The 277,500-nt window shown below is 33.9% G+C and overlaps 5 protein-coding genes and 1 long non-coding RNA gene across 7 annotated transcripts in view; 2 read left to right on the forward strand and 4 right to left on the reverse strand.

The window, feature by feature from the left end:
* Positions 1-36,907: 36,907 nt before the first annotated feature.
* On the reverse strand, positions 36,908-50,993 carry ccnt2b (cyclin T2b). Its single transcript, XM_051094358.1, has 9 exons — positions 50,801-50,993; positions 50,058-50,139; positions 49,708-49,836; positions 45,608-45,668; positions 45,451-45,513; positions 45,266-45,311; positions 41,929-42,092; positions 40,644-40,714; positions 36,908-39,122 (listed from the first exon to the last, which is right to left on the reverse strand). The coding sequence occupies exons 1-9, from the start codon at positions 50,959-50,961 to the stop codon at positions 38,202-38,204; spliced, it is 1,698 nt and encodes a 565-aa protein (XP_050950315.1). The 5' UTR covers positions 50,962-50,993; the 3' UTR covers positions 36,908-38,201.
* A 6,389-nt stretch (positions 50,994-57,382) lies between these two features.
* Positions 57,383-103,967, forward strand: tmem163b (transmembrane protein 163b). The gene is made up of 8 exons (XM_051094360.1): positions 57,383-57,763; positions 59,205-59,324; positions 75,148-75,191; positions 75,295-75,386; positions 79,643-79,739; positions 89,623-89,734; positions 95,553-95,694; positions 100,131-103,967. Exons 1-8 carry the CDS (start codon positions 57,592-57,594, stop codon positions 100,189-100,191), a joined length of 840 nt encoding a protein of 279 aa, XP_050950317.1. The 5' UTR covers positions 57,383-57,591; the 3' UTR covers positions 100,192-103,967.
* LOC127153335 (uncharacterized) lies at positions 62,109-75,762 on the reverse strand. Its single transcript, XR_007825258.1, has 3 exons — positions 75,704-75,762; positions 73,256-73,461; positions 62,109-62,289 (listed from the first exon to the last, which is right to left on the reverse strand). It is a non-coding gene; the product is annotated as an uncharacterized LOC127153335 (long non-coding RNA).
* Positions 103,968-107,333: 3,366 nt separating the features above from the next.
* mgat5 (alpha-1,6-mannosylglycoprotein 6-beta-N-acetylglucosaminyltransferase) lies at positions 107,334-204,370 on the reverse strand. Its single transcript, XM_051094355.1, has 17 exons — positions 204,222-204,370; positions 190,952-191,376; positions 178,257-178,424; positions 151,038-151,114; positions 147,862-147,951; positions 144,185-144,256; positions 141,046-141,207; positions 139,095-139,264; positions 138,879-139,013; positions 136,644-136,777; positions 126,690-126,823; positions 117,987-118,136; positions 112,553-112,699; positions 112,347-112,463; positions 110,262-110,336; positions 109,918-110,075; positions 107,334-107,773 (listed from the first exon to the last, which is right to left on the reverse strand). Exons 2-17 carry the CDS (start codon positions 191,190-191,192, stop codon positions 107,575-107,577), a joined length of 2,229 nt encoding a protein of 742 aa, XP_050950312.1. The 5' UTR covers positions 191,193-191,376; positions 204,222-204,370; the 3' UTR covers positions 107,334-107,574.
* An 11,548-nt stretch (positions 204,371-215,918) lies between these two features.
* Positions 215,919-251,937, forward strand: pth2rb (parathyroid hormone 2 receptor b). 2 transcript variants are annotated; one of them, XM_051094357.1, is made up of 15 exons: positions 215,919-216,030; positions 217,991-218,040; positions 218,196-218,452; positions 219,097-219,199; positions 228,866-228,976; positions 229,063-229,178; positions 229,394-229,491; positions 233,188-233,371; positions 237,225-237,378; positions 238,412-238,472; positions 238,604-238,670; positions 242,505-242,599; positions 248,183-248,321; positions 248,915-248,956; positions 249,111-251,937. In XM_051094357.1, the coding sequence occupies exons 3-15, from the start codon at positions 218,390-218,392 to the stop codon at positions 249,666-249,668; spliced, it is 1,791 nt and encodes a 596-aa protein (XP_050950314.1). In that variant the 5' UTR covers positions 215,919-216,030; positions 217,991-218,040; positions 218,196-218,389; the 3' UTR covers positions 249,669-251,937. The 2 variants fall into 2 exon arrangements, with proteins under 2 accessions (XP_050950314.1, XP_050950313.1); XM_051094356.1 differs by lacking the exon at positions 215,919-216,030 and adding an exon at positions 216,112-216,225.
* Positions 251,938-264,539: 12,602 nt separating this feature from the next.
* mrasb (muscle RAS oncogene homolog b) overlaps positions 264,540-277,500 on the reverse strand; it is a 13,023-nt gene continuing 62 nt past the window's right edge. The window contains exons 1-6 of the mRNA XM_051094363.1: positions 277,384-277,500; positions 272,126-272,332; positions 269,881-270,034; positions 269,706-269,805; positions 267,681-267,760; positions 264,540-267,591 (exon numbers count right to left, since the gene is read on the reverse strand). The exon at positions 277,384-277,500 is cut by the window's right edge and continues 62 nt beyond it. Of these exons, the coding sequence (XP_050950320.1) occupies positions 267,492-267,591; positions 267,681-267,760; positions 269,706-269,805; positions 269,881-270,034; positions 272,126-272,318 (627 nt within the window). The 5' untranslated portion in view covers positions 272,319-272,332; positions 277,384-277,500 and the 3' untranslated portion in view covers positions 264,540-267,491. The remainder of the gene's footprint in view (positions 267,592-267,680; positions 267,761-269,705; positions 269,806-269,880; positions 270,035-272,125; positions 272,333-277,383) is intronic.

The raw sequence follows: 277,500 nt of genomic DNA on the forward strand, positions 1-277,500 counted from the left end.
TCTTTCGCTGCGGCGGTCTGCTGAAAAGCCTTTTGGAAAGGGGGGAATTGCGCTCTCCTAGAGTTCCCGATGGGCTATTCAGAGCACTTTCAAGTAGCGGTTCAATAAAACAACAGGAATGAAAAGATCTACACACAACAACAACACTGTTAAGACACTCTCAAGACTCTCTCTGGGTGGTGGCGGCTTTCAAGTGCTGGCTTTTTTAAAACATACAGACATAATTGGATTAACTGATATTTTTATCAGTTTTCACACTTTTTACCTAATCGGTTATGAAGGAAACAAGTGACAATTTAATTGTAGCAGTTAGACATCACCCAAAAATCACAGAAAAACTAAATATTGTTATTAAAACATTAATAAAACAAATGGCAAACAGGATTTTTATGAATGCTGTGTTCAGATATTATGAAAATATTTTTTAATGGTAATACTTGCAGTTTTTCATTCAATTATTGATTGCATTATTTTATTATTATTATTATCATTATTATTATTATTATTATTATTATACAAAAAATAACCTATTTTATTATTTTGAGTTGCTGTTAATGATTACAATCATAATAGTAGTAATAATAATAATAATAATAATATAGTGTATTGTTTTATATTTTATTATTAGGAATAATTCTTATTCATTTTTATTAAATGATTGTTAATGGTATTATTATTATTATTATTATTATTATTATTATTATTATTATTATTATTATTATTATTATTATTATTACTACAACAAAGAACAATATTATATTGAATTAAATATTTTATTGAGTTGTTAATAATGATAGTTATTATTGGTATTATTATAAGTATTGTTATAATTATTATTAACGACAATAATAATAATAATAATAGTAACAATAATAATAATAATAATAATAATAATAATAATAATAATATAGTGTATTGTTTTATAGTTTATTATTAGGAATAATTCTTATTCATTTTTATTAAATGATTGTTAATGGTATTATTATTATTATTATTATTATTATTATTATTATTTACTACAACAAAGAACAATATTATATTGAATTAAATATTTTATTGAGTTGTTAATAATGATAGTTATTATTGGTATTATTATAAGTATTGTTATAATTATTATTAACGATTACAATAATAATAATAATAATAGTAACAATAATAATAATAATAATAATAATAATAATAATAATAATAATAATAATAATAATATAGTGTATTGTTTTATATTTTATTATTAGGAATAATTCTTATTCAGGTGTAGAATCCAATTGCAGAAGTTTATTATAAACAACAGCAAACATACACGATGAAACAGGCAAAGGGTCAATAACCGGAGAAGCAGTCCAAAACGTAAACGTAATCCAAACAGCAGAGAGTTTAAACAGGCAGTGGGTCAAATACCAAGCAGACAGTCCATGAAAGCAACCGTAACAATAGGGAAATCCAGGGAGCGATAGTCAAAGGGCAGAAAAGGGTCAAACCTTGAAAACAGTCCAAACGTGCAAACAATCCAACAGGGGTAATCCGTGAAATCAAGAGTCCATAAACAAAGCAAGGTCGCAACAGGTAATCCAACAGAGTAATAATAAACGCTTGGTAAGGCAGGTGAAACTGGCAATACTTCGCGACGTGTGAGCACATGGTGAGTCCTTATATACTGCCAAACAGGAAGTGACAGTAGAAGCAGCAGAGGGAGCATGCAGGCAGTACTGGGGTGAAGGCTCCCTCTGCTGGCTTGGCGTTACAGAATCCCCCTAGGAGCGACTCCTGGCGCTCAAACAACAGTCCAGGTGGGTGGGGGAACAGAGGCAAAACAGGGGGTGGGATGGAGGGCCAGGTCCATGTAGAGCAGGTGGGCCTAGATCGTGGAGCAGGGACAGACAGTGAAGCACTGGAGGACCTGGACCATGGAGTAGTGGCAGACAGTGAAGCACAGGAGGACCTGGGCCATGGAGCAGTGGCAGACAGTGAAGCACTGGAGGACCTGGACCATGGAGCAGTGGCAGACAGTGAAGCACTGGAGGACCTGGGCCGTGGGGCTGTGGCAGACAGTAGAACCCTGGAGGTCCTGGGCCGTGGTGCCGTGGCAGACAGTGAAGCACTGGAGGACCTGGGCCGTGGGGCTGTGGCAGACAGTAGAACCCTGGAGGTCCTGGGCCGCGGTGCTGTGGCAGACAGTAGAAACCTGGAGGACCTGGGCCGTGGAGCGACAGCAGACCGTGAAATACTGACGTGCCTGGGCCGCAGAGCAATGACAGACAGTGGAACACTGGAGGTCCTGGGCCGTGAAGCAGTAGCAGACCATGAAGTACTGGAAGGCCAGGGCCGTGGCACAATGGCAGAGTAGGGAACCATGGTGGGGCAGGCAGAGCAGACAGAACAGGAGGCCATAGCGAGGCAGGCAGAGCAGGCAGAGCAGGGAGCCGTGGCGAGGCAGGCAGAGCAGACAGAACAGGGGGCCATAGCGAGGCAGGTAGAGCAGGCAGAGCAGGAAGCCATGGCGAGGCAGGCAGAGCAGGCGTAGCAGGGAGCCATTGCAGGGCAGGCAGAGCGGTGTGCAAATGAATGATTTCTTTGGCCTTCTTGATAGCGACATGGCGGGCAGAGAGTTCATGATAGGACGCCGCCCCCATAGGAGGATCTACAGCTTGCGCTGACACCTCTGGGGGCATGGGCGCAGATGCTTGGGCAGGTGTGGCAGGGCAATTATAAATGGCCTTCATGGCCGTGACTGGACAGGCAGAGAGTCCGTGGGGAAACGCCGCCCCTTGAGGAGATTCTGCAGCCGGAGCTGCCACTTCTGGGGGCATTGGCGCAGAGTCCTTAACAGAGGAGGCCTCTGACGTAGACTCGTGGACAGACGAGGCCTCTGGCGCAGACTTGTGGACAGGTGAGGCCTCTAGAGCAGACTCGTGGATAGACGAAGCTTCTGAAGCGGTCTCGTAGACAGACGAAGCTTCTGGAGCGGTTTCGTAGACAGGCGAGGCCTCCGGGGCAGACTCGTGGACCGGTGAGGCCTCGGGAGCAGACTTTTGGACAGAAGAGGCCTCTGGAGCACAGTATGCTGCCCACATACTGAGGATGGCTACGGCCATTACAGGCAGCACAGCAGCTAGTGGGGTGTCTGTTGACCTGTGGGTGCTGGGTGCTGATGTTATGGGCTTGTGGCTTGTGAATGTGGGCTCTGCGTGGCTTGGGAGCGTGGGTTCTGCGTGGCTTGGGAGCGTGGGCTCTGCGTGGCTTGGGAGCGTGGGCTCTGCGTGGCTTGGGAGCGGGCTCTGCGTGGCTTGGGTTAGAAATGTTATAGGGGACCAGATGAGGATTTGGTAGGATAATAGCTTTTTAGCTTTTTGCCTTGAGTTAGGGAGGCCTGCCGTGGCCGGACTTGACTCAGGGAGGCCTGCCGTGGCCGGACTTGACTCAGGGAGGCCTGCCGTGGCCGGACTTGACTTGGGAAGAACAGCGGTGACTTGACCTGGCTCGTGCAGTCCAGCTGTGACTTGACTTGGCTTGTGAAGGTCAACTGTGACTTGACTTAGCTCAGGGACAATAGCAGCAACTTGACTTGGCTCATGAAGAACAACCGTGGCGTGGCTTAGCTCAGGGAAGACAGCAGCAATTTGACTTGGCTTGTGAAGATCTGCTGTAACCTGGCTTGACTCAGGAACAACATGGCTTGACTCAGGAACAACATGGCTTGACTCAGGAACAACATGGCTTGACTCAGGAACAACATGGCTTGACTCAGGAACAACATGGCTTGACTCAGGACACTTGCTTGACTGGCTTGACTCGTGGGGAACAGCTGTGACTTGGCTTGACTTGACTGGGGAACAGCTGTGACTTGGCTTGACTCGTGGGGAACAGCTGTGACTTGGCTTGACTCGTGGGAACACAGCTGTGACTTGGCTTGACTCGTGGGGAACAGCTGTGACTTGGCTTGACTCGTGGGGAACAGCTGTGACTTGGCTTGACTCGTGGGGAACAGCTGTGACTTGGCTTGACTCGTGGGGAACAGCTGTGACTTGGCTTGACTCGTGGGGAACAGCTGTGACTTGGCTTGACTCGTGGGGAACAGCTGTGACTTGGCTTGACTCGTGGGGAACAGCTGTGACTTGGCTTGACTCGTGGGAACAACAGCTGTCGTGGGGAACAGCTTGACTTGGCTTGACTGGGGAACAGCTGTGACTTGAACAGCTTGACTCGTGGGGAACAGCTGTGACTTGGCTTGACTCGTGGGGAACAGCTGTGACTTGGCTTGACTCAGCTGTGACTTGGCTTGACAGCTGTGACTTGGCTTGACTCGTTGGGGAACAGCTGTGACTTGGCTTGACTTGAACAGCTGTGACTTGGCTTGACTCGTGGGGAACAGCTGTGACTTGGCTTGACTCGTGGGGAACAGCTGTGTTGCTTGACAGCTTGACTCTGTGGGGAACAGCTGTGACTTGGCTTGACTTCGTGGGGAACAGCTGTGACTTGGCTTGACTGGGAACAGCTGCTTGACTTGACTCGTGGGGAACAGCTGTGACTTGCTTGCTTGACTTGGGAACTTGACTCTGTTGCTTGGCTTGACTCTGAGCTCTGACTTGACTTGTTCTGTTGACTTGAGCTCTGACTTGTTGCTTGACTCTGTTGGGAACAGCTCTGACTTGCTTGACTTGGGGAACAGCTGACTCTGTTGCTTGCTTGACTCTGACTTGACTTGACTGTTGCTTGACTTGACTCTGCTTTGCTTGACTTGACTCTGTTGCTTGACTTGACTCTGTTGCTTGACTTGACTCTGTTGCTTGACTTGACTCTGTTGCTTGACTTGACTCTGTTGCTTGACTTGACTCTGTTGCTTGACTTGACTCTGTTGCTTGACTGACTCTGTTGCTGACTCTGTTGCTTGACTTGACTCTGTTGCTTGACTTGACTCTGAAGCTTGACCGGACTCTGTTGCTTGACTTGACTCTGTTGCTTGACTTGACTCTGAAGCTTGACTTGACTCTGTTGCTTGGCTTGACTCTGTTGCTTGGCTTGACTCTGTTGCTTGACGGACTCTGAAGCTTGGCTTGACTCTGCTTGACTTGACTCTGTTGCTTGACTTGACTTGGACCCTGGAAGCTTGACTTGACTTGACTTGAGCTTGACTTGACTCTGTTGCTTGACTTGACTCTGGAAGCTTGACTTGACTCTGAGCTTGACTTGACTCTGAAACTTGACTTGACCCTGGAACTTGACTGGACTTGAAGCTTTTGACCCTTGATCAGCAGCTGTAGCTTGAGACTTGACTTGACTTGACCTTTGACTTGCTTGACTTGACCTTGAGCTTGACTTGACCTTGGAGCTTGACTTGACCTTGGAGCTTGACTTGACCCTGGAGCTGCAACTGTAGCTTGATTTGGTTCTGATTAGTTCTTAGCTTGGTTCTGTAGCTTGACTTGGCACAGGAACAGTAGCTGCCATTTTAGCTGCCCATACAGCCAATAGGGGTGAGTCCAGTACATGGGCCATCATGAGGCATGGCTTGGAAACAGCGATTATTTTGTGGAGTGGCTCTGGAATGGTGGCCATCTTGTGAACAGGTTTGGGGATGGCGGCCATTTTGTGGACTGGCTCTGGGATGGCGGCCATTTTGTGGACTGGCTCTGGAATGGCAGCCATCTTGTGAACAGGTTTGGGGATGGCGGCCATCTTGCGTGCAGACTCTGGGGTGGCGGCGGCCATCTTGCGTGCAGACTCTGGCGTGGCGGCGGCCATCTTGCGTGCAGACTCTGGCGTGGCGGCGGCCATCTTGCGTGCAGACTCCCTGGCGGCGGCCATCTTGCGTGCAGACTCTGGCGTGGCCATCTTGCGTGCAGACTCTGGCTGGCGGCGGCATCTTGCGGCACTCTGGCGGCGTGAGCAGGCCCTGGAGCGGCAGGCATGGCGTGAGCAGGCCCTGGAGCGGCAGGCATGGCGTGAGCAGGCCCTGGAGCGGCAGGCATGGCGTGAGCAGGCTTTGGCTTGGTGGATGTGGCTTGAACAGGCTTTGGCTTGGCAGGCATGACGTGCACAGGCTGTGGTGTGGTGGTTACTGCGGGATTGCGGGGTCCCTCGTCCACAATCCCAACAGTGTATGGTGATCCGCTTAGGAGCAGAGCATGATCGATATATTCCTCCAGTGACCAACAAATTTTTCCCCCTGGCAGACGTGAACTAATGGGCTCGTTCAAACCAAAACGAAAAAAGTCCTTAAGTGCCACATCATTAAAATCTACTTGATAACACAGTCCACAAAAATCCTCGACATACTCCTCTATGGACCGGTCGCCTTGACGAAGGCAGATGAGACGGGATACTGCTGGGTTCATGATTCTGGTTGTGTGTGCGCTGTAACTTCTGCTGGCTTCAGGGGAGGCGAAGTATTCTGTAACGTGAACACTGAGGTGGTGTAGAATCCAATTGCAGAAGTTTATTATAAACAACAGCAAACATACACGATGAAACAGGCAAAGGGTCAATAACCGGAGAAGCAGTCCAAAACGTAAACGTAATCCAAACAGCAGAGAGTTTAAACAGGCAGTGGGTCAAATACCAAGCAGACAGTCCATGAAAGCAACCGTAACAATAGGGAAATCCAGGGAGCGATAGTCAAAGGGCAGAAAAGGGTCAAACCTTGAAAACAGTCCAAACGTGCAAACAATCCAACAGGGGTAATCCGTGAAATCAAGAGTCCATAAACAAAGCAAGGTCGCAACAGGTAATCCAACAGAGTAATAATAAACGCTTGGTAAGGCAGGTGAAACTGGCAATACTTCGCGACGTGTGAGCACATGGTGAGTCCTTATATACTGCCAAACAGGAAGTGACAGTAGAAGCAGCAGAGGGAGCATGCAGGCAGTACTGGGGTGAAGGCTCCCCTCGAGAACCTTCAGACCCTTTGTACCGTCTGCCATCGTATGGTACATTCTCATACACACACACACAAACACAAACAAATGTGTGTATTCTGAATGTGTATATATTTATATCAAGATTTAAAATATGATTTATTATTCATACAATATTGTTTTATTATTATTATTAATCATGATTACAATCATGATTATATGAATTTATTATAGACAAATGCATTATAAATATTTTGTTTAAAAAAAAAGTGTTCATAAAAGTATTTAATGTATTAATATTAATATTTTGTTATTAGTATCACAATATATTTGTAATGTTTTAAAACATCTAAATATATTATTGTGCTATAGACAATGTATTATAAAATTTCATAATGTTTTATTTTTTATATTATTATTTAATATTTTATTTTATTTTTTATTAATATATGATTGCTTTAGGTTTTAGTATTCATGATTAAATATTTATTATTATTATTATTATTATTATCATTATTATTATGCAATGCTTAATATACAATAAATATATTTATATAAGTATTTAATATTGCTAAAATATTTTGTTGTTTTATGAATAATAATAATAATAATAATAATAATAATAATAATAATAATAATAGGTTGCTTTATATTGTAGTATTAATGATGAAAAGACAATGTATTATAAATGTTTCATGTTTATTTGTTTATTATTAATATAACAATGTTATTTTAAATGCTTTAAACATTTAAAAAAAAATTGTATTTATTATAAGACAATGGATTATAAATGTTTCATGTTTATTTGTTTATATAAATAAAATATATAAATATGAAATTATTCTTAATATGATTGCATAATATTAATAATAATAATAATAATAATAATAATAATAATAAATGATTGTTTTATATCGTAGTACTAATAATAAAATATTTATTATTGTTCATTATTTAAAATTCTACTATGTTTAATATACAATACATTTATATACAATTTTAATATAATTCTAATAATAATAATAATAATAATAATAATAATAATAATAATAATAATATATTTTATATTATTATTAATATTACAATTATTGCTTTTTTAAAATACATTTAAAATATTTTTGTATTATAGACGGATAATGTATTATAAATGTTTCATGTTTATTTAATATATTTTATTCTTAATAATAATAAAAATAATAATTTTGTGTGATTATACAAAATTTAAATTAAAAATTCAGAGCTTAATTACTATCATTTAAACATTTCAAACGTATGAATTTGATATAGACAAATGCATTATAAATATTTTATATTATTAAAAATAAACATTTATATAAATCAATATAATATTAGTAAATATAATATAGTAATAAAATATAATAGTAATTATATTGTATTTTGTTATTAATATTACAATATTTTAAACATTAAGTATATATTTGTATTTATTATAGAAAATGTATTACAAATATTTAATTATGTGTTTATTTATATAAATATGTAATAAATTATTTTTATTAATAAATGGTTCCTATACATTTTAGAATTATTAAAATTATTATTATTATTATACAACTTTAAATATACAATTGTGTGATTTATACAAAATTTTAAATAAACATTCAGAGTTTAAATGACTATTATTGAATTTTTTCATTTATATTCAGTATTTTATTTGAATATGCAGCACATTTGTTTGTTTTGCAGAGGACCGCGCAGCAAGTCAAAGACAGAAGTCAGATGAAACGAGACCAAACTGCCTCCAAACTGGCCTCCGACATCACGCGCTTCTTCTTCAAGAAATGAGCCGCTCCGCTCCGCCCGCGACTATGAAAAACACACATTCACGGCAGCAAAGAGCCGTTGCCTTGGAAATGACCCGCCTGCGTTTTCCATGTCAGAGGCGTTATTTACCAACATCTGCAGTATGTGAGGAGTGTAATTTAGCCGATTGGGGAGCTGTTTTTAATCACAGCTCTCAGCACGACACAAAATAACTTTGATATTCGATGTGTTCAACCAGAAATTAAATAAAATCACTAAATAAACATGCTGTATTCACACTCAGTCGTCATGTTCTACATTTAGTGAGAGCGAGAGTTCGTTTGGAGCCTGTAAAACTAACTCTTTCTGGGTTGCGAACTATTTGTTGCAGGTTTAAAGCGAGCGAGGCTCTTCAGAGCGCCGCAGGACGTTGGCGTGAGATGTTTCGCAATGTCTGCTGGGTTTTTTTGGGTCAGTGCAGAGATAGGAGGCTGTGTGGAGCAGCAGTCAGGCAGGACAGGATGTTCTTGGGGCCGGATCACTTTCACCAGTGTCTATACAGCGTGATAAAGCTTATCTCTCCTACACGAGAGACACTGAGAGGCAGATTGGCACGAGATGCAGGGTAGGTTATTCTTATACCGCTGAATACACGAACAAGAAACGGCTATGTTTGCTGAATGCACAGTTGAGGCTTCTTCACATTTGATTTGATTCGCAGAGTTGTTTTAACCTCTCTACATGTTTCGACATTGATCAAATTCAGCCGGAGGAAAACATTACCCAAATGAATGAGAGAAATAAAAGCTCTCCGTCTTCCATGCTTATGGACATAAAATATAGTTAAACTTATTTATATGGGAAAAAAATATTAGTATTGTATTAGTAATGTATTATATACTAACGCTAATACTAATATTAAAACTCATTATTAATATGGCAATGTTTTATTTTATATATTTATCATTTTATTTGATTTATTTTATATATTTTAAACGTTTTAAATGTATTCAATATAGTATTATATGTTCATTATAGGTATTATAAATGTTTATATAAATATCTAATCTATTTTTTTATTGTATTAATAAAAATATTTTATTATTATTAATATTGCAATATTTTATTTTATATCTTTTAAATGTTTAAATATTTTTATGTACTATAGACAGTGTATTATAAATATTTAAATGTATTATTTTTAATAATAATAACAACAACAACAACAACAACAACAACAACAACACCACACATTAATTTCACAATTTTCACAAAATTTCACAAATACATACATTCCTGAAATTATAGAGAAATGCATTACAAACATTTTAGAGAAATAAGTGTATTTATATAAATGTATTATTATTATTATTATTATTATTATTATTATTATTATTATTATTATTATTATTATTATTATTATTATTATTATTATTATTATAATTATAAACAACAGCAGCAGCAACAACAACAACTATTGTTATTAATATTACAGTATTTTATTTTAAACATTATAAATTTATTTAATATAGACAGTGTATTATAAATATCAATATTAATATTTAATGACATTTTATTATCATTATTAATAATAATAATAATAATAGTAATAAATAATTACTTTTATATTTTAGTATGAATGATTAAATATTGTTTATTATAATTTAAAATTATACAACATTTAATATACAATATATGCATTTAATATCTTTGTAATAGTAATATATTTTGTTATTATTACAGTGTTTTATTCAAAATATTTTAAACGTTTTAAGTATATGCATTTATTATAGGCAATGTTTTATTAATATTTCTGAAAGTTTTTATATAAATATTTAATATTTAATATTTATTATTATTGTTATTGTTATTATTATTATTATTATTATTATTATTATTATTATTATTATTATTAATAATAATAGTAATAATATATTTTTATTTTAGTATTAATGACAATATTTATTATTGTTTATCATTTAAAATTGTTTAATATAGAAATGTGTTTATATATTGAATATTAATATTATATTAATAATAATTATTATTATAACAATAATACAATATTGTATTTTAAGTGTTTAAAACATTTAAAATATGTAATACATGCATGTAATAATATATAACTAATATTCCAATGTATAACTATATATTTCAAAATATTTATCATCATTTATTATCATCATCACTTAAAATTATACAGCATTTAATATAGAATAAATGTATTTTTATATTGAATATCAATTATATATTTTATTTTCTTATTAATATTACAATATCTTATTTTAAATGTTTAAAACATTTTAAATATGTATGTATTTAATACATAAATTTAATATTTAATGTATTTGATAATATACAACTATATATTCTGAATTTTAGATAATTCATATATCATGGGAAATATATTTTTAAAATATATTTTATATGATGACAAAAAAAAAGTTATACAATTCATTTTTTAATAAATATTTCTGTTTAAAAAAACGACACCTTAAAAACACCTTATAAACTAATAAATAATGCTTAAAATTAAATGAAGTGACTGAGTTTTGTAATGAAATTAATATTTGAGGGCATCACTTTTCACAACATACTTTTTCATAATGTAAATAAATAAAGCATTTAAGCTCTTTCTCTCTCTCTTTATATATAGATATAGATGCATAGATATAGATATGCTGTCATAAATCCTATTTATGTAGTTGTGTAGGTGAAATACATCTCTGTTAGTGTGTTTGTGTTTGGTCGCATGTGTTCGGTTTGAAAGGAGATTGTAATTCCTTCTTAAGGGCGTCGCAGAAAAGAAATTGCGTTGCACCAAAACTTTGTGTTATTTTAATCTGTCTCTCCGGAGTAAACTCAATAAAGGCTGGGGGGAGGGAGGACTGGGGTGGGGGGGGACAATACTCCCGTCGCCACGGCAACAGACTTGAGTGATGCATATTGCCAAGGAGATGAGGGCATTTTTACAATTCCAGTGTCTGTTCACAGCGACGCTGCCAGACAAATTAGCCGCTTAAAACCCGTCTCCCGAACACACTCCTCCGCCATCAGCGTCGTTAGCCTCTGACCAAATCACTCGCGCGCAAACCGGAGAACGAAGAGTACGAAGCGTTCGCTCGCAACTGATTCGTGTTTTTAGGGAAAACTTCCAAACGTTTCAGGATGAGATTAACAGTCAATGTCGAAGGAAACATGATCATTAGTGTGCATGCTACTTCCTGTAGACGTAACGTTTATTTTAAGACACCGTTTGGATAATCACGACGCTCTGTGACTCGATCGGCACCTCCGAGTCTAATTTCGCTCAGGTGTGAGATATGCTCGAGCGTACGAGTTAATGAGGCACAACCGAAAATGCTTTTTTCTGTCTGCTGCGGTTTATGTAGACATGGCCGTGTGCGTTTATTCTCTTACATCTGCATTTGAGTGGCCAGACGGTCCTGAATGGACCGAATTCAGCATAACAAGGACGCACAAACACGGCCGGCCAATCACGGGTGATTCTCTCGGTTTCCGGTCCTTTGAATCCGCTGGTTTTTGATCTTTTTCCGTTTTGTTGGCTCTTTACTTTAGCTTCAGAGAAAGCGTAGCCTCTGACGTCTGAAACCTTAACAAACCCACGCGCATGAATTTACACTTCACTGATGATGAGGGTGGAAACGCAGCTCTGTCATAGAGCAAAATGGATCATAATGGCAACAATAAGAAGTATGTTTGATCTCCACTCTTATTTGTCATTATACAAGATGTACGGCAAACCATAACACCCAGCAGGATTGCATGCACTATTTCAGTGCAAAAAAATAAAAATATACACTAAACACATAATAATAATACACTAAAACAGCACACCATGTTTAAATCAAGCTTTCATTTTTTTCTTTTTTTTTTTTTTTTATATATTTTTTCCTTGATTAAACCCAAAAAAGGTAAGAAAAAGGTTCCATTTAATTTATAGAAATAATTTATGTATCTTAAATGTAGTCATTTATAATTATCCCTTTTTAATGTTAAAAAAAAAAAAAAAAATATCTATAACATATACAAGATGCTATATTCTATATAATATAGCATATTGTATACGTGAAATATTATTATAAAATATAATATTTCATGTTATGTATATGTATGTATATATATATATATATATATATATACACACACACACAATGATTTTTTTAAAGGGACAAATTTATATAAATAAGCATTATTACACGTTATTACATCAATGTTACACAAAAAAAATTATTTTTTTCAAAAATATATTTTTCAGTTTAATACAATGTAATTGTTAAAATTATATACATTTTTCATTATGTACATACATTTAGCATTGTATATGGGAATATTTATGCATATATAATTTTAGTTTTTATATTTGATTTAAAATAAAATAAATATACATTTTCATTATGTACATTTAGCATTGTATATGGGAATATTTATGCATATATAATTTTAGTTTTTATATTTGATTTAAAATGTAAAATAAATATATATATATATATATATATATATATATAAATAAAACACACATTTACGCAAGTATATAATTTTACATTTATATAAATTATTTAAATAATATTATTATTATTATTATTTGTTTTTGGGTTTTTTTATATACACATTTACAGTAATCCAGCTTTTAAATAAAAAAAAAAAATATATATATAAATTTTATTATATAAAATGTCATTTATTTATTTGTAAGCATAGTTTACATTTATATAAATTAGTATAATTACAAAGTATTACATTGAAATATCTCAAATATTTTTTCCATTACTAAACCCAAAAAAGTTAATAAGTTTACAAACAATATTATTTATAAAAATTGCGTAATGCATTTTAATAATGCAGTAATTTGTGTAAATAAAGCAATTTGTTTTTTTTTTATATAAAAAAGATACATCTTTTCCATAAAATATATATATATATATATATATATATATATATATATATATATATGAATTATACAATATATATATTGTTTATATGAAATATTTTTATGAAATATTATTATGAAATATTATATATAAATTTATAATTATATTTATATAAATTAGTATTACAAAGTATTACAGTAAAATTACAACAAATATTTTTCCATGAATGATCCCAAAAAACCTAAAAGTTCCATGCAGTATTTATAGAATAAATAGAAAACGTATCCTTTAGATACATTTATAGTCAAATTAAAAATTTAATAGAATAAAATTTAATATTTAAAAATATTTAGATTTTTAAAACTTAACTAAAATGTTTCATTATGTACATATATTCAACAAATTAATATTATGACATAATATTACATGCGCACACGTGTAAAAAAATATATATATATGCATGTATTACAAATGTATCATTTAATTTATAAACTCCCCACACATTGACAGATGATAGATAGATTTTTTTGTAACACTCGAATGAAAACTGCTATATTTCTGACTATGATTTTATATATCAGGTTTTACACTTGTACACGTTGCCTAAAATCGTGTTCTGATCTTGTTTTCTCACTATTGAAGACATTCATCAAAAGTAGCTATTCAGAGGACGCGGCTCTTTCAAGTATCTCGAAACAACTCGTACACACGTACACAAGTACAACTATGAAGGACAGGACCGAGCTGACTTTGAAAGAGAGCTTGGGTCATTGAAGAGGGTTGACGTGTCTGACGTCTCACCGTAATAAGCCGCTGCTGTCGATACGTTGCGGCCCCGGTGAGTAATGGTCATTACTTCTGTGCCTGTCAAAGAAATCAAAGTTCACACCTGCGGACGCAGACCTACGCGACCACCGGCACGCCTGCGCGACTTTATTACCGACGAGAACAAAAGACCAGCAGCAACACAACAACTTTAATAACGCTGAGACTGAGAGATATTGAGTGGACATCAAATGAAGGCGAGCGTCCTGACGGCCCCGGGGGGATTTCTGACGGAGGCCGGATTCAAATGACTTTTTGTGTTTCTTGTCGGGCGAATGCGACGAGGGAGAAAAGCGGACTAAACAATAACATGGAAGAAGGTAATAAAGTAGGTGACGTTGAGCAGAAGTAGCGCTCCGGGGTAGGAGACCTGCTAATGTCCGTCAAAAGTCAAGGATGTGCAAGAAGCAGCTTTTACGTCAGATGGCGGCTGATCCGTACCGATCACGTCCTTGAATGTGCTTACAGCATTGTTTTGAGCTGCCAGGTGCAGACGTCATCAAGTATTCACTTTATTTTAACGTAAAAGTGGCCACTGAATTTTTTTTTACTTAAATGTGTGAGATTTCCTTTGGAAATACATTTCCGCCATTAAATAAATAAATAAAGGTAACTGACTTTTCATCTCAGAATTCAAAATTCTGACTTTTTCAGAATTATGAAATATAAACTTAGAACTACAAGATACAAACTCAGAATTCTAACATTTTTCAGAATTATGAGATATAAACTCAGAATTGCATGAAATAAACTCAAAATTCTAGCATATTTCAGATTTATGAGATCAACTCAATTTAGACTTTCAGAATTATGATATAAAGTCAGAATTTAACTTCTTAAAATGAGATATAAACTTGGAATTCTGACTTTTTTCAGAATTGTGATAAACTCAAAATTCCAATATAAACTGGAGAATTTGTGAGATCTAAATGCAAAATGGTCTCAGAATTCAAGATAAACCTGAAATTAAGATATAAACTTAATTGCAAGATAGAAATTCAGAATTATGACAAACTCAGAATTGAGTTTGTCAATTTACGATATAGATAAATTCAAAATTCGAACTTTTTAGAATTATGAGATATAAAAATTGGAATTACAATATAAACTCGGCATTATGACAAACTCAGAATTGAGATAAACTCAGAATTACGATATAGATAAATTCAAAATTCGAACTTTTTTTTTAGAATTAAAGAGAGATATAAAAATCGGAAATACAATATAAACTCGGAATTCTAACTTTTTTCACAATGATATTTAAATTATATAGACTCGGAATTGTGAGACAAATTTAAAATTCCAACTTTTCTCAGAATTATGAGATAGACTCGAAATTTAAATAAACTCAGTTGCGAGAGTGAAACTCAGAATTAACAAACTCAGAATTATGATATAGACTCAGAATTGCGAGACATGAGATAAACTCGAAATTATGATATAAACTCAACTGCAAAATAGAAACTCAGAATTATGGCAAACTCAGAATTGTGAGATAAACTCAGATTTGCAAGATAAATTCAAAATTCTAACTATTCAGAATTATGCAATATAAAACCGGAATTACAATATAAACTCGGGTACGAGACAAACTCTTGCAACTTGCAATTTTCTCTGAATTATATATTTTTTTTTTTTTTTTCGGGAATTATGATATAAACTCAACTGCAAATTAGAAACTCAGAATTATGTGATAAGCTCAAAATTCTCTCTTTTTCATAATTGTGAGATATAAACTCTATATAAACTTTAAGAATTATGAAACAAACTCGGAATTATGATATGAAATCATGCAAGATAGAAACTCAGAATTAAGATAAACTCAATTGCAATATAAACTCAGAATTGCATAGATATAGTTCTGAAAAATGTGGAATTTATAAGATAAATTCAAAATTATAATACAAACTCAGTTGCAAGATAGAAACTCAGAATTATGATAAACGCAAATCTCTCACATTTTTCAGAAATATGATATAATCTTAGAAATATGATATAAACTCAAATGCAAGATGGAAACTCAGAATTACGGCAAACTCAGAATTGAGATAAACGCCGAATTACAATATAAACTCAGGATTGCAAGATATAAACTCAAAGTTCTAAATTTTCTGAAATTATGATACAAACCCAATTGCAAGATAGAAACTCAGAATTGTGTGATATAAACTCGAAATTTGAAATTAAATTTTTCAGAATTATTTAGATATAAACTTAGAATTATGACATAAACTCAGTCATGAGATTATGATAAACTCAGAATTCCAAGGTATAACCCTTAGAATTTGGACTTTTTTCAGAATTGTGATTCAAACTCAGAATTCTGACTTTTTTCAGAACTGCTTGATATAAATTCAAAATTTGCAAGAAATAAACGTTTTAATTCTGAGTTTGTATCTCACAATTCTGGAAACAAAAATTGCAAGATTTGTTTTTGTACAAAAACAATCAATTATTCTGATATTTGTTATATCATTTCAAATGTGTTATCGTAATCAAACATCCTGGTTTCACTTTATTTCTTCTAGTCATTTACCTACAGCAGCTAAAGAATCAAAAAGTCTTGCCCACATAAATTAATAGCTTACATCTGCATTGAAAAATAAGGTGGCTAGTAACATAGAAACTGTTATGAAAGACTGTGAAATGTAAAGAGGAAGTGTGGTGATCTGAAGGATGGTGTCTGTTTCTAAGGGAACACGGAGCATCTTGGCACAATCTCAAACTTTTCTCTGTGCATCAAGAATTTGCCCTTTAGCGACTGACTGAAGATCAACTTATGCTGAGATAAATTCTCCAATAAGTTCTTTATCATTACTAGCTATGAACAGAGATGCATTGCATTGATTGCAATGGTCAACTAGTCCTTCAACAAGTTGATTAGTGAGGGAATAACTAATAACATATTTTAATGGTTTTGGATTTTTGTCTGATCCAGAAACAGCCTTCGCTGCCCAATCCCAAACCTCTCTGATAATCAGACAGTGTTTAAAACTGATCCCAGTACAGCACGACAGGAGAATATTCCCCTCCATCCAATTAATTACAGTAATCACTGCAGAGAGCGTCGAGCATCCCTACAGGCGCCGAGCCGACGTGCAAAACAAGCGATCGAGGAAAGGGGCCAGGAACAAAAAGCACGAAAAAGAATGGACGTTGGGTTTTGGGAAGACAGGAACGGCAGGTGTGCAGCCTCTGGTGTTAGGGACGAGGCTTTTTTGGGAGGGGAAAGGAGATTCACGCGTAATTTGTTCTTCCGATACCTCGTTCCCTGCGTAAACCATTAATCTTCCTTAAACTCCCATGCAGAGGAGAACTCATTAGTTAACCAAAAAAAACAGGCGAAATTTGCTGCGCTAAGCACATTATCTCTCACACGCACACACAAACATGGAAATTTGGAGGCCAGTTCTCTCTAAATGAGTTTCTAATGACATCCAGCACACGGTTGGTAAAGCATCAGTGTTGTGGACGCCAGTGGCCGCCCCGAGGAATAAAAAAAGACTGCGAAGTGTTCAAAAACTGCCTAATGGGTGTCATTTCCTAATGTGATTATATTTACAACAGGATGACTGCCGTTTCCTTACAACCCTGGTGGTGGTCTCTGTTTATTTTACACGCTCAGATGTTTGTCGCACAGCTTTTTCTAGATAATGACCAAAAACACAATCAGTCCTATCAGTGGGGATTAGACACGTAAATAAGGCCGTTTATGATTCACGCTACCTGCGGCCGCTTAATGGATAAAGCTCCGGCTGTTTCCCTTACGTGGCGTATTATAAATTTACACTTCAATTACGTCTCGCGACAGAGCGTATTAGGGGCGGAAAGGACATTTTTGACAGCTGAAGCCCCATGATGGTGCTGAGAAGGTGTCTGTGAGTGGGAAAGAGAATATGATTTTCTTCTGATTTATGAAAATGGGCAGCTGAATGCAGTGTTGGAGGGATAATTGCACGATGGAATTCCTGCACGGTGGTTTTGAGTTGAGTATCAGTGTTAAAAATGCTCATAATTAAGCTAGGGACCAATCCAAACCTCTAACGCAAAGTTTTTACCGCACTTTTTGTGCTACAGTCGTTATGAATGAGGCCTCAAATTATGTTGTTTGTTGAGAAGAGATGTGCTGTACTTGGGTGAACTTAAGATTTTCACCAGGCGGATGATGAATCGGTTTAAATATCCCATCCTGTTCGCACCAAGAATGATTTCTTAATTAGCGTCCGCATCAATCAGCGATAACGTCCTGTTTATTATAAGTGCTTCTGTCGCTTTAAATGCACAAGCTGTTTAAAGTTAAGTGGATTCTGATTGGTTGTTAATGTTTTCCATCAGCTGGAAAAAAAAAAAAAAAAAAACAGCTCTGAAAGTGATTTCATCAATATTTCGTTGTCATTATAGTCGTGGTGTTAGTACAATTATTAAAACATTACAGTTAGTCCTTAATGTAAACAGGCCTTCGCACTAAATGATGGACTTGAGCTATATCTCAAGAGTAGAATATGATAGATACACAACGTTTTCATCTAAAAACTGGCAATTTTTTTTTTTTTAATATACATTTTGGTCATTCATTTACATAACAACTGCATTTTGGGGGTGTGAAAACTTTTGAAAAAATTTCAAAGTTCTATACCATAATATATATATTTTTAAAAAAATCATTATATATATATATATATCTGTGTAAACTACAAAAAACGTGAATTAGTAAAAATGGCAACATCACATGCATCAGTATTACGTGATCAGTCAGGAATCAATTATGAAAACTAACAATGCTTTTTATTATACTAAAAGTGCAGTAACCATGTTTTTTTTTTCAGCATTTTTGTGTATTTAAACCCTTTCTAACAATGACTATGATTTTGAGATGCATTTTTTCATATTGAGGACAACTGAGGGACCCATATGTAACACGACGCATTAAGAGCCGGGGGGTGAAAACTTTTGAAATTGAAGATCAGGGTAAATTGAACTTATTTTGTCTTCTGGGAAACATGCAAGTATCTTCTGTAGCTTCTGAAGGGCAGTACTAAAAATAAAAAAAAATGCCTTATTTAGGCAAAATAAGAAAAATGTACACATCTTCATTCAGTTCAAAAGTTTTCACCCCCTGGCTCTTAATGCATCGTTTTTCCTTCTGGAGCATCAGTGAGCGTTTGAACCTTCTGTAATAGTTGCATATGAGTCCCTCAGTTGTCCTCAGTGTGAAAAGATGGATCTCAAAATCATACAGTCATTGTTGGAAAGGGTTCAAATGCACAAAAATGCTGGAAAACCAAAGAATTTGTGGGACCTGAAGGATTTTTCTGAAGAACAGCAGTTTAACTGTTCAGGACAAACAAGGGACTAATGAACAACTATCATTAAACAAAAAACACACATCTGTGGATCATTCAGGTACAGTAACAACACAGTATTAAGAATCAAGGGGATGTAAACTTTTGAACAGGGTCATTTTTATAAATGCAACTATTATTTTCTCTTGTGGACTATATGTAAACATCTTTTATGTGAAATATCTTATTCAGGTCAGTAATAAATAAAAAAATGACATGCATTTTGTATGATCCCTCTTATTTTGGTAAAATTAACATTTTGCAGATTTTGCACAGTGTATATAAACCTAAAAAGGTCCTATTTGACCTTTTTAGTCATTTTTGCAGATCTGTTTGATTGTGTTGACAATGTTGTCATCTGTACATGAAACTTTTCCATTTTTAGTACATCATTTTCTTGTAAATGCACCCAGACCCTGGTGAAAAAATGAGCATATGCTGGTAGGTATGTTTTGATGCAGGTTTAAGCTGATCCTTTGCTGGTTTATGCTGGTCGTGTTGCTGGTCAAGGACCAGCATAAACCAGCAAAGGACCAGCTTTGGGTGGGACCACCAGGGAGACTTTAAGTATGGCCTGTTTTGGCTGGTAAGTAACCACTTTGCCAATCACTCAGGACACATTAGCAATTATCTGTTATATTTATCAGCTGAAATATCTACAGAGTTAATGTTACTCAGGAAGCAACACTAACTCAACACATTAAGGATTGTTTTTGCGAGAATGTGTCTTTTCATGCTTGTTTTTTCAGTTGTTTTTTACTATAAACAGGTTAACAAAAGTGAAAAAAAGTCTAAACACATTAATATTCAAGATACAATCAAGTCGCACGGTCTACACTGGACATGAGTGATGCAGTGCACCAAAAGCAAAAAGAGTGCTTGCAATGATTACGTATTTTTCTAGGCAAATCCTCACACAACACCTTGGTCCCTCGTCTAAACCCAGTAGCATAATTGGATTATTGCAGAAAACAAGCTCAAACAAAAGTTTATGATTCTTACACATTTTGTTCATCTTTTATATATTTTGACTAAAAATGCTAAAATGCCAACTCATCTCTAGGTTTTCGCCTACAAACAAACCCCATCCCTGCAGCACTCTATATAACCATTATAGTCAGCGATACAGACTGCCTACATTGGATGTGGCACAATTAAACACCCCCTTATATTTCTGACTTAATCCACACGCTTGTGTTACTTCTGACAACAGGATATATGCATTTGGAACATTCGCGTTGGTACATCCTGTTCACCCCCAAACAAAAATTAATATGATTTATCATGTTTTAAAGACTTTACCTACCTATAACAACTCATTTTTGCATTGTAACACATATCAACACCCTTGAAACCGTCCACAACACTCTAGCGCCCTCACAGTTTCTTCAATAAAACACGCAAATCTAGTTGACCACCAAGATGGCCACCATTTTGAGACCACCAGTCGTGTCTCACAATTTGAGTTGATAAAAACAAACTTTACATGAACTTACCTCATTTTCTAGAGCACGTCAACTTACGTTGCACACTGGTCAATCTCCAGTCATATCATCATAGGCGATCCAGAGCTGTAGGGGGCAGCAGAGAGGTTAATGCTATAGTACCAGTTGATAAAGATCATTAGTGAAGTGAAATTATTATTTATTTTATGCATTATGTATATGTATTCTGACTTTTCCTTGCAATTGTGAGTTTATATCTCACAATTCTGACTTATTTTTCCTTGCAGTTCTGACTTTTACATAAAATAAGGTCAGAAAATTGCAGTTCTGACTTTTTTTTTTCCCCCTCGCAACTGACTTTTTTCTCACAATAGCAAGTTTATATCTTGCAATTCTGGATTTCTTCTTGCAATTCTGACTTTTTTCCCCCCTCGCAATTGACTTTTTCTTTGCAATAGCAAGTTTATCTCGCAACGTCAGATTTGCGAAATATACTTTTTTCTGACTTTTTTTTAATCAGAATTGTGAGATAAACTCGCAATTGTGTATTATGAAGTCAGAAAATATATGAACTCAATATGTAAACACACAATTCTGACCATTTTTTCCCTTGCAATTATGACTTTTTTTTTTATTCAAAAAATTGAGATATAAACCCGCAATTGTGACTTATAAAGTCAGAAAATTACAATTTTGACTTCTCAAAATTCTGACTTTTTCCTTGCAATAGCAAGTTTATATCTTGCAATTCCGACTTTTTCCTAGCAATTCTGACATTTTTTCTCAAAAATTGAGAGATATAAACCCGCAATTACGAATTATAAAGTGAGAAAAATCACAGTTATGACTTTTTTCTCCTCAGTTGCAAGTTAATATTTCACAATTCTGCATTTTTTCCTGAGGTTTTTTTTTCTCAGAATTGTGAGATAAACTCGCAATTGAGAGTTATGAAGTCAGAATTTTGAGTTATAAACACAATTCAGACTTTTTTTCTCACCGTTTTAAGTTTATATCCCACAGTTCTGATGTTTCTTCTCAAAATTGAGAGATATAAACTTGCAATTGCGTGTTATGAAGTCAGAAAATCACAGTTCTGACTTTTTTCGCAACAGCAAGTTTAAACTCGCAATTGTGAGTTATAAAGTCAGAAAATATATAAACTCGCAATTCTGACTTTTTTTTTTTCTAAAAATTGTGAGACATAAAACCACAGTTACAAGTTATAAAGTCAGAAAATTGCAGTTCTGACTTTTTTCCCCTCACAATTGACTTTTTTTTTTTTTTTCGCAATAGCAAGTTTATTATCTCGCAATTCTGACTTTTTCTCAGAACTGTGAGAAACTTGCAATTGCGAGTTATGAAGTCAGAAAATATATAAACTCAATATATAAACGCAATACTGACTTTTTTTTTTTTTTTCTAAAAATTGTGAGATATAAACCCACAATTGCAAGTTATAAAGTCAGAAACTTGCAGTTCTGACTTTTATTTTTTCTCGCAATTCTGACTTTTTTTTTTCTCCAAAATTGTGAGCTATATAACTTATAATTGTGGGTTTAAAGTTAGAAAATGTGTAATTCTGACTTTTTCCCCTCACAATTGACTTTTTCTTCACAATAGCAAGTTTATATCTTGCAACGTCAGATTTGCGAAATGTTTTTTCTCTTTTTTCTGACTTTTTAATCAGAACTGTGAGATAAACTCACAATTGTGCATTATATAAACTCGATATGTAAACACACAATTCTGACCATTTTTCCCTTACAATTCAGACTTTTTTTTCCCCAAAAAATTGAGATATAAACCCACAATTGTGACTTATAAAGTCAGAAAATCACAATTTTGACTTTTTCCCTCAGAATTCTGACTTTTTCCTTGCAATAGCAAATTTATATCTTTGTTTTTTCTCACGATTTCATGTTTATATCTCACAATTCTGACATTTTTTCTCAAAACTGTGAGCTATAAACCTGCAAATGCAAGTTATAAAGTCAGAAAATTGCAATTCTGACATTTTGTCAAAATCGCATGACACAAACTCACAATTCAAATTTTTTCTGAATTTTAAGTCAGAAACTCACAGTACTGACTTTTTTCCTTACAACTGTGAGTTTACATCTTGCAACTCTGACATTTTTCTCAAAATTGTGAGATACAAACCTGCAATTATGAGCAATAAAGTCATAAACTCGCAATTCTAAGGAATAAAGTCAGAACTGCGAGTTTCTGACTTTTTTCTTCACAATTGTGACTTTTTTTCCTCAGAATTGTGAAATATAAACTCACAATTGCGAGTTATAAAAATACTATGGACGTCAGTGGCTACCATTAACTGTTTGGTTACCAACATCCTTCAAAATATCTTCATTTGCATTCATCAGAAGAATGAAGCTCATACAGGTTTGGAACAACATTAAGGTACTGTGAGTAAATGACGACGGTTCCATTTTTGATGAACTATCCCTTTAAGTTAAAGTACCAGATGTGCCTCAACCCTAGTGGAAAAGTTCAACGTGACAGAGTTTTCCAGCTTATTGAGTTCTTGATGTTCTGTGGTTGAGCACATCGCGCATGTACCTCCTTCTCTCCTCAAAAGTGTTCGCTTTAGTTTTGTTCCACACTCAGAATTAGTTTGAGAGTCATCGCAGCTGTTTCGGGGTTTAAACCCCCCTGAGTCGTCGCTACGGGAGGGATGCGTCTCTCCGCAGAGCACTAGATGAACTAAATGGGTCAGTCTCTTAGCCATAATTAGTTCAAACGTCAAAGCCTCTGAATTATGGATGAGACAGGAAGTCAATCAACATTTTTTGGAAGTTTTACCACCATTTTTTTAAAAATAGGAGAATCCGTGACCTGATTTGACCAAAGTCTGCACACACGTTTACATATGTAGCATACTGAGAAATAATCAAAGTGCATTTTCATAGCATACACCAAGAAAAATTTGGTGTAGAAACTATTTTCACTCAGAAATTGCGCAATGAATTACAAAGAAACTGCTAAGAGACACTGAATTAAACATAAGACTGAAATTAAGTATTTTCTTGTCAAACATACATACTCCAATAAACCTTATCTACAACTTCAAAATGACATTTCTACAGTGTAAATTTACATATAGCCAATATTTGATGAAAACACTGAATTAAAGATAGAAATCATTATCTTTCTTTCATCACAAATAAGTGAATACAATTGTAAATGTATTAATTTCACTGTTTTGGTTTGACGTCACCAATTTTATTAAGTCTGGCTGTTATTAAGAAATATTCCAGTTTTTTCTCTAATATGAAAATATGCAAATGATTTTCATTCGTAATTTACTTTTCATCATGTTAATCTCTTGTGAAATCCCTTTAAATAAATAAGCCAGATTTTAATGACATCATCATGCAGGAAGTGGCATCATTTTGATGGGAAAACACTTTTTTTGGTTTGTTTTTTTGGTAACATTTTATCTCACAATTTTATAGAAGCCTGTTTCCGCCACCGAATTAAAAAAAAAAGCAAACAATTACGAGTTTACATCTTGCAATTCTGACGTTTTTTCTCAATTGCTTGATACAAACTCACAATTCTGACTTCAGTTCAGAGTTGCGAGATATAAACTCGGATTTTAAAGATATAAAGTAAAGAAACTCACAGTAGGGGTCGACTGATATGTGTTTTTCAGGGCTGATGCCGATACCGATTATTACAGATCAAGTAGACCGATAACCAGTATTTTGAACCAATATATATGTCTAGTGTAAAAATTAAAATTAATGTCAAAATTAAGAATAACAAGGGCTCTGACGAAAACTGCTTTTCCTGCTGTTAACTGAGTGTAGAACTCCCACACTGCCCTTCTTTCTCTTGTCTACCTCTGTGCATCCATCTACAATAAGGGTAATATAAAGAGAAAGTTAAAAGTGCATCCACTGCATCCCTGCTGACTGTATGCTTCATGAATAAACCTATGAATACTGTACTACAGCTAAACAGCTTGGGGAAATGTAAGTATTTGGCTTCAATAATTTACATGTTCGAAATGTATGTCTAATACTGTTACCTCTGGTAATTCCTTATTAATTCTTTTCTGAGGACTAAAACATAACCTAAAATAGTAGAGTTGACTATTCAGTTCATCTAAAGCACATCAATGGATTAACTTAACTTAAAAAAAAAAAAAAAGTATATAATAAGTGTAAATAATTTAATTGTCTTCATAGCTCCATTATTGAAGTTGTTAAGAAGACCACTATTTTTATGAAACTATAACAATAACAGCCCTTTATAGGCACACTTAGTTCAATAGCCTATTGAAATGTATACATTTTGTCATCATTTTGTGCCTATGCGACACTAGAAATTTCAGTTAGTTTTAATTTAGAGTGCAGTGCAAATGAAGGCTTAAAACAATTTTGTTTATCTTTTTAAATCAAATGAGTGTTAAACTCTTTATTTTTGACAAACAAAGACGTTTACTATTAAAATGGATGATTATCCATTTTTAACTTCAGCAACGTCTGCTGCTGCCTTAACTTTGAGAGACAATGATGTGTGAGTGTTCACTGAAGCCACCGGTGAGAGAGTGTTCAGTGTTGTTTGGTTGGACTCGTGACTCTCAACAAATCAGATTGACGGTGGGAGGAGATTTCTCTTGGCCACGGAGTGGTGAGTTCTGACAGGCTGCATCGGCATCAAAGCCAAATAGCGCGATTCAAAATTAAATTATTTTATCAGCTAATCGGCTTTGAAAATGACCGATACTGATAATCATAAAAAATGCTTAATATCGGCGCCGACAATCGGCCTGGCCAATAATCGATCGACCCCTAATTCACAGTTCTAACTTTTTTAACACAATTATGAGTTTATATCTCGCAATTCTGACTTTTTTCACGCTCGCAATTCAGTCTTTTTTTTTTCTTGGAATTCCGAGTTTATATCTCGCAATTCCCACAATTCTTGCATGCTACAAACTCACAATTCTGACTTCAATTCAGAGTTGAAAGATATAAACCCAAATTCTAAAGTTATAAAATCAGAAACTCACAGTTCTGACTTTTTTCCTCCCAATTGCGAGTTTATATCTCACAATTCTGACTTTTCTTGCAATTCTGACATTTTTTCTCAATTGTGATACAAACTCACAATTCTGATGTTTTTTTTTCCCCTCAATTGTGTGATACAAACTCGCAATTCTGACTATAAACAAGAATAAGTCTCACAATTCTGACACAAATCTGACCTTTTTCCTCACAATTGCAAGTTTATATCTTGCAATTCTCAGTTTATTCTTGCAATTGCGAGTTTATATCTTGCAATTCCCACAATTCTTGCATGCTACTAACTGGCAATTCTGACTTCAATTCAGAGTTGAAAGATATAAACCCAAATTTTAAAGTTATAAAATCAGAAACTCACTGTTCTGACTTTTTCTGACAATTCTGACTTCGGTGGAAATTCGGTGGGATATTAATCCGAATTATAAAGTTATAAAAACCAGAAACTCTCAGTTCTGACTTTTTTTTTTTTTTTTTTTTTTTTGCAATTCTAAGTTTTTATCTTGCAATTCTCACAATTCTCACAATTCTGAATTTTCTTGCAATTCTGACGTTTTTTTCGCAAATGCGTGATACAAACTTATAATTCTGACTTTTTTTCTTAGAATTGCAAGATATAAACCCGAATTATAGTTTGGGCATAACAGTGAAAGCTAACACCATGTTTCCTGATGATATCTCCCAAGGGTAACATGTAAACCTTAAAAAATAATGGCCCTAGTACCGAGCCTTGAGGTACTGCATACTGCACTTGTGATTGATATGATACCTCTTCATTCACTGCCACGAATTGATGGCGGTCAGATACTCACAGCAAGTGCAAGTTTATATCTTACAATTCTGGCATATTGTCTCGCAATTGCAAGTTTATTTTTCACAATTCTTCATTTTTTTCTGAATTGCATGATACAAACTCAGAATTCTTTTTTCTCAGAATTGCGAGATATAAACCCAAATTATAAAGTTATGAAGTCAGAAACTCACAGTATCCCGCAATTGATTTTTTGCAATTCTGACCTTTTTTCCCCCCTTACAATTGTGAGATTATATCTTACAGTTCTCACTTAATTCTGGCAATTGCGAATTTATATCTTGCAATTCTGACTTTTCTCGCAATTCTGACTATTGTGAGTTTATATCTTGCAATTTAGATTTTTTTCCTCAGTTGTGCGATACAAACTTGCAATTCTGACTTTTTTCTCAGAATTTTGAGATATAAATACATAATTGCAAGTTATAACAATTATTCTTTTCCCTCACAATTTAAGTTTATATCATGCAATTCTGAGGAAAAAAAAAAAAAAAAGGTGAGATGTAAATTTGGAACTGCAAGAAATAAGTCCTGAAGTTCTGAAGTTTATCTTGCAATTCAAAAAGTAAAAAAAGATAATTGAGACTTTTTATCCCCAGAGTTAAAATAAAAAAATAAAAAAAACAACAAAAAAACAGGATTAAAAGTCTCAATGACCTTTTTTATTTTTGATTCTATGGTGGAAACCAAAACAACAGAACTGCAAGATGTAAACTCAGAATTCAGAGGGAAAAAAGTCAGAATTGCAATATATAAACTCAGAAGATTTATGTGATGAAATCCAGCCCATGTCCTTGCATTTTTTCCCCGATACATTTCCCCTCGTCTCCCACGAACTGCTCGGCAAACACGGCTAATAGAAATCATTACCTGGCCCACCACACACAATCTACAAGCCATTACTACCAATCTGTGTCTGAACGACAGCGCGGGTCTGGGGAACAGCCAGTCTATCACTCAAGCGCCAGCTCCAGGCTAACAAGTTCTTAGCTGACGTGTTAAGAGTCATTGTGATTGATTGTTTTTGAATCATTTCATGTGATGTGAACCCAAGCTGCATACATGTGTGTATTTGTATTTGATTTGTCCAGCTGACCATGTGCAAATCATTTTGTTCGTATGCGTGTCTGCATTGAGTGATCCTTACGAAAACGTACTGGTCATATTTCACCACAAAAATCAAAGGAAGAAAATAAGACAGTATAATTTGCATTAAAAATGAAACTTGTTAGTCCATTATGACAATCACACTTTCCTGTTTTTTCACTGTAAAGCAGTATTTTCCATGCATTACAGTAAAAATAAATCTTTATTTCAAAATTAATGAAAGTCATTATAGCAAGTAATACCTTTTGTAAATTAAATGTCAAAATTGAAAAAAAAAAAATCCTTGCTAACAGCTGATTTTTCTTTTAGAAACATTTTTAGTTTTAGTTTTAATGTTGTTTTTGTATTAAAATACCATACAAAATCTTTTTGTTGTTGTGTTACAATTATTTATGTATTTTACAATTTAATTGCAATTTATTTAGCATACATTTAAAGCTGTAAATTTTATACTTTAGCAATTTATTTTTATATTAAACATTAAGGCAACAAAACAATTAATGATGTATAAATGTGCTTCATAATTTATTTTATTTTTTATTTGTATTTTTTTTTGCATAAGTACCACCTTGTGTAAATTAAATCTCTAAAAAAATCTTTGATAATATTGATGATACATTTACAGCAGTAAAATGTATAGGTTTTTTATATTATATTATATTATCTTGTTTTTATTGTTGTGTTGCAATTATTTATATGTATTTTACAAATCAATTGCTCTTAAAATTTTTAAATACAACATTTTTATTTAGCAAAATTAAAGCATTTTCTTTTATTATTAAATACTGTAGCATTTTTAAATCAGCATAAATTTAAGGAAGCAAAACAATTACTACAATAATGTATAAATGTTTCACAATTTGTTTTAATTGTATTTGTTATATATGTTTTTATTTTATTGCATAAGTAACATGTACATTAAACTTCAATTTAAAAATGTTTAATAAAAGTATTAATAGTAATGTTTTTCTTCCAACTAAAACGTAATTTCTAATTTTGTAATGTTTTTTTTTTATTAAAGAGAATAATGTTAAAATGATTTCGTTGTTGATTTACAATGATGTATAGATGTTTTACCATTTAAATGCTGTTTTGTATGTATGAATATGTATCTTTTTTCCATTAGCATACATTTAAAGCAGTAAAACGTAATTTATATATCTTTAAAATAAATTTAAGTAGCATTTTACATCATCATAGATGTATAGCAACAAAACGATTACTACTATAATTTTGTATAATTTATATATTGCACTGCAGTAATGAAAATTGTGAATGAGTGAGGCAACAGTGCCAGTAGCTTCGGTAATTGTGATATTTTGGCAGAAACTATTGTTACCATGGTAATTCCTATCAGAGTACCGTCAAAAAATTACTGAGTGGGACTGCAGATCCGGAATAGTGATCAACCCGTCTCCGATTGTTGATTCAGCGGGGACAGCCAGCGAAAACTGAGCTCGGATCAGCATATTGGCTCTAATATACTGGTTAAATATGAGCTCAGCAGGTCCCAGAGCAAAGCTTTGATTAAATCAGCGTCCGCGGAGAGGCTGCGTTTTCACACAAATCTGATTTCCTCCCTCCAACTCGCCTTTCTCCGCATCGCCGGGGCAAGAAAAACCACCAAGATTGTGAGAAGATTATCTCAAACCTCATTCCTAAACAAAACTCCACTTGAAAAGTTCAATTCTCAAGAGGAGAGCCGCGAAAGAAAGCCTTCCAAGACATATGAGAAAAATGACGGCCGTGGATCCAACTTCGTCTAAACTCAATATAGATTCTTATTTTAGAGAAACTGCTAACATGATGAACAACAACGCGTTCCTCGACGCGGCGTTCTGTAACGTGACGTAACGTTCGAAATTTATCATAATTCTCCCGCGGAGCGGAACGCTGACATATTTACGTTTTATTTCCGACGACGGCGTAATAATTTGTTTCCTTTCACAGTCTGAAATCCCACCGTACTGTCACGAAACTGTCTTGTTACATATCAAAACTAGTTTTTAGACTTCAGAATTGACACAAATGGTTTTAAATTGCCGTGTAACGCAATTTAAGAGTACTTAAGGTCAGGAACCGCGAAAACACGCTCGTGGTTTGACAAAGGAAAAGAAAGACGTTCAAATTTCTACTCTGCCTTCCATTAGGAAGAACATAAGAAGCCGCTTTCAATAGAGCTGTCAGTCAAAATCTATCTGCAGAAGGTATTATGAACATAATCAGAGCTGAGTAAGTTGTCCAGTACTTCCACACACACACGAACTTCACAGACATATAAACACACACATCATTCCCGTTTCATTCAAGGCACCTTGACAGCTCAATATTGTACTGAAATGTCCCCATCTCCATTCATCCACAAGGAAGGAAGGAAGGAAAGGTGAGGGGGAAAAAGGTTAGGAAGGAAATGAGAAAAGGAAAAGGGAAGCATGGAAATTAAACGCGGGAGAAACTAAAATTAAGATGACGTTACATTTAAATGAACTTTGCTTACTTTCTTAAAAAGCCCATGAAATGAAGTGCAGTTTTCTTTTTGGACATTTGAGATTATTACAAACAGGACGTTTGAAAGAGAATCTTCAACCACTTGTCTTGTTTTTTTACACATCAACAAACAAAAACCACTGAACTACTTGTTACTTGCTAATCATTAGCAGGTGGTATTAGTAGGAGGGATGTTTTTATTTTCTGGAGAGAATTTGATTGGACAAATGTTTAAGCGCAAATCGATTCGTTGATCTTTTCAGCCAGTTTGAATGGGGGGGAAATCTGTTTGTATCTGCTAAGTTAGTACTTCTGCCAACATTTAGGTATTGTGTTAGCATTAGCCTCTAAGCTAATACACACAGACTAAAGGCCGTTTATACAAAGTATGATAGCTGTAATCATTTTAACTATATGGTTTCTAATTCTTTGAGAGTAGCGAAGGCCACACAATTATAACTATGTCACTTTCAGAAGTACTTTTGTACAACTAATGAACTATAAAAACAAGCAGAATCCATCAATTTTAACAAGTTTGAACATTTAAAGTGTCTATTGACAAAACTGCAGGACACACACATAATAAACAGATTGACATCGTCCGTTGGTGTGGATACTAATGTCGTTTTCTGTATAGTTATCGTTCTTGGTGTGAACGGGCCTTATAAAAATTGCAACACTCATTAAGAAAACTAAAGATTCTGAATTTTCAAGCAGCAAAATATACAATCTTTCGTCCACCTGTGAAACGTTTTTGCTAATTAAAAAGCCACAAGCCTTTGATTTATTAACAATTACTGTTCCTTGTCTTACTGTACACAATTCGCCAATCAATGTTTTCGTAAAGAGTCTGAATGTTTTCGTAGCAAAATATACAAATCGTCACCACTTGTGAAACAACTTTTCTGTTGATTTAGAAGCTGCAAGATTTAAAATAATAGTTTTTAATAAACATTCCCTAGCGTTACTGTGCGCAATTCACCAATGAGTTGTCGCAAAGAAACGCGAGTCTGAATGTTTTTGTAAACAACATATACAAATTTTTGCCTCCTGTGAAACACAGTTTCTGCTAATTTGAAAGCCACAAGACTCTGATTTAAAATAACAGTTAGAATAATAATAGACATTTCCTAGTGTTATCGTAAAGAAAACGAAAGAGTCTAAAAGTTTTCGTAAAAAAATCAAAAAACCTTCGCAACCTGTGAAACAACTTTTCTGCTAAATTGAAAGCCACAAGACTCAGATTTAAAATAAAAGGTTTTTAATAATAAACGTTTCCATGTTACTGTGCTCAATTCACCAATGAATGTTACCGTAAAGAAAACGGAGTCCGAATGTTTTGAACAAAATATACAAATTTTCGTCCAACTGTGAAACAATTTTTCTGCTAATTTGAAAGCCATAAGCCTTTGATTTATTAACAATAAATGTTCCCTGTCTTATTGTACGCAGTTCACCAATCAGTGTTATCGTAAAGAAAATTAAAGTCTAAATTTTTCGTAAAAAATATACAAATTTTGCTGCTGAACACTTTCCTGCTTATTTAAAAGCCGCAAGACTCTGATTTAAAAACAAAAAAATAGTTTTTAATAATAAAAATTCCCTAGTGTTACTGTGCGCACTTCACCAATAAATTCTATCGTAAAGAAAAGGAAAACGTCTGAATGTTTTCATAACAACGTACAAATTTTTACTGCCTGTGAAAAACTTCTCTGCTATTATAAAAGCAACAAGACTCAAAAGAAAATAACAACTGTTAATAATAGACATTCCTTAGCTTTACTTTGTGCAATTCACCAATACATTTTATCAAAAAGAAAACGAAAATGTCTGAATGTTTCCTTAACAACATATACAAATTTTCGCCGTCTGTGAAACAACTCTGCTAATTTGCAAGCCACAAGTCTCTGATGAAAAAAATAGTTTTTAATAATAAAAATTCCCTAGTGTTACTGTGCGCACTTCAGCAAGTTTTATCGTAAAGAAAACGAAAGCATCTGAATGTTTTTGTAACAACTAACAAATTTTTACTGCATGTGAAAAACTTCTCTGCTATTATGAAAGCAACAAGACTCAAAAGAAAATAACAATTTTTAATAATAGACATTTCATAGCGTTAAATTTTATCGTAAAGAAAACGAAAATGTCTGAATGTTTTCTTAACATGTTAAAATTTTCGCAACCTGTGAAACAACTTCTCTGCTAATTTGAAAGCCGCAAGACTCTGATTTAAAATAATAGTTTTTAATAACTGTCCCTAGTGTAACTCCACAAATTACAGTTGATTTTATTGTAATAAAAAATTTTGAAATGAAATGAAAGAGTCTGAATGTTTTTGTAACAAATACGCCTCTAAAACATTTTTTTCTAATATAACTCAGGCTGTATTGGTGGGGAAGGTTATATTAATAATGTGTTATGCTAACTTTTTACAATCCTAGCGGCCATCGGTTAGCGTTCTTCAAATACTACTGACCTCTTTAAAACCCCAAATGTGCAAAACTTTTCTGAGGTTAGCTAATAAGCAGAGAGGCAGCAATTGCCCTACAGGCGAGTGAGTTATGAGTGTGTAAGGTGAGGAAAATTACATTTTGAGGTTAGAAGCAGATGCTTACAGAAGATAGTGTGTCAAAACACCTGGTTTATTACCAAACGACTACGTAAAAAAACACTGACATTCTTTATAAACCAGATCGGCGTCTCACGGGGAATGAGGTGTTTTTTTGATGTCTGTTTTGGTTTGATCAGACCACATATATCTGAAACGCTGGATGCTGGATACACGTGACTCAAGAGCACCATCTGGTGGTCAGGAGAGGAAATGCATCTGTTCTGCTGAGTGCTGCGGCTGCTGAATTCAACACAATGGACATTTTCAAATTGAAATACTACCATACTATTTGTGTAGTATGCATGTTTTCACTATGTATGGACAAAAATCCTTATACGTTTGCCAAAATGTGCAGTACGCAAAAAAAGCAATTGAGGTACTGATCGCTTCCCTCAGCAAAAGCGCGTATGCTTATGTTGCACTTTAAAAACGTCAATTTTGAGCCCCGTCTGTGGTTTGGGACGAGGAAAGCCGGCAGGATGTGACATCATGATTTACCCGTGCTGTTTTACTGGGACTGCAATCTTCCAGCAGATATGCTGATCTTCAAAACGTTGTTCGTAGGGAGCTGTGTAAGCATATGGCTTGCGTACACGAACAAAACCTGCAGTTTTTTTGAATGAGCAGGGTGATATTTTCTTTTCCTCAACCAGTTTTTTCTATAATATCAGACAAATTAATTCACAAAAGGAAAAAATACAATCAAAATGGCTGCAATCTGCAATTAAGGGCCCAACCACAACATGTAAAAAAGAAGAGCTAAAGAGCTTTAATTACTCAGTAGGGACCAGGGTTCTCCAACCCTGCTCTTAGAAAGCAACCTTCCTGCAGTCTTAAGTTTCAACCCTGCTTCAGCACACCTGTCTGTAATTAAGTATCCCCGAACGCCTTGATTAGCTGGATCATTTGTGTTTGATTAGGGTTGGAGCTGAACTCTGCAGTATGGTAGCTCTCCAGAAGCAGGGTTGAAGACCTCTTTTAAGAACATTTGTTGATACAGAATTTTACTACAAAACTCCAAGTGTCTCATGCCCGAAAAGGAAAATTAGGTGCTGTTTTATTTGGTATGCTGTTTCAAATCTAATGAGACCAATCTGATTTTTGGCCAATCTGGTCAGAAGTTATAAGCTAAAATGTCAAATTTTTATATCTTTTGACCAGTAGGTGGTGCTGCGCCAAAACTACTCATGTAACCTGAGGTCATGCTTATTTTAACACATACCAAGTTTGGTATAAATGTGCTGAAGCATTGCAGAGATATAGCCTCATGTCAATTTGTGCACAAACTTCGTCAAATTTGTTAACACGGTTTACAAAAATGGTTTGATATATCAAAAAGCTTTTGCTCACTTTTTGCCAGACTGCTCTGAAGATGATCTGAGCCAATTTTGGTGAAAATTGGACAAACCGTCTAGAACAAGTTTGAAAAAGTATTTTTTTTTTTTTTTTTGTGAAATTCAAAATTGAAACTAGTCAAATTCAGTTTGGTCTATCAGAAATCTTTTAACAATGTTTTGCCAGCATTGTCTGAAGATGGTCTGAGCTAGTTTTGGTGAAAATTGGACAAACCATCTAGAATAAGTTTGAAAAAGTATATTTTTCAGGGAAATTCGAAATTGCGAAAAATCTTGACCTGTAGAAATGTACATTTTGCTATGCATTTGACTCGGTATCCACCAAAGAATTTGGCTTTCAGACCTTACAGTTCAATGGTTATTGGCAGAAACACAAGTGCAAATTTGGCCTGTTGGTGGCGCTGGAGAGTTTAAGTTAGAGACTCCACATTTGCTGTGATTAATTATAAGATCATCCTCTATCTGTGCCAAATTTCATAACTTTCCTGCAAGCAGTTTTATAAGATTTATAACAATACGCTGAAGCATTCATAAAATACAGCCTTTTACCACAAAATTTTAATGGACTAGGGAAAATTAGGTATTGTTCAATTCAGTATGGAACTCCAAACCAAAAGAGATCAATCTTATGATTTTTGATCATACCGTTCAGAAATTATGAACAAATTCCAAAATGTAAACTTTAACCAGTAGGTGGCGCTGTGCCGCTGTGCTCGTGCCCTCAGGTCATGCTTGGTAAATCATTCAAGTTTGGTCTGAATCTGCTGAAGCGTTGCAAAGATATAGCCTCATGTCCATTTTTGAGTGAATTTCGTCAAATTCGTTAACATTTAACGTTTAATGTTAACGCTTTTCGGGAACAGCTTGGTCTACCTGAAATCTTTTTATAACTTTCTGCCAGCATTGTCTGAAGACGATCCAAGCCAATTTTAGTGGAAATCGGACAAACCATCTAGGACAAGTTCAAAAAAGTAGATTTTTCGCATATATAAAAATGCTTTATGATTACTGGTTTGGTATATCAAAAAGCGTTTGGTAACTATTTGCCAGCTCTGAAGATTATCCGAGACAATTTTGGTCAAAAAAATTGGACAAACCATCTAGGACAAGTTTATTCTAGGACAGGTAGATTTTTCTGGAAATTCAAAATTGTGAAAAATATTGACTCGTAGAAATTACAATTTTGGCATGCATTCGACTTGACATGAGTCAAGGAAACAGGGATTTTTTTTTATTATTATTTTGCTTTTAGAACTTCAAAAGTTCTTAGCAGAAACATCAGTGTAAATTTGGCCCGTTGGTGGCGCTAAAGAGTTTGAGACTCCAAATTTGCTGTGATTAATGATGACACTGTCCTCTATCTGTATTTTGGTCTAACTGTTCAGAAATGAACAACGTCAATGTTTTATACATTTTGAACAGTAGGTGGCACTGTGCTGAAACTACTCATGTTCTCAGGTCATGCTTGGCATAACATGAACCAAGTTAGGTCTGAATTTGCTAAAGCCTTGCGAAGACACAGCTTCATGTCAATTTTTGCGCGAATTTCGTCAAATTTGTTAACGCTTTTCGGGAATGGTTTGGTCCATCGGAAATCTTTTTATAACTTTCTGCCAGCATTGTCTGTAGACAATCCAAGCCAATTTTGGTGAGAATCGAAAAAACCATCTAGGGCGAGCTCAAAAAAGTAGATTTTTTGCATGTATCAAAATTACGAAAAATCTTGCAGTTTTAACGCACTTTACGATTACCAGTTTGGTAAAAAGTTCTTTCCAGAATGCTCTAAAGATGATCTGAGAAAAGTTTGGTGAAAACTGAGCAAACTGTCTAGGACAAGTTTGAAAAGGTAGACTTATCAGAAAATTCTAAATTGCAAAAAATCTTGAGGGGTAGAAATTCAAATTTTGGCATGCATTCGGCTTAACATAAGCCAAGGAAACGGAGGAAAAAAGAATCCTGCTTCTAAACCTTACAGTTTAAAAGTTGTTAGCAGAAATATGAGTGCAAATTTGGCCTATTGGTGGCGCTAGAGAGTTTGAAATAGAGATTCCAAATTTGGTATAGTTAATATTGAGACAGTCCTCCATCTGTGCGCCAAATTTCATAACCTTCCCGCAAGCGGTTCTAAAGCCATGGACTACCAAAACGGAAGAATAAGAAAACTAACGGATACAATAGGTGCCTAATAAAAATAAGAAAAGGTATTAAATTAAACTCTACAAACATTAAAATAGTAATAAATAAAGACAACGCATTTTGATAAGCAATTTTCTTGGATGTTTATTAGACAATCCAAAACATCATCCATACAGACTCAGATCTAATACTATAATAAAGAACTGTGGCATTCCAAATAAAATAAAATAAAATAAAGACGGAAACCTAAAAGTTTCATACAGTTCCAACGGTGGGCGAACACTGAGGCACAAACCTTTGGTATCTGGTGAAAGGAGAGGTTATAACAGCACAACAGGAGTCTAGGCCACATCTAGAGTGAGTTTCTCCTCGTTATCCCCATCCAAACCCTTCAAAACGCTCTTAATGCTGTTTTAAGAGCACCGGACAGAGAAAAGGAAGTTGACTGCTGGTTCATTTGAATGGCAGCCCACTTATTAACCAATCAGAATCAGCAGCCAGTGAGGGGAGAAGACGGGAACAGAAATCAAATCTTAAATACTGAAAAATGGGACAGATACACACAACCTGCTAAAATCTCTATCGTACAGTTTTAAGGCTCGACGCACACCGCGAAGAACAGAACAGATCAGCTGAGAATTCTGGGATGCGATCTCAACCGTTCAAACTTGGCGCACGAAACAAAACAGGAAAAAATACCCACTTTCTTCTTGCCGAAAAAACATTTTGCTTTCCACTACTGTAAAGGGGCAAAAAAATAAAAAATAAAATAAAGAACGAATTACAAGAATAAGGTCTTCAAAATCGTAAGACACGACAGTTACTACGCAAAGGACCCTGGGCACGATGATGTCATCGGTTCAGCTTTCTAACAAAGGATAACAACATAAAATAGATAACTTTACAGTACATTAAGATTTACAATATATGGAAAGCGATATAATGGAATCTGTGTACAGGCATTTTTGCGAAGATTCAGCTAGAATTCGCGAAGTTACGTTTCGGCTGACGCTTTTCGCCTTTTAGGATCCTCCAAACCTGAGCATTCGTGAAATATAATTAGACATAGATATATCGATACAAATAACAGTGAACAGATATCTGCACCTTCCTTTTGTAAACAGTCACACGTTTCTATTTTCATCCCTTTGATTAATGAAAAAAACATCGTGAATCAAGCATGAAGAAAGAACATACAAATATTCACTTTATCACATTGCGTTTTTCCAACTAAAACTGGTTAAAATTGCCGGAGGCATATCGCAATCTCTCTTTAGCAAGCTCTACGACTCTACGAGGTTTTAAAATCGTGAATTCGCCACAGTTGTTTTTACGTTTACACTAAAACGTCATTACAACCTTCACTTTGTAGTATTTGTCTTTAAATTCAGTGATAAAACATGATTAAATCAAAGAGAGAGACTATGACGTAACGGACGAGTGATTCTTGCATAAAATTAGCTCAAGAACGAAAATCGTACGTTTTTTTTTGAGGTTTTACGTAAAAACGTCCGTTTTTTCGCTAGTTTATAAGTTTTGTGCATTTAATAGGGAATCAAGCAAATTAAAAGTGTCTTCATAATCCATGTGTGGACCGTTATTTATTAAAGCAGCATTGGGCTCAGAACCCTGCCCCTCCCCCAGCCTCCTGTCAATCTTCGCTAACTGGGCGTGGCCTATCGGTTGATTAACAGATACGGAGGCAGAGGAGGAGTGGCTCTTGGAAGATCGGTGAGATTTGGATGAATGGTGGTGATGGTGGTGGTGGCTACCGTGCGAGTGCGACGACTCGTGTCTCGCGGCTTTGTGTGACGAATGTTCGCGATGTTTCTCGCGGCCCGAGCGCGGACTGTGACGGCTCTTACTGCTGCCGCTACTTTCGGACGAAACCTTGATCTTCATTTTCAGCTCTTCTTGACTAGCAGAACCGTTTTCCGACGAGGAAGGGTGGCGTCGTTTGAGCGACCCGCTCTTTAACGATCGCTCTGGTATCTGCTGTTGGGAATACTTAACCCTGATTGACGTAGACGGTTCGGACGCTAAATGTCCGTGTTTTCGATGCTGGTCGGTTTCCTCCTCTTCGTGTCGGCGTCTTTGCTCTAATTCGGCCGCGTGTTTTTCGCGGTATTTCTCTAGAGTGAGTTTCTGTGGGGCGAGAGTCGCCGGGGCGTGTCCGTGTTTGCTTGCCTGCGCCCCCTGGAGCGTGAGAAACGCATCTGCGCTTTGGGAAATTGGTGCAGGAAAGCTGAAAGCAGAACTCTGCAGGTTCGACAGGCCGTTGAGGGACATCGATGCGCCATCCAATGGGAAAGAGGTGGATGGTTCGGAATAAACGCCTCTGATGTCACACATGCTCCCCATCAATGAGGCGTCCTGGCTCAGAGATGTCTGGAAGGAACCGTCTAATGATTGGTTGTCGGATTTTGGTTTCTTGGCAGCTTGATTAGCCTGAAATGTGAACAAAAATAACATTTGTCTATTACTTGCAGTTAAAATGTTCATATCAAAAACCTAACATGAAGCTATCCCTCTCTAATGCTTTGACATATTACGACCAAACTTGGTGTGTGTTATGATAACCATGACCTGAGGTTACTTGCATAGTTTCACCATAGTGCCATCTAGTGGTCAGAAGATATTAACTTTTTTTTTTTTTTGCTTATAACTTCTGAACGCTTTGGCCAAAAATCACAAGAGTTGAACGATAACCCATTTTTTTGCGTCAAAAATTGTATGAATGTATTCAATTTTATGAATGTATTGACATGTGACCCTGAACCACAAAACCAGTCATAAGTAGCATGGGAATATTTGTAGCAAAAGCCAGCAATATAAAATTATTGATTTTTCTTTTATGCCAGAAATCATTAGGATATTAGGTTTCCAAAAAATTGACCCTTATGACTGGTTTTGTGATTGTTACAAAACTCTGTATGTCTTCGGCACCATCCCCTGAAGGTACTTAAAAAGTTTGCCGTCAGCACCACTTTGTGGTCAAAAAATACAATGATTTAAAAAAATGCTAATAGCTTTTGATCATTTTTTGTCTACTGTCCCAAAACTGGTCTTGATAGATTCCTTGGATCAAGTCGAGAGCATCGATTCGAGCACCAATTATGCCTTCATCAGCCAAACTTCCTGTCCCCACCATTTCGATTTTCTTTGAAAAACTATTTGTGACCCTGGGCCACAAAACCAGTCATAAGTCGCATGGGTACATTTATAGAAATAGCCAACACTACACTGTATGGGTCAAAATTATTTTTCTTTTAATGCCAAAAATCATTAGGATATGAAGTAAAGATCATGTTCCATGAAGATATTTTGTAAATTTCCTACCATAAACGTATTAAAACTTAATTTTTGATTAATAATATGCATTACTAAGAACTTCATTTGCACAATTTTAAAGGCGATTTTCTCAATATTTTGATTTTTTTGCACCCTCAGATTTCAGATTTTCAAATAGTTGTATCTCAAACAAATATTGTCATATCCTAACAAACCACGCATCAATGGAAAGCTTATTTATTCAACTTTCAGATGTTGTATAAATGTCAATTTAAAAAAAATGACATTTTATGACTGGTTTTGTGGTCCAGGGTCATGTGTTTTGAACTCTGCTGAAGCTGCAACTCTGCAGTACTACTGACACCAAACTTTTTGTGTGTCACTATCACCTCACACTGACCACACCATAACAATTTGATAACGTTACCACCTATTGGTCAAAACCAGTAAATCACATTAATAGTGATTATATTTATGATTTTTCAGCTATTTTAGCTAAAATCATCCTAAAATGGCTTCAAGTACTCATTGTTGCAGTTGGTCTGATGTTCCATGTCAAGCTTAGCTCCTAATTTTGCCTCTGCTGTCCTTGGCCCCTTAATTGCTGCTTGCAGCTGCACTTTTATATTTAGTTTAATGTATTTTTTCCCCCATACAACCAAAAATGTTTATACATACCCGCCAGTTTCGGATTCTTTTTAATCTGCTTGGTGTTTTTTCCAGGATCTGGAGAAACTCATGAGTCAGGTCTACAGAAACAGAGAATATACAAAATATATATACCTAATATTAATATACAAAAACTTAAGTGCAGCAGTTACTTAAAATTTAAAATGCAATCCTTTGAGAAAGATATACACTACCAGACATAAGTTTTTTAAATCTTGTTTTTTGTTTTTTTTTTGTTTTTTTTTTTAAGAAGTCTCTTTTGCTCACCAGGCCTGCATTTATTTGATCCAAAATACAGTCAATTTTTAAAATATTTTTACTGTTTCAAAAAATTATTTTCTATATGAATATATTTTAAAATGTCATTTATTCCTGTGATTTCAAAGCTGAATTTTTAGCGTCATTACTCCAGTCACACAATCCTTCAGAAATCATTCTAATATTTTGATTTGCTGCTCAAAAAAAACATTAAGCATTTTTCAGAAACAGAAATCTTTTGTAACATTATAAATATCTTTATCATCACTTTTGATCAATTAGAGCATCTTTGCTAAATTTAATTAATTTATTTCTATAATTTCTTTCCCAATAAATAAAATTACACTGACTCCAAGTTTCTGAATGGTATACAGTAGTCAACATTTGAAGTGGATCAAAACCTTTCAAGTTGTCCTAAAACCAAAACCACACCCGTTTCTTGTCTTAGGACAAATCTGATGAACTTTTTTGATCCACTTCAAATGTTGACCACTGTAGTGTATAATGATATGTAGTGTATAATGATAGTGTATAATGATTTTTTTTTTTTTCAGATAAAAAATGATCCTTGGATCTTTCTATTCATCAAAAAAATCCTGAATATCACTAAAAATAAAAAAATAACTCTTGAACAGCAGATCAGCATATTAGAATAATTTCTGGAGGATCATGTGACACTGAAGAATGGAGTAATGACGCTGAAAATTCAGATTTGATCGCAGGAATAAATTACATGTTAAAATATATTCAAACAGAAAACAGTTGTTTTAAATAGTAAAAATACTTTTCAAATTGTACTGTTTTTGCTGTACTTTGGATCAAATAAATACAGGCTTGGTGAGCAGAAAAGACCTCTTTAATAAAACATTAAAAATCTTACTGTTCAAAAACTGTATTTACTTTTCAAATTAATAAAACAAAATAATTACAAATTAAAATAAAAAAAGTAAGTTTTTCAGGTTCCATGATCCATAATATAAAAAAAACATTCAAAAAAAAAAAAAAAACAACAAAAAATAAGTCGTGTTTCACTGACCATCAAGCAGCTGCAGAGTGACAGCCCGATCGACATATTCCCACCAGTGTTTCCCATCAGAAGAGACTGGAATCTCCCAATTGGACCACTTGCAGGCCAGATGAATACAGACACACGCCACCACTGTAGGTTTGTGCTGCAGGCAGAAGGTGGTCAGGTGCAGACTGCAAGAGAGACAAAACAGAAAGCAGAGAAAACACTCAATTACAAACAGAGAACATGAGAAACGCTTTCCTAAGATCCTAATTCTCTAATCCTAAATTCATTTCCATTCTTCTTAGTTCATCGTAATATATCATGTCAAAGCTGATCATAGTCCAGTCGGGTGTGTTTGCTAGAATGTTCTTTGTCTGGTCGGCTGTAAAACAAAACGGTATGCAATTTATGAAACATATTCAGTCAGTAAAATACAAAATAGCTCAATTAACATTTAAAGTGTGGCATTAGTGTAAGTAACACCAATGCTGGGTTTCTGGATCCCTATCCCTTTTTTCAACTGAAAACACTCTCTCTCAGCAAGCGGGCATTAACAGCGACTCCTCTTCCTGCTGCGTTAATGACCACACTGGCTCGAAGTCATCTTACTGGTTTGAAATGATCTTTTAGTTGCTAACTCGGTGACAAAAGGGGATGAGACTTCAGCGCAATCAATCAGAATCGAGTTGTTTTAGGTCGGCTAACGAGAGGCCACATGATTTGTTAAAGTTGCTAACACAAAGCTTGCAGGTCTGATCTCAAAAAAGGAGCTGAAATAATAGTGTGCCAGAGGTACCCAGAGTGCAATGGGGGATTGTGCCAGAATTAAACCGCTAAGGATAAAAAGCACGGGAAGTAATTACAATGCAGGAGAAATTAGTTTGAAGTGAATATTAACAGTGCTTAAAGGAATAGCTCACCCAAAAATGTAAATTTGCTCATCCTCAGACAATTCAATATGTAGATTCTCATTTCTTCATCCAAACAAATTTGGAAAAATATACCATTGCATCACTTGCTCACCAATGGATCCTCTGCAGTGAACGGGTGCCGTCAAAATGAGATTTGTTTAGTCCCGATTTGTACTGTTTCTAGTTGTAAACGTGTTTGATCTGTGCATATTTCTCTCCGGATTCAGAAAAGATTACTTTTTTTACTGAAGCAAGCATGTTATGTATAGAGCACTCATATTTTAGTCAGAAGCAAGTGTCTGAAGTTAAAAACGTCACAATAATAAATTAGTTTCTTACAAAGTTTGTCAAACCGTAAAATATCACAAAATGTCCAATTTTTTTTTTTTTTAAATGCATGTTAAGAAAAATGTATTTTCTAGATAAAATATAATTTTATTAGGTTATGGCATCAAAAACCACTTAAAAAATAAAATAAATACATATAGACAAATACTGTGAAGTATCATCCTAAATAGTGATTTAAAAAAAATGCACTATTTCTTTAAGACAATTTTAAATGGGTGCTGCCAGAATGAGTTTAAAACTGATTTGGATTGTTTCTGCTTGTAAACTGTGTTTGATCTGTGCATATTTCTGTCTTGATTCAGAGGAGATTACCTTTTTTTTTTTTTTTAACCGGAGAATGCAATATTATGGACAGAGCACTCATATTTTAGTCAGAAGCAACTGTTTTAAGTTTAAAAAAAAAAAAAAAAAAAAAAAATTATTACAATAATAGATTAGTTTCCTACAAACATGCAGCTTTTGGCTTCATAACATATTAACTGTTGGATTGGAGTGGTGTGGATTATTTGTGGAGTATTGTGATGTTTTTAATCAGCTGTTTGGACTCTCGTTCTGACGGCACCCATTCACTGCAATGGATCCATTAGGGAGCAGATGATGCAATGCTACATTTCTCCAAACCTATTCTGGTGAAAAACTAACTTTCTACATCTTGGATCTTCTGAGGGTCAGTTAAATGTCAGCAAATTTTAATTTTTGGAAGAATTACTCTTTTAAAACCAACAAAAAGTAATGAAATAGTTGTCAAACAATAAAATATCAATAAATGTAAAAAAAAAATAAATAAAAAATAAAAAATAAAATTATATATATATATATTTAAAAATAAAAGTATTTTCTAGATAAAATGTAATTTTATTAGGTTATGGCAACAAATCACTTACAAGATAAAAAACAATAAAGACATAAATAAATACTGTGAAGTATTATCCTAAATAATGATTTTAAAAAATATGTAGTATTTCTTTAAGACAATTTTAAATGGGTGCCGTCAGAATGAGATTAGTTTTGAACAGATTTGGAACGTTTCTGTTTGCAAATGGTGTTTGATCTGTGCGTATTTCTTTCCTGATTCAGAAGAGATTACCCATTTTTAAAATGGAGAAAGCAATATTACGGAGAGAGGACTCGTATTTTAGTCAGAAGCAACAGTCTAAAGTTAAAACCATCACAATAATAGATTTGCTTCTTACAAACATGTAGATTTTGGCTTCATAACATGTTAACTGTTGGACAGGAGGGGTGTAGATTATTGTGATGTTTTTAAATGTTTGGACTCTCATTCTGATGGCACCCATTCACTGCAATGGATCTACTGGTGAGCAAGTGATAAAGCTTAATTTCTACAAATCTGTTCTGATGAAGAAACAAACTCATCTACATCTTGGATGGCCTGAGGGTCAATCAAATGTCAGCTAATTTTCATTTTTGGGAGAGCGATTCTTTTTAAAACCAACAAAATGTAAGGAAATTGTTTTCAAACCATAAATATAAATAAATGTAAAACAAAAAATGTTTATTAAAAAAGTAGTTTCTAGATCGACTGTCATTTTTTTAGGCTATGACAGCAAAAAAACAATTAAAATAAATAAAATACTGTGAAGTATCACCCTAAATAAAGATTAAAAAAAAACAAAAAACAAAAAAAAAAACACATTACTTTAAAAAATATATTTCTTCCATTTCTTTTAAATGTCAGTAATACAAAAAAAGAAAGAAAAAGAAAAAATAAAATATTAAAAAAAAAAAAAAAAAAAAAAAAAAACAACATGGAAAAAGAAAGCACTCTCTAGTACTTACCGTGACGATTTCTAAGTATACACCTTTGAACTCTGAGCTGATATTCAGGCTACCAATTGAGTTATTGACCTATGCACTCTCAATCAAGATATCTCTATTAGCACCTCTACACTCCAGGCCGTGTATTCAACCTTCTGCGCCAACAGCAAGCCCTCCGTACATTACACCGCACTGCGCCGGGCCGGGCATCAAAACGCCCCGCCCAGGCGCGAGAGGGCGTTGGACACAGGAAGGAGAACCCTGCCTAATAGGAAGTCATAGGGTGCCATGGCAGTGCAACAAATAGGGGTCAGGGTAACAACCTGTTGGTAGCCATGAAATAGGAGGTCTGGGCCAAGTCCTTGCTCGCTGAGAGGGGAAAGAGAGACGATGTCAGATTAGACACAATATGGTGACTCTTCTGTGAGACTCTTCAACCATGTTTTGTCTTACTAAAGTCAATATTTACACTAAGCACCACAAGAGAGATAAAGATGGAAGCATCTACCTCGCACTAGCTGGGAACATCTCACCACATCTGTGTGTGGATGATCTATTGTTATCTCAAACCCTGAAACGAAATCACCGGTTAGACAGGACTCATATGTTCACCACTTTCATTGAGCACTGATTTATCACATCCTGGTAATGGAGTCCGCACTTACCGAGTGTCTGTAGTACGATGGTCTCCAACAGCACCAGCTCTTGAGCCTGCTGGAGGTACGCCTGTGGTTCAACACAATCACGCCTGCTTATTAGTGGGGTCTGGTGATACCCAATCAACTTTTGTATTATATACATTAAAGTGATAGTTCACCCAAAAATGAAAATTCTGTCATTAATTACTGAGCCTCATGTCATTCCAAACCTGCAAGAACTTCGTTCATCTTCGCAACACAAATTAAGATACTTTTGAGGAAATCTGAGAGCTTTCTGACCCTGCATAGACAGTAATGCAACTGAAAAGTTCAAGGCCCAGAAAGGTAGTAAGGACATCATTAAAATAGTTCATGTGACATCATTGCTTCCACCGTTTATGTTACGAAGCTATGAGAATACTTTTTGTGCACAAAGAAAAAAAAAAAAAAAAAAAAAAAGACTTTATTCAACAGTTTCTTATCTTCCACATTATTCTTTGCAGAGCTCCAGACTGCGACCAAACGGACAGCCAGTGCGACTAAATCAGGGTTTCTGCAAGTTTTATGAGGGTAAATAAGGGAAACAAAAAAAAAAAGGAAAACAATACAGCATTGTTCTCTAAGTATAGTTTGAGAAAGTATAGTTTTCCCTCTTTTTCTCACTTTCCTTCAGTAAAAGCGCTGTGCACATTTTACTTTCACTTTCAAATTAGCGGCAATTCTGCATCAAGCAACTGTTTGTTTTAAGTTCAATTGAGTTTTTCTTTTTTTCAGTTTTAATAGCTTGCAATAGCGTTGTGCACATTTTACTTTCATTTTTCAATTAGCACACACCGCATTGAGCAGCCACGTTCCGTTTTAATTGCATTGTCTATTCTCTAACTGAGCTAAATGATTTTTATTATAAAATAATCTAAACGTCAAGTTCTTCTTTGGGTGACTGAAAGATGAAGCAGCACATACCGCCATCTACTGCGTACTGTTTAATGAATACTGATCAACCTAAGCCACGTAGCACAGAAATTGCGCTTTCACTTCACTTTAAAAATGAAACACATGAGAGAGATTGTTTACTTTAGCCGCATTTAACGCTTTTAGCCACGAAAATTTTGGGAAAGGTGATTGCAGAGATTCATAAAAAAACCCTTATACTCACTTCTGCTGTAGGTGAAGCTAGATCACAAATGATTCGTGCGAACACAGACGCATTTATGTAGATCGGGAGGCGCATTCCCTTCACAAACAAACATAATCTAATGCATCTTCAGCGGCTCAGGTGTAGGGAGTAAATGACAACCACTATATTCATCACTACATCCAGCAACACAACACCTCAATCGCTCAATCTGAGATATTCTTGTCTAACTTACATCCCTGCTCCAGCATCGAAACATTGGAGGTCGGACTATTACAGCTGATCTGAGGTAAGACGCTCATGTCAATCAACTATCATGGGAGCGGCCTCTGTTAGTTTGACACCACACCGACAGGCATCTGAAAATGGCTCGATTTGAAAAAGGGGATGTTATTTTTACAGATTAATTAAAAACCACTGCATAGATTTTTATCATTATAGGGTAGATTTGTACATACACTGCCAACACATTAATGTTCAAACAACATGAAAAAGTGAACTTTGCATCCGATGACCCCTTTAAGACTGCTCTGATTTAAGACATTTTCAAGGCCTTAATTCTTGGAAAAGCGATTTAAGACTTTTGTTTAAGACCCGCAGAAACCCTGTAAATTTTGTGAGCAGTTGCACTAGCGAGACCACCGTGTTGTTCAACTTATAAGCAGCGCCATTTCTGTTGCATATGAGAAACATTAAACGGCAACCGAAACAAAAACATGTTACTTGTCTGAGCAGCGCAGACCATTTATCAGCTCGGACCACAACACAAACAAAGTTGTCAAAGCTCAAAACAGCTTTACTCAAGAACCGAAGTTGACCAGGAGTAGTAACGTTAACTCTAATCATGGTATTGTGGCAGAAATAGACAAATGTTATTACAGTATTCATTTCAGTGTTTGTACAGCCTTTTAAGTGAGAACTTCAAGCATTTCTGAATGACTTTCAAGCATTTCACACAATTATTTCTAGCACTTAAATGCTCTAAAATGATCCAATTTGAATGTTATTTTTTAATGGGATGACCAGAATATGTGACCCTGGACCACAAAACCAGTCTAAAGCAGCACGAGTACATTTGTAGCAATACCCAAAAATACACTGTATGGGTCAAAATTATAGATTCCTCTTTTATGACAAAAATCATTAGGATATTAAGCACAGATCATGTGCCATGAATATATTTTGTAAATTTCCTACCATAAATATATCAAAACTTAATTTGATTAGTAATATGCATTGCTAAGAACTTAATTTGGACAACTTTAAAGGCAACTTTCTCAATATTTTGATTATTTTGCACTCTCAGATTCCAGATTTTTAAATAGTTTTATCTCAGCCAAATATTCTAACAAACAGATTTCAGATGATGTATAAATCTCAATTTTGAAAAATTAACACAACTGGTTTTGTGGTCCAGGGTCACATATACTTAAACAAACGCTTATGTAAAATATAAAAAAAAAAATAAATCATCATTATAACCAATAGATGGCAGCAGATGAGCACTTATTGGCTTATTAGTCATTCCTTTCTTTTTGGTTTCTATTTTGAAATTATAAAATATCAAATCATCAATAAATCAGATTTTGTCTGAGTATTACACTTTGTCACAAAGTGCCTTGAAAAACTCTTTAAATTGCAACTAAATCACACAATCACTGAAGTTGTTGATCAGTTCCTTACAGTACTTTAGAAGAATAATGGTACATTTAAGAAGAGTAGAATGTATAAAAGTACATTATAAAAGTATACAAGTACATTTTGTATGCTTCCGAACTCAAGCTGACTGTCAAATCTGTATAAACATGAAACAAACAAGAAATGAACATGTAATGTTATTTGTAACTGCAATTATTAATGAAAAACAATAGTACTTTTATGATTAAATTATCTTTCTTTTTTTTTTTTTTAAATACTCCCACACACCAGCCCCCAGCGCTACCAAATCTGCTCCTGCCTGGCGCCACTGTTCTCAAACGTGGACTATTTTATTGATGTCCTTTTTACCCATCTACGCTTGGTCAGAAAGCTCTCAGATTTCATCAAAAATATCTTAATTTGTGTTTCAAAGGTGAACGAAGGTCTTACAGGTTTGAAACGACATGAGGGTGAGTAATTATTTATTATTGTTTTAATTTTTGGGTGAACTAAGCCTTTAAGCCTTGAGGGTTGTACAGTTTTGCTTTGTTTTTTAAATTGTTTCAATAATTTTTTATTTTTTAAAATCAAAGAGCCCCATTTACTTTCATTATAAAAGCTAGTAATCGTATCGTGCATGACCCTTCATAAACTGCCGATAAAATAAAGTTTCCAACAATTATTATTATTTTTAATAATATTAAACTCATTACGCTTTGAAGAAATACCTTTTAAATGTTTTAAACATTTAAAATGTACATATTCTAAAAGTGTATTTTTATTTCTTTCTCATTTACTTTTATTTTAAAGGCTTCTAAACTTATTTTGTATGACTGCTCACAAAAACAGAGAAGGAAACGTTTATATTCATAATCTATCAATGCAATAAAGTTCTTCATGCGAGGGAGAACTAACTCAATCCTTGCATATAGATTTCTAGTTAAAAACTAACTTTTTTTCCCCCCCTAAAAACAACAAAATGAAAACAAGGCCCATTTATTTTTGTGAATTTAACACAAAAAAGAGGGAAGATTTTTTTAATCTATTGATTTACCACATTTCTGAGAAAAAAAAATAGTTCAGGCCTTCTGAATTGAAAAATGTTCCAAAAAACTGCAAAACAATAAAATAAACTCCAGTCCTACAAAATATTCAGCTTCGCTGAGAAGTGAAACATTATGCAAATTAAAGCCAGTGCAAATGTCATTTAACGTGTACATTTAGGAAATCAACAAATCTATTTCAAATCTGATTTTCAGTCTATAACTGTCAAAGCATATGCCAAAAATGACTCATCATGGCAAAGAATCAAGCAGAGCGAGAAACTACATTTCCCATAAGCCCCTACACTCACATTGCTCTTGGGGTCCAGCGGTGGATCGTGAGGGTTCAGGCAAGCATGTGCTACTTTAATAACGTGTTCAAGTTTCCGTGGTTGTTCCTCCACTTTAGCGGCCAGAAAGAGTGTGGTGGGAGAAATGATCTGATTGAAAAGAGGAAATAATTATACATTTAAAAAAAACACACATAAGAGAAATCAATAAACAATGGGGTTGCATATCACACTAGTTCCGGCGATACAATAGAGTGAAATCTTAAAAGTTCCTGAGCATTAATGGGTCAAACAAACACATACAAATAAAACAAATGAGTATTTTGTACAAATCAAATAATTACCAATATTAAAAAACCCTGCATACTCACATTTCTATGGAATTTCGTGAAGGAATTAAGCATGTAAAACCGGTGCATATAGACGATTGCTGTGTTAATCGTAAGCTGGGATCTGCACAGTTTAATCAAGGAACAAAAACACTGCAAAACAACCCATCATATTTCATACAATACAAAAATATAATACTCATAAATCATAATTTTCAAAGCCATCACTTAAAATCACACCAAATCAGCTCGTAGTCGCAAATTACACTAATATAAGTGTTAGCACTGAACTATAAACTATATTAAAAGGGCAAAAGCATAAAATGACATATTTATAGACAACTGCATAACATACAATACATAATGTTAACACAACATTTTGTGTTTAGCCATTATACTACACCAATCATGTCTAAATCACTCTTAAACGCCTAAAAGACACACAAAAACCGTATTATTATAGTTAAACAATATTAAATTAAGCACAAAACATTATAAAATAGATTAATTCTAAAATGCACGTTATATCAAGCATTAAGGCACCGAATCACACTCCTGTTATTCGCACACCTCTATTTTATACATCCACTCACTTTATACCCCAGAATACGCTTTATAACACACCTAACACGCCAATTATGAACATCCCAAGCGTTTAGTGTGAATTTTAACGCGTTAAAACACCACATTTGATCGACCACATTTTTCGCTTGATCAAAAGAGGCAGCGTGCTAACGTGCTAACGGCTAACCCCCTCGCAACGCAGCTGTTTTTGTGAAGGATACACGTTTAATCTCTGTCCCATGTCCTGAATTAGGTTGGCGGCTTGTTGTCGGTATGAGAGCTCGCGGTCGGGCTCGACTCCGCAGCGGCGGGACGGCGTGTTTTCGAGCTGTTCTCGGGTGAAGAGCCATTTGCTGGAGCCCCGCTGCACCGCCGCCATCATCCCACCCGCTTCCGCCCGCACCGCGCTCTACATCACCGTGACGTCACCGAGAACGAGCACGAGCGCGGCAGCGACGCGAGACGGGCGGAGGCGGAACTGCTCTGCGTAGATGCGCATGTGACATCTTGAGCCTAATATTCAGTAAACAGAATAAAGACGTAAAATGAATAAATGAACGAATGATTGAACGAACAAGAATATGAACGAAAACGAAATAACAAGAATAACAACGGGCAGTAAACGGTAAAACGGTTTGCACCAAACCAGTGTGATTTTAATTAAGATAACACGTGAAAATATAATAAGACACGCCAGTTTGCAATATCAAGCAGCTGTTTTGTAGCTGGACGCGGATGGAACCAGAAATCAATCCCATAAAATTTACAAATGGCCGCGCCCGCTCTTACGTGAAGAAAAAGGTGGATACTAAACATAAAACACTAGTACAAAATGTCTGCAAAATGTCCTTCAAAACAGATATATATATATTATAAACTATAAACTACATTTCCAGTTGTGTTTTGCCGCGTAAATGCAGTTATGTGTATGAATGGCAGGAAGGTTATTTAATGTGTTTTATGTTTATGTTATGTAATTACATTATTGTAGCTTTTCAATTAATTTATTCAGGTTTAATTAAAAAAAAAACACACACAAAAAAAACTGTTTTGTGACTATTAGAGGTTTAGACTGGTGCAATTTTAGAAAATTCATATTTTACTTGTAGTTTTAATATTTTAATGTTAAAAATATTACTTATATTATGTGTGCATGTAATTTGTATGTATGTATGTATACATACGCATGTATGTATATATATATGTGTGTGTATATTAATATATTACATGTTTGTGTGTGTGTATGTATATATATATATATACATACACACATGTAATATATTAATATACATATTTATATAATGCATTATATATATATTACACATTTATATATGTACATATAAATATTTATGTAATAATTATGTATTATAATGTAATCATTTATCATATTTTTACATTTTATATATTGTTTAATTTATTATTTAATTATATAGTTTAGTATAGTTTATTCAGGTTTAATTAAAAAAAAATACTGTTTTGTGACTATAAGAGGTTTAGACTGGTGTAATTTTAGAAAATTCATATTTTACTTATAGTTTTAATATTTTAATGTTAAAAATATTACTTATATTATGTGTGCATGTAATTTGTATGTATATATATATATATATATATATATATATACAGGGGTTGGACAATGAAACTGAAACACTGGCCAATATAGTGTTGAAGGTTTCATGGCTATATTTATGCATCCTGGTGGCCAGTCTTTACTGATCGCACATTCCACCAATAAGAGCAGAGTGTGAAGGTTGACTTTGTGCACCCAATAGCTCAAACATTGTACCCTGAAGGTGGTGCCGTGTATTAGGATGATAATGCACCAATACACACAGCAAGACTGGTGACAAGAATGATTTGATGAACATGGAAGTAAAGTTAAACATCTCCCATGGCCTGCACAGTCACCAGATCTGAATATTATTGAGCCACTTTGGGGTGTTTTGGAGGAGCGAGTCAGGAAATGTTTTCATACACCAACATCACATAGCGACCTGGCCACTGTTCTGCGAAAGGAATGGCTCAAAATCCTTCTGGCTACTGTGCAGGACTTGTATTTGTCATTCCCAAGATGAAATAATGCTGTATTGGCTGCAAAAGGAGGCCAAACGGCATACTAATTGTGGTCTAAACCCAGGTGTTTCAGTTTCACTGTCCAACCCCTGTATATATGTATATTAATATATTACATGTTTGTGTGTGTGTATATATATATATATACATACACACATGTAATATATTAATATACATATTTATATAATGCATTATATATATATATTACACATTTATATATGTACATATAAATATTTATGTAATAATTATGTATTATAATGTAATCATTTATCATATTTTTAAATTTTATATATTGTTTAATTTATTATTTAATTATATAGTTATATACAATTGCAATATACATGTAATAAATTAAAAAAAATAATATTGTTCTGTATAGAATAAAATATAATAATATTGTAACGAAGCGGAGATGAGACGAGGATCTATGTGCAGGAGTTTATTGAACATCCAAGGAAAACAACAAATAAACCAGAACGGGGAACACTGAGAAACCAGGCAAGAACGGGGAGCAACCATCACAGACATTAAACAACTGACAAAATACAGGGGAAAGACAAGGACTATTTATACACAGGGTGAGGTAATGATCTAATTGGTAACCGGGGTAACTGATGAGGGAGTAGGTGTGGTTCAATGAAGATCCATGGCAACAAACAAGGGAACAGAGGTACAGAGAAGCAGGGAACAATAAGACACAAAAACTACAAAATAAAAGTCCTTAAACACGAATACAGAAGACAAAGACCAGGCACATGACATAACCCCCCCTCAAAAGAGTGGCTTCCAGACGCTCCAAACAGAAATACCAGTCCAGGAAGGGGGAGGAGCTCAGGCAGAACTGGGGAAGGGATGGAGGGCCAGGTCCATGTAAGGGGAGATAAACAAGGGACTGAAGCAGAGCAAGAGGCCAGGGTGGAGTCGGCCAGATGGGAGGAGCTGAGGACCACCAGATCATGAGAGAAGACCTCCACGGCGGAGCAGGCGGTACCCAGCAGGGCGGAGCAGGAGGCTCAGGAGCCCTCCAGGGCGGAGCCGGAGGCAGAGCAGGTGGCACTAGAGCCCTCCAGGGTGGAGCCGGAGGCAGAGCAGGCGGCGCTAGAGCCCTCCAGGGCGGAGCCGGAGGCAGAACAGGTGGCACTAGAGCCCTCCAGGGCGGAGCCGGAGGCAGAACAGACGGCGCTACAGCCCTCCAGGTCGGAGCCGGAGGCAGAGCCAGCGACACTAGAGCCCCCAAGGGCAGAGCCGGAGGCACAACAGCCCTCCCAGGCGGAACAGGAGGCGGAACAGGAGGCGGAGCAGGAGGCGGAGCAGGAGGCGCAGCAGCCCTGCGGGCGGAACAGGAATCTGCATCACGCTCTGGGACCTGGGGAGAGCAGGGACAGAGGAGGCAGACAGAATAGAGGGAGAAGGCGCAGCAGCCCTCCAGGGCGGAACAGGAGGCGGAGCAACCCTCCGGGCGGAACAGGAGGCGGAGCAGCCCTCCGGGCGGAACAGGAGGCGGAGCAGCCCTCCGGGCGGAACAGGAGGCGGAGCAGCCCTCCGGGCGGAACAGGAGGCGGAGCAGCCCTCCGGGGGCGGAACAGGAGGCGGAGCAGCCCTCCGGGCGGAACAGGAGGCTGCGTCATCGACTGGGACCTGGGGAGAACAGTGACAGAGGATGTAGACAGGGAAAAGGGAGAAGCAGAGAGTTTGGTGGTTAACGCCCCCTCCGTAAGAGGTTCTACGGCTGGCGCCGACACCTCTGGAGGCATTGGCGCAGCTTCTCCGACGGGGAAGGCCTCTGGAGCAGACTTGAGACCAGACGGGGCCTCTGGGGCAGACTTGAGACCAGACGAGAGCTCTGGTGCAGGCTTGTGATCAGACGAGAGCTCAGAGGCTGACCTGTGAACAGGCGTGACCTCAGGAGCACAGTGTGTAGCCCACACACACCACATGGCCACTGCCATTAAGGGAAGAGCAGCAGCGATAACGTCACTTGGCTTGTGAAGATCTGCTGTAACGTGGCTTGACTCGGGAACAACATGGCTTGACTCGGGAACAACATGGCTTGACTCGGGAACAACATGGCTTGACTCGGGAACAACATTGACTTGGCTTGACTCGTGGGGAACAGCTGCTGTAGCTTGACTCGGCCCTGTAGCTTGACTTGAATCAGGGGTAGCTGCCGCAACAAGAGGGAGCGCCATCTTAGCTGTCCGTACAGCCATTAGGGGTGAGTCCAACACGTGGGTCATCATGTGGCGTGACTTGGAGACAGCGACCATCTTGTGGACTGGCTTTGGCGTGGCGGCCATCTTTGCGACAGGCTCTGGCGTGGCGGCCATCTTTGCGACAGGCTCTGGCGTGGCGGCCATCTTTGCGACAGGCTCTGGCGTGGCGGCCATCTTTGCGACTGGCTCTGGCGTGGCGGCCATCTTTGCGACAGGCTCTGGCGTGGCGGCCATCTTTGCGACAGGCTCTGGCGTGGCGGCCATCTTTGCGACAGGCTCTGGCGTGGCGGCCATCTTTGCGACAGGCTCTGGCGTGGCGGCCATCTTTGCGACAGGCTCTGGCGTGGCGGCCATCTTTGCGACAGGCTCTGGCGTGGCGGCCATCTTTGCGACAGGCTCTGGCGTGGCGGCCATCTTTGCGACAGGCTCTGGCGTGGCGGCCATCTTTGCGACAGGCTCTGGCGTGGCGGCCATCTTTGCGACAGGCTCTGGCGTGGCGGCCATCTTTGCGACTGGCTCTGGGCTGGCGGCCATCTTGCAAGGAGACTCAGGAGTGGCGACCATGCTGTGAATTATCCTTTCTACTTCCTTAACAGAAAAAGGGGATTCACAGAACAGCAAAACAAAGTCTATATACTGTGACAGGGTCCAGCTGGGGTCCTCATCCGGTAAGTTTAAACTAACCTCTGGATCGAGTCCACTCCAGAAACAGTCCTTTATTTTGGTGTCATCTCCAGGCACTAGCTGGCTGTAATAAAGGAACTCCTCCACATAATATTCGATCGGTCGGCCGTTTTGAAAAATTGAGCAAAGAGTGCTCAGAGGGTCGCGATAAACTCCTGCTAGATCCATAGTTGGTCAGTTGTTCTGTAACGAAGCGGAGATGAGACGAGGATCTATGTGCAGGAGTTTATTGAACATCCAAGGAAAACAACAAATAAACCAGAACGGGGAACACTGAGAAACCAGGCAAGAACGGGGAGCAACCATCACAGACATTAAACAACTGACAAAATACAGGGGAAAGACAAGGACTATTTATACACAGGGTGAGGTAATGATCTAATTGGTAACCGGGGTAACTGATGAGGGAGTAGGTGTGGTTCAATGAAGATCCATGGCAACAAACAAGGGAACAGAGGTACAGAGAAGCAGGGAACAATAAGACACAAAAACTACAAAATAAAAGTCCTTAAACACGAATACAGAAGACAAAGACCAGGCACATGACAAATATATTTACAAAATGTGATAAAATGTATGTATGTATGTATATATATATATATAGTATTATATTATATTATAGTATTAAATATATGTGTGTGCATATATATATATATATGAAATATAATGTTAGATATTTGTCATGTATCATATATTATATAATAATTTATATAATTTTTTACATTTTATATATTATTTAATTATATAATTAGTTATATATAATTGTATTACATGTAACTGTAACATATATATACATTTTATTAATTTAAAAAAATACATAATTCTAGATAGAATACAATTATTTTATTAATGTAATACATAATAATGCATATAGTATTTAATGTTTTTTTACATTTATATTTTATAGAAATATAATAATAAAATATATGTACATATTTATTTTAATGTATCATTATATAATTTATATTTTATATATTTTAAAATATATGATAATATAGTTTTGTAATATTTATAATACACGTAATAATATTTTTTATTTTATAACTTATAGTATTTATGTCTTATGAAGCCATGTGCATATTGTTGTGGCTGTCTTTGTTTTTTTGTGTTTTTTTCACAAATACAAAAAAAAATAGTTAATTTGCTTTCCATTAAAAAAAAAATCATCATCTATCAATATAATACATTTCTCTGAAACAACCATGCTACATTATTATTTTATTGTTCATATTATTAATAATATCACCAAAGCTATTTTCCCTTTACCTTTTTAAAATTATTTTTCAACATTTTTCATTTCACAAGACCTAGTTTCCAGCAAATAACTGCAGTAGCGACTTTGTCACACAAGATGTCGCTAATTTCACTTCTCCACCACTTAATTGATTTGTAATTACGTTTAGATTCAAAATACACGCATACAACCTTCAGTCTGTCTATCTATCTATCTATCTATCTATCTATCTATCTATCTATCTATCTATCTATCTATCTATCTATCTGTCTATCTATCTATCTATCTATCTATCTATCTATCTATCTATCTGTCATACCAAGCAAAAAGCACCTTAAAGATTTAAAAATAGATGAACTGATAATAATAGATTAAAAAAAAAAAAAAACTGAAACATAAATATTGCTTAAAAATGTTCCTTCCTTTTTCCGTTTCAGAAGTAGTTTATTCAAATAGGATAAGGGGTTCCTGAAGCAGTTCAAGTGTGAAATGCAAAATCTGTTTAATATGAACAGATGGCTTGTTTGGTCACACCACGTCAGCAGAGCTCACAGATGGGTCTTCCATATTTACACTATTTTTAGTTAACAATAAATATCGTTTTCGAAATTTCTGGAAGAGCAGCAAGTTTGTTTGTAAAGCGCAATTCGCACGTGTGTGTTTTTAATTAGCGCGTGTGTGCGGCCGCGCGCGCGCTCGCGTGAGTGATGCGCTGAGCGCTCTCCAGCAGTGCGCGTCTCCTCCGCTCGCGTCCAGGTGTCACATTCCTCGGATGCTTCTGATCATTTGAACCCGGGACCGAATCACCATGACGGACCCCTCCTCTGCTGCTGACCCCACGGCTGGTCCGGTAGACCCCGGTCCCGCTTCCGTTCCGGATCCAGCGGTGTTGGATTCAGCATCGACTCCTGCAAACGGACACCATCCGAACCAAGCAGACATGGAGCAGCAGATGAAAATAGGAGAGCCGGAGGACAACGGTACGACTTTGGGGTTAAATACTTTTGATAAGAGACTTTATGAGCTTATTTGGGTGCAAAAATACATATAAAACGAAGCCCGGGGCAAGTTGTCACGTTTACTCCAGTGATTATTTCTCAGGTTGGGTTTATTTATGAAAGTCAGTTTTTGTAAAGACACAAAAAATAAAGCCTTGACTACAAAATATATAAATAAAATAATATATATATAATATAAAATGTCTTTAAACGCATTATAGTCTATTTAACATCAAAACGAAATGACAATAAATTAAAAATAAGTAAATAAAAATATATTGTTACAGAATTTTGATAGTTTTTATTAAAATAAATGAAAAAAATATTCACCAAAAATATACAAGTTAATACTAAAATATATAAAACTCTTGTTTTGGCGAGGAGAAAGTGTAATTCATTTGTTGTTTGAAGTTAAAACACATTAAATGCATGTGACAACTTGCCCCAGCCTTATTCTTATAATGCAGATTCATTCATTGTATAGTTGGTTCTTTTCTGAATGAATTCTAGTGTGATTCTATTGAGCACAACAGCTACAACTGAACAAGATTCACAAAAATTATACCAATTTATGCCTGAACTGGACTTTTTAGTCAAAAACAAAAAGTTGCTGAGATTAATGCTTTTTTAAAGATAAAATGCTACCTAAAGTATATTTTTAAAAGCAACATGTATGTATTTAAATGTATTATAGACTATTTAATGATGAAATGAAATTATGGAAAAAATAAAAATAAAAAGATAAAAATATTTTATTACAGAATTTTGATTTTGTTTTGGCGAGGAGAAAGAGTAATTAATTTATTGTTCGAAGTTAAAACATATTAAATGTATGTGACAACTTGCCCCAGCCTTATATATATATATATATATATATATATATATGTGTGTGTGTGTGTGTGTGTGTGTGTGTGTGTATTTAAATGTATTACAGACTATTAAATGTTGAAACTAAACTACAAAAAAATTAAAAATAAATAAATAAAAATATTTTGTTACAGAATTGTTATTATTTTTGTTAAAATAAATGAAAACAATATTCCGCAAAAATATAAAAGTTAATATTAAAAATACATAAAACTCTTGTTTTGGCGAGCAGAAAGTGTAATTAATTTATTGTTTGAAGTTAAAACATATTAAATGCATGTGACAACTTGCCCCGGTCTTATGCTTACAATGCAGATTCATTCATTGTATAGTTGGTTCTTTTCTGAATGAATTCTAGTGTGATTCTATTGAGCACAACAGCTACAACTGAACAAGATTCAGTTGTCAAAACCTCATAGTTTTTAGTGACAACTTGCCCCGGTGGGTTTTTATGGATTTATTTGTTTATATCCTATTGGGTTCCTCTGAGACACATGTAGGATGTGTTTAGCTGAGATAACCAGACGTAAGCTAACCGAGCGATGTCCCTCAGCAGGTCTTCTGGAGAGCAGCATGCGGCTGAAACCCCACGAGGCTCAGAGTTACAGAAAAAAGGCATTATGGGTATCGTGGGTCTCCATTGGGATAACGACGATCTTAGCCATCGCTGCGTTCAGTGAGTATCCGGACCCTCGTCTCTAGAGCATCACAGGCCCCTTGATGATCTGTACTGTGTGATGTCATATCCTGTTTTGAAGATGAGGTCCTAAGTTGATGTGGCTTTATTCATTCGGGACTTGCAGTTTTAAAGAACGTATTCAGTTGTTTTTGTAGCAGCAGTTTGGTTTTTACCTTACAGATTAAAGTGGGATGTACAATCATTTATATATGTATGTATACATGCACATTTAATATATTGATAGAAATATTTGGTCACACTTTATTTTAAGGTTCAATTCTCAAACCATTAACTATGACTTTTGCCTCAAAATCCTTCTAATTTGCTACTTATTAATAGTTAGTAAGGTAGTTATTAAGTTTAGGTACTAGGTAGGATTACAGATGTAGAATATGGTCATGCAGAATAAGTGCTTTGTAAGTGCTTATAAACTGCTAATATGTTAATAATAAGTATACTAATAAGCAACTAATTAATAGTGAGAATTGTTCCCTATACTAAAGTGTTACCACATTAAATTACGCTATATATTCTATACAACAAAGTTATATATTGATTTTATGTATCTATATTTAATCATTTACATTATTTTTATATTTCATTTATAATTAGTTATATGTAATTTATTACTACAGGTAATTCCAAAATATATATTACAAATAATTAAAAAATATATAATTCTATATAAAACAGAATTCTATATATTAATGTAATATAATATATTATTATTATATAAGAATATAACATACTAATGCATTTAATATTTATTTGTATTTTTACAAAATGTATATTTTATATGAAAATAATAATAAAATATAATAATATATTATATACTTATTTAATGTATCATTATATAGTCATTTATATTATTTTTTATATTTTAGAAATAATTTAATTATATAATTAGTTATATGTAAACTAATACAATTGCAAAATATATATTATAAAGTAATTAATAAAAATATAATTCTACATAGAATATAATTCTATATATGAATGTAATTCAATAATAATAATAATAATTATTATTATTATATCATATAATAATGCATTTAATATTTAATTGTATTATTACTAAACGTATACTATATATAAAAATATTAATAAAATATAATCATTATATAATCATTTATATATTTTTTATTTTTTAGATATTATTTAACTATAATTAGTTATATGTAAATTACATACAATTAGATACATGTAATTGCAAAATATATATGTAATTAATTTGACAAATTTATAATTCTATATACAATTCTAAATATTAAAGAAATAAAACAGTAATATAAAAATATGATATAAAATAATAATACAGTGCAATAACGCATATAATATTTAATGGTATTTTACAGAATTTATATTAGATATGAAAATAATAACAAAATATAATAATACATTTATATATTTATTTTATGTATCATTATATAATCATTTATAATATATTTCATCCTAGAGTAGGATGTAGAATAATATATTAATATAAATATTTATATAATACATATTTGTTTTATTTATCATTATATGATCATTTATATTATTTTTATATTTTATATATTATTACGTAATTATTTCTGTTATTTTTTCTTAATACATGTAATTGCAAAATATATGTAATTAAAAATATATATAATTCTATATAGAATAGAATTCTGTATATTAATGTAATATATAATAATGGACATAATATTTAACGTTTGTACAACATATATAAATATAATAATAAAACATAATACTATATTTACATGTTTATGTATCATTATATAATTATAATCATTCATATTTTAAATATATATATATATATATATATATAAACAAAATGTATCATTTTAATATATAAAATATAATATATAATATAATTATATATTTATGTGCCATTATTGAATACTTTAGAAAATATTTTGTATATTATTTAATCATGTAATGAATTATTATTATTAAAATATAGCTACTATTTGTATTTAATTGATTGATTGATTTTTTTACATAATAGAGGCCAAGACAGTATATATATATATACAATTTTTTTCCGAGTTAAACAGAGCCAACAGCTGTGTGTAGTTTGGTTCAGTGCCATGAGCTTGATACACAAGATCAGGTTTGACTAGTTTCTTCATGGCTGTTCTGGAAGATTACTTTAATAATCATCTCTGAAAGAAGGGACACTGAATAAACACGGGAACATCATAAACCAAATACATTTATAGCACACTTCATGCACACCTACAAACACAGAATATCCTCAGAGGTACAAAACCAGGAGACTCTAAAGAAAAGTGATAATATAATGCAAATAAAGGAAACAGAATGTACTTAAGTGTTTTTTTAACCTACTGTGGAGAACATTTAATGTTCTCACTAGCATACTATCCTTACTATTTCTGTACTAGTATACTGTGAATTTTCAGTATGCATGCAATACCTGGATCACAGTTGCTGTTTTTCTAGAATACTGTATCCCAAAATGCAGTGAACTCATCCTGACCTCACATTTCCAAAAAGATCTGAGGGACATTTTGCATTTTTAATCTGCATTATGCCTCAAAAGCTTTTGATAGAGCTTAACTTGAACCCCAAATATTCCCTTAAATCTTTAAGCCGGGATACTCAAGTTGGCCTTATACTGTTGTTTTCTCAGCACAAAGCATGCTTAATCATTTTGTAGACTGGTTCCAGGCCATGTGGCTTAATGTTGGAGCAGCTAACAGAAGCACTGGATTTGATGTATGTTTTTGAGGGAATGGTTTCTTGCTCGGTGCTCCGTCCCTCGGGATGGAAATGACTCACCTTACACTTCCAGAGTTGGACGGGGACTCGGGGACTCACGTTGCCAGGCTGTGAAGATTTGGTCACATAGCAACTCCAGAGCAACGACGCCTGAAAGATGTTGTCATTTTGTCGTCTCTCGCTATCAGTAATGGCGGCGTTTTGGCGTCAAAGGAAATGAAATGATTGCAGACAGCTGGTAGAGGCAAAAGACAGAGATAGAGCTAATTGTTTTGGTAAATTAACCTGTGAGAAACACAATAAAAATCCCAGAACACCATATTGATGTGCTAACCTTTTACTAACTTTAGCATTAGCATAACAACACCCTAGCTTTACAGCAAAATGGTTTATTTACATTTACATAAATAGAAATATATATACAGATTTAAGTTGAAATTATTATATTATGTAACAGGATTATAGAAGCGATACAAGAGATATGGTTTAGTGTTAGATTTTAGCATTATAATATAAAAATACTTGACAGAAATCTTCTCCAGTACACTCCTTTCCTGTTTCTGTTTAAGTAACGTTTGAGAACAAACTTTGAAGATGGCTTGAAAAAGCCTAGCCTGAAAGTTGTACAAGCAGTTGTAAAAGCTTGAAGTTTGAAAGTGGCCGAACCGTTCTCTTTGCTTAACCGTTCCGTTATAAACAGAAGGCGATGACAGGTATCACGCTACCGACAAATGCTGAGGGGATATGCATGCCAACGGAGACGGACACAGAAAGCAAAACCTTTCTAAAAAATACCACATGTATTTACAGTATTATTGCATGAGCTATGAATGCAGCGTAGCTGTTTACTTGGCTGTTTGATCAAATGGCGTGCTTTCGCTCAGCACACACACTCTATTAGCACGTTTCGGCACGGTTAGAATTCCGGGCCGAGAACGGTTTGTAATCGTGCCATGCCATACCAGGCTCAGGTGGAAACACAACTGGAACCGTACTTGACCGTTCTAAGAACCGTTCGGCCCGACAGTGGAAAAGCGGCTATGGTGTTTTTAGGGTACTTGGAACGGTTGCTAGGGTGTTGCTAGTGTGATTTAACATGTTGCTAACATGAATGAAAAAATCAGCTAAAAAACAGCTAAAATCAGCTGATTTCACTGCTGATGATGGTTATCCAGTCTGGTCTTAGCTTGTCATAGTTGGTCAGCAGGCTGGTTTTAGAGGGGTTTTGGCCATTTTCTTAGGTGGTCAGGCTGGAATACCACCTGAAACAACCAACTGAGAGACCAGCTAAAACCAGCTACTTCCAGCTTAAACCAGCTAAGACCACCCAACCAGTTTAGGCTGGTTTTAGCTGTTTATTTTTCAGCAGGGTTAGTAAAAAAAGAAACAGCTAAAACCAGACTAAGCTGGTTGTCTAGTCTTAGCTGGTTGATTTAGCTGGTAACCAACTAAAACCAGCTAAGACCGGCCAACCAGTTTAGGCTGGTTTTAGCTGTTTTTTTTTTTTAGCAGGGTTAGTAAAAAAAGAAACAGCTAAAACCAGCTAAAACCAGACTAAGCTTGTTGTCTTTAGCTGGCTGATTTAGCAAAAAAAAAAAAAAAAAGCTGTTAACCAACTAAAACCAGCTAAGACCACCCAACCAGTTTAGGCTGGTTTTAGCTGTTTATTTTTCAGCAGGGTTAGTAAAAAAAGAAACAGCTAAAACCAGACTAAGCTGGTTGTCTAGTCTTAGATTGATTTTCTAGTCAGAAAAACAAAAAACAAATAAATAATAAAAAAAAACAGTTAACAACCAGCTAAACCAGCTGATTCAGTAAAAAAAAAAACAGCTGACAACCAGCCTAAGGTGAAGCTAAGGTGAAGCTAAGGTGATTTAGCAAAAAAAAAAACAAAAAAAAAAACAACAACTGTTAACCAGGTAAATCTAGCTACTTCCAGCTTAAACTAGCTAAGACCCGCCAACCAGTTTGGGCTGGTTTTAGCATTTTTTTCAGCAGGGTTAGTAAAAAAAAAAAATAGACAGCTAAAACCAGACTAAGCTGGTTGTCTAATCTTAGCTGATTAATTTTGCAAAAAAAAAAAAAAAAAGCTAAACCAGCCGATTCAGTAAAAACAGCTGAAAACCAGCTTAAAAAAGCTAAAATCCACCTAAAACCAGCTTTACTAAAAAAAAAACAGCTAAAACCAGCCTAAGATGGTTGTCTAGTTAATTTAGCAAAAATAAACAATAAAACAACAACAAAATTTTTAACCAGCTAAAACCAGCTGATTCAGTGAACAAAAACTGATTTAGTAAACAATCTAAAACCAGCTGATTTAGGAATAAACATCTTAAAACCAGCCTAAGATGGTTGTCTAGTTTTACCTGGTTTAAGCTGAAAGTAGGCAATTTAAGCTTGCTTGGTTTTTTAGCAGGTCTCCAAGTTTAATTAGCTGAGAGCTACGACCAGCCAAAGACTGGCCAAAACCACTTTAAATCCAGCATGGGAGACAAGCCAAAGCATCCAGCCAGCTAGGCTGGTTTTTCTTTTTTTTATAGGTTAGTAGGGAGTTGTTAAGCTTTGCTAAAGCTTAAATTCACCATAAGTCTCACTGTACAAAAGTATTCACCCCCTCAATGAAAGTCTACGGGATTTTTGGTGGTTTTGATAGTCTGCTTTACAAAAACCGTAAGTCGAATCAGTTAGAAAAGACTTATTACAACAAGTCAGACCAGTCTGAAGGTCTGACCTGAGACTGGTGGTTGTAGCTTTAAATGTCCAGGAGGAGAAACTGACTAAATGTTGGCTCAGAAGAAAAAGAAGCAGCTTAAATAGTAGATCAGTTGGCTTTCTCAAGCTTTTGATTAATGTTTATCAAGGGAAACCTTGATATGATATAATGTTTAATGCACTTCATGTTGAATTTTCATCAATATGGTACAAGATTATCCTAATTAAATCAATGTGATAAATGAGTAATCTAAAAGTAATCTTCAGCAGTCTTAAAGTGTGTAATGAAATGGGTTACATTACTAACGATTTTTGTCATGTAATTTGGAAGTCCATCCCAAGTCTCTTTGATATTCTGCTCTCTAGAAATGACTCTTAACCCTCTTTAATGTAAGCCTGTGTGATTTTTTCACTCATTAGAAGTACATTAGCGTATAAATATGCACTAAAAGCCATAAATATCCCATCTCAACTTGCACAGTCTTTAAGAGCATCAGCGTTATGTTTGGGTGGCGTGCATTTGGGTCAGTATGGGTTTTGAAAAGATCAAATGTATATTTGCCAGCTGGATTATGGTTTTAACCGAATTATCCTCGAATCGGTTCAGATAAAGCGTCTGATCAGGCGATCCGAGTCTCGCTATCTTCCCTGAAGCGCATGTGAAGTGTAAGCGGGACGGCTCGTTTTTCATTAACGGGTGCGCTACTCCTGTCAGCCTGCAGGGACCGAACGGGTGTGTGCGGCGAGGGTTCGTGTACGTTTTAGAGGCGTTTGGAAACCGATGAAGGCAGAAAGAAGGAAGGACGGAAGAAAGGAGGAGAAGAAGAGAAATGGTCTAATATATGCCAGACTGTGAGAGCTGAATTCCCAGATGTCTCACTGCTTCCAGCGCAGCCAATTAACACGCTCTCAGCGACAGAGTGTCTTCTGCTTCACACAAATGCGCAAATGCGCTCGCATACCTCAAACCTAATAAGCGCGTCCAGAAATTTCTCCGTTGCGGGTTAAATAAGCCCTATTTTACTGGCGAAACGACTTAAATGTCAGAATTAACTGACTTCAGACGGAAGAAAACTAAATTAGTATGTGTGTGCGTGTGGAAATTTTTCTCGCGCTAGGCACAGAATGTAAATATCACACTGGCGAGGAGAGGTCACAGATAGAGGAGGGGTAGTTCGCTCTCATATTAATGCATTCAGCACTACCAGGCTGTAAAAGCCAGCATGCCAACTCCCATAGAGCCCCGGGTCTAAAAATAAAAGATGGAAGACAGATAGAGAGAGGGAGAAGAGAGGTGGAGGGTGCTTTGCCCTCTCTGCACCTCCTCTGGTTTTTTAAAACATCAACACAGTGAGTCAAGTAAACGGCTTTGTGAAAACAGCTAGATGAAAAGCTAAAAAAAAGTCGGCGTCTCATGGATTTCAGTTGGTAAACAGACAAATATCTAGTGGAATGGAATATCTAAATGTGTTAGCTTTAAAAAACTTGCTTTTCACACAGAACGCCATGTTGCCGTCAAATAAAACAGTTGCACTGTCCACTTGCTTCTGTAAACAAAAGCTGGTGAGCTTGCCCCACCTCTGTGGTCTTCTGATTGGTCCACTGTTTTGTAACGGTGTAATTATTTTAAGGGAAACCCAGGGTATTAAGACTTGTATGGCTTAATATAACATAAATGTCAGCTCTTACTGAAATATATAAGACAAAATCCATAAAAGAATTAGGTAATTTAAAAAACGCACATCATTTTAAGCATATTTTGGACTGTGGGGGGCGTGATTGTTTCTATTATGTCAAACGGTTGCACTCCGTGAGCTACTGGCATTACCTGTTGCTATTTTTACCACATCACAATTTGGAAAATAAAATACTGATGCGATAACCACAGCTACTGAAAGAGCCTATAGGTGGCGATGGATATAGGCATAGGCTTAAACCAAATGCCATAGCGTTGATTTTTAAACGCCCCCGGATATCGAGTGAAATCCACGAGAAACTCCTTCAGTGGATGTGGTGTCATGCCAGGATGGCATCTAACGTTTCTTGTCTCTGCCGTTTGCTACTAAAAGCTACTAAAAGCATCAGGGCTAAAGTGGAGAGAACAAAGACGCAAGTCTTTCGTAACTTTTTTGTTTGTCCACAGGCATCTTCCCTTTCTTATCTCCTCTTCTTATCGCAAGGAAAGCCAAAGACTTGGATCGCTTTTCTTGTTGCCCTTCGACTGAAAATTACAATCAAAAGTTGGACAATGAGGCGTCGTATCGGTATTTTATTTTCCGAGTTGCTTATTCTGAGTTGGTTTACGGTAAAAATAGCAACAGGTAGCAGCAGTAGCTCACAGAGTGCGACCATTTCACATCATTGAAAATAATGGCGCCCCCCATAGTCCAAAATATGCATAAAACGATGTGCATTTTTAAATAACGCACATCTTTCATGGGTTTTCTACTACATATTTCAGTAAGAAGCATAATTTACGTTATATTAGGCCATACAAGTCTTAATACCCGGAGGTCCCTTTAACTTGAAACGGCATCTTAAAAACGTGGCGCTCATGTACGAGAGAGTCATACACATCCGTCTAGTGCATCTTCCCATTCTTTTCTCCTCTTCTTATTGCTTAGGAAAGCAGTGAAGACTTACATCGCTTCTCTTGTTGCCCTTTAACTGAAAATTACAATCAAAAGCCGGACAATGAGGCGTCGTATCAGTATTTTATTTTGCGAGTTGCTTATTCTTGCGGTAAAATACCAACAGGTAGCGGCAGTAGCTCACCGAGTGCGACCATTTCACGTAATCGAAAATAATGGCGCCCCCCCATAGTCCAGAATATGCATAAAATGATGTGCATTTTAAAATAACGCACATCTTACGTGGGTTTTCATGATGACCATTTCACGTCATCGAAAATAACTGCACCCCCCATAGTCCAAAATATGCATCATTTATTAGCCAAAAGTTTGCCATTAGTTTTAGCATTAGTGTTAGTTTCAGTTGGATTAGCTTTTGTAATATTTTGAAACATGAAAACTCAAAACGAAAGAATTTGTATTTGTACATTAACAATGTAATCAGTGTTCTATTTATTAAAGCCAAGTATAAATCTCATCAAGTTAATGTTTTTAAGGGGAGACACTGCAGGCAAAAATACTGTTTTTTCATGGACCTGTCAAATTTAAGATTTGGGGCTTTTTGGTGTTTCATAAAGTGTTTTTTCAGACTAGTGGAAAGAAATGTTAAGTGTTTCTTTTATAGCACTTAATCTATTTGTGTCAATACATTTCAATTACAATACATATATTTAAAGGCCGTTTTCCCAAAATGAGCTTTTTCTTCTACACTGAGCCATAAATCTTAACTTCAGTAACACTTACACACAATGAACTTTACATTTTTATTTAGGGATTTGTTCATATATAATTAGCTTGATTATATACATTTTATTCCCCCCAAAATTGTGAAAAATATATTGTTTTCTGTCTGTTCTAAGTATTTTCTGAATTATGGAATGACAAAGATACCCAAAATCCCCTCTGCAAAAACATTTAACTCTAATATGTCAAAAAAATAAAACAAGAATTTTGAAACTGACTTCATCCAGTGTTTAGATTTTTAGAAATGTACACAAATTAGCGCATATTTCTTTAAATAATGCCTCATTTGCATATTTCAACCTAACATTTTAGAAAACTTGTAATACAAAAATGTTTGCAATTATCAATGTAATCAATCAACTGGGTAAGTAAGGCCATAACTATTAGTTTTTTTTTTAACCCTATTCACTATTTCCTATTTCAAAAATAACTCAAGGCAGTAACAATTTAAACAATATATATTTTTTGCGAACTTATGTTTAGCTATTCTTATTATTAGTTTTAAACTGTTTTTAAATAGTTTTAAACGTTTAACTATTTTTTAATTTTTTTGCATCATTTATCAAAGCTCGGAAAACACTGGTTAGACACGGAGATTTACTTTAAATTTCACCAAGCTGATTACTGACTAAAAACTCCCACAGATCATGTTTTCATGCCATTTTAAGTCTAATTTTGATGTAACAAAGTCATTATATTCAAATGTGTGAGTTGTTTACTTTCTAAATTAGTCGTCCCATTAACACCATTATATTGTTTATTCAGACTGATTCGCAAATGCGAAATGTGCACAAACACAAGAGGCGGGATTTATCGCATTAACCAATCACAGCTAAACATAACCAGTCATATCCAATCATATCACGATGGAGCCACTGCCTTTCCCCCATTCATTTTCAATTACCCCCCACCAAACCCATCGGATGCTTTAGGGAGGTTGTTAAAACTCAATGGGCTCAGGGGAGGTGAGAGAGACGCGGACTCCCGCTATAACTTTACCTGATGGTGTCTCTGTTGGACAATGTTTCTTTAGAAAAACAAATGATTTATACAGTTTTTAATATTATGTTTTGTTTTATTTTAGTACTATGAATTTTTTTTCTCATCTCAATATTTTGAGGAGGCACAGCCTCCCTTGCTTCCTCTGAGGAAACGCCCTTGATATAATCTAGTAATTTAGTATTAGTTTAGGTAGTTTTAGTAGCATCATAACAACCACACTGACCAAGCAAAAGTCTTTAATGCGACTCCAGACTTGTCAGAAGATTGTTGAAAACGTCCTGTAAGTGATAACAACATGCAAATTTATTCACCAGCTCTGACACAGAAACTAGATCACATTCCCTGTTTTGGTTTGTGTGTGAAGATGCTTATGTGTGTGTGTGAGGCAAAAAGACAGACTGAGCGGAAGACAGGTTTTTCAGAGCAGCTGTTGTGTTGGATTTCAACATTCTGCAACTCGCCGTCTCTAAAGATTCTGCCCTATTTTCACAGAAGAAACGCCTAGAAGAAAGTAGAAAGTGCCGTTACACGCAGCAAACCATGAACATCTATTTTAATCAACATCTATTTGTCCTGCTGATCCGTGAGACTAGCAAAGACGCTTCTCTAAGCAGTCAAGGACAAGATTTTCAATGAGTTTATACATCATACACCACTGATACATCTGAGAATAACTGTCACAAAACGGTCCTTGCCGCATAGCAGCAGCATGTTCGTTCACTGTGTGATACAAAAAACAAACTGCTTCCTCAAAATCGCTCGTAATACAAAAACAAAATAGATATCATGTATTTTTAAACATCCATATCATGGAAGAATGGGTGTTTGTCAGTTTGAGCTATTTATGCTTAAATGTAAAATACAAAAAACACTAAATCAAAGTTGGGATATATTTTTTTACAATACTGTATGAATTACGCAAATTTTCTATTATGTTCTCCTAACATTCATAACCTGCAAGAATGGGTCTTTGTAAAGTTTTTTTGAGCTATATATGGTTAAACGTGATTTGTTAAACACAAAAGTAAATGCAAAATCAATGTTGCGATATTTTTCATTTGCGCACTGTTATGCAAATTTTCTCATTTCTTCTCAAAATCAAACATTCACAACCTAATGGTATGTGTATGAGCTTTTTTTAACCACATATGCTCAAATGTGATTTGTAAAATACAAAAAACACAAAATCAATGTTGCGATTTTTTTTTATAATACTGTTTCAGTTTTGCAAATTTTCTCTTATGTTCTCGTAACATTCATAACCAGCAAGATGGATGTTTGTCAGGTTATTTGAGCTCTATATGCTTAAATGTGACTTTTAAAATACGAAAGTAAATGCAAAATCACTGTTGCGATATTTTTCATTTGCGCACTGTATGAGTTACGTAAATTTTCGATATGTTACAATAACGATGTTATCGTAAAACATTCATAACCTGCAAGAATCAGTTTGCCAGATTTTTTGAGCTATATAAGCTTAAATGTGATTTGCAAAATACTAAATAAATGAAAAATCAATGTTGTTATATTTTTAATTTGCGCACTGTATGAGTTACGCAAATTTTCGATGTTACCATAACGCTGTTATCGTAACATTCATAACCTGCAAGAATCAGGGTTTGTCAAGTTATTTGAGCTATATATGTTTACATGTGATTTGCAAAATACTAAATAAATGAAAAATCAATGTTGTTATATTTTTCATTTGCGCACTGTATGAGTTACGCAAATTTTCAATATGTTACGATAACACTATGTTCTTGTAACATTCAAAACCTGCAAGAATCAGTGTTTGCCAGGTTTTTTTTTTAGCTATATAAGCTTAAATGTGATTCGCAAAATGTAAAATAAATGAAAAATCAATGTTGTTACATTTTTCATTTGCGCACTCTATGAGTTACACAAATTTTCGATATGTTATGATAACGCTATGATATCGTAACATTCATAACCTGCATAAATCAGTGTTTGTCAGGTTATTTGAGCTATATATGCTTAAATGTGATTTTTAAAATCCAAAAGTAAACTCAAAATCACTGTTGTGATATTTTTAATTTGCGCACTGTATGAGTTACGTAAATTTTTGATATGTTACGACAACGTTATGTTTGCCAGGTTTTTGGACCTATATAAGCTTAAATGTGATTTGCAAAATACTAAATAAATGAAAAATCAATGAGTATGAGTTATGCAAATTGTCACGTATGTTCTCGTAACATTCATAACCTAAATTTCATTTGTAAAACACAAAGGTTAACACAAAATCATTTTTTTGACAATTTTTGTTTAGAGTACTGTATGAGTTAAACAAATTTTCTCCTATTTTTTTTAAATCATACATTCATAACCTACTGGAATGTGTATCAGCTTTTTTTGAACAACATTTTCTCAAATGCTGATTTGTAAAATACGAATTTTTTTCAACACTGTACGAGTTATGCAAACGTTCTCATATGTTCTTGTAACATTCATAACCTGCAGGAATGAGTCTTTGTCAGGTTTTTTGAGCTATATAAGCTTAAACGTGATTTGTAAGATACAAAAGTAAATGCAAAATCAATTTTGGGATATTTTTTGTTAGAGTACTGTATGAGTTATGCAAATATTATCATATGTTCTCATAAATCCAACATTCATAATCTACTGGAATATTTATGAGTTTTTTTTTAAGTCACATATGCTCAAATGCTGATTTGTAAAATACAAACAACACAAAATCAATATTGCAATTTTTTACAATACTGTACAAATCACACCAAATTTCTCATGTCAAATAAAGGCAATGTTAAAAACGTTTTACAATAATTTCGCAATTTATCAGGACAATAATTTAACTAAATAAATTAATCAGTAAATTTAACTGATAATTTAATAAATTACATTTAGAGACCGCCCGGCAAACACATCTGAAGAAACAGCTTAAAGATTAATTTTACTTAAGTAAAACTGCTTAAGCTAGCAGCAGTTACCGATAGTGTTTTGCCCAATATGGTGTTCTGTAATGTGCCTTAAATTCAAAGTCCATTCAAAGCATTTTGTTAGTCATTTTTACATCAATGGCAGACTGAAGCTGAATTACCCACAGTAATCCTTCATATACATGATGTATCATTGTGATCCTACAATATCCTGCGGTTTATGAGCTTTATAATTTTTATGATCGCCTCTGGCCGCAGTATCAGCACTCCTTGTAGAAGCTGCTGACTTCACATGAATATCAGCATAAATATGACTTCCTAATGAGCAGGGAATGGTTTTAGCTTTCTCCATAAATTCTTGCCTGTTACCCAAGATGCACTGCTTGTGGTACAACTAAACCTCCCGCAGTTTGATGTAAGATTAAGATGTAGATGTTGTTCCCGAGACCATGCGTGTAGCTTTTTTGAGTGGAAACTTCTAGTGTGTCTGATGGAATTCTGTAGGACAATGAATGGCTGCACAGATCATGGATGTTTTATTGACTGTCAATGTGTTTCTTGAGTTTGATCCCTCGAGGATCTGAAAATGGCTGGCGCAAGATGTCTAAAACAGAATGGATTTCACTAAAAGGAACGGAGATTATATTTAGAAACTGCTAAATCTTTAATCTAATGCCGCAGCAGCTCCGTTATTCATTTTTAACGTGTTCCTAAGGAACAGAGAGTGTGTGTGTTTGTTTTTGAGTAATGACTTCTGCCATTCGAATGTGTGTGCAAACTTTAGCTAAAGACTGACGCTGGTGTATTTGAGCATAATTATTATAGACTTCCTGCAAGGCTGACATTACGACACCATCTTAATTTAGTCATCCCAACTAATGATTATTGGTTCCCAATTCATGGTTACAAAAAATAGAACCTAAAGAGAAGATTCTTGGAATCAGTTTCTCAAAAAAAATGTAAACTAAATGGAATTGGTTCCTCGAAAAGTAACCAAACAAGAATCATCCATTCCGTGTTTGCTGGGGTAGTTCTACACAAAACAGAGAAAAATAGAATGAAAAAAGAACGTTGATAGAATGTTTGTATTATATCGTAGCACTATTAGTTGCCATACTGTATTGCGCTGTACTGTACAATCAACGGCACACATAAAATAGATGCACAAACTGTCCTGAAATGCAGATCTGGGTACCTTTGAGAGTTTGGCTGACCCTGTAGAGGTGGATGAGATATCTCGGATCGCTCATCCAGTCTCAGTATAGAGGACTCAGGTGCATTAGAGGTCAATATAAGGTCGATAACTGGACACGAGCCACGCTGCCGTTTGAGAAGCTCAGATCCACACCGTGTGCTGACATCACAGTGTGAAGAGATGAAACCTGATCCAGGCCACTTTAGCTGTTGGAAATCATTCAAACACACAGTTTTACAGCAGGGGAATGCATAACGTTTAGATATATATCTGAGACAAACACTTATCAAGATCAATATTAACAATATATTGCCTGAACGCTGGAATGGATTCTGACTGGATACAGGCTGTGAAATGTAAAGAGGAATTCAAAGTCACATTCATTCATAACGTTTCCATTGCCGGTACAACTTCAGATGTTAAATAGATTATCTGTTTGTCTGACTTTATTCTTTTTAAATTGTAAAATATATGTATGTATGTATTTATGTATTTATTTTTATTTATTTATTTAAAATTAAATAAAATATTTCAAAAATTAACTAATGGATATTTTAATTGTACAATTTATAATAGTATTTATCTATTTTAAATAAAATATTAAAAAAATTACCGGATATTAAATGGACTATTATTATGTACAAAATATTTCAAATTTAAAGTTTGCCTGTATTTGTTTGTTCAAATAAACAATATTTAAAAAATTAAACATGTCACATTTAAAGTTTGTCCAATTAATGAGCTCTTTTAAATGTATTTATTTATTTATTTAAAAACAATATTCAAATTTTTTTTAACTTTACATTTAAAGTTTTTTCAACTTATGAACTATCTTTTTCATATATTTATTTGTTATTTTTGAATAGTTTTTTATATTATTTATTTATTTTAAATAAAATATTTTAAATAACTAATGGATTTTAATTGTAAAAACATTGATTTATTTATACAGAAATACTTAATAAACACTTCTTCTTATTTAAAGTTTGCCTGTATTTGTTTGTTTGTTTAAAAAAAAATGTAAAAATTAAACGTCACATTTCAAGTTTGTTTAACAATTGAGCTATATTTTTAATTAATTAATTAAAAACAATATTTAAAAAAATTAAACACTTTACTGTACATTTAAAGTTTTTCCAACTTACAAATTCTCATATGTATTTATTTGTTATTTTATTTAAATATCTGTAATGTGTTTAAGTATTTATAAATGTGTTTATTTAAATATGTTAATATGTAAAGATTATTAATTTGTTATTTATTTATTTATCACAATTATAGTTTGTCCAACTAATTAACTGTTTTTTATGGTTAAATGTATGTATTTATTTAAAATAAAAATAATTGAAGCATTTTAAGTTGAAATCTCTTTATTCTTTCAAATTAAATATTTGTACATAATTTCTTTCTTATCTCTATTTATTTGTATATATTTGTATGTATTTATTTAAAACAATACTTAAAATAATTTTTACGTTTGTGTTTTTAAATGTGTTTTAAAGATTATTGATCTATTTATTTATTTAAAATAAAAACAGAATTTTAAGGTGAAATCTCACGTATTTATGTTATTTTTTACATAAAAATATTTTTGTTTTTAACCATGTTTATTTAAATGTGCTAATGTGTTTTAAAGATTATTTATTTATTTATTTAAAAACAACTAAAGCATTTTAAAGTGAAATCTCTTGTGTATTTATTTTTTTAATAAAAATATTTTTTATATATTTGTGTTTTTAAATACATTTATTTAAATGTGCTATTTATTTATCACAATTAAAGTTTGTCCAATTAATTAGCTGTTTTTTTATGGTTAAATGTGTGTATTTATTTAAATACATTTTAAGAGAATAATTTTCAGTTAAACTAACTTTTCCTCATTTCTTTTGCAGCTGTTTCTATAATGCGGCATAGTGCATCAGCATTTGGGTTTGCTGTAAGTATGACGTGCAAACACTTCATATAATTAACTGGTCATTATTTAACACTCCTAAAAGCTGTAATGCTTCACTTAATCACTGTTGTTCATTCGTTCGCAGTTTGACGCCACTCTGGACGTCCTGTCCTCCATGATCGTGCTTTGGCGATACAGTAACGCAGCGGCCGTCCATTCAGCACACAGAGAATACATGTGAGTACACGTGATCTGTCCTCCATTAAAGCAAACATGTGGGACGCTGTATAGTTTGTGCTCTGCGGGGATTCTGGGTAGTTTTAGTAGCCAATTAGACGTTGTTTCTGAGCAACAAGAAGAGCAGAAGGTCAGTATGATCTTTCAAGGTAATGATGTAGCGATTTTGACATGTTCCCTAGCTGAAGGACAACATCAGTGGGCGTTTTTTGTGGTCAAACGAGACGCGCAAATAATTATCCAACCAAACCGTGGTCATTAAAATGAGCGTGTTTTCAGATGCGCTGTATCTTTAACAGAAAATTAGCATTATTTACCTCAGCAGGTTAAAGCAGGTTAATGTTTCCTAAAGACCACCAGCTTTGATGGATGGAGGCCAGGCAGACAGGCTCTCCTGTCCCACAGGAAGTGGCCCCGCTCTGGGTTTCATGTCTAAAGAGGGTCCTTTGACAGTCTCTCTCTGTGTTCTGCGTCCCTTATCGGCTGAAGGACAGAATAGAGATGCCAAAAGGGCGGGAAGGCTTTGTGAACGGAAAGAAAGAAGAGGAAGCAGAGAAAGAGGACAGAGGACAAAGGCAGAAGTGTGTACCAGCCGACTAGACAGTACAGTACAGACACACATGTAATGGATCCGTGCAGGTCTCTGGGGGAATCTGCTGGGATGTGAATCGCCGTGGAGACAGATTACATCATAACACAGGCTGCATTAGTGAGATGACATATCTACTAGACTCCAGACTCATAAACAGTTAAACTGTTTGAGAAAAATGACATAATATAGAAGTTTTTAAAGAAACATTGAGTGTAAAAATCAGTATGATGCTATGCAAGACTTCTTTAGATGGTTGTCAGTCTGTGCTGAGTTATAAAGTGGTTATGTGGTTACTAAGGTGTTCTGACTGGTTGCTAGGGCGTTGCTAGGTAGATGTTAGTGTGTTCTGCATGGTTTCTAGGGCATTGCTACAGTAGATTATTGCAAGGCTGTTCTGGGTGGTTGCTATGGTGTTCTGAGTGGTTGTTAGGATGTTGCTATTATGTTCCAAGTGGTTTCTAGGGCCTTGCTACAGTAGGTCGTTGCTAAGGTGTTTTGAGTGGTTGCTAGGCTGATGCTATTATGTTCTGCATGGTTTCTAGGGCATTGCTACAGTTGGTTGTTATGGTGTTCTGGGTGGTTTCTAGGGCATTGCTACAGTGGGTTGTTGCTAGGGTGTTCTAAATGGTTGCTAGGGTTATGCTATTGTGTTCTTCATGGTTTCTAGGGCATTGCTACAGTAGGCTGTTGCTAGGGTGTTGTGGGTGGTTGCTAGGGTGATGCAATTATGTTCTGAGTGGTTTCTAGGGCATTGCTACAGCGGGTTGTTGCTAGGGTGTTTTAAATGGTTCCTGGGGTGATGCCATTGTGTTCTGCATGGTTTCTAGGGCATTGCTACAGTAGGTTGCTGCTAGGATATTCTGGGTGGTTGCTAGGATGTTCTGAGTGGTTGCTAGGGTAATAGTATTATGTTTCAAGTGGTTTCTAGAGCATTGCTACAGTAGATTGTTGCTAGAGTGTTCTAAAGGGTTGCTAGGGTTATGCTATTATGTTCCAAGTGGTTTCCTGAGTGGTTGCTAGGATGATGTTATTATGTTCTGCATGGTTAGGTTGTTGCCAGGGTGTTCTGAGTGATTGCTAGGGTAATGGTATTATGTTTCAAGTGGTTTCTAGAGCATTGCTACAGTAGGTTGTTGCTAGAGTGTTCTAAAGGGTTGCTAGGGTTATGCTATTATGTTCCAAGTGGTTTCCTGAGTGGTTGCTAGGATGATGTTATTATGTTCTGCATGGTTAGGTTGTTGCCAGGGTGTTCTGAGTGGTTGCTAGGGTTACGCTGTTATGTTCTGTATGGTCGCTAGGGCACTGCTACAGTAGATGGTTGCTAGGGTGGTTCTGATTGTTTACTAAAGTGATGTTTGACATGGTTTCTAGGGCATTGCTACAGCAGGTTGTTGCTAGGGTGTTCTGGGTAGTTGCGAGTGTGTTCTGAGTGGTTGTTAGGATGATGCTATTATGTTCCGAGTGGTTTCTAGGGCCTTGCTACAATAGGTCGTTGCTAAGGTGTTCTGAGTGATTGCTAGGGTAATGCTATTATGTTCTGCATGGTTTCTAAGGCATTGCTACAGTAGGTTGTTGCTAGGGTGTTCTGAGTGGTTGCTAGGGTGACGCTATTGTGTTTGGAGTGGTTTCTAGGGCCTTGCTACAATAGGTCGTTGCTAAGGTGTTCTGAGTGATTGCTAGGGTAATGCTATTATGTTCTGCATGGTTTCTAAGGCACTGCTACAGTAGGTTGTTGCTAGGGTGTTCTGAGTGGTTGCTAGGGTGATACTATCATGTTCAGAGTCGTTTCTAGGTAACTGTTACAGTAGGTTGTTGCTAGGCTGTTTTGGGTGGTTGCTAGGGTGTTCTGAGGGGTTGCTAGGGTGATGCTATTATGTTCGGAGTGGTTTCTATAGCATTGCTACAGTAGGTTGTTGCAGGGTGTTCTAAATGATTGCTAGAGTGATGCTATTGAGCTCTGCATGGTTTCTAGGGCATTGATACAGTAGGCTGTTGCTGGGTTTTCTGGGTGGTTGCTAGGGTGATGCTATTATGCTCTGCGTGGATCATAGGGCATTGCTACAGTAGGTTGTTGCTAGGGTGTTCTGAGTGGTTGCTAGGGTGATGTTATGTTCTGAGTGGTTTCCAGGGCATTGCTACAGTTGGTGGTTGCTAGGGTGATGCAATTATGTTCTGAGTGGTTTTAAGGCATTGCTACAGTGGGTTGTTGCTAGGGTTTTCTAAATGGTTGCTAGGGTGATGCTATTATGTTCAATTGCTATGGGGTTAACAAAGCACTGAGTATTTGCTAGGTGTTTGGGTGGATACTAAGGTGTTCTAAAGGGGGTTGGTAGGGAGTTGCTATTCAGTTACTAGGGTGTGGTTGTTAGGACTGTGCTAAGCTGTTCAAGGTATTCTAAATGGTCGCTAGAAAGTTTGAGTATAGTTACTAGGATGTGGTTGCTAGGACAATATTAAAGTGATTCCTATGGGCTTACTAAAGTACTCAGATTAGTTGAAAGTGTTGCTAGATGGTTGTTAGTGTGTTCTGAATGGTTGCTAGAAATATGTTAAGGTGGTCTAGAGGGTTGCTAGGGAGTTGCTGTACAGTAACTAGGATGTGTTTGCTAGGACAATGCTAGGTTGTTCAAGGCGATTGCTATGAGGTTACTAAAGGCCTAAAATGAGGGGCTTGCTAGGGATTTGCTTTGCAGTTAGGGTGTGGTTGCTAAGACAATGCTAGGGTGTTCAATGCGATTGCTGTGGGGTTATTAAAGTACTCTGAGTAGTTGCTAGGTGGTTTTTATTGTGTTTTTAGAGCATTCCTAGGTGGTTGCTAGAAGTTTCTATGCAGTTACTAGGGTATGGTTGCTAGGACAATGTTATGGTGTTGTTATGGTGTTGCTATGGGGTTACTAAAGTATTCCAGTTAGTTAGAGTGTTGCTAAGTGGTTAGTGTGTTCTTAATGGTTGCTACAACAATGTTGAGGTGTTCTAAGGGGTTGCTAGGGAGTTGCTAGGTAGTTGCTTGATTGCCCGAGTCAAAGGGGCCTTTTACCTGAAAAAAATAAAAAAAATAAAATAAAATTAGTGTGTTCAAAAAATATTTTGAACAAACTAAGTATTAAATTCAGTGTACTATCAACCCCAGCACATAAACATCTCTCCAGCATCAGTGGAGTTGCTCCTTGGCCTGATTTTAGATGAGATAAACTAGATTAAATTAATCTGCATGTCTTAATTTCATTTTAATTTGATCTCCCGAGACTGTATCTAGCTGGGTGTGTTTGTTTGGTTTGATTAATTAATCACTAACCAAAACACAGACTTAACAGACAGAGCTCGCAAAGTCGTTACGACTCGTGTGTGAGAAACGGAGCAGAACGACCCAAAATCTTCACCAGATTTCACCCAGCTACCCCTGCGGCAGAGTAAATAGTGGAACAGATGCTCTCGCCTATTAACCAGGCTTAATTAGACAACTACAGCCCTCGCTGCCTTCATTTAGAAATGCAGGGCTTGACAGGCTTAATAAGAACGAGGTACTAAAGTGAGCAGAAGCTTCAGAAGTCGTGTTTTATTAACTAACTCAGACACAGGAGGGGAATTAGACCGTGAACTCAATAAAGCATCAGTTGGATTGATGTTGTGGTTTGCTCAACGTACCAGTGTGTGTGTTTTGCAGAGCGTGTGTCATCCTCGGGGTCGTGTTCATCTTGTCGGCCATCACTATCCTGGTGAAAGCGATCCATGATCTCGCCACAAAGCTGGAACCAGAAGTGGTAAGAAAACAACTAATTTGGTTGGGTGATTCATTTGTTTTTTCACAGACTCATTGATCTATTCATTGCATTGGGGTTGATTTTCAGTGGGGTTGATTCATTTGTTTGTTTGTTCATTAACTCACTGAACAAACAAATGAATCATTGGTTGAACAAGCAAATGATTTATTGGTTGGATTTGTTGACTGATTGTTCCCGTGTTGATTGATTCATTAATTTGTTCATTTAATCACTCACTGATTCAGTCATTAGATTGGTTGATTGTTTGTTCCCGTGGCTGATTCATTCGTTTGTTTGTTTGTTCATTCACTCACTGATTTATTCATTGCTTTGGTTGACTAATTGTTCCAGTGGTTCATTCATTTGTTTGTTTATCACTAATCATTGATTGGTCGATTGGTTCTTTCAGTGGCTGATTCTTTCATTTGTTTAGTCATTCAGTGATTGATTAATTTGTTTGTTTGTTCATTTACCCACTCATTGATTTATTCATTGTAGTGATTGATTCATTCATTTGTTTGTTAGTGTAACCACTAACTGATTTGTTCATTGGATTGGTTCATTAGTTGTTCCTTTGATTAATTTGTTTGTTAAATCCTTTGATTCATTTGTTTGTTTGTTAATTCACTCACTCATTGATGTATTCATTGTAGTGGTTGATTCATTTGTTTGTTTGTTTAATCTCTAACTGATGTATTCATTGGTTTGGTTGACTAATTGTTCCAGTGGTTGATTCACTTGTTAGTTTGTCACTAAATGATTCATTCATTAGACTGGTCAATTGGTTCACTCACTGAACAAACAAATGCATCATTGGTTGAACAAGCAAATGAATTGTTGGTTGAACTGGTTGATTGATTGTTCCTGTTCCGATTGATTCATTAATTTGTTTATTTAATCACTCACTGATTTAGTCATTAGATTTATTGGTTGATTGTTTGTTCCAGTAGCTGATTTATTCGGTTGTTTGTTCATTTACTCACTGATTTATTCATTGTAGTGGTTCATTAATTAAGTTTGTTCGTTTAATCTCTAACTGATGCATTCATTGGATTGGTTAACTAATTGTTCCAGTGGTTGATTCATTTGTTAGTTTATCACTAACTGATTAATTCATTAGATTGGTTGATTGGTTCACTCGCTAAACAAACAAATGAATCAATGGTTGAACAAGCAAATTGGTTGTATTGGTTGATTGACTGTTCCTGTGTCGATTGACTCATTCATTTGTTCATTTAATCACTCACTGATTCAGTCATTGGATTGGTTGATTGTTTGTACCAGTGGTTGATTCATTTGTTTGTTTATCACTAACTGATTCATTCATTAATTAGGCTGATTGGTTCTTTCAGTGGTTGATTATTTTATCTGTTCTGTCATTCAATGACTGATTCATTTGTTTGTTCGTACATTCACTCACTCATTGATTTATTCCTTGTAGTGATTGATTGATTTGTTTGTTAGTTTAATCACTAACTGATTCATTCAATGGACTGGTTAATTAGTGGTTCCAGTGGGTGATTAATTTGTTTGTTAAACCCTTTAGTGATTTATTTATTCATTTTTTATTCACTGTAGTTTTTGAATTGTTTGTTCGTTTAATCACTAACTGATACATTCATTGAATTGGTTGAATAACTGTTCCAGTGGTTGATTCATTTGTTCGTTTATCACTTACTGATTCATTCATTAGATTAGTCAATTGGTTCTGTCAGTGGCTGATTCTTTCGTTTGTTCAGTCACTCAGTGATTGATTGATTCATTTGTTCATTTAATCACCTCCTGATATGTTTATTGGATTGGTTGACTAAATGTTCAAGTGGATGATTCATTTGGCTGTTTATCACTAACTCATTCATTCATTAGACTGGTTGATTGGTTCTTTCAGTGGCTGATTCTTTTGTTCATTCATTTATTTATTCTTTATAGTGGTTCATTCAATCATTAGTTTGTTTAACTAACTGATTCATTCATTGGATTGGTTGATGCCATGGTTGATTAATTCGTTCATTTATTCATTTAAATTCTATAGGTTAATTGATTGTTCCAGTGGTTAATTCAGTTGTTTGTTTGTTTGGTCATTCACTCACTGATTTATTTTTTGCACTGGCTGAATGATTGTTCCATTGATTCACCCACTCACTGATTTAATCATTGTAGTGTTGATTCACTTGTTTGTATGTAAACAACTTGATTTGTTGATTCATTCACTTCATTCACACATTGATTCATTAATTCATTGGATTAGCCGACTGACACACTGATTGATTATTGCGACCAATTGTTATTCTGTTTTCTAAGCGAATTCGATTCTGTCATTTTCTAAATACATTTCTGTGTTTTTTTGCTCTAAGCATTCATACTCTCACATCTCATTTCCCCACTGGCTTTTTATTGACTGTAAACTCCATTCAAGAGAGTCTCTCAGGTGAAGGCCGCCACACGCAAACACAACACTTCATCTTTTCATGTCGTCGGTTGTGTGAGTTTTCCCTCTGCTGGAACTAACGGCGCTTGCTATACAGCAGAAGTGTAAAGCTGAATGAACACGACGGAGAAGAGGTGTGAAGTCATGGACGAGATTAGAATAGTATGATATCACTGTTGCCAGGCAACATGAGAAGGGGAAATAGTTTTCCCCTAAACCAGTTACCCCTCCACTATCACTCACTCTCTCTCTCAATCTAGCTCTCCGTCCGCCTTCCTGTTATGAAATGAGACACCAAAAGCCTTGGTCTGGTACTGCCTCTGTGGTGTAAAGACTCCACTGCTACTGTACGTTCCTGAAAAGGAAAAGAAAATAACCCTTTTTTCAATTAAGAACAAAGCAGGCACATTATGAAAACTAAAAAAGATTCTGCGAGGATCTAAGAACTAAAAAAGATTCTACAATGACAAACTAAAAAAAAAAAATGTCTACAATGATGTAACAAAAACCTAAGAACTAATTTTTTCCACAGTGGCAAAACGAAAACTAAAAAATGTTCTACGATGGCCTACATTTTTTTTAATTACATAATGAAAACTAAAAAAACATTCTACAATGAGCTAAGAACTAAAAGTTTCTACGATGACATAATGAAAACTAAAAAAGATTCTGTGATGACCTAAAAACTAAAAAAGTTTCTACAATGACGAATTTCTACAACGTCACAAAAACTAAAAAATGTTCTATGATGACCTGAACTTAAAAAAGTTCAAATGATGACATAACAAAACCTAAAAGAATGTTCTACGATGACATAAAAACTAAAAAAAAAGAATGTTCTACAATGACCAAAAATGTAAAAAACATTGTATGATGAACTGAACTTAAAAAGTTCCTATGATGACATAGCAAAAACTAAAAAAAGAAAGTTCTACAACAACTAAAAAACGTTAAGAACTAAAAAGTTCCTAAAATGTCATAACGAAAACTAAAAAAAATGTTCTATGATGACCTGAACTTCAAAAAAGATCCTATGATGACATAAAACCTAAAAAAAGAACGTTTTACAATGACAAAAAGTGTTAAAAAAAAATTCTACGATGACATAACGAAAACTAAAAAACATTCTATGATTGACCTAAAAACTAAAACTTTCTACAATGAAATAACGAAAATTAAAAATAAACTTTCTATGATGACCTAAAATGAAAAAACTAAAAGAATGTTCTACGATGACAAAATTAAACAAATTTCTATGAAATAAAAAACTAAACAATGTTCTATGATGACCTGAACTTAAAAAAAGTTCCTACGATGACATAACAAAAACTTTAAAAAAAAGGTTGTACGATGACTTGAGAACTAAAAAGTTTCTACAATGATATAACGAAAACTAAAAAAAACATTCTATGATGACATAAGAACTAAAGAAATTCTACAATGAATAAGAAATACATTTTAACAGTAATATCACTAAAAGTTTCTATGATGACATAAGAACTGAAAAAGGTTCCACAATTTTTTCATACTGTACGACAAAATCAGAACTTAAAAAGATTCTGTTATGACATAATGGACACTTAAAAATATTCTATTAGAACATAAGAAGAACTACAGTATCTCACAAAAGTGAGTACACCCCTCAAATTTCAGCGGGACAATACTATAAAAATGACACTTGGATATATTTTAGAGTAGTCAATGTGCAGCTTGTATAGAAGTGTATATTTACCGTCCCCTAAAAATAACTGAACGTACAGCCATTGTTGTCAAAACTGCCTTAATCATTCTGTGCATGGAATTCACCAGAGCTGCACAGGTTGTTGCTGGGATCCTCTTCAAATCCTCTATGACATCATGGATCTGCTGGATGTTAGACACATGGTGCTTCTCCACCTTCCACTTGAGGATGCCTCATAGGTGCTCAGTAGGGTTCAGGTCAGATCACCTTCACCTGCACCTTCCTCAGCAAAGCAATTGTCATCTTGGTGGTGTGTTTGGGCTCATTATCATGTTGGAAAACTGCCGTTCGGCCCAGTTTCTGAAGGGAAGGCATCATGTTCTGCTTCAGAAATGTACAGTGCTTAATAGAATCCATGTTTCCCTCAGTGAACCGCAGCTCCCCAGTACCAGCAGCACTCATGCAGCCCCAGACCATGATGCTACCACCACCATGCTTGACTGTAGGAGAGACACAACTTTCTTGGTACTCCTTACCAGGGCATCACCACACATGCTGGACACCATCTGAGCCAAACAAGTTTATCTTAGTCTCATCAGACCATAGGACATGATTCCAGTAATTCATGCCCTTGGACAGGTTGTCTTCAGCAAACTGTTTGCGGGCTTTCTTGTAAGCCAGCTTCAGAAGAGGCTTCCTTCTCAGATGACGCCAATGCAAACCGACTTGTTGCAGTGTGCAGCATATGGTCTGAGCATTGACAAGCGGACCTTCTACTTCTGCAACCTCTAAAGCAATGGCAGCACTCATGCATCTGTTTTTTGAAGCCAGGTTCTGCACCTGATGCACAGAACAAGCACTCAACTTCGTTGAGTGACCCTTGCGAGGCCTATTCCAAATGGAACGCGTCTTGGACAACCTTTGGCCACAATATTGTAACTCAGTTTCAGGTTGTTACTGAACCTCTTATAGCCTAGGCCATCTTTGTGGACAGCAACAATTCTAATTCTCAAACCTTCAGAGTTCTTTGCCATGAGGTACCTTGTTGAACATCCAGTGGTCAGTATGAGAGAACTGTACTCAAAGCACCAAATTTTAACTGCTCTAATACAAGATACACAACTTTACATGGTCCTGTCAAGCAGACAAAAACATAAACATGATGAATAGGACAACCAGGCTTCGCATGGTTAAATGACATAGTGCTGTTATCACTTTCATTGCCAGCTGTTTTGACAACGGCTGTATGTTGAGTTATTTTCAGGGGACAGTAAATATACACTGCTATACAAGCTGCACATTGACTACTCCAAAATATATCCAAGTTTCATTTCTATAGTATTCTTCCTTAAGAAGATATACTAAAAACGTTGCTGAAATGTGAGGGGTGTACTCACTTTTGTGAGATACTGTAAAAAAAAAAAGTTCTATGATGACAAAATGGAATGGCATCAAGAGAACTCAGAAGGTTCTACTACGACAAACTAAAATGGTTCTATCATGTCATTTTTCTCAAAAGGCATTATACTGTAGACCTTTTGGAACCTTTATTTGTAGGAGCGTAGCAAACAAAATCAGGGTGTAACAGAGAAGACGATAACCAGATAAGAGATACAGAAGAAAAGGAGGAGAGAGAGAGAGAGAGAGAGTCTGTGCTGATGTTTTAATCAGGACTCTGGCTTCTCTCTGGAGGATTCCTGTTCCTGTCTCAGCGTGTAAAGCTGGGTTTTGGCGCATACAAGCGCCGCCTAAAAATAGATCCAATATTTCTCCCTCCCTTCATCTGCTGCTGATGTCAGAAACACTTCCCCCCTTCTTTTCTCTCTCTTATTTTTTTCTCACATACTCTCTCTCTCTCTCTCATGCTCTTTCGTTCTCTAATGAAATGTTAATAGGCTGTTCTGAACAAGGTGTTTGAAATGGACTGCCCCCTTTCGCAATCCCATGTGTGCATTTCTGAGAAAGATCGACTGTTTTTCAGGTGCCATAAAATCAATACGACAATCTTCTACTGAATACCTGCAATAGTCCCGTCTGCGCCATTTGCACTTCCTGTCGTAAACCTGCAAGATTAAAACAAAACCAGTCAAGTGAGCGATCAAATGACAAACATACAGCCCTAAATGATGTTTACATAATTTTATGGTTCTGCGGTTGATACTACAATTATAAAAGACATACAACCGTAAAAAATTACGATAGCGCAACTGCTACCAATTCCCTGTCTGATTTCTAGCCGAGATGAGATGGATGATCAGAGATGTTTCCGAGAGAAATGTTGTGGGATGTTTGTAGGAAGGCAGACAGCGTTTGTGATGAATGCGAGGGCATGAGGTTGTTTTTAACTCTTCAGGGAGGGTTAGAGTTGTTCGACACTGTCCGCGAGACACAAACCTCATTGTTTTCTGCTTTCTTCACCTGCCTGACATCAATATTGATGAGCTTCTCTCGCCAGCAGATCCATCATAGCGTTTTATGTTGAGGGAATAGATGATGTATTGACTGACCGTTTGTGTGTGTGTTTGTGTTGGACGTTATGTTTGATGGTGGGAACCTTGCAGCGTTGCATTTTTTTCACGTCTGCAAGGCCAGCACGCAATTTTAATGATTCTGCTCAGGCTGAGAAGGCAACTCGCAACACTATTCATCTTTTTTGTGCATCCTTTCATTGTCTCTTTCACCTCTGTGCTCCTTATTTCCATTCATATTGCTTTCTTTTTAACATATCCATAGGTACTTTTCATACTAGATTTGCAGTATGCATACTATAATTACTTACAGTAACTTACTAATACTTGCAATGACATTTAAAACAATATTATACTACATTATCATCAAAAGACCTCATTACTTCGGATGTTTACTTCAGCAAGTGTGCAGTATGAAATTTTTTGTAAGCATAGGATGGCTGTAAACACTGCAATGAGGCCATGTGACAATCTGAACATAGCCTAACTTTGGCTGCATTTAAATATTAGCTAATTACTGTACATACTACATGCTATGTGTTGAAATAGTATGTATTATGCAGCAAGAGACCTTTCAAACATGAGTATGCTACATTATTGTAAAAAACCTCTTTACTGTGCATGTTTACTTCGGCAAGTGTGTAGTATGGACGTTTTTGTATGCACACTTGGAAAGACGCACTTAATGAGGTTATGTAACAATGTAGTATGCTACTGTTTCAACTGATTATTATCGCATACCTATTCTGGACATAGCTTAACTTTGGCTGTGTTTCAAATATTAGCTAATAAATGTACATACAACACAGTATGTATTGAAATATTATGTATTATGCATTATGCAGCAACAGATGTTTCAGACATTAGTATGCTACATTATTGTAGCATACTCTACTGTGCATGTTTATTTCAGCAAGAGTGAAGTATACATATTTTTGTATGCATAAAGCACAGTATGTACTATATACTGAATATACTGTATTATGCAGCATTTCAAACAGTAGTATGCAATATTATTGTCAAAAATTACTGTGCATGTTTACTTCAGCACGTATGCAGTATGCAAATTTTTGTATGCATATGTGGAAACTTAATGAGGTCATGTGACAACAATTTAGTATGCTACTAATTGAAACGCTTCTGCTGCATACTGAATGCTGTTTTCTTAAAAGTAAGCAGTATGCTAGTGTTCTATTCTGAACATACTTTCCGGAATGTCTGGAATGCTAGTGCATATTACTTACTGAATACTCCACAATATATACTGTATACTGAAACAGTACAGATTATGCAGCAAAATAAATTTCAGTAGTTTGTATAAAACATTATTGTGCATGTTTACTTCAGCAAGTGTGCAGTATGCATTTTTTCTATGCATGGATTGTGATAATTTAGCATGCTACAGTTTGAAATGTTTACTGTTACATACTGTGTACTGTATCACATTAAAAAAACAAGCAATATAATAGCATGCTAATATTCCATTCCACTAGCATACTACACACTGCATTCTAGACTATATAAGAAACATTTTAAACAGTGGAATGCTACATTTTCGAAAATTCCATTACTGTGCATGTTTACTTCAGAAAGTATACAATAAGCAATTTTTTGTATGCATACATGGAAACATGCACTTAATGAGGTCATGTGACAACAAATATGCTACTAATTAAAACGCTTCTGCTGCATACTGAATACTGTTTCTTAATAGGAAGCAGTATGCTAGTATTCTATTCTAAACATACTTTCACTCTGTCCTGAATACTAGCATACTACTTACTGCATACTCCACCATATATACTGTATATTAAAATAGTACAGATTATGCAGTAATATAAATTTCAGTAGTTTGTAAAAAAAAAACATTACTGTGCATGTTTACTTCAGCAAGTGTGCAGTATGCATTTTTCTACATATGGATTGTGATAATTTAGCATGCTACAGTTTGAAATGTTTACTGTTGCATACTGTGTACTGTATCTCATTAAAAAACAAACAATATAATATTATGCTGATATTCCGTTCCACTAGCATACTACACACTGCATACTAGACAGTATATAAGAAACATTTTAAACAGCAGTATGCTACACTGTCAGTAAACCTCATTAGCTTATTTAGTTCAACAAGCATGCAGTAATTTTTGTCTGCATAAGTGGAAACATGCACTTAATGAGGTCATGTGATCATTTAGTATGCTACTAAATGAAACACTTCTGCTGCATACTGAATACTGTTTTCTTAATAGGAAGCAGTATGCTAGTATTCTATTCTAAACATACTTTCACTATGTCCTGAATACTAGCATACTCCACCATATATACTGTATACTAAAACAGTACAGATTATGCAGTGATATACATTTCAGTAGTTTGTATAAAACATTGTTGTGCATGTTTACTTCAGCAAGTGTGCAGTATGCATTTTTGCTATGGATTGTGATAAGTTAGCATGCTACAGTTCAAAATGTTTACTGTTGCATACTGTGTACTGTATCACACATTAAAAAAACTGAAAACAATAATAGTAGCATACTACACACTGCATACTAGACAGTATATAAGTATGCTACACTCTCAATAAACCTCATTACTTTCCCTGTTTACTTCAAGCGTGCAGTATGCACATTTTTGTATGCATACCTGGAAACACACATAATTTAGTATGCTACAGTTAGAATTGGAGCAGTAACACTTTAAGCAGTACATGCTACATTGTCAACAAACCACATTACCCGACACGTTTACTTCAGCAAGTGCTTTATTTTTATTTTGCTGTATTTTTTTTATGCATAAAATAATGAAACAATTTAGTATTCTACAATTTGAAATGCTTACTGTTGCATACTGCATACTGTGCCATTCCACTAACATACTATGTACAGCATACTAGACTGTATTTATGCAGTGGTAAACAATACATAACTACACCACACTACAAACAGTAGTACACTACATTATGTTAACTTCAGCAAGTGCACAGCATCTATAGTATATACCGCAGAAATAGTAAGAATAGTATGGTAGTAAGTTATTTGAAATATAACATGATTCATTGATCAAAATGGACATTTTTACACAAAACTGAATACTAGAATTTGAAATGTTTACAGTTGGCTATTTAGCAAATAATATGAATTATTCAGTATATCTCAGCGTTTGTTATTCTATTCTAAACACTTTCTTGATTTCCTGTACAGTGTGTCATCACCAGTATGAATTGCTGTTGAATAAAACAGTGCAGTTGACCGCTATGAACGTCATGTCATGCTAATAACGTTTCTCTCTCTTTCTCTTTCTCCAGGATGACTTCCTGTACAGTGTCTCAGTTATCAGCGGGATTGTGTGCGCCATTCTGTCCGTCTTTAAGTTCATGCTGGGGAAAGTCCTCACCAGCAGGGCCCTCATCACCGACGGTACGTTTCCCCGGAAACCCACCGGGTTACCGTGGTGATGGCCAGCCTGATTTATTATTCACAGTGCTGTCGCAACGTGTCTGGTCTTATTTCACCTTAACTCCTCCCTTTCTGACTTCTGACCAGCTGGAAGGAGCAGGAATTCACACGTGAACTATATTTGGCTTAATAAACCAATTCCATCAAATACCAAAATAATAATACTTTAACATTAACGCTTCAGACGTCACATTACAGATGTTAAGTTTGTTGCAAAAATAAATGCACCCACTGTCGTTCCAACCCGTTTCCTTTCCGTAAAATGCGAGATGTTTAGCAGAATGTGCTTTTTTTCCACACAGTAGATGGTCAAGCTCCAAAAATGACAACAAATATGTTTTTATGTACTTAAAATGCAACTCAAAAATAGTATAGGCAACTTTTATGGTGTTTTTTTGACATTTTCATTTGTTGATTTAAAAGAAACTGCGAAATACTGAAAAAGAAAACGCGACAGATGAGTAGATAGACAGATGAGCAGATGGAGGGTGCAGAGATAGACATATATAGACAGATACGCACAGATGGACGCGCACACACACACGGTTAAAATTAAATCATGTGGCTTATTGAGAAGAGGTGTGCTGGTACTTTTACTGACCAAACTTGCAATTTTCGTAATCTAAATCACACTGAAAATAAGAAAATAAATAAATAAATACATACATACATACAAAATTGGTGTAAGATTTACTTTTAAATTCACAAGCAATTTCTGAGTGAAAATTGCCTCAACAATTACAGAGAAACGGCAAGTACAATTAAATATGAATATTTAATATACAAATATTTGTTTATGAAATCATGTTTAATTAGTAAATTTAGCTAAAAGGTTTAAAAAGTGTAGCTAAAAAGAACAAGTTTAGTTTAACTAAAAACATTTTTGGTTTCTCATGTTTGGTAAGATCATTTTGATGCCTTGTTTAGTAAGTTTAGTTAAAAAAAAAAATCAAATGTTTTTACTAAAAATGTATCTCATGTTTAGTAAGCTTAGTTTAAATGCTGAGCTAATGAACATTTAGTTAATGAAGTTTAGCTAAAAGGTTCAAAAGTTCAGCTAAAAAGAACATTTTTGATGCTTTAAGAATAAGTTTAGTTTAAGTAAAAACATGTTCATGTCTTGTTTAATGAGTTTAGCTAAAAAAAACATTTTTAGCTTAAAAAGATCATTCTGATTTGTTTAATTAGAATATATATTTCAAAAAAAGGTCAAATGTTTTTACTAAAATATTTAGTAAGCTTAGTTTAAATGTTGAGCTAATGAACATTTTTGATGTGTCATGTTTAATCAGTAAGTTTAGCTAAAAAGATTTTTTTTTAATGGGTTGTTTAATTAGTTTTAATTAGTTTAATTTTGGATGACTCATGTTTAGTCAGTTCAGCTAAAACTTAAAAAGCTTTTTTACTAGCTACGAAAGTTATTTACTAGCAATTTCTTAGTGAAAATTGTTTCAAATAATTACAAAGAAATGGCAAGTAGAATTAAATATGAAATTTAACCTAAAAGGTTAAAAAGTTCAGTAAAAAAAGAACGTTTTTGATGCTTTAATCTATAAATTTAGTACAACTAAAACATTTTTTTAAGTCGTATGTTTAGTAAATTTAGCTAAAAAGTTTACATTTTTAGCTAAAAAAGATCATTTTGATGCCTTGTTCAATTAAGTTGAGCTAATGAACATTTTTGATGCGTCATGTTTAATTAGTAAGTTTAGTTAAACTATTTTTGATGACTCAAGTTTAGTCAGTTCAGCTAAACTATTTAAAAAGCTTTAGCTAAAAAAGTTTACGTTTTATTAAAACATAAACGTCTTAAGTTTAATTAGTAAGTTTGGCTAAAAAGTTAAAAGGTTTAGCTAAAAATGTTTATGAAATTATGTTTAATTTGTAAGTTTAGCTAAAGGTTCAAAAGTTCAGCTAAAAAGAACATTTTTGATGCTTTAAGAGTAAGTTTAGTTTAAGTAAAAGCATATTTTCATGTCTTGTTTAGCGAGTTTAGCTAAAAAAGTTAACATTTTTAGCTATAAAAGATCATTCTGATTTGTTTAATTAGTACATTTAGTTTAAAAAGATAAAAATGTAACAAAAAATATATTTTTGATATCTCATGTTTAGTAAGTTTAGTTTAAAAGGTGAGCTAATGAACAGTTTTGATGTGTCATGTTTAATAAGCAAGTTTAGTTAAAAGAGTTTAACTAAAAATATTTTGGATAATTTATTATATGAATATTTTTTATTTTGGTTCAGCTAAAACTGCTTTAGCTAGCTAAAAATGTTTTCGTTTTGTTAAAAAATCATTTCTTATTTTTAATTAGTAAGTTAGGCTAAAAAGTTCAAAAGTTTAGCTAAAAAAAGTAAAGTTAATAGAAAAGTAAAGTAAGTAAAAAGATGTTAAGTCTCATGTTTAATTAATACATTTAATTAAAAAACATTTTTGATGCATGTTTACTACGTTTTGCTAAAAAAAAATGTAAAGTTTAAATATAAAGAGCATTTTCAAGTAATTTACTAGCAATTTCTTAGCAAAAATTGTTTCAAATAATTACAAAGAAACGGCAAGTTAAATATGAAATTTGTTTATGAAATCATGTTTAATTAGTATGTTTAGCTAAAAGAATAATTTTTGATGCTTTAGTAAGTTTAGCTAAAAAAGTTGTGCTAATGAGCATTTTTGTTTAATTAGTACGTTTGGCTAAAAAAACATTCTGATGCCTTGTTTAATTAAGTTTGGTTTGATTAAAATGATATAGTTTTAAAAATTAGGAAATTAACATTTTTTTAATTGGTAAATTTAGCTAAAAAAAGTTCAAAAGTTTTGTTAAAAAAGCTTTAAAAAATGTCTTGTGTTTAATTAGTAAGTTTAGTTAAATAGTTTTTACTACATTTAGCTAAAAAAGTTTAAGTAAGTAATTTAAGTAATTTCCTAGCTATATTTCTGAGTGAAAATTGTTTAAAATAATTACAAAAATTAAATATGAAATTTGTTTATGAAATCATGCTTAATTACGAAGTTCAGCTAAAAAAAAAGACCTAAAAAGAACACATTTGATGCTTTAAGCTGTAAGTTTAATGTAGCTAAAAACATATTTTTGATGTCTCATGTTTAGTAAGTTTAGCTAAAAGTTTAAATGAACATTCCGATGCCATGTTTATTTTAATGAGCAAATTTTAATTAGTAGGTTTTAGTTAGGTTTGATTTAAAAAATCTAGATTTATATCTCATGTTTAGTAAGTACAGCTAAAACGTTAAACAGCTCAGCTAATGAATGTGTTCAAATAGTAAGTTTAGCTAAAAAAGTTAAAATTTCCTTAATGTTTAATCAGTAATTTAACTAAGTAAAAAGTTAAACAGTTAAGTTAAAAATACTTTTTCAAGTCTCATGTTTAATTAGCACATTTAGCTGAAAAGTTCAAGTTAAGTAATTTACTAGTAATTGACTAATTTCTGAGTGTTTCAAATAATTACAAAGGAACAGCAACTAGAATTACACATGAAATTTTGATGTAGAAAACAAATATTTACTTTATTTATTTAAATGTACTCTTTATTTACACACCTAAATGCACACACCTAAACCTTAAATATAGCAAACAGTGCAAAGTATTTTGACGTTTAACTGGAATTTATAAGCATCTGTCACATACAGTCTGACAATAATGTCTAATGTCAACCAGCACTCATCTGTGTACACCAAGTGCTCCATTAGCACAAATACACACACACCCATTGTAAAAGAGCCAATCACATGTGAGTTAAACCATGTGTGAAACTTACCACCTATCCAAACATCTACTGCTGCTACTGAACATCTCAAAACACAATGATTTAAAATCTGTAAAGACGAAGAAACACTTAAGTCACGTTTAATTAGAGCCTTTAGCCAAAAAAAGTTAAAGATCAGCTAAAAAATATATATTTTTTTGACGTTTTATTTTCAGTTAGTAAGTTTAGCTAAAAAACTCAAAACTGTCAGCTATTTTTTGATGTATGTTAAATTAGTAAGTTTAGCTAAAACAATGAAAATGCCTTTTTATGATTAATTAGTACACTTCGCTAACAAGTTAAATAGTTAAAGCTTTAGTTGAAAAACTATATTTTTTGTATCTCATGTTTAATTAGTATGTTTAGCTAAAAATTTTTAAATAAAAAATGTTTTGGTCTCTTTTGTTTAACTAGAAGTATAAGTGTAGCTTAAAAGTTTGATGTCTTACGTTTAATTAGTAAGTTTAGTTAAAAATGTTAGCAAGTTTGGCCAAAAAGAACATTTTGATGCCTTCTTAAATTAGTAAGTTTAGTGTAACTAAAATGTATGTTTTAATGTCTCACGTTTACTAAGTTTAGCTAAAAAGGTTAAAATTTTGAGCTAATAAAGAGCATTTTTGATGTCTTATGTTTAGCTAAAATATGTTTGATGCCTTGTTTAATTAGTAAATTTAGTTGAACAAGATAAACTTTTTTAACTAAAATATATTTTTTGATGTCTAATGTTTAGTAAGTTTAGCTAAAAATGTGAAAAGGATTACCTGAAAAGAACATTTATGATGCCTTCTTTATTTAGTAAGTTTAGTTTAACTAAAATATATATTTTTGATGTCTCATGTTTACTAAGTTTAGCTAAAAAGGTTAAAATTTTGAGCTAATAAAGAGCATTTTTGATGTCTTATGTTTAATTAGTAAGTTTAGCTAAAAATATGTTTGATGCCTTGTTTAATTAGTAAATTTAGTTGAAAAATAACAATTTTAACTAAAATATATTTTTTGATGTCTCGTGTTTAGTAAGTTTTTAACTAAAATATAGTTTTAATTACAATATATATTTTTTTGATGTCTCATATTTAGTAAGTTTAGATAAAATGTTTAAATGGTTTAGTTAACAAAACATTTTTGATGATTTTTGTGAAGTTTAGCAAAAATAATAATAATAATAATAATAATAATAATAATAATGTTTTTTGTTTAATTAGCAAGCTCATTTAAAAAGTACACTAAAAATATATTTTTGTTGTCTCACGTTTACTCAGTTTAGTTAAAAGTTACAAATTTCAAAGAGTTAAAAGAGTTTGATGTCATGTTTCATTAGTAAGTTTAGTTAAATTTTTTATCAAGCTTTTGATGCCTTCTTTAATTAGTAAATTTAGTTCAACTAAAATATATATTTTCATGTCTCATGTTTAGTAAGTTTAGGTAAAAAGGTTCAACTGTTGAGCTAATAGAGAGGATTTTTGATGTCATGTCTAATTAGCATGTTTAGCTAAAAAAAGCTAAAAACATTTTGATGCTTTGTTTAATTAGCAAATTTAGTTTTAAAACATAAATAAAAATTATTTTTGATATCTCGTTTAGTATGTTTAGCTAAAAATGTTTAAAAGGTTTAGCTAACAAATAAACATTTTGATGTCTCGTGCTTAATCTGTGAGTTTAGCTAAAAATATATATTTTTAATGTTGTTTAATTAGCAAGTTTAGTTTAGTTTAAAAAAAAAAAATTAATTTGATGTTTCATGTTTAGCCAGTTTAGCTTAAAGTTTAATCTAAAAAAATAACCTTTTTCAAGTTTCATGTAACTGAATGTAATTTAATTAAAGTTTAACTAAAAAAAAGAACATTTGGCTCCAAAAAGTTGAACTTAAAAATGCTTTCATTGTAATTTATTTATCCCCATGTCGTTCCAAACCCGTATGACTCTCTTATTTCTGTGGAACACAAAAATAGATGTTTAGCAGAATGTTCACGCTGCTCTTTCTGATGTTTTTTTTACATTTACGTAATTACTCATTTGCAGGTTTCAACTCTCTAGTCGGAGCCGTCATGGGATTCTCCATCCTTATCAGCGCCGAGGTTTTCAAACACGAACCTAAGGTCTGGTACTTGGACGGGACAATCGGGATTCTGATCGGACTGATCATTCTCGCCTACGGAGTCAAGTAAGAGTCCAAATCCAATTCGGATCAGAAAACAAAGGCGCACTAAGTAAACAGATTAGTTATTAAGTGTAAAAAAAATGTAAATTTAACATTTATAAAATAACTAAAACTAATCAAACCAAGACTAAAACTATATAGACAGTAATTACAAAAGAACAACAAAATCTTACCTAAAATTCAAAACATATTCTAATTCAAAATATTAACAAAACTTAAAAATATTAACACTGACTTAAGTACCATGCTTTACACAAAGCTTTTGAATAAATTGTTGTTTTAATACTGTCACATACTCTTAAAGAATTTCAAGTGTGACTGTTTGTCTTGGTGCAACTGTAAATATCCTGGATGCTTTAGCTAAAGCTTTCGAAAAGGATGCTAATTATGTAGTGTTTTGTTGGTTAAATAGAACATGATGTTCACTGATATAATTTCAAGTAATTATTATTACTAGCCTAGAGTGTGTAACTAACGTTTGACTCATTGTAATAGACACGCAACACGCACATACTGTACAACAAACATTAGGAAATCATATGCAAAGCTGACTGTCATCTGGAAGATTTCCCACTGCTAATCAAACGCTGAGTTGTTGACTGAACTGAAGCTGAAATATAAATCTATAAGCTGTAAACGTGCACCAGCTGTGTCTCTTTGCCAAAAGCACACAGTGTTGCATTAAGCAGAGGTCGTTTACTTTGAAGTGACAGGTCTTGTCCTTCAGAGGTTAGGAAGTCCAGAGCTGCACATGCTGAGTTCAGCCTTGTCATTGTGTCGTACTTTCCAAAACATACACTCATCTATTTATAGTTATTCCAACTTGTAAATTAAAAAAAAGCCTCAATTTAAGATTTGTGTGTTTGGACTGCATGTAAAATTTCCATCAATTTGGACAACTCATTTTTAATATAAACAACTAATAAACTTAATGCGATGCATATTTGTGTCAAACATAAATGAACCAGGTCAGATTTCCATAATAGTACTAATAAAGAATGTATATACACATATACATATATGTATTTGCCGTTGCGTTATGAGCGTCCCAAGTTCGAACCCCGGCTTGTGGACCTTTGCAGATCAACCCCACTCTCTCTCCCACTTCGCTTCCTGTCTGCTCTACACTGTCCTGTACTGATTAAAGGCAAAAACGCCAAAGATAAAATAATAAATCCAATATGTTCAAAATCTCATACATTTACATTTTGCTTGTTATACAGCTTGCCATATTTAGAGCCCAAGCACCGGTGGTGCTTGCATTTTGAATTGCATTTTTGAGGTGGGTGTGGCAAAATGGCTCAATAGCACCACCTATTAAATTTCAACGAAGTGCCCCTCGAGCTGTTTCACATACATTTACGAAATTCGGTAGGACATGTATCACACCAATAGCTACAAAGAGTCCCTTGGTACGAAGTCCAAAACCCAACAGGAAGTCTGTTATTTTGAATTTTCACAGCAAGTTTTGTGCCATTTTTGCCATTTTCAGGTGTTGTGTTTTAACGAACTCTTCCTAGAGATTTAAACAGATCAACACCAAATTTGGTCAGTGTAATCTTTGTGACATTAAATTGCAAAGATCTTAAGTTTTTTTTATTGAAGGGTGTGTCCGTGGCGGCCTGACAAACTTCAATGTTTCGCCATGAAACAGGAAGTTGTTATAATACAGGCATACAATGTCCGATCTGCCCCAAACACATGTTTGATGAGAGTCCTGTCCTGAACACATGCCCATGATCATATTTAGTTATAGTCATAGCGCCACCTGCCTACAGGAAGTGCAATGTTTTACGCTCTAACGAAAAAGGAAGTTTGTAAAAGGAAATGTAAAAGGAAGTTTTTGTAAGTCAGCCATACATTGTCCACGCTGCCTCAAACTTCACCAGTTCAACAAGAGTCCTGGCCTGACAGCATCTAAAGGCCAATATTCAGTTATAATCATAGCGCCACTTGTTGGCAACAGGATATGTCATGGTTTACAGTAACTCAAACATACAATGTTCAATCTGCACCAAACTTCATATGTTTGATCAAAATCCTGGCTTGAAGACATCTACATGTCAATATTTAGTTAAAGTCATAGTGCCACCACCTCGTAGCAGGAGGTTTGGCACATATAAACAGTGTTGGGAGTAACTAGTTACTAAGTAATTAGTAGTACAGTAATTACTGTAATTTAATTACTTTTCCCTTTTCTTCTTCTCCTCCAAAATGAATCGCAAACATGCTCGAAAACTCATGAAACTATGCACACGTGGCAAAAATTTACATCTGACATGGGTTTCAGATGTGGGTGTGGCAAAATGGCTTGATAGTGCCACTAATAAAATTTCAACAAAGTGCCCCTTGAGCTATGTTTCACATACATGTATGAAATTCGGTAGACACTTGTAACACAGCAAAACCTACAAAAAAGTCCCCTGGCACAAAGTCCGTAACTCAACAGGAAGTCTTTTATTTTTAATTTTCTCTGCAAGTTTTGTGCCGTTTTTGCCATTGGTGTACTTTAACGAACTTCTTCTAGATCAACACCAAATTTGGTCAGTGTAATCTAAAGCCCTTTGTGACATAAAATTGTGAAGATCCTGAGTTTTCGTTGAAGGGCGTGTCCGTGGGGGTCTGACAAACTGTGATGTTTCAGTATGTAACAGAAAGTTGTTAGAATTCAGGCACCAAACTTCACATGCTTGATAAGACTTTGTTTTTTTACTGTTAAATCATGCCATCTAATTGATCCTTCATAAAGGCCGGCCCCCTCTTCGTTACTCTTGCTACGTCCGACAAACTATGGCGCTCTCACACTGCACATCATGTCCTCACGCAGTGAAAAATACATCGCGGAGCAAAGAGATCACTGATGACAAATTTTGTCATTTTTTAAGAAATTTAAACAATAAATACCATTTTGTGGCTCTTTAATGTGTCAGCGCCTCAGTTAAAGGAGAAGTTCACTTCCAGAACAACAATTTACAAATAATTTACTCACCCCCTTATCATCCAAGATGTTCATGTCTTTCTGTCTTCAATCGTAACGAAATTGTTTTTTAAGGAAAGCATTTCAGGATTTTTCTTTATATAATGGACTTCAATGGTGCCCCCAATTTTGAACTTCCAAAATGTAGTTTAAATGCAGCTTCAAATGGCTCTAAACGATCCCAGCCGAGGAAGAAGTTTCTTATCCAGCGAAACGATCTGTCATTTTTTTCAAAAAATTAAAATTTGTATACTTTTTAAGCACAAAAGCTCGTGTAGCACTAGCTCTGGGATGCACGTCCACGACACTACGTACTACAGAATCACGTCAAAAGGTCACGAGGAACACAGGCGAAACTACAGACCCAGTGTTTACAAAGCGAACGCGCAAAAGACTAATGAAGTGCTAGTAAGTCAAACGCTGTTTACAAACAAAAAGGTACAACAATGTCGGATGATTCTGAAGTTGTAGGAGAAAATGAGATGGAGTTTTTCGCCATACCCTACCTTTTTGAGCCGGTGTACACGGACGATGAACTTAGACAGAGAGAGGAGACTGCTGCGGCGACACAAGTCTCTCAAGCCTCGGGCAGACCACGTTCAAACGAGACGTGCACGTGTGGAAAATGCCAACCATTGCCAGCGGAGCAGGAATCTCAATGCAGTCAAGAATGGACCATATCTATTTCACTGTCAGAAAGAATCAGCAAGTCAGGTGGTAACTTGCGCGTGACCTTTCGACGTGATTCTCTAGTACGTAGCGTCATGGACGCGCATCCCAGAGCTAGTGCTACACAAGTTTTTGTGCTTAAAATGTATACAAATTTTATTTTTTTGAAAAAAATGGCTGATCGTTTCGCTAGATAAGACACATCTTTCTCAGCTGGGATCATTTAGAGCCCTTCGAAGCTGCATTTAAACTACATCTTGGAAGTTCAAAATCGGGGGCACCACTGAAGTCCATTATATGGAGAAAAATCCTGAAATGCTTTCCTTAAAAACCATAATTCTCTTCTCTTGGATGACAAGGGGGTGAGTAAATTATTTGTAATTTGTTGTTCTGGAAGTGAAGTTCTCCTTTAAAGTGGCATGTGAATCAATCACCTTTTTCTCTTTACTACTAACAGCGTGAAATAAACATGAATGAACATCAGAAGGTATTGTTTCAACCGTAGAAAGACGTCAGTACACACCATTTTTTAAATTCAAGTCCACTGAAGTTAATCTACTCCTGTTTGATTTGTTTGTCAGACAAAAATGACAAATTCTGTATTGTGATTGATCAGATTGTCTGTCAATCAAACTCCTTGCGAAGGTTCAATTGTCTACTTAACTTTAACTTATACTGAACTATAATATGCCACATATGCACTAATTGCAAGTCCACAGCTCTGACCTCTAAAGTTAACTAGTTTGATGTAAAAATCTGCAAACTTACACTTTTCTTTCTCTTTCTTCATCAGGCTGTTAAAGGACATGGTGCCCCGTGTCAGGCAGACGAGACATTACGAACGCTTCGAATAGCGATTCTGATTCTGGACGACTCAACACACACACAAACAATCCTGTGGAGATTCTCCTGAGTGGAAAACACAACACACACACACACACACACTTTACCTGCCTCAGGGCAAACGCAGCCACAAACTTCCCCTGTAAATATGGATTTGAAAGGGAAAACGGAGAATTAAATATATAAAATGTGTATTATCGTATCGTTTGAGCTGGCAGTGAGCTGTAGGGCAGAATTAAGACATGTCTCAGAATGTATATCATCTGATTTATAAAACCCAGATTCATTGCATTCATTGTGTCTAAACAAGATGTATGGGTATCTGTATAACTGGTGAAAGACGTTTTTAGATATGATTTGCACAGGTTATTAGAAACATATGTAACATCCTCAAATGTTCAGGTTAGGAGGGAAGAGGTTTATCAGGTAAACTTAACACAGATTGTTATTTTTTGTCTAGTTTGTATAAATTTTTATTTTAGTAGTTCTTTAGTTTGTTGCGTCTGTGAAAACCTGTAAAAATTTTTACATGAACAATGAATAGACTAAAAGTTGTCTAACATCCTAATTTTTGAAATTTCAATAAAATTACACAGTGGAAAAGCCAAATATATGATATCAAAACAAGTATACATCACTCTGAAAGGATACAAATTGACATTATGCCAAAATAATTTTGCTAAAATGTCAAATTGATAAACAGAAGAGGTGCTCAAACTTCATTTTCGCAGATATAATGTGACTCAAAGTTGTTTTCTTCACTGGGAACTTGTTAAAACTTTAATTTGTTCCTTTTTTCCTTGTTAAAATGTGCCATTGTCTACATGAACTTTAAAGTATAATATTATTCAACAAACAGGGCATTTTCATATCTAATTACTGTACTATAGTAACATACTCGAAACACAATTCACACAAACTTTCAGTACTTAAAGAGCACTAGTCTATCTTTAAACTGCTTCATTTGCTAAACATAAATAATGTAATTATGTAATTTCATCTCTAGCATTCCACTGAAACAGTAAAGCTCTGTGAAGTTCATTTGTTTATAGCTTGATCCAGCCTTGCGTAGAGCTTTTGGTGAACCTTGTAACGTTACTTATTAAATGGCACATGAACGTTACTCGCACAGTAACAAAGCCTTAAAACTTGACCCTTCATGATGTGAAATTATATGTTCTGAAGTATTAGACTGTTGTAATATTTGCCACGAAATTTGGCTGTTTAAATATGTATTTGGGAAAGCCGAGTTTTCGAGCATTTTATGTAGCAGATATATCGTAGCTCCGTGGAGCACATGGAAGTAACGGTTACGTTACAACCAGTTTAATCGCGTATGTGCTATTCAGTGGCAGTTCGTAGTTCGATTGTCGGTGAAAAGCAACGTTTGTGCTTTTGGAGAAGTGTATGTTATGACTTATGCTGTTTTTCAGGTGTGTGGTCGAATTCACCGCTCTGTTCGTTATTGACATGTTAAATACCTTCAGCCCTCTTCAGAGGGACTAGACACAAGCACACGCCCCTGCAAATGGGATTTTCGTTTGCACAGTTTCTTAAACCACACTTAGACGTGTGCTTAGGACTCACAGAAGGAGTTCGCCCCAAAATGTCAATTTGCTGAATATTTACTCACCCTCAGGCCACCCAAGACGTAGTTTGTTTCTCCATCAGAACAGGTTTGGAGTCCAAACAGCTGAATAAAAACATCACAATCATCTAGGAGTAATCCACATGACTCCAGTCCATCAATTAACGCCTTGAGAAATAAAAAGCTGTGTGTTTTTAACATGCGAGTCCATCATTAAAGTGTTTTAACTTCAAATCGTCACGAGTAACTTAAGGGTTAGCGATATTGCCTCTATAAGTCACGAAAACTTATCGTTTGGATGCGTTTTTAAGCATTGTGGTTTTTAAAAAAGCCGTTGAAACGCAATCAGCACAGAAAGCGACCGTTACTGGACGCTGACAGAGGCGCGCGCACGTGAAGATGGTGTTTATTGAGCGCGGGAGTTTTTAAGTTATTTTTGCCGCTTTATGGGCTTTGAACGGTTAAACGGTTAAACTCGTAAACACAGTAGGTTAGGTCTTAAGTGAAAGGAAACAGCTGAGAAACAAAACACATGTGTAACAGTATATTAGATCCGGGCAGGCCTTAAAGGGACAGCAGTCTAAATATTCCCGCTGCCTGTCATTCATGTTAATCAAACAACAAAAGAAAGAACATTTCTCACTGCTCTTCGTACTATTTATAAGACATTTGAACATTCCACTCTATCTAATATTTCTAACCTATTTAGCTGATTGGCTGCTTTGGCTGGTCTTCCAGGCTGATTTTAAAGTGGTTTTGGCACCTTTATTGCTAGTCAGGCTGGTCTTAGCTGTTCAAGCTGGGAGACCAACCAAGTGTAAACCAGCTACCTTCATCTTAGACCAGCTAAGACTAGACAACCAGCCCATGTTGGTTTTGGCTTTTTTAATGAATTAACTTGTTTTAGATGTTTTTAGCTGGTTTTAACTGGATCTTTAGCTGGCATTTTGTTACATCAGCTAGTTTTACCTGGTTTATGGCTGGATTTTTTTTTTTGGCTAATCATGTTAAAACCATCTAGCAACATGCTAATCATGCAAGAAACATGCTAGTAACTTGCTAATCATGCTAGCAACATGTTAGTAACTTGCTAATCATACTAGAAACAAGCTAGTAACTTTCTAATCATGCTAATAACTTGTTAATCATGGAAGGGACATGCAAGTAACTTGCAAATCATGCTAGCAACATGCTAGTAACATGCTTATCATTCTGTCAGTCTTTTTGTTAAATTAGCTGGTTTTAGCTGGCTAGAAACATGCTAGTAACTTGCTAATCATGCTAACAACATGCTAGTAACTTGCTAATCATGCTGTCAACATGCTAGTAACTTGCTAATTATGGTAACAACATACTTATAGCTGTTTTCCTAACCATTTTGTAGCTGGTTTTAACTGGTTTTACCTGGCTTTTTATTAAATCAGCTGGGTTTAGCTGGTTTTAACTGGTTTCTAGCTGTGTTTTACTGAATCAGCTGGTTTAACCTGGTTTTTAGCTGGATTTTTTTGGCTAATCATGCTAGTAACTTGTTAATAATGGTAGCAACAAGCTAGCAACATGTTTATTATTCTAGAAACACGCTAGTTACTTGCTAATCATGCTAGTAACTTGTTAATTATGCTAGAAACATGCTAGTAACTTGCTAATCCCTCTAGCAACTTGCGAATAACTTGCTCATCATGCTAGCAACATGCTAGTAACATATTTATCATGCTAGAAACATGTTAGGAACATGCTAGTCATACTAGAAACACCCTGGCATCATAGCAACCGCATAGCAATGCCCTAGCAACCACCCCAAGTACCCTAGCATCTTTTTTGTATGTTTTTCTGACAGACTGTATTGCCTTCAAAACATTTCAACTTTAATCTTTAAAACCATATTACATTTCAAACTACTTCCAAATGAAAACCTTCAAACTTCAAGCTTTTAAAACTTTTAAAACTGGAGAGGTGTGGATTACTTGTGGATTATTGTGATGTTTTTATCAACTGTTTGGACTCTTATTCTGACGGCACCCATGCACTGACGGCAGTGATTAAGTGATATAATGCTAAATTTTTCCAAATCTGTTCTGGTGAAGAAACAAACTCATCTACATCTTGAATGGCCTGAGGGAGAGTACATTTCAAGCAAATATCCACTTTTTGAGTGAACTACTCCATTAAACAGAGGCTTAAAAAGGACCATCATTTGGTTAAAAACTGAATTCGCACCATTGCTCAAAGAACAAATGCTGACACAAGCCGACGTCAATCCACGTCGGGCTGAATGTCATGTGATACATGAATGTATATACAATTATGTTGCTGTGGAGTACACATGTATATTTACACAGAAATGTCTGTTGTCACAGAAAAAAGTTTATTTGAAAAATAAAGATATATCCTACTGATTCCTCAAAATTAATGAAAAACAAACTGTGTTCCTTTCATTTTTCTTCCATGAATGTCTTAAAATCCATCATAATGAATGTAAATCACCCCCAAAACACAAGAACAACTTAAAAACAAACCCATCGGGTTGATCAGTTTACAAATGATGTGTGAATGCATTTCAGCTTCAAACAAAACAAAAGCAATCATTATTAACAGCAACGTAAACCAGAACAATCATAAAAATATTGGTTCCACTTATAATTTGGTTTTTGTTCCAATTTTTTGTTTTCAACGTAAGAGCAGTAGTTACTACGTAAGAATTACTGGCCATGATTTTTCAATAGGCTAATCTAATATTTTCAATAAAACGTTTGACAGTCATTAATATGAACAGCTACAGCTAAGCCGTACGAACAAACACTTTTGAAACGGTGGCATTCTTCATACTGTAAACCAAAAGTAACAACTTTAGTCATCTAGACGTATTAGTTCGATTGTGTGATTTTGCGCGTCGACGACCACCAAACGTTTGGCAAGACTATTTCGCGCTAAATGCCGAGCAACTCTATTTCTATTAGTTTTTATTTAAACTACTATTTCGGCTTTTAGCTAGCTAGCATTTCACCTCCAGCGCTAAAGGAAAACAAACCAGACAGTTCTAGTAACCATCGGAAGGCACATCATGAAACAAGATGAAACAATAGCTTGGCTGAAGACCTTCGTTTTACGAACAAACGTACGAATCGCGACAAAGAGCGGAAACGCAAAACGTAAAACTATCATATAAGTTAGAGTGGAAAACTAGAAGAGACCCATCTATATTTACAAATGTGCAAATGTGTACAGAAATCATACACTGGATAGAAACATCAAATGAGGTTTTTGCTGGCTTTCGAAATTAAACTCTGCGCGCAACGTTTGTCCAGAGTATTGATGATAATTGATATGTTACGCTGTACTATTTTTATTATAACGTTCAGTAAATTTTCACAGCTAAAAGTTTTATGTATTTTATCATTTTTAAATTAAACTCAGTTATCTTATTGAAACTTTACGCTTTTTAGTTAAAGAATTTAGTGCTGTCAAATGATTAATAATGATTAATCACGATTAATCGCTTTCAAAATAAGTTTTTTAAACATAAAATATGTGTGTACGGTGTATATTCATTATGCTTATATAAATACGCACACATTCTTGTATATATTTAAGAAAAATAGGTTGTTTACATATTAAAAATATTTATGTATATCGATTAATCGCGATTAATCGCATCCAAAATAAGTTTTTGTTTACATATGTGTGTGTACTGCGTATATTTATTATGTATATATACACACACATTCATGCATATATTTAAGAAAAATATGTTGTTTACATATTAACAATTTTTATATATCGATTAATCGCGATTAATCGCATCCAAAATAAAAGTTTCTGTTTACATATGTGTGTGTACTGTGTATATATAAATACATACACATGAATGTACACACATGAATATTTATATATAATATCAATTATATGAATATAAATATATACATGTAAATATTTTTAAAATATAGGGTGTATGTGTGTGTATTTATATATACACATAAATATACACAGTATAAGTACATATGTTAACAAAACTTATTTTGGATGCGATTAATCGCGATTAATCGTTTGACAACACTAGATTATAAAATATTTTTAAAACAGATATGGTATGTGTGTATTTATATATACACAATAAATATACACAGTATTAACACACAACTGTGTAAACAAAAATGTCTATTTTGGATGCGATTAATCGCGATTAATCGTTTGACAGCACTGCGAACAATTACGAAAATTCTGTCGTCATTTACTAAAGTAGTTTCAATCCTACACAAGTTTCTTTCTTTTGTTGAACACAAAATAAGATATTCTGAAGAATGCTGGTAAACGTAAATTGTTGATAGCACCCACTGACTTACACAATGTGAAAAAAAAATACTATGGAAGTCAATGGGTACCGTCAACCGAGAAACATCCCTTTAAGTATTAAACTTTGTTTAGTTCTGCCGCTAATAATAGCTCCGCACAGTACTCTGGACAAGCATATGCGCTTATGCTTAAATTAGTCTGATAAATAATATTTCCCTCTATAAAGAATTTTCTCTTCTATAAATAGTCACATAAAAATCAACAGGCAGAGATAAAGATCTGTATACAAAATAAATTAAAAAACAAAGTTTAAAACAATTGTACAGTGTCGTAATATCTGGCGTCAGATCTTCGCTATAGTGCAGTTTCATATCGCATGTCGCACAAATAATTTGAACATTTTTTCGATAACAGGCAAGCAATATCGCGCAAAAGAAAAACTCAAGGCCAATTTGTGTTTTTAACACAAAATTAAAAAAAGAAAAAGTATTTTATCCTAGTAATATACATTTTTTGTTTTCATACAGATATATCTTTCCTTTTTTTTATACAAATAAAGGTAAAATCATATTGGTATTTACCTTATCCACATATAGAGCTTCTGAAACCCGTGATATAGTGTTAATTCAGATAAACCGAGACACTTTTAGCTAATTAACTAATTAGCAAAACGCCTCCCAATTTATTGAACTCAGTCTACTAGTTTAACGGTTAGTTTGGTCAGTTGGTTTGCGTTCTACTTCACACTAGCTGGTTTGCGACGTGTGTATTTCACGAAAACATCACACCTGGCAGTTGACTGGTGCAGTGATATTTAACGTGGATCGTGACTAACACCGAAAATTTGCAGTGTTAGCATGTGCTGTTGTTAAATTCTCAGAAATAAACTACCATGCAGAATAAAGCGAACCGTGTGTTTACGTTTCAGCGTCTGTTTCACTATTTACATGTGAACGCGTCATTTCACGGTGCCAGTAAAGTCCAGTTACAGTGTAAAACCGAGGAAATTTCTTCGTAAAGTCCGTTCAAAGAAAAACACGCACTCGGTAAGTTCGAGTCTTGAAGATGGTCAAAGATTCTTTGTCAATGGTCCAATGGTCCTGATAAAAGTCACGTTCAGAAAAACTAGATGAAGAAAAAAAACAGTAGAATTAAGAACCGGGGAAATAAACGTTACTACAGTGTTTCCTCCATGCCAGCAGGGGGCAGTGACAGTTCTGATTCCCTGCGATCCGCTTCAAGTATGCCAGCCTGAAACTAGTTCAAGGTCACGCGAAAAAAAAAAAAAAACTCCAGCAAAACAACATTTTCTTCTCTTTTCATCTTTCGTTTTTTTTTTCGGCTGAGAGCCGAGAGCTGCCGCACTCCAGCGTTTATGGGAATAAAACAAGAGTTGAATTACTCTGATTTCTTTAATCGCATCACCGCACATTACAACACTGGCACTGTCCGCATGGCGCTATGAAACAGTTCCGGACCGCCAGGTTGGTCGTACGGGGTTGCCGAAGTGTGTGTGTTATAAGCAGTCCTTGCACAGCGCCACCTGTCCTTTCATGTAGTCTCTGCAGGGGCAGATGCGCGTGAGGGACTGATGGGCCCCGGCGCAGCTGAACAGAAGCAGGTCCGACTGGAACACGCAATGCTGTGCCGAATCGCTGAAGGCGGGGACGACGATATCGCTGGCGGACTCCACCGTCTTACACTCCACACCATACCTGCGGTGAAGAAAACATAGAGAGATTGTTTAGGATATGACGACTCAAACAGTAAATACAGAACACCAATAGCAGTACCATTTGTTTTTTATAACAAAGGTACCATGGTATTATTCTATCAGACATGGAGCAAGATAACAGCATGCATTAATTTATGGAAAATAACAGAAAATATCATCTAATAAGTTATGCATAATGTGTATAATGTATAAATATATATTAAAGTATGTATAATTGTAAAATATACATTAATATATTCACTTAAAAAGATTAAAAAGATATAAACTGTATTCTTGAAAATAAACTATTTAAATAAATATTTAAAAAATATGCATCTAAAACTATTTATATTTAAACATTAAAATGGTTGTAATAAATAAATATATAAAAATATGAACTAATGTAAGTAAAAGACAGAATATGTATCTACAATAATATTTATAATTAAATATTACAATATGGAAAATAACTAAGCTTCAGTAGTATTTATAATTAAATATTAAAATCTGTATATATATATATATATATATATATATATATATATATAAAACAGTTAAGTATATATTTAAAATAATATATTTAAAGATTCAAATTCTTATTAGTATCAAATATATTAATATAATAATTTATGTACGAAAAAACACAATATATGTATTATTAAATATGAAAATATACATATTTTCTTGTTTGAAATTACAATATATTTTCTTGTTTACAATTTGATGAAAATAAAGAAAATAACATCAAACTATGCACCTAATAAGTAATTTATTATGAAATAATAAAATAAAAATATGGATAATTCACAACTATAAACTATATTTAAAACATTGAAATATTTATTTAAAATAGTATACTTAAATATTATAATAATAAAATACATTTATTTGTGTAAGGAAAAAAAACACACACACACATATATATATATATATATATATATATATATATATATATATAATATATATATATATATATATATATATATATATATATATATATATAAATATATATATATATATGAAATATTAAAATTAAAATATTTATAGATTTTCTAGTTTTTACTTAAAAAAAAGGAAAATAACATCAAACTATGAAAACAATATTGATAACAAAAATATGCATAATTATAAAATAACACTGAAATATATATTTAAAATAATATACTTAAATATTATCATTTTTATAATTACAAAATATATTAATTTCTGCAAGGAAAAAACTACATATATATACACATATACATATATATATATATATATATATATATATATATATATATATATATACACACATACACATACATTATTTATATTTATACATATTTATGGTACATTTATAATATATGTATAAAGAAAAATAAACTATGCAAGTAATATTTATAATTTATAGATAAATTTAATTTATAATTAAAATTAATGGAAATATGTATAACGATAAAAATATATTAATATATTAAACATTAAGATATATATTAAAATATACAAATGGAACAATAATAATTGAATATTTATATATATTATTTCTTTTTAATTTATTAAAAATATTGAAAAAATAACATCAACCCATGCACCTACTGTAGTAAGAAACAATGATAATGACATAATACCAGTATGCATTATGATAAATTATCTAAATTAATATATTAAACATGAATATACATCTAATATATATGCATTTGTATATATTAAAATATGTACACTTTTTCACGTATCATAACTATATATATATATATATATATATATATATATATATAAATAATAAAATAGTACAACTATTCAAATATATGTAAAATCAAATCAAAATATACATCTAATAAATAGTATTTATTAATATAAATATTAAACAATATCAAAATACATATGCATCTAATAGATACTTACAATGTAATACATTTTAATATAAAGTTACATATTACACATAATATAATACAAAATATAGTTTTGTTCAGCAACAAAATGAATGAGATGATGTTTATAATGAGAAGCGTGGTCAAGCTGTTTACAAAAACACTCCAAATCTGATGCAAATTTGAGCAACTTAAGTTTGCGAAGGAGAAATAAAACATATTGTGAAGGAGAAATAAAGTGTCTGTGAAATGCAGCAGTGCCCTCTGCTGTCTAGATGGGGAAGTGCAGCGTTTGTACCTGAACAGATCCTTGTCTTTATTGAGATGCTGGAAGAAGGAGGGTTCACAGATCAGCTGCTCTTCCTGACAAACCTGCTTGCAGGATTTACCAGCCGGAGCGAATTTGACCTGCATGGCGCTGAGAGGAGGCCACATCACCTGACCGTGACAGAAATCCTACACACGCACACACACACAAACACACAGAGGTTAAACAAGGGCGTTTCTTTACAGAAGAAGCGTGTGTTTTTTGCATGACAGGTGCAGGTATGTCAGCTCTGAATACCTTGTCATGCGAGAACAGGTGAAGTGGAGTGAACCACACACACCTTAAATGTCTAACAAACACACAGTCAAAGATACCTGGTTCTCGATGAAAGCGTTGACGCGCTGCAACATCCCCTCACAGGTGAACTCGTACGGCAGATACGGCTCGATCTGAAACAAAAATATCCATTTTTGATCTCCTAACAGGTACAAATGATCAATCAAAACTCTAAATGTATTTTTATGGTTCGGGTTAATCTGTCGTACTTACATTTCTATAAAAACAACAGAATGTCCTCATTTATGTAGGGTAGTAAATGTGTGTATAGATTTGTCATAGTTAAAGCCAAACGTAAAGGACAAAATGTCCATAAAACTGACCAAAACTCCTTTAAAAGTGAGAAAACGGCTCATATATATATATATATATAAAACTGTATTAATATTAAATAATTCACTTTCACTTTAGAAGATAGAAACATGTAATAATGTGATGTTTATTATGTAAATTTAGTTCAATTCTATATTAAATTAAAAATTAAATCATCATCATCATAAATTGTGTATTATTCCTACTGTATTTACTAATATACTGATTTTACATTTGCAACTTTTAATTAACGTATGTTTAATATTATAAATCATGTTAGATGAAAATATTATGTATTACGTGAATATTACAATTTTTTTAATAATAACTTCTGAGAACTGAAACATGTAATTTATATGATATTTAATATTTAAATTTAGCCAAGCCTATATTAATAATAATAATAATAATAATAACAACAATCGTTACAACAACAAATAAACAACAACAATAGATAATGAATTATAAAATATTATTTATTTTTAAAACAAAATTTTAATATACTATTATTCTATTTATAAATTATAAATATTTCTTATATTTTTAATAAACCTTTTTTAGATTATATATCACATTATTTTCATAATTTAAAACAAGATTTTAATATGCTATTATTATTATATTTATACATTATAAATATTCCTTATATTTAATAATAAACATTTTATAATATATTATATTATATATTTTATATTTTATTAAAATGTAACAATGAATTCACTTTCACTTTAGAGAAATTAAACATATATAATAATAATAATAATAATAATAATATTACATAAATTAAAACAAGATTTTAATATACTATTATTATTATTATTATTATTATTATTATATTTATAAATCATATATATTCCTTATATTTAATAATAAACATTTTATATTTTATTATATTATATTATAAAAATATTATGTAAAAGTAACAATGAATTCACAATCAGTTCTGAGGAATTAAACAAACAAAAAAAATATTTATTATTATTATTATACATTATCCATAATACAAAACATTTTTTTTATAAATTATTATTACTTTTACATATTATAAATATTCCTTATATTTGTAGTAAACATTATTTCTACATTATTATTATTATTATTATATAATTTATATAAAATATTATGTAAAAGCAACAATGAATTCACTTTCACTTCTAATGAATTAAGCATAAAATAATAATAATAATATTAATAACAACATTATTATAATTATTTGTTTTATTATTATTATTTATTTAATTAATATTTCATATTATGTTTAATTAATATTTTAATACATTGTTATTATAAAGAAATTATATGAGGAATTAAACAATATATTAAATAATATATTATCATCATTTTAGGTTTTATTATTATAATTATTATATATTATATTATTACTATTATTATTATTATTATATAAAATATTATGTAACAGTATTATGTAAAATTAACAGTGAATTCACTTTCACTTCTGAGGAATTAAACATATAATTTATGAGATGTTTAGATTTAGCCAAAGCCTATATTAACTGTTATTATTATTATTATTATTATTATTATTATTCATAACGTAAAAAAAAATTACATACTGACATTGCATTTACATTCCTTATTATATTAAAATACAATGTTAGTTTAAAAGTAACAAAGAATTCACTTTTGAGGACTGAAAGACGAAATTTATGTGAGGTTTAATATTTAAATTTAACTCAAACCTATATTAGGTGATTCTCTGCTGAATGCTGGATTTTGTTAACAATTATGTGTGACATTGAACGTATTTCAGTGTTCAGAGATGATCAGGAAGTGTACGTGTGTATCAGTACCTTCTGACTGAGGATGGCTTTAATGGCGTTCTCCACCTCTGCTGGATCATCTATGTTGACGGTCCAGACGTGCGGCCGTCCGATGTAAACCTCAGCGTAAGGGTGCTGGGAGGTCAGCTGGGGTCAAAGGTCAAACACATCAGATACAACCGATTCTGAACACAAAAACTCAGCAAAACAATAATAAACAAACTAAACTGACGTACCTCTCTGAGTGTGGGTTTGCCTTTGAAGAAATCGGTGTTTTTGCTACTTTTAGACGGGTCGAACCTCGGGTTGAGGAAAGCGCAGCCATTGGCTATGGCCTCCAGAGGGGCGGGACCCTCGTACGGGAAGGACAGTCCCACAAACAGCTGGAGAACAGACAATTCATATCTTGTCATGTATAATAAAACAATCATATTACATTAAATATTAAGCAAATTAAAACAACACATAATTCACTTATTTGAATATACAATTTATTCTTCATAGTTTTTATACTCTGTACAAAGAATTCACTTCTACTTCTAAGGATTTATGATGAAGCTATGATGTTTAATAAGCAAATTTATACCGTTGTTAATAATCTAACAAAATAATATACTGATATTTTATGTATATTTTAACTTAAATAATTTACTTTCACTTTTGAGTGCTGAAACATGTAATTAGTGTGATTTTTAATGTGTTAATTTGGCCCAAAACAATATTACCTTATTAATAATAATATTATTATTACTTATTATTATTATTATTATTATTTAATTAAAAAGTTTTAATGGACTGTAAATATAATGTTTGAATTATTTAATGTATAATAATGTATAATATGACTACTAATAAAACAGTAATTATAACAAATATTATTTTAATGATTTATTTTTAAAGCTACAAATTTTTTATTTTATATAATCAAAATTCTGTGTGTGTGCGTGTACCAACTTAAATAAAAATATTAAAATATGTATCTAATAATATTAATTTAAATATTTAAACAATTATACTAATAATATTTAGATTTAAAAATTGAATCTGTCATAATTGTAAAAAATATTCATATACTAATTCATGTAAGGATATATATATATAAATAATACTTAATAATAATAGAAAATAATATCAAAATATGCATCAAATAACTAATACTTTTAACTAAATATTAAGATATTAAGATATGTATATTATAAAATATATTTTAAAACATTAAATTGTATATTTAAAATAATATATTTAAAATTAAAATTGTTACATTACATATGATTATTATAATTTAGAATCACACTTAGTTACACTTATTAAAATATATTAAAATATGAATTTATGTAAGAAAAAAATATACATCTAAAATAATATTTAATAATAATGGAAAATAACATCAAACTATGCATCATATAACTAATTAGTTTTAATTAAATATTAAAACGTATAATTATAAAATATATTTTAGATAACTTAATTGTATATTTAAAATAATATATTTAAAATTATAATTATATTACTATTGACAATTGTACTATATATATTAATTTGTTAATATTAATTTATGCAAGGAAAAATAATATATTGAATTGTATATTTAAAATAATATATTTAAAATTACAATTGTAAATATTTATTTATAACTTATAAAATGTATTTCAAATGTATATATAATTTATAATACATTAATATGTTAATTTAAGTAAGGAAAAAACAGCATACCTAAAATAATATTTATAATTAAATACCAAAATATTTTTACATAATCAATAGTTTTCCTTTATTACTAATAAAGGTATTTATTATAATGTTAAAATAACTTCTTTTAGGCACTAAGCACAAATTGTATATACAATAAAGTATTAAAATATTGATATTGCATTTAAATTGTGCAACAAAGACTTTCATTTTTGATGAATAAAACATTAAAAATAAACCCAAACCTGTATTAAATAATTATTATTAATTTTTTATTAATATTAACATACAAATTATTATTCAAAGTGAACATAAAAAAAAAAATGCAGAAATTTATTTAAGTTTAATACTTTAAATGAGCAATAGAAGTGATGCTAAATTCAGCAAACCCCACTAACAAACACATGGAAACATGATTATGTGGTATTTATGTTAAATTTAGGCCCAAACAAACAACAGTCCCTTGAACTTTCTCATAAACCAGGCCTGATTTTCATCTCCAAATCTCATCTCAGCATGCTTTTAGACAGAAAGATGTATTTGGCTGAATCCTAAGAGGGAACTTGATTTCTGGGACGCTTTAAACAAGCCTGCAGTGGGGAAACATCAAACAAACGACCCACTGATGGAAACCTGACGGCTGATTCCCAGAGCCAAACTAAATTTACCTGCAATAACCTCACTTTCGCACATCTGCACTGCAGCAATTACTGAAACCCATCACAACCTCACACCGCCGGCTCAGAAAACAATCCACAGTGTGAACGAGTGTAAAATCACACATGTTGTCGCTGACACACAGATTGCTGTACGATGGTGTTGTACTGAGCTAGATGACTTAAGCAAATGTTTCCATGCGGCCAGCAGAGGCGGCGCGGCCCACAATAAAGTGTTTGTGAAGTGTGCCGCTCGGGACGTCAGCTTCAGCGGACGCACAATGAGCCGTCTGTGCCGCGTCGGACCGATGACCACGCGCTTGCTTACACACACACACACACACACTTCACACAAATCACACTGACCCACAATGCACCAGTGATGGATCATTTTTATGGACATTTAGTGATGAATAATGTCAGTTTGTCTGCATTTACTTCACAAAAGAGTTTGACAGAATTGCAAATGTGGTTGCAAAAGTCTAAAAATGCAAAATGTAAGTAAATTAAATATATTATTGTTAGTATTCATCATTAGCTTTATTTTAAAAAACACATTAAATACATCAAATAAATAATATTTTATGCATTTAGCAATCAGTTTTATCCAAAGTGATCATGTATATGTAAATAGTAGTGTGTAACATTGCTATTAATATTAATGAGAAACTAACTATTAATTGATATTTTCTGCATGTAGCTAGTGCTTTTTAAACAAAGCAACACTAATGTGTATGTAAATAATAATGTATAATAATGCTAATATTAATAACACACTACTTATTAATTTACATTCTATGCAGATAGCAGATATTTTTAACCAAAGCCATTATTATTAATAATATTATTATAGCTATTAATATAAAATTATTAGATTTCAAAATGATTAGGATTATAAATACTAAAAATATGAACTAATATTATTTTAATTATTTAAAATGGTTATTTTATTAATATTATTATTATTATTATTATAGCTATTAATATACAATTATTAGATTTCAAAATTATTTGAATTTTTATAAATAGTAAAAAATATTAACAAATACTATTAAAAAATATATTTTATTATTATTACTATTATTATTACTACTACAGCTATTAATATAAAATTATTAGTTTTTTTAAGTATTAGAAATTATTATAAATACTAAAAATATTATTGAATACTACTTTATTTAAGTAATTTTATTATTATTACTATTATTATTACTACAGCTATTAATATAAAATTATTAGATTTCTGAAATATTAGAATTATTATAAATACTAAAAATATTAAACATTTTTATTATTTAAAACGATTATTTTATTAATATTTTTATTATGTTTAAATGGACTGTAAATCTAATGTTGTAATAATTTAATATTTTAATGTTAATTATTTAAAAACGTTTTACATTATTTTTATTAGATTTTTAAATTACATATAATAATACAATGGTCATTACAACTAATTCATTTCTAATTTATTTATTTATTATTAATTAATTTTATTAAAATGTAACAAATATATAAAATATAAAAATATACACACATTATATTCTATAATATTACATATAATAAATAATTGTTAATTATTATAATTTATTTATATGTAGTTATATATGCAGGATGATTTATAATATCATTTTATAATAATAATAATAATAATAATAATAATATATTGTATTAAACTGTTAAATAATATAAACGAAATATATAAAAATTACAATCTTACTTTTAATAAAACTAATATTATACACATAATATAATATATAATACTAAATATAATAAATAATTGTACTCATAATATTTTCATATTTAGAACAAAAACACAACTTACATATTTTATTATTAGTATATATTCAAGATGATTCATAATAAAATAATAATAATAAATATGGTATAAAACTTATATAATATATAATATGATATATAAAATGCAACCTTTCTATTAATAAAACTACACATACACAAAATATAAAATTAAATATAATTATGTTATTAATTCTTGTACTTAATTTATGTATTATAAAAAATACAAATTATATATTTTATTATTGTTATATATTCAAGATGATTTATAATAGAATTTCATAATAATAATAATAATAATAATATTTTGTACTAAACTGTTAAATAATAAAGACACACAAACACAATATAATACATATTAAATATAATAAATAATTGTTACTCTATTATTATTTATTTATATTTAAAACAAAACACAACTTACATATTTTATTATTAGTGTATATTCAAGATGATTTATAATATAATAATAATAATAATGATATATTGTATTAAATTGTTATACAATTAAAACGATATATAAAAATACAACCTTACTATTAATAAAACTACACATACACACACAAAATATAATATTAAATATAATTATGTTATTAATTCTTATACTTAATTTATATGTATTATAAAAAATACAAATTATATATTTTATTATTGTTATATATTCAAGATGATTTATAAAATAATTTCATAATAATGATAATAATAAGAAGTTGTATCAACCTGTTTACATAATCAAAACGATATAAAAACAATCTTACTATTAATAAAACTGTACACACAATGTAATATACAAGTTTAAATATAATAATTTTAAACGTATAATATACAATATTAAATATAATAAACACGGTATTAATTCTTATAATACTGTCATATATTCAAGATTTCATAACAATAATAATCATAAAAATAATAAACAATATAAATAAATATTATGCACTAAAAATCATTGAAACTTTCTGTTGTTGAACTTCTATGGTTCCCCAAGAGGGGGCAGCAGAGAGGCACTGAAACACAGCTGGCTTATAGACGTCTTCAAGATGTGGTAGAAGCAGCTTTAGGTGAGATTAGCGAACATTTGCATGTCTGATCGGCTCCCGAGTCGCTTGGTTTATTTGTAAATTACGAGCGAGCGAGTCTAACGATATGTTTACTCTATCTATATGTAAACGAAGTGGCCTCGCTTTCTCTGGACTTTGCATGAAGTTGAAACAACAGGGGAAGTTAAACGTCAAACTGAGAAAGAGCAAGAAAAAGGGCGAGGCGGGAGAGAGAAAAAGAGATGTGAGATTTCAGAGAAACAGCAGCACGTCATCTCTCGTGGTTGACTTTCACGTCGGCCACAAACCACGAACGTCACTGTGCAGCTTTCACACTTACGTTTCAAGCAAACAAACGGGACAGACGGATTCATTTCTGTTATAAACTCAAAACACGAGCGAGAAAGGCCAAATAAACAATTGTAGAGGCCATAATCGAGTCTAGCAGAAATACATGGCAAAAACAAAAGGAGTTTGTTAATTCAGACCTTGGTCTCGCGCAGGAGGAACTGGAGGTCGCGTCCGCTGAGGATGCCGTGGTTCTTCACGTAGGCCGGCAGGTGGACCGTACTCGTGCCGTGAACCGTGCCGTGCACTTCCATGTACGAATGAATCACGTCCAGGTATTTCTTTTTATCCTAAAACACAAAGAAAGACACGTACGTGTGAGAAACATATGATGAAATGCAATTAAAGTAGTCTTACTATAGCACCCGGAAACTATTTTTCGTTTCTGCTGATGTAAGCAAGACCATGTGGGCGGAGCTACATTTTTTTAAACTCAAAATTAAATTCTATTACAGTTATTCCTTATTATTCATAAAATAATAATATAATATAAAATACATAAAACAAATTATAACATTATTTATTTGTATTCTAAAATTGTAACTGTACATTTTATTTTTTCTATAATCAAAATACATAATAATAATAAATGATTGTAAATATATACAATATGAAGTATAATATTATTCATAATAAAATATGTTTTTATTTTTTTCTGATAAAATCAAGATGTCAAGATAACTTAGAATTGAATTATATTACAGGTAGTCTTTAGTATTCATAAAATGAGTATTCATAAAAAAATATACAATATTACTATAAAAATGTAAATGTAAAAAAGTATAATATATCTAAAATTGTTAAATTAATTTTAATCACATTTTTATATAATCAAAATGCCAAATAATAATAATAAATTATGGCAAATAAATAAAATATGAAGTATAATAATACTATTCATATTATCAAAATAATATTGTTTCTTTTTTTATTTTTATTTAAAACATTTATTTATAACCTTGAATATAAAATAGTCTTAATACAATATTAATACAAAATACTTATGCATACTATTGCTATTAATAAAATCATTTTTAAAATAATATTTCAATTATTTATTTGCATTATAAAATTACAAACTATCTATATTATTAATAAATTGTCATAAAAATTATTAACCATAATAATATTACTAATAACAGGTTAAAAAAAACATTAAATGCAAAAAGTATAAAGCATATTACTATTCATATTAACTAAATAACACAAACTATTTTTTTCCACTGATGTAAGCAAGGTTTTTATTAGTAAATTGTTATATAATAGAAATGATTAAATATATTACTACTACTAATAACATTAATAAAAAACAAATAAAAAATAAAAAAATAACAAAATATTATGTAATATATATATATATATATATATATATATATATATATATATATATATATATATATATATATATATATATATACATACATACATACATACATATATATGGCAGGACTAAATATTTTTTAAATTCATATTAGGGTTAGTTTTAGTATTCAAATAGATCTTTATTTAAAAAAAAACTAATCGAATAAGTATAAAATAATTGTAATATTATATTAATATAAAATAATCATGTATAATACTGCTATGTATAATATTATGGTATTTTGCTAACTGTCAGATAATAAAAATTCTTAACCTTAATAATGCTATTAATAATATTAATAAAAACTTTGACTGCAAAAAGTATATTACTATTTACAAAAAAAGAATAAACTATTTATTTCCACTGACGTAAGCAAGACCATGTTAGTCCATGCAGTTAGTCTTTATCATTCATAACTATCTTTATTTGAAAACAATTAACATTAAAAATATAAAATAATGACGTATAATATTACTAACAAAACATAAAAATATTTTAAATATTTATTTGTATTTATATAATTAAAAATTATGTTATTTAGTTATGCAATTAAAATGATGAACCATAATAACAATACATAAAATATGCTATAATACTGATATAAAATATTATATTGATATTATACTATAAAATAAAGTAGTATATTGTTATTCATATTAAGAAAATAACAATGACAAACAAGTTTTTTTTTTTCCCCCGCTAATGTAAGCAAGAACACAGCTCTTAATGGTAACATCATATCTTATCTGAAACCATAAAATACAGGTTTCTGTAGGGATATTGTGTCTCTAATTCATTGATTCGGATGATCTGAATCATATTGAGACACTGTCACCAGATTTGTGTGACTGGAGCCAAAAGGCCCCGGGGAGCTTAAAACACACAAACAAAAAGCAGATTTTTTAAGCTCTCAGTGTGAACTTGTTTCAGTTGAGCAGAAGTGCAAAAGCAGACAGGAACAGTCAAACACAACTCTGGGGGAAACCCTGAGATGAAGACGATAAAATAAAGCTTTTTCTTTACAGACACTCAAAAGGATACAAAGACGCCCACTTCCTGTCAGAGGATGGAAGCAGAAATACAGCCAGATAATGTGTGTGTGTATGTATATTTATATATACACACAGGTGTGTCTCAATAAATTAGAATGTGGTGGAAAAGTTCATTTATTTCAGTAATTCAACTCAAATTGTGAAACTTGTGTATTAAATAAATTCAGTGCACACAGACTGAAGTAGTTTAAGTCTTTGGTTCTTTTAATTGTGATGATTTTGGCTCACATTTTACAAAAACCCACCAATTCACTATCTCAACAAATTAGAATACTTCATAAGAGCAATTAAAAAACATTTTTAGTGAATTGTTGGCCTTCTGGAAAGTATGTTTATTTACTGTATATGTACTCAATACTTGGTAGGGGCTCCTTTTGCTTTAATTACTGCCTCAATTGAGCGTGGCATGGAGGTGATCAGTCTGAGGTGGTATGGAAGCCCAGGTTTCTTTGACAGTGGCCTTCAGCTCATATGCATTTTTTGGTCTCTTGTTTCTCATTTTCCTCTTGACAATATCCCATAGATTCTCTATGGGGTTCAGGTCTGGTGAGTTTGCTGGCCAGTCAAGCACACCAACACCATGGTCATTTAACCAACTTTTGGTGCTTTTGGCAGTGTGGGCAGGTGCCAAATCCTGCTGGAAAAAGGAAATCAGCATCTTTAAAAAGCTGGTCAGCAGAAGGAAGCATGAAGTGCTCTAAAATTTTTTGGTAAACGGGTGCAGTGACTTTCAAAAAACACAGTGGACCAACACCAGCAGATGACATTGCACCCCAAATCATCACAGACTGTGGAAACTTAACACTGGACTTCAAGCAACTTGGGCTATGAGCTTCTCCACCCTTCCTCCAGACTCAAATGAAATACAAAACTTGCTCTCATCTGAAAAGAGGACTTTGGACCACTGGGCAACAGGTAAGACGCCTCTGATGTTGTTTGTGGTTCAGGAGTGGCTTAACAAGAGGAAAACGACAACTGTAGCCAAATTCATTGACACGTCTGTGTGTGGTGGCTCTTGATGCCTTGACCCCAGCCTCAGTCCATTCCTTGTGAAGTTCACCCAAATTCTCGATTTTGCTTGACAAGCCTCTCAAGGCTGCGGTTCTCTCGGTTGGTTGTGCATCTTTTTCTTCTACTCAACTTTCTGTTAACATGCTTGGATGCAGCACTCTGTGAACAGCCAGATTCTTTGGTAAAGAATGTTTGTGGCTTACCTTCCTTGTGAAGGGTGTCTATGATTGTCTTCTGGACAACTGTCAGATCAGCAGTCTTCAATCCCCATGATTGTGTAGCCTAGTGAACCAAACTGAGAGACCATTTTGAAGGCTCAGGAAACCTTTGCAGGTGTTTTGAGTTGATTAGCTGATTGGCATGTCACCATATTCTAATTTGCTGTGATAGTGAATGGGTGTTTTTTAGTTAAATGTGATCCAAAATCATTACAGTTAAAAGAACCAAATACTTAAAATACTTCAGTCTGGTCTGTGTGCATTGAATTTATTTAATACAAAAGTTTCACAATTTGAGTTGAATTACTGAAATAAATGAACTTTCTACGACATTCTAATATATATATATATATATACACAAATTTACTTGTAAAAAAAAAAAAAAATGGTATCCTAATAATTGTTAAATTAAAAATGTAAACATTTAATAAAAAATTATTTAATATCTTTTATGTGTGTGTGTATAAATATAGTACATTATGTACATAAAGTTTCTAATATAATGTAATAATATTTTTAATATATTTTATACTGAATTTGAAAATTTGAAATGAAAAACGTAAAGTGTCATTTTAAAAAATTCATCAAAATGTTAAACGAAGCGTTCAAAAATAATATTAAAAAAAGATTAAAATGCATAGATTTAGGGGGAAAAAAAAAATCAGTCAACAAACTACTACTACTGATTAATTATAAATAAAAATAAATAAATCAACATCAAAAATGATCAGTCTTAAGTAAAAAAATCTCTATATCTAAATACCTTTTTAAATATAATACTCAGTCTGGATTTCTTGCCTTCTTGTATTGTTACGTATGATTCTGAATTCACGTCTGTGAGTGATCGAATCTCAGGTCAAGAACACACACAAACACACACTATCAAACAGAATATCAATGATCTCCTCGTTTAATCATCAATTAGTTCCTTGTTTTATCGACTAACACACACAATGATAAGATTATGGGAGATATGAGCTGGAAATGCCAACACAGCATGCAAACACTGTGTGTTTGTGCGAGATACTGAAAGCAGCTACAAAGCGGAAAAATGTGCACTGTTTGGGTGTTTAATTAATGTACGGCATTATATTTTAGTATGTTTTTAGGCCTTAATGTGTGTGTGTGTCTGTGTGTGAGAGAGAAAGAGAGAGTAAAACCTACCACAGAAAAGCATCTGTGTTTGAGACAGAAAATAAATACACAGAGATGCATTACATGTGAACTTGTAGCACTAGTAATGCAATGAATGTATCTGTGTGTGTGTAAAGAAACAGCCAAGACTATTTGCATTTCAAAAGCCTATACACATATCCTCTGATCTCTAGACGACACACACACACACCCTGATTCAGGGTCTATGCTCAAGTTTGTTTCCATAGAAACCAGTACTTGAGAGGCTGTGCAATAGCAGGAGCCTTTCTCTCTCTTTATCGCCGGGTGGAGGATGGCATCAGTAAAATTGCATGAGGTTAAATGCGAATGCACTGTCGCTGTAATTGCATCCATCTTTCGCAACCCCTTTCTGACCCTGAGAATTAAACTGGACTTTTTTGCTACTATATCTTTAAGAGTTGCAAATGAGGCTCTGTGCGCTGACAAACTTTGTGAGCTTTGCGTCTTTTTATCCCGCAGTGTACGTCACAAACGAGGTTAATTGCAAATGCAATGTCGCTGTGAATGCATCCGTCTTTTGCAACCCTTATGCTGAACCTTGGTATTAAATGGGCTGGTTTTGTTACTGTACCTTTAAGATATGTAAATGAGCTCCATTACGATTAGCTAACCTCTGTGTACTAGAAACTTCATGCACAAACTTTTGTTTCATGTCCAACAGAGTAAGAAAAAAACCCAACGCTACCATGAAGTTAAATATGACTCTTATGTTCCTATGTTGTGCGTCACAAATGCTCAACATTCCCTGAGGTTAATTGCGAATGCTATGTCGCTATAAATGCATCTAAAGTTTGCTAACTTTTTTCAGTCCTTAGACCTAAACAGGCTGTTTTTGGTTACTGTACCTTTAAGATATGTAAATAAGCTCCTTTCTGATTAGCCGACCTCTGTGTGCTGTTAAACTTCACATGCAAACTTTCATATCCAAGAGAGCAAGAAAACAAAATAACAAAAACATTGTCCTTAAAATGACTCTTTTCATCCCGTGTTGCATGTAAAAAATCATGAAAAAAATGTCCATGAGGTTTACCGCGATAGTTTGTCAGTATAAACATTTATTTTTGCAACCCTTTTACTGAACCTTAGAATGAAAAGGGCTGTTTATTTTTTATTTTTTGGTTCTGTCCCTTTAAGATATGTACATGAGCTGGTTTGCGATTAGCATACTGGAAAGCTTTGCGGAAACGATCATTGTGTCAAACAGAAAAGTAAAATTTTGTCCATGATAACACTCTTTTCAACCCACTTGTTTGCCAAAATTTGCAAAAAACGTCTTAAAATTACCATTAAAATTAAACCGGCTGTTTTTGTTACTGTACCTTTAAGATGAGTAAATGAGCTGTGTTGTGATTAGCGTACTGGCAGACTTCGTGCAAACTTTCATTTTGTTTCAAGGAGAATAATAAACATTGTATCCATAACATGAGACGTTTAAACATTGTTCACTAAAAATTCGCAAAAACTTCTTAACATTACTGTTAAAATTAAACTGGCTGTTTTTGTTACTGTACCTTTAAAATAAATAAACAAGCTCTGTTGTGATTAGCGTACTGGCAAACTAGGTGCAAAATTTCATTTTGTGTTGGAGATAATAAAATTGTATCCATAATCACTTTTCTCAACTCATGTTGTTCACCAAAAATTACTGTTAAAATTAAACTTGCTGTTTTTGTTACTGTACCTTTAAGATAAGTAAATAAAGCTCTGTTGCGATTGGCGTACTGGCAAACTTCCACTTTGTGTTGAAGAGAACACAACCCAGTTGTGCGCAAAAATGCGCAAAAACTTACAATTACTTCACAATTACCGTAAAAATTACACTGGCTGTTTTCGTTTCTATCTTTTTAAGATATGTAAATGAGCTCTGTTGCGATTAGCGTGCTGGCAAACTTCGCACAAACTCATTGTGTGCCGAAGAGAATGATAATTCTACCCATAATATGACTCTCTTCAACACGTGTCGTTCTTCAAAAATGTGAAAAAAGCTTTAGAATTAACGTGAAAACTAAACTGGATGTTTTTGTTACTGTACCTTTAAAATATGTAAATGAGCTCTGTTGCGATTAACGTACTTGCAAACTTTGTGCAAACTTTCATTTTGTGTTGACGGAAACTGTAAAATTGTCCATAATATGACTTTTCTCCAAAAATGCGCAAAAACTTTTTAAAATTACCGTTAAAATCAAACTGGATGATTTTGTTACTGTACCTTAAAGAAAAATAAATGAGCTCTGTTGTGACTAGCGTACTGGCAGACTTCGTGCAAACTTTCATTTGAGCTATAAATGTTCACAAAAAAAATGTGCAAAAACACGTAAAAACGCGTAAAAACTTCTTAAAATTAATGTAAAAAAAATCTGGTTGTTTTTGTTACTGTACCTTTAAGATATATAAATGAGCTCTGTTGTGATTAGCATATTGGCAAACTTTGCGCAAACTTTCATTTTGTGTTGAAGATAATGATAATTTTGTCCATAATATGACTTTTCTCAACCTACGTTGTTCACCAAAAATGTGCAAAAACTTCTTCAAATTACCATTAAAATCAAACTGGATGATTTTGTTACTGTACCTTTGAGAAAAATAAATGAGCTGTGTTGTGATTAGCGTACTGGCAAACTTTGTGCAAACTTTCATTTTGTGTCAAAGATAATGATAATTTTATCTATAATATGACTTTTCTCAACCTATGTTGGTCACCAAAAATGCGTAAAAACGCATAAAAACTTCTTAAAATTAACGTAAAAAAATCAGGTTGTTTTTGTTACTGTACCTTTAAGATATATAAATGAGCTCTGCTGTGAATAGCATATTGGCAAACTTTGCGCAAACTTTCATTTTGTGTTGAAGATAATGATAATTTTGTCCATAATGTGACTTTTCTCAACTTACGTTGTTCACCAAAAATGTGCAAAAACGTCTTAAAATTACCGTTAAAATTAAACTGGCTGTTTTGTTACTGTACCTTTAAGAACAATAAATGAGCTCTGTTGCGTCCTGCAAACTACACACAAACTTTCATTTTGTGTCGAAGATAACAACAAAAATTGTATCCATAATATGACTTTTTTTCAACCAACGTTGTTTCCAAAAAAAAAAAAAACGCACAAACATTTCTTAAAATTACCGTTAAAATCAAAGTGGATGTTTTTATTACTGTACCTTTAAGATAAATAAATGAGCTCTGTTGTGATTAGTGTACTGGCAAACTTTGTGCAAACTTTCATTTTGTGTCGAAGATAACAACAAAAATTGTTTCCAAAAAACAACCAACACTGTTTCCAAAAAAAAAAAATGTGCAAAAATTTTCTTAAAATAATCGTTAAAATTACACTGGATGTTTTTGTTACTGTATCTTTAAGATATGTAAATCAGCTCTGTTGCAAAAGCTTTTCATTCGCCAGCTCTTTTCATCCCACGTTCTTCGCCACAAATGAGAAGTTAAAACACAAATATATCGTTGCAAGATCCTCGTGAACTTTAAAATCAACTGGCCTGTTTTTGTTACCGTACCTACTGTAAGAAACGCAAATGAGGTCTTTTGCAATTAGCAAACCTTTGCGTTCTGGCATACTTCACATTAAAACTCGTTTCATGTCCACGAGAGCAGGAAAAATGTTTATCCCCTATCTTTTGCCAAAAACACGCAAAATTCTCTTGATGGACATCGGAGAAACAGATTGAGAATAAGGTCCCTTCTGGGAAAAAGCGTGTGGGATTAGATGTTCTGGACTGTGCATGAGTACAGTGGGACTGGTTTTTCATCTGCGTCTCTCATCACACGGGCCGTTTTGGATCCAGATGGGCAGCGAAACGTTCTCTGCAGGAACATCTAAACGGCGGAACGGGCCGTGACCTTGCAGTGGGGAAAGATGAAGTCATCGCAGCCGAATTGAAAACACTTTTGTTGGCGCTCAAAGTCGGAAAACGTGGCGAAACAATCTAGCATATAAACACCACACGGTTTTACATGTAAACAGCCAAGAATCGTTGGACGTGGCTGTTGTTTTGAGCAGAACTCACCTTCCAGAAGTTGTCCACCTTGCCGTAAACAAGCGATTGGTTTTGCCGTTTGATGTCGTCGATGTGCCTGACGTCGCTGGCGTTCAGGTGCTGCTCCACCACGAAGCCCAGGAAGCTGTTATCTGGAGTGTGAGCTGTGGGGAAAACACAACGACCAATCAGACGAGGGCGGAGACATCCAGCCAATCAACATCAACATAAGATATCCACCTTCAAGTTAATTCAACTTGAAAAATATAGCTTCTGCCAGTGTATGAAAAGCAGTTTAAATGAACAATATGTGGAAGAAAAAATATATATAATTCACACTTCAAAATTGCTTCTCACATAATACAATAATCAATATCTTCTGCATTAGTTATTTACTCTTGTAATAAGCAGGATAATGCACGGTCAGATGGTCATTATTATAAAATAAGACCATATGACTGTATTATTCCTTGTGTAATATATCTATGGCTAATTATTAAAGCAAGAACAAATAATTGTTTGTAAATATGAACATATATGTATTGAAATTGCAAAAAATTGAAAATCACAAAAGGCAAAAATCAAAATTAAAAAAAAAAAAAAAAAAAAAAAAAAAAAAAAAAAAAAAAATGTAATTCTGGGGCCTGCCACGTTTTAAAATTTATACTTAATTTTTTTTTTTAAATAAAATACAATAAAATAAAATGAAATAAAATAAAATAATAATAAAGGTGCATTAATGTTTACAATTTTGGCTGTTATTTAGCCTTAATTATTTAGTTTCAGTTCAAATTTCAAATTTCAGTTTAAGTTTAAAAATCAGCGGACATTTTTTATAAAAAGCTTAAAATAAAAAATGTTAGGACGTGAAAAAATGACATAAAATGAATTAAATTACAAAATGTGTCGGCATAAATAAATAAATATCATTAAAAAATACCAGGGAAAGATGTTTTAAATGTTACACATTTATAAAATGTAATTTTTTTTGGCCAAAAAAAGTTATTTTTATATAATTTTTTATAAATTATATTAAATATATTTATGTACATTAACCCTATCAGTTTTGGCAGTTTTATTAATTATTAGGGTTTCTAATCATTTTAGTTTTTACATTAAAAAAAAAAAAAAAAAAAAAAAACCTTATTAAAACTTCTAATATATTATAAAAAATGTCAAGTTGGGGAAAGATGAAGTTACCAAAAAAAAAAAAAAGTTACAAATTATATATTTATCAAAAAAATTAAAATGTTTTTTTGGTACATTACTTTTAACAAATTATTGATGTTTCTGCAATTACTAAGTTTCATAACCGCTTTGATTCAGAAAAAAAAAGAAAAAAAAAATGTCAAGTTGAGGCAAGATGTCACATGATTTAAATGACTTTCATAAAAATATGTTAAATTACTAAATTTGTAGGCTAGAAAAAAAAAATTAAATTATATAAATATATTACATTTTGGTACATTACTCTTTACAATTTTTACTATTTATTAGTAAGTTTCATAAATCCTTTTGTTTCAAAATTTTGATAAACTAACCAGTCTTTTTAATGGCAGGTTCCAGTGTGACAACTTGCCCCATATAATGTTACAACAATCTCTACCTTTTTTTTTATATATATATATATTTAAATTTAAAGACATTTTTCTATAAAGAAATAATAAAATTAAAAAATACAACATTATTAACCAAACACAAATGATAAACACAAAAACAAATAATGCAATAATAAACATTTTCAAAATTCTAAACATTATAGCTTGTTAAACACTGTAAAAATCTCAGATCTAGCACAGCACATCAGGACGGGAGCGCCAGAGGGAAGATGTTCAGATTAATTGTGTACGAGAAAGATCCGTGTGGGTGTCCACGTTGCCAAGCGAGGAGCTGTTACCATGACAACGGTAGTCCAAGAGGTCGCCAGGGTAACAAGGCTTGGCAGAGATACACCTGAACGCCATCTGTCCGAAAAATTCAATCCTCAGATTAAGATTTCTTCTTTACACACATACACCTCTCAAACGCGTGTGTACGTGTGTGTGTGTGTGTGTATGGTCCGTGGTTAATGCCTGCGGGAGCAGCTGGAGCGTGTTGTCACGGCTACCCGTCAATTCCAATGAGAGCGCAGGATGGAATTCAGAGCCCAGGCGGCCCATAATGCAATTTGCCCAATTTTGTAGAAACCATAAATGGTGTTTAAATGGAATACGGGTCTCTTGCTCTCCTCCTCACCATATATACTGTAAATAGTGCAAATATGGCTCTACGAGAACACACACACACATATATATATCAACTTGCACATTCACTCATACACGCTCACATATGCACACTAACAATTGCACACTCACACACCACATGCACATGTGCCCACACACACTTACGGACTCATGCACACACATTCACCCGCACACTCACACATGCTCACACACACATACACTAACACTCACTCAAACACGCTCACACTCACATATTTGCACACTCATGCACTCACGCATGTTCACTCACGCGCACACTTGTTCTCATTCTTGCTCACACTCACATGCACGCGTACACTAACTCATGCACACATTCACATAGACGCTAACACTCATTCACAAATGCTCACACTCACATGCATGCACACATCCGCACACACACACTCACTCCCACATGCACATTAACACACATGGGCACACTCACAGACTGACGCACATTCACTCACTCCTGCACACCTCACTCATACATGCTCACAATCAAATACTCGCACACACACACCACTCGCACACTCACCTGCACACTTGTTCACTCACGCTCACACATGCACGTGTGCACTAACTCATGCACACACTCACGAGCATGCACACACACACGCTCACTCACACATGCACATTAACACACTCACGTTCACTCATTCACACGCACTTATGCAATAACTCATGCAGTAACACACTCACAGAAACACACACATACAGTATGTACATTCGCACGCATATTCACACGTGCACACACTCACATACTCGCACTCACGTTCACTCACACGCTTACACGTGCACATGCAGTCACACACAAACACACTAACACTTTCACACACACATGCATACACGCTTACACTCGCACACACGCTCACACTCGCACACACACGCTAACACTCACTCAAACACGCTCACACACACTCGCACACCTCACACACGCACGTTCACTCACATGCACGTTCACTCACGCACCACTCGCACACTCATGTGTACACTTGTTCACACTCATGCTCACACATGCACGTGTGCACTAACTCATGCACACACTCACGAGCATGCACACACTCATACTCGCACACTCACGTTCACTCACACGAACATGCTTACATGTGTGCACTAACACATGCAGTCACACACACACAAACACACACATACGCTAACACTCAAACACATGCATACACGCTCACACTCTTGCACACACTCACACACCTCACACGTACGCTCACGCACATTCACTCATGCACCACGCGCACACTCATGCGCACACTCATGCGCACACTTGTTCACACTCACGAGCATGCACACACGCACGTGTGCACTAACTCATGCACACATTCACGATCATGCACACACACGCTCACTCACACATGCACATTAACACACTCACGTTCACTCATTCACACGCACTTATGCAATAACTCATGCAGTAACACACACTCACAGAAACACACACATACAGTATGTACATTCGCACGCATATTCACACGTGCACACACTCACATACTCGCACTCACGTTCACTCACACGCTTACACATGTGCACATGCAGTCACACACAAACACACTACCACTTTCACACACACATGCATACACGCTTACACTCGCACACACGCTCACACTCGCACACACACGCTAACACTCACTCAAACACGCTCACACACACTCGCACACCTCACACACGCACGTTCACTCACATGCACGTTCACTCACGCACCACTCGCACACTCATGTGTACACTTGTTCACACTCATGCTCACACATGCACGTGTGCACTAACTCATGCACACACTCACGAGCATGCACACACTCATACTCGCACACTCACGTTCACTCACACGAACATGCTTACATGTGTGCACTAACACATGCAGTCACACACACACAAACACACACATACGCTAACACTCAAACACATGCATACACGCTCACACTCTTGCACACACTCACACACCTCACACGTACGCTCACGCACATTCACTCATGCACCACGCGCACACTCATGCGCACACTTGTTCACACTCACGAGCATGCACACACGCACGTGTGCACTAACTCATGCACACATTCACGATCATGCACACACACGCTCACTCACACATGCACATTAACACACTCACGTTCACTCATTCACACGCACTTATGCAATAACTCATGCAGTAACACACACTCACAGAAACACACACATACAGTATGTATGTACATTCGCACGCATATTCACACGTGCACACACTCACACATACTCACGCACTCACGTTCACTCACACGCTTACACATGTGCACATGCAGTCACACACAAACACACTACCACTTTCACACACACATGCATACACGCTTACACTCGCACACACGCTCACACTCGCACACACACGCTAACACTCACTCAAACACGCTCACACACACTCGCACACCTCACACACGCACGTTCACTCACATGCACGTTCACTCACGCACCACTCGCACACTCATGTGTACACTTGTTCACACTCATGCTCACACATGCACGTGTGCACTAACTCATGCACACACTCACGAGCATGCACACACTCATACTCGCACACTCACGTTCACTCACACGAACATGCTTACATGTGTGCACTAACACATGCAGTCACACACACACACACACAAACACACACATACGCTAACACTCAAACACATGCATACACGCTCACACTCTTGCACACACTCACACACCTCACACGTACGCTCACGCACATTCACTCATGCACCACGCGCACACTCATGCGCACACTTGTTCACACTCACGAGCATGCACACACGCACGTGTGCACTAACTCATGCACACATTCACGATCATGCACACACACGCTCACTCACACATGCACATTAACACACTCACGTTCACTCATTCACACGCACTTATGCAATAACTCATGCAGTAACACACACTCACAGAAACACACACATACAGTATGTACATTCGCACGCATATTCACACGTGCACACACTCACATACTCGCACTCACGTTCACTCACACGCTTACACATGTGCACATGCAGTCACACACAAACACACTAACACTTTCACACACACATGCATACACGCTTACACTTGCACACACGCTCACACTCGCACACACGCTAACACTCACTCAAACACGCTCACACACACTCGCACACCTCACACATGCACGTTCACTCACGCACCACTCGCACACTCATGTGTACACTTGTTCACACTCATGCTCACATGCACGTGTGCACACACTCACGAGCATACACATTCACACACTCACATACTCGCACGTTCACTCACTCACACGCACACTTATGCAATAACTCATGCACAGTCACACACACTCACACAAACATTAACACTCACACGCACACTCACGCACACACATACGCCAACACTCACTCAAACATGCTCACACTCTTGCACACACTCGCATTTGTTCAGTCATATACTTGCACACATGCACACACTCACATTCACTCACGCACCGCTTGCACTCAGTGCACACTTGTTCACACTCACGCTCACATGCGTGCACTAAAACATGCACACACTCACACACACAAGTACATGCTCACTCACATACACACACACACACACACACACACATACACAGACACACACACTCACAAGCACACACACAGGCACATGCTTACAGTCTCACACCAGCAATCAACACCATTACAATTATCGGTGTGAACAAAGACAGAACATTCTTTTTGGAATTCCATAATACCAATTGCGCTTCCATAAAGTCGCACAAGATTCTCTAATGTGTCTTTCTGCAATTTTTGTACCAAAAAAGAGGAAGGTTTTTGACTGAGTTGCAAAAGACACGTCTAGACCTCACATACTGTACATGCACTCGTCGCCCTTCAGAAGAGCGCTTCACAACATGACGCAGCAACAACATGCAGAACTGCTGAGAAGACAAATTATGCAGTTTGCAGGTGGCGTCACAGAGATGTTGTCAGTAATTAGCAGGAATGTGGGAGTTTGTGTGTGTCACAGAGAATTCTTATTAAATCTAGTAGAGGAAGTAGAGGAGCAGAAAGAATGAAACCTCAGCATATCACACACACACACACACAAACACACACAGAGACGTCTCACTGCAGCGGCTTTCATCTGTGATAGACATCTTATCCTGATGAGTTTCACACACTAATGTGCTTTGCTGAAGTGCAGATTAGTTTCTGAAGGACAAAGCTTCATTCTTACATGAAAATGAAAGGATAAAATGATCTCAGGACAAAGTGTGCAAAGTGTGCTGCATTGAAAGCAGCAACAGATTAAACATGAACCATTTCTCAAAAGGCCCTCCCCACATAAAAAAAATATTTGAATTAAAAAATGTGTGTATATGTATGTGTATATATATATATTTTTCTCAATAATTATTATTCATGTTTTATTATTTTATTATCATTCAAATTATTTATATAACTTATTTTATATATATATATATATATATATATAAATATAAATATAAATATAAATATATATATATATGTGTGTGTGTGTGTGTATATATATATATATATATATATATATATATATATATACACATACACACATACATACATACATACATATACACACACACACACATTATTTACTTATATATTATTACAAATTACATATTTTTATCCACTCACAAACAAAATGTATATATATCCACATATCAGTTATCATTTTTTCTGTTCGGCATATGGTAAACTGTCTAGTAATTAATAATTCAACGGCATAACCAGATGCCTGTGAAAAAACAGTCTCTTAATTACAAGAACGCTACAGGAGAAGTGTTTTTAAGTGACTGACCCCTCCATTGACTCTGACTTTAATTATTCATACCTTATGCATAAACACATGAATATTTATACACATTTTACACATATTCCCCTAAGCAGCCAAGGGCGTTTTCCTTTCATTTACGAAAAGTATCCGACATTAAATGGCGTATAAGAGGAAGTGCCATGCAAATGACAGGAAGTCGGCTGGTTTGCATGACTGCGAAGCCCTCTGTGCATCTATGTGGCATCACAAGCAAAAGACTGTGGCAAAAGTATGTGCGAAATTGCCAGCGGCCGTCTGTCGAACACCCAAATGTTGTGTTTATGAGTGTGTAAATGTATGTGTGACTCTTTCAGCCGCGGTTTCACTCGAGAAAACTTTCCACCAAACCCACAAGACGTCATCTTAGTCTAGCAAACCTCAGAAAGCGATACAAAAGAACTCAAATGGAAACTGAATAATTCCTGCACCACAACGGCGTACCGAAAGCGACTTCCTCCCTTGGTCTCGCGCCGCGCCGGCGATTCGCTCATCTGATACGTGTGGGAAGCACCACGAATAATAGCCGCACCACGGTGGACGTTTAGGAGTGAAAGAAACGGGGGCACGTCATTCTAACCTGTCGTACAGACAATATATGAGGTCGACAGAGAGCAATGTGATGTTTATCAAAGTGCAATGAGATACCGCAGTGCATTGTGGGAAGTGTCGAGGGGACGGCGGGATAAAGGGCTTTGACTGGCAGTGTTAAGAATGGAGGGCATAGACACGCGTGCGCTCGCATCTGATGCAATCGACTCGTAATATTTGAGGAGCAGGGTTTCCCAATGGCTGGATTTGGCGAGTGTGAGTGAATCTGGAGTTGACAGACGGACAGGTAGGTTTGTGTTAGTCTGCTGTCAGCGCTCGTGTTCTCACAAATGCCGGTGGACACGAGGCGAGGTCAATTACACACACCTGTCAAGGGGCCGTCTTCTTCAAATCAAGCTCCAGGAGATCAGATACACAACACCACACACACACACACACACACACACACACACACGCTATCAAATATGTAGCTGAACTCAGCTGAATGTCATGGAACCTGTCAAGGTTGCCAAAAGAATTCCTAAAAATGTTTTTACTGTAATCCAAAACAAAATTTTCATTTCACTTTTATAATTCTTAAAAAATACTGAAATAAAATAAAAATAAATAAATGAATGAATAAATAAATAACTAATATAACAATAATAAATAAAAAAAATTGCGTGTATATACATATATATAAATATATATAAATAATATATATATATATATATAAATATATATATATATATATATATATATATATATATGTACATATGTATATATATATATATATATATATATATATATACACACACATATACACATACCTATACATACATATATATATATATATATATATACATACATATATATACATATATATACATATGTATATATATATATGTGTATATATATATATGTATATATATGTATGTATAGGTATGTATATGTATATATATATATATATGTGTATTTATGTATATATATGCATGTATAGGTATATATATATATATATATATATATATATATATATATATATATATATATATATACACACACACACACACACACACACACACACACACATATATATATATATATATAAATATTTATTATTGTTATATTAGTTATTTATTCATTCATTTATTTATTTTTATTTTATTTCAGTATTTTTTAAGAATTATAAAAGTGAAATGAAAATACAGGGGGGGGGGATGAGCTTAATTGTCATTTAAAAAGAATTAATTAATTAATTAATTAATAAAAAAAATACATTCACACAATATAAAGTAATTTATTTATTTATTCATTTATTTTATTTCAGTATTATTAAAGAATTATAATTTTTTTTAAGAATTATAAAAATATGAGATATTTGCTTAATTGTCATGAAAAAGTACTGTAATAAATAAATAAATATATATATATATATATATATATATATATATATATATATATATATATATATATATATATATATATATATATATAAATAAATTAGAGATGCTTTTCATTATTAAAATTTGATAAAACCATTACAATGGAATCAAGAAAAAAAAAAGTAAAAAGTATAGTACAAAAAAATTGTTTCACTTAAATGTGCCATTTTTGTATTGCTGATAAATGGTGTAAACTTCATGATTTCAATTAATTAGACATGTTTTGATTAATATTTTTTTTTAATGTAACCTGTCTAGAAAAATTAAAATGGAAAAAATGGAATCCAGAATAATTAAAACGAAAAAAATAAAATAAAATAAAATAATAATTAAAAAAAATAAATAAATAATAATAATAATATTATTAATAATATATATAATATTAATAATAATAATATATATATATAATATTTATTACTCTGATTTAACTTTTTTTTTTTTCAAATTTATTTCTCATAATATGACTTAGCTTTTTGACTTAAGTTTTACTTTAGATTTTTTTGGAATTAAAAGAGTGTCTGAAATGTAAAGAAAGTACAATAAAAAAAAATACTATACTACACTATTTTTTAAAAATATTTGCCTTTTTTTGTGGGAAATGAATATGATTTAATTATAATCCTGTGCGGTTTTGTGAGATTCAGCCCTTAGTTTAGCGACGCTGCGCTCCAGAAAGAGTTGAAACGTTTGTTTTGTCGACACACATCTCTGTGAAAGCAATCTCTGCTCTCAAACAAGCTTAATCAGAAATAAGAGCAGTTCTGCTTGAAAAGCCTCGAGTTTTATGAGAATGTCAAAGTCTGTTGGTAAACAAAAGAGCTATTCAGAGGCCGAGACGATCGGAGACGCCACCCAAAACCCCTGGAACCCCGACACGGCCCGGATAAAGTTTCCATGTCCAAAGGGTGAAATGGAAAGGTTAAACACACACAAACATACAAAAAGCCTCTGTCACGCAGACTTACGAAACATGGTGTTGAACTGCTGGGGATTCAGGTTCCACTTGCCCCACGGAGTTTTGTGACCTTTCGACTGGGCGTAGTGGGCGTGGTTAAACTCCGGCTCCGTCCCGAACGAGTCTAGGACCCTCAGCATGCACCTAAAACACACGTTCAGAGCTTGAGTGTGGGCAAAGAACAGCAGCGCACAAGCCAGTGACATAGTGCTGGTGCCTGTTTATTATTATATTTCTAAAATAAATAAATATGCTGCATAGTGTTTGTGTGGAAAATAAAAAAATATGCTTGATTGTCTTTTTTAGCTTTTTTTTTTTTTTTTTTTTTGAAGAAAGAATTGCAAAAAAAATGACATTATGCTAGTAAGAAACCAAAATAATAACCATAATCGTTTAAATCAGCATTTTTTCCATGACAAAATTTTTCACTGAAAACCTGACATTGGGTTAAAAAGTGTCACTTATGGTTTAAAAAAAATATTTTGTTAAAAATACTATAGCACAGTATTTTTCTTATTTTAATTATGAATTTGACAATCACTAATACAAGAAAAGACTTAAGTCAAAATTGAATAATAACATTACTAATAGCAATAACAATAATAATAATAATAACAACTATTATTATTATTATTACTAATTACATTATTATTATTATTAGTTTATTATTATTATAAATTTTGGGAGTTTTTTTTGTGACAATTAATAACTTTTTTTCAATAAAAACGTTACTTTTGATGGAAAAATGTGGTACTTTTGATTTTATTATTTATTCATTTTTTGTTTGTTTGTTTTTTAAATACTGAAGTAAAAAAAAAATACTATTTTTTTTTTTTTAACTTTTGAATCTTTTGTAATCAAAACATGTAATAAAAAAAATTTAAAACTGTACTACAATATTTTTCTTACTTTTCTGTGGTGAAATACCATCACTAACATAAGAAAAACAGTCAAAATGTAATAATAATATTACTAATAACAATAATAATAATAATAATAATAATAATAATAGCAATAATAATAATAATAATAATAATAATAATAATAATAATAATAATATTATTATTATTATTATTATTATTATTATTATTATGTGCATTTTGGCATTTTTTAATGACAATTAATCACATTTTTCCAACAAAAACTTTACTTTGGATGGAAAAAAAATCTGGTACTTTTGATTTTATGTTTTATTTTTCTCTTGGTAGTTTTTTTTTTTTCTGAAATAAAAAAAAAACAAAGGCTGTAATACATTTTTTTGTACTTTTGAAATTGTATAATTAAAACACAAAATACACATAATTTAATATTGTAATACATTATTTTACTTTTCTGTGGTGAAATACCATCACTAATACAAGAAACAATAAGTCAAAATTGAATATTATTATTATTAATAGAAATAATAATAATAATAATTATTATTATTATTGCTATTATATTACATTGTTATTATTATTATTATTATTATTAATAAATTATTAATTATATTATTATTATTATTATTATTTGCATTTTGGCATTTTTTAAGCACATTTTCCCAACAAAAACTACTTTCGAAACTTTTTTTTGTTGGTAGTTTTTTTTTTTTAATTGCTGAAATTAAAAAAACAAATACTACAATACATGTTTTACTTATTTTAATAATATGACTTTAGTTAAAATCAGAATTTCAGTTAGAACTTCATAATTTTTGTAGTTTTTAAAAATGACTAAAATTAAAACATAACTATGAAAAATTTCTTTTCAGCAGACGCTGATGAATCTGTACACACAGGGGTTATAAATTTGGCATCCGAAACAAGAACAATTATTGACAATTATTCTATTTTGTACTTTTTTTTTGTTAATTATTTTTGGAACAATCTGACACATTTTTATATAAAGAGGTTATAAATGTGACTGTAGTAAACTAAGACGTTTCTAACACTAGAGGAAGTTGTTCATTAGCAAACGGATTATATAAGGTCAGACGACCCTGATTACTCGATAAACCAAATCTTGGCTGGAATAACAGCTCGGATTCACAGCGGATGGGATCGACCCCAAGGAGAGTCTGAAGACGAAGATAAAATCAGGAGATCAGGTTCAGACTCATTTCAAACGGCTTATGCGCTCAATAACGCCTCAGTGTCGCGTTTCTCAACCGAGCTGAAGAAACTGTGTCAGGGAAAGGTCACGGCCACGTCCGGACGGGTGTTAACGAAATACTTCACACTAAACCACAAACGTGAGGTGGACTTACTGATAATGGACCCAGGACGGGCCCAGAGTCTTCTTGAACTGAGCCAGACCCACGATGTCTATGTAGATGAGCTCCACAATTTTATCTCCCTTTGTCGGGCAGCTGGACTTGTTGCCCATGACCTTCTTCATGATCCTGGAGAGACAGAATTGAATTAGATGGCAGTGAAAGGAACTGAATTGAGTACTGAGGACAGAGACGCGGTCAGAGACTCACTCCTTGAGCTCGGCGAGAGACGCGGAGATGCGGATGTCGTGTCCGAGCAGATACAACGTGGTGATCAGGTCACTCCACTGAACCAGCTCGCCCAGAGGACCGCCGCTGAACGCGTTCTCCGCGATCTTAAAACCAGACTCCTTCGTCAGGAGACCCAGGTGCACAAGGATCTAAAATAAAAATAAAAATAAAAATAAAAATATACAAGAAAAAAAGGGTAAATATTATTTTACGGATTTTATGTAAGACACATTTTATTGCAATAAAATATTTAAATTAACATATAAATAAAACTATTTTAATAAAAATTGTTTAAAATGTAGTTTTAGTAATTAAAAATACTTAATAAAAATATTAGTTAAAAATGTCCTCTTTTGTAAGTTGCTTTGGATAAAAGCGTCTGCTAAATGTCTTAATGCAAAATATAAAAATGTATTATTATTATTAATTATTATTGTTATTCACTATTGAGGCTCTTTTGAAAAAGCAACAGAAAATATTGTTCTAATAAATATAATGTTCTAATGAATAAATTATAATATTTAAATAAAATCACTCTAAAATTGAGTATTAATTAAATGATATTGCAATTAAATCATATTATTTATTTTTATATTAATAGTTTTAGAAAAAAAATGTAAAATTATATTTGTTATTATTTTACTAATAATATATATATTTTTTTACATTTTAACTACAAAAAAACTTTGATTATTACATTAATAAATAAAAAAAATAATGAAACATTTAATTGATGGTGTTTTGACAATCAACAGTAAATTATCTAAAATACTCTAATATAATCTATAAAAACAAAAATATATACAAAATACATACAAATTATACATATTATGTACAAAACAGTACTTTTTTTATTTTTTTTATTTTAACTTTACAATCTTTTTTTTATTACATTAATAAATAATAAAAAAAAAATAAAACTCACATTTTATTGACAGCGCTTTGACATAAGCAACGGTAAATAATCATCTAAAATATTCTAATATTATATATAAAACAAAAATATAAACAAAATATATACAAACTATATTACATATAACTTGTAATATATTAAAAACAGTAAAATAAGTAGTGATTTTTACTAGTAATTAAATAATCTTAATATTCTAATATAAAAAATATACAATATATAAAAAAAAGTGTGTGTGTATTATTTCAAATATATTAAAGACTCAATATTTTATAATATAATAAAAGCATTAAATCATTTTGACTGTATTAATAATACATAATATTAATAATACATATAAATAAATATAATATTAAATAATTTTCTATAATGCAAATGCAAATAAAAAATTAATTAAGTATTTTTATTTCATTACTTTTTTTAATATTATTCACACAAAACTCATTACGAAGCACGTTTCCTGATCAAAAAGTCTGATTTCATAAAATTTACAGATTAATATTTGCCTAAAATGGCTCACATAATTGCCAACATGTTTTTTGTCCTTAAACATCTTAAATACACCTATCTTGAGGAAGTAAACTCTAAGAGAATGTTGCATTCTGGGTGAAAGCCTGTGGGTTGCAGTATTTAAAAATCTCTGTCACGTCAGTATCTGCACGCCTCATATTCATACATTTTTATTCACATCGCTTGTTTTAGTATTAATGTGTCAAGGGACTCATACGCAGCCACATTTGTGTGGGGGATGAGTATCAGCAGAAGATTATGGGTAACCGTGACAAGCTTTAAGCTTTAAACAAGCGAGGTTATTTCAGGCTTGACATCAGGCGATCTCTAGAGAGACGCGTGTGTGCGGTTTTGGGTCCCGCTGCGCCGGCTGACTGCAGGTGAAAGAGGAAGTCAAAGATGCTTCTGGGAAAGTCTGTCTATTTGCATTCCTGTGAGTTATTCATTCGGAAAAGAAAGAACCAGCTGAACGACACGTTCGCTCAAAATTGCCGTTCCCGTATTTCTCACCTTTTTGCGCTTGTGGTTGTGGAGGTTTTGTTTGGTGGCGAGGGAGCGGACGGCGCTGACCCACGGCTCCTCCATGCGCTTGATCCGCAGCATCATCCAGCGAAACTCCTCGCGCCGCGACATCACGCGATACAGCTCGTCGAAACTCGTGCGGATCTCCGTCTGAGCCAAAATAAACACACAACAGTTTGTTTGAGTTGCAGTGAGCTTGTTGGTCTGTCACATGAAGCTTTCTCTTTCTGTTTTTTTTCTCTCTTATTAACTAAATCACATTGTGAAAAGAGAAATAGTGAAAGCTGTGGTTAAACCTCTGAAAGAGCTGCACATTCACACAGCTAAATGAGGACAGAGGACAGGTCTGAGACAAGATCGTTTTAATGATAACACACTAATCCAAACACTAGCCATAAAAGAAAACCTCTCTAAAATGCCTAAAATATATACATTTCAACATTTTGCTTTTTGCTTTATTTTATGTTTTAATGTTTAATATTTATTTAATTTTATTTTAATATTTTGTTGAGATTTATACATCATGTCGAAGCTGTCCATTGATGTATGGTTTGTTAGGAAAAAAAAAAAAAATTGAGAAAAACACCTTTAAAGTTGTTCAAATGAAGTTCTTAGCAATGCATATTATTAAACAAAAATTAAGTTTTGATATATTTACGGTAGGAAATTTACTTAATATCTTAATGATTTTTGGCATAAAAGAAAAATTGATCATTTTGACCCATACAATGTATTGCTATAAATATACCCGTGCTATTTATGACTAGTTTAATTATTTTTGATTTTAAATGTTAAACATTTATTTACTTTTATTTGAATATTTAGATGTTTTTATATATTTAGGGAAATGTTACCATATTCTAGAGGCTATTTTAAATAATTTATTTTTTTAATTAATTTATACATTTTTAACAACGTATTTGTTTTAAGAAATATTTTTAGTTGAATAAGTTTAATATTTATTTATTTCTAATATTTGGTTATTTTTATATATTTATGGAAGTTTTGTCATATTCTAGAGACTATTTTACATTACTTAGTATTTTTTAAATTTTTAACTGATATTTAATATCAACTCGTATTTACTGTATTTTTACGAATGTATTTCTAAAAAATGTTGTCATATTCAGGAAACTGACTTATTTCAATCAAAAAATCCTTATATTTTAATTATATTTTTAACACATTTTTTATTTTAATGATTAATATTTATTTTATTTTATTTTAATATTTTGTTATGTTTATCGACATGTTGTCATCTAGAGACTATTTTAAATAATGCATTTAATATTTATTTATTTATTTATTTTATTTCAATATTTAGTTTTTTTTTTTTGTTTTTTTTTGTATATTAATGGAATTGTTGTCATATTCCAGAGATTATTTAATATGTGTTTTTTATTGAATTCATTTTTAATTGATAATTGATTTGAATTTAATATTTGATTTTTGTATTCACTGTATTTTTTATGGATGTATTTATGGAAGTTTTGTCATATTCTGGTTTTGAATTTATTAATTTATTATATGTATGTTTCATTTCAATAAAAAAAAGTTTTAATTACACTTTTTAACACTTTATTTTAATATGTTTAAAATTTATTTTATTTTATTTTAATATTTTGTTATTTTTATGTGTTTATGGACATGTTGTCTTCTAAAGACTATTTTAAATAATGCATTTAATATTTATTTATTTATTTATTTTATTTCTATATTTAGTTTTTTGTATGGAATTGTTGTCATATTCCAGAGATTATTTTAAATAATTTATAATTTTTTTGTACTATGTTTTTTTAATTGAATTCATTTTAATTGATATTAGATTTGAATTTAATATTTGATTTTTGTATTCACTGTATTTTTTATGGATGTATTTATGGAAGTTTTGTCATATTCTGGAAACTATTTTGAATTTATTAATTTATGATATGTATGTTTCATTTCAATAATAAAAAAAAATAATTACACTTTTTATTAACAATTGTTTTGATTTTAAATGTTAAATATTTATTTTATTTTATTTTATTTTATTTTAATATTTTGTTATTTTTATATATTTATGGACATGCTGTCATCTAGAGACTATTTTAAATAATGCATTTAATATTTATTTATTTTATTTCAATATTTAGTTTTTTTTTTTTTTTTTTTTTTTTTTTTTTTTTGTATATTAATAGAATTGTTGTCATATTCCAGAGATTATTTTAACTAATTTATACATTTTTATTAATATGTTTTTTTTTATTTTTTTAAATTGAATTCATTTTTAATTGTTATTTGATTTTAACTTGTATTCATTGTATTTTTTATGGATGTATTTACAGAAGTTTTGTCATATTCTGGAAACTATTTTGAATTTATTAATTTATGATATATATACATATATATGATAAGTTTAATTTCAATAAAATATCTTTTTTAATTACATTTTTTAACACTTATTTTTATTTTAATATGTTAAATATTTATTTTATTTTAATACTTTGTTATTTTTATATATTTTATGGAAGTGTTGTCATATTCTAGAGACTATTTTAAATGTATTGTTTTTTAAATTATTTAATTGTTTAATTTTTTTAATCTTAATACTTATTTTTATTTTAATACATTAAATATTTGTTTATCTATCTTTATTTTAATATTTTGTTATTTTTGTATATTTATGGGAGAGATTTTATTATTTTTTATTATTATAATTTATTAATTTTTTATCTGTATTTTTTAATTATTTAATTAATTTTTAATTGATATTTGATTTTAACTTGTATTCACCATATTTTTCTGGAAACGGTTTTGAATAATTTATTAACTTATGATATGAACATTACATTACATTGTATTTTATTTTTTATTTAATTTATTTTTAATTTCATTAAAAAAAAATTTCACTAATTTATAAAATGCAATTTTTTATTTGCTTTAATTACATTTTAATTTTTGTTTCATTTTTTATAAATGTATTTATGGAAGCTTTTTTAATTTTTACAAATGTGCGCAGTTTTATTTTTATTAAAAATACATTAACTCAGTACTTTATTTACTTTTAATGAATTAATTTTACGTCATATTTTATGGACATTTTAGCACATTCTGAGGACAATTTTGTCCTTTCACACACACTGACCTGTGCATTTCTGTCGGCTTCATCAGCACTATTCTTGATCCTCCATGGCAAGCGAGGGCACCAGTTTTCAACCTAACACACGCAAAAACAGTGAGTTAGCATGCCTCAGTGCTAACAATCAGATATAAACCGGTAGACCGTGGAAACAGATCTTGTTGACATACTACATCCCATTTCTCTGGGAAGTCTTGCATGTTTACATATTAGTCAGCTCATTTAACTACCTGATCAGTTTTTAAATTACACATTGACGGCCAAAGAGAACAAGACAGTTGATATGGAAATATATGCACGTCACCATGGTGATGCTGTACGTGCAGCTCTTTCTAATGGATTTCAGATGTTCACACACACACACACACACACACTAAAATACAGTGTGGTTATTATGAAACACCCATTAATTTAACTGATTGTTCCACAGAAATTCATTTGGAAGTCATTAAGCACTCAAAATGAATTATAAGCTGCATTTTTACGATTTTGTCACATTTCACGCGTCGCATCTTTTGCGTTTTATAGAGCATCATGTGTTTACTATGGCACTGGGAGCCATTCACAAAACCAAACTTCCTGTATGCCGAAACCACACTCTGCTAATAATGTCAAGGCCATTTTAACGAGGTTTACTAGACATGATACCATATCATTTAAAAAGTCTTAAAGGTACAGTACACCCCACAACGAATTTGCTGGAAATGCACTCACCCACAGGCCATCCAAGATGTAGATGAGTTTGTTTTTCCATTCAGGTTTAGAGACATTAAGTATTGCATTTTTTCTTAAAGGGGTCATATTGCCACCTTTTGAATTTTAGTCAGTATGCGGTGTGTATGTTTGGGTATAAAAAACATCTACAAAATTACAAACCTCAAAGTTCACTTCAAAGGAAAATCTTTCGTTTTAAAAAATCCCTTTTCAAGAACTACAACAAACAGCTCCTTTGGACTACAGTGTTTGTTTTCTGGATGCTATGATGTCATAACACGGCAAATTAGAATATCATTAAAACAAATCCCGCCCACTGAAATTTGAATGGTTGGGGGGTGGGTAGGGACGAGGTGGGGATTAGCCTAACTTTAACGATGCAGCGTGGAGAGCCGCCTCTGAGACGCTTCAACGAACGGGTATAAACACTGGCGATCTAACCCAACACTACTGTAGTGTATTATTTACTCACCCTCCATGCATCCTAGATGTATATGACTTCTTTTCAGGCGAATGCAATTGGAGTTATATTAAAATTTATCCTGGCACTTCCAAGCTTTAGAACGGCATAGACGGGTGTTTCTGTTCATCAGTCCAAAACAAGTCCAATAAAGTGCATCTATCCATAATAAAGGCCTCCAGTAGCGAATTGATGCGTTTTGTGACGGGTCTCCGGTTCTCCCTACTACAGCCGGCCAGTGGGCGGGGCCAGGAGACTCATCAAGTGAACGATCTCCACCTGTTCTTCCTGCCATAAATGTTGGGGCTGTGTTGGCGTGGTGTGGCCTGCTCCCGCTTCTTGTTTTGTTTGTTTATTTAGATTTCATTATTAGTTAAACTTGCTTCTGTCGGACGTTTTGACCTCATGGTCCGACCGAAATAGTGTTTATGTTGATCAAATGTTAAATGCGACATTGTAGACGTGACATCAACTAAATCAGACAAATTGTCTGAAAGCTGAGACGCTAAAATTCCATGTTTAATTAATTCAGTTTTTACCAATAATTTAACGTTATCTTTTAGACGTTTGTCTTGGCTTACCAAATTAATTTCACAGTGGCCTGCAAGTTCTATTAGTTGATCCTTAGTGAAATTATTTAATAAGTCTTCCGACGGAGCACTAACAAATTCGTCAATTTTCGAGGTCATTTTCAAATCAAACAGAAGGCTATTAAATCTTCCAAAAATATTTGAGGAGAATAAAACTGGAATAAACAATTCCCTCTAACTAAATGTTAAAACTACCTAAACTCAACCCTAGTCTTCGTACAGTTACTTGCAGCGGGTTCTTATACACTATAAACCAGTGTTTGCAATAGCGACCGATTAACGAGTCACTATTATCAAACACGGACGTGTTCCCGAGACAACTGCTCTAACTGCTTTCACCATACAAACAAAAACTAATATGACTTCCTTCTTTCAGACAAATGCAATCGGAGTTATATTAAAATTGATCCTGGTACTCCCAAGCTTTAGAACGTCATAGATGGGTGTTTCTGTTTATCAGTCCAAAACAAGTCCAATAAAGTGCATCCACCCATAATGAAAAGTGCCTCACATGGCTCCAGAGGGGTCAATAAAGGCCTCCTGTAGCGAATCGATGCGTTTTTGTAAGAAAAATATCTATATTTAAAACGTGAGAATCACTTTAATCTAGCTTGTGCCAACTGCTTTGACAAGGGGCATGGCAGTACTGAAACACCGTCTAAGCTGTTCACCCATCACAACACATTTCATTTTCCGGAAGGCGGGCCTTCATCAAACCCGTAACTAATCGAACCATTTGTGCCAGGCTGGGAGAAATGTATTGTAATAATGTAATTTATTTGAAAAATAATGTGTTTTTCGAACCACCAAGCATGAGAGCATGCTCTAGTACACCCCCAAAACAAAATCAAGACTTTGAAAAAGAGCATAACAGGACCCCATTAACCACTAGATCCACTGCAGTGAATGGGTGCCGTCAGAATGAAAGTCCAAACAGCTGATAAAAACATCACAATAATCCACAAGTAATCCACACCACTCCAGTCCATCAATTAACATCCTTAAAAGCAGAAAGCTTTGTAAATTCTGTAAATTCACGAAGCAAATATTTGCACTGCGCTACTCCACTGCAATATCGTGCAAATAAAATAATGTAAAAAACAAAATTTCTGATGCAACAGGATGACAACAGCTTGCATGACAACGCATCATGCGAATTTTCTGTTTGACTTGAAATTTTTGAACTTGCGTGAATTGAGGCACTATAGAGTGATTGTGTGTTTCCGGCAATCGCGTTTCCTGGTGCAAATTTGCATGCATTTGCATTTTTCCACTGACTTGGTATGTAATCTACTTGCGCAAATAAATTTTCTTTATAATCCTTACATTTATAATATTTGTTTTGAACTTTTTTTGCTTGCAAACTGTGCTTGATCTGTGCATATTTCTCTCCTGATTCAGACGAGATGTCTTTTTCTCTGGGGAAAGCAATATTATGGACAGAGGATTCGTATTGCAGTAACAGTTTGAAGTTAAAAACGACTTAATGTTAGTTGGTGCCGATAGCCTTGTGGGTAGTGCGCCAACATGCAGCACAGTTGCACTACGGGCGTCCCGAGTTCGAATCCCATCTCGAGGACCTTTCCCGATCCCGCCCCCTTCTCTCTCTCCCACTTCGCTTTCTGTCCTGTATGATCTGTCCTGATCACAATGAAGGCAAAAAAGCCAAAAAAAAGTCTTAATGTTGGATTTTGTTGGATTATTGTGTTTTTATAAACTGCTTGAACTCTCATTCTGACGGCACCCATTCACTGATCTTAGAAGCAAAGCATCCACTGGTGAGCAAGTGATGCTAAATTTCTGATGAAGAAACAAACTCATCTACATCTTGGATAGCCTGAGTGAGAGTACATTTTCAGTAAATTTTCATTTTTGGATGAACTATTCTTTTAAAGCACCTTTTTTTGGTCATGTCTTACCTCACTCAGATAAATGAAGAACGAACAGGTGGATCCGTCCACTCCATAGTTGCCGTAGCAGGGGTCCGAACGCCACATGTCCTTCATCCACTGTAGATGAAGAAACAAAAGTCATGTTGGTTTATATCAGATAAGTAAAAAAGTAACGATACAAACAAACCTCAGTGTTTTTGTGAAACTACCAAGTATATAAAATCCACAGCTGATCTGATAAGCAGTTGTGCAGGAAGTTGTCTGTCAAGTTTGCAGTTTTATTTCCTGTCAAAGTTTTGCCAGGATATTTTGAACTTCTAAGATCAGCGTAACCTTCAGAAAAATAAAACATTGGTTTCCTCTTCCTGTATCCAATTTCTTCTCACAGTGAGACTCTCTCTAGGACGGAGAGGGATTTATTGATCGCAGCGTGTGGTTCAGATCACACTTATCGATCGGTTTCTGAGAAAGATGCCGTCCGTGCGTTTTTAATGAGTCAGCACTTGATGAGAAAATCTCTGATTCATATAAAGATGATACATTAGAAAACGTTGAAAATGAAGAACCAAATGGATCAAATTAATTACAGAAAGTTGATTGAACAAAAGGTAAATGATTTGCAAGGTAAGGGCATAATTTATTAATTTACTATTAATTCATTAATTTTGTATTTTTTATTTTATTTAAATTTATTTTTAATTTACATGGATGTATTAATGGAAAGGGATCATTTTATCCTAAACTCTTTCTCTCTCTCTAATTTTATTTATTTATTTTTTGAAAACTGTTTCGGTGCATACATAGCCAAACATTTGGATAAAACTTGACACGTTGACCTTCAAACTAATCCTTTAAAAGCCCAATTTTAAATCACAGCCTCTTCTGCTAGATTTTTCTCGTTAGTGCTTTGGTTTAACGGATAAACAAAACAGTTCTGAGACGTTTTAAGCCTCCAGGCTAAAGTCAAACAACTCAGTCAGGCTGTTCTCGCTGTTACTGTTGTCACATTTTGGTTTTAATTCTGTGTGATTTTAAGGGGATTTCCATATCGCAGGAATTTCCATGAGCTCTACACGAAAGGACCCGTGATTATTGAGACGAGGCCAAGCTCGGGTCTGATCTGACTGAAAAGGCCGACCCGCTTCGGTGTGTTCTGCTTGATGTTAAATCCCAGGTAATATGCCCCGTCTGGCCGCTACATCAACGTGCTGTGAAAACTCAGAGGGACTCGTTCTGAGTATCAGGTGAGGTCATTAAGAAAAGTGGTGTACCAGGAAGGAAAAAGCATTACCACATGGTAAAACTCAAACTCTGAATTCTTTAAAGGATTTGAAAAATCTGAAACTTCTGAGGCCTCGTGACAAAACACCCCAGCCACGTGAACGCAAAAGACTAAGTATTAGAAATATTAAGAGATGTATTAAAAATGTATGTGTATATATATATGTGTGTGTATATATATATATATATATATATATATATATATACACACATATATATATTTATATATATATATATATATATAAAAAATCACATTTATTGTATTTTATTTTGTTAGCAATTTATTAATAATTTTAAGTATATTATTTTGTTTTTCATTTTATTAACAAATATTAATTAATAAAGTTGTTTTTTATTTATAAACATACAAAATAATACACAATGCACATAATTATTTCATTTATTATTAATATTAATTATCCCATTATTTTATTTTATACACACACACGTGTACGTATGTAAAATTATATTATTATTAAAATTATTATTTTGTTATTTTTATTTTATTAATATAAAAATACATTTGTATTCATAATTATATTCATATATATATTTTTTTTAAAAATATAATTTTCATATAAATATATATTTAAAAAAAAAAAAAAAAAAAATATATATATATATATATATATATATATATATATATATATATATTAAGCACTGTTATATTATTATTATTTTATTTTGTTTATTTTAAGTTTATCAGTATAATAAACATCTTAATGTAGAAAACAATTATAAATCTAAACTATATCAAATTGTGCATAAAGACTTTGAGAAAATGGGTTTTAATTTTTTAATTTTTGTTTATTTTGTTTATATATATATATATATATATATATAATACTCTAATTTGTTATTTAATTTAGCAATAAGTTTTATTATTATATATAAAATTTTATTATATATTATTATATAATATAAAAGTATTGTATTTTGTTATTTTTTTAATTATTAGTTATTATTAGTTATTTATTTTTAGTTAAGTATTATTATATTATTATTTTATTTTGTTATTATTTTATATTTTATATTTTATTTCATAAAGTAAAATTCATAAAGTAAAACTCATTTTAAAGCATAAATTAAATCTCAAAGTAGACAAGAATAATAAATCTAAACTATATCAAATTGTGCACAAAGGTTTGTTTGAAAAAATGTTTTAAATTAAAAGATACATTTATTAGTTATATTTATGTATAATAAAGATATATATTATATATTTTTTTACAAATAATAATAATAATAATAATAATAAAAAAATTATAAAATTATAATCTCCAGCCTGGCAACAACATAAATTACTTTTACTGTGCAAATGTATTAATAATAATAATATTAATAATTTATTATAATAAATACATTATTAATTAACCATAAAAATAAAGTAAAAAATAATTATAAACTTAAGCTACATTAACATTTATGGTGAAAAAGCGTTTTTACATTAAAATATACATTTATTATTTATATTTATATATCAAATAGATCATCTATTATCAGAATTTATTATATTAGAGTTTTTATTCTGCTATTTTAGCGACTTTTAGCAAACCACATTTTTATTATTGTCCTCCTAATCATTATTTTCCTTTCTATCTTTTCCCAAAGCTTATAATTCTTACCAGCTTTAGTAACAACACAAGCACTCTGCTCATAAATAACGCAAAAGCCATTAAAAGCTTTCAAATGTGTCTCAAAACAATCGATATCTCTCTGTCTGTAACGGGGAACGTCCCGCAGAGAGTCTTTAATTCAAAAAATCTATCTGCCGGGATTCGGGATGGAAATGGTTTCTAAATAAAGTCCAACAGATGAGAAGCCGTCACAGGACAGCGACAGCCCAAAGTAATTACAGAGTGACTCAGATCGAGAAGCTTTCCTCAGAGAGCTGGATCAGAGAGTGGGAAAGAAACGCTCACCTTCAACTTCCCTTCACAATGCGGAAACCCGTCAAGCGAGGGGAGTTCGCATTTCTCCTGCGCTCCGTTCAGCAAGTCTACACACACACAGAAAGAAAGAAACAGAGAAAAGAACATAATTAGCACGCAACAGTGCCAAAACGCATTTCACAGCTGAAAATCAACAAGACTGTTTGGCACACAAGCATCAGCCTGGAAGATCAATAACGTCCAATTATCACACAATGCACTCTCAAATTAACTTGTTAACACAATATTAGGTGCACAAGCCACATTCGAACAGTCTCTAATAACTTATGTTGCTTCATTTGAACTGATAAAATACATCTAAAGGATGTAGAAAACTAACATATACCTATGTTTAACCCATGGCAAGCTAAATGTTAACCAAGTTGTTTTGAGACAGAACAATTTTGTTTGCAATTTGTGAGTAAAGTCATTTCTATGCAAATTTTCTCAAGTAAACAAATGCATGGGAGATGTATGTAAAAGTTAGATTCATAAATGATTTGCACTTTTGAACTTCATACAAACTTTATTCAAATTTAGTCAGGCCCTGTTTCATGAGAACGGCAGGATGTGCAAACAAAATTGGACTTGAAATTTCAAATACTATTGTTTGCTATTTAAAATCATAAACATTTCGTACATTCAGTCATAACTTAATGCTAAATTTCAACCGTAGAGTCCAAATAAACACACAATATACCTAAAATGAATTTTTAAAAGCAATTACGTTCTGATTGGCTTAAAACATGTTTAAGATAAGTAGCTCTTCTTTATTTTTTTGAACTTATATGAACCCTTCAAGAACTGTATTCATCCAGAGTGAGGAAAAGAGCTCAGAAAATCACTCTGGACCCCTCACATCCAAGTCATCATCTCTTTGAACTTTTACTATCTGGCTGGCGCTGCAGAGCCCCAAACACCAGGACAACCAGGCACAAGAACAGTTTCTTCCCCCAGGCAATTCTCCTTATGAACAGTTAAATGTTCCCCCCAACTGTGCAATATAATGTGCAATAACTTTTTATTTATTAGTTACCACCCCCATCATAGCACATCCCTGCATCTCTACCTCTTTCTATTCTATTCTGTCATCTATAGCACAACTGTACATACCACTTATTTATTTATTTTTAAATTTATTTTTCTAATTTTTGTCAATTTATGTTTACACATGTGTATTTATTCTCATCTTATGTTTATTGTCTGTATGTTGTTGTTGTCTCTGTGCACTGGAAGCTAATGACACTAAAACAAATTCCTAGTATGCGCAAGCATACTTGGCAATAAAAGCTCTTTCTGATTCTCATTCTTAACAATAAACTTGTCACTGTAAAAAAAAAAAAGTTTAGTAAACTTAGATATTTGAGTTGATCCAACCTAAAATTTCAAGGCTGCTGGGTAACAAACCAAATTGTTTGTTTAGTCAACTCAAATATCTAAGTTGTCACTTAGTACAACTTAATATTTCAAGTTGACTAAACTTATTTGAGTTGAGCTTAAAATGTTAAGGCAGCAGGGTAACAAATTATTTTAAGTTGACTCAACAAATTGTGTTTTTTTTTTTTTTACAGTGTAGTACAAAACTTCTCTTCTGACTGAAGACAATCACAACCCAAAATCAACAAGCCCTTTCGGCACATGGGCACTCGGCCGGAAAAAGAGATCAATAATGCCGTTAACACGGCAAATTAACACAGCATGAAATTAACACAAATGCCAAACACCTACATCTTGCCAAGTGCATTCAAATGGTCTTCAAAGATATTCTGTTGTCTGCTTTGCATTGCAGAAGAAAAAAGAACAGTGGAAGCAAACAAATCTTATTTCAAGTGATAGTTCAACCAAAAATTAAAAATTGATATTTTTGGGTGAACTATCCCTCTAAGCCGTGAAAAACTTGGCAACTTTGCTTGTGTATAATACATAATAATGCATTAATGTTTTGAGGAAAAAAATCTACTATTACAATATTCACAACTACAATATCTTTGTTAGAAATACTTTACTGGTTGGAAAAAGCACACTTTATGTAACAACAAAGAGTTGCTAAAATGAAAATAAAAAAAAAATAAATAAAATGAAGAAAAAAAAAAATGAATATCTAAATGTATTTAAAAATGTCTAAATGTTGATAACTAACAGCGTAAATATGTAATAAAAGATGTTAAAAACGCAATTAAAGACGTAAAGAAAGTAATAAAGCAAAGAATTTTGTAGTCAAAGTTACTTTTTCAAAATTTTTAATTTATTTAAAATAAGTTGCTGTTTGTAAAGTTCAAAACAGTGCCAGACAGGAACAAAATTGTAAACTTTAGTGTTCTCGTAAGTTTTCTACGTTTTGTGCCATTTGAACATCTAAAGGCCCAAGAACGAATAACTATAAAGTAGTTTGATTGCGATTAATTTGTTTGTTTTTTTAATTGATTGACAGCACTACTATAAAGATAGCTATATTAGCGTCCGCACCAGCGTGCCTGCCGCTTTAAATTCTCGAGCTCGTTATAGCAGGATTGATTCTGATTGGGTGTCAATGTTTTGATCGCTCATCAGCTGGAAAAAAATCGTTCTGAAAGTGATTCCAATGATATCGTTTCTCTGTGCCTTTATCGTTATAGCTGTGATGTGGACTCTCCTATTCTTATAGATTTTTAGAATTATATCTTTATCCTTATCTTATAAGTTTCCTAAGTTTCACGTTTTTTGAACATCTAAAGGCCCAAGAATAACTATAAAATAGTGCAATTAATTAAAAAAAAGTGCAATTATTATTTTTGAATCAATTGACAGCACTACTATAAAGATAACTATATTAGCGTCCACACCAGCTTTACATTTTCAAACTCGTTATAGCAGGATTGATTCTGATTGGGTGTCAATGTTTTAAAAAAAAAAATCGTTCTGAAAGTGATTCCAAGTATATCGCTTTTCTGGGCATTTATCGTTATATTAATAAATTGACAGCACTACTATAAAGATAGCTATATTAGGCCCCACACTTGCAGACTGATTGATTTGTCAATGTTTTTATCGTTCAAAAAAAAAAACGTTTTTAGAAATACTTTTATTGTTATCTTTACAGTTATCATCCTTAGTGTGAACAGGCCTTTTTGTTTGACACTTCTACAACCTTTACTGCTCCAAGACAGATTCAAAAACGCATTTCATGACTATTTTGTGCTTTCGAAAAGAACTGGAATTCAAGCTGTTGTTAACAATAATATATCTAACAATCTTTTGTTTATCTAGAATCTTCACTGTTCGCACACAGCATTATTTTACACATTATACAAACTATTTACATTAAAACGTGTTGGAACGGCAAAGAAAATGATGACGCAGCTTTATACTTTGAACTTTAACTTCTGACTGGTTTTTGGGGCAAACAAACACAAACTAACCTCGCTTTTTCCTTTCTCTCTAACACTGTTTCTGTCGAGCCATCAAATTCCACAATCTCCTTCCTTCTGTGGAACTACTGATATGGATTTAGTCAACACATGTCATGAAAGAGCCTTGGACCACGAATGTACTATTTGCAGAATCAAAAGAAATTAATCTTTGGGGACACGAAGTAGGCACACCTAATCTACTGCGCAAGCAAATGTGTCTCTTCCGACACAAACCCACACCCACATTCTGTAGACGAACCCTGATCCGAGTGCTGCGTTTTACACTTTCATGGGCGCTTTTATCTCAGGCGATTTACAGTAGTCGCTCGGGTGTTCCCGAGAGTAAATAGCTTTGCTCAAGGGCACAATGGAGATAAGCAATCTCAGTGACTCAAGTTACCGAGTTTAAAAAACCAAGCGATGTAGAATATCAAGAGCAAGGCTGACACAAGTATATGACATCATCCTGCGGAGATGTCATTTGTCAGGTGTATGTGTAAGGGTCTTATACATAATGATCTTTTAGGTTAAAACAGCTATTTGTTTCAGTGAATTTAACTGCTATATAAGAGGTTAAAGTTCGGTTAGATCATAAAACCAACTTGTTTAATTTGGCTGGAAGTCATAGGCTTCCAGTGTTCGACTTGACATCTAAAGATTAAATGCGCCGCCTGACGTTTTTGCTACTGATCATCTTCTCCCGTCTGTATTAGCTATAAAATCCCTGAAGGGATTAACCGGATCCACAGACTGGGATGTCAAGAGCAGATTCTTAGAGCTTGCAGCTCAATCAAAAGCCATTGTTTTCAAAGGAAATGGGCCGAAACAGAGCAGAGACAAGAGGGGAGAGGAGTCTAGACGAGATGAGACAAAATGAGCGAAAACAAGATGAGGAGAGTGTAAACGAGATGAGGGGGAACGAAGATGTGGGGAAATTAGAGAAGAGAACAGGAGACAAGGTTGGATGAGACAATTTGAAGGAGGGGAGTGAAGAAGTAGGGAGGCAAGATGTCACTAGATGAGACAAAAGACGAGAAGAGCTGAGACGAGAAAAGGAGAGAAGAGGAAGTCAAGTGAGATGAGACTAATCGAAACGAAGAGAGAAAAGAGGAACTATGGTAAAGTTGAAGTGAGGTGAACCCTGGTTCACCTCACCTCATGAAAGGTGAAAGGAAAATGAAAGGAAAAGACACTAGATGAGATGAGATGAGACGAGACGAAAGAAGAGAAGAGGAACTCAGGTGAGCTGAATGTGAGATGAGATGAGAGGAAAGGAATCAAGGTAAAGTGAGGTGAGACACAATGAAAGGTAAAGACACTAGATGAGACAAGATAAAAAGAGCTAAGACGAGACAGGAGAGAAGTGGAACTCAGGTGAGATGAGACAAGACGAGATGAAAGAAGAGAAGAGGAACTCAGGTGAGCTGAATGTGAGATGAGATGAAAGGAAAGGAAACAAGTTAAGGTAAGATGAGACACGATGAAAGGTAAAGACACTAGATGAGACAAGCCGAGAAGAGCTAAGACGAGACAGGAGAGAAGAGAAACTCAGGTGAGATGAGATGAGATGAGATGAGATGAAAGAAGAGAAGAGGAACTCAGGTGAGCTGAATGTGAGATGAGATGAGAGGAAAGGAATCAAGGTAAAGTGAGGTGAGACACGATGAAAGGTTAAGACACTTGATGAGACAAGATAAAAAGAGCTAAGACGAGACAGGAGAGAAGTGGAAATCAGGTGAGATGAGACAAGACGAGATGAAAGAAGAGAACAGGAACCCAGGTGAGCTGAATGTGAGATGAGATGAGAGGAAAGGAAACAAGGTAAGGTGAGATGAGACACGATGAAAGGTAAAGACACTAGATGAGACAAGCCGAGAAGAGCTAAGACGAGACAGGAGAGAAGAGAAACTCAGGTGAGATGAGACGAGATGAGATGAGATGAAAGGAGGGAAGAGGAACTCAGGAAAGATGCACTTAGGGGAGGTGAACCCAGGTGAGATGAGGTGAGATGAAAAATAATGAAAGGAAGACACTAGATGTGATGAGAAGAAAGAAGAGAAGAGTAACTAAAGTAAGGCGAGATGAGACAAGACAAGATGAAAGGAGAAAAGAAAAACTCAGGTGAGGTGAATGTGAGACGAGATATGAGAGGAAACAAGGTAGGGTGAGATGAGACAGGATGAAAGATGAAGAAACTAGATGAGACAACACAAGAACAGCTAAGACACAGGAGAGAAGAACAACTCAGGTAAGATGAGATGAGACGAAAGTAGAGAAGACAAACTAAGGTAAGGTGCATTGAGGTGAGATGACCCCAGGTGAGATGAGATACAGTGAAAGGAAAAGACATTAAATATCATGAGACGAGATGAGACAAGACGTGATGAAAAGAGAGGAGAGGATCTCAGGTGAGGCGAGATGAGATGAACCCAGGTGAGATCAGAGATAACGAAAAGAAAAGACACTAGATGAGACGAGACGAGATGAGAATAGAGGAACTGAGTGAATGAGGTGAACTGAGGTGAGGTGAGATGAGATGAGACAATGAAAAGAAAAGACAATAGATGAGACTAGATGAGCTGAGACAAGACGAAAGGAGAGATGAGATGAGACACAATGAGGAAAACAGATGAGATAAGACAAGATGAGCTCAGCTGAGATGAGACGAAAAGACAGAAGAACTACTCAGGTGAGATGACATGAGTGGAGGATGAGACTAAAAGAGGGGAAACAATATAAGACAAAAGCAGAGAAGAGGAAAGAGAAGACAAGACAAGATTAGATGAGAGGAGACAAGTGAAGATGAATCAAAAGGTGAGATGAGGTGAGAGAAGAGAAAACAATCTATAGCTAGATGTGATAAATGAAAGAAGAGGAGACAAGATGAGACAAGAAGATAAGACTGGAAAAAAGAAAACAAGACAAAAGGAAAAAAGAGTTGAAGAGACAAGTGGAGAGGAAACAAAATGAGAAGAGATGCAGGGAGGGGAGACGAGGACACAAACTACAGTAATGTAAGGGTGTTAGCCATGTGATTTCAAATGATTTGATTTGCAAAGGCTGTATCATCTTTCTGTGCTCTCTCTCTCTTTCTCTCTCTCCCCTAAAGCAGTAAGACATGACGGCGCTGTAGAACAATGGCTGGCCGCAACCTAAATAGAACAGAACACATTAAGAGCACATCCTGTAAATGAAACAAACACCCCGCCGAGGGAACAGCAAACAGTAAAGGATGTACGCTTCATTCACAAATCCACTTTGCTTAAGGTCACACACTTACAAAGAATTTAGACCATTTTGAAAGTCACATGACTAACAGCACAAGAATCGCGGGGGAGAAATAACAGAAATGACTCAGGGAAGTACATCAGACTAACCAAAATAGCCCGAAAGACAGAAAATGAAGAATGACCGTAAAGCGAATACAAGAGCGAGCTGTGAAATTCACCTCTGTTCAGCTGGATGTCATGTCATGAACGCTTTAACTCAATCAGCTGGTTGGGTGTGTTTAACATACAAACGCAATTTAGAGTGAAATTAGAGCTTAATTGGACTTAATTAGACATGAACACACAAACAAACCCTAATCTGTTTCACACACACACTGGACACACTCGTCTACCGCAGAGAGATTGTTTTGAAGATGGAATTGGAGAGGCCCAAATCATACTACATTGAAAAAAAAAACGCACCCCAAACATGGACGGCATACATTTTCAGGCTAATGTTACCCACAATCCTTTGCACTACTTAAGAGTAGACTGTCCGTGATGTTTTCTATTGACTTTTTCTTCTAAGGCAAAATGATACAAGAAAAGATTAGATTAGACAAAAGGCTCATGCAATGCATTATGGGATGCCCCATGACATCACCAGTACTGATACTAGCTTAACCTGATTTAAAATTAGCAGGATATCCATGCTAAATAGTATGTGATATTGGAAACTGTATGTTGCAAAACAGCACACCAAACTTACATAATGGCATACTGTTTCTAATTGTCAAAGTGTGCATACATTTGTGCACCTTAGTATTAATATTAACCCAATCCCTTTAGCACTACTTAAGTAGACTAGTATGCAAAGTTTAACGCAACCTGTTCAAGAAACATACCAGGAATCGTATGGATTTTTTTTTTAAGTTGGTATAAGTTTCTAAACTTTAGGCAGATATTACCCACAATCCCTCCAGTGATAAAAAAAAAAGTTGTTTTTTTAGAGAAAACTCTTCTGTTAAAGTAACATACTAGGAATCCAATGGATTTTTGAAGTGTTGTGTACTTCAGGGTAATATTACCCACAACCCTTTTGGCGCTACTAAAGTGGACTAGTTTACGAAGTTTTAAACGTGACCTGTTCAAGAAACATGCCAGGAATCCAATGGATTTTTGACGTTTGTATAAGTTTGTAGACCTTAGGCTTATATTATCCACAATCCCTTCAGCGCTACGAAAGTTTACAATGTATTTGTGCGAAAACTCTACTGGTAAAAAACATGGCAGGAATTCGATGGATTTTTAAAGTGTGTATAAGTTTGCGTACTTTAGGGTAATATTACCCACAATCCCTTTGGCGTTACTAAAGTGGACTAGTTTACAATGTTTTTAGTGTGACTTGTTCAAGAACATGCCAGGAATCTGATGGATTTTTGATGTGTATAAGTTTGTGTACTTTAGGCTAAAATTACCCACAATCCCTTTAGCGCTATGAAAGTTGAAAGTATGCAATGTTTTTTGTGTTTTTGGATTTTTGAAGTGTTCATAAGTTTGTGTACTTTGGGGTAATATTACCCACAATCCCTCTGGCGCTACTAAAGTGGACTAGTTTATGAAGTTTTTAGCATGATTTTTGAAGTGTGCATACATTTCTGTATTTTAAGCTAATATTACCCACAATTCCCTCAGCACTATGGAAGTTTGCGACATTTTTTAGGGAGGGAATTTTTTTCTATTAAAGAAACACGTCAGGAATCCGATCTTCTGACGCTAGGGTTGGGTACCGAACTTGGTACTTTTAAGCGCACCGACCAAATTGTTAATATTACCCACAATTACTCACAACCTTTAGCGCTACGAAACTCCGCAATGTTTTTTGTGGGAAAACTCTACTCATAAAAAAAATGTGGCACGAATTCAACGGATTTTTTGAAGTGTGCATAAGTTTGTGTACTTTAGGGTAATATTACCCACAATCCCATTGGCGCTACTAAAGTGGACTAGTTTATGAAGTTTTTAGCATGATTTTTGAAGTGTGCATACATTTCTGTATTTTAAGCTAATATTACCCACAATTCCCTCAGCACTATGGAAGTTTGCAACATTTTTTAGGGAGGGAATTTTTTTCTATTAAAGAAACACGTCAGGAATCCGATCTTCTGACGCTAGGGTTGGGTACCGAACTTGGTACTTTTTAAAGGCACCGACCAAATTGTTAATATTACCCACAATTACTCACAACCTTTAGCGCTACGAAACTTTGCAATGTTTTTTGTGGGGAAACTCTACTCATAAAAAAACGTGGCAGGAATTCGATGGATTTTTAAAGTGTGCATAAGTTTGTGTACTTCAGGATAATATTACCCACAATCCCTTTGGCGCTACTAAAGTGGACTAGTTTGTGAAGTTTTTAGCGTGACCTGTTCAAGAAAGTGTGTATACGTTTTTAAACTTAGTGGAACTAAAGTTTGCAATGTTTTTTGAGAGGAAACTCTTCTGCCAACATGATCGGCTGATAAAGACTGACATCAAGATAAAGCAGTAGCTCAGTATTTTCTTCTTTCATGCACTTCACTGATCTTGCTCCTTACTGTCACTTACAAAAACCACGATTAGCTGAGATGAAGAGAGAAAGAGAACGATTTCGAATCTGCATGTGGCACTACGCAGAGTGGAAAAAACAGCTGTGCTTGACACAGCCTCAACATACACTCTCGTAAACACACAAACTCATAAACACACACACAGATGGGCGTTTGCCGTCAGACACTCCTCCAGGCTAAACAGCGCGAGACCCCGAACGACAAACAACAGTCATCAAGCAGACAATGAGTGGGTCTTTCACGAGAAAACGGCAAGAAATGGAGGAGCGGGAAAGGAAAAGCACTCAGGAGAGCTGTCTCTCTTTCTTTCTCTCTGCTGCGCTTCAGTGAGACACATTTCCCTCCGAGCAGCGTGTGTTTGCCTCTCTCATGCCAGAAAACACACACTAGGGCACTTCTATGGCTAGTATGGAGGAGTGTGAGAGTACAGTGCTGTGTGTGTTTAATCTCCGTTCTAAATGATTTGAGGCCGTTCAGTCTTTCTGCCAAGCTGGAAAAGCTGGAAGGGTTTTGCTGAAGCTTTCAAATGGATGTGACTCACATTTACATTTAAATGTGGACAGATTAGAGATGATTACTGTTAATAAAAAGGTTAATTTCATGAAAGCAGAGAGTGAGAAAGAGCAAGGGAGTTTTTCCATTACAATTAAAAAGGAAAATTAAACAAACTGTCATTACTGCTATGGCATAAAATAAACGTTTATTGTATAATCCATCTACATTTCACTTTTTAATTACACTTTGAATGAAAACTTTTTTCATTAAAATATATTTTTCTTTTATTATTTTTTTCAAAGTTAGCATAAATTAAATCTATCTATCTAATATAATCAAAGAATACAATTTTTACTAACATACTAACTAACTACTAACTAACATACAATAAAAAAATATATAAATACTTCTTGCATTACATAGGCATGTGATGTTTTGCATTATGGTATTTTGAATTTGGTTGCAAAAAAAGGCATGATTTTTTGTTTTAAAAAAAGTGGTAATCAAAATAGGCTTAATTTTCTTTAGGTAAAAAAAATAAATAAATAAAATAAAGGTTGCAAAAAACGGTAATCAAAATAGGTTTAATTCTCTTTGGAAAAACTAAATAAATAAAAAATAAAACAAAAATCAAAACAAAACAAAATAAAATAAAATAAAAATAATATAAAAATAAAAATAAAATAAAATAAAGGTTGCAAAAAAGTGGTAATCAAAATAGGCTTAATTTTCTTTAGGTAAAATAAAATAAAATAAAATAATAAATAAAATAAAATAAAATAAAATAATGGTTGCAAAAAAAGTGGTAATTTTCTTTAGGTAAAACTAAAGTAAAGTAAAATAAAATAAAATAAAATAAAATAAAATAAAATAAAATAATGGTTGCAAAAAACTGGTAATCAAAATAGGCTTAATTTTCTTTAGGTAAAACTAAACTTAACTAAACTAAACTAAACTAAACTAAAATAAAACAATGGTTGCAAAAAAACTGGTAATCAAAATAGGCTTAATTTATTTAGGTAAAAATAAAATAAAAAATAAATCATTTATTAAATAAAAAATTTATAAAACGTATTAATAAAAAAAAAAAAAAAAAAAAAAAAAGGTATGTTATTGGGTAGAACTGCAAATTCAAAAAGTGAGCTCAGCAATGCTGTGCGGTGATCTGGAACGGCCATTTCAAGCAACACATCCCAAAAATACATGAGCTGAAACAGTTCTGGAGAGAAATGGGCCAAAATAACTTCACGACGCTGCTGTAGGTCTGATATGCAGCTACAGAAAGCATTTGGTTGAAGGTTCTAGCATTTCAGAAGGCTCCAAAAGTCTTAATTTTTTACATTTCAATGCCTAAATGAATGTTTTACATAAGAATTACTAAAAAATGTAGAATTAATTTAACATTTTGAGCCCTTAATTAAGTTCCTCTCTGTGCTGACCATCTTCTTTGAACCAGATCATCGTCCCACAAGAGAACAATCCAACACAATGAGCCTTTCAGTAGCCAGCGCTGATAACTATCACATTTCTGACTACGCAAGAGCCGAAAAGGCTAACAATGTGACTGACAGACAAGCACTTACACTCTAACAGAGACAAAAAAAAGACGTGTGCTCTCTCATCAGCAACATACTGCTTCATGACACAGCACAAAAGCAACAAACCCAACGCATGAAACTCAAAACCAGTCCGTTCACATGTTAAACTACTTATGCTTGAGTTACACCTGCTGATAGCGCAACATTTCAGACTCGCCCATCTCTCGGCACATGCCACTGTCTACCGGGACTACACACACACAGACTGAAAAAAATTGTATCCAAAATGAGGAACCAAAAACAACAAAAAAAAAAACAATTGTTGCATGATCCATTAACTGACTACTGTAAACATCCTAAATGTTATTTCTGCTTCATTTTATAATTTTTTGCGTAACTTTTTGTTAAGTTATGTTGCAAACAAAATAGGAAGTCTCCATCGTGAGAGTCTTGCATGGTTGGTGAGATGAGCTATTGCATTCTGCTAGTTGTGGTTAGTGTAACTGGCTCAGCCTGTTCCCTAAAACTTGAGAGCCACATCCGCCTTGGATGCTTAAATGTGACTGCAGGGACCCTCCACACCCAACCACAAATCTCTAGAGACCTCCAGCTTTGCAAAACAGGTGATAAACATCCAGAATTGGGAAATCATGAGCAAATGCGTGAGCTTGTGCTCTGTGTTCATTAACAACCCAAAGGAAATTTTCATCCGGAAATATTTTTATCAGGACCAAATAATCTGAAGAGGTTTCGCAACAAAATCAAATCACACTTATTATTCAGATAACAAGTTCCAGATGACAAGTCAATGGAAAATAGGAATGCTGAATACTTAAAATAATCACTTTTATGAAGTAATGGATGATATATGTCTGTACTATATCGGTTAAAATTTTTTTTTTTTTTTTATTGTATCAGTTGACATTGGTTGAGTTGTGTTGTGCTTTTTAGTTTATAATATACACTACCGTTCAAAAGTTTGGGGTCAGTAAGACTTGTAATAGTCTTTAAAGAAGTCTCTTCTGCTCATCAAGGCTGCATTTATTTGATTAAAAATATAGAAAAAAACAGTAATATTGCAAAATGTTTTTACAATATAAAATAATGTTTTTTATTTTAACATACTTTAAAATAGAATTTATTCCTGTGATGAAAAGCTGAATTTTTATCAGCTGTTACTCCAGTCTTAAGTGTCACATGATCCTTCAGAAATCATTCTAATATGCGGATTTATTATTAGAATGATCAGTGTTGGATAATATCAACAGTTGTGCTGCCAAATATTTTTTGGAACCTGTGATTTTTTCAGGATTCTTTCATGAATAACAAGTTTAAAAAGTACAGTGTTTATTCAAAATATAAATATTCTATAACAATGTAAATTATTTATTATTAACTTTTAAGAAACTTTTAATTATTAACTTAATACATCCTTGGTGAATAAAAGTATTAATTTCTTTAAAAAAAAAAGAAAAAAAAAGAAACAATAAAAATGTACTGACCCCAAACTTTTGAACGGTAGTGTATATTAGTTTATAATATTTAATTTTTATTAATTCAGTCAAAAATCGCGACTCTTAATCGTCCGTAAACTCTTATCGTCCATTTATCGCTAATAAAATGAAAAAAAAAAAAACATCAGCCAGAATATCGGTGCAACCCCTAAGCGGGTTAAATAAGGTAAGCAGAAAACCAAACTAGCCTTTTGGTTACAAGTTACCTGGAGAAATCGCCAAAACTTGTACAAAACTCGCAACTTTAAAGTTACGTTGATCATTTGTATGTAAAAATTATACGTTTGACCACTAATAAAAGTAGCAGGACATTGTTTACAAAAAAGCCACACAAATTTAAGAATCATTCATGTATTTCAAAGAAACAGGACAAATTAAATTGAACAATCGTAACTTTTTTTATCGTCCATTTATTGCTGATAACATGAAAATAATTATCGACCAGAATTTTAATCTAAGTGGGTTAAATAAGATAAACAGAAAACCCACTAGCTTTTTGGTTACACGTTATCTGAATAAATTGCAAAAACTTGTAAAAAGTTTGAAGTTACGTTTATCGCTAATACCATGAAAATAATTATCGGCCAGAATTTTAATATCGGCACAACCCCTAAGTGGGTTAAAGATAAATAGAAAACCAAACTAGCTTTTAGATTACACGTTGTCTGAAGAAATTGCCAAAACTTGTACAAAACTCGCAACCTTGAAGTTGCGTTAATCGTCTTTATGTAAAAATAAGTTTGACCACTTAAAAAAGTAGCAGGACATTGTTTACAAAAACACCACACAACTTTAAGAATCATTCACGTATTTCAAAGAAACAGGACAAATTCAGTTTAATAATCATAACTTTTTTTATTGTACATTTATCGCTAATAACATGAAAATAATCATCAGAATTTTAATATCGGCACAACCCCTAAGTGGGTTAAATAAGATAAACAGAAAACCAAACTAGCTTTTTTCGTTACACGTTATCTGAAGAAATTGCCAAAACTCGTAGAAAACTTGCAACTTTGAAGTTACGTTGATCGTTTTTACGTTAAAAAAAATTCATAAGTTTGACCACTAAGAAAAGTAGCATGACATTTACAAAAAAGCCACACAACTTTAAGAATCATTCATGCATAAAAAAAAAAGGACAAATTCAATTTAACAATCGTAACTTTTATTATCATCCATTCATCGCCAATAACATTACAATAATTATTGTCCAGAACGCGCAAACTTGAAAGTAAGCTGATCGTTTTTACGTAAAAAACTTTAGTTTGCATCACTACGAAAGGCAGTAGGACATAGTTTACAAGAAGCCAATTAAGCAATCAAGATTTCATGCACGTCTATCAAACAAACGGTGCAGGATGAATTCAATTCAATTATTTTTTCCAGCTGATGAACAAAAAAAAAAAAAAGAAAACACTGACAGCCAATCAGAATCCACCTTATTTTAAAGAGCAGCTAATGTCATAACTGCACATTTATAATAAACAAAACCTAAGTGGGTGTGAATGCTACTATAGTTAGCATTCTTGATGTGAACAGGCCTCAACTGTAACTTTAACCCTATGTTTTTTTAAGCCAGCAAGGATGAACGCTGTCTTTGTGCTATTGTTCTTAGCCTACGAGTGTTTAGCTTATTAATTACATGTTGGCCTTGCGTCCACCAGCGGCATCTACAAGCACAATGAAGCATGCCATTCTGTTTGCTAACAGTGGGTATCTCTGTCTGTGTCTCTCGCTCTCCCTCTCTCTCCAAGGATTCTAGGCTCTAGTCAAGAGCCAGAAGCGTAGAGCGTGCCAGCGGCGTCATTTCAGCACTGTCCAGAGAGACGGTAACAGACACCGCTGGCGCAAACACACACACATAGACACACAAGCCACGGGCCGCACGAACACCTGGGCTCTCTTCGCTGCTGGCACGCGGAGCCGATAACCTCTGAGAAAGAGAGAAAGCTGAGGTGAAACGTGCTATGTTTGGATAGATAACATCGGCGGGCGACGCTTCAACGGTTTTAATCGGGTGAATCCGCAGACGCAGACGTGAGATAATGTCAATCCAGGTCTGATGTTATCCTAAGTGCGAAGATAATCGGAATAATTTACCAAAGGACCAAACATTAGCATACCACGCATGTTGTGTCATTTTTGAGGGAGCACTAGCATCACTAAACTGTTTTTCCAAACAAATGTTCCAAAACATTCCCACAATTTTCTGGATATTTAGGCCTGAAACTCAAGACATTGGTTAACAGTGTTGCTAGGTCAGTTTTTGTGCAACGTCATTTATCTCTCAGTGTTTACGATTAGCTCGCTAACAGTTGGTTATGCTTATTTGAATGTTATGACTAAAAATATATATATAATAATTTAATGCACTTTACCTTTTTGTTTGCTTTAATCTTTGTCCAAGTATTTAAAACATTAGCAACGTGTTTAGAAAAATACAACAAACCTCTTCAATGTACCTAGCCGACATGTTACTTAGACAGATCTTCGTACAAAGTAGTCTGCAAAACTCACAACCTTGAAATTAAGCTGATCATTTTTACGTAAAAATCGTACGTTTGCATCACTAAGAAAAGTAGTAGGACATTGTTCACATCAAGTCACAACATTCATGTATTTCGAAGAAACGGGACAAATTCGGTTGAATACTTAAGAGTTAAAAATCGTAACTTTTAGTATTGTTAATTTAGCGCTAATACCACAAGAATAACCTACGGCCAGAATTTTAATATCAGTGCAACCTTCAAATGGTTTAAAAAAGATAAACAGAAAAGCAAACTAGACTTATAATGTAAAGAAATAGCCAAAGCTCGTACAAAACTCACAACCTTGAAGTTAAGCTGATCGATAACAAGTCAGACAATTTTTTAAAAATCGTAACATTTAGTATCGTCCATTTATCGCTCATAACATGAAAATGATAATCAGCCAGAACTTTAAGTATCGTTCATGTATTTCAATGAAACTGGAAAGAAATTGCCAAAATTTGTACAAAACTTGCATCCTTAAAGTTAAGTTGATCGCTTTTAAATAACGCTTAATGTACAAAAAACGTACAAAACCCACAACCTTAAAGTTAAGGTGATAATTTTTGTGTTTTTATTGTAAGTTTCATCACAAGGAGTGTAGTAGGACATTGTTTGCAACAAGTCACACAATTTGAGGAATCATTCATGTATTTCTATGAAACCGGGCAAATTCAATTAAACACTTACAAGTTAAAAATCGTAACTTTTAGTACTGTCTATAATTGCTTATGACATGAAAATAACAATCTGCCAGAATTTTAAGTATCGTTCATGTATTTCAATGAAACCGGAAAGAAATTGCCAAAACTTGTACAAAACCTGCAACCTTAAAGTTAATCGCTTTTACGTAGCGTTTAACGTACGTGGCTGAAAATAGATTAACAGAAAACGAAACGAGATTTTTGGTAACATGTTTTCTGAAGAAAGTGGCAAATCTCATACAAAACCCACAACCTTGAAGGTAAGGTGATCATTTTTACATTTTTATTGTAAGTTTTATCACAAGAAGAGTAGTAGGACATTGTTTCCAACAAGTCACACAATTTGAGGTATATCATTCATTTATTTCTATGAAACCAGACAAATTCAATCGAACACTTAGAGTCAAAAATCCTAATTTTTAGTATTGTCTATAATTGCTTATGGCATGAAAATAATAATCAGCCAGACTTTTAATATCGGTGCAACCCTCAGGTGGTTTAAAAAAAAAAAAAGATAAATAGAAAACAAAATTAGATTTCTGGTTAAGCACTACTTTAGTATTGTTAATTTAACGCTCATAACATGAAAATTATTGTCCAGAATTTTAATATCATTGCAACTCTCAAGTGGGTTATAAGTGAAAAACATCAAGCCAAACTAGATATTTGGCTACACATCATCTGAAGAAATTGCCAAAACTTGTATAAAACTCGCAACCTTAAAGTTAAGCTGATCGGCTTTACGTAAAAATCGTAAGTGTGCATCGCTAAGAAAAGTAGTAGGATATTGTTCAAAACATCACACAATTTGAGGAATCATTTAAAGATACGGGATAAATTCATTTGAACACTTAAAGAGTTAAAAATCATAACTTTTAGTATCGTTAATTTATTGCTCAAAACATGCAAATAATTATCTTTTATTTTAATCAGTGCAACCTTCAAGTGCTCAAACCAAACTAGATTTTTGGTTACACATTATCCGTAAAAAGCGGCAAAACTCATATAAAACCCACAACCTTAATGCTACGTTGATCATTTTTATGTACATTCGTAACTTTTAAGAAAATTAGAAGGACATCGTTCCGAATACTTCACAATTTAAAATATCATTCACATATTTCAACAAAACGAGTCAAATCGTAACTTTGAGAATCATCCATTTATTGTTCATAACGTTATAATTATTATTAATAATTATCCCCCAGAATTTTAATATCAGTGCAACACTCAAGTTGTTTAAAATAAATAAATAGAAAACAAAACTAGATTTTTGCTACACATCATCTCATGAATTTGCAAAAAAACGTACAAAACTCACAACCTTGAACTTTTTTTAAGCAAAAATCTTAAGTTTAATCACTAAGAAAAGTAGTAGGACATTGTTTACAAGTCAAACAATTAGAGAAATCCTTCAAGTATTTCAAAGAGACAAAAATTAAAAAAAACACTAAGAGTTAAAAATCTTAACTTTTAGTATTGTTAATTTATCTCTAATACTACAAGAATAACCAATGAACAGACTTTTAATATCAATGCAACTCCCAAGTGGTTAAAAATAGATAAAAAAAAATAAATAAATAAATAAACTAGATATTTGGTTACACATTATCTAAAGAAAGTGGTAAAACTGGCAACCTTTGAAGTTACGTTGATCTTTTTATGTACATTCGTAAGCTTGCTTTAATAAGAAAAGTAGTAGGACATTGTTCAGTTTGTCGTGACTAACATCAATATGTGTTTACAAAAAACATCTAAGCTATCAGGCTGCTGGAACTTTGAAGTTATTTGCTTCCAAAACAACTTAAAAAATAAACTCAGTCTCTTAGATCTTTTAATAAACAGTTTGGGGCCAATCAAAGAAACAAATTCAATCGTTTATAGGTTGTCAACTAAGAGAAACAACTATCAATCTGCAACAAAGAGACATATGCTGATACTGCTGAGAAAAAAACAAAAACAAAGTTTAAGGTTAACCGCAGGTGACCTACAAACAAAAAGCCCTTCAATTTCTTCGAAATACTCGTTTCTTCAAACATCAAATGCACCCACTGAGAGGAACTCTGCAAGAACGAGCAGAAGGAGAATGTTCTCTGATGTGGGCGCAAGAGTTCACACGTACACTCGCCGGTTTACAGTTCCAACACGAAGACCACAATGAGTCTTTGTGCGGCCCTCTCAGACGGTATTACTTAGATTTGTCATCATGTTGATGGACTATAAAGAGTCTTTGATAGCTCTGAGAAGCAGGACTTTTCTTTCTTTTCTTCGCTAGCTGCTAGGCCCACTCTGTCATTTGTCAGGGAATAATAGCGCTTTGGAGAGCCCGGGACCGTGTGTACAGATTCAAACTGCTGTCATCATGAACTATGACTTGCATCTAAAAATGTTGGTTTGAGTTCTTAAAGACATCGACGGCATGTCAACCGTGTCGTGTTGTCATAAAGGATAAGTCTGTTAAGCAAACAGAAACCTAAAATGACATTTTAACACTTTGCTAACACACTGCAAAACTCAGCACTATAAAATTAACATTTTTGAAGTGGTTTTAGCACATTGTAATGTGGTTGTTAACGGTCCAGTTGGTTTTAACGTGTTAAGCAGTTGCTAGCATTTTATGGCTTATTTTAATGTTGATTTGCTGAAGTTAGCATGTTTTTAAGGGTTAACCGGATGCTAAAGGTTTTCCAGGTGGTTTTAATGTGTTTAGTGGTCGCTAGCATCTTCTGGCTTACTTTAACATGCTAATTTGCAGGTGCTAGCATGTTCCTAATGGTTTTAATGCATTGTTAAGTGGCTGCCAAAAGTTTTCCAGGTGTTAAGCACTTGCTAGCAACTGGCTTATTTTAACATGTTAGTTTGTAGGTGCTATCGTGTTCTTGATGGTTTTAGCATGTCGTTAAGTGGTTGCTGAAGGTTTTCTGGGGTGGTTAAACATGTTAAACAGTTGCTAGCATCTTCTGGCTTATTTTGACATGTTGGTTTGCTGGTGCTAGCATGTTTTTAATGGTTTTAGCGCATTGCTAAGTGGTTCCTAGAGGTTTTCCATGTGGTTTTATTATGTTAAATGGTTGCTAGCATCTTTTGGCTTATTTTACCATGTTGATTTGCAAGTGCTAGCATGTTCTTAATGGTTTTGGCCCATCATTAAGTGGCTGCTTAAGGTTTTCCAGGTGGTTTTAACATGCTAAGTGGTTGCTAGCATCTTCTGGCATATTTTAACATGCTAATTTGCAGGTGCTAGCATGTTCATGATGGTTTTAGCCCATCATTAAGTGGTTGCTAAAGGTTTTCCAGGTTTAAACATGCTAAGTGGTTGCTAGCTTATTTCAGGGCTCTCAAGTTTTAGAAAAAGTTTGGAGTGAGATTATATCTGTTAGGAGAGGGGCCCCTCGGCCCCACGCAATTCTCTCCAGTTTTTGCTAGAAGTTAAATTTTATCTATTGGTCATAATTGACCAGCACAAAATAGAAACTATAACAACTGGTAAGTTTGATTGATCAAATTCATAAAAAATACAATAAATTTCAAAAATACAAATGTATCAAAAATCAAAGGAAATTTGACCCCAAATGAGCCAATAAACAGCAGTGCTCAAAGTACATACTGTAGGCCTACACATACAGTATTGCAGAACTTGCCCTGAGCATGTGTCAAGCTGTGTGTGTGTGTGAGAGAGAGAAAGCACATATTTCAGCTTATGAATGGCATTTTGTTTTGCGAGTGTTTGTTGCACATATTGATGCCTTGATGACAGTGGAAGGGGCTCAAACTTAACTAGTAACTAGTTACATGCAATGGAATTACATCATTTAATTACAAAATAATTGTAACTAATCGGTTACAGTTGCTGAGAAACAATGTATAGTTAAATTGCAGTTACTTATGAAAATCACAAAGGGGTTACATCTGAATATTTTCACACAGATTTGATTATTTAGATAATTTCTTTCCCAAATTGCATTGACTGCTCTAAAATATGAGACAAAATGTTTCAGAAGTTTAGGACACAAAATAGGACACATGCTTATTCAATAACTGATTTATTTACATATTTGGGTTTATGCATATGCTTTATTTTTTACGATTAACTGCAAGGATCTGATTATAAAAATGGTATCCTAGCTACTAAACTATATCTTGATTTTAAATCTGTATTTAACCTAACCTAGGTGCTAAAGTCTGATTTTGTGGTGGTTGCACTTTAAAATTAAATTATTATTATAATCTTAAGTCAAGTGATGAAGGTAAGTCTGACAGTAATCAGTGTTGAGTGCTACTGTAAAGTTAAGGTTAACCCTGCATGCTTTAAAACTTTCAAAAGGGTTAACAGTTGAAAACATTAGTTAGAAATTTAGAAAAGTAATCAGTTTGGATAATTTTTATCAGATTTACCAATTATCTAGTCCTTTCCTTAGTTTCCAGTAGCCAAAACTTGTTAGAAAACAAGTTACAAAAGCTGTTGGAGAGCTAATCATTTTGCATGAGTTTGGCTATATTCCCCAACATCAGCTCTCACTATATTTGATCACAGGCAAGTGATTTCGTCCAGGAATCGTAAAATGAAGGGGGAAAAAAACAGAAGAATGGGTTACCTACTGCATTTATTTTGTTAGTTTTTAGTAAATACAAATGGCAACGTCCGGTCCGTGTGTGCCATGTTGCCGAGTGACGAACGTGACTGAAGCGGTATCACGTAATTTACCCGAAAACAATCAGTTCTAATTTCTGATATTTGCTGGTAGGTGGCATTTAACTGTCAAGACAGCTATGAACTCCCCCTGCAAGCCTGCGCCTCGTCCATTAACAGTATATAGCGGGACAAGTTATCCCTTTCTTTTTAGCGTGAGAAATACAAGGTGTGGCGTGAGAGCGTGTGAACTGGTTGAAATGCGCGTGTGAATGCGTGAGAATTGAGAGCCCTGCTTATTTTAACATGTTGATTTGGAAGTGCTAGCATGTTCTTAATGGTTTTAGCCCATCATTCAAGCCCATAAAGTGGTTGCTTAAGGTTTTCCAGGTGGTTAAACATGTTAAACACTTGCTAGCATCTTCTGGCTTATTTTGACATGTTGGTTTGCTGGTGCTAGCATGTTTTTAATGGTTTTAGCGCACTGTTAAACAATGCTTAAGGTTTTCCATGTGGTTTTATTATGTTAAATGGTTGCTAGCATCTTCTGGCTTATTTTAACATGCTAATTTGCAGTTGCTAGCATGTTCATGATGGTTTTAGTACATTGTAAAGCGGCTGCTAAAGGCTGTTCAAGTTGTTTTAACGTGTTAAACCGTTGCTAGCATCTTCTGGCTTATTTTAACATGTTGATTCGCAGGTGCTAGCATGTTATTGATGGTTTGTACAACACATTAAGCAGTTTCTAAAGATTTGTGGTTTTAAATTGTTAAGCAGATGCTAGCATCTACTGTGGTTGCTAACAAGTCAAAAAAGTAGCTATTTATGGCTAATATATTGTCTGCTAGCAAACATTTACAAAAAAATACATACAATTAAATACTTTGTGTTTGTTCACATCTAACCACAAATATGACAGTGTAATTTCTGCATCTTTTTTATATTCTGAATTTATTATTTTCAGTTTTTGTATTCATTTTAAGGCTTTAGTAATTTTGTTGTTTTGTCATTTTTATTATTCTTGTTAATGTGTATTTATTTTTTTATTTTTTTACCTTTTGACTTGTCAAGCAACAATGGCATAAAGAGCTAAATTATTCATGCTTTGCAAACCAAGTTAGCATTGACAGGACAGTAAGTGTTACATAATCTAATTTCATAATAAGACATCATATTCTTCACATCCTGTAATTTTAACGTGCCTTTGCTACTTAATGCATCTTATAAAGCAATTTTGAGATACAATTTGAGGCTTGAGATATAAACAAAAGATCGTCACCAGAACTGTCTTCACAGTGGGTCTGTCAAAAAAGCAGTTGGAGAGAGAGAGGGTTAGCGATATCCAGCCGCTGTCAAGCCCCACATGACTCAACGGGGGTTTGGCCTATATTAAGCACAGTGAGTCAGAGACGATGATCACATCCGCACACACATCAAGTCAAGCGACAGAGAAATCACACACACACAACCATTACAGATAAGCACTGTAGATGAACCATGTTACAGTGAAGGCATCTTATCATGTAATACCATGGTATTTTAGTAGAAGCATGGAACTGAATGATGGAACTGAATAGTGTTTTATTCCAGTAAACACATCCAAAAACACAATGTTACTGTGTTACATGTTTAAAACCATGATATCATAATAGTACACGTACAAGAAAGCATGGTATTACTGTGGTCAATATTTAATGCCAGGGCATTATAATTGGAAATGTACCAAAAAACATGGAATTACTATGGTAAATGCATAAAAGCATAATTACACTGTACAAGAAAACATGGTATTACCATGGTAAATATTTAAGGCCGTGGTATTGCAACTGTACATTGACAAAAAACATGGTATTACTGTAATAAATTCATAGAAGCATAAAATTCCATTGTACATATACAAAAATTACAGTTATAGAAGAAAACATGGTATTACTGTGAAAAATGGCCAAAACCATGGTATTTTAATTGTAAGTGTACAAGACAATACGGTATTACTGTGGTAAATACCCAAACCGGGATTTGTATAACTCTACATATATTACTGTGGTAAATACCTAAACTAGGGTTTGTATAACTGCACATGCACAAAAAAAACATGGTATTACTGTGGTAAAAGTCTAAAAACGTAGCTTTACCATTGCATATATCCAAATATCCATGGTGTTACTCTGGTAACATTTCCAAAACCACTGTGTTACAGTTGCTTCCAAAAATCATTGTATTACTGTGGTAAATGTACAAAACCATCGTATTACAAGTGTAAGTGTACAAGACAATATGGTATTACTGTGGTAAATGTACATAGTATTACCATTGCATATATCCAAAAACTATGGTTTTACTCTGGTAACAATTCCAAAACCACTGTAGTACAACTGTACAAGTCCAAAAACCATGGTATTACTGTGGTAAATATCCAAAACCATGGTGTTATAATTGTATGTATACAAAACAATTTAGTATTACTGTGGTAAATATTAAAAGCAAGGTTTGTATAACTGTATATGTCCAAAAACCCCATGGTATTACTGTGGTAAATGTCTAAAACCACAGTACTACCACTGCATATATCCAAACATTCATGATGTTACTCTAGTAACATTTCCAAAACCACTGTACATACCCAAAAGCTATGGTATTACTGTGGTAAATGTCCAAAACCTAGGGTTGGGTATCGTTTGGGGTTTTTTCGATACCGGTGCCAAATCGATACTTTCAAAACAGTACCGGTGCCAAAACGATGCCTGAACCGATACTTTCAAAAAAGCCACAAAGTGGTGGATGACACAAGAATATATATCTTTTTGGACAAAAAAGTTCTTTAAATTAGTTTAATTAGTTTAGTTTAAATTACTTTAAATTAAGTAGTACTATACATTATTAAGTCAATGCAAAACGCAAAAACAATAAAACCTAAGCCACCTAACCCAACAGCTTAAAATTTCAGCAATTCTTTTGCAGAAATGTGACTATATGTGATGAGATCTTGGAAAACCCGTCGGATGTCGCGGTGGGACGTTTTCAGGAAATTCGTTTTTCATTAAATTATTATTCTATAACATCTTGTCTATCATCTCTGAAAATATCTCTTCGAAATTCACTTGTTTAGTGCAGAAAAACAGACATTTATTGCAGCAAGCAGAAATGACTGTCTTTCTCCTATGTTAAGAACACGCTGTGGAGGTGCTTTCCCTTAACACAGTTAAGGGAAGTTAACCTATCAAAATAACAGTTAACCTATCAAAATAAACCACGTAACATATTTAGTAAAGGCGTATCAGTTCACATTCTCCACCAGTCGTGTGTAAAGTACGGCAAGCAAAGTTATTTATTTATTTATTTATTTATTTATTTATTTTAATATGGTGAGATGGCGGAGCACTACAACGCCGTCTCAAGTACTGCAGCTGCTCACTTAACCGATCTTACTCGTCTCAATCTGCTCAGTTTTGGTGATGTCAGTGCCCTAAATGATGTTACGGGCTATTTCACATCCAGAGATGAAGGATCGGATGATGAAGTTACTAAAGAGGAGTCGTCCGATGACCGTCTGTTTTATCACAGTGTGCGAACAGTTGCGCTGCGCTCGCTTTTACTACAAGGTAGGCTGCATTTACTAAACATAAAATGGGTGTAATGATGCAGTAGCGCTCCTAACTTGACAGACAGCTCTCGTTAAACCCGTAAAGTGAAAGTGAAAGCCGTCTCACTTTAAAGCCGTTTTTCTCAAAATCCCATTCCTGAAAAGCATCGCTATCAGCCAGCCTAAGATACCCATAACGTAGGTTATGTAAAAAAAAAAAAAAGTTTTGGAAAGGGGCCTGAACTCAGCTTTCATATGGTGTCAAAACCTAAAAAAGGTAAAATTTTACCATGTGTTGAGTTTTCCTAGATCGCATCACATATCTGCCGTCTCTGGCAAAATACGACACCTCTCCAGCTGATGTCTGCAAACTGTCAAACACAGTTTGACAGTTTTTGGCATTTTAAGTTAGACGCGTTTAATGTAGCTAAGCTAACAGCAAACCACATGCTGCAGTCAGAGCAAGTGTAACGATAGTTGCAACATTCACGCGCTTCTCGGATGGTCTCATTTCCAGACGATTTGTGCTTTTAATTCGAAATGTGAAAGTGGATAGTAACTACAAATATGTCTTGGATTTCTATCATCAAAGCTTTCCGACGTTCACGTGAGTTTTCTCATTCAGTAAATAAATTTTCTGATCATTCTGAAACCCCATGAGTGCAGTATTTAAATTTAACTAGCGATCATGCATGTTGATGAATCAATGCTTCTACATCCGTGTCATAGCACCAGAAGACAAATATTTCAATCGACAGTTCAGGCATTTAAGTGGCACCGAAACGAGGCACCGAAATTCGCGTTCTGATTCGGTCTGGTACATACCGGTCACATGGGTACCGGTGCCGTATTGGCACCAGGTTTCGGTACCCAACCCTACCAAAACCATGGTATTATAACTGTAAGCATACAAGACAATATGGTATTACTGTGGTTAAATGTCTAAAAACATAGTATTACCATTGCATATCAAAACAACATCACTGTAAAAAATAAAAAAACACAATTTGTTGAGTCATCTTAAAATAATTTGTTACCCTGCTGCCTTAAAATTTTAGGTTGATTCAACTCAAAAATCTAAGTTGTCACTTAGTATAATTTAACATTTCAAGTTGAATAAACTTGAAGTTGACTGAACTTAAAATTTTAAGGCAGCCAGGTTACATATTATTTTAAGCTGACTCAACAAATTGTTTTTTACAGTGATGGCATTACTCTGGTAAATCTCCAAAACCATGGTATTATAATTGTACGTGTACAAGACAGTATGGTATTACTGTGGTAAATGTCAAAAAACATAGTTTTACCATTGCATAGATTCAAAAGCCATGGTTTTACTCTGGTAACATTTCCAAAACCACTGTACATATCCAAAAAGCATGGTATTACTGTGGTAAATGTCCAAAACCATGGTATTATAATTGTAAGTGTACAAGACAATATGGTATTACTGCGGTAAATACCAAACCAGGGTTTGTAAAACGGCACAGGTACAAGAAAACATGGTATTACTGTGGTAAATGTCTAAAAACATAGTATTACCATTGCATATATTCAAAAACCATGGTATTACTCTTGGTAAATGTCCAAAACCATGGTATTCTAACAGTACATGTACAAGAAAACATGGTATTACTCTGGTAAATGTCTAAATCCATGGTATTCTAACTGTAAGTGTACAAGACAATATGGTATTACTGTGGTAAATGTCTAAATGTTTAGTAAAAACATTGTATTACCATTGCATATATCAAAAACCCATGGCATTACTCTGGTAAATGTCCAAAACCATGGTATTATAATTGTATGTGTACAAGACAATATGGTATTATGGTGGTAAACATCCAAACCAGGGTTTCTATAACTTTACTTTTATGAGAAAATATGGTTTTACTCTGGTAACATTTCCAAAACCACCATATTACAACTGTACATGTCCAAAAACCATGGTATTACTGTGGTAAATGTCCAAAACCATGTTATTATAATTGTATATGTACAAAAAAACACATTATTACGTTGGTAAATGACCAAAACCATTGTATATATCCAAAAATCATGTCAAAAAATCAAATGTCCTAAAATCATGGTGTTTTTTGGCTACAGCAGTAAGCACAGTTCAAATACGGTGTTTACAGGGTGAAATTACACAATATAGTGAAATCTACCATCGCTGACAATGACCAATCTGCCAAAACAGTTAAAAACCTGGTTAATATTCATGTTCAAAAACGTGGTATTACTGTCCAGTAACATTATTACTGATGGTAACATGGTACTTTGATAAATCCCATTGTACTGAATGATAGAGAATACCACTGTTTTACCATGGAAGATGTCCAACCATAATATTACATAAAATTCAGTCATCTGGTCAACAAAACAGTCTCCCATATGGCACTGTGCCTACACTCACACATGCGCTTAGAGTTTAGCATCAAACTTCAATGCTGCCAAGTCAAACTTTGCTTTAGTGACCAATTCAAGCTACATTAACCCTCGGTTTCATCACTATGACCTGAAACAACAGTACATTAGCAAATGAATAAACACAGATGTAGCAAAAATCAACCAGCGGAGAACCTTGCATGATCCTAAAGAAAACCACTTCTGGGTTCTTCTTTCCATGAACAAATCAAACAAAAATCAAACCGTATTTGTCAATAAATATCCCATTTGGCTACAAAGCCACCACCCATAACGTAACCAAGTCCTGCTTTCTATCAAATACTCGGCGAAACTACAAACAGTTCGTTTTCTCCCACGGTCGTTAATCATCTTGGAGCTGAAGGAAAATCAATGGGATGCAATAAAGAAGCCAGGAACTGTGAAAGAAAACCATGTAAGTGTGTGTGTGATGCATAAGAGAGTGTGGGCCGTGATGTGTAAAGAGTGCTGTGTTTACTCGGAGGTCTGTGGAGGACCGTGGACTTTGGAAATGGTCAAGGAGAAACAGAATGGCTCACTAGAAAGATTATCAAAAAAAATATGAGAAAGAGCATTTGTACCTGCCACGTTGACTTTCTCTGGGTTGACGGGGTTCGGTCCAGGAGTCCCGGTTCCGTTGGTGAGGTTGGTACTGGTGCCGTTGTACATGATATTGTCCACTTTATTCTCCAGCTTTGATAATCTCTGCATTATATTATCCAGAAGAACAGCTAGAGTCTTCTTCAGATCTGCACAATAGAATATGATATACATATGATTAGCTAGACCATTTCAATAAAGCAGAGAAATGTATATATTCAACACAAGAAAATTTTCTGCAAATACAAATATGTAACTTGTACGAAAAATAAAAAAACAATTTACTACAAAATTATTTTTTATATTGTATAAAAGATAATTTTATAAAGTACATTTTGTGTATATATTATTTCCGAACTTCCCTAAATCAAACTAAAAGTTCATAATTTTAATTAATCTATTAAAAAAGAAAAACAAACTATATAATATTTTATATAATATAGACAACATAAATTGTAAATATATTTAATTTATTTGTGAAACATCCTTGTATGAAATTCAAATTTTACACAAGAAAATTTTCTAAAAATACAAATATGTAACTTGTATGAAAAATAAAACAATAATTTACAACAAAATTGTTTATATTGTATACAATTTATTTACAAACTTTCTTGAATCTAAATACTACTTTAAAAAAAGAAAAACAAACGATATATAATACACAAAACATAAATTGTATATATATTTCTTATTAATTTGTACAAAATTCTTGTATGAAACTCAAACTACAATTTTTTTTTTATATTGTATAAAAAATCATTTTATAAAATACATTTTGTGTATATATTATTTCCAAACCTTCTTGAATCTAACTGAAAGCTCTGAATTATTTAATCATTAAATATTACAATAAATACTACTTTTAAAAAAGAAAAACAAACTATATAAAACGTTATATAATATACTCAACATAAATTGTATATATATTTATTTTATTCAAATAAAATAAATATATAATATATATAAATTCAAATTTCTCACAAGACAATTTTCCACAAATATGTAACATGTATATATGTAAAATAAAACAAAAAACAATAATTCACTACAAAATTATTTTTTTTAGATTTTTATAAAAGACAATAATTTTATAAAATACAATTGGTGTATATTTATTTCCAAACTTTCTTAAATCTGACTGAAAGTTCAGAATTATTTATTCATTAAATACGATAAATACCACTTTTAAAAAAGAAAAACAAACTATATAATATTTAATATAATATAGACAACATAAAACGTAAATATATTTATTTTATTTATTTGTAGAAAATTGTATGAAATTCAAATTTCACACAAAATTTTCTAAATAAAATGTGACGTGTATATACGAAAAATAATTTTATAAAACACACTTTTATTTCCAAAATTTCTTGAATCTAACCAAAAGATCAGTATTATGTAATTATTAAATAATACAATAATTGCTACTTTCAAAAAAGAATAAATAATAGTTGTCTATAAACAACTTTAGTGACAAATTCACATAATACATAAAGTTGTTTTGAATCTGAATAAAATTTCACACAAGATTTTCTACACAAAAATATGAAACTTTAACGCTAGTACATTTAGTTTGAATATTATATATGAATATATATTCGGTGCCCATTTAGATGTTCAATCCGCACACACTCAACCGAATGAGGCCAACACACTTCCAGCATTTCAAACAGGCTTTAATGTGACTCCATCTGAAACACAAGCTTCCTGCAGGAGTAAAGCAGCATCCATATGCTCAATAACTCAATAATCAAGAGCTTCATCTTGATAACACACTGTAAAAGATGACTTTGCTCCAATGCAGAACGAGACGGAGAGGACGAGTGGGGTCTGTACTGATCCAAATGTAATCATGACCCGTACAGATACACAATAAGCAAAACAAACCATATGGAATAAACAATAACAATACGGAAGGATGAATAAGTTTCATTATTTAATTACAAATCACTTCTGGGTGACAACAATTACTGTCATTAACTACTTACTGTACATGCTGTACAATTCATCCAGACTACTTCGACCGCGAACAAACATGTTGTTAAACTTGTTTCCAGTCACACACTTTAAGATGTCTTGAAGTACTAGTTTCTGTTTCTCACTTACATCTCATAAAAGGATAAAGGACAGAACAGAAATGTACTTCTCATGATGCATGACTAGTGAAGACTGGCCCAATTTCCCCATTCAATCAAATCCCAAACGATCCCATCCCATTATTTCTTGCTAAATATTCTTTTTCAAGCAGAAATATGTCTCATTAGGAAATTAAACTTGGACATTTTGTGACTTTCTCTCTGGCTCAAAAAAATAGTGCAAATCCAGTCGGATTTTCCCTGACAGATGGAGACAAGAGAGTATAATCCATATTTCTATGTCATCGAGTGCCATGGCTCACAATGATGAGGACGTCATGACATCATGATCACTAAATCCCTCAGAGACCAGCAGTAAAGCCTTTGGGACAGGCCACATTCGTGCGTTTTTTTTAATCTTATTTGTCAGTCCAAGAAGCTTCAAGACAACTGTGTGGAACAAGTTTTTAGGAATCTTTATTAGGTATTCTTATCGACATTATGAGATCGTGATGGAAAACAAGAATTTTCTCATTGTTTTAAAAGATAACAGTCCAAAATACGATAACCAATAAAGCCGATAATCAGTTTGACATTCTTTTTTTTAAACTATAGTGGCTTCTTGCAAAACCACTCAACAACAATATTCACAGGTGAAGTAACTTGAATCTTAAACTGTTTGGATAATTTTTCATTCAAATTCGTTCTAATGGTTTGTGCACACCAAATGCGAAGTGAATATTCTTACCACGTTATCACTCTAGATTCCTTGTGAGATATTTTTCGTGTCACTTGCACAAATAAAATCATCACATAATGCTGTCCTCAATTTTCTAATACAGCCAGACATGTTAAACTGAACACGTCAGTTCTTCGTTGACTGGCTTGCGCAACAATGCGCCATGCAAATTTTCCGCTCAAGTTGAAATTTTTCGCAATTGAGGCATATATTGGGTGTTCGCAGCAATCGCTTCACCTAATTCATGCCATTTGTGTCGCCCGGTGCAGTTTTGTGTGTATTTGCGTCTTTGTATTGACTTTGCATGTAATCTGCTCAAGTGAATATTAAATTCGCTTTTGGTTTGTGCACACCAAACCTGAAGCGAATATTCTCATCACGTTATCGAAGAATTGCGCAATGCTTTCCTCCATTTTCTGATACAAGCGGAAATGCCAAAACGTGCGTGTTAATAAGCTCTTTGCTGATTGGCTTGCACTGCAACGCACCATGCACATTTTCCATTCGAGTTGAAATTTTCAACTTGCTCAAAAGACACAATTTAGACGTATATATTGTGCGTTCATGGCAAACACATCACCCGGTTCATGGCGCCCGTCACAAATTCGTCTCTATTCGTGTCCTCGCATTGACTTTGTATGTAATCTACTTGTGCAAATAATTAAATTCGTTTTTGGTGTGTGCGTCATGCGAATTTTCCGTTCAGACTGAAATTTTTCTACTTGCGCAGAAAATGCAATTGAGGCATATATTGTGTGTTCGCGCAATTTTGTCGCTCAATTCGTGCTATTCATGTCGCCCAGTGCGAATTTGAGTCTATTCACGTCTTTGCATTGACTTGGTATGTAATCTACTCACGCAAATAATTAAATTCACTTTTGGTGTATGCACACCAAACACGAAGCGAATATTCTCACTGCATTATTGAACTCATGGGATGTTTTTTGCGTGATTTGCACAAATAAATTACATAATGCTTTCCTCCATTTTTTGATACAAATGGACCGGACATGTCAAACTGGATGTGTCAATAAGTTCTTTGCTGATTAGCTTGCACAACAACGCGTCATGCGAATTTTACATGCAAAGACGTGATTGAGGAATATATTGCCTGTTCGCAGCAACTGCTTCCCCCAATTCGTGCCATTTGTGTCGCCTGGTGCCAAAGCAAATATTCTCATTGTGTTATCATTCATGATTGTTCATGGGATGCTTTTCGTGTCATTTGCACAAATAAAATCATTGCATAACGCTTTCCTCCATTTTTGATACAACTGGACGTGTCAATAAGTTCTTCACAGATTGGCTTGCGCGACAATGCGTCATGCAAATTTTTCACTCGAATTGAAATTTGTCAACTTGCGTGGAAGATGCGACTGAGGCACTATTGCTGGTTCGCAGCAATCGTTTCACCGAACTCGTGCCATTTGTGTCGCCCGGTGTGATTTCGTGTGTATTTGCATCTTTGTATTGACTATGCATGTATTCTGCTCAAGTGAATAATTAAATTCGCTTTTGGTTTGTGCACACCAAACCCGAAGTGAATATTCTCATCACGTTATCACTCTAGATCACTTGCGGGACATTTTTTCTCACTTGTGCAAGAAGAATTGCGTAATGCTTTCTTCCATTTTCTGCGCAGCAACACGCCATGCAAATTTTCCGTTCAAGCTGAAATTTTCAACTTGCGCAAAAGACACAATTTAGACGTATATATTGTGCGTTCACGGCAAACACATCACCTGATTTGTACCGCCCGGCACAAATTCATGTTTATTCGCGTTTTTGCATTGACTTTTCTGCTCGAGATGAATTTTTTAACTAGCGCGGAAGATGTGACATCACCTTTTCACAGCAATTGTGTCACCCAATTTATGTCTATTTGCATCTTGGCATTGACTTTATATGTAATTGACTTGTGAATAATTAAATTTGTTTTTCCTGTATCCATACCACTGGTTAAAATAGCATTTAAAAAAAAGACACAAAAAGCTTTAAATTACTATAAAATGCTATTTAAACCCCCCCAAGCTATAACTTTTCTGGGAATAACAAAATCTTCCAGACAATAATGAGATCATGACATGGAAAACAAGCACTATCTCGCTGCTTTGAGCGGGCTGAAGGTTCAAATTACAGTTTCAACGCAGCTTCAAAGGGCTCTACACGATCCCAGCCAAGGAATAAGGGTCTTATCAATCTGTCATTTTCTGAAAAAAAAAAAAAAATGGGTATCATTTTTAACCACAAATACTTGTCTTGCACTAGCTCTGCAAAGACTTCATGCATTACGTAATCATGCCGGTTCTTCGTCTGTGTACGTTGGTTCAAAAAGGTAAGATAGGGTGAAAAACTTCATCTCATTTTCTCCTTCAGCTTCAAAATAATCCGACATCGTTGTTTTACCAGTACTTCCACCTACATCATGTGACCTTTCCAACGTGATTACATAATATGTGAAGTCAAGCTAGTGCAAGATGAGCATTTGTGGTTAAAAAGTATACTTTTTTTTAGAAAATTACAAATTGTATCACTAGATGAGACCCTTATTTCTCAGCACGGACCACGTAGAGCCCTTTCAATCTATAATTAGGACCTTCAACCCACTGATCGCCACTGAAGTCCACTATATGGAGAAAAATCCTGGAAAACCATTTCTTTTTGACTGAAAAAAGAAAGACATGAACATCTTGGATGACATGGGGGTGAATAAATTATTAAGACAGGAAGGAATCTAATCTCTCCAGATGACTTTCAGTATTTCAAAGCATAAATCACCCTAAAACAACACCTAAATAACCTAAAACCACCTTTGAGGACTATCATTATCCATTTAAAGGTTAAGATGGCACCAAGAATGTTGACGCCGCTTCTAAAGTAAACGTAAGACGACCTTTAAATGAGTCTGACCCAGATTTGAAAACTAGAAAGCTAGAGGGCTATATTCGCGTTTTTCCCATTCATATTACGACGGTGAGTCATATCTGACCTTACACCCTCTTTTTGTCTCTTTCTCCAGCTCACTTTCTCACTTTTACCCTTACCGGATAATGCAAATTGATCTTTCGCTCCGGCCTGGTTTAATCATTTCTGGGTGTCTGTAACTGTCTCCTCACCTGTCTGTCTGTCCGTCAGGCTGTCTCGCTTATTAACTGCAAACGGGATACATTAACGGGATGCATTTCCTGGAGCTGCAGCGAGATGCGATGTAGACAGGAGACAATATACTGACCACGATTAGATTAGAGCGAGATATGGATCCGCATTATAAACAAAAACCGTGGTTATGGTTTACAGGAAAAGCAGAAAAGCTGATCAGAATACAATAGTTGGACCCACAGCAAAGTACAGATGCAAAATAATACACGGACAGCAGCTACATTTTCACTTCTGTGTTTAAAATGAAGCCAGATTCCACTACAGATGGCACGCTGGTTGAATCTGATGGGTCAAACAGGAACAGATCAAGTTGAGACAGTAAACTGTTCATACAGTGAGCCGAGACTCGTAGCGGGAATTCAGCCAAACCACTTAAAAGACTATTTTATAGAAATGGGACCTAAACATGTGGAAACTTGATTTGTTTTTTCTTTTTCATCACCTGTTTTATCAACCGAGTGAAACTCCAATTATGATTCATGAGAGATTTTTTTCATGATGTGGCCGAAAATGTGTAAATTACAGAGTAATGTGTTTAAATCTTTAGCTTTGATAAAGATTGTCTAACAGTGTTATTAAATTATTATTTATGCAAAACCAAACTTTCATTTTGGATGCGATTAATCGTGATTGCTTGTGATTAAATCGTGAATAATTGCGATTAATCGCTTGACTTCCCTAATTTTATTATACATTTTATTCATAAAAACGTAATAAAATGTATAATAAAATTAGGCTGTCAAACGAATAATATTGATTAATTGCGATTAATCACGATTAATCGTGATTATTTGCGATTAATCGTTTGACTGCCCTAATTTTATTATACATTTTATTCATAAAAACGTAATAAAATAAAATGTACAATAAAATTAGGGCTGTCAAATGAATAATATCGATTAATTGCGATTAATCGTGATTGATCACATTCAGAAAACAATTTTGTATATTATATGTGAGTGTATTGTATATATTTATTATGTATATATAAATATATACACATACATGTATATATTTTATACCAACCACGATTAGATTAGAGCGAGATATGGATCCGCATTATAAACAAAAAATGTGGTTATGTTTTACAGGAAAAGCAGAAGCTGATCATAATTCAATAGTTGGACCCACAGCAAAGTACAGATGCAAAATAACACACGGAGAGCAGCTACATTTTCACTTCTTTGTTTAAAATGAAACCAAATTCCACTACAGATGGCACGCTGATTGAATCTGATGGGTCAAACAGGAACAGATCAAGTTGAGACTGGAAACTGTTCATACAGTGAGCCGAGACTCGTAGCGGGAATTCAGCCAAACCACTTAAAGACTAAGTTTATTATAAAAATTTGACCTAAACATCGGCGCCAATAGCCTTGTGGTTTGTGTGTCAACATATAGCACCGTTGAACTGCGGGCGACCTGAGTTTGAATCCTGGCTCGTGGACCTTTCCCGATCCCACCCCGTTCTCTCTCTCCCACTTCACTTCCTGTCCATCTACACTGTCCTATCCAAATAAAAATGCCAAAAATGAATCATAAAAAAAGGGATCTAAACATGCAGAAACTTGATTTGTTTTTTCTTTTTATCACCACCGTTTTATCCACCAAGTGAAACTCTAATTATGACTCATGAGAGATTATTTTATGATGTGGCCGAAAATGTGTGAATTACAGGGTAATGTGTTTAAATCAAAGTAAAGCGAATTTAGATATTCATTTTGAGCTTTGCTAAAGATTGTTTAACAGTGTTATTAAATTATTATTTATGCAAACCCAAACTTTTATTTTGGATATTTTGGATCACAATTAATCTCTTGACTGCCCTAATATTATTATACATTTTATTAATAAAAACTTAAAATAAAATGTATAATAAAATTAGGGCTGTCAAATGAATAATACTGATTGAACACGATTAATCATGATTGATCGCATTCAAAATAAATGTTTGTATATTATATGTGTGTGTACTGTGTATATTTATTATGTATATATAAATATATACACATACATGTATATATTTTAAGATTTCTATGTATAGATATATTTATATATATAATTTATATTGTTTATAAATATAAATATAACCTTTTATGTGCATGTGTGCACTTATTATACATAATAAATATACACAGTACACTCACATATTATGCAAATGCAAAATTTATTTTAGAGGTGATTAATCGTTTGACAGCACTAATATTTAATTATTTTATTTATTTCTTTTTATTTTATAATAACTGTCGAACACCAGATTCATTTGGTCCGCCAACGAAACTGCAATTATAATCACTTAAAATGAAAAAAAAAAGTATATAAACATTAACATATTTTTGTTTACAGTTCTTTTTCTGCAAGAACAAATGTTGAGATTATTAATTTTTTATTTGCATTTTAAAAAATAATTAAAGTTTTACTCAAATGATGAATTTTATACCATTCTCTAAATACATGCAACATAAGACTAATTTTCCAACTTTCTTCTATTCTACTGTCTCGAAATACATAAAAAATTAAATTAAAAATTCACTTTAGAAGTAAAAGTGAATTTATACAGCACAACATAATAATGTAGAATATGAAAAATTCATATTCATTATGCAATTTGCTAAAGACTGTTCAAATTATAGTTTTAAAGACTAACTTTATATAAAAACAATATAATATGCAACAATACAAATATAGGCATTTTTATTTATTATATTATTTGCATTAATACATTTTGTTCACAGTTCTTTTTTTTTGCAAAAACAAACGTTAAGATAATTAATTTTTTAATATCAATTTCAAACAATAATTACATTTTTAATCAAATAATACATTCAAAATAAAAAACTCATTTCACAAGCTTTTTCTATACTACTGTCTCTAAACACATTAAAAATTAAACATTAAAAACTCATTTTAGAAGCAAATCAATTAAAACAATATGAAAAATCTTTATTCCTTTTGCCAAAGAATGTTTTACAGTGTTGTTAAATTATTACTGTTTTAAAGTCTAACTTACATATAATATATGTTAAATATTTATTCCATTATTTAAATCAATACATTTTTGTTTAATATATAAGATAAGGTTATCTATTTTTATTTAATGTTGAGTTAATTGTCTGACCCCCTGCAACACCACCAAGGAAACAAAGTGCTTCCTCTCAGCGGTAGAGTTTCCTCTAAAAGCATGGGCGCTAATTAGCATTATCCGACCTACTGCGCCATTTGCAGATGATAATGTTACAACGGCTGCATCTGGGTCAATTCTCCTACATGAGAAACCCAAAAGTCACAGGCGCTTACTTACGCCACACGCCTTTGGAAGCTTGAACCTGATAAACACATCAACTTGCAACTTCACCCGTAAAAGAAGCAGTTTAGCGGTTGAAGCGATGGGCGTATTGTTAGCAAGAAGCTGCGTGGTGTGTCTTTGCTTCTGGATCGATAATCATCCGTAGGCCGTAATGAGGCCTCTTGCCCGACGGAGTGGCTCTATTAGCGGCATGAATAAGTTATCGACGGCTGTGCACTGAGAGAAAGACTAAAACAGACACCGCCATGGCTTTCTTCTGTTTAAGAAAGATGACGTTGTCTCTTTAAACATTGCCCGTTATGGTTGTGGCTGATCACAAACGCGACTTCCGCATGGCATCGCTTCTCAGCTGCAGCCTAGGGCCATCATGGGAGCTAAATATAGATTAAAACATGCAGTGGGAGAAAAGAGAGCGAGGAAAGACAAAGCCAGAGGAGGTGAGATACGAGGCAGAGTGCTGCAGCAGTGCAGCGGCCATGGTCGATTTATGCAGCTGATATGAAAAACGGACTTCAAACTGACTGCCGGATGCAAATTGCACAACTGCAGTGCTCCATTTCCTACAGCCTTTTGGATTCCTGCAGCTTTTCTTCACAGTGTGGCTTTCTGTTCCTCACATCATGTTCAAATGAAGGTTGCAGGCTGTTCATGGAGTTGAGAACTTTTAGCACAAGTGGTAAAAATTTGTTTCGGTTGCGACTGACATACGAATGAAATACAAATGATACGAAATACGGATGATGAGATTTACAATTCACATCGAAACATCAAGAACAGATGCTTTTTAATCATTCTACAGTGCTATTTACAAGTTTATTTTGTCTTGAAACATAAGTTCGGGTGAAAAACTAAAACAATATCAAGAAATCATGAGTCATAAATCCAGTCGAATGATAAGATGTCAACTACGAAACTGTTTTCAAAATTTATTGAAACAAACATCAAGAATGGTTGATTTTAGTCGTTTTGAGAATGTTGCGTTGTTGCGAATTGCAGAAACCAATGCAGATTCAACGCTATTTGCAAGTTTATTTAATCTTAACGTGAGCTTGAGAGAAAAACCCAAACAATACCAACAAATCAAGAGCCATAACTCCAGTCGAATGATGAGATGTCAACTACAAAACTATGTGGTTGAATTTACACTGAAACATCAAGAATGGATGAATTTTTAACTTTCTGCAGTTATTGCTATGTTGCACTTGCAGAAATTGATGCAGATTCAACATGATTTGCAAGTTTTAAAGTGGTCATCGGATGCCCATTTTCCACAAGTTGATATGATTCTTTAGGGTCTTAATGAAAAGTCTCTAATATACTTTGATTAAAAATTCTCAATGGTTGTGTAAAACAACACCCTTTTTACCTCGTCAAAATGAGCTCTGCAAAAATCATCTCATTCTAAGGGCTTGTTCCTTTAAATGCAAATGAGCTCTGCTCACCCCGCCCCTCTCTTCTCTCTGTGGAAAGACGATCTCGTTTACTTTAGCCGTGTTTAGCCGCTAAACTTCCTAACTACCACGTTACAAGGAAAGGCGATCGCAAAGATTCATAAAAAAAATGCTTATACTCACTCCTGCTGTAAGTGAAGCTGGATCATGAATGATTCGCGTGAACATAGACGGATATATGTAGATCGGGAGGCGCATTCCATTCACAAACAAACGTAATCTACTGCATCTTCAGCGGCTCAGATGTCAGGAGTAAATGACGACCACTATGTTCATTATTACATCCAGCAACACAACACCTCAATCGCTCAATAGGAGATATTCTTGTGTAACTTACATCCCTGCTCCGGCATCGAAACGAGGAAAGTTACTGGACTGTGACAGCTGGTCTGAGGTAAGAGCTCATGTCAATCAACTATGGTGGGAGCGGCCTCTGTGGGTGTGATGGCACACCGACAGGCATCTGAGAACAGCTCGATTTGAAAAAGGGGATATTATTTTTACAGATTAATTAAAAACCACCGCATGGATTTTTATCATTATAGGGTAGAAGTGTACATACACTGCCAACACACATTAATGTTCAAACAACATGAAAAAGTGAACTTAGCATCCGATGACCACTTTAAAACATAAATTTGAGAGAAAAACTAAAACAATATCAAGAAATCAAGAGCCATGAATCTAGTCAAATAATGAGATATCAACTACAAAACTTATGAAAAATTTATACTGAAACATCAAGAATGGTTGATTTTAGTTGTTTTGCAAAAATCAATTTTCAATCAAATCAATCAAAAATCAATCAAAATCAATCAATGTTTCGCAGGAATCAATGTAGATTCAACATTTTTTGCAAATAAGATGTTAGCTACAGAGCTATGTGGTTGAAATTTACACTGAAACATCAACAGCGGATGATTTTTAATAATTTTGCAGATATTGCACTGTTGCTCTTGCAGAAATTCAACATCATTTGCAAGTTTGTTGAATTGCATCTCAAAACGTAAATTTGAGAGAAAAACGCAAACAATATCAAGAAATCAAGAGCCATGAATCTAGTCGAACAATAAGAGGTCAACTACAAAACTGCTCTCAAAATTTATATCGAAACATCAGAAATGGTTGATTTTAGTAGTTTTGCAAATATTGTGATGTTGCGATTGCAAGAATCAATGTAGATTCAACATTTTCTGCAAATAAGATGTCAGCTACAAAACTATGTGGTTGAAATTTACACTGAAACATCAAGAGCGGATGATTTTTAATCGTTGCGCTTGCAGAAATTGATCTGGATTCAACATTATTTATTAAGTTTGTTTTATGGCATTTTAAAATGCAAGTTTGAGTCGAATAAGATGTCAACTACGAAAAGAATTTTAGTTGTTTTGAGAATATTGCAATGTTGCGATTGCAGAAATCAATGCAGATTCAACATTGATGGCAAGTTTGTTTTACTTAATCTTAAACTGTAATTTTGAAGAAAAAAAAACAAAACAAAAGCAAGAGCAAAATCAAGAGTCAGATCCAGTCGGATGATGTGCTATCAAGCTGATGAGATATCAAGAAAGCATCATTTTTAGCCATTTTGCAAATATTGCAATATTGTGCCATTATGACTGCAGGAATCAATGCAGATTCAACATTGTTTGCAAAGTTGCTTTTATTTTATTGTAACAAATTTGAAAAAAAAACAAAAACCTGATCGAATGGATTGAGATGTCAACTATGAAACTTTGTGGTCAAAATTTGAACAATGAAAAATCACAAACTAATGATTTCTAGCTGTTTTGCGAATATTGCAATGTTCCAGTCAAATTAAACACGTTGAACCCTGAAACTTAATATAACCATAAACCTACCACCCTAAGCATAATCAAAACCTGAAGAAACGGAAAAAACAAAACGATAAAAGCGAAACTTAAACACAAGGACTCACCGTATGCAGTCATGGTTCCTACGTAAGGTCCGTCCATCACGCTCTGGTTCTCCTCAGCGAGGGCTTTGATATATCGCTTACTGAGGTCCAATATTTGCATACGTAGTTGTGCGCTGCTTTCGTGCGTCGCCCTCTGCTGGATGGTGAAATGAAGCAGCATCATCCCCCAAATAAAGCCGAAACTCACTAGGAAGAATCCCAGCTTTTGGGAGGACAACTTCCACAGGTACACGGAGCCCATGGCGAGTAAGTTCGTTTGTGTGATTGTGTGAAGTGTGTGCAGTTCACGATGAGTTGAGCCTCATGGTGTCTGGAGGGAAGTGGTCTCTACTCGTTCTTTTCCTCAATGTGGTCCATTACTTTTGGCGCAAGCTGTCAATCACACCAGAGACGCGCCCACCGGATGTGCCATCACAAAGAAGTCACTGGAAAGAACAAGCAAAGTCAAAATTAGATCTTAATCAATTAAACGACAAAAGGCGTTATTTTCAAGTGATGTTTTTGCATTCAAGCTTTTTAAACAGCAAACAATTAAATGGAAAAAATTCTAAAGAGGAGCCATATCTAGAAACCATGAACGAGAATGAAACTGCCCGATGACCCTAGCAACCATCCACTTGACCCAAGAAACACTAGCAACAAAAGACCCAAGAATTGAGCCAGAAACCTAGTAACCACCCAAAAGACCCAAGAAATTCAGATGACCCTGGCAACCATGCAAAAGACCCAAGAAATGACCCAGATGACACAAGCAACCACTCAATTGACCCTAACATCCACTCAATTGATCCTAGACCACAGCAACCAGCCAGAAGGTCCTAGCAACCACCCAAAAGACCTACAAATGACCCAAATGGCCCTAGTAACCAGCCAAAAGACTGTAATAACACTTAAAATACCTTAGCGCCAACAGAAATCTAGTAACCACCCCATAGACCCAAGATATTTAGATGACCCTGGCAACCATGCAAAAGACCCTAGAAATGACCCAGATGACCCCAGCAGCCACTCAATCGACCCTAACAACACCCAATTGACCCTAGCAACCACCTAAAAGACACTAGAAATGGCCCAAATGATCGAAGCAACCACTCAAATGACCCTAGTAATATTTAGAAGACCCCGTCAACCACCCAGAAGGTCCTAGTAACTACCCAAATGACCCTGGTAACCATTCAACTGACCACTCAGAAACACTCAGAAGACCCCTGCAACCACCCAAAAGACACTACAAATGACCCCAATGACCCTAACAACCACTCACATGCCCCAACAACCGTTCAGAAGAACCTAGCAATCACACAAAATGTCCTGGTAACAACTCAAAAGACCCTAAAAATTATTATATGTCCTTGGAAACCACCAAAAGGCCCTAGAAATGACCCAGACAACTGTAGCAACCACCCACCCTAGCAATTACCCAGCTGACCCTAGCAACACTTAGAACACCTTAATACCAACACAAAAGACCCAAGAAATGAGTCAGAAACCAAGTAACCAGACCTTAGCAACTTAGGTACCACTCAAAAGACCCATGAAATTCAGATGACCCTGGCAACCATGCAAAAGACCCAAGAAATGACACAGATGACCCTAGCAACCACTCAATTAACCCTAACAACCACACAAAAAAACCCTAGAAATGGCCCAAATGACCCTAACCACCACTCAGTTGACCCTAGTGATACTTAAAAGACCCCAGCAACCACCCAGAGGTCCTAGTAACCACCCCAAAGACCCTAGAAATGACTCAGTTGACCCTAACAAATCACACACAACACTCATAAGACCCCAGTAACCACCCAAAAGACCCATGAAATTCAGATGACCCTGGTAACCATGCAAAAGACCCAAGAAATGACCTAGATTACCCTAGCAATCACTCAATTGACCCTAGTAATACTTAGAAGACTCCAGCAACCACCCAGTTCCTAGTAAACACCCAAAAGACCCTAGATATGACCCAGCTGACCCTAGCAACATTTAAATAACCCCAGCAACTACCCAAAAGATCCTAGAAATTACCTCTAGAAATGATCCTGTTAACCCAAATGACCCAAGAAATGCCCCAGAAGACCTTAGCAACCACCCTAATTAACCCTAGAAATTACCCAGATTACCCTAGTAACTACTCACTGCCCTAACAACCATTCAGAAGACACTAACAATTACCCAAACTGTCCTACTTTTCAAAAAACCCTAGAAATGCCCAGATGACCCTAGCAACCACTCACTTGCAACAACAGCTCAGAAGAACCTAATAATTACCCAAAATGTCCTAGCAATGACTCAAAAACCCTAGAAATGACCAGATGACCCTAGCAAGTAGCAACCACCTAACTCAGTTGACCACTGCAAAGCATACTAAGAAAACTATTTTGTTCCACCTGTGCTGCCTGGCAACGTGACTACAGCTGTGACATCATAACAGATGACCGCATCACCTGGGTCACAATACGGTCTCTAGCGTTTCACATTGTCGTGGGATTAAACAGTGCCAGACATAACAGACCGTGCCATGGCATTCCAATGAGGGGATCGAGCCAAAGCAAAGGATGGAAACATTAAAGCAAACCTCGACCAGCAGGCTTCCAGAGAAGGGAGGACAAATAGCTATTTTACATGAACACATATACTTGTTTGCATTTGGGCACAGATTCAAATACAGTCAGCAGACAGAGGATGCCATGTAATACGGGCACAAAGGCTGAATACACAATAACTGTTGACATTTCTATTGCGGTTCAACCACTGATAACCATATAATCCCACTTTTAGTAATTCTTCAATGTCTTTTTTGACCTACTGTATGTGACCTTTGATATCTACATTAAACGTTGTTTAATGAATGTTGTTAAAGCCACTCAAAGGCAGGGGTGTGAAGCTGTTCATACAACCCTATAAAAACTACTGTAACAAACACAACCGAGTAACAGTAAAAACTTGTAGTCATGTTTCCCGTAAGAGCGGGCACGGCCATTTGTAAAGTTTATGGGTTTGGCTTCCAGCCTCATCTGCATCCATTAAGCTGCAAAAAACAGCTTGTTTTGCTGGTTGATATAGCAAATTGGTGTGTCTTACCATATTGTTTTAATGTATTTTCTTAATTATGAATACTCTGGTTTGTAGTGCAAACTGTTTTATCGTTTATTGCACTTTGCTATTCTTCTTGTTATTTCCCCACAGCGGCTCCTGTTTGCTTTCGTTATTTTACAAAAGCCCAACATTTCGTTGTTATTCTGAGTGCACACAAATAAACAGTCTTTAGAGTGTCTTTACAGATTCGAAAGCTGTATTACTCTTATCTGTATGACCAAAAATGACAGAATATTTTAAGAGCAAGTGACCGCACCAGTGCCTCCGTCTATCATGCAGGGAGCGCAATACTATTCAGCTTCCACACTCCACACAGACACTTGAATAGAGCACATTTTTCTAGGTTAACATTAGATTGAGCTGCCATGTGAAGTTTCTACTACTTACATATTTAAGATGAAAAGCCATATTTGAGGCCAGTGAATGATGAGCGAGCACTGGATGTCTTGCCCAATGTACTATATTACCACATAGGCAAGCCGTTAACAATCTGTCCATCACAGACTGCGTGACTTCGCCACTTCCCTTTTTTCTCTCCTGAAAAATCTGTGTTTTCACTTTTTATTTTTCTGTATTCTGATTTAATGGCTAAATTAAATTTTAGTTAGACAGCACGTCTAATTAATCAAAATCATGAAATTTATACAATTTAATAAAAACTGATTTAAAAAAAAAAAAAAGAGCCCAAAGAAATTTGTTTTCTGCATTCCATTTATTTTTTACAATCAAACAGCATGTCTAATCAGTTGATAAAATATTAACAAAAATATTAATATTAATTTGCGTATGAAAATTTACATAAGAAGGGCCCTATGATTTTTTTATTCTCTCAGAAATTCTTTTTTTTACTGTAAATATGTGATTTATATAAAATATGTGAAATGAGGGAACAAAATATAAACAGTTGTATTAAATCTCTTAAAATGTAATCAAGCGAAAATTTAACATTTCCTTTGATTTTATCAAATAAAGTGTGGCACAACAGAAGTTCACTGTTAAAATTAAAACATGCAAAAAAAATGGTGCAATATTCCTCAAAGTTTTAATCATGTTCTTCTTCTCCATACAGAGATTTGATTAACCCTGATAGCACACGTACATCACGGAGACATCTATGTGACATCTGCAAGAGGTATTTTTTTAGTGTTTGCTCATCTGTAATACATCTATAGGACGTTTCCTATCAGATGTCAAATAGATGTCTATTAGATGTCTTTAAGACGTTCATGATTTAGAATGTATGTAAAACTGACATCTTACAGACATCTGTCAGATGTTTGTACACAGTAGATGCTTTCCAGATCAAGTGATCTTTTACATCTGGAAGACATTTTTTAAATTGTATGCTCATCTGCAATACGTCTATAAGACGTTTCCTATCAGATGTCAAATAGACGTCTATTAGATGTCTTCAATTTTTATCATTTAAAATGTATGGAAAACTGACATCTTACAGATGTCTGCCAGACGTTTGTACACAGCAGATGCTTTCCAGATCAGATGATCTTTAACAGACATCTTGCAGACGTACGTGTGCTATCTGGGAAATGTACAGTCCTACATTTTTTATTTATTTATCCAAAATTTGCCACATTCTGTGACCTTCAGCATTATACTGTAAATACCATTTTTTATGACTTTAAATCATGTGTCATGACATTATAACTATCATAAAGGAGACATTGTCGCAGCTCAGCCGATCAGGTTTGAGAACCTGAGAACCTGTTGCTCTGCACAACCAAATTCTGACAAACAATGCTTTTCTCTAACAATGCAAATGGGTGTCAACTTTACATATCAAGGCAAGTCTTGAACTTTATTGTCATTCTTGTGTGGACATGCAGTGGAACGAAATGTCATGTCTCACAGGACCACGGTGCTACATAAACATAAATATAAACAAACAACAATAGACATACAGCCTCCAGAAATTATATACAAATGTTACTAACAGGTTGTCTACAGAAGCAGGATTCCATGAAACTCACTTAGCCAAGCACGGTTAACGGCTCAAGAGTTTCCTTACACATATATCTTCCTCGGAAGCCAGAAGATCTCAAAAATCAATTATTCACAAGTGGTCGCAAGTGTCTAATGAAAATCAAAAAGAAAAGTGAGCAGAGGGCTGTTTTTGATCATAACGCCTTCATGAAACACAACCAAAAGAGACTGACTTTGAAGTTTATCTTTTAATGCTGATTAGGAATCCTTCCCTGACAACAACTGCCTTGCTTTGCCAAACAGGCGTGTTGGACACACTTAACCTCCCACACACTCTCTCCTCAACCTACTATTGTATAAAATATCAATTAGCTGAAAATCTAAAAATCCACAAGCGCAAACCGGTAAACCGGAGCATGAATACTATGTGGCAAAAGATGCCACATAACCATAAAGAAACCAGGTCAAGCCCTGATTTTCCATCAGGTTAACATATCTTAGTAAACCTGATACTGGTATTTTAACAACCCGCAGGGTGCAACACACACCAATGCAAATATAGCTTACTCATATCATATTACACTTAATAACAACCAAACAATGACCAGTGGCCCAGAAATATCATATATTACATCATTTTCTGCTAAAATTATTCGTAAGACAGACAGTAAGAGTGGGTGTAACGCTAGTTACAGTTGAGTGCAGTCTTAAAATGTTTTATTACAGTCACTTTTAAAGGAACAGTTCACCCAAAAATGAAAAGTCTGTCATTAATTACTCACACTGATGTCGTTCCAAACCTGTAAGAACTTTGTTCGTCTTCAGAACACAAATGAAGATATTTTGGATGAAATCTGAGAGCTTTCTGACCTGCATAGACAGCGACGCAAGTTCCGCGTTCAAGAAAGGTAGTAAGGACATCGTTAAAACAGTCCATGTGACTATTTGTAATTATTATAATGCATCATGCTTACTTACAGGCTTGCAAACGTTCTGCAAGGAGAAGACAATATTGTGAGAACATCTGACCTTTGTACACCCTACCCTGAGATAAGCAAACATTTTGTGCTATCTTAAACTAAGCAGTGTTATCTTATAACAAGCAGAAAGCAACACAGGCTTAAATTACATTATGATTACATCAAAACTTATCTAAAGCTCACGTGGATGTATCTAAAAATGTCAGTACCTTTATTACACAGAACTTTGATCACTCATCTACACCACAGATGTAATGGCAAACACAAGGCCGAACTTTTAGTTTATTCTTAAGACTTTAAATGAAATCAATTTGGCTGGGTGGCAAACTTAAGATGTTATATTTGTTGCGTTGTGGAATTATGACATTGTTAGAACTTCACATGGAATTCTTGAGATCTCGTATCAAAACCGTAACGTCAGTTTCCCACACAACAAAACTACAACTCCAGCACTTCAGAGGAACCCTGCGGGGCGCGAGTGCCTGAAATAGAGTGGAACAGCATTCATAGACAAAGTGCCTTTTCCCTCGGAAACTTACGTAACCGTAGGACAGCTATGGAAAATGTTGATGAATAATTTACAATAGGCACTAGCGTTTTCACCAGGAGTTGGTCAAAGAGGTTATTGTACTGTACTGACAACATTCCAAAAATCGAATCTTTCCGTATGACAGAACTTCAGGTTAGCTAACTAGGGCGCTTATCACACCCAGGAACTGAAGGTAAACGTACTTTAAGCCTAATTTGCCTAAATTTGCACGTGATAGGTGTTGCTACTCTACACGTGATATTGCTACTTTAACGACTAAAACTGCCCACATCTTGATGAAACTGTATAATAAAATTATGTGTATTTTTCCAGTCTTCTTTATTTGATAAATCCGACTGCTGAGAAGCACTTAATGGAATTACTAAATCCTACAAATTCCAGCTCTGAGCATTTAAGCTAAAACCAAACATCTCAAAACTTATATAAATAGTTGTCTTTTTTGACAACTATAGTAAATATCCTCAATATTAGCTGTTAAAGTGCTTTTATAGTCGTGCCAACGAAACTTATAATACCAGTCAAAAGTTTTTGAACAATAAGATTTTAGTGTTTTTAAGGAATTGTCTTCTGCTCACCAAACCAGCATTTATTTGATCCAAAGTACAGCAAAAGCAGTAATATTGCAAAATATTTTTACTATTTAAAATAGTTTAAAATGTAATTTAGTCCTGTGATCAAAGCTGAATTTTCAGAATCATTACTCCAGTCTTCAGTATCACATCATCCTAATATGCTGATTTACTGTTCAAGAAACATTTTATATTACCATTATCAATTTTTAAAACAGTTCAGTACATTTTTTTCAGGATTCTTTGATGAATAGAAAGATCCAACGATCAGCATTTATCTGATCTAAAAAGGTTTTGTAACATTATACACTATACCATTCAAAAGCTTGGAGTCGGTAAAAATTTGGGAAATAAATTATAGAAATTAATACTTTTATTTAGTGAGAATGCTTTCAATTGATTAAAAGTGATGATAAAGACATTTATAATGTTACAAAAGATTTCTATTTCAGATCAATGCTGTTCTTCTGAACTTCTATTTAAAGAAACCAGAAAAAAAATCCACTCAGCTGTTTTTAACTTAATAATAAAAATAGATGTTTTTGAGCAGCAAATCAGAATATTAGAATGATTTATGAAGGATCATGTGACTGGAGTAATGATGCTAAAAATTCAGCTGTGAAATCACAGGAATAAACTACATTTTAAAATATATTCAAATAGAAAACGGTTATTTTAAATAGCAAAAATACTTTAAAATTGTTTTTCCTGTGCTTTTTTTTTTTTAGATCAAATAAATGCAGGCTTGTTAAGCAGAAACAACTTCTTAAAAAAAACAACAACATTAAAAATCTTACTGTTCAAAAACTTTTGACTGGTTGTGTAGAATTCTCAGTTTGTACTTAAACATCTGAAGTAACTGTGAAAATCACACAATTATTATTCTATCTTAATAAAATTTAATAGTGTGCTGGGAAGCACACAATGGAAGTTTAATTTCCAGCTTTAAAGATTCAGTTTCACCACTTCCAAACACTTAATCGTGCATGTTTACTGACTAAATATAGAAAGATAGTATCTGTGTAAGTAGCCAGTGTTTGCACACTGTGGTGCCACATGGCTAATTACACTGTATTTGTACTTAAACATAACAAGTAGGTGAATATAATTAAATTTACTGCTGTTAACACATCAGTATTTGTCGATACATGATTGTACTATAACCCTAGCTCACAAGTGCATTTAAATGTACACAGCAAGGATGCAGCCAAAGATAAGATTGTCTTTTTTTTTCACTTTTTCACTTGCAAATATTTTTATTTTCATATTGTGGCATTCGTCTCAGGAAGAGCAGTTTGTATTACTCCAGGCTTCTCATGTAAGTACATTTTTCGGAAAAACTAAAAAAGCAACACAAACTGGTTTATCCAGTCTCTGATTCAAAACACTGTCAAAGAAAGCAGCTATATCTTGCATTTACATGCAAAATATGTGAATGTGTGAAAAAAAGTCAACAAATCCCATTCTCACTTAAAAAGAGTCTTAAAAAGAGTTTTTAACATACGTTCACAATGTTAATAAGCCATTTCAAAAACAACTGTCTATACATTCTAGAAAAACATGACAGGCTTCGGAGTTTTCTAAAACATGCTGAGGTAAAATTTTAAATTTACAGGTTTCTGTAGGAAATGGAACCGAAAATATTGATGACATCATCCTGCACTACACAGATTTTCGTCCAATCAAATGCACTCTGAACGAAATGTCCCGCCTTCTCACTTTAAAGGCATAGTTCACCCAAAAATTTAAATTCTGTCATTAATTACTCACCCTCATGTTGTTCCAAACCCATAAGTCCTTCATTCATTTTCGGAACACAAATTAAGATATTTTTTATGAAATCCATGACTTTCCTGATTTTCTGAGGTAGTAAGGACATTATTAAAATAGTCCATGTGACATCAGTGGTTCAACCGTTGTTGAACAAAGTCGTTATTTTTGTTTTCTCTGCACACAAAAAGTATTCTCGTAGCTTCATAACATTACGGTTGAGCCACAGATGTCACAAGAACTATTTTAACAATGTCCTTACTACCACAGAAAGTCAGAAACGTCTCAGGTTTAATCAAAAACATCTTAGTTTGTGTTCCAAAGACGAACAAAGGTCTTTGGAACGACATGAGGGTGAGTAATTAATAACAGGATTTTCATTCTTGGGTGAACTATCCCTTTAAGGTGAAGTGTACTAAATGAAATCACATTATGTTATTAAACAGATAAAGCTGGATTTTAAAAATGGGATGTTTCTGTAGAATTGCCCCAGGGCATGGATAACATTCTTGAAAAACATCAAATTTCCAAACACGGCCATTATCCAACCAGGATGTTTTTTAAGGAGCTTCAGCCAGAATATCACAGCTGATATTTGACAGCCAAACAACACAATAGTTGATCCCAGTGAGTGAGCCCTGTACTCCAGGCCAAAACGGGCCTTTTCCTGAGCTCCACACGCAGGCGAAATTATCCCCGCTGAGGCCTGCTGTCAGAACAATTCTGCTGAGGAAATTTCCTGAATGCGAAATGCATTCTGTTTGCTTCCACGTTTAAAAAAAATGCGGTCAGAAACATAATTTCAGAAGTCATTACATAATTAAAAATGACAACTTCAAAATGTTTTTTTTTTTAAGATATCACTACCAGCTTTCAGAAGTAGCCACCACAGCAATGCATTTTGGGAAATGTAGTCTTAGAACAGCTCACCCAAAAATGAAAATTTGCTGAATGGTTAGCCTACTCAATCTCAAACCATTTAAGATAGAGATGATTTAGCTTCTTCATCAGGGGCCCGTTCTTCGTACGTCGCTTATTACATCCGAGTTCAAATGACACATCCAAGATGACATAACCGCGCTAATCATGACCTGGCTAATTCGGTTCTTCGAACGCACCTGTTGTTGATGATTAGTATGGCTGGACTGAGTTATCTGTTGGTTTAAAAGGGGCTATGTATCGATACTCAAAACCATGATCAGCAATGCAGCGATTGGCTGGCGGCAAGACAGCAACGTAATGACATCATATGATTAAAAAAACACACCTGACGAAAAACATGACAAGTTTCTGGACTTTTATAAGGAAACAGCCAAGCGAACAAAACTACATAATGTTATAATAGATCAATGAAATGTGCACTGTTTTTATTTTATTTTTATTTTATTTATTTTTTTACATTATTCCCAATTATTTATATTCACAATTTCTAATATTTGTACAGACTTTACATTTTTTTTATTTCAATGTAATATTTAGAAATTCATTTAATTTTATATTTGAAACAAATTTGCTACGTGACAGCATTAATTAAAATTTCTTAAGGGTCAAGATCTCACGTTATCTGTATCTCATGTGCTCCATAAAGCCACTCCCATAATAGCTGTCATCACTCAAATTAATGCACGCCTCTACATTATCTGTATAACACGTGTGTAAGATTCTAATACATTTATAAAGTAATTATTTTATGACGAATAAATCTTTTAATGAGTAAACCTGGCTGTCTATTATAGATTACACAACATTATTATATTATTTTCAAATACATTTTTTAAAATTATTATTATTTTAAATTATTGTCCCTGGGTCAACAGTACTCTTGTAATAAAGTAGTAGTGGTTGGGACAGATTTTAAGTATCAATTCTGCTTAAATGCAATTTGCTTAGATGCAATCTAATCCTGTTTACATGAAATAAGCCTGCTCTTGAGCAGGTTCAAGCTTAAGGACCTGTTGCTATGACAGCAAGTCCCGGATGAGCTTCGAAGAACCGAACGATCCAAGATCACGCGAAATCGGCAACAATCAAATCCAGCTAATTTAGTTAGCGAGGTACAAAGAACGGACCCCAGAACAGATTTGGAAAAATTTCGCAATACATCCTCTGGAGTAAATGGGTGCCGTCAGAATGAGAGTCCAAACAGCTTATACAAACATCACAATAATCCACAAGTAACCCAAACTACTCCAATCCATCAGTTAACATCTTGCGAAGTGAAAAGTTATCATTAAGAATCATTAAGACGTTTTGACCAAATGACGCTTCAAAATCAAATAACACAACAAAATCATCAATATATTTGTTGAAAACAGTGCTTGATCTGTGCATATTTCTCTCCTGATTCATACTTTTTTCACTGAAGAAAGCAATATTATGCATAAAGGACGTGTCATCCTGACGGCACCCATTCACTGCAGAGAGTCCATTGGTGAGCAATCTAAATATTGGCCTGAGGGTAAAGATTCATTTGAACTATTCCTTTAACTTTAACAATGGAAAACTTCTGTAAACAAGTTCTGAAAAAATTATGTAAGAGGTGCTGTTGCTCAGGTTTTCAAAACGACGTCAGTAAATGCCAACTCGACTTTATCCAGTCATTAACAAATCATTTCAACGCCTGCTGTGAAATCCAGCAAAACAGGCTACTGTTAAAAACCAGGTAAATCGCATGAAGTGGACCATTCTGATTGGCTGCACACTTAAAACACTCTGAATTCCTGAACTGCTGAAACAGACTATCTTCTGTTACCTGGAAAAAAGTCACTATTTATATCATTCATACCCATGACTTCACCAAGCCATCGCAACCCACATCCCTTTCACAAATTAACTCATATAAAGCTTCTCTTATACTGGCTCAAGAGGTCTGAAAATAAAGAACGCTTACAGTAAACATGATGGAAAAGTTGCCAGTGTAGCAAAGTCATGACCAAGGTCAACGGCTATTAATTGATGCCACAGATTAGAGTCTTGATATACAGTTTACTGACAGTCTATTTACAGACCATCACATGTGAGATCAAGCGCAGCCCAGGAACAGGAAGTTGTGGCAATAAAACACTTCCAAGACATTTCTGAGCCGGTTACAACATGAAGGTTGTGCAAGTTATCTGTCAGTTCAGCTTCAACATCAGGGAGTTTGGTTTTCCGGGGAAAGCTATGAAGCAATTACCGTTAACCCTCTAACCTTATGCATTAAACTTTGTCGCTTATTAAATTTCAGGCCACTAGCAACATGAATGATATGGTATAGTGGATAGCCATTAACTAAATCTGTCACCTTGTATCTCAGCAGCAATAAAAAGTACTGATAAGCATGTGCTTACGATGAAAGCAACCAAACATAGACTGTTTAAAAAGAATCTGTGGCGGGACTGAACACTAAACGCATCAATATTACAGTTATAAAACACTGCACACGTTATTAAATTATGCATTGTTCTGTGAACCCCAAAGACGGTGATATATGATGCAGGAGAGCCAGTTATTCTTCATAACTGACAATATGACATCTTAAAAACCTCTTTAATGCATTACGCTCTGAACTGTGGTCTACAGACTTTATCAGTAGGAACTTCTGGGACTCAACCCAAAAACCTTCTGTTCATCGCCTCAGCTGTTTAACTACTACACCGAGAGCAGACCAACTGTAGCTTAATGGCTGAAGGCCTAGGGTGGCAATCTGAAGGATGTAGGTTTGAACTCCATAAGGTTGAGCCGATCACCACTGTTACCCTTGAGAAACACACTCAACCTTAGGTTGCTCTGCTAATACACTTCTAAAGAAGAACTGTGGTTCTAATATGGTAATGTCTAGTTTAATTACATTCCATGGAACTAAGTAGTTATCATGTTCAAATACAACAGTATTTACATGAGGTAACCTAAAGAACACAACAGTACGTGTCAAAAACATGCTAACACAAGAAAACCGGTTTGCATGTGAACGTTTACAAAAAGCCATGGTATAGCGTGATATAAAAAAGCGCTGAAATGTAACACTTTGGACCTGATATCATGACTTTTTAAACATGTATCTTTGTAGCACCACGAAAGTATCTTGGAGTGGAATGTCAGTAGCATGGTACATGAATTTTAGTACCATGGTATACATCAAAGTACGACTGTATTACCTTCACTTTAAGACCGGAAAGCCACATTATGTCGCTGTAAGGCTTGTATTTGTACATTTATACTCAAACCAATCATTAAACACCTACTGCGTTTGTCATCGATAGATTTTAGTGTATAAATAACACAAATAAATACGTATTCGCGTGTTCCGCAGTGCACTGCAGCGCACCAAACGCGCCCTGCTTTCATTCCGTACGTTTTAAAAGGGAAACCAAACAAACACTAACCTTATTTAAGATTTACGGTGGTGATATGGATGATAAAGGCTATAGAAAAGCCGGTGGTTGCGCTGTGATCGGCGTGAGTGTGGTTCCAGGCACCTGACAACGGTCGGTGCGTTTCGTTTCGCTGTCTGATCACATTCAACACAAAGAGCGTCGAGACGCACAGGACAGCGTAGGGAGTGTGGCGATTTTACCTACGTGGTTGAAAAGCGTAAAACGACTCCACACAGCGCTTTCTAAGGGTCCCTAACTTCGTAGATCGTCACAGGTGTGGGTTTTGTAATCAATTGTGACCCTGGACTACAAAACCAGTCTTAGGTAGCACGGGTATATTTGTAGCAATAGCCAACAATATATTGTGTGCCTATTAAGTACAGATCACGTTACGTTAATATATTTTGTAAATTTCCTTCCGTAAATATATCAAAACTCAATTTTTGATTAGTAATATGCATTGCTAAGATGTTCATTTGGACAACTTTAAAGGCGATTTTCTCAATATTTTGATTTTTTTGCACCCTCAGATAACTCCAATATTTCCAAATAATAACAAACCATACATAAATGGAAAGCATATTTATTCAGCTTTCAGCTGATGCTGATAATAAAAAAACACCCTTATGACTGGTTTTGTGGTCAAGGGTCACAATTAGTTAAATTATTTTAGCAATTGATGCAAAAACTTAACTTTAAATTATTATTATTAGAAAATAGGATACCAAAACTAAAAGAGAAATGTTTTAAAAAGGATTTAACAATCAAGTTAATAATCAAGTGTCTTTAATAATCAAGACAACTTTAAAGGCGATTTTCTCAATATTTTGATTTTTTTGCACCCTCAGATAAAAGATTTTCAAACTCCAGTATTTCCAAATAATAACAAACCATACATTAATGGAAAGCATATTTATTCAGCTTTCAGCTGATGCTGATAATTTAAAAAAAAACACCCTTATGACTGCTTTTGTGGTCCAGGGTCACAATTAGTTAAATTATTTTAGCAATTGATGCAAAAACGTAACTTTAAATTATTATTATTAGAAAATAGGATACCAAAACTAAAAGAGAAATGTTTTAAAAAGTATTTAACAATCAAGTTAATAATCAAGTGTCTGCCCTGGTGAAAAAACAGCATATGCTGGTAGGTATGTTTTGATGCTGGAATGCTGGTTAGGTAGGTTTTGATGCTGGTTTAAGCTGGTCCTTTGCTGGTTTATGCTGGTCCTTTGCTGGTTCATGCTGGTCCTTGACCAGCGACATGACCAGCAAAAACCAGCAAAGGACCAGCTTAAACCAGCTAAGGACCATCTTAAACCAGCAAAGGACCAGCTTAAACCAGCTAAGGACCAACATAAACCAGCAAAGGACCAGCTTAAACCAGCAAAGGACCCACATAAACCAGCAAAGGACCAGCTTAAACCAGCAAAGGACCATCTTAAACCAGCTAAGGACCAGCATAAAGCAGCAAAGGACCAGCTTAAACCAGCTAAGGACCAACATAAACCAGCAAAGGACCAGCTTAAACCAGCAAAGGACCCACATAAACCAGCAAAGGACCAGCTTAAACCAGCAAAGGACCATCTTAAACCAGCTAAGGACCAGCATAAAGCAGCAAAGGACCAGCTTAAACCAGCTAAGGACCCACATAAACCAGCAAAGGACCCACATAAACCAGCAAAGGACCAGCTTAAACCAGCATCAAAACCTACCTAACCATCATTCCAGCATCAAAACATAATTACCAGCATATGCTGTTTTTTTCACCAGGGTGAAAAAAAACTAAAAAGGACAATTCACAATAACGGAAGCGTCAAGCGATATTCAGGCGAATATCAATATTTTTTTTGAACAATATTGATTCTGTCAGAAAGCGTCAACCGTTAGTTTAGGCCTACAAGTGGCTGAATCATGAATGAAAGATTCATTTGAGTCGAATCTTTGCAATTAATCACTCTTTAAAAGTGAATTATTTTGTCTAATAATAGGTTAGGACTAATCCGGTTCAGCTGGTCCAGTACTTTTAGGTTCAACGGTCAACCGCCCACTTGAGGCTATAGGTTATCAGAAAGTATTGACGAAGGGCTAAATATCGGTTTGTTACTCGTTTTTTGAAAACTTGAAATATAGTCATAAGGACTGTTTTTATGGTGATTTTGTGGACGTGACATCTTCAGTCACCATTTATTGTCGTTAAATGAGATTCTACATTTTTTTTCCTGTTGTATTCCGCAAAATAAAGAAAATCATACGGGCCTGTAACGACGACGTGAGGGCGAGTAAACGTTAACAGACAAATTCTGAGGTAAACTATCTATTTTAATGTTCATTTTGACAGTATTTCTGGGGTAGAATACGAAGTGTTGGTGTATTGTGCCATCTATTGGACATTCAATGAACTTGCAGTTCAAAAACTTTTGGTTCGTCGACGTTGACGAAATATGATGATTAAAATCAATCTTGTAAAACCAATAAATCATTACGAGAGCAAAATTCGCTTTGAAAATATGACACTATGCCGTTTTTTAGAGATTTGTTTAACATGACTCATTGCCAAACCACAACTTTCTTTTATGGAACGTCATGTTTTGGTTAAACGTAATGAGGTGAGTAAACAATGAATGAATATTCATTTTGGCGTGAAATTACGTTTGGAGTCTATTTAAGTTTTTATTTTGGGCTTCAAATGAGGCCAGGACGTACATTTATGCTTTGACAGAAAATTCAAGCTGAAGGGCTGCTCCTTTGAGGAAAATTCAACTGAAAAGAAGTGCCTTTGAAAAAAGAAAGAAAACTATTCAAAAGAACACTGATACTATGAACAGTACTTCATGGTCCAAAAATTTAGTCTTTTCTTTACAAATACATAGTGGATGTCCAACGTTCCTTGACAAATGTAATAAGACAAGGACAAAAGTTTATGGACTGTAGAAATAAAAAATAAAACCACTGAGGGAAAACTCTCGTTCTTTCTCTCTGTTCATCAATCTATATTTCTATTTCTCTCTGACTTCCTTTCAGTGTGAAGAAACACTCTTATATATATATTACTCTCCCTCCTACTCTTAACAGGTGACCGTCTTGACAAGTTCTGCGAAAACATAATTACACATTTCACTGGAAATTAAAGGCCCATTCCCGGACATCCCATAATTCTGTGCGCAATGCTCTTAGAGGGCGTCTCAGAGCAGATCAACTAGAATCCATTACTTGAACAAGTCTGCACAAGGCTGAATGTTGTATAATTTTGTGTATGTTACAATCAGGTATGCAAAACACTGAAATTGCCTTTGAACTATTGTTAACATAATCTAGAGTTAAATTCTCTTCCTGTGTATATTCGGTAGTTCTTGATCAATGTGCATGTCTTCAAAATGTGTCTGTGCATTTCAGATAAGCTTGCTGCATTGTTTACAGTAAGGAATGAAGGAACCGGGCCATTTTTAGTGGGTTTGTTGCTATGGAAATGGACAGCGAGCACTTGGGTGACTCTTACGAGTCAAGCAGATTGTGCACACTTGCACCTTTGCACGGTAAGAGGTCTCATAAAAACGCTCATAAAATTTCCCTGAGGGTCATCTTAAAGTCTGGATATTTTAATTCTGGCCAAATCGTTACACAAGTTCTATTTAATTACACAGATTATTCACATTTGAGGGCTAAAATTACATTTAATTGACACATTTAAGTCAAGCTCTCCTCCTGGGCTTTCTCTTGGTTCACTGAACACCTCAGAGGAGCATTTTATTGCTCATAGGTTGTTTTAGTGCTCAGGAGCCTTAATAAAGTTCTCTGTTAAGGATCAACTTTGTTTTATGTCCAAAAGACCTCAGGAGAAATAAAATTGTTCATGGGCAGTATGTGTAGAAAGCTATAACACTGAAATGGTCAACAGCTCAAGTGACTTGGTCTTGGAAGAACCTCAAGAGAAATGTTTGAGATAATAATGAGAAACATGACAGTTTGAGATATTGTTGAAATGTCTTCTGAAACTCTTGATGCATGTGAGCCTTGATCTCGGGAGAAACATCTAAAAAGCAGGATTTACCGTAAGTACACTCTCCATTTGCTCTCCATTAAATCTCATTACAATGTTTGAGAAGCAACTGAGATACTAAAGAGATCTAATTTGTGTTTTTGTTCCTTGCAGAGTGAGAAAATCAGCACCAAATTAATAATTAATAATGCTACTGTTCAGAAGCTGTAATGAAGATAATAAAAAAACATATCTCATAAGAGATCTCAAACGGATCTCTTAAGTAACCACTTTGTTTTAGATGTTCCTCCTAAAATAAAGGTTCCAAATGGGTGTTTTTGCAGTGATGCCATTGAAGAACCATTGGTTCCCCAAAGAACCTTTCAGTGAACAGTTCCTAAAAAAACATTTTGAAAAACATTTAAATAATCTAAATAAACTTTTTCGACTCTAAAGAATCTTTTCTGTATTTGAAAGGTTCCATGGATGTTCAAGGTTCTTCATAGAACCATTGATGCCAATAAAGAACTTTTATTTTTAAGAGTGTGGAGAAATAAAAACACTATAGATCACATTAATTGATGAGAAATGTTTTCATGAGTTCCTAGTGAGATCTCTGACTTTTGATTGCAGACGTTGGTACCTTGACAAATCTTGAGATTAAATGTTCCATGTTTCATGGAGATTTCATTTAGGTATCCTCTTCATTTGAGATGTTTCTCCTAAAATTTATTCTAAAAAAAATCCGTTTTTAGAGTTCATAGTAAGATCTCTGACTTTATATTGCAGACTCTGGTACCTCTGAGGACAGTTTAAGATTTGTAGGTATTATTTCTGCTTGCACTGATTTCTCCATTCGCTCTCCATTTAATCTCATTGCAGCAACTGAGATGTTAAAGAGATCTCATTCGTGTTTCTTTCCTTGCAAGAGTGTGAAAATCAGCAGCAAATAATAAACAAAAAATGAAAATGTTATTGCTCAGAAGCTGCTTTTTTGTAACTCAGGAGATGTAATGAAAATCTCATGTAAGTATCCACTTACATTTAAGATGTTTCTCCTAAAATTCCTGTTTGAAGAAACAAAAATAGATCAAATCAGTCTTTGAGCACAAAGATTTTTCAGAAACACTAGAGGTTTTTTCATAGATGAAACATCTAAGAAACAGCAAACTTCTCTGTCTTCACTTGCTTTCCATTTAATCTCATTTAAATCTGTGAGAAACAAATGAAATATTAAAGCGATCTCTTTCATGTTTTGTTTTCTGCAGAGTGAGAAAATCAGCATCAAATTTGGAATAAAACAGAATGTTATTGCTCAGAATCTGCTCTTTTGTATCTCAAGAGATGTAAGTATTTGTTTTGTTTTAGATATTTCAACTAAAATTCCTTTGGAGAAATAAATGAAGAGTTCCGATGCAAAACCAGCTAAAAGCCATCTCGGTCAAAAATGAGATAATGATACTGAGAGAATGATCTTGACACATATTATACGTCCATCAAATACTATTACTTTAAACTCGCTAAAATACCAGCCTCAGCCCAATCAGAAGTACCGGTACTTACATAGAAACCTATACATCTGAGCCTGATAAAAATGCATTTTTTAAAGAAAGACGTCAGATGGATTTAGCTGGTTTTGCATCAGAACTCTTCAAATATAGATAACATTAACTGATGGGAAATGTTTTCATGAGTTCATAGTGAGGTCTCTGCCTTTGATATTAATAATCTTGAGTTTTTGCTGATACTCTACAGATGTTATTCTTAGGAGAAACATCTTCCTGTGATTTCTGCAATTTCTCCATTTAATTTTCTTGCATTTGAAAAGCATAAATGGAAATGTTTAAGAGATGGCATTCATGTTTTATGGAGGTGTAATGAAGATTTCATGTAAGTATCCTCTTCATTTGAGATGCTTCTCCTAAAATTTATTTTCAGAAAATCAGTTTTCATAAGTTCATAGTTAGATCTCTGATTTTATATTGTAGACTCTGGTAATCTGAGCACAGTCTGAGATACTAGAGGGTTTTTTCTTAGAAGAAACATCTAAAAACAGCAAAACCTCTGTGGAATTCTCCATGTGCTCATTTCAATCTGTGAGAAGCAACTGAGATATTAAAGAGATCATTCATGTTTTTATTCAGCATCAAATTAAGAATAAAACAGACAATGTCATTGCTCAGAAGCTGCTCTTTTGTAGCTCAGGAGATGTGAGTATCCATTTTGTTTTAGATGTTTCTCCTAAAGTAAAGTTTCCAAACGGGTGTTTTTTGTGATGCCACTGAAGAACCATTTTTGCCCAAAGAAACTTTTAGTGAACAGTTCCTAAAAGAACCATTTTGAAGAACATTTAAAAAATCTGAAGAACCTTTTTCAACTATAAAGAATCTTTTCTGCATTTGAAAGGTTCCATGGATGTTCAAATTTCTTCATAGAACCATTGATGCCAATAAAGAACCTTTATTTTTAAGAGTGTTGGACAAATAAAAAATACTGTAGATCACATTAATTGATGAGAAATATTTTCATGAGTTCCTAGTGAGATCTCTGACTTTTGATTGCAGATGTTGGTACCTTGACAAATCTTGAGATGAAATGTTTCATGGAGATTTCATGTAGGTTTCCTCTTCATTTGAGATGTTTCTCCTAAAATCTCTTCTCAAAAAATCAGTTTTTAGAGCTGATAGTAAGATCTCTGACTTTTATATTGCAGACTCTGGTACCTCAACAAATCTGAGGACAGTTTAAGATTTGTAGGTATTATTTCTACTTGCACTGATTTCTCCATTTGCTCTCCATTTAATCTCATTGCAGCTGAAAAACAGCAACTGAAATGTTAAAGAGATCTAATTCGTGTTTCTTTCCCAGCAAGAGTGTGAAAATCAGCACCAAATAAGGAATAAAAATTAAAATGTTATTGTTTAGAAGCTGCTTTTTGCAGCTCAGGAAATGTAATAAAGATCGCATAAGTATGCACTTTGTTTTAGATGTTTCTCCTAAAATAAATGTTCCAATCGGGTGTTTTTGCAGTGATGCCATTGAAGAACCATTTTTTGGTTCCCCTAAGAACTTTTCAGTGATCAGTTCCTAAAAGAACCTTTTTTGAAGAACATTTCAAAAATCTGAAGAACCTTTTTCAACCAAAGAATCTTTTCTGCATTTGAAAGGTTCCATGGATGTTCAAAGTTCTTTATAGAACCAGTGATGCCAATAAAGAACCTTTATTTTTAAGAGTGTTGGAGAAATAAGAAAAATGTTTTCATGAGTTCCTAGTGAGATCTCTGACTTTTGATTGCAGACATTGGTACCTTGACAAATCTTGAAATGAAATGTTCCATGTTTCATGGAGATTTGATGTAGGTATCCTCTTCATTTGAGGTGTTTCTCCTAAAATTTCCTCTCAAAAAACAGTTTTTAGAGCTGATAGTAAGATCTCTGACTTTATATTGCAGACTCTGGTATCTCGACAAATCTGAGGACAGTTTAAGATTTGTATTATTTCTAATGATTTCTTCATTTGCTTTTTTAATCTCACTGCAGCTGAAGAACAGCAACTGAGAGATCTCAAAAGAGATCTAATTTGTGTTTCTTTCCCTAAAATAGGAGCAAATTAGGAATAAAACACGAAAATGCTCAGGAGATGTAATGAACGTCTCATGTAAGTATCCATTTTGTTTGAGATGTTTCTCCTAATTTTTTTTTGAAGAAACAGATTGTTACGGAAGCAGACGGACAACTGAGGTAAGTGAAGGTAAACAATATTTATTTACAGCAGAGCCACAGATGAAGAATGACGTGCAGGAATAGGGGAGTATAACAGTTCAGGTTTGCAAAGTTCTTGAATGGATATCTACGAGCTGAATGATGTTTGTTTCCTCTGCAGGAACGACGGGAGATGAACTTCAGAACGGATGATACACACACCGTTGGCTGACAGCTGACAGACTTATGACACACACACACCACTGACTGGATGCGGCTCGACTGGACAGACTGGAATGAAGCAGAGATAGAGGTAAGTATATTCAGGTAGGTAGAATGTTGTGAACTCGGAGAGAGCTTCACAATGAGTCCGCTTCATATGAATGAGCCCGGACAATGAGTGGTGAGTGGTGTGTGCTTTTATGTGTGTGTGACTGATTGAGTGCAGGTGTGTGTGATTAGAATTCTGGTGACTGTGATCGCTGCGTGTGAGTGGTTGCAGAGCCTGGCCAATCCGTGACACAGATAGGTTAAATCAGTGAGATCTTTGACTTTTGATTGCAAATCCGAGCACTACAACTCTACAGGTGTTATTTCTACTTACAGTGAGTTTTTAATCTCCTTGCAGCTGAAGAACAGCAACTGGGATGTTAAAAAGATCTCATTTATGTTTTCGTTCCCTGCAGAGTGAGAAAATCAGCATCAAATTATTAATAAAACATGAAAACGCTGCTCAGAAACAGCTCTTTTGTAGCATCTGTAATGGAGTTAAGTATCCTTTTCATTTTAGATGTTTTTCCTAAAATTTATTTGGGAAAGAAAATGAGGTCAAATCAGTTATTAGTTGTTCATAGTGAAATCTTTGACTTTCGATTGCAGACTCTGATACCTTGGCAAATCTGAGCACATTTTGAGATATTTCTAAAACAAAAAAAAAACAAAAAAACATCTAAGTAGTACTCTGTAGCTTTTTATTCTCCTTGCAGTTGAAGAGCAACACTTCCGATATTAAATTGTGATTTTTCATTTTTGTGAGGTTGCAAACACAACCTTGAGTGTTTATTAAGTAACCCAAAATAAAGTAATAAAGGAAGTCTGATGTGAAGTGGAAAATTCAACTCTTTTGGAACGCTTCCCATAACAACCCTTTTGTGAAGATCACGGAAGGGGAAAAATATATTCAAGGTACCGTACCATGCTAACATTTCAGACACAATTACAAAAAAATGAATCATGCACTTGACATATTCCATTGTTGACGCTTCACGATTTTCATATGAATGTTGTTTCGCGTCACACATTCCTGTTCAGTTTCTGGTTTAATATGTGGCGGAAAGGATTCTTACACAACATCCTCTGTGCTCACGCTTGGTTTAGTGGAAGCAAAAGGTTGCTGAGTGCATGGATGTGTTCCCACACACAGGCAGGCACACATTTTCATTACCATACTCACGTTTCCTTTTCCTTTTGCCTTATTAAAGCGGTTCTGTTTCTCTGGCTTCTACTTTCTCTTTTTTTTTTTTTTTTTTTTTTAGCTCACAACAGGCAGCACACTAACAAGGAATTTTGATAGTATTTTAGCAGTCTGTAGCCTACATAGGAATGTAAGCTTTGGCTTTAAAATACTTAATGTTGCAAACGGCATAGTATTTTACAAGCTATTTTTATTATAAAATATAAAAATAATGATACTGTTTTAGTAAAAATATAAAAAAATACCATTTGAAAAATAAAAATGCAGCTTTTAATGAAAATATAAAAATACAATTAACAAATAAAATAAACAAATAAACAAATAAAAACTAATATACATATATAAAAAATACAATTAAAATATTTTTTATAAAAATGTAAATAAATACAGATTTTAATAAAAATATAAAAAGACCCAGTGAAAAATATAAAAATAGTATTTTAATAATAATAAAATAAAAGTACAATTTTAATAAAATATAAAAAATAAATATTTAATATATTAGTATATTTTAAATGAACACACACACACAAACATATATGAAACATTAAAATAATATTTTGATTTATGTACATATGTCCATTTGTAATAAAATGTTTATCTGGAACTTGGAATGTCCAATTTATAATAAAAAATACTGTTTTAATAAACTATGAATACAAAACTAAAATCTAATTTATTATAAAATATAAAACATGAAAAAATAAAATTTAAAACATGAAAAATAATTTTAAGAATAATTTAAATATAATATGAAAAAGAATGAAAATGCTGTTTTAATAAAAATCTGAAAATACCATTTATAACAAACAATTATACAAAAATACAATTTTAACTAAGAAACTATTTTAATAAAAAATATTTTTAGTATAAAATATAAAAATACTATATAACAATACTATTTTAGTAAAAATATAAAAAATAAAATAAAAAAATACAGTTTTAATGAAAATATAAAAATACAAATGTAAATAAACCTCTAATAAAATATAAAACAAAATAAAAATAGTATTTTAACAATAATTAAATAAAAATATTTTTATTAATAAAATATAAAATATATTTAATATATATTTAATGTATTTTAATATTTTAATGAAACACACACACACACACACACTATATATATATATATATTTAAATGTCCATTTGTAATAAAAAATATATGGAAAAAAACTACTGTTAAGTAGTTTTAAGTACTGTATAATAAAATACTGTTTTTAATAAAATACAAAAAACCTTTTAATGAAAAACAAACTAATTTAAAAAATATAACATTTAAAAAATACAACATAATTTAAAAAATAAAATTTAAGAACAAAATCTAAATACTTTTAAAATTAAAAAAAATTAAAAATACTTCTTTTATTTAAATAAAATACTGTTTAATAAAAAAAATCTGAAAATAACATTTATAAAAAATATATAATACAATTTTAACTAACAAAATAAGAAACTATTTTTAATTTAATTAATATACAATTAAAAAATATATGAAGAAATAATAACAATTATAATAAAATAAAAACAAATAAATAAATAAAAAACATGTTTAATAGTCTTAAAAAATGAACATTTGTTTTATAAAATATGAAAAATAATTTTAAAAAATACTGTTTTAGCAAAAATCTAAAAATACAATTTAAAATATATATAAATAATATTTTAACTAACAAAATAAAAAATACAATTTACAAAATGTAAAAATTCTTTTTAAAATAAAAATATTTTTAAAATATACACATTGTATAGTGCACATTTCAAATGTGGCTCTTTATTCAACAGTGTCTGGCATGTTTTAGTAGTAATGTGTACATTACATGCAGCAGTCCAGCACTAAGCTGAGATGGATGGGTGACCCAAATGAACATGATTCGAATAAAACAATGACAACGTGGTGCTCTGCCCAGAATGCAGAGGAGGGTGAAAATCCCAGCACAAGAGTCCAACAGAAAAGAGGATTTAAATAGAGACAGGCGAGGGAGACAGAGAGAGAGGAACTTTTTGAAGTTGTCATATTCTGAAAGTGGTCTGATAAGGCTCTTCACACTAAAAACCAGAAAAACCAAAAACCAGCTGCCTTCGGGGCAGAGTTCTCCTTTTTACAAGACAGATTTGAAGGTGGGGGGGGATTCAGATGATGAATACGAAACCACATATGAAGGACAAGATGAAAGACGAGAACATAATAGAATGAGGAGCTAGAACTGAATGGAATAGAAATAATTCTGCTGAGGGTAGTTTTGATTACATAAAGCCCTGTATTTTCTTGAACAGGAAAGAATAACCTCAGTGTTGCGAGGAGAAGAGAAGATGAGACAGATAATCAAGGTGGTTTGAGATAAATTATTGTTCAAATCAGTGAAATTGCCCTCAAATTGCTGTATTTTCATGTCTCAGTTGAAGATGGATGCAAAAGGAGATGCTGAATACACTAATACAGCTGGTTTTATATAAAATATATGAGTCAAACCATGCCTGAGTAAAGAGCATATGGTCTATTTCCCTCCAAAATTAACCTCGAAGACGGATAGGTAACGGACAGGAATGTTAAAACAGATAAAGAGGCTTTAAAATCTAAAATGTAAAGACTTCTGTAAAAAGCTTTGGAACTAATCTCTACACCGCAGTTGTGACTTCAGTAGCGTCGCTGTTTAAATCAGGTCAAACCAGAGGAGAAATGCGCTATTTCCACAGCTGTGTCTTTAACTCTCTCCTTCCTTCCGCTGCAGGGATCCCCTGCCTACACATTCATCCAAATCAACCGTCTGGCAAATTTACTGAACGCTGCTTCATGCTGACGAACTTCGCGGTTGATCTTTTGGTAACGCATCAAAGCGCCGCTGGGGACGTTTCCAGTGCGTGAGAATGAGAGGATTCGATGTTGTGGCGGAATACAAAACTTTACGCTCTATTTTCACCAGATGATAAAGTTTTCTAATGCTTTGGAGAGGGAAAGTCATTTTCCGTGTGGAACGATCTGCTGTGTTCGTGTGTAATTGCAGCTCTTTGGTTGAGAGGATTCCTTTCAGCGCCGATCCATTCATGAGGATATTGTCACGGTGCAAATTATTCACTGATTTAAGTGGGGCGACTGTCAGAAATTTCCCGCCTCGTAATCTTTTAAGGTTCGCCTCATGCAATTCAAATCGTCTGTTGGCGCCCTTCGTACTGCCATTTAACCGTCAAACTATTCTAAAGACGTTTTAGACAAGACATTATAGGTTTTGTGATATATTTTGATTTAAAATAATAAGTAACGTTAATGGAGTAGTAGCTTACCTGTTGTTCAAATCCTAACGGAACTGTTGCTATCCCCCACGAAAATTGGTTTTCAGTAATCATGTTTTTGGTGTATTGATTACCATTTGTATAATCACAGTTTTAATACCACTGTTTACCCTTCCGTAAATTGACCATTTTTTTTTTTTTTTTGGCGTATTGATTACCATTTGTAAAACCACATTTTTTTCTAAAAATACCATGGTTAAACTATGGTTAGTTAGAATACCAAAACAATGGTTAATTTGTTGTTACCATCGTTTAAGTATAGTATCCCTGCTGAAAAAACAGCTAAAACATAGGCTTGTTGGCTGGTCTTAGCTGGTTTAAACTGGAAATAGCTGGTTTTAGCTGGTCTCCCAGCATGACTAGCTAAGACCAGCTGTAAACCAGCTTAGGCTGGTTTTAGCTGTTTTTTTTCAGCAGGGTAGCCATGTTTTTTTCGGTTTTCATTTGCATTTTCATTTCATGTTCGTAAGGATATAGTTTTCTTAGCCAACTATGCGTTTGTTAATAACGCTATGACTAACGTAAAGGAATATCTAGCCGTGTTTGTGTAGCGAAAAATAATGATTGTAACAGCAAGCGTTCAAACGGCGTATTTTGCACCTTCTTAGTTAACGGAACTTCTCCAAAGCTTTTATTAACTTAATGTGATAGACAGCTACTTACGATTTAATTGTTTGTGTAGCAATGATTCTAACCGAAAGCGTTCGAACGACTTATAATGTTTCTATATTTACCGTGAACGAAACTTCTCGCAAGCCTATATTTTCTGCACTATGGCTAATTTTAAGTGACAAAATGCTACTTACAATATAACTTTTGTAGCGTAAAATAATGATTCTAACCGAAAGCGTTTGAAAGGCGTAGGTCTACTGTGGTTAGTGAACGCAACTTCTCAAAATAATCTATTTACTAAAGGTCATTGTACACTGAGTCTGAAATTTTTGTGTTCGTTTTTTTTTTCTTTCCTATCAAAATGCTTGCTACGGATGCGAAAACGCAAAAAATCGAACCTGATCCGAACTTTTGTATGACGGACAAAAGTTTCGGAGGCAGTGTTTAAATGTGATTGACACAACGTCAGGTTGTATTTATTTTTAACGTGCTAAAATTTCGGACTCAGTGACCTTAATTCTGGCCAACATAAGCTATTTGTCGGTGTATAGTGCGATTAAAAAAACCCCTAAAAAACGGCGTACAAACTTGTTAACTAAACTTTCATGGTAAAATTTACGAAAACGCCTCAATCTTCATATATATACACACACATATAAAAACAGTGCCTATCTTTTCATTTCTGCATTTTCTCCGTTAATATCATTTTACTCTAAACAGGGTTTTGTGGCAAGGGATTTCGGCAAGTTCCAGATAAACAAATGCAAGAGGTGGGGAAAAAATAATGCTGAGGGCAGTTTTGATTATGTAAATTTATTCATTTGAATTTTGTATAGTCATTTCAATAGGGGGTTCCACCCCACCAGTGGATTGCGCAGAGGCGCACCATCTCTCTTGTTCGTCTGAAGGAGTATTTCTGCTCTAGGTGGTGGTATTCAATTCACTTCGCTTTCAGCAGATGCTGAGTTCATTCTCCAGTGCAAATATGGAGCTGGACACAATCACTGGACGTGCAGGAACGGCGCACATTGAGATTAAGGCACTGAGAAATCAAATCATCTGAGCAAACACAATCAGTTTTCATACATAAGTATTTTAAACGCTGTGAAACCGTATAAAATGTGGATTATAGTGCTGTGGATTTTTGTCCAAGTTTTGTCTTGCACTTCAGTCGAAGCTCAGGTAAGACAAACAACCAATTTGTTGCATTTTTTCATTCTCATTTCACCTCACCTTCACGTCTGTGTAAATGTGAAACCCAAAACGTTTATTCATTATTTGAACGTTTGACTTAATAACTTTGACGGATCTATTAGTTTAGCTTCCTGTCAGGTTCATGGTGAAAACTGCAAAAAGAAAATGTTCCTATTTTATTTAACTTTTAAAGTCACTTTCAACGGCGTAACCTAACGCCATTAAAAATAATATTTTACCAGTTGATTTAGATTTTACCTCATTGACCATTTTAAGCTTACCTGACAAACACTGTGTGGTCAAATATGTAGTGAGATGTTGTGAATGGAATTTATTTGGAAATATGACAATTGCATTCAATATCGCAGAAATAGTTGCATACTGCTAAATCTGAGTGCGATATTATGTTTTTTTTATGACAAATTACGAAAGATTTTTATTGTAACTGCATGCAAACATGCAAATCTCATGATGCTCTTCACGATGTTTTTTCTAATTAATAATGAATCTTAAAGATCTGCTGGTGGCTTTAAAACTCCATGCACCTTCAAATCACCTGATTGGATGGTTTCTAATCAAATCTTAAATACTTGAGTCAGACAATCACTCTCTTGTTTTTTGTCTCTGGGCAGCATGTGGACCCTGAAGTGGGCTTAACAGCTCAGGAACAAGTTCTCCTGCTGTACGACATCAAATTGCAGTGCCTTCAGAACATCTCCGAACATAACCCTGCTGGTAAGACCTAACCTGTGGATTCTGCTCAGTCCTCTGAACCTTTTTTCCCTCTAATGTGATGTTCTGCGGGAGCTGAGAGGATAGATCATTTGCATAACTGATAAAAATATGGGGGGATCAAGATGAAAGTGACTCACACTAAAACACATTATGTCATTAGTTCATTTGTTCATTCGTTTAAAAGCCTTTTACATGTGAATGCACATCTGACGCATAATCCGTGGAACAGAATGTGACATTAGAATCTGCTTAGAGGAATAATCTGTCAAAATCTGCCACCAGAGAGATCCAAGATCCAGTTCAAGCCGAAGAATCTCAGATCTTTTGTGAGCTTGAATGTCTCTTGCTCCTGTCCAAGTGTCTTTGGTGTCTCTGCTTTGTGGCTGTATTTAGATACTGAATTACTTTACAATCACATAACGTCTATATCTGCCTACTCATATAAGCATCTCAGCATATATAGTGGAGTCATAAGGATGGCACTAGCGAAAATGTGTCTGCTTTGCAGTTAATTTGATGCAGATTCAAAGATATCGATCTTGGCTGTGATGGATTTGTCGCTTTTCAAGTTGGCCTCGTTTAATTATAACAACACCTGCAGGCTCTATTCTGTTTGATCCGATTTGATTGATTTTTACTGTAAATGACATAAAGGTGGCCGTTTTCCATCTTAAATGCAAGCTGGGTGTATGTTGTGTAAGAGCTGAAGGTTGTGGGTTTGAATCCACAGGATTCATCACTGTGCAAGAACACCCTGACGTAGGGTTTAGGGTTTACTCAGAAATTACTAGATTACAAAGAAATGACACATTGAATTAAACATGGCATTTTGAAGAAGAAAGACTGAAATAGGATATTTTTGTAAAACCTACTCCAATAATAAAGGCTGCAAATGTGCTGAAACTTTTGAAGTGCAATTGCTTTCGGATGTGCCACAGAAAAAATACTCCACTCATGCACATCCCATCCAATCCTTTTGAACTCTGAAGGGAGTTTGTGATGTCACAGATTAATGGTGTAGTGCAGCTTGTGAGTCACCCTGCTGTTTACAGAAGCTGACGCACATTTATTGTTTTTCCTCCAATTTTCCCGTTTTTTTTTTTTCACTTTTCTTCATTTACATGTTGGTCCTAGCGTTATCCATGTGTTAGCTGATTGTGTGACCAGGCATACCAAGTTAAGATTGTGAAAGGTTTTTGGTTACCTGTGTAATTCTGAATTAGGATGCTAAGGAAGGTGTGATTTAAGACCCTGAAGATGATTCAAGCACATGTGAATCATCAGAGATGAGGAACTCGGTGATGGCTCCTCACACCTATTAAAAAATAATCACCGAACTAAAAACGCCCCTGTGAATCGAGACACTTCCATTCAGCTGTGCAGGATTATGCACGTTCCAAGCTCAAGTCTTGCTGTATCCTGCAGTTTATCCTACAAAATCTTCTTATCAGCTAATAATCTGACACATGGCGGTGTCATTTCCAGCACAGATGAATATTTTCCAATCTAACAAGCACAAATGGCATGCTAACAGATTTCGCTAACAGAAAATACATTGATGTCAATGTGTTTGTGTAAAAATGTATTTCAGAGAGGATTTTCTGAAGACAATTTGAAGGGTGTTCGCTTCTGCAAAACAAAACCACAATGCTACCATGCAAACATTTGGTGTAGGATTTACAATTTTCACTAATAAATTTCACAAAGTTAAGAGGAAATGGCAAGTTTTTGTCAAGTTGAATTAAATGTGAAATGCTAAGTAAAGACTGAGATGGTATTTTCTCGTAAAACGTACTCCTGTAATCTTTGTTTTACTCTTAATTAGGTTCCAAAAGTTAAGCTGCACTTATACAACGGTTCAATAAACAAGAATTTAATGTTCATTAAATTATGCTTCAGACACAACATTGTCAGCTACTTTTACTTTCTACGCTGTTTTTTTAAGGCGATTTCATGTCCTCACACACTATGAGCTATAGAAGCCTTTCATTTAACAAAATCTAGCAGGTTTGTGATCTGCAGAAGGCTTTGGTAGTATCACGTAAATATTACCTTCCTCTTCGCATAACTGAATAATAAAGGAAGTGACGTTTTCGTTACTGCGTGGTGTAAGAATTTGAAGCTTATTGGTTAAAATAAGAGAAGCCGGAATGAATTGTGTTTCTGAACAATTCATTTATTTGAATTTGTTTCCGTGCTTTTGCGCGAATTAGATGAGGGAATGACTCACTGTAATATATATTATAATATATATCAATAGACATTATATGATATATTATATAGAGACAAGATATGTCGCCACCTATTGGCCTAAATATGAAACTTGCAGAAAGAGTTCACCAGACAGTGAACCATCTTTTACAACAAGTAAGCTACTTTCTTTGAATGTTCGAGAGTTCCGATTCATTGATTAATAACTAGAAGAATAACAAACGGTAAAATAATTTCACTATATAAAAACTACTGTGTGTATTATGATATTGAATTAAAGCAATATGATAAATACCAGCAAAACAAATTTTACTCAGAAAATTGCTAGGAATTTAAAGAAACGTCAACACATTGAATTAAATGTAAAATGCTTAAGTAGAAAGACTGAAATTGTATTTTCTTGGAACACGTACATCAAGCATTTTTGTTTTACTCATAACTGGGTTCCAAAACAATTGAGCTGTTTATACAACATCTTAACAAACAAGAATTTTATGTTGATTAATCATGCTTTAGGCACAACACTGTCAGCTGCTTTTTCTTCTCACAATTGCAATTCTGGCCTTTTTTCTGATAATTGTGAGATATAAACTAGCAATTCTGAACAATTAAGTCAAAATTGCATGATATAAACTTGCAATTGCGAGATATAAAGCCAGAATTGCAAGACAATTCTGTAATTCGCAATTCTGACAAATTAAAGGAGAAGTCCACTTCCAGAACAACAGTTTAGAAATAATTTACTCACCCCCTTGTCATCCAAGATGTTCATGTCTTTCTGTCTTCAGTCGTAAAGAAATTATGGTTTTTGAGAAAAGCATTTCAGGATTTTTCTGCATATAATGGACTTCATTAGTGCCCCGAATTTCAACTTCCAAAAGGCAGTTTAAATGCAGCTTCAAAGGCCTCTAAATGATCCCAGCCGAGGAAGAAGGGTCTAATCTAGTGAAACGATCAGTCATTGTTTTCGAAAAATAAACATTTGTATACTTTTTAAGCAAAAAGCTTGTGTAGCACAGGCTCTCGGGGTCATTCTTGAACGATTCGTTCATTTTAAACGAATCTTTAATGTGACTCGGGAAGAACGAGTCGTCTCAGGGAGTGATTCGTTCAGTCGCGCATGCGCAACATCCTATTAGGTTCTGTACTGGAATTAGTTCACCTGTTTCGAGTCTTCAGGTTTTTCAAGTCGTTCGTTCATTTTATAGGGCTGTCACGTGATGCTGATTTCGCTAAAATGAATGAAATGACTCGAAAAAAGATTTGTTCATTTTGCTGAATGAGACTCAAAGGTCAAAGTCAGTAAAATGATCCGAACTTCCCATCACTACTATGAATCATGTCTTCGAATCATCACAAGTTCATTGTTTGTGTACTCCAGCTCAAAAAGGTAGAGTATGTCGAAAAACTCCATGTTATTTTCTCATACAACTTCAGAATCGTCTGCAGAACAGCGTTTGACTTACTTGCACTTTCTTAGTCTTTGCGCGTTCGCTTTGTAAACACTGGGTCTCTGGTACCATCTACGTTCCACGTGACCTTTCGACTGATTCAATAGTACGTGTACGCGCATCCCAGAACCTGTGCTACACAAGCTTTTGTGCTCGAAAAGTATACAGATTTTTATTTTCCGAAAAAAATGACAGATTGTTTCCCTTCTTCATCGGCTGGGATCGTTTAGAGCCCTTTGAAGCTGCATTTAAACTGCATTTTGGAAGTTCAAAATCGGGGCACCAATTAAGTCCATTATATGGAGAAAAATCCTGAAATGCTTTCCTCAAAAAACATAATTTCTTCACGACTGAAGACAGAAAGACATGAACATCTTGGATGACAAGGGGGTGAGTAAATTATTTGTGAATTGTTGTTCTGGAAGTGGACTTCTCCTTTAAGTTAGAATTGCAAGTTTGTATCACTAATTCTGAAAAAAAAAAAAAGTCTGAATTGTGAGGTAAATAGTTGCATTAATCTTTTTTTATATACATTATTTTTTAATCAGTGTCAGAAACGGGCTTCCATGCACTATATGAGCTGTTGAAATCGTCCATTTAACAAAATCCAGCATGTTTATGATCTGCATAGAGGGCTGTAGCATTTAGTATCATGAAAATACTACCTTCATCTTCGTGTGTAAATTAATAAAACGTTTCCATTTTAACCTTATTTGTTATGAATTGTCCTTCTGAAGGAATTACTTGTTTGAATGATTCAACCACATGTTCGTTTCTGAATGTTTTCGTGCTTTTGCGCGAATCAGTTGAGAGAATGACTTGAATGAATGAATCAATTTGGAACGGTGTGGCTGAAGATTGTATAATGTCGCCACCTATTGGCTTAACTATGAAACTTGCAGAAAGAGTCTCTAAATGGCATACCAAACAGTAAACAGAAGCGATGCAGCTTTAAAATTAACCACCTTTTACACCACATAAGTAAACTATTTTCTTTGAATGTTCGAGAGTTCCGATTCATTGATTAATAACTAGAAGAATAACATAGAAGGCTGTAGTGTTTAGTATTACGAAAATATTACCTTCATCTTCGTGTATAAATCAATACATGAAAGAAATGACATTTCTGTTGCTGCGTGGTGATAGAATTTTAAGCTTATTGGTTAAAATAAGAGAAACCGAAATTAACTTAAATTTGCAACGATTTGGTTGAAGATAGTATAATTTCGCCACCTTTTGGCTCAACTTTGAAACTTGCAAAAAGAGTCACTAAATGCGATATCAATCATCAGCGCGGGTTTAATAGGCAATTAACCACCCTTTACAATACTTGAGCTACGCTATTTTCTGTGAATGTTCAAGACTTCTATTTTACTGATTAGTAGCCTAACTAGAACAATAGCAAACGGTAAATTTATTTACACTATATAAAAATAAGTGTGTTTATGATTATGATATTGAATTGAAAGAATATGATAACACATACCAGTAATATCAAGCAGCATAGCGTGTTGTTTTTGTACATGTAAAATGACTGGAAGAGAATGACACCGGAAGCGCCATGCACTTGAAACGCTGCTAGGCTAATTCTATTCAAGGACGTGATTTAAATGTCGTATAAACCGCATGTATTTTTTATACCGACAGACCACTTTATTTCCTAACTCACCCACCAGATATTATATATTTAAATCCCTAACCTACTATAAAATTGCTTTTATCAAAGGTTTGTGTTTGCAATCATTTTCTTTTCATCCGGACATTTGTGCTGCTTTTCAAAGGCACCGTAAACAGAAGGCTATACAAAAGTCTCCTTTGTTTGACAACATTTGCAAATATTGGTTATTAGAGTTAATTAGAGTGTAGCCGTTGTCATTAGCATCAAGTTGTCGAACACTCTGGCTGAAACGCATTTGCCATGGCAACTCTAGGAACGTTCTCAGAATATTCAAGATACTATTATTTATTATATGTGGGCTCTGTTCTGTTTGTATTATAGACCTATATAGGACTGAATTCAGGTTAACCTGGACATTTTTTCCAGTCATCTTAATAACCAAAAGCAACCCAAATTCACCATTTCTTCATCACTTCGAAAATGGTTTCTTAAGTCAGGAACTAAAAAAAATCTATAAATGTCCCAGTGTGAAAGACGACATGGTGTATATGAGATCTCAACCCAATGACCATTGGAATCTGCAAATAGATGCACAGACAAAAGTTTGTTGATGCTCTTTCTTTCAGCCGTCATCAGCAAACCACCGGGTTGACCTGAGCCGCGCTGATTCATTCACTCTGAATAAAGTTTCCAAATAGCATCATGCTCTTGTAGCGCTGCAAAGCTTCTCTCTTCAAGGAATTGACCGGTTGGTGCCTCCATACAGCGACTCTGCCCTTTTCCCACACTGATCTGCGGGGGTTGGATCAATGTTTGGCGGAATACTTGCACTTAGAATGAAGACGTACAACGGTGTCGAATCAATGAGGCGGGAGGAAAGATAAGCCGTACTTGTGACAGTGGGTTCTAAGGATATTCCCTTCATAAAACATTGTGTTCCCTTTGCAAGATTGTAATTAATATTCTTCTTCATTTTCTTGAAATCGTTCTGTTTTTGAACGCAGAGTAGCACAGTTTAATTGATTAATAATGCATCTTTTGTTGTGGAGCTTGGTTAGTTGTCATGTTGGAAAATGTGTGAAAATTGCTGAGGCAAATAGAGCTTTTATGCTTCGATGAAAGCATTGTTGTCGCAATTATAATGTCTGAGAACGTGAGATGTCAAGTTCCACTTAAGATGACCCTGTTATCGTCTGTTACTAAAGAAACCATAATTACATTAGACATTCCCCGAGGGACTCTCAAGAGTTTTAATTAGGTTCAGTTTTGAGTGAGCAACGGACCAGCAATGAAACACATGCAGAATGAATTTCTGCCATTCATAATACTATCCACAATTTCATATGTTACTTTAAGGGAAGTGTTTCAGACAGATTTAAACTTGTTGCACTTTCTTAGTCTTTGCGCGTTCGCTTTGTAAACAGTTGGAATTGGCACTAAAAAAGCCGGTCAGTTTTCCGTACAGGACACCAGTCTCGCTGTATGTTTTTGATTCACTAGAACTAACCAGTTAATAAGGGTCAGTTGCTTTGGAATGACTACTCTGATCTTGTTGTATGTTTTAGATTCACAAAAAAAAAAAAAAAAAGAAAGAAAAGAAAAAGAATCGACTCATAAGAGTTGATTGCTTTGGAATCAGGGATGGCATCAAAGGACTTACTGTGCCACCTTCCCCTCTTCTCCCAACCTTCCTTAGCGTGATCGATTTCGAAAGCGAAAAAAACAGTGGGCATATGAAAGCAATTGCACGCTTTCGTCAATAGGTGCGTTTCCATTACCCTTCAAGATGCAAATTTAAATTGCATATTGAAAATACGCCTAATGGAAACGCGTCAATTTCGCGAAAACTTCCATATATCGCAAAAAAGTTTTTACGCTCGCATTAGGTGGTTTTTCAGACAATTCGAAAAAGGAATATTTCGCAAAACTGCAATGGAAACGGCTTTTTAGCATTTACAGGTCACATGACACATGTAAAAAGTCATATGATCATTCTTCAATATACTATAAACTCCAAGAAATACTTTATACGTAGCCGTTCTCAAGTATAAGGGGCTTTCCCTGATATTAATGCTACTGTGTACGCTGCACGCATCTGCGGCGCGTAATGGCTCCGACGCGGTCACCGGAGCTGATGTTATGTTTACTAGTGATGGGAAGTTCGGATCATTTTACCGACTCGGTCCTTTGAGTCTCGTTCAGCAAAATGAACGAATCTTTTTTCGAGTCATTACGTTCATTTTAGCAAAATACAATTAAAATGTTACGTTTTACCTCCCTAACACATCTACTGCTTACACAAACGTTGATCACACTACAAACAAAACAAAACTATAATGCTATAAGAAACAGAAAAGATTCATTCATTGTTTACCTGGGTCTTTAGTCTATGATTCGCTCACCTCGCCTCTTATCTGACAAGTTTTCGGGTTTGAGTTGTTCGTTCATCACGTGACAGCCCAATTAGCTAACCAACGCAGTCTGAGCCGGAAAGAGAATTGATTAGTTCATCTTTTGAGTCTTCGGGTCTGAGTCGTTCGTTCATCACGTGACATCCCCGTAATGTTAACCTATGCAGCCTGAGCCGGAAAGAGAATTGATTAGTTCATCTTTTGAATCTTCGGGTTTGAGTCGTTCGTTCATCACGTGACAGCCCTGTAACGTTAACCTATGCAGCCTGAGCCGGAAAGAGAATTGATTAGTTCATCTTTTGAGTCTTCGGGTTTGAGTCGTTCGTTCATCACGTGACAGCCCCATAAGGTGAACGAACGACTCTAAAACAGGTGAACTAATTCCAGTACAGAACCTAATAGGATGTTGCGCATGCGCGACTGAACGAATCACTCCCCGAGGCGACTCGTTCGTCCCGAGTCACATTAAAGATTCGTTCAAAATGAACGAATCGTTCAAGAACGACCCATCACTAATGTTTACCAGCAGCACCGCACACGTTTCTGAAGCGGCTCTCCTCGTTGCTTCTGTAAAGAAACACGCATACGCCTCTTTCGATTAAATAAAGCCAAAATCCGTCCAAATCCCACCAAAACCCGTTGTCATGACAGATGCTTATGGCGAGAAGAACAAATTATGCTTTAGTCGCATAACATTAATGGAAACGTTGTCATTTCGCAATACTTTTTTTAATCGACATTTATATAATATCGCCGAAGTTTTGGGCAAATCTGTAATGGAAACGCGCCTAGTGTCAGCGATTGCACATGATTGCATGACTGTAGGCTTCCCACCTGACCTGAAACACTCCCCGCCAAGTCCCACCATTTGATTAATTTGCTTTGGAATCACCATACACTGGTCCTGTTGTATGCTTTTGATTTACTAAAAAGAACTGATTCATAAGAATCAGTTGCTTCAGATTTGCAGTATATTAATCCTGTTGTATGTTTCTGATTCACTAAAAAGAACCAACTCATAAGAATCATTTGCTTTGGAATCATCATACACTGGTCTTGTTGTATGCTTTTGATTCTGATCCACACAAAGAACTGACTCCTTAGAGTCAATTGTTTCGGAATCACTGTGCACTTGCCCTGTTGTATGTTTTTAACTCACTAAAAAGAACCGGCTCATAAGAGTCAATTGATTTATAATTGCCGTATATACACTTGTCCTGTTGTATGTTTCTGATTCACTGAAAAAAAACGACTCATAAGAATCATTTGCTTTGGAATCATCATACAGTTGTCCTGTTGTATGCTTCTGATTCACTAAAAAGAACCGGCTCATAAGAGTCAATTGTTTCAGAAATGCCATCCACTGTGCCCACTGTATGTTTTTAATTCCCTATAAAGAATATAGTGGTGCTTTGTGTTTTTGAATTACTAAAAAGAGCCAGAAGAGTCAATTGCTCGTGAATCAGACTACAATTGTCGTGCTGTTCGTTTTTGCGTGCAGCTTGTGAGGACAATTCAATTTAACAGCATTTCCTGCCATTATTTCTAACTATGTCACTGCTGAGTCTTAGATGTGTCTCATAGCATGTTTCTCCTTTCCTAGAAAGGAAACATATTAGAGAATTGTTCACAGTGACACGCCACATGATCAAGTTGATGGAATTATATGATATATATTTTCTGACTGCTGACAATGTTTTTTCTCTACGTATTTACTTTATTTCTTATCTGGATCTAGTTTTCTAATTAACTTGGCATTGTATATTATGAATATTTTTGGCTCTTAAAACAATAAAGGCATCTTCTATGTATTACATTTATTAATTATTTGGCAGTGATACTGGATTGCTGTTGGATTTCTTCCTCAAAACCATAGAAGCAGAAAATAACTGAGATGTTAAAGCAGTTTTCTCTGCGATTTTCTAGTATTTCCATCCTAAAAAGTGTGATTGTGCTTTACACATTTTGTACACAGATGAGGTCTGTTCTCCTGGATGGGACGGGTTGGTTTGCTGGCCTCAAGGTTCCCCAGGAACCGTCACCAAAGTGCCGTGTCCCAGCTACGTGTACGACTTCAACCACAACGGTACTCGCAAAACTTCTTCTAACAAAATTCAATAGTTCTTTTACAACAGCGTCTAGTCAAACTGTTTTGTTTCTTCGTTTTCCTAGGATTTGCATACCGTCAGTGCGACTTGAATGGGTCGTGGGTATCGGTGGAAAACAGAACTTGGGTCAATTATTCAGACTGTCTGCGGTTCTTGGCTCCAGGCATCGAAAAGGGCAAAGTAAGTCCAATTAAACAGGCGGGAAGAGTTGTGTCTTATTGACAAGTTTCGAAAGCATTCAAGAGTTACTTTTTGATAACAACGGTCCAATGAGAAGTAGTTGGGGTTGATTTCTTCAAACGCAAAGTTGTAAGCTGTAAAGCTGCTTATTTCGATTCAAATGCTAGTCTTTGGAAATGTTTAGGATGTTGACTCAAGTGTTGTTGTGCTTCCAGAGGGACTTTTTCGAGCGGCTGCACATTATGTACACGGTTGGCTACGCGGTGTCCTTCAGCTCGCTGCTGGTTGCCATTTTCATCATCGGATACTTTCGGTAATTGAACATCGGTTCCCGACAGACTTTGGTCCCGCGCGGCAAGTTAAAGAAACACTAATAACTCGGTGTATTCATTAAGAACTTGCACAGCAAGCAAACGTATTACACTTGTTCTGCACAAGTGGCTGCTGTTGAGAGACTCAAGCGGTACAATTGAGACAGACTCAGGTCTTCATCTTTAAAGACCTTCAGACATTAAATTAGCTGAAGAGTTCCCCGTTGGGGTTCAGCTATAACTGAACAACTTGTACTTTGCTTTTTCTAATTGAAAGCCTCCACTGAAGAGTGTTATTGGGTTCACATATACGCATAATTATTAGGACAACAAAAGGACACACAAAACATTTTATTTACTTGAAATATAATAAACATTAACTGAAATAAAATATGAAAAAAATATTTTATTTAGTTGCCATGATTTCTAATTTTTGTAAAAATAACTAAAAATGAAATCTTAGTAAAAGTTAATAAAAGTGACTAAAATGCACAACAAAATGACTAATAAAAAATTATTTCAAAGTATATATATATATATATATATATATATATATATAAAATAACAAAAGCACATAACACAATTACTAACAATTAAACCAAAACTGAATATTAATGTAAAAATCAAGTTTACAAAATAAATTAAAACTTTTAAGAAATGCATATAAAACAATTTAAAAAAATGACATAACACAATTACTACAAATTAAACTAAAAATGAAAAAAGTAAAAAAACAAACAAAAAAAAAACGATAAAAGTACATAACACAATTACTAAAAATTAAGCCAAAATTGAAAAATAATGTAAAAATTAAATAAAAAAATTACAACTATTTAGAAACCCTTAACAAAAAAGCTAAAAAAAATTAACAAAAACAACAAAAGCACATAACACAATTATTATAAATGTAGCTAGAAATTAAAAAAACATAAATAAAAAAATGAAAAATAAATGAAAACTATTTTGAAATACTAAAAAAGGACAAAAGCACAAAGCACAATTAACTAAAAAATGATCTATAAATAAAAAATAATTTAGAAATGAAAATAAAAGTTAAATCTAAAAACAGAATACATTTGAAAATGTTAACAAAAACTGTAATACTATATCAGTTATACTAAAAAACACTAATATGAAGATCAACTGTCTTTAAAATGTTTTCCATAAATTCTTTTCCAAAATTAGAAACATGCTAGCAACATGCTAATCATGTTAAAAACACACTAGCAACTCGCTAATCATGCTAGAAACATGCTCGCAACTCGCTAATCATGTTAGAAAAATGCTAGCAACTTACTAATCATGCTAGAAACATGCTAACAACTTGCTGATCATGGTAGAAACATGCTAGCCACATGCTAATCATGCTAGAAACATTCTAGCAACTCACTAATCATGCTAGAAAAACATGCTAGCAACTCGCTAATCATGCTAGAAACATGCTAACAACTTGCTGATCGTGGTAGAAACATGCTAGCCACATGCTAATCATGCTAGAAACATTCTAGCAACTCACTAATCATGCTAGAAAAACATGCTAGCAACTCGCTAATCGTGTTAGAAACATGCTAGAACTTACTAATCATGCTAGAAACACTAACAACTTGCTAATCATGGTAGAAACATGCTAACAACTTGCTTATCATGCTAGAAACATGCTAGCAACTTGCTTATTATGCTAGAAACTTGCTAGCAACACGCTAACAACTTGCTTATGCTAGAAACATGTTAGCAACTTACTAATAATGCTAGAAACATGCTAACAACTTGCTAACAACTTGCTGATCATGCTAGAAACATGCTAGCAACTTGCTAATCATGTTAGAAAAGTGCTAGCAACTTACTAATCATGCTAGAAACATGCTAACAACTTGCTGATCGTGGTAGAAACATGCTAGCCACATGCTAATCATGCTAGAAACATTCTAGCAACTCACTAATCATGCTAGAAAAACATGCTAGCAACTCGCTAATCATGCTAGAAACATGCTAACAACTTGCTGATCGTGGTAGAAACATGCTAGCCACATGCTAATCATGTTAGAAACATTCTAACAACTCACTAATCATGCTAGAAAAACATGCTAGCAACTCGCTAATCATGCTAGAAACATGCTAACAACTTGCTGATCGTGGTAGAAACATGCTAGCCACATGGTAATCATGTTAGAAACATTCTAGCAACTCACTAATCATGCTAGAAAAACATGCTAGCAACTCGCTAATCATGTTAGAAACATGCTAGAACTTACTAATCATGCTAGAAACACTAACAACTTGCTAATCATGGTAGAAACATGCTAACAACTTGCTTATCATGCTAGAAACATGTTAGCAACTTACTAATAATGCTAGAAACATGCTAACAACTTGCTAACAACTTGCTGATCATGCTAGAAACATGCTAGCAACTTGCTAATCATGTTAGAAAAGTGCTAACAACTTGCTAATCATGCTAGAAACATGCTAGCAACTTGCTAATCATGTTAGAAAAGTGCTAGCAACTTGTTAATCATGCTAGAAACATGCTAACAAGTTAACAACTTGCTAATCATGTTAGAAACATGCTAACAACTTGTTAATCGTGGTAGAAACATGCTAACAATTTGCTAATCATGTTAGAAGCATGCTAACAACTTGCTAATCGTGGTAGAAACATGCTAGCCACATGCTAATTATACTAGAAACATGCTAGCAAATTACTAATCATGCTTGAAACATGCTAGCAACATGCTAATAACTTGCTAATCATATTAGAAACATGCTAACAACTTGCTTATCATGCTAGAAACATGCTAACAACTTGCTAATCATGGTAGTAACATGCTAGCCACATGCTAACAACGTGCTTATCATGCTAGAAACATGCTAGCAACTTGCTATGCATGTTAAAACATGTTAGCAACATGTTATCTATCTATATATTTATCTATCTATCTATCTATCATCTCTTACATACTGTATTGCCTTCAATACATTCCAACTTTAACCTTTTAAAACTACTTTAAACTTCAAACTATTTCAGACTGAAAACCATCAAACTTAAAACATTTTAAAACTTCTTAAACTTTTTTAAACTTTCTGGTCCGGCTTTCTCAAGCCAACTTAAAGTTTGTCTTGACAAACTTTTTTTTAATCTAGTTTATTTATTATTATTTTTACTTATTAGTTTACTTGCCCTGGTGAAAAAAACAGCATATGCTGGTAGGTATGTTTTGATGCTGGTTTAAGCTGGTCCTTTGCTGGTTTATGCTGGTCGTGTTGCTGGTCAAGGACCAGCATAAACCAGCAAAGGACCAGGTTAAACCAGCATCAAAACATACCTACCAGCATATGCTGTTTTTTTCACCAGGGTGGTTACCAAGAAGACAGCTGTGCCAATTAAGAGTTTGATATGAAATATAAGATATGTCAGTTGTGAACAGAATATTTTTACTGGACATAATTTCCAATCAAACTTTGATTTTGTTAAATTATGCAGAAAGAAAATATTTGATTTGTGTATATAAGATAACATTAGCTTTAGCAAGACAAAAAGATAGGCTTTTTGTTCTACAAATATTTGAATATTTGAATGAACGGTGGCTTGAAATGTGTGACAGAAATCATTCATTCATGCAGGTTTGAAGGGGAAAAAGCACAAAACCAACAAGATTCCCCTGTGATTAGCTGAAATGCTCTATCTTTTTGTCTCCCAGGCGTCTCCACTGCACCAGAAACTACATCCACATGCACCTCTTTGTGTCTTTCATGCTGCGTGCAGTCAGCATCTTCGTGAAAGACAGAGTGGTGTACGCTAATGGTGTGCTACAGGAGTACGACACCATGCTAATGGACAACATCAGCACCGTCTCCATTTCCCCTCTTGACAAGACTCAATATGTGAGTGCAATAAATGGCCAATGCTGATGAAACTGGCCAAGTTTAATTTCTTTTTTGTTTTTTTTTTTGGTTGAGCTTTGGTGAACTGGCTCTAATGACTTTGATTAACTTAAATTAAGTTAAGTCTTCTCTGCATTGATATGGGTTGAGTGTTCTTTGCTCATCAAAGATTCATTTGGTCTTGTGCTGCATGAGCTTAAACAATGAATTGCACTGTTTGAAATGCATTAAAAACTACAGCTGGCTGGGATGTTCTCTATAAGCTTGATATTATAATTATGAAGTGGTGTGTTTTCGAGTGATTTAAATTGATCATGCATTTCTTTCTATTCACTTCAAGATGAAGGTAGGAGGCTTTCAGGACTAATGCAGCAAAATGAGGAGTGCAGCAAATGTGGATTTAATTTACTGCATCTGTGTATTTGACCATTCTTGTTAAGCCACTTGGAATGATGGGAAATGTTCACCCAAAAATTAAAATGACCCCATGATTTACTTATCCTCAAGCCTGGGTGTCTAGCAATTCTGACTTTTCTCTTCACAATCTGACTTTGTTGCTCACAATTGCAAGTTTACATCTCGCAATTCTGATGTTTTTCCACAATTGCAAGTTTGTATCTCACAATTCTCACTTTTTTTTTTTTTTTAAATTGCGAGTTCACATCTTGCTATTCTGACTTTTTTCATAATTGTGAGTTTACGTCTCACAATTCTGACTTGTTTTTTTGTCATTGCAAGTTTACGCCTTGCAATTCAGAATTTTTTCTCACAATTGTGAGTTTACATCAGGCAATTCTGACTTTTCTCTTTGCAATTTGACTTTGTTCCTCACAATTGCAAGTTTACATCTCGCAATACTGACTTTTTTCTCGCAATTCAGACTTTCACTACTTAATTGCGAGTTTACACCTTGCAATTCTGTCTTTTTTCTCGCAATTCTGACTTTTACGATGTAATTGCGAGTTTACATCAGGCAATTCTGACTTTTTTTCGTAATTGTGAGTTTTTATGTCTTGCAATTCTGACTTTTTTCCTCGCAATTCAGACTTTTACTATGTAATTGCGAGTTTACATCAGGCAATTCTGCCTTTTTTTCGTAATTGTGAGTTTACGTTTTGCAATTCAGACTTTTTCTCGCAAATGCGAGTTTCCATCTCGCAATTCTGACTTTTACCATGTAATGCGAGTTTACGTCTTAGAATTCTCACTGTTTTTTTGTCATTGCAAGTTTACGCCTTGCAATTCAGACTTTTTTCTCGCAATTCAGACTTTTACTATGTAATTGTGAGTTTACATCATACAATTCTGACTTTTTTCTTTGCAATTTGACTTTGTTCCTTGCAATTGCAAGTTTACATCACGCACTTCTGACTTTTTTCGTAATTGCGAGTTTACATCTTGCAATTCTGACTTTTTTCTCACAATTGCGAGTTTATATTTCACAATTCAGACTTTTATTCTGTAATTGTGAGTTTAGATCTTGCAATTCTTACATTTCTCGAAATTGTGAGTTTAGATCTTGGAATACAGATTATTTTTCTTGCAATTTCAAATTCTACATCTCACAATTCTGACTTTTTTTCTCTGAAGTGTGAGATATAAACTTGCATATGTAAGAAATTATCAGAATTGTGAGCTGACATTTTTTCCTCTGAATTGGACTTTGTAACTCACACTTTACTCGCAATTTCTAGTTTAAATTTCACAGTTCTGACTTTTTTCTCATAATGTAAAGTTTACATCTTGCAACTCTGACTCTTTTTTCACAATTGTGAGTTTACATCTTGCAGTTCAGACTTTTTAATCGCAATTGCGAGATTCTGACTTTTTTCTCGCAATTCTGACTTTTACTACATAATTGCGAGTTTACATCAGGCAATTCTGACTTTTTTTTGTAATTGTGAGTTTACGTCTCACAATTCAGACTTTTCTCTCGCAATACGGACTTTACACTTTGCAATTCTGACTTTTTTAATCACAATTCAGACTTTTACTACATAATTGTGAGTTTACATCTCGAAATCCTGCCTTTTTTTCTTTGGAATTTGACTTTGTTCTTCGCAATTGCAAGTTTACATCTCATAATTCAGACTTTTTTCTCGCAATTGCAAGTTTACATCTTCCAATTCTGACTTTTCTCGCAATTGTGAGTTTAGATCTTGGAATTCAGACTATTTTTCTCACAATTTCGAGTTTACATCTCGCAATTCTGACTTTTTTTCTCTGAATTGTGAGATGTAAACTTGCATATGTAAGAATCAGAATTGTGAGCTGACATTTTTTCCTCTGAATTGGACTTTGTAACTCACACTTTAACTCGCAATTTCTAGTTTAAATTTCACAGTTCTGACTTATTTGTCATAATGTAAAGTTTAAATCTTGCAACTCTGACTCTTTTCTCACAACTGCGAGTTTACATCTTGCAGTTCAGACTTTTTATTGCAATTGTGAGATTCTGACTTTTTTCTCGCAATTCTGACTTTTACTACGTAATTGCGAGTTTACATCAGGCAATTCTGACTTTTTTTTGTAATTGTGAGTTTACGTCTCACAATTCAGACTTTTTTCTCGCAATTCGGACTTTTACTATGTAATTGCAAGCTTACATCACGTAATTTTGACTTTTTATTGTAATTGCGCGTTTACGTCTTGCAATTCAGACTTTTTTTCTCGCAGGTGTGACCTTACACTTTGCAATTCTGACTTTTTTTTTAATCGCAATATGGACTTTTACTATGTAATTGTGAGTTTACATCTCGCAATCCTGCCTTTTTTTCTTTGGAATTTGACTTTGTTCTTCGCAATTGCAAGTTTACATCACGCAATTCTGACTTTTTTTTTGTAATTGCGAGTTTACATCTTGCAATTCTGACTTTATTCGCAATTGTGAGTTTAGATTGTGGAATTCAGACTATTTTTCTCACAATTTCGAATTTACATCTCACAATTCTGACTTTTTCTCTGAATTGTGAGATATAAACTAGCATATGTAAGGAACTATCAGAATTGTAAGCTGACATTTTTTCCTCTGAATTCGATTTTATAACTCACACTTTAACTAGCAATTTCTAGTTAAATTTCACAATTCTGACATTTCTCATAATGTAAAGTTTACTTCTTGCAGTTCAGACCTTTTTTCACGTGAATGCGAGTTTTCATCTCATAATTTCTGACTTTTTTCTCTGAACTCACAATTGTAAGAAAATATCAGAATTTTGAGCTGAAATTTTTCCTTTGAATTGGACGCTTTAACTCGCAACTTCTAGTTTAGATTTCGCAATTATGACTGTATTTCTCACAATTGTGAGTTCACGTTGTGCATTTTTCTGGGGGGCCTTTTTCATTCTTTTTAACAGACAGGACAGTAGAGATTGACAGGGAAACATAGGGTGGAGAGATGGGGACGGGACTGGCAAAGGACCACGAACTCAGATCACCAGAGGTGCAGTTGCACTATATGTCAGTGTGCTAACCGCTAGACTATCAGCACCAACATGTCGTGCATTTTTTATTTTATAAATCAAAAATGTGAGTTTATATCACACAATTCTGAGAAAATGTCAGAATTGTGGAATAAAAGTCTTTTTATTTATTTGTATTCATTGTCAGAAAGAAGCTTCCATAATATACTAAACAATTACTTGACCAATGTTTTTTAGTGACACTCCCCCAAATTGGAAAATTCAGACTTTCCGACTGTTAAATACACCACTGTGGTGGAATTCATACACATTCATTTCGTAAATACATTCATTCCAATTAAAAGGCTGCATAACAATGAACAGCTGTGCTGTGATTGGCTAAATGCTACAGGATTCTGAATGGCTAAAGCCAGCGTTGTTTGTATTTTCAGGTTGGCTGCAAGATCACAGTCTTATTCTTCATTTATTTCCTGGCAACCAACTACTACTGGATCCTAGTGGAGGGCCTGTACCTTCACAGTCTCATTTTCATGGCGTTCTTCTCTGACTCCAGATATCTGTGGGGTTTCACCCTCATAGGGTGGGGTAAGTGCACATGTTAATATCAATCAGTAGTTGACTTTGTTTTTAAACATTGTTTATTTTACCCTGCCCAGACGCAGCCGAACCAATTTCACAGCTTGTTATGATAATTCTCATCTGAGGCTTATGTTACGTCTGCCTTCAAGAATCTCAGTCGAATCGTTTTGGTGTCCTTTGAGACACAAACACTTACTTGAAGCCTTATTTATTCATACTTTATGTTTGATGCATAATACTCGGCTGGCAAGCCAAACAGACACCTTTGATGTGCAAATACTTTTGGGAAGGTTCCCGCATTCTTAGATACTTTATTGAAAGCCAAACGACTGAGAAGCCTAAACATGTTTGTCCTACTTTAAACAGACCAACAGTGACACAGAGTAGCTTTGAAGTCACAGATAATGTGTATTACTTAAACAACATTTTGATCTTCCAAACATATTAATGTGTTATCATGATCAATAATGCATAATTAATGTTGCTGGCATCGATGTGTTTGCACTAGAGTAACCGCCTAATGAGGGTTAAATTTTCATATTCAAGCACTCTGAAACATTAGATCAAAAACACATCACTGGAACTTGTTTGCTGAGGTCTGCTTTTGGCTTCTTCATAATTAATAAACTCAGTGTTTAGGGAGACACATCATCATAAATCAGTGGCCGCTGGGTCTTATTCTCAGCGTGGTTTTTAAAGTGAACAGCTGAGGCTGTAAACAAGGAAAATATATAGTCAGAATACGTTTTTTGTTTGTTTGTTTGTGTTTGACCAATGGCAGGTGAGGGGAGTGTTCAGAAACGTTCAGTTTTTTTCGTGTCAGCACAGAAACTATAGACTTTACATTTCATCATTTAAGGTCAGGAGGGTCAAGGAGACTTTCTGGAGGTTTTTGACTTGGATCTCATCGATTCACGATAAACACATAGAAAATTGTGTTGTTCCGGTGAGTTTGTGGCAAGTGTCGGACATGCTTCTGTGCTTGTATGCTGCATTACAGTTGATAAATCTTGTCATTTTCTAATTTGTGTGGCCGCAGGTGTTCCGGCTCTCTTCGTATCAACCTGGGCTGTCGTCAGGGCAACGCTAGCGGATGTAAGGTGAGTTCCCCGTACGTGATCCAGATTCTCAGTATGGTAAAACAGTCACACAGTTACAGACATACACACAGAGACACACAAGCTGTTCTATATATAAAGTCTAATATAATATTTCTGTCTTTCTCTCTTAGGTGTTGGGAGTTGAGCGCCGGCAATATTAAATGGATTTACCAAGTTCCTATACTGACAGCAATTGGGGTGAGTTTTTTGGCAGTTTACCAACAAACACAAACTTAACTGTTCAGTGTTGTTTATATACCATTATAATATTTCGAATTATTTATTGCATATTTATGTTACATATTTGTTGCTAATTTAGAACCAAATGTTGATTGACAGTTCACCCAAAAATGAAAATTCTGTCATTAATTACTCACTCTCATGTTGTTCCAAACCCGTAAGACCTTTGTTCATCTTCAAAACACACATTAAGATATTTTTGATGAATATCCAAGAGCTTTCTGACTCTCCACAGACAGCAACACAACTACCATGTTTAAGACCCAGAAAGGTAGTAAGGACCAGTGTTAGGGAAAGTTACTTTTAATAGTAATGCATTACAATATTACGTTACTCCCTAAAAAAGTAACTAATTACGTTACTTTTGCATTACTTTTTAGATCTGGGCAGGGCTTACTTGTTTGTTTTTAATACAAAAAGTTTGATTTATAGCAAAGGTAAAAGCCATTTCACAACACTCAACACAAAACTCTTCAGCATTAAAAAACAATGAAGCACAAATGTTAGTTTATCTGCATAATTTTTGCTTATTTGTTTGGTTGATCTGGATCATCAAAGATCAGCAGCAAAGACATTGGTTAAAGGAGAAGTCCACTTTCAGATCAAAAATGTACAGATAATGTACTCACCCCCTTGTCATCCAAGATGTTCATGTTTTTCTTTCTTCAGTCATAAAGAAATTATGGTTTTTGAGGAAAACATTTCAGCATTTTTCTCCATATAATGGACTGATATGGTGCCCCGAGTTTGAACTTCCAAAATGTGGCTTCAAGCGATCCCAAATACGGTTGTAAACGATCGCAGCCGAGTAAGAAGGGTCTTATCTAATAAAATGAGATTAAATACAGGTTAGGTTTGGTGTATGTACACTGTAAAAAATAAAAAACACAATTTGTTGAATCAGCTTAAAATAATTTGTTACCCTGCTGCCTTAAAATTTTAAGTTCAGTCAACTAAAATAAGTTTAGTCAACTTGAAATGTTAAGTAACAAATTAGATATTTGTGTTTGCTAAACTTAACAGATGGGTAAGTAACCCAGCTACCTTAAAATTTTAAGTTGATTCAACTCAAATATCTAAGTTGTCACTTAGTATAATTTAACATTTCAAGTTGAATAAACTTTTTTTGAGTTGACTGAACTTAAAATTTTAAGGCAGCCAGGTTACAAATTATTTTAAGTTGACTCAAATTGTTTTTTTACAGTGAGTGCTACTGAAGTGGGGAATTTTAGAAATTGGCCTTTAAAAATGTGTTGAAAATTGAAATCTGCAGATGCAAATAGATAAAGTGGAATAAAATAAACATTTTTGGAATTCAACCATTTAGACCTGTTACCAAAGCTACTGTACAGCTTATAAAGTTTTAAATAAGGATATTTTTTCTTTCATAAACGCATCGTTTAGCTTCAGGAGGCCTTTATTAACCCCCCCAGAGCTGTGTGGAGTACTTTTTATGAAGGGTGGATGCACTTTATTGGACATCAAAATCTCAACAGCCGTTCACTGCCATTATAAAGCTTGGAAGAGCCAGAATATTTTTTAATATAACTCCGACTGTATTTGTCTGAAAGAAGAAAGCCATATACATATAGGATGACTTGAGGGTGAGTAAATCATGGGTTAATTTTCATTTTTGGGTGAACTATCTCTTTAAATGTACAACTCTGTTACTTCTGAACCTGTTTATTTTATTTGACCAACTGAAAAGATTGAATTGATGGATACATTTAAGAAAGGTCAAGGCTACTGCAATGGGACAGGCCAAAACAACCATTTTCGAGTTGGCGGGCTAGAAACATTTAAGAAGTTTAAAACAAACTACTCATTTTGTGTCAAGTGTATGCTGGATAATAGTCTATCGAACACATCTAACAGTTCTCATTGCAAAACATGGGACTGGTGCCTCGCGGACCGCCAAATTGCACCGTATTGGTGAAAAGTGCCATCAAAGCAGTTGTTAAGAGGCGCAGCTGTCTTCCCATTAACCCCAAATTCAACCCCGTGCTCTGAACGCGATCCGCGCTAAAAGAGCTCGTCAAAGTCCCGTAATCTGGCGTGTCAAAGGGTCGATGTGGAAAGCGGCATGCTGTCGTTTGTTGACGTTCTGGGACTGAATGTGATTGACCAGTTAGCGGTTGCATGCATATATTTATCTGCTGGATGGGCAGACGGAGACATTATGCTGTTAATTATCGGCTTTGCCGAGCATAAGCGCTTCCCACAGTAATGGAGCTCCGATTTCAAGAACGTCTGGACCGTTGCACACCAGGAGAGCTGTAATTATGTGACAGAATGCAAATGTATTTTCGTCCTTGCTGCCTGTCAGCAAAACATATAAATTAGGACTTAACACACATGGATGAATTTGTGCACAAGCGCTCATGACTAACAATTTCTATGGTGTATTGATTACGACGTCTAAATGGACTAAAGCCGAATAGGAAAAACTGTTTAAACCTAGTGAAACTTTCACGACTCACATGCGACGGAATAATTCCCAAGTGGGAAAAAAAATAAGCAGAATGGAACTTTTTGCACTGTTTAACACTTGCACAAAGGAGAATTTCGTCATTTCATCCACACAGTTAATGTCTGGAGTGGAAATGACATTTTAAACACCTTTGGAATAAAATTGCTTAATTGTCCTGCAAATGGTAATTTCAAAGCTGTCCACAAAACACACAATTAAATATTATTTTCACACTTTTTGAGCAATTTTACAGAATTACAGCTTGATTTGAAAATGACACAACAATAAAAACTAAAGTAATATTCACCTGTTGTCTTTATATTGTACATTGTCTCATTTTATTGCAATAACTATAAATAAAAACATTAAAAAATTAAAAAGTGAAATTGTGAAATTTTAGCAGCCACATCCGATGGACAGCCATAATTATTAAGTGTTTATCATTTTAGACTGTCATAGTTTTTAAAATGTAATGCAATAATATTTTATATATAATATTTACCAAAAAATAATTTTAAAGATATGATATAAAGCATTATGCATATATATATATATAAAAATGTAATTGAAATTATATATATATATATATATATATATATATATATAGTGTCAGTATTGTTTATTAAATACAGTAATAAAACAAAATAAAATATATTCATAATAAAAATGTATTTTATATACCAAATGTTACTTTAATTGTATTATTAATTTATGAATAAAACATTACTTCCTTTCATAATTTTATTTTTAGACTGTAATAGTTTTAATGTACAATATAATGTACAAAATTTTACATTAAAAACAGAAACATTGTTATATAATATTATGTAACTTTAACAATATAATATATGTAAAACATATTTAAATATAATTTAATATAATGTAACATGTAAAATATATTTTAATATATTTAGTCATTTTATATATATTTTATTTATTTATTAATATTTATTACAATTTTATATATTCATATTTTTGGATAGATATTAAACTAGAGAGAGAGAGAGAGAGAGATGATAAAATATAATTTAATGTAATGTAATGTAACACATTGAAAATATATTTTAACATATTTAGTAATTGTATGTATATATATATATATATATATATATATATATATATATATATACACACACACACATATATAGTCAATACTATTTTTTTTGAATGGATATTATAAATTATAGAGAGAGAGAGAGATGATAAAATATAATTTTTATTTATTCATTATTATGTCATCTTTATAGAAAGTGTTTTACCCTTTGCTCAAATGAATTATGAAACAACACAATTATAAATGAATCCCTGTTTCTTTCTTGCAGCTGAACTTTATTCTGTTTGTAAATATCGTACGAGTTCTGGCCACGAAGATCCGAGAGACGAACGCGGGGAGGTACGACACTCGTAAACAGTACAGGTGAGTGCATGAAATTACTGTTATGCTGGTACATGACCTCATATGAGGATCTATACTATATGAAATTGGATTTGAAATTGTTTTTCACCAGTGACAAATTACATGCAAATCCAACAGTTGCCGTTTCTGATGGTACCTGATTCCATAAGCCCAAAAGTACAAGTGTTACTTTATAATATACAGAATAGGTTCCTTCCAGCCCATGCAGCGACTGGATTCTGTTTGCCTGTGTTTTTGTGGTTGTTTTCGGCAAGGTGGAGTGTTTGGACATCACTGGTGAGATATCCAGGAGAGCACTGTAATTTTCCAGAGGGTGTTTGAAAGGCTTTCTCACATGAGCAAGAGAAGAGAAGGAGAGAGAGAGAGAGATCTTCTTATAGTGCGGCTTTTATTAACAGCATGTCTGCCTTTGGGTAAAAGTCACAGGATCTCTCTCACTAATAGTGTGCGAGTGGAACCGACTGTAAGGTCAGTCTGTATAGTGATAGTCTCATATCAAAGCTGCCTGTTAATCAAGCAAATCCCTCTTGTCTTTGTTAATAATGTTCTCGCTGCCTTTGAAGTACAGTTTTACTGTTGGCAGCTCTTTAATGATGCTCAAAACTGCTCTAAAGTAATGCATATGCAAGAAAACTCACTGACACCATGCTAGAGTGTTCTGGGTCATTGCTGGTTGTTTAAAACATCCGATGATCACTGCAAATTATATCCTGTCGAAAATCTAACATAAGTAATGATGAACGATGTCCTTACTACCTTTCTGGGCCTTGAAGGTGTCAGTTGTGTTGCTGTCTATGCAGTGTCAGAAAGCTCTCAGATTTCATAAAAGATATCTTTACTTGTGTTCCGAAGATGAACAAAGGTCTTATGGGTTTGTAATTAATGACAGAATTTTCATTTTTGGGTAAACTATCCCTTTAAGTGTGATCTGACTGATCGCTGTAGCACCTCATTTAAAGCGACTGCACGGAGTGAGAGTCTCTTTTCACTTTAATGCAAGTTATAACCCAAAATAAACAAGAATGAACATAAGAAGCTGTGTTTAAAAATAAAGTACAACTTACTGAGGTGTATCACGTCTCATGTAATCACTCAATCAGCATTTCAACTAAAAAAAAATGTCAAATACAGCAGCGTGCGTACAAAATGTCACTTAACGTTGCATTTAAATCAGAAAAGTTATCCACAGTGTTCACAGTTGGTTAGTTAGCTATAAAAACACTGTATAATTAAATAAATCCTTAAAGTTTTTTTGAAAACTACCTTATGTGCACTTGAGTGGTACACAAACAAATTAGTTTTAAGTGTGATTATTATCTTTAAAAAAAAAAAAAAAGTATAATAATAGCCGTTAAATATAACATTATTAATAATTCTGTATGAAAACCAAAAGATCTATTTTGGCATCAACAGATGACATTATGAATAATTTCTTAACAAAACCAAATTATCATATCGGTATCAGCATTAGCAAATGTCATTACGAATAATTCCTTAAGAAAACCGAATTACTGGTATTGGCATCGGCATCAGCAGATGTCATGAATAATTCCTTAAGAAAACCAAATTATCAGTATCGGCATCAGCAAACGCCACTAAATAATTCCTTAAGAAAACAAAAGTATCTGTATCAGCATCAACAAATGTCATTATTAATAATTCTTTAAGAAAAATGTATCGGTATAAGCATCAACAGATGTCATTATGAATAATTCCTTAAGAAAACCAAATCATTTGTATCAGCACCAGCAGATGTCATTATGAATAATTCCTTAAGAAAACCAAATTATCGGTATTGGCATCGGCATCAGCAGATGTCATGAATAATTCCTTAAGAAAACCAAATTATCAGTATCGGCATCAGCAAACGCCACTAAATAATTCCTTAAGAAAACAAAAGTATCGGTATCAGCATCAACAAATGTCATTATTAATAATTCTTTAAGAAAAATGTATCGGTATAAGCATCAACAAATGTCATTATGAATAATTCCTTAAGAAAAATGTATCGGTATCAGCATCAACAAATGTCATTATGAATAATTCCTTAAGAAAACCAAATTATTGGTATCAGCATCAGTAGATGACATTATGAATAATTCCCTAAGAAAACATAATTATCGTATTGGCATCAGCAGATGTCATTATGAATAATTCCTTAATGCCAAATTATCAGTATCTGCATCAGCAAGTGTCATTATAAATAATTTCTTAAGGACACCAAATTATCGGTATCATCAACAGCAAATGTTATTATGAATAATTCCTTAAGAAAACCAAATTATCAGTATTGGTATTAGCATCAGCAGATATCGTAATGAATAATTCCTTAAGAAAATGAAATTATTGGTATCGGCATCAGTAGATGTCATTATGAATAATTCCTTAAGAAAACAAAATATCGGTATCAGCATTAGCCAATGTTATTAATATCATCAATAATTCCTTAAGAAAACTGAATAATTGGTATCTGCATCAGCAGATGCCATTATTAATAATTGGCTATCGGCTAAATGTAGTGTCAGTGCATTCCTACTTATATTCCTACTCAAATATAATTTGAGGTTTCATAATTATAAGAGCCACAAGTTACTTATTTCTTTATATGGATGTGCATACTAAGAATTGTGAATGAAGTGAAATAAATTTAAATATATCGAAAAACTTTCCCGTTAATTTATAAATAGGATAAATAAATAGGATAGATTGATGGGCAGTTTAGTTTGCACTGAAGTGAAATATAGATTAATAGATATGTATTATCTTAATCATGTGTGAAAGTATTAGAGCCACTGCTGAGAGTGTTTTAAATCTACAGGGGTTTGATAACCTCCAGTGAAATTGAATCTAGGCAATGAACACTATTAAAGACGCTATGGATGAATGGACACAGTCGCTTTTTACTCTTAATGAGAGTCGGACTTATGCTCTGAACTTGAAGTAATTAAGCAATTTCCATGTGATTTGAGCTCAGCGCAGGTCTCCTCTGCTTCTGTGACGCTTTATTTGAGGATGTGAAAACAGCAGAAAGGCCGCCCGACTCAAAACTCAGTTAAACTTTTTCCAATTTTCTGGCCTGTAATGAAATAATCAGCCTTTAGACAGACATTGACTATCACTTTCAGTGTCTCACTCTCATTTTAATTTCAGTCTCTCAGCAGCACGACAGAGGCTGTTTTCCATCAGTTTTCCATCACTTTACTCAGTGTGAAGTCCAAAACCACAGTAAAACCATGATGTTTTTGGAACTACCTTGGTGTACCATGTAAATACCGTGGTACCATAGTATAACCATCACAGGTGTACTGTTTTGTAAAGTTGAAAATAGTGATGGGAAAAAAATCTGTGGGTTTGGCACCCACTACACTGGTTTGCTGGTGTGTAGGTTGTTCTGAGTAGTTGCTAAGTGGTCTGTGTGGTTTTTAGGGTGTTCTGGCTGGTTTTAGGGTGTTCTGAGTGGCTGCTACAGTGTTCTGAGTAGTTTTAAGCTGTTCGGAGTAGCTACTATAGTGTTCTGAGTGGATATGGTGTTCTTTGTTTTTTTTAGGGTGTTCTGAGTGGTTAATATGGTATTTTGTGTCATTTTAGGGTGTTTTGGGTGGTTGATATGTTTGCTCTTCTGTGCTTTTTAGGGTGTTTTGGGCTGTTTAAGGGTGTTCTAAGTGGTCACTATGATGTTCTGGTGGTTTCAGAGTGGTTGCTATGTTTGCTTTGTGGTTTTAGATTGTTCTGAGTGGTTGATATGGTGTTTGGGTGGTTTAGGGTCTTCTGAATCATTTCTATGGTGTTATGAGTAGTTTCTGGAGTGTGGGTTTCTGGGTGATTTTTAAGGGGTTTCAGAATGGTTGATGTGGTTTTTTGGGTGTTTGAGGATGTTCTAAGTGGTTGCTGTGTTTGCTGTGTGTTTTTAGGGTGTTCTCTGTTTTGGGTGATTTCTATGGTGTTCTGTAAGGCTGGTATGGTGTTTTGGGTGTTTTAGGGTGCTTTGAGTGGTTACTATGGTGTTGCGATGTTTTTAGCTTGTTCTGGGTGGTTTTTAGGGTGTTCTGGGTGGCTATTGTGCTTTGGGTGGTTTCTAGGGAGTTCTGAGTGGTTTATAGGGTGTTCTGGGTGGTTCTTATGGAGTTTTGAGTAGATGCTATGTATTATGTGTGTTTGTTTGGGTGTTTGTATGGTGTTCTGTTGGTTTTTTAGGTGTTAGGTGTGAGTGGTTACTATGGCGTTATGGTGGTTTTTGGGTATTCTGGGTGGTTAGTATGATGTTATGGGTGTTTTTAGGGTGTTGTGAGTTATAACTATGGTGTTTTGGGTCATTTCCAGGGTGTTACGGGTGGTTTCTATGTGTTCTAAATTTGAAAGTGTTCTGGGTGTTTTTAAGGGTGTTCACAAGGTTGTTATGTTTGTGGTGTGGTTTTTAGGGTGTTCTGAGTGGTTGATATTGTGTTCTCTGTGTTTCTAGGGTACTCTGAGTGGTTACTATGCTGTTCATGTGTTTTTAGAGTGTTCTGGGTGGTTTTTAGGGTGTTCTGGTATGATGTTATGGGTGTTTTTAGGGTGTTATGAGTGGTTACTGTGGTATTTTGGGTAATTTCTAGGCTGTTCTGGGTTGTTGCTATGTGTTTTATGTTGTTTATTTGCGTGTTCTGGTTAGTTCTTAAGGTATTATGGGTGGTTGGTATGATTTATTGGTGTTTTTAGGGTGTTATGAGTTGTTACTATGGTATTTTGATCTATTTTGATTTCAGTGTGTTCTGTGTGGATTTTTTTGGGGGGTGTTCTGAGTGGTTACTATGATGTTCTAGTGGTATTTAGGGTGTTCTGGGTGGTTGGTATGATGTTATGGGTGTTTTTAGGGTGTTATGAGTTGTTACTATGGTATTTTGATCTATTTTGATTTCTGTGTGGTTTTTTTTGGGGGTGTTCTGAGTGGTTGCTATGGTGTTTTGGGTGTTTTTAGGGTGTTCTGAGTGGTTACTATAGCGTTCTAGTGGTATTTTGGGGCGTTCTAGTGGTATTTAGGGTGGTTAGTATAATGTTATGGGTGTTTTTAGGGTGTTATGAGTTGTTACTATGGTATTTTGATCCACTTCTAGAGTTTTCTTGGTGGTTGCTGTGTGTTCTATGTGGTTTAGGGTGTTTTGAGTGGTTTAAATAATGTTCTGGGTGTTTTTAAGAGGGTGTTCTGAGTGGTTGTTATGGTGTTCTGGGTGGTTGGTATGATGTTATGGGTGGTTTTAGGGTGTTATGAGTGGTTCCTATGGTATTTGGGGTCATTTCTAGAGAGTTCTGGGTGGGTGGTTGCTATGTGGTCTATGTGATGTTTAGGGTGTTCTGAGTGGTCGCCATGGTTGGTGTTTTGGGTGTTCCGAATGGTTACTATGCTGTTTGGGTGTTTTTTTAGGGTGTTCTGAGAGATGTTAAAGGCAAAAACTGTTGCTGGTTGCTGAATGCTGATTTTTTAAGGTTTCATGTTTATAAGAGTCACAAGTTTCTTTATATAGCTATGGAATTAATCATGGTGAATAAAGTAAATAAAGATATAATACAGAAATATTTCTAAACAGTGTGTTTGTGTCTATACAGGAAGCTGGCTAAGTCCACACTGGTTCTGGTCCTGGTTTTCGGCGTGCACTACATAGTGTTTGTGGGAATGCCGCACACGTTCACAGGTCTCGGCTGGGAGTTACGCATGTACTGTGAGCTGTTTTTCAACTCATTCCAGGTGACTTGCTGACTAATCAGCTAAAGTTTCCCCTCTCAAGAAAAACTGACTAATGTAACGTGATAACGTTGAATATAATGATGAGCCCCTTTGCTTTTCGGTTTAATTTACTCTGCCGGCATGATAAATAACTGCACTTTTATATTTCGGAAGCGTTTTGCAGCTTATCTGGAGACGGTGGGAAACAAATAACAGCATGCAGGGAATAAATTAGGGGAGATAACAAAAAACAATTCACAAAATAAAATTAAAAATTGCTGCTGACGTGCATCAGAAGCTTTTTTGTTTTAAAGGTAAAATAAATTTAATTAAAATAAATGAAAGTAAATTAAAAGTTGGCGCCGAGGTCCAACATAACCTTTTTTCATAGTTTTTCTGTCTTGTGAAATAAAAGCCAAACAGATTACTAATTATACTTATTTATTGTATATACTTACATATATTATAAATAAGTACTGTATAAAGAAAGAACTAAATTAACAGTGAACAAGTTTGGCAAGGAACTATTTCTTACTGGTGATATTATATTGTGTGTGTTGTTCAAATTTTCTGTCCACTTGTCCTTTTAACCGTTGTTTATCACTCTCTTTCAGGGATTTTTTGTGTCCATTATCTACTGCTTTTGCAATGGAGAGGTGAGTGTGGGCGGAACGACATTCATATTTCAAATACTGACACTTCAGCAAAGTTCGTATTCAAAGTGATTATTCACTTTCTCTCAACCTTTCAAAGGTTGTGTAAAAAGGCAGCGCACAACATAAATTTTTGCTAATTATTGTTCTCTCCCAGGTCCAGACAGAAATCCGAAAGACCTGGCTTCGCTGGACGCTTGCCTTTGACTGGAAAGGTCCCGTCGTTTTGGCCAACTACCGCTATGGGACAGTCCTGAACAGCAGCGGTGCCAGCGTCCAGTCCCAGCTCACCTCAGTGACCCGCAGTTCCGCCCTCCTCACCAGCAGGGTGTACCGCTGCACCGCTCAGCCCAGCGCTGGCTCGTTAACGCACAATTCGCAAATACACACCACCCTGCCTGGTTACGTCTTCAGCAACTCGGACATCGAGAGCCTTCCACCTTCCATTCCAGAGGAAATTGAAGAGGAGGCCAAACACATTGACGACATCACGCTCAAAGGCGTTAACAACATCGCCGTACGACAGGAAGCCCTCAGCATCTGTTTCGAAGAGAGCGGACAAAGCTCATCCCACACGGACTCTGATGACGTCAGATGTCGTCCCGATGACGTCACAACACCAGAAATCGGCAAATGCACTGATAAAATATCGCTGAAGGATTCTTTATCGGTGCGGTACAACAGTTTGGATCAAGAGGACGAGGAAGTACTTTAAAATGAAGTTTGCAATCCATTTTACTTCTGCAAAGCAACGTGTCTATAATTGGAACGAAAAAATAATTGATTAGATTGTAGAAACCAGCAGATTGGAGCCTAATTTGCTAAAATAGTGCCTGAATAGCTATTTGGCTATTTGTTAGCGTTATCCAATAATGCTAAGTGATAAAGGTCTAAGTGAAAACGACGTAAAAGGAAAGTACCGTAAGTTTTAATACTAAGGCAAAAATATTTTTCAATGTTTTTCTTTGGAATGACATGCATTAATTCACAATAACACAGAAAACGTGTCTTATACGGAATAGTTCACCTAAAAATTTAAATTTGCTGAAAATGTACTCACCCTCAGGCCATCCAGGATGTAGATGAGTTTGTTTCTTCATCCAATTTGGAGAAATGTAGCATTACATTACTTGCTTGCCAATGGATCCACTGCAGTGAATGGGTGCCGTCAGAATGAGAGTCCAAACAGCTGATAAGAAACAACACAAGTAATCCAAATGTAATCCAAAAGTAGTCCATCAATTAACATCTTGTGAAGTGAAAATCTGCATGTTTATAAGAAACGAATCCATCAAGATTTTTTAAATTCAAAAATACGAGTCATCTATCCGTAATATTGTTTATCCAGTGAAACTACACCTTTAAGAAAGTAAATCAAGTCCGTTTTGATTCGTGTTGACTTTGAAATTATCGCAAATAGTCAAACAAGGAGTTCTTACGTGTTGTATAATGCATGAAAAAAATATTGGTTGAAATCAACTGGTTTCACTCGTTCCGAGCCTTGCGAGAGATTTGTGTTGACATTTGCGCTCTTCTTTGCTGGAAATTCGCGCCACCTACTGCCGTGTAAGACTGTTGACATCGTTAAGTTTGGTAAAGTAGCTATGTGTAAATATTTCCTCCACTAAGTGTCAAGCTGTGGGTTTATTTTTGCGATCAAATGACGTCCGGTCATTCAAACAGTGGGAATAATTCATGAAACACAAGCGAAATGCGTTAATAGTTCGTAAACGTGTTCTTGTAAATGTTTTCAGTTTATGCAAGAGTGGTTTTACAAATCATTTAAAGAGAACCCTGGGTATTAAGACTTGTGTGGCGTAAATGATGTCTTTTACTGCAATATGTAGTAGAAAATCTATTAAAGAGTTACGCTATTTCAAATATCCACATCGTTTAATACATATTTTAGACTATGGGGGGTGGCGCCATTATTTTCAATGATGTCAAATGGCTGCACTTGGTGAGCTACTAGTGCTACCGGTTGCTATTTTTACCACGACACAACTCAGAATACACAAGTCGCAAAATACAATACTGATACGATGACACATTGTGTGGCTTTTGGTTGTAATTTTTAGTCGAAGGTCAACGAGAAGCGATGCAAGTTTTGACTGCTTTCCTAACAATAAAAAGAGGGGAAAAGAATGCCTGTGGACGAATAAAACTTCCTAAAGACCCACGATCTCTTCACTTTAGCCCTGATGCCTTTTAGCTACTTAAAGAGCTTACAAATGGCAGAGACAAGAAACGCTAGATGCCATCCTGGCAGGATGTAAACATGCCGATGCTTGTCATGATGCCGCAGCCACTACAGGAGTTTCTTAGCGTGGATTTCACATGATATCCGGGGGTGTTTAGACTCCTTGTGGGGAAAAAAACAATGGTACAGCATTTCTACCTGACCTCATGGCGAAAACATACCTGTGGGAACTTTATCACAAGACGTGAAATACATACCAATAAGTACATATCACTGCAGTTTCCAACAGAAATGAACACTAGAGGCGGTAAAAGAGCGAGTACTTATAATCGTTTTCGTACACAGTTATGATTACAGCTCCATATGTTTCGACAAGCTTGCTCAGTAGCTCAGCTAGCACAGGATTGGACTTAGTATGCGAAATCCTTGGGTACGAATCCTGTGAAAAACATGAGGATGCAGCTGTATATTTATGTTCATTATTCATTCCATAGTGTTATCCATATATCATAGTAACAGTAGATAATAACAGTTTTAACCACAAATATAGCACATCTTTTTACAAAAATGTAATATGGTTCCTAGTATAAATGCATAAATGCTATACCTTAATAAAAAACTGTAATTATATTCCTTTACTCCAATACATTTAATACATGTCAACATTAATAATATAATAAAATTCGACACAAATATACCCACATTTCTGACACAATACTACTGTGCACTTAGAGCTACTATGGTAAATGATTTGTAGATTAAAAAGCCTTCTGACTGTATTGTTGTGCACAGTGTTTCTTTTGTTTGTCAGCACTGTTTTATCTGGCTATAAACCGAGTCATTTGTGTTTCCATGCTGAATTAAAGCGCTTCACACTGGCGCTGTTTACTGACCGAGATTGATTAGCGAGTAAAGGCATCTGCTCTAGTAAGTTCGCGCTGGCGCGTGCGCGGTTTCAACTTTGATCCGAGCGGATAAACGGTCAGAGTGGCGCGCTTTGACTAGCGCACTTTTGTTCCGCGTTTGCCGCATAAACATTATATCGAACATTTATCGAACTCTTGTAATCGTTTTTCGAGGAAATTCATATCGCGCAATAATTATCGTTACCCAGCCCTAGGTCATCTTACCAGTATTTTATTTTCCGAGTTGTGTTGCGGTAAAAATAGCAACAGGAAGTGCCAGTAGCTCACAGAGTGCAACCATTTGACGTAAATGAAATAATGGTGCCCCCGTCCAAAATACGTATATAACGAAATGATTTTTTAAAATAACATAAATCTTTAATGGTTTTTCTACTGCTTAAGTCTTAATACCTGGAGTTCCCTTTAAACAAATTCGTTCTGCTTGTTTTTTTCATCTGTAAAATTGTTTGCAAAAATGTGTAAAATGTTGTGCAGTAAATTTTCACCGACAAAATATTCCTTCTGCTCGTGTTTCATGAACGCGACCCAATGTTTAGAGTTCTGCTTTGCAATTTAAGTATCTGATTATGCTTTTAGCAAGAAAGTCAGTTGGACATTGCTTGGAATGAGTGTTTTGATTGTACAAATTTTACATCAAGCTATTTTTCTACTATGATTTATCAGTAAATGTTTTTCTCAAATTGTTTTGAATGTATTGTATATTGATGTTTCATTCAAAGGTGTAATAAATGCACTTGAACGTATGTAAAACACAAACAATAAAAAAATGTTACAACATGTTACATCTGAATAAGTACAAACACTATTAATTTGATGACACTGGGATCTAGTTAATTACAGCTGTATTTGAAAACCACAACAGGTTATGCACACACTTGTAAAAAAGTAGCGTTATGATTTAATGTAGTTTAAATTAGAGCCATAAATGCTGTATCCTGAGTATCTGTTTTGAGCCAAAAGCCTTAATAGACTGAAGTGTGTACCATTGGTTTCCCTAGGGCGCTCTTAATGTGTCTTGCTTCCGAGTTGAAATTGGCTGCACAGCCATTTGTAGCCCCGTGGGAGTCGGTTATGTGTTCATACTGTGATTACAGTTACATAACCTTTCTGAACAGGACTGCTGTAAAATCACACAGAAATATTAATTATAAAAAAAAAAATGTTCTACAAACTACAAATCCACATATGTGAAATATACACATATGAAACGATGCAAAACAACATACATTTAAGTTATTTTGCAGGCCGGAAAAGAACAAATTATATATTTTTCAGTTAATTGTTTAATAATATCGTCTCTAATTTTAAATGGATAGCAAATTTAGACTTTTTCATAAATTTACTGTTTCTGAGATTTTCAAAAATGTCTTAAACTGTGCTTAGAAGTCTGAGATTTTAATATGAAGTCAAACATCTCAAATTTTTGCATATTGTCTAAACCAAAAAGTTGGTGCTAAGCTTCAGCTTTCCGTTTTTGCTTTTGTGTCATTCCTGTGAAATAAGTTGAAATCAATTAAAATAAATGAAATTAAAAATTAGTGCTGAGATTCTTCAAATGTTTTGCTTATGATGTTCATGATGTTTTTATAGTCTTTCTTGTGAAAAAACTTAAAATAAATTAAATTAAAATAAACTTTTTTATTTGATTCATAAAAAGTTTTACTTATTTTTGGTTCCTGAAATAAAAGTTAAAAGAAATGTATTAAAAGTTGGTGCTGATGTGCATCAGAAGCATTTTTATTTGCCTTTTGTCTTTCCTGTAAAATTAAAGATAAATTAAATAAAAATTAAAACTTTATGTGTCAAGGTTTTTTCTTTGCTTCTCTGTCTTTTCCATTAAATAAAATCCAAAATCCTGAATATTTATACATTTATATTTATATATATATATGAATTAATATGATAATAAATGATTATATATTACACACACATATCTGAAAAATCTCAGAAGCAGGAAAAAATATATTAAATAATATTATTGTATTATCATCATTTTATGTTATTTATTTTTAACACGATTGCTATATGTCTACAGTTGTCTCATTTTATGTCTCTTATTTCTCTTGGGAATTTTATTGTCCATACTTTACTAAAACAAAAATAATATCTTTCCTTTTGGAGATCATATATGTGTTTGAGTTTAGATCAGTCGGTGGCAGACTTTCTTGCCTAAACTGCAAAAATCAAATCACATCCATCCAGTTTTCCCTATTAAAAAGCTGAATAGATGCCCTCAGACTCGTGCCAATATTGATTTGCCTCCTCTGAAAAGCAACTGATGCTTTGCCCTTTTGAACATGCACACAAAGTCTTTTCATAGAAAGGAAATGGAAAATGATTAACTTTAATGATGGCCATTGTGTAAGAGCAGGTGACAAAATGTCGCTTTCTCTCAAATTACGCTGTTCCTTTTTATGTCCCCGCCATCGTTAATGTTGCGAATTTCTGACGCCATTAGCAAATGCATCAATACAAAATGTCCCACCTCCCCCTTCGTCTTTTAATCTTCTTTCTCTTGCAATTCCTGTGCTTATTAGTTACTACGACGAGATTAGCAGGTGAATCCGATGTTAATGGGCTTCACGTGTACCGATCTTTTAACACTCTTTCCCTTCAGCGAGGTTTCCTAGGTTATATAAAAAAAAAAAAAAAAAAAACCTCAATGTCAAATTTATTTTAGAAGCCTTTTGAATGGATGATCTTGTATAACTCTTGTGTAAAAGTGCTGGCGGCAACGTGTTTTTTTTTTTTCTTCACACAATCTGTTAAAAGAACCCTTCTCTTATATTTTGGGGGATATTTCAGGGAGCCGGTATCAGAAATCACATTTTCCCCATCACCAGTGCAAAAAATGATGTTTACAGTCATTGTATTGTCTTGTCTAGCATGTAATTAACGGCTTGAGGTATAATTTTTACGGCTATAAGAATTGTTGCCTAGCCATAGTCTCATATCTCATCATGGAATCCAGTCAGGCGTTAACTTGCGATGATGGCTTCATTATTGTCTGATGTTTTTTATCTTATCTTAAGACTTTCATTTCTGCAGGTGTGTTTTTTTATTTGCTGGCTGAGTTTTATTCCTGCCTGCCATAATTTTTCCTGGGAAATGTTGCTATTTCTTCTCAGTTATGATTCATTTAAGTATCAGCTTTGCCTCAATGGTCAAGTATATGATTTAAGACCAAAATATTCAAAAGTTCTAAGTAAATATGTTGATTTTTACCAGTAGGTGGTGCATCCATTCTTCTTTTCGGGTATATTTGTGTTAAAGAGCGATACAACCTTTCTAAAATCGTACAAAATTACACGAGAAGTAGTGAAAAACGGTTTACGTCAAAATCCAAGATGGCGGCCAATGTACCTGAAGTAAAACAAAATGTTTTTTTACATAAACTATGTTCACAATGTCATTTTTTGGGATTGACAATTACTTACAGGTGTGAGTATCGAAATGCCCCGATCACACAGCAACTTACAACTGCGTTCCGAATACTGAACGTGTAAAGGGAGTCAAGCCCGTATTCTTACCAGTAACCATAGCGACAGTGACCAAAGTAATATCAAAGATGGCGACGTCCATCTTAAAGTCTTTCTGACACGACAAGAGTTCAATCGAGCCGCGAGTTCATCCATCAAATCTTCAATAACCGACAGTAGCTTTTATTGAAGTAGACACACATGAGACCACACATTAAAAACACGCAACACATGGTAGACACGCGTTTTTGCGGCAGAACAATTCTTTCTCGTTAACTGTTCAGCCCCGTTCCGTTCACACGGTGCGTGTTTTCTGAGAATGTGGTTGTCACGTCCGTAAATAACTATATCTGTGTGTGAACGTAACTGTTTTAAAGACAAATACAGACCTTATGCGGCTGCTGTGTGAACGTGCCAATACAGTTACAGTATAGGGGTGGCGAACGTCGGTCCTGGAGAGTCACAGCCCTGCATAGTTTTACTGCAACCCTAATTGAACACACCTGAACAAGCTAATCATGGTCTGAATGGTTACTTTCTACAGGCAGGTGAGTTTTAATTGGGGTTGGAGCTGAACTCTGCAGGGCTGCGGCTCTCCAGGACCGGAGTTCGCCACCCCTGGTATCCCTTGTCAAAAAATCCTATTGGAATTTTAGTTTATCCTTTAGGATCTTACTGGATTCTTAAACTCCTATTGGACAATCTGATTTATTTTAATGGAATTTCACTTTGTCCTATTGGATTTTAGAATCTTATTGGACATTCTGATTTATCTTACAGGAATTTCACTTTGTCCTACTGGATTTTAGAATCTTATTGGACATTCTGATTTATTTTAATGGAATTTCACTTTGTCCTATTGGATTTTACAATCTTATTGGACATTCTGATTTATTTTAATGGAATTTCACTTTGTCCTACTGGATTTTAGAATCTTATTGGACATTCTGATTTATTTTAATGGAATTTCACTTTGTCCTGTAGGATTTTATTTGATCCTTAAAATCCTATTTGACATTCAGATTTATTTGAATGGAATTTCACTTTGTCCGATAAGAATTTAGAATCTTATTACACATTCTGATTTATTTTAATTGAATTTTACTTTGTCCTGTAGGATTTTTTATTTTTATTTTTTAATGGGATTTTAATTTCTCGTGACTTTTTATTGATTCATGGAATCTTATTGGAATGTGATTTTTAAATAGAATTTCACTTTGCCCTGTATTATCTTATTTGATTCTGTTATTCAATTACTTTTTAATTGTGTGTGTGTGTACTTATAAAAATGCTGCATATATGAAAACACAAATATAAACACTGAAATCCATAATATTACAGTAAGACGAAGATAATAAATATGATATTTTATAATGTACGAATAAGTTTAAGTGTATTATACGTGACTAAGAATCCACAGAAACACAAACATCTATATAGGGTATTGTCCTGACGCTTCCCCTTTAAGAAATCAGAATGTAGTGCGCGTGCAACTGTAGCGCGCATATTTGAACAGTAACGGTCAAAGAGAGAAGAAGCTGAGTGATTAACGTTGTTTAACTCGTTAAAAGTTGACTGTACGACACTACCAAGTAAGAAATACTGGTAACGCTTATCTGATCTGCATCCTATACGAACAATTTTGGGTGAATGACATCTGTCGGTGAGTTGTTGAACTTGTTTGACTGTTTGTGGTGATTAGCATAGGACTCTGCCGTACGTCAAAAGCTATGAATCTGCGTAACTGATATTAATGAAATATTGATGTATGCTCTGTATAATGGAATTTCATTGTAGAGTACAAAATGCCAGTTCTGCCACCATTTTGAGCTGTTTGAGCTGTTTTGCAAAACAACGTTGATGGTTTTGTATAGCGTTAGTTTAATTACGTAGTGTCTAACGTTATTTACACTAAGTGCAAATAGCTCGCCTTGTTGCCAGAGGCTACTTACAAGTGAAAATAGCTGCTGCCTTTTAATTATTTGTGGAGTAATATGATGTTCTTATGGCCTGTCCAGGTCAGGTTCCAGTTAAAAAGTTTGACATGGACAAAGATTCTTCCGTGAAATGTGTGTGTATGGAGAAGACTTGCATAACAAGAGAATTAAGATGGCGACTGGCGAGCCAACCCCAATTGTGAATTTCATCTATTCATCAGCGTGTGGACCTGTTGTGTTGACTGGGAACCTTTACTTTATACAGACCATTAGAAGTGATTGCTCCATTTGAAATAGATTGGATACCATCTTCTTCCTTTTTTTTTTTTTTTTTTTTTTTTTTTTCTGAACTGAATTAGATGTTTTTTTTCTCCCTCTCTTTACATCACACACAAACAAACTTTATTTCAGACAAATTGAACTTTATTAAATTTATATTGTTTAATATTTTAGTGTTCTGTGTTATGATGTGATTTTGCTTTGCCTTGAGAACAACAAAGTTATTCTTTTGCCTGTGAAGGAAAAAAGTTACACATATTATTATTATTATTATTATTATTATTATTATTATTATTATTTTGTGTGTGTGTGTGTGTGTGTCTGAGAGAGAGATCAATCCATTATTAGTGCTTTAGAAATTTTTTGCACCAATGCTATGTACTGCACAAATCGCCTCCTATGTTGTTTACAATGTTATTGCAGGTTGTGCAACATACAATGAACAATGTCTATATCAGGGTGAGTTTAAGCAAACTGCAAGTACTATCTGTTAGTAAAACAAATACAGTGGAAAATGCACCTTTAGAATAAAAAAATAAATAAATAAATAAAAAAAAAAAAAAAAAAGAATTCCCATGAACAGTTGCCTAATTGGATCCCATTAAAATCCTATAGGAATGGTCCTACAGAATATTAATGTCTTGTCCTATAAGACTCTTCCTATCAGAATCCTGTAGGAATGGTTCCAAAACATGATAGAAATTCTTATTAGAATCCTGTACAGGTTTCCCATTGGAATCCTATAGGATTTTTTGACAAGGGATAGAGTCACGAAATTAATGTAAACAATATCCTCAGATATACTCAGAAACTGAGTTTTATAAGAAGTATTTTGAGTTTTCTGACTTCACTTGCAGAGTAATTTATAAAAGTTTTGAGATTATGTGTGGGTTCGTTTCTCAGGGAAATTCTGAAGCAGAAGCCTTAAGCAAAGCTATAATATGCTCTCCAAATGCGAAATCAGGGCTCACTTGTGATTTCTTCTTCTTACAGGCTGTGAGAACCAGCTCCAAATTAGGAAATACTAACCATCTCTATGAGCGTTCCGCTATTTCTGTCGTTCACACTCACAGACGCGTAGGTCCGAAATAACAAAGCAGCAGCACTAACTAAATAAAAAACACTTCAGATAATGAGATTGCACTTATACAGGCGCATATATAACGAGTTCTCCATTTTAAAACCTTGAACATGGGGTTTCAAAGTGCTCTGATGATATTTTGCACCTGCTAATTATAAGGCAAGAGCCACGCAGAGACCGGCGATTGCAAATAGAAAGTCTTACACGCATTAGAGCTTTGTTTCCCTTGTTGTTGTGTTGCGATCTGGGACATCAGAGATTCGAGTTTGCATTAGGTGGGTGTTGTGATGGATGGATGGGATGGATGGGATTTGAAAAAGAATGTGAGGATAATTGACAGTAATGAGCTGAACGGGCCCAGCGGCAAGAAAATCAACAAGTCTTCAGGGAGCGACTGCTTTGTTTTCTGTTCTTTGATCGTGATGTTCTTCGACCAGCGGGAAACGTGCTAAACAAAGGTTACAAATGCAAATTCAACGAACGTAAATGGTCTGGTTTATGCAAGAATGACATTTATGTCGTTATTTACTCTTGATAGTAAATAGTAGGAATTTATTTTGTGGAATGATAAGGAATGTTTTGGCTGCTTGAGCTTTACAATAACTGCGGGAATTTTTTGTTGTTGTTGTTAAGATCGTTCTTTTATTCTAAACCTTCCTTCACATATTTTGAGTAGAGACGTGCTGAATTCACAGCCTCAAAGCAAAATAAATCAAGTTTTACCCAAGTTTGCGGTTCGAATTAAATATGAAATTCTGACAGGAAACGTCAAAAAATAAATTTATAATAAAATAAAATAAAATAAAATAGAATAAAATAAAATAGGAACATAAAATAGATGTCGTCTCATTTTATTGGGGGAGTTTTACCTGCTGCATGAGATAACGGGACAAACAGTGTATGAATCATGAACAAATGACTCTTATAAACCAGTTCTTTTTAGTGAATCAAAAACATGAGCGTCCAGTATAGTCAATTAAAAAAATGCAACGCAATCAGTGTAGTCTGATTCACTGACAAATAATTTTTCGACAGGTTCTTTTTAATGAATCAAAAATAAACCGATTCACAAGAAACGACTCATTTAATGAGCCTTAATGAATTGAACTCAAAGTTTGATGGATCCTTCACTGGATCTTTAACAAATGACTCTTTATGGGATGGATCTTTAACAAATGACTCTTATAAACTGATTCTTTTTAGTGAATCAAAAATATGACCATCCAGTGTTGTTCGACTGAACAACAAGTGACTCTTTTAACCGTCCCTTTTAGTCAATTAAAAACAGCACGACCAGTGTAATCCAATTCACTGAGAAATGACTCTTTTACACAGGCTCTTTTTAATGAATCAAATCCAATTTACAACAAAGGTTCTATTAATGAACCTTAATGAATCGTTCAAAAAGACTCACAAACTCAAAGTTTGATGGATTTTTCACTGGATCTTTAACAAATGACTCTTACAAACCAGTTCTTTTTAGTGAATCAAAAACATGACCATCCAGGCCAAGGTAGTTGGATTGAAGAACAAGTGACTCCTTTAACCGGTTATTTTCAGGCAATTAAAAACATGCAACGCGACCAGTCTGATTCACTGACGAATGACTCTTTTACACAGGTTCTTTTTAATGAGTCAAAATTGTACAGTGCAGTCCGATTCACAACAAACAACTCTTTGTTGGTTCTTTTAATGAATCATTCAAAAAGACTCACAAACTCAGAGTTTGATAGATCTTTCACTGAATCTTTAGCAAATGACTCTTTATGGGATGAATCTTTATTAAATGACTCTTATGAACTGGTTCTTTTTTAGTGAATCAAAAACATGAGCATCCAGTGTTGTTCGATTGAACCAGTGAAGTTCACTCAGTGAAGTCTGATTTACTGACAAATTACTTTTTTACACAGGTTCATTTGAATGAATCAAAAATATACAGTGCAGGCCGATTCACAGCAAATGACTCATCCTTTTAATGAACTTTAATGAATTGTTCAAAAAGACTCATTTTCACTGGATCTGAGCAGTTTTCGAATTAACATGCAAGTCAATATTTTCAGCGATGAAATATTTTTGTTAAAAGATTAAACCGTTATTTATTTAGTTAATTATAAGCACACTCTTAAAAATAAAGGTTCTTTATTGGCATTAATGGTTCATGAGGAACCCTTAACATCCATAAAACCTTCCAAATAAAACTATTCACTGAAAGGTTCTTTGGGAGAAAAATGGGCCTACAACGGTTCTTCTATGGCATCACTGTGAAAACCCAGTTTTGTAGCCTTTATTTTTAAAAGTGTGCAGGTTTGGAACAACATAAGGTGAATAAATGATGATAGAATATTCATCTTTGTGTAAACGATTCATTTATTTCTCATTGTATGTGTATGCGTATCCATCATAATGGTCTGCTGTCTGTCTTATTACAGTTTTCCCGCTCCAAATGACCTTGTCTCTTCAGCCTGAAACCCTCATTAACGCCATTCACACTTGTTCTTCCCCCACAATGCATTTTTGGGAACAAGATTTGGCTTGCTATTTTCCCAAACGTCCCTCTCATTCAGGTATGATAAAAGATTGTGTAGTCAGCGTACTATCACGTATTCAGATAGACAATAGTCAATCACACCGTATTGACGCTCTCCCATGATACTCCATTTGTTATGCTGCAATGCATTATGGGCGATTGATTTTCTCAGTCTTGTCTTTACTGAAGGAACAATTGATATGAGAGTCACTCTGCGTTAGAGACGATGCTTGGCTAAAGAGATTCAACCCGAGAAGAAGTTGCGTAACAAAAGTTCCAGAACAGAGAAAGGAAGAGGTGTACAAAAACTACCCATAAGCCCTCAGGTTTTCTTCTAACTGGAAACAGACTGACAGCAGACGACATCATTACTATAGAACCTTACAAAAGAAGCTCATATTCTTTGCAGTCACAGTTCAATTCCCCCTGAACTGTGAGTGGAAATTCAAGAGGAAATCAGTTGTACTGCACTTTTTTTTTGTTCTCCTTGAAGGTTTATTTGTCAAAAAAGACCAATTGAATAACCCTGAACAATTCGTTTTTCTTTTAACTCTGGTCTGACAGAGAACATCATTATCAGAAGAAAACCTGAAAGAAGCAAAAACCTCACTGTATAGTTACGCTTTACAGTTGGAGATCAATTGTTTCACTGTCAGGGCAAAAGTTAAATGAATGTTCTGAGTCTGTTAGACCGGGAACAGGGATAGTGTATGCAACAAAAAACAGACTTTTTATGCATTTTAGTTGCTCATTTACACGACAACTGCATTTGGGGGCCTGAAAATTTTTGAAAATGGATCTCGAAATGCATTAAAATGTACGAAATGTTTTAAAATGATATCAATATCAACTCCATATAAGGTCCAAACTGCATTTTTAATGTAGCTTTGAAGCGCACTACATAATCCCAGCCAAGGAATAAGGCTCTTATATAGCGAAACAATTAGTAATTTTCTTAGAAAAACAAACAAAAAAAGTATATACTTTTCAACCACAAATGCTGGTCTTGTTCTAGCTCGACTTAACGCATTACGTAATCGTAATCGTAGGCGGAAGTACTGACCCAGTTTTTACAAAGCAAACGTGCAGTAAGACGCCCTTTAAAAAAAGGTAAAACAATTTTTTGAAGTTGGAGAAAATAAGATGGAATTTTTCATCCTACCCTTTTTGAACCGAAGTACACAAAGAACTAATTGCACATGACCTTTCCAACGTGATTACATAGTGTGTGAAGTCGCAGATATGCATCGCAGAGCTAGTGCAACATATACATCTTTATTTCTTTTAGAAAATGACCGATCGTTTTAATGAATAAGACGCTTATTCTTTGTATAGACCACTTTGAAGACATTTTTTCCCGTTGGGAACCTCTGGTCCACTATATGAAGAAAAATCCTGTAATATAAAAACCTTAATTTCTTTTCGACTGCAGAAAGAAAGACACGAACATCTTGGATGCCATGTGGGTGAGTAATTCTGGAAGCGAACTAATCCTTTAAAAGATCTCCCTCACCGCCTCGCCTTAAATTCAATGGCGTTTTATCTGATTAAGGTCTGTTGAGTTTCCTCTAAGACAAATAGTCAATAGAAAACAGTCGACGTACGGGAGGAGCACCAATACAAAACATTACGATCTATATTTATATATTCAATTAACCTGAAATCCTTCATGTCTCATTTAACTCTCGTTTGTGTTTCGTGCTTGGCATACAGTAAAATTATGCTTAAATCCTTCAAAGCCATTTTGAAACGTACGCGTCAATTATCTGCGAGAAAAAAAAAGACCGCGAAGCGATACAACAAAATAAGTGGTCGTCATTTATACAGCGGTGATTTACAAAAATACAGAGGATGTAATGTGTAATATGTGTAACATATCACACAGAATATTTAATTCATAAGATTATGCTTTCTAAACAGTGTATATTTTACCGTGTCTTACCCGATTTTGTAGTCCATTCATATAGTTCAGAGCAAGACCCGCGCTTTTTGTATTTTACCACAGAACGCAATTCGTCTCTCGTAAATCAAATACCGTAGCGTTAAACTTGTATGCACCCGGACTACTCCTTTAACTTTCCCTTATGAACTTTACAGAAACATTTTTATATTCTCGTGATGGTTTGGGGATCTAAAAAGTCCTGAGATTGCAGCTGTGCGACTTTGTTTTATAATGCAAACGTAGATATGCCAGAATTTTCGGGACAAATCCCTTTGGTTGGTTCAAGTTTAACAGTGAAGTTTTGATGTTTAAAAGTGGTTTCAATTGATGGAACACTTTGAAGATTAAATGTAAAAATTCATCTGTAATGAATGAGGAATACCTGCAGAAAAAAAGACAAAAGCAAAGTGGTCGAATACAAAAATCTCTTTTTGTTGTAGGCCTACAGGAACCTTGACCTTGAATTGCTGTTATTTCTTTTGTCACAGAGATTGTGTAACTGGGACAATAACAAGGGCCAAATCACTAGCTTTCAGCACTCAAATCCATTCAGAAAATGCTGCAAACCCTTAATCAACATGAATATAAAGGTTTATGGTCATTTAAGAACACTTAAGCATTCTTTCTGTTCTCTAATTGCTTTTGGGTGCAGTATTGTTGGGTCTGTCTGTGAATGAGGTTAATACTATTATAATAATTATGGACATTAGGATGTGCAGACATTAGTACGTGTTTCATATCCAGCGACTGATTTCCCCTCATGTAAAGTAGGTCGCATAAGAATAAGGATGTTTGTGGATAATAGGGCTGTTTTTCTTAAACTTGAAGTGATCACTTCAAGTGAAAACTCATGTTTTCTAGTAAATAGCGCCATCTTGTGGCTGAAAAGGCATAACATAAACAAAGGCTGGTTGGAATGAAATACCAAAAAATATGGAAATAGTAAGAAAAGTATTATCAGTTACTATTAAGAAATTATTAGATTAAGTATTATAGTATATAGCTAGTTGTTTTATTACATAAAATGAAATAAAAATAATGAGTACACAATTGATTTGTTTGATTTTTTTTTTAGAATATGTTTATATTCCACTTTACAAATTCTTACAATATTCCTGATGCAAAAATCCCTTCTTTTTCAGAGCAGTTTTTGGCCTTAATTGGTCTTAATGATCTTCATACAAACATAATCACAGAATACATGTAATTTGTATAATAAATTACTTAAAAAAAAAACAATAGCAAAAACAAAGTCAATAATAACTAAACCACAAAATTTGCACCAAGTTTCAAACAAAACTAAAAATGTAAGATCATCCAGTCTGAAACAGTCTGAAACAAAACAGATTCCATAAAGTTAAAATAACACGAAAAAACAAGAGCAGTATACAATCACAAAACGCCTAAACGGGCTACTAGGACGATGTTCCTTTAATATGCTAAACACTAAAGCAGGACTTGAAACATCAAAAGCAAAATTGGCGTATAGAACAACATACGATACATTCAAAACATCAATGAGAACTTCGAAACGAGCGAAAACACATTCAAAGTAAAGTGACGATGCATTCAGGACAAGCGGAAAAAGATAAACGAGACCAGTCGCTTGATCTAATGACTTAAATGTAACACTGTAACGTTTTTTGTGCAATTACTGATTGACTCAGTTTTATGGCAACATAATTGAGACCAGGCGTCAAATCCTGATTAATAACATTTTATATGGTCATTGGGGTGCTGACGTAAGAACAGCAACTTTCAAAGTTTTTATAGATACAAGCGACACAACACACATGGGGGTGTGGTTTAATGTCGGGATAAACAAATCCGGGTTACCATAGTTACCCATGCATTTCTAAGTGGAAAATCTAAGAATATCCACCAAATTTTTAACATGAGTGCAAGAGCGACTATTTGTAACTTGAGTTGTGGGACATAAACTTTAATATGTAAACTCAGAATTGTGAAATGTAAAATCAAAATTGTGAGACATAAACTTGCAAAACTCAAACTCAGAATTGCAAGATGTAAACTTTAAAAATGTAGAGTCAGAATTTGCAAGATATGAACTTAGAATTGCAAGACGTAAAGTCAAAATTGCAAGACGTAAACCTGCAAAATGTAAAGTCAGAATTGGCTGATATAAACTTAGAATTGCGAGACATAAATTTGTGAGGCCTAAACTCATAATTGCAAGATGTAAAGTCAGAAATGTGAGACATAAACTTACAAGGCATAAATTTAGAATTGAGAGACGTAAACTTGCAAGGCATAAACTCCGAATTGCGAGACGTAAACTTGCAAGATGTAAAGCCAGAATTGTGAGATATAAATGTAGTATTTTGAGACATAAACTTGCAAGACCGAAACATAGAATTGCAAGACTTAAACTTTCAAGGCAAACTTGCAAGATATAAACTTGCAAGACGTAAGGTCTGAATTGCGTGATATAAACGGAGAATTGCGAGAAGTAACCTTGCAAGAACTCAGAATTGCAAGATACAAAATGTGATTTTTGAGAAGTAAACTTACAGGACATAAATTCAGAATTGCAAGCCGTAAATTCAGAATTGTAAGACTTAAACTTGCAAGACATAAACTCAGAATTGCAAGATATAAGAATTCTAAGACAAAATCTTGCAAGACAAACTTGTGAAACGTAATTTCAGAATTCTGAGACTTACACTTGCAAGACAAATTTAGAATTGTGAGATATAAACTTAAAATCACAAGGTGTAAACTTAGAAGGACATAAACTCAGAATTGCAAGACGTAGATATAAACTCAGTATTGTGAGACATAAATTCAGAATTGCGAGATGTAAATTTAGAATTGCGAGATGTCCAACTTGCAAGATGTAAATTCTAAATTGCGAGACGTAAACTTGCAAGACGTAGTCAGAATTGCGAGACATAATCTTGCAAGACGTAAATTTAGAATTGCAAGATAAAAAATTAGAATTCTGAGATGTAAACTTGCAGAACTCAGAATTGTGAGACGTAAATTCAGAATAGTAAGATAAACTTAGAATTGCGAAATTTCAACTTGCAAGGTGTAAAGTCAGAATTGCAAGATGTAAACTTGCAAGACATGAAGTCAGAACTGCGAGGTATCAACTCAGAATTGCGAGACGTGAACTTGCAAGACATAAATTCAGAATTACGAGACTTAAACTTGCAAGACGTAAACTCAGAACTGTAAGACATGGCTATAAACTCAGTATTGCAAGATGTAAATTCAGAATTGCGAGATGTAAATTTAGAATTGAGAGATGTAAACTTCCAAGATGTAAGCTCAGAATTGTGAGACGTAAATTCAGAATAGCGAGATAAACGTAGAATTGCAAGATGTAAACTCTGAATGTACTTGCCAGACGTAAGATCAGATTAGTGAGACGTAAACTCATAATTGTGAGACGAAAATGACAAGTTGATGATAGTAAATTTACTGAAAAAACTGGTTAACAGCATGTTACATTACCTTATGTAGTAAAACTGTATTTATATTTAACAAGCCAAAACAATACCACTTTATGGTAAATTGTTGTAGTTTTTAAAAATGTATAAAACTTTTTATGTAAAAAACTTGTACATACGTTGTGCTATTAATTACGTGTTTTACATTTTAGTGTTGTGTGTAACCCCAATGCTTTTTTTTTCTTTTTGTTCTGACAACGTATCTTAATTTTCTTCATAAAAACAAATGCTTAACTATGGTAACCAGTATTTCCCCCGCCTTCTGTGTGCACCTATATATCCCAGTTGTGCAACTTGAATACCGTCTGTTCCCTTGTTGTTTTCAAAGCCGTTATGCTGTATTAACAATCACTTAACAATATAGAATTCAGCACAATAAATATAGAAACACAATACAAAACAAGGCCTCAGAAAGTGTGTCTCTGAATTGTTCTCTGAGAGATAACGTGAGTTAACAGCGCTAGAATCCTGTCATTTCATCCAGGCTTTTACCTGCTAGGAAAATCCCATTAAAACTGGACGAAATTCCATATTTTAGGGAATTCCATCATTAATTATGGAATATTCAAGCTGTGTCCTTTAGTTCCTGGATATTATCATAGCTGTGTGTGTGTACGTGTGTGTTTTAACAGTCCAAGTCACGGAGTCATCATCGCGGCATTGACGCGGCATTGAGATAGAGGGTGTGCGGTCACAGTAAGACGCAGTGCAGCCTCTGGGAACCCGAAGGTCTGTCCGCCCGCCATTTGGCTTTCCTCTTCTTCTTCAGGCCCCGTTCTGGGATCTGCTGACTGTAAACGGAGACGATCATGCTAACATTTATCTAGCTTTGTAGCATATGGAGCTTCAAGGTAGAGGGAATCTGTAAAGTTGGACTCACCGTATCACCCTGACAAGCTCGTGAAACGCTTTGTCTACATTCATGGGTGGATCCTTTGCACTTGTTTCAATATACGTTATCTGTGATGAAGATATAAAGATACAACAATTAGCAGAAAATCACTGATTATTATTATTATTATTAATTAATAATAATAGCAATAGGTTAATAATCAATAATAATCATTAGTTATTCTATTTCTTCATAGTGGATTAAAAAAATTATGTACATATTTAAAATAAAAATAATAATAAATGAAATTAATGAAATAGTCAACATGAAATTAAAATTGACTATTTAAAAAAAACATTGCTGGTCTTATTGTGAAGTATTTATTAGTTAGCATTATGAATTCATTGTAATGAATACTTGTTAAATTTAAAATATTAAAATATGAAATAAAAGTAAATAACATGGATCAGTCAATAAAAAAATGTAAATGAAAAAAATAATGTAATAATAATGTGAACATTTAAAAATATAAAATAATGTATAAAAAAATTAAATAACAAATGGCTTGATCAAAAAAAAAGAAATAATAAAAAATGATGTAAATACTGATCAAAACAATAATAACAGAAAAATAAATGAAAAGTCAGCATGAAATTAAAATTGATTTAAAAACAATGCTGGTTTAACTGTGAACTATTTATTAGTTTGCATTAAAAATAAATTACAGTTATTATTAATAAGGTTACTATTTACATTTTTAAATAACATGGATCAATCAATTAAAAAAAGATTAACAATCATGCGAACATTTAAAAATATAATATAAAATAATGTTTAAAAATTAAATGTTTCGATAAATAATAATAATAATAATAATAAACAATGCAAAATGATGTAATAAGGATAATGTAAATATAAATAAATGTAAATCATGAAATCAAAATTGACTTAAAAAACACTGCTGGTTTATTGTGACCTATTTATTAGTTTGCATTATTCAAAATAATATTTGTTAAATGTAAAATATTAAAATATAAATGTAAATAATAACATGGAACAGTCAATAAAAATAATAAATAAATAAATAATGATGTGATAATAATGTGAACATTTAAAAATATAAAATAATGTTTACAAAAATTAAATAACAAATGAATTTATCAATAATAGTAAATAATGTAAAAATAATGATGTAAATATTACTTAAAAAACAGTCTTACTGTGAACTATTTATTAGGTTGCACTATTCTATAAAATATTTAAAAATATTTCTAAAAACTCGAACAAAAAGATTACATAATAACAAATGAACCAATCAATAATACTAGTAATAACAATAATAATAATAATAATAGTGTAAAAATACAATAAAAAAAATATAAAGATAAATTGGCTGTTCAATAATAATAATAATAACAATAATAATAAAACAAAAGATTACAGAATAACAAATGGACCAATTATAGAAATAATAATAATAATAATAATAATAATAATAATAATAATAGTAAGCATTCAAACAATAAAAACAATAATGTAAAAATATAATAAAAAAAAATATATAAGGATAATTTGACTGTTCAATAATATTGGACCAATCAATAATAATAATAACAACAACAACAACAACAACAACAACAACAATAATAATAATAGTAAACATTCAAACAATAACATAAACATAATATGTATTTTTATTATACAATAAAATATAAAAATAAACATTTTGTGAAATGTACTTTTAGTAACACTTTATTGTTGTTACACTTGTTACACATGTACTTACTATTATAATAACAATTAATTATGCATTATTATATGTAAGTAACCCCTAATCCAAACCCTAACCATATAGTAAGTACATGTAGTTAATTAATATTACTCCGTATGTAAATGTATAGTTACACTGTAACAAGTAGTTAGTGTTATTGTAAAATTTGTGAAAATATTTTAACAAAAATTAAATCAAAGATTAAAAACAGCTAAATAATAAAATGAATAATATAAAAATAATAATGAGAAAGTCAACATGAAATCCGTGTATATTCAGATAGTGAAAGGCGTTGGACTCACGCTGTGTTTGGAGGCCATCTCTCGTCCCTGCTCACTAGTGATCTTGCGTAAATGCACCAGGTCAACCTTATTAGCCACCAGAACCATGGGAAACGACTCCCTGCAACACACAATAAAAAACACTCCATAGATCCCACAGTTTGCACCTCAAACGTGTGTTGATGTGTGTTCGTACCTGTCCTTCACTCTGAGGATGAGCTGGTGAAAACGATCCACATGTTCAAAACTGGCTTTATCAGTGACGGAGAACACGATGAGAAAGCCGTCTCCTGTCCTCATGTACTGTTCTCTCATCGCACTGAACTCCTCCTGCCCCGCCGTGTCCAGAACTACACAGACATCGTTTGCATTATTGGGAAAAATGTTTCTAATATTAAAAAAGAGGCACAAACACAAATATACTGTATACACCGAACCCTGAACGTTTTTATGTACTTCATTTAGTCCGATTTTATTGGCTTTCTTACTTTTTAACTACACCTTTCACTCGTTGTTATGCTTATAATATATGAATTTATTATTATTTTTTTAAAGGGAAAGATAGAAATATTCAACAAATTTATAAATATGTATTACATTTTTGTATGTACTGCACATAGTCGCATATTAAAATATTTTTTATATTTTAATATATACACTAAAAGTTAAAAGCAAAATATTGGACAAATTTGTAAATATGTATTAAATTAAGCTTTAAAATGTGTATCTTAATTTGTGATTCCTTTTTGTATTGCACATGGTAGCACACGACCTTTCTTGTATTTGAATATATTATATTAAAAGTTAAAAGTAAGAAATTTGACAAATATAAATCATGCTAATCATGCTAGTAACTTGTTAATAATGCTAGAATCATGCTAGCAATGTGCTAGTAACTTGGAAATCATGCTAACAACATGTCAATAACATGCTAATCATGCTAACAACGTCATAATCATGCTACAAACATGCTAGTAACTTGCTAATAACATTAGAATCATGTTAACAACAAGCTAGTAATATGCTAATCGTTTAGAAAACATGCTAATCATACTAGAATCAAGCTAGGAACATGCTAGCAACTTGCTAATCATTATAGAAACATGTTACCAACATGCTAGTAACTTGCTAATCATGTTAGAAACATGTTAGCAACATGCTAATATGACATAACCATGCTAACAACATGCTAATAACATGCTAATCAGGTTATAAACATGCTACCAACTTGCTAATCATGCTAGAAATACATTAGCAACATGTTAACTTGCTAATCATGTTAGAAACATGTTAGCAACTTGCTAATCATGCTGGGAACATGCTAGCAACATGCTAGTAACCTTGTTACTCATGTTAAAACATGCTAGCAACATGCTAATATGACATAACCATGCTAATAACATGCTAATCAGGTTAAAAACATACTAGCAACTTGCTAATCATGCTAGGAACATGCTAGCAACATGTTAATTTGCTAAACATGTTAGCAACTTGTTAATCATGCTGGAAACATGCTAGCAACATGCTAGTAACTTGCTACTCATGTTAAAATATGCTAGCAACATGCTAATATGACATAACCATGCTAATAACATGCTAATCAGGTTAAAAACATACTAGCAACTTGCTAATCATGCTAAGAACATGCTAGCAACATACTAACTTGCTAATCATGCTAGATACATGCTAGCAACATACTAATCATGCTAGAAACATGCTAGCAACATGCTAGTAACTTACTACTCATGTTAAAACATGCTAGCAACATGCTAATATGACATAACCATGCTAACAACATGCTAATAGCATGAAAATCAGGTTATAAACATGCTAGCAACTTGTTAATCATGCTAGAAATATGTTAGCAACATGCTAACTTGCTAATCATGTTAGAAACATGTTAGCAACTTGTTAATCATGCTGGAAACATGCTAGCAACATGCTACTATGACATAACCATGCTAATAACATGCTAATACCATGTTAATCAGGTTAACAACATACTAGCAATTTGTTAATCATGCTAGGAACATGCTAGCAACATGCTAACTTGCTAATCATGCTAGATACACGTTAGCAACTTACTAATCATGCTAGCAACATGCTAGCAACTTTGCTAATCATGCTAGCAGCAAGCTAACAACTTGCTAATCATGCTAAACTTCAAACTATTTCAGACTGAAAACCATCAAACTTAAAACATTTTAAACTTTTTTAAAACTTTCTGATCAGGCTTTCTCAAGACAACTTAAAGTTTGTCTTGACAAACTTTTTATCTTGTTTATTTCACTCTTTATTTGTTATTTATCTTGTAACTATTAACTCTATCTACTGTTTTGTGCTCACGGAAATATTTGATATCAGAAATGACTGTTTATGATTCACTGCAGATTTGATTTGTTGTGCACTGCCCTCTCCTGGCGTCCCACTTAAGCGCTCACCATCCAGAATGGCCCACTGGCCGTCGATCTCTGTGTGTTTGAGGTACGAGTCCTCGATGGTGGGGTCGTAGTCCGGGACGAAGATCTTCTGGAAGAACTGTATGGTGAGCGCGCTCTTCCCCACACCTCCGTCTCCCACCACCACCAGCTTATACGTGGGCAGGTTGTCCCCGGGAACCACGCTGGTCGCCATGGAGACAGCTACACCTGCAAACCACAGAAAATGGTGTGTGTTGATGATGAGAGACGCTGCCGGAGATTCGGTAGGAACATGAACAAACAAACACTGGCATCAGTCTCAGTTGAAATAATTCAGTATGATAAACTTACATTCGCACTCGTGCCTTTATGGAAATTTTTTAAGATAAAAAACAATTAAACAATTAAAAAATATATTATTAACAATATTATTATTTAGTAATATTGTATTATTTCATTATTTAATAATAACAAGATTATTGTTATTATTAAAATATTTATAATTATTTATTAGTTAGTATTTTTGAAAAAAAAAAAAAATGACAAATCAATCTATTAATAATAAGTAAATAATAATAAACAATACAAAAATAATACAATAATAAAAAATTATCTAATAGTAATATAAAAATAAAAACATCATTGTATATTATAAAATATTAAATAAAAAAATATATATATAAAATATATAATATTATTATTAAGAATAATAATAACTTATTGGTATAATTATATTAATTAGGATTTTTATTATTATTGATATTAGTAAAATATTAATAACAATAACTATTGGTATGCATTTTGTAAATAATAATAATAATATATGATAAACCAATAATGATAATAATAATGTTAATAATAAATACTAAAATAATAAAAGTATGTAAAATAAAAAAATAAGAATACTGTAATAATCATGCAAAACTATAAACATTTATTATGTAAAAACAGTTTATAAAATAATATTTAAAAAATTGTAATTATGATTGTTTTGAGGTATTTTTAAAACAATAATTATGTAATTGTTTATAACAACATTGGTTTATAACAATATATTGGTTTGTAACAATACCTGTTTTTTGCATTCTTGTAAAAATGAAAAATAAATTACAAATATTTAATAATATTGTGTTATTTCATTATTTAATAATACCAAGATAGATTATTGTTATTATTAAAATATTACTTATAATTATTTATATTTATTACTTTGTAATAAAAACTAACAAACTAATTGATTTATTAATAACAACAATAAAAAATTAAATAATAAAACTTATGTTAAATAATAAGAATAATAGTAATGTAATAGTAATATATAATCAATATGAGAGATAATATTTCTAATAAATATACACAAATATCAAAAAGTATTATTTAATATAAATAAATACTATAAAAAATAATTATTAAATAACAGATTACATAATCAATATGAGAAGTCACATTCATAATAAATATAAATAAATAATATATATATATAATGATAATAATAATTATTTAATACATATTTACAAATATACAAATAATAATAATAAATAACATATAATTAACATAGTAACATTTATAATAAATAAACATTATTAATAATAATAAAAGTCATATTTATTCAATAATTTATTATATAATCAATATTAGAAAAAACATTTAAAATAAATATATAAGCAAATAAAAATAATAATAATAATAATAATAATATAAATATATTAGTTTTCTAAATCTCTGTTCTCAGACTCTGAAACAACTTCTCTTGGGTTGGAAAAACAATATTAGCTAATAATATTTTAACACTTTTTACTTTTCCCAATCCAATCCTGGTACTTCCTGCTGAATATTCTGGTTCATATAAAATAATATCATAGGAAAACACTGAGTCAGTGTTTTGTGAGCTGAACTCGAAAACAGGAAAAGTATGATTCATGAACGAATCATGAAGGTTTTGTCCACTGATTCACTGAAAACACAAATCAGACACAAAAGAAGCAGAACATTCTTCAAAACATTTCTGTCTCTTACAAAAGAAATAAAGTGAGTTTAGAACGACACGAGGGTGAATAAACGCTGACACAACTTGTGATTGTGAGCGAGCTGCTCCTTTAAGAGAGAAAACAACCAACATTTAATGTCTGAAATGTCACTAATGGACTCCACATAAAGAAGCAGTGTGCAAACCGAGGCTTTTCCCAGACATCCAGCTAGAACATCACACACACACAGGAAATACGGTCTAGACCAGACAGTTGGACTGCCACGCTGTGATTCTGCAGTGTGATCTCAGCTCCAAACTGCCAACAACAAGAAACACTCCGACAGATTGAGCTAAAACTGGACCAATAAAATGACGTCAAATACTTCCAAAATACAAAGCCCCACCTCCAAAACACAAACACCAGCTCTTCTGTCTTTAGGATTCAAAACCATGAACTGTTGGATCTTTCTGCCTCATGTCAGATGTCAATATTACACTTCTCATCCGGTGGCCCTTCCTGTCCGCCACAATACTGGGAAGTTCAGGATTTCCTTTCTGAAATCATCAGGAATATGACTCCACTTCTTAAGGATCACGAAAACCACCTGCATCTAAAACAGGCCTCCTAAAATTCATATTATGGGAAATTCTAGATCATTTGTACAGTTAAAGTGTGATTTCATACATGACGTTAAGTTGAGTTATGAGTTAAAATCTACATCTAAATGCACAACAAATTGGCTATTTGTGTTACAAAAAATATAAAAATTATGTCTGCATGTATATATTTCAGGCCTTTTATTTCAAAATTTCATTTTTTTTGTTCATTTTGTAATTTTTTGTTATTGTTTGTGAAAGTTATTATCAGTTATTAGAGTAAAAAGTGATGCTGTTGCCGAATAAATATTACAATTTTATATTGGCAAATAAGATATAATTTTTAATAATTTTACATTTTTTTAAATATTTAACTAAATATTTACTTAAAAGATAAACATAAATTTGATTCACTTCATTTCATATATAACTAAATATTTGTATTGAAATTAAAAATATTTATTTTATATAAATATTTTTAATTTATAAAATTAAATATTTAATTATCACAGTATTTGCTCACTAAAATTACCTGAAAACAAAAATATATTGATATTTTTTTACATTGTTATTTTAAAATATTTAAATGTTTACTTTAAAGTTAAATTTGATTTACTTATTTTTATATATACACTATTCACATTTTTACTGAATTAAAAAATTTTGAGAAAATAATTTTCAAAACAAATGCTTAAATTATCTAAAAAACAAAACGTGAGTATCTGAATATTTGAGTAAATCTTTTCAGAACGACTCACAAAAATGAACTGAAAACAAAATGAGAGTACTGAATAATTCAATATTTTTTATATTTGAATATGTACTTAAAAGATTATTTGATTTACTTATTTGTATTTAAACTATTCAACATTTTTACTGAATTTAAAAATTTCGAGTAATTATCGCAAAATTAACTGATTTTTTTAAAAACTGAAAATATTTAAATATTTACCTAAAAGATAAATTATTTATTTGTATATATACTATTCAACATTTTTATTGAATTTAAAAATTGAGTAAATAATTTTCGCAAAATTAACTGAATTTTTCAAAAACTGAAAATATTGAAATATTTACTTAAAAGATAAATTATTTTTGTATGTATACTATTCAACATTTTTATTAAATTTAAAAATATTAGAGTAAATGATTTTCACAACAAATGCTCACTAAAATAAACAAACTAAAAACTAAATAATTCAATATTTTTTTAATTAAATATTTACTTCAAACATAAATTTGATTTGCTTATTTGTATGTATACTAGTCAACGTTTTTATGAAATTTTAACATATTAGAGTAAATAACTTTTACAACAGATGCTCACTAAAATGAATTGAATACAAACAATATTATATGAATATTTATATTAGTAAATAATTTTCAAAGCAACTTCTCACTACAATTAACTAAAAAAATGTGAGTATTGATTAATTCAATATTTGTATTAAATATTTAAATATTTACTTAAAAGATAAATTTGATTTACTTATTTGTATATATACTATTCAACATTTTACTGAATTTAAAATTTGATTAAATATTTTTCACAACAAATACTATAGAAATTAACTAAAACAAAACGTTGAGTATCCAAATATTTGAGTAAATCATTTCATAACTACTTCTCACTAAAATTAACTAAAACCAAAATGTGAGTATTGATTAATTCAATATTTTAAATGAAATCTTTACGTAAAATATAAATTTGATTTACTTATTCTACACATAGGCTACTATTAAACATTTTACTGAATTAAAAAATTTTGAGAAAAAAAAATTTCACAACAAATGCTCACTAAAATTAGAACCTGAGTATCTGAATATTTGCGTAAATCTTTTCAAAACAACTCTCTAAAATTAACTGAAAAAAGTATTGATTAATTCAATATACATTTACTTAAATGATAAATTTGATTTACTTATTTGTATATATACTATTCAACATTTTAGTAAATTAAATCAATTAAATTATCACATCAAATGCTAAATACTAAAATTGACTGAAAACAAAACGTGAGTATCTGAATATGTAAAATAATCGTCACAGTTGCTCACTAAAATGAACTGAAAACGAAATGTAAGTATTTGAATATTTCCTAATAAGCGCTCTGTATAAATGACATGCAGTTATTGCTAAATGTGATTAATTGTTTTAAAAATTAATCGATTAATCGGCTTTCCACTAGTGAAAACAACCATGTCACGTACTGTAGCTACTTTCCATTCATACTATAATTTGACTGTATATATTCGCTCATGCTATGTGATATATTATCAAGGTTTCAGCACACGCATATCAATACACCCACCTTGATCATTCTGTCGGGGTTGCCTAATGCATTACCCATTAAGCTTTATCTCTATACGTGCATATCTATGTTCTCCATTATTTGCAGCTGCATTGCACAGAAAGCATCTTCCTGGCAAAAAGGAAACAGTGCCTTTCGCATTTGGAGATTTGTGTGATTTGCTTGTGCAACCGCTTAATGTTGAAATTCACCAATAAGATCAGTTAATATGTTCATGCATAATGCATAACCGCACGATTAAACTGATAATACACACTTATCTGTATAAAAGGACAACCAGAAAACGGGTGTTTAACATATAGAAAAAGGGATTTCATTCCTTTGTGCTGTTGATAGATGTCATCAGCATGCATTTAACGGTAACTGTCATTCGAGATTTAATGATAGGCATTCAAAATTACCTTGTCACAAGACGACAGCATATGCCAGTAGCCCGTTCCGTTTCCACAGATGTTGCTGCCGACATTACCGGGTAAATACACACGCGGAAACGTTTGTCTATTTGTTCTACAACTGGA

The sequence above is a fragment of the Labeo rohita genome, chromosome 22, assembly GCF_022985175.1.
Source record: "Labeo rohita strain BAU-BD-2019 chromosome 22, IGBB_LRoh.1.0, whole genome shotgun sequence".
Lineage (NCBI taxonomy): Eukaryota > Metazoa > Chordata > Actinopteri > Cypriniformes > Cyprinidae > Labeo > Labeo rohita.

Excerpts from the sequence above, each read along its gene's own strand:
- mgat5 (XM_051094355.1), bottom strand. The coding sequence starts at position 191,192 with ATGGGCTCCGTGTACCTGTGGAAGTTGTCCTCCCAAAAGCTGGGATTC. Across the intron at positions 147,952-151,037 it reads ATTGTGAAGGGAAGTTGAAG|TGGATGAAGGACATGTGGCG; the intron begins GTGAGCGTTTCT and ends CTTCATCTACAG. Across the intron at positions 139,265-141,045 it reads ACAACCACAAGCGCAAAAAG|ATCCTTGTGCACCTGGGTCT; the intron begins GTGAGAAATACG and ends TTTTTATTTTAG.
- pth2rb (XM_051094357.1), top strand. The coding sequence starts at position 218,390 with ATGTGGATTATAGTGCTGTGGATTTTTGTCCAAGTTTTGTCTTGCACT. Across the intron at positions 219,200-228,865 it reads CTCCGAACATAACCCTGCTG|ATGAGGTCTGTTCTCCTGGA; the intron begins GTAAGACCTAAC and ends TTTTGTACACAG. Across the intron at positions 242,600-248,182 it reads GACACTCGTAAACAGTACAG|GAAGCTGGCTAAGTCCACAC; the intron begins GTGAGTGCATGA and ends GTGTCTATACAG.
- tmem163b (XM_051094360.1), top strand. The coding sequence starts at position 57,592 with ATGACGGACCCCTCCTCTGCTGCTGACCCCACGGCTGGTCCGGTAGAC. Across the intron at positions 75,192-75,294 it reads CATCAGCATTTGGGTTTGCT|TTTGACGCCACTCTGGACGT; the intron begins GTAAGTATGACG and ends ATTCGTTCGCAG. Across the intron at positions 75,387-79,642 it reads TCAGCACACAGAGAATACAT|AGCGTGTGTCATCCTCGGGG; the intron begins GTGAGTACACGT and ends TGTGTTTTGCAG.
- ccnt2b (XM_051094358.1), bottom strand. The coding sequence starts at position 50,961 with ATGATGGCGGCGGTGCAGCGGGGCTCCAGCAAATGGCTCTTCACCCGA. Across the intron at positions 45,669-49,707 it reads CGCTGGACCCCAAGAGCAAT|GCGTACCTCCAGCAGGCTCA; the intron begins GTGAGTGTAGGG and ends GTTGAACCACAG. Across the intron at positions 40,715-41,928 it reads CACTCTGCAGCTGCTTGATG|ACCTGACTCATGAGTTTCTC; the intron begins GTCAGTGAAACA and ends CTGTTTCTGTAG.